A 232,389-nucleotide genomic window follows, 5' to 3' on the forward strand; every position below is an offset into this window, starting at 1 on the left:
CAGCATCACCCCAAAGCCACCCGGCTGCTGGTGTGGGGCTCATGTGGTACCAGGCGTGGATATTCCCAGCACCCGGCGTGTTCCTCCGGCTCCTTTCCCATCACCAGGAGGAAGGTCCCGGTCCTGTCGCCGCTCGCCTCCGGTCTCAGCCGAGCACCCATGGGCCGGTGGCTGAGCTCTGCCTCCCCTCCGCTGCCCACCAAACCGAGGAAGTCGCGACCGCAGAGCTCTTGAAAGCATTTTTTTGGTGGAGACCACCGGTACTGAGAGATTAAAATTGCTGTTGTTTCTTCCATTACTCAGCTTTCCTGAATTATGGGGTGTAATACTCAGGGAGTGGGAATAATTAGGGGAGAACAATGGCAGGCTTGAAGGCTTAAATACGCCTGTGTGGTACTCCCAGCCAGTCCAGCCTGCTGTCACATTTCTCTAGGCCTCCATTTTCCACAGCCCGTGCCAAGCCGTTTCCACTACGGGTACCCGCTCCTCGGCTTCCTCATTCCTCCGGCTCCGCTCCCCGGCCCAGCTGCCCCAGTTAACGCTCTGCTCCCCAGCTCCCGGCCAGCCGGCACCCGCGGCACGCTCCCCATGCCCTGCCCGGCTGGGATGCTGCAGCTCAGGGGATGCTGGAGCCCCGGGCAAGGGGGTGCAGGAGTGTGGGGCAGGGGGATGCTGGAGCCTGGGGAGCCCAGGGCAGCGCCATCGCCTCTCTGCTCCCTCCAGGCTCCTCCACACCGGGCAAGCAGAGGTCCTGCCGAGTTGCTTCTGTGCTCGAGGAAGCCACTGTGTTTGTCCCCTCCGCGGGGGATGCCCCTCCGGCTGCTCCGTGGCATCTTGCTCAAGTGCCTTCCCAGCAATGGCTCACCGCTGCGGGGCCAGGGGAGCAATGACGGCCCCGGCCGGGGAGCTTGGGCAAGAGGCCGCGATGGCGGCAGTGGCCCCAGGCAGATGCTGGCTCCAGCCGGGGCACGGGGGAGGCCATGGGGAGCTCCCAGCCCAGCGGTGGGACGGGGATGTGGAGCCACAGCCTGGGGCAGAGCCGGCCCCGTGCCTGACATCTCTCCGAGCTCTTGGATGTCAGCACTAGCACTAATTAAAATAAAATCAATATTTTTCTGCTGGAAAAAGAGACGTTGTTCTGGCGAGCGCTCTTCCCCGAGCGGAGCTCCCATGTCTCGGCTGCCCGCGCGTGACGGGCAGGGAGAAGCCAACGGGATCCCCGGGGCTGAGATGAAAGTCTGGGGCTTTGCTTCGTTCGGGGAGGGGATTGGCTTTACATTTTCGAATCGTTTCGCTCCTCTCTCTATTAACTTAACCGCTTGGAAGACTTGACCGCAGCCCATTCCCTGCCATCCAGTTTGTCCTGCTTGTGGTGAGCTGCTCACCACGGTGGGGACGGGATGGGGCTGGGGGTGGGCTGTGTACTGGGGGGCTCCTGCGTGGCCCCCGGTTGGTGCCATCTTGCTGGTGTGGGGGCTGGCAACCGGGAAAGGAGGAAGTGGCAACTGAGCCACTTGCCCTGGCACTGCTTCAGGGCAGGACGTCGCGGGTTTGAATGGCTGCAGGGAAGATTTAATCGAGAAAGGAGCAGCTTTTGGGGCAGCTGAGCAGGAGCTGGGCTGCCTGGAGCTCCATTACCGGGTCTGTAAGCCCGGCTCAGCCCAAGCACTGCGGGGATGGGCTGAGAGCGGCTCCTGCCCTGGGACGGGTTAGATGCCCTTTGAGAACGTGCCCTGCCGCAGCTCAGGGAAACACAAGCCACTTCATCCACTCCCTTCCTTGGAAGCCAAAATTAAAACTATTTTGAAAGAAAGCAAACATTTCTCATCAAAATGCCTGTTTGTTCCTGGCCCACAGCTGAAGGTCTTGTCACGGGCCAAGGCTGCACAACACCAGCAGCTTCTCAAGCTGCCTCCGGGCAGATCCGCGCGAGCTGGATGCTCGGGGGTCTGGCTGCGTTTGCTGATTGGCCCTTGGAAATTTTGCACCTTCTGTGGAAAAGGCTGAACCGGTGCCCCCTGCTCTGCCCGGGGTCTTTATTTCTGGGATGGCAGCGAGCTCGTGGCTTCAGTGTTTGTGCGGAACGGTGGCACCCCTGCACCCTTTCGGAGGGAGCCCAGCGCCGTGTCCCCGCGCCACCGGGCAGCGGGGGAACGGCTTCCGCAGGGGAACGGTGCTGCTGCCGGCAGGACAATAGCGGCTGTGGTTTTAATTATTGGGGTTTAGTTGTGTGGAGCGGAACGAGAAACTGAGAGCAGTGAAACCACAGGGAGAAAGGCGGAAAGGATGGTCTTTGGCCGGCTGCCTGGCGGGAGGCGGGCTGGGGGTGGCTGGACCGTCCCGTGGCCGGGAGAGCACCGGCGTGCTCGCTGGGTCACGGCACCGTGGCAGGAACGATGGCTCGGCTGGTGTCAGCCTCTTCTGCCACTGTCACGCTGTCGCCCAGGGACGTGCCTTCCCATCACAGATTGGCACAAGCTGCCTGAACTGCTGCGTATGGAAACAAAGCGCCAGGCAGTGACATGAGAGCATGGACCCGACCGGGCATGGGGGTGGAAGGGGACACTGAGACAAACTGGGTTCCTCCCCTGGACACCCTTCATCCCTGCACGTGCTGCTGGGGCCAGTCTGTGCCTGGGAGCGGGGAAGCTCCTCTCTGTGCTTCTGTTCACCCGAGACTTTAACAGTCACCTTCGCTGCAGTGAGACTTTCAAAGGGCTGGGCCAGCTCCGCGGCTGGGCAGAGCATGGGAGGAGGGTGCCTGTCCCGCTTAGGAAACACAGAAAACAATAAAAGAGGAACAATGGAGCCTCCTTCCCTTCACCCGAAATACCAAACGCCACCAAACTGTGGCAGAGCTCCGAGCAGCGCTGCTGGGGCTGCTCTCGTCCCACCCTGCAGAAACCTCCTCCCCTTCCTCGGCCCTGGCACGGGATGCTGCAGGAGGGCGGGTGCCAAGGAGCATCACCAAAGGGCTGCCCTGACCCAGCACTGCTGCCGGTGGGCATTCCCGGCTTTGGAAACCATGTTTGGGCCAGGGCAGTGGTTCTGCAGCATGGCTGTGCTCTGGGAAAGGATTTTGCAAGCTGCCCAGGCTCCCTGGGTCAGCTGAATGCACTTTGCAGCCAGCCCGAGTATACGGGAAGGTTTATTAAAGCATCGCAATACCCAAAGTTGCCAGATTGTTATCAGGCAGAGAATGTATTCATGTGGTGCCAAGTGCGGGGAGAAGCTCGGCCAGGTTGGCCAGAGCTGGGAGTCCTGGGACAGGGGACGTGCCTGGCTGGAACCCGCACCCCGAGCATCCTCTCGCCTGGCCCTCGTGCAGCCAGCAGTTTTTCAGTGCACGGCTGCAGCGGGACGTGGGGCTGGGGCACCCCGAGGGGCTGGGGCTGAGCATCCCGCGCATGTGGGACTCGAGGGGGCTGTTTGAGCCGGTGAGTGGATGGTGCCAGCCCGGCGCTGCTCGGGGCCACCGGCTCTGTGCCAGCCCTGCCGAGGAACTGCCATCCCAGCAGACAAGCCCTTGAGAGTGAAATATCCTTCTCACAGCTCCAGCGAGCGCCTGGCACCCTGGCCAAGCACATCTGGCTGAAAGCTGTGGGAGCTGCCCTGGCAGTGAGGACACCACTCCGGAAACTCTTCCCTCCTGGAGAGATTCCCCCGTCCCCATCTGGGCTCCTCTCCCGGCACTGTCCCTGCCCCATCAGCGGGTGCCAGGTCTGCAGAGGGACGGTGCCCAGGGCTGCCACACGCTCCCAGGTTAGGTGGTGGGAGCGGGGCTGGGAGCTCTGCTTCCCACCAGTGAGGGGAGAAGGGACCTCCCCTCACTGGGCTGGTGCGAGGGTGGGACGCGGGTGCTGTGGGCGTGGGCTGGCGGTGCGGAGCGTGGCTGCGTGCGTGGCCGGGCTCACCGCCAGCCCTGCTGCAGCCAAAACACCCCGGAGCCCCGTCCTGCACAGTCGGAGCAGGGCGGCAGCAAACTGCCCTCGCTGGCTGCTGCAGCAAAAGCAGGCAACGAACCCCGGGCGAGCGGGGAGCGGGAGCACCTGGGGGGATGAATTGGTTTAAACCCTCAAGCTGGACTCTGGTACATCATGCCTGGGATGGGAGTTCAGCTCCCGCCAGTGTGCACTTTTGGGACACGCTCCGGCTCGGCACTGTCTGAATTCCTGCTCTCCCATGAGAGAAAACAGAGCTTGAGGGAGGCGAGGGCTGGAAAAGCTCCTTCCACCCTCTGCGGGCACCGCTGCGAATAAAGCTCCCAGGACCCATCACTCTGGGAGCCCAGGATAGGGTTGGGATGCAGCACTGCGGCTGGAAGCCGGGGTCTGGGTGATACAGAGTCCATCTGCTGCCACCACGGGGTGGCCAGGGTGGCCGAGTGGCCAGTGTGGGCAGGCAGGGGCCAGGCACAGCCAGGGGGGCTCGTCCTGCGCACCGCCGTCTGCTGGGGTCGGGCAGCATCACTCTCCGGCAGCGCTCCCGCCCCGTGTCCCGCGTCCCCTCCTTGGCTTGTTGCTATTGTCATCTCTAATATCACGCCGAGATATGAAAGGCTGAAAGTCGCCTCTTTTCCTGCCAGGTTAAATCGTTCACCAGGAATGTCTATTATTCCCACAAGTCAACTTTCCCCTTCGCGGTATGTGTCCAGGGGTCAGGCCTGGCACTACATGAAAGTGAAGGGTATTCAATAACCTAGAGCCGTGGAAAGGCTCGAGTCCAACTCCAACCATGTTCAGGGTTTTATTGATGCAGCATGCCTTTCCCCATTTGTTTCCTATAAACAGCACATGGTAATATTTAGTAGGTTTCAAACAGAGCTCTTTGCATATTCTCCCTTGTCTACAATGAGCTACTCGGTAGTAGACAGTTTTAATTTACTTAATGCAATTTTTGCTTTTTGTTCTTCCAGAGGGTCTGGGCTGGTTTTGACCCAGTCGCCCCAGCAAATTACGGCGCAGCCCCATAGTTCCCGGGGGGGCGGCAGTGGGACTCCAGGACCCCAGGAAGGAGGGAAAGGACCCAGCACGAGCTCACCGTTGCAAAATCGCCCCCTTTTAGCTGTACGTCAGCGAGGAGGACACGGGCCCCCCCTCCCCCTGGGACAGTCCCCCGGGGCAGCCGCTGCCCAGGGCTGTCTCAGGAGCCGGGTGCGTGTCGGGGCTGTTTGGGGACACTTTGGCTGGCAAAGCCTGGCTTTTGTCACCGGCCAGGCTGGGGACACGTGACGCTCACCAGCCCCAGCCAAAGAGAAAAGCCTCTTTATTGTAAAAGCTGCTGCTTCCTGGTCCCCGGGGGTGGCAGCGGCCGTGGTGCAGCCCTGGGTGCTCTGTGCGAGGCTGTGGGGTGCCCCCTGTCGCGGGGGGATGCCCCCGGGCAGGCTGAGGGGCGGCTCCCTCACGCCATGGGCTCCTGGGGAGCATCTGCACCATTTCTACAAGCAGGGAGGGCAAGAGCTCCTGCCGGAGCCAGCAGTCGCCATTCCTCGCCCGCGCGCTCCCGACCGCAGCACTGCGTGGCTGATGGCAGCCGTGGAGCAGCCCCCACGTTGAGTGGGCACGGGGGGGGCACAGGTGCCTCCCGAGGTGATTTTTTGCCGCTATGAATGACCACAAATAGCATGTCCCAGCTCGCTCCTTGGGCTGGCGGTAGCGAGCCCCGGCTAACGTACCCGCACGGGTATTCACGGGGCAGGAAAAGACCAGTCCTCGAACAAGCAAACATTGACTGCATCAGCCCCCGAGTCCCACCCCCCGCCACAATCCCTCCGTGCGCTGAATACTGGGCAGGTTCCCTTCGTGCAGCAGCTTTCAGGCACGCCGGCCGTCAGACATTCCTGGTGCGGCGCTGCCGTCACCCTGCCACCCTGCAGGGCGCCGAGCCCACGCCGCTCGCCGCTGCCTCGCCAAAGGAAGAGGAAACCAAAGAGTTGACACCGGGATTCTTTTAATGCAATTGCTTTTAAAATGCAGCCTTAAAATGAATTATAATGGTCAACAATGAGAAATGACAGATCTTTTTCATCTCTGTGACATGGCCACGCAGCACCTCTGCCTCCAAAACCCATCAGCCACCGCTGCTCCTCCATGTCATTCTTCGGCTGCTTTTACAGCTCCTCTCTGCCCCTTCGCAGGACGCGCATCACACCAGGCACCCCAACCCTCCCACCAAAGGGGCTCACTTGGGCAAAAAAAGGGACGGGGAGAGCCACCAGTGTCCAGAGAAGCAAAACGAGCGGCAGCACAAGCAGCACCGTTCTCTCTCACCTTACACTCAGGCATAAACCTACAAAGGTATCGGAGCCGCCAGCTGCCGTGGGCGTGAGTGAAAGCATCGACCTGAAGCTCCTAATTATCTCTGTGGATCTGTGCCTTCATGCTACGTAAAGTGATTTGAGAACTGAACGTCTGACTGCGTTTTCTGGCTAACCGGGATGGCAGAGGAAGTTGATTTTCCAATATCTTGCTTTTTGAGATCTAATACTACTTTGTGTATTTATTTTAACGAACAGCGGGTGCTACAGACTGCCAGAGCTTGCCAATTCAAGTAACACGGGAAATTCTGTTGTAGCCTAAACATCTGTGAGAATACACCCCGGCACATCCTCCGCGCTGCGCAGTGTTTATAGACCGTTAACAGGGGAACAGGCTCTACCCGCTGAAACACATTGATCACCGCCCAGTCGTTAGTCTTGAGTTTGGCTTTTCATTCCCTGGACTTGCCCCACGGCCCCTGGGCTGGACCCGCTGCAGACCACCGATGGCATTTTACCCTCTCTTTCCTTTTCTCCATTTAAATTATTTACTGCTGCTCCACTGCAATTTCACCGTCCTCCCCTTATGAGAGGAGAGCCACAAGACTGCTGGGGGAAGAGAAACTGCAGAATGGCCCCAGCCACACCGACCTCCTGAATCTGCCCGTGCTGGTGACGCCGCTGCTCTCCCACAAAAGGAACCGACCGGGTGCCAACACTCAAATGGATCTCCCAAGTCACCCTTTTGTATCAAGCTCACGTTTTACTAGTAATTTCAGAATCAAATGCAGGAAGCCAGTTTGGTCTACAGAAATACTATGCACTTATCTCCAAATGAATTTTAAGCCCCTCTTTTTAAGGACAGCGTTTAACAGTAAATCAGTGAGCTCTCACAGCCTGGTCTCCAATTCTGGTAAGAGAACACGGATTCAGATTTGAACAGACTGGAGCCTTTCTGGAGTCTGAGCAGTAGTTCTCGCACAACCAAATGTCACAATTAGAAACTGAGCGTAGAAAGAGTCCCCAGGGTAATACGAAAAAGACATCACCTTATGAAAAAGCATCAGAACGAACCTGTGAAATAAACAGCAACTGGACAACTGTCTTCTACAGAAGATGGAAGTAACAGTAGAAGAATATAATTACATCTCAAACAGTCAGTCAGTCTGAATGTACAGGGGCGCTAGATCCCTACAGATCTGTGACGAAAGCTAATGGCCAAAACCAGCTGGTCCCCTCCAGTCCCAAAGGGAGACTGGGTTGCGATTCACTCTTCACCAGCTGGAAGATTGTCTTCAATCCGCCTGATGAACTTCATTCTAATTTCTGTGACGCTGTCACCCTTCAGTGTGTCCTGGACAAATTTTACATCTACGGCCATCTGAACCTAGGGAAGAGGAAAGAAGAGCTGTTACCTCCCTCCAACAGCCGCTTCTCTAGGACCTGCCTGACTGTGAAGACCGAGTTTAAGGACTCTGAGGGCATGACACACAAATGCAGAGCTCTACAGAAGCACTCGCTATTTTTCAGGATCACACCCTCCTTGTACACCGTGGCCTACAGGGTAGACAGCAGGCACCTTTCCTTGGCAAATGTACCTCCCACAGTGTAACCAGTGCTCCCTGCAGAGATCAGGGCCAGCTTCGTGCTGGGCTATGCGTCCTGCTGCTCCACACATGCTCCTCAAAAATTTCAGCTAAGCAAGACAATCAAGCCTAAATACAGACTCCTGAATTGGAGACACAGCTGTTCTCTTGTTCCAGCAAATTCCCAACTAGGGCTCACAGCAGTGATAAAGTGAAGATTTTGAAGCTTCATAAAAATTCAAGGAGATACTAGTGCCTCTACTTGGGCCACAAGAGGAAGGGGCTTGGTCAGGAACTCTGGGACTCACAGCAGCCGAGCGCTCCTGTAGCTCTGCTCTTCTGGGAACGGATTTCACATCCAAAGCAAACACAGACTAGACAATAAAGTATGTGCTGATACCTTGGTTGTTCTTATTTCTGTCTCACTGGAAGAGAGACCTTGGCTCACCATTTCCAGGGCACCTCGCAGCACTCCACACAACAGGTTGGAATAGATGAGAGACGAGTGGTTGTCAGGGAGCTCAACAAAGTCCACCAAGGGGTTATTTTCCAAGATCAGGGAGAACTCATCGCCTCCAGGACTCCAGTTGGTGATGCTCGGGGTGATGCCCAGGTACATTTTAAATGCTATCTGTTACGTCAAACAGTATGAACAAGAACACGTCCCATGAAGCAACAGCACGGCTTTGGTCTTTATCAAGTTACTAAAGGGTTTTGAAAACACCATTCCTTTCTCCCATTTCCCACCGGTCATCAGTAGTCAGAGATCTAATTCTTTTTCCTCCCCAAAACCGCAGTCAAACTCTCAGAACAGTCCTGCGAGTAGCAAAGACTCTATCCTCACACGCAAAACTGGACAAAGCTGTGCTTTGACAACTACCTTTGCAATAACATCTGCAGTTTCACGGAAATCATGGCACCTTCCGACATTGGACCGGGCCAGAAAGTCTTCTATGAGCCGAACACCGATGTTGTAACCCCTGTGAATGTACAAAAGAACAACAGCTACAGAGTGGGAAATGTGTAGCTTTAGAAAGACATCCAACATTTATAAAAGAAAAGAGCGGAGAAAAAAAATTTAAATCTGAGAAATATCAGTATTAAATAAAATTCAGTCTGCCAGGCTTTTATTCTTAGGGCAGCACCCAGCCGTGCCACACTGTGAACCCGAGCTCCTACAAGGCTCCGCTGCAGCAGATCCACTTACATTTTGTCAAGCTGCTTGTTGACGTCCTCGTCATTCTCGTAGTCCTTGCACAGCTGGGTGACCAGAGCGCCGTACGTCAGCGTGAAGAGCTCCGAGTTCTAGACAGAGGCAAAAAGGATTTAGTACAAGCAGAAGAGAAAACTGACTGAGCACTGCCGCATCTGTGTCCAGCGCTGCTTCCATCGGCCTGGAGAGGGGGAACAGAAACCTGCTGTCTCAAAGGAATGTGCTGCTTAATAAGGAGAGATCCCCATTCATATTTTGGCAAGGCAACTTCAGTCTCCTTAGAAAGAGAAATTCTCTGGGACTAGGAACGACTGAGCACTTTCTTTGTCTCCCTCTCTCCACACACAAAGCACTTCCCATTAATAGGTCCGGAATCTGACCTGAAGAGGCAAACCAGGAGGCTGCTGCCCCCCTGTAGCCATTCTTGGCAACTCCTGTCAGCTGCCAATTAGCATTTCTCTGCTGTAACAAGCACATCCCCAGATAACTGCAATGACACCTCCAGGTCATTTTGTGTGCCACCGACCACCTCCCGGATGGCTAAACGTGCAGCTGACGGCGACCTGAATTTATTTCGACCACTGACCTAGAGATGCAAACTGGCTCAAGCTGCCGTTATCTGTGTTTCATGAACGCTCTGCAAACAGGCAACACTCGTTAGGCTCCACTTCTGCTCCTTTCAAGGGGACAAAAAATGCTTGTCCATTCAGATTTATTACATTCTGCCACCAAGAAAAAACAAGACTCATCTGGTGCCTAGAAAGTTATCTAAGCACATAATTTGCTTCATAGATTAAAATCAGCTCCTCATACCCAGAAGAGGAACAGCAAGGATGATTTCAGGTCGGGTCAGCAGATCTGTGTTGTGCACATCCTCTTTCTGTGCCTGGCTAGGATCAAAGTTACTCGGCTTTCTTTGCACTGTTGCCTGATTTGCAGAAAAACACCGAGGGAAGAGTCTCCTCCCCCAGCCATCCCTCTCACCAGATCCTCAACTTGAAGCAACTACGTCAAAGTGCATTTTCCTGGGAGCCGTTAAGCCAGACCAGTCATTAAAGGCTGCAAAACAAAAAGCTACAACAGGCTTTAGCTTTCCACAGAACCTGAAGTGTTTTCAGGAACAAATAAACCATCATCATTTATTTCTGCTTTCAGTTTTAGCATTCAGAAACATTACAGAGAGACTAATCCCAGATTAAAAGCCTATCACCTACCATGAGATGCATAGATGCAGAAGGTGAAATGAATGGCAAATACCAATACTACAGAATGAAAGCAGCAGGCAGGCAGAAAGGAAGGGAAAAGAGACAACATCAGAGTTAAGTGACAACACTGATCGCACTTCAAGATTACAGAAAGCAAGACAAACACAAGGAGGAATCAATCCCAAACGGCAACATTCAACAAATAGAAATCTGCTTTGTTAGAAGACACAGGGAATTCCACCTTGTCATTGTAAGAGAACCAGTGAGACCCCTCGGTACTTTTGCCCAATTTTAGATCTAAAGAATTGGTACATTCTTTGGTTTCTTTACTTACAATTCTGCTTTTGTCTTGGAAAGATAAAGGTTGCACAAATTCACATCACTCAAGAGCAACCGACAAGGTGGAAGTCTCCTGTAGCTCAACTGGCAGAGTCAGACGTTTGGCAGAGAATTTAACAAACATGCAAAAAAGGTTAGGCTATTTTTAAGGATTTCAGTAATTTTAGTAAAGACAGGGCTTGGCAGCCAGAGAAAGTAGGGGTGAATGGATGGAGGAAATCCAGCTGTTAACGGTCCAAGGTGTTGTCATTTACTGTACAAAGCCATGACACCGTCACCTGCTCTTATCAGCCCCAAAGTCTGCAAACCCAGTGTTGGTCGCGGTTATTGCCTGCGACACTGCTATTCAGGTAACTTTAAACTGTTATAACAAGGCAAACTTCTACGTTCATATTTGTAAACGAACTCTTAATTTTCAGTCAATCTAATGGAATTAAGTGCCCAGTACTTTTCCATATTTTTTTTTGCATATTGCAGACTACTGTATAGTCTCAACACTACGTAACCATTGTGTGGCTACAAAAATGTCAGAATCCTAATGAAGTAACACCAATTCCTTAAATAAAAATCACCGTATTTAAGGAGCTGAACCCCTGGTGGTGCGGAGGGGGCAGGAGCAGCTGCCTGGCCGCCGCTGAGCCACAACCAGCCCGTCAACATGGCCAAGGAGGGAGGAAAAAACAGGTTTTATTTTTTACTACTTGCTTGCAAATACTGACATCGCACGAGAAATGAGCTGGTTCGCTCCGGCGTGGCCCAGAGCCCGACCTCGGCTCTGCAGTTTCGTTCTCCCTCCCCCGTTTCTCCGCTCGGCCGGACGGGTAACGCGGGACCGGGGAGAGAGGAGAAGCGTCTGCGTTCTGTCCCGCTCCTGCCCGATCCCTGACCCCGGCCCCGCCGCACCGGGCGCTCCCCGCCCTGCCCCGCAGCTGACATCAGCGGGGACCGGAGGCTTTAGGCCGCGCCCGTTCCCGGGCGGTGGCGGGCCCCGCAGCTCCCACGGTGCGGCTCGCACCGAGCCCCCCGCTCCGCGCCTCGGGCCTCTGGGGCAGGCGGAGGGCCCGGTCCCGCCGATCATCCCCCGCCAAGCCGGGCGGGCAGCGCGGCCCAGCGGCGGGCGGCGCCGGGCCCTGCCGCAGGCCGCCCCCTCAGCGCCGGGCCTCCGCCTCTTCCGCACCCCCCGCGCCGGGGTCCGCCCGGACCCTCGGGCGCCGCGGCCCCGCGGTTACCATTTTCTTGCTCTCGGTGCCGCGGCCGGCCTGGCGCGACATCCTGCCCGGCCGCCGCCCGCCCGGCCCGGCCCCGCCGCCTCTCGCACCCGCCGCGCCGCGGGGCACGCCGGGACTCGCAGTCCGCGCCGCTCCGCCGGCCCCGCCTCACCCGCGACGGCGAACTACAGCCCCCAGAGTGCAACGCGCCCGCCCCCGGCGCGCATGCGCGGCGCCGTGACAGGGGAGGTGGTGGGTCCACCCCGCCTCACGTGACGGAGAGGCGCCTACAAATCCCGGCGTGCGGGGAGGGTCACCTGACCGCGGGGATAGGCGGGGCCAGGGGTGGCGCTTCGCCGCCAGGGGGCGCCGCGGGGCCGGTCTCTGCGCCGGGGTCCGCGCACGACCCGCCGTTCCCGGGGCCGCCGCGGGCGCTTCCCCCGGGCCCGGTTCCGGCTCCCCCCGCTCCTCTGGGTGCCTGCCGGGAGCAGGGCCCAGCCCTCAGCGGTGTCCGCGGTGCTGCTGCCCGCGAGAGATGCCCGGGGAGGGCCGGGCCTGCAGAGGGACGCCAGCCCCGCTGGTGGCAGTGAGGGGGGTTTTGCTGGATGAACAACGGATAGAATCATGGAACGGTTCGGGTTGGAAGGAACCTTAAAGCTCATCCAGTTCCACCCCCTGCCCTGGGCAGGGGCACCTCCCGCCAGGCCAGGCTGCACAGAACCCCCACGTCCCGCCCGGCCTTGGACGCCGCGGGGATGGGGCTCTCGCTTTGGGCCCTGCCCAGCTGCAGGCCCCGGTGTCTTGGCAGAAATTAGTTTCTGGGGCAAGGGCAGCTGGCATCCCCCGGGGCTGGCAGGGCAGCACCAGCTTGGAGCCTGGGGCTGCAGCACGGGGTGGGAATGGGGGCCACTGAGCACAGGGTTTCCGTGCCTCACACGTGGGAGAAACAAACACGTCCATGGGGAAACGCAGCTGAGAACAGGGGTGTCACAGAGATCAGCCCGGCGTGGGGCTCCATCTGACTGCAGTAAATATTTACTGGAGCAACCGAGCCCCCCTGACCCTCCCCAGCCAGCGCGGCTGCCCAAGCACCGGCCTCTGCTCCCAGATGGACGCTGCCTGGAGGTTATTTATTTGTTCAGGGATATCTCTATCCTAGACGTGTTGCTGAGCGAGTGATGATTGCTGACCCACACTCAAGGGTGGCTCCAGCCGGGGCAGTGCGATGGAGGATGTGCTCTGGGCGCAGAGGGAGCTGTTAGTGGGACCCCCCCGCCGGCTGCTCAGGAATCCAGCAGCTGGGTGATCACTGGCTGTCACCACGGAGCAGCAGTGCTGAGAGTGCGGGGGCCGGCTGAGCTCTCCCCGGCTGCGTCCGACCTGCTGGCATTGCCTTACATGGCTACGTCCCCAGGACAGCGCAGCCCGTGCTTGCTTGGCTGCTGGCGGGCTGTGAGCCTCTAGGTCTGATACCAGCTCTTGGCATGGTCGACCCAGGCTGGGGAACCGCCAGCATTGCCACAATCCCCGGCAGGAGTTGGACACAGCGCTGACAAGAGGCTGAGATGTCTGTGGCCCCCCATCTCCCAGCCCTAAAGCCAGGGAGCAGCCTGCAAGCGCCGGCTCCCCTCCTGCACCCAGCCCCGTCACAGCACCGGTGGGCAAATGGCCATAGAATCACAGAATGGTCTGGGTTGGAAAGGGCCTTAAAGGTCATCCAGTTCCATCCCCCTGCCCTGGGCAGGGACACCTCCCACCAGACCAGGTTTCTCCAAGCTCCGTCCAACCTGGTCTTGAGCCCCTCCAGGGATGGGGCAGCCACAGCTTCTCTGGGCAACCTGGGCCAGGGGCTCACCACCCTCACAGCCAAGAATTTCTTCCCGATATCTCATCTAAATCTCCCCTCTTTTCATTTGAAGTTATTACCCCTCGTCCCATGGCTCCCCTCCCTGATCCAGAGTCCCTCCCCAGCTTTCCTGGAGCCCCTTTAGGGACTGGAAGGGGCTCCAAGGTCTCCCCGGAGCCTTCTCTTCTCCAGGCTGAACCCCCCCAGCTCTCTCAGCCTGTCCCCACAGCAGAGGGGCTCCAGCCCTCCCAGCATCTCTGTGGCCTCCTCTGGCCCCGCTCCAACAGCTCCATGTCCTTCTGCTGTTGGTGCCCCAGAGCTGGAGGCAGCGCTGCAGGGGGCTCTCCCCAGATAAGAGCAGAGGGGCAGAATCCCCCCTCCTCGCCCTGCTGCCCACGCTGCTTTTGATGCGAGCTGCTTTTCTCCAGGATATGGTTGGCCCTCTGGGCTTCAAGCACACATTGCTGGGTCATTTTGTGCTTTCCTCTCACCCCCCCCGTGCATCTCCCAGCTGCAGAGCTACATCCAGGGGAGCGCAAAGGTGAGGGCAGCAGAGACCCCATGGCACACAGTGCACAACGTCACAGCCACAATGCCAGAGCGGCCATGAGCTCCCTGAGCCAGGTGTCCACCAAACTCGCCCACAGGTCTCCATGGGCTGAGGCTGTCTGGTGCCAAGCCAAACCATGGCTGTCACCACACCACTTGTTTTCTGGGAGCGGCCATGTGAGAGCTGCAGAGCAAATGTCGCTGCGTGCCCGGGGGCTGCACAAGCCGCACATGCTGCTCCGGGTCACACAGCGCTGGCCCTCGCTGGCTGGGGAGTCACCTGGCCAACATGTGCCAGGTCCGGCCGCAGCCCTGCCGGCGCATTCGCACCGGAGCCACCGCCCAGCCCCAAGCAGTGTCCCCAGGCTGCACATGTGGGCCTTGGGCAGCACGGCTGGGAGGACCAGCAGCCTCGGCTCCCAGGCACTGAGAGTGTGACCACGGCCACTGCGGCTGCTCCCACATGTGGGTGCCCACAGGAGGTACCATGTCCCTGTTCACTGTCTGAGACCTGCACTGGCATCACGCTCCGTGGTTCTCGTTAAAGCACGGGGTGCTAATGAAGGCCTCTCCCCTCGTTGCAGCGGGGGTGTCCCCGGGAGCCGGTTTGGCTTCACCAGGCAGCTCTGCCGGTTCCCACTCGCAGACGTGTGCCCACGCCGGGAGGTGCCCAGCGGGGTGGGAACCAAAACACCGCAACCTGCCACCGCGGCGGATCCAGGGGACGGGAGCCAGGGCCTGGCTGCACGTTGCACGGGGCTACGGTGCCACCGGCCGGGACTTGCAGCTCCCCAAATACGGACCCCGGGGCACGGGCCCCCGCGCCGGGTCTGGTTGCTCGTTTGGGGGGAGGTGGCTGGAGCTCCTCCGGACCCGCCGCTTTCTGATGCCTTCCCGGGGCGGCGGGGAGCACGGCCGGGGCCCGGCAGCTCCCCGGGACCTCCTGCCCTGGGACCTCCCGTCCAGGGACCCTCCGCACCGGCATCCCCCGCACCGGGACGTGCGGGATCCTGCGATGTCCCGTCTCGTCCCGTCCCGTCCCGCCCCGTCCCGCTCCGCTCCGCTCCGCCCCGTCCGGCGGGCGCAGGACCGAGCTGCAGCGCGTCCCGCCCCGCCCCGCTGCGCCCATCGCCCGTGGCCTCGGAGCTCCGGGCCGGTCTGGGCTGATCCCAGGAACCGAGCCGTGCCGAGCCGTGCCATGCCGCGCCGAGCCGCCTTCCCGCTTGCCCGGCGGAGCTCGGCGGCCCCGGGAGCGGCCGTGGCGGGGCTGGCGGGGCTCCGGGCCGCCGCCGTGCTGCTGTGCGCGGCGCTGGGCGCCGGGACGGGGCGGGCGCAGCCCTTCTCCTTCTCCTTCCCCTTCCAGGACCCGGCGCTGCCCTGGCACCGCCGCCTCGACGACCTGCTGGGCCGGCTGAGCCCCGCCGAGCTGGTGCTGCAGGTGAGGGGGCGGCGGGGCGGCCCCGGGATCCCCCCGGGACCCCTCGGGGATCCCCCCCGCCCCGCTCAGCACCCCTGGCCCGCAGGTGGCGAGGGGGGGCGCGATGGGGAACGGCCCCGCGCCCCCGGTCCCGCGGCTGGGCATCGCGCCCTACAACTGGAACACCGAGTGCCTGCGGGGTGACGCGGAGGCGCCCGGCTGGGCCACAGCTTTTCCCCAGGCGCTGGGGCTCGCCGCCGCCTTCAGGTACGGGCACCGGGCACGGGGCTCCCCTGGAGATGGGCCCCCACGGGATGGGGCATCTGTGAATGCGGTACTTGGCCCTGCGGGACGGACCCCTCCTCGTCCCCCGACACCCCCGTGCTCCCTCCGCAGCCCCGAGCTCATCTACCGGGTGGCCAACGCCACCGCCACCGAGGTGAGAGCCAAGCACAATGACTTCGCCGCCACTGGCCGCTATGGTGACCACACTGGGCTCAGCTGCTTCAGCCCCGTCCTGAACATCATGAGGCACCCGCTGTGGGGCAGGAACCAGGTGTCAGCACGGGGGGGGCCCACACAGGACCATGGGTGGCCGGAGGGAGGGTGGCAGCAGCTCCCTGGGGCGCTGGCTGTGGGAGTGCAGGGCTGGGGGTCTTGGTGGTGACCTGCCTGCGCCTCGTCCAGGAGACCTATGGGGAGGATCCGTTCCTGACCGGGGAGCTGGCCCGCAGCTTTGTGCAGGGGCTGCAGGGCCAGCACCCCCGCTACATCAAGGCCAGCGCCGGCTGCAAGCACTTCAGCGTGCATGGGGGCCCCGAGAACATCCCTGTCTCCCGGCTCAGCTTCGACGCCAAGGTGAGCACGGCAGGGCCATGGGGTGGCTGGCGGCCCCCCCAGGCACCGACCTCTCTCTGCGGCCCCGATTGCAGGTGATGGAGCGGGACTTGCGCACCACCTTCCTGCCCCAGTTCCAGGCGTGTGTGCGCGCCGGCTCCTACAGCTTCATGTGCAGCTACAACAGGTACCGAGCACGGCAGGGACTGCGCAGGCTGGGCTGCCTGCAGGGTGGCCAGTGGCCAGCCGGGCGGGCTGCCCTATCCCCTCTCCCACAGGATCAATGGCGTTCCTGCCTGCGCCAACAAGAAGCTGCTGACGGACATCCTGCGCAATGAGTGGGGGTTTGAGGGCTACGTGGTGAGCGACGAGGGGGCCCTGGAGCTCATCATGCTGGGGCACCACTACACGCGCACCTTTCTGGAGACAGCAGTCGGTGAGCTGGTGGGATGGGTGCGGGGTCCCCGGGCACCACGCAGCTGTGACAGGGGGTTTCCCTTCTCTCCGGCACGGCAGCCTCGATGAATGCCGGCTGCAACCTGGAGCTCTCCTACGGCATGAGGAACAACGTCTTCATGCACATCCCCAAGGCTCTGGCCACGGGCAACATCACACTGCAGGTGAGTTGGGGGGAGCGGGGCTGGGGGCACGGACAGGGAGCCGGGGCTGCCCCCACCAAGCACCCCTGAGGTTTGGGTGCCGGTTGGGGTCTTTGCAGATGCTGCGCGATCGGGTCCGGCCTCTCTTCTACACACGGATGCGGCTGGGGGAGTTCGACCCCCCGGCCATGAACCCCTACAGTGCCCTGGACCTGAGCGTGGTGCAGAGCCCTGAGCACCGCAACCTCTCCCTGGAAGCTGCTGTCAAGAGCTTCGTGCTGCTGAAGAACGTGCGGGGGACCCTGCCCCTCCGGGCCCGGGACCTGCCTGGCAAACGCCTGGCGGTGAGCACCGCAAACGGAGGCGGCAGGGGGACACGGTGACCCAGGGGCTGCTGGCTCCGTGCCCCATGCACACAGGTGTCCCCTCCTTTGGAGAGCCGCAGGCTGTGTGGCACAGGGCTGCCGGTGCCCACTGTCGCCCCTCTGCCCTCCCAGGTGGTGGGTCCCTTCGCCGACAACCCCCGGGTGCTGTTTGGGGACTACGCCCCGGTGCCGGAGCCACGGTACATCTACACTCCCCGGTGAGACAGCGCGATGCTGCCGTCCCTCCCCAGCCGTGGGCACTGCCCGGGGCTGCCACTGCAGCCGTTTGACCCTTCGCTGGGGGCCAGGGCAAGGGGGGGACGTCCCCAAGGCGCCCCGACCCTGGGGCACAGCAGCTCCTGTGCCCTTTGCTCTCCCCTGGCACAGGAGAGGGCTGGAGACGCTGCCGGCCAACGTCAGCTTCGCGGCGGGCTGCCAGGAGCCGCGGTGCCAGCAGTACTCGCAGGCGGAGGTGGTGGGTGCGGCGGGGGCAGCCGACGTGGTGGTGGTCTGCCTGGGGACAGGTAGGTGGGAGCGGGGAGGGCGCTGGGTGGGCACAGCCTAGGGAGGGGGAGCCCCCCAGAGCCTGGGCAGCTGCGGGGGGGGAATGGGTCCCTATCGTCCCCCCGAGGCGGTCAGTGCCTCTACCGCATCCGTCTGCGGTGCCCAGGTGGGGTGTAAGGGGCTGTCCCTTGGCTGTCCCCATGCAGGGACAGATCTGGAGACAGAGGCGAAGGACCGGAGGGACCTGTCCCTGCCAGGCCACCAGCTGGAGCTGCTGCAGGACGCCGTGCAGGCGGGTAGGGGCTCTGGGGGGCTGGCTGTGGGGTCCTGTGGGGCGGGGGCAGCCCGGGGAGGGTGGTGATGGGCTGCAGTGCAGGGAGGGGAACCACAACCCCCCGAGGTGTTCCCCATCCATGGGGCACCCCAGAGCCGTCCGAGCAGCACTGTTGCGGGGCTCTTGGTGACAGCCATTTCCCTGCAGCCGCTGGGCGCCCTGTCATCCTGCTGCTGTTCAACGCGGGGCCCCTGGACGTGAGCTGGGCGCAGGCGCATGAGGGCGTGGGGGCCATCCTGGCATGCTTCTTCCCTGCCCAGGCCACTGGCCTCGCCATCGCCAAGGTCCTGCTGGGTGAGGTGGGGGCCAATCCGGCCGGCAGGCTACCAGCCACATGGCCCGCAGGCATGCACCAGGTAAGGCTGGGGCAGCTAGCAGCACCTGTAGCCCTCAGTGGCCAGGGGAGCCATGGGATGCAGGGCTGATGCTTTACTGTGCCCACCCAGCCTTGCCCCGCATCCCACAGGTGCCACCGATGGAGAACTACACCATGGAGGGGCGCACGTACCGGTACTATGGGCAGGAGGCCCCGCTCTACCCCTTCGGCTACGGGCTGTCCTACACCACCTTCCAGTACCGGGACCTGGTGCTGAGCCCCCCAGTGCTGCCCATCTGTGCCAACCTCTCCGTGTCTGTGGTGCTGGAGAACACGGGGCAGCGGGATGGCGAGGAGGTGAGCGCAGCCGCTCCGCACTGATGTGGCTGTACTGGGTACAGATACAGCCGGGGGGGGCAGCTGGGGGGTCCCATTGGCACTGACTCCCGTCCCTTCGGGCAGGTGGTGCAGCTGTACCTGCGGTGGGAGCAGTCGTCTGTGCCGGTGCCCCGCTGGCAGCTGGTGGCTTTCCGACGTGTGGCCGTGCCAGCCGGCCGGGAGACCAAGCTGTCCTTCCAGGTGGCGGCCGAGCAGCGTGCCGTCTGGGCACAGGACTGGCGCCTCGAGCCCGGCACCTTCACCCTCTTCGCCGGTGGGCAGCAGCCGGGCCAGCGGACGCGGGCGTCCTCGGAGGTGCTGAGCGCGCAGTTCACTGTCACTGGCGCAGCCCGGCCCCTGCGCGGGTGCTAGAGGTGGGGGTGACCGTGTGCCGCGGGGAGCGCGGTTGTCACACTCGCAATAAAGGGCCGGGTGCTGCTCCACGGCGGCTGCGTGGAGCCTCCCCTTGTGACCCCCCGGCACAGGGCTGGGAGCATCCCCGAAGCAGGATGGCAGTGTCCTTGCCCTGCCCAGGGCTTTCACCCTCCTCCCTGTACCCGTTCCCCCCCAGGGTGCCGCTGTAGCCCCACACCCTGCCCGAGCCCCACACCAGCCGAGGGGCAGCGGCTGCCTGGACCCACATGTGCCCTGGCTGATGCACGCCTGTGCCTCCCGCTCTATTTATAGCTACCGGGGCCGATCCAACAAGTTCCCGTGCCGAGGGGTAGGGGTCCGGCAGCGCCGCCTTTGTTCCCAGCCTGGGGGGCTCCGGAGGGCAGGGGCTGGTCCCTCTCCTGCCCAGGCAGGATCCATCCCCAGGAGAGTGGCAGCCGTGCAGCCAGTGGCAGGGCCAGCACGGCGAGGAGGGGGCAGGACGCCAGCAGCGTGGTGGGGGCAGAGATGCAGCAGTTGTGAGCGGCCAAGCCCTGCACCAGCCAGAGGGACCGATCCAGCCCTGCAGCAGCTCGGGTGCTGCGGGGCAGGGATGGGACAGGGTCCAGCAGCGACGCTGGCAGGGGGTGCGGGGAGCCGGAGACAGGCAGGAGCTCCTTGGGACGGCGTTGGAGGACCAGGATCTCCTTCAGCCCCAGGGCCAGAGGCCAAGGTGGGGCTGGTAGGGAGCGCGTGGTGCTGCCCAGGCCTGACACCGTGACATCAGGGCCCTAATTACAGATGTGGCCTGGGATAATTACAGAGCAAGTGAGGGCTGCGGCAGGGCAGGGCAGGGCTCAACCCATCGCTGTCCCATTTGTCACCTGCACCCACAGGGGCTTGTCCTACAGCAGTGGGGCTTTGTGGCCAGCCACGATGCCAGCCCCGTGGCAAGATGCTCGGGGGCTGGTGGCTGCCTCAGCACACTGCTGGGGATGGGCTGGTCCTGCACCCGTCTGCTCCAGGACAGGCTCCCTGCAGGCAGTGTCAGGGCGAGGTGCCGGGCCCACGGTGCTGTGGCTAGACCCCAGCCCCCTCCCCAGGCCGGCCCGAGGGAGCCATGGCAGTGTTGCACCCTGCACCATAGGGCTGAGGAGCACGGGGAGCTCGGGCATGCAGCTGCTGGCACCAGGCGGCATGCTCGTCATGAGCTCATCGGATTTTCCATCAGCGCGGGGAGGGCGGCTGTTCCCAGCACCATGGGAACGAGAGGGCTGGACCCAGGAACCCCGACGCAGCGGGTCTCTGCCTGCAGCGGAGTGATCGATCCATGCTCTGCTTGTTGTATAAGCCCATCGACTCAGGCTGGCACGGCAGCCAGGAGCCCTCTGCATCGCTGCCCATGCTGGGATTGCTGCCGGAGCACAGCCCCAGGCCCTGTACACCCGCCATTGCCCCTTCCACACCGTGCCCCCTGCTCCAGGCTGGTCCCATGCTGGGGAGAGCGACCCCGGGTACAGCTGGACCCGCAGCCCTGGGATGCTCGTCCGCTCTGGGTGATGCAGTGCCCACTGGGCACACCTTGCTCACCCCACCAGGACCCCCGGGGCTGTGGCCCTGCCAGGCAAAGGGGCTTTGGAAGCCACTCGCCAGCACCCTCGGAGCAGGTCATGGGGTGGCCCCAGCCCTGCTCTGCCAGGTCCCTTGTGTGCCATGGAAATGAGGGGCCGTTGGGCTGCCGCAGCCCCCTTGGAGTCTGGGCCATGCAGGCGTGTGAGCAGGGCTGTTCCCCCTCCCTGTCCCGGGGCGTCCCCTGTGTTTGTGGGTTCACTGGGACATGCACCTGTGCCACTCGCACTCCTGTCCCCCGCCATGCCCCCGGGACTGTGCAGCTCCTGGAGCCGTGGCTCGGCCACGCAGCATTCCCCGTCAGGGAGTCAGCCGGCAGGTGAGGCTGCCAGGAGTTTCGGGGAAGCCTCTGCTCTGGCTGAGCCGGGCGAGCCGCCGGCGGGCGGTGGGGCCGGGGGCCAGGGGCCGCGGGAAGGCGATGGCTCAGCCGCAGCGTGGGGCTCTGGGGCATTTGGGGCGGTTTGGGGCGTACAGCCACCCCTGCAGCGGCACAGAGAGGGGCCGCCCCGTCTGCTGGGGAGCTCTCCTGCCCGCTCCCTGTCCCCTGAGTCAGAGGAACACGCTTCCGGAGGACAGGGCTGGGATTTCAGGAAACCTGTTTGCCTGGTAGGCGAGGGAGGATGGGTGGCAGGGGATCTCCTGGCCCCGTGGTGATGTCATCCCCAAAACAGGCATCACTGATGGGCGCTGCCCACAGAAAACTGTATCTGTTCATCAGCACGTCCCCATGAACCCAGAGATAGGCACTTTGTGATGTCCTTGGGCCAGGCTGGTTGCGCAGCGGAGGGGGATGTGTCCCCGGCTCCTGCTGGCCCTGCAAAGCCCAAAGCCGTGCTTCTCCCCCTGCTGCTGCTGCTGCCCGCACGTCCCCTGCCCTTGGATGTGCTGCCACAGTGGGCAGGCGCCCGTGCTGCTGCGTGGGGCAGGGACTGGGGCCGCTCTCCTGGCCCACCCCTGCTTCTTGCAAGGCCAAGAGGCGTTTCACCCCTGAGCGGAGCTGAGCCAAGGCCTCTGCTCCGTCCGGGGAGTGGGGGAGGCCTCTTCTTATCTGCCTGTTATCGAGGCAGGGTGGGATGTGTGATGGCGAAGCCCTCACCCCCGGGAGCAGGGGGTGGCTGCTGGCGGTGACTAAGGCTCACGTGTGACGGTGGCGGGGCGGGGGGGAGAAGCAGCTTCAAGGTCTCACGAGCAGCCAAGGTGGGGGTCCAGGACGGGAAATTGGCATCTCTTTGGGGTGCTGATCTGAGTGGTGCTGGCTGTGGCTCTGTCCACGGGGGAGTCAGGGGGTGTCTGCTGCAAGGGCAGCACTTTGCAGGTGACCATCATAAAACGTGGGGAGTAGGAAGGATGGGTGCGAGCCCCAAAATGTGGGAGAAGAAGGGCTGGAGATGGGCGAGTGCCCGAGCAAGGCTGGGGGATGCTGGGCAGTGCAGGGGAAGCAGCAGGGCAGGCCTGAGGCCGGAGTGATGGCCGTGGGGTCCCAGCCCTGGCTGCGGGAGGGCAGCCACGACCCCGGGGGTGGGAGACTTGCGGAGGGGCGCAGGGCCGGGCCGGGGGAGAGGCGACCCCGGGCAGAGCATCCCCGGCCTGCCCGCTCCCCCCCCAGCCCGGGGCCGCGGGGCCGGGCGGGATGCGCGGCCGGGGCCGGGGCGGGGAGCGCCGTGCGTCCTCCCCCGCCGGGCCGGGGGGAGCGGGGCGGCGCGGCTCGGCGCGGCTCGGCACGGCACGGCTCGGCCAGCCCTCTGCGCCTCCCCGACACGCCATGGAGAGGAGCCGCGCCGGGCGGGAGCCGCAGCCCCAGCCCCAGCCCCAGCCGGCCCAGGGTAAGGCTCCGCGGCGAGGACCGGCCCCGCTCCCGGCTCCGGCCCCGGCGGGCGCCCAGGGCCTTTCCCGCACGGCGGGGCCGCGCCGGAGCCGAGGTGCAGAATGCGGCCATGGGGGAAGCGGGAGCGGGGCCGCGGCGGGGAGCGGGGTCCGGGCGTGGGGGAGAGGGGTTCAGCCGTGGGGGGAGCGGGACCCCGCCGTGGGGATGCGGGACCCGGCCGTGGGCGATGCCGGCGGGGATGCCGCGGCGGCCGGGCCCGGGGGATGCGGCGGGGCCGCCCGCGGAGCCGCTGGGGCGGCAGAGCTGGGGCGGGGGCCCAGGAAGGCGGTGGAGGAGCCCGGGGGGACGCGCTGCCGGGGCCGTGGGGGGGGTCTTCCCGGGAGGGACAAAGCCCCGGCACGGCCCCTCCATCTTGGGGTGGGACGGAGCCGCGCAGCCCCCGGCTCCGCCGCCGCCGGGGGGGTGCGGGGGAGCTGCCCTTGGGGAGCCCTCCCGGGGGCGGCCCCGCCATGCGGGGGGGGTCCGGGGCGGCGGCGCCTGCCCCTGCCCTGCCTCTTCCTCCCCGGCCGCTGGGCGATGCCGGCCGGGCCCCGAGCCCCCCCCCCGCCCCAGGTGCCGCTGCCGGGGGTCCCGGCGGGCAGGGCCCCGCTGCCGCGTGCGGTGCCGGGTCCCGGCGCGGCAGGCGGGGGGGGCTGCCTGCCAGGGATGGCGTGGGTGGCCCTGGGGTCCGCGCCCCGGTTGTGCGGAGGTCACGGCCCGTCCCGCTGCCTGCCGCCTCGGCCGGGGGCGAGCAGAGGCGGGGACCGGCGGGTCGAGGGGCGCCGGCGTTGCCCCCTCGCCGCGGGGACGGGGGGGGATCCCAGCCCGGCCGGTCCCGGCGCTGCCCCGGGATGAACTCTGCCGCCGGCTCTCGGCTCGGCAAACCGGGGCGGGCGGCGGCCGGCGGGGCCGAGCCGCGGGTTTGTTTTGGCTCTTCCCCGCAGGGCTCCAGCCAAGGGCTCCGTGGCCCCGCCGGGCCGCGCTCGGCGCGGGGCTGTGACTAAGCAGCGCCCGGCGGCGGGGCCGCTTCCCACCGATGGAGGAAGAGGAGAGGCGGCTCCCCTCCCCCCCGGCCCCGCTGCCCGCCGTGATTCACCGCCCGGGCCCGGGCAGGCGGCGAGGGATGGCCGTCCGCTCCCGGCAACGCCGCCGTGCCGCTCGCCCTTTACCGGCGGCTCTCGAACACACCGGCCGCGCTGCCCGAACGGCGCGTCCTGCGCTGCGGACATATTGTCTGTGTCCCGCTCGCCGCCTCCGCAGCCATCCCTGCTGGGCCTGGCCTTCCCCCCCCCGATGCCCGAGGAGGGAGGCTGCCTGCTCCCAGCCACGCTAGCCACGCTGGCCACTTCCGCGGCCGGCCGGGCCCCCCCACAGTCCCCCCGGGCCGTTCGGTTCCCCGGTGCGGGGAGGCATTTGCTGCTTTACGGCGAGCGGAGGATGGCGGTGGGGGAGTGCGTGTGGCTCTGCAGCATGTCCCACTCTGGGGAGCGTCCCCAGTCCTTCTCAGTTGGGAGACCCACATGGCCGGGTAGCCCAGGCTGCTCTGTCTCGCTGCCCAGCGTGGGTCAGAGCCCCCAGCCCCCCTCCATATACCGTGTCCCGTCTGCCAGCGGGGCTGGGGTTGTACTCCAGGGACCAGGACCCACCATGGGGTGGGGGAGCCACTGGTGCTTGGGGGGACAGGAGCCCCGTGGAGGGCAGACAGGGCAGAACTCGGGCCAGCAGAGCCACATGGGTGGGATGCTGCCCCGCAGGCGGGCAGAGGGGCAAGGACCAAGGTGGGGAGCAGGCAGGGGTTCGTTCTTATCTGGATTTCCCCCGGCTTCTCGAGCCCTTCTCCCTCCTGCATGCGGAGAGGGAGGGTGCAGGGCGAGCTGGTTGCCAGCCAGCGCCTGTGTTTGGGAGCAGGCAGCTCGGGAGCTCTCCCAGCGCGGGGATGCCAGCAGAGCTGCTGCTGCGAAACCGTCAGAGCAACGTGACGCGACGTGCGGAGTGGTGATGTGACAGTCCCGTGGTGCCATGTCCAAAATAGTTAGCGCAGCTCTTGCTGGTCGAAGGGCTCTGAGCAGGGACAGCACAGGCAGCCTGCTGGGAGCAGAGCCGGATCCTGCACGGCCCCAGCCCTGGTAGGTGCCCGCATCCGCGTTGCAAGGCTCAGGACCCGTTTTTTGGAGGTGCTGAGCACCAGCTCCCCAAGAGGCCGGATCCCAGCAGGTGCGGAGCCCCCTGCCCTGCCTTTGAGCCAGGTTTCTGTTTTCCCAGCATGATGCCAGCAGACAGGTTTTCGGGAGCGTGGCTGGGGCGGCAGCCCTCGGCACTGGTGGCTCCGCACGGGTCACCCCAAGGACGAGGGCACCTCCTGTCGCCGCTGCTGGCGCTGCCCAGATGGATGGCAGGCAGGTGCTGCCGGCCCCTGCCCTCGGTCTGTTTGGGGCTGTGCCGTGACCGCAGCCAAACGGAAAGTTTGCTGTGGGGGTGCTGGGGCGGTGCAGCAGCTCAGGCTCTTTCCTTCGCATGTATTTTAAATGCTGGAAACCCCCCCGGCTCTGGCCCCGCTCTGTCCACGAGATCCCATCTCCCAAGTTCCTCTTGTTGCTCTCCAGCTTGGCACGTCACTGCCGGCTGGGTGCTGAGCCTCAGGAGCTCAGTGGCTTCTGCCGGGGGTCAGTGTGGTTCCCCCATGGCTGCCCCCTTCCCCTCCCCCTCCCCCGTCCCAGTGTCTTGGGAGAATATGGACCCTGGGAAGGGGGGCTGGTCCTCTGTGCTGGGGGGTGCTGGAGAGTGGGTGCAGCCCCCACTAAAGCAGCCCTGCCAGGAGCAGGTGAAAAGGCAGCATGACCCCAGCCGGGTGGGCAATGCCTTGCCATTCCCTTTCCTCCTGCCTGGCACCCACCAGGGGCATCCAGCTGTGCCCTCCCAGCTGCGCTCCTGCCTGTGCCCCTCCTGCCCTGCTGCGGCCTGGCCCTAGAGGCTGTCCCCAAAGCGGGGCTGTGGGCAGCGCGTGGGGCACCTTGGGAAGATGCCTGACCTACCGTGACGCTGCCGGCTGTATTTCGCTGGCTCTGAGCCATCAGGGAGAGGAACCAGCCTCGGGCTACAGCACCTGTGCTGCCCGCGGCCAGGGTGGAGGTGGCTGTGGGCAGCAGCTCCATGGGACCCCCCCCACAGGGGACAGGAGTGTCATTGCCATCAGTGGCAGTGACAGAGTGGCACTGGCCACCCCTGTGGTGTGGGGCTGTTGGTGCTTGCTTTGTGCATCGCCTGCATCTCCCTGCCCATGCGTGTGAGCCGGGGTGAGGGTGTGCGTCAGCGCTGCACCCACGGCCAGGACGTGCCGGGGCTGTGCCGGGGATGCTTGCTCACTGTCCCTGTCATCCAGGTGTCAGGGGTGCTGCAGCACGGGGGAATCCCAGGAGCTGGGTGGGACCGGGCAGGGCTCGGCTCCAAAGCACATCTGCGACGTGGCGAGGTGGGGTGGGATTGGGGGCAGAGCTGGGGCTTCGAGCATCCTCAGGGCTTTGAGCACTCCACGGCACTCCAGTGGCCTCGGGCAGCTGCTCTCCCTGCCGGACACCGGCACTCGCAGAGCAATCCCAGCCTGGGGGCTGCAGCTGCTTCCCTGCTCAGCACTGGGTCCTGTTGGAGATGAGGAGAGGCCCCAGGGACCCATCCTTTCCGCTCTGGCACTGCCATCGAGGTGGGGGGAGGCAGCCGCAGCGGGAAGGGCACGAAGACACATTGGGTGCGTGAGTGTCCCCATGGGCTGCGGGGAGCAGCCCTGCAGAGCCAGCGGTGGCTCTCGGGGCTGAGATTCCCCTCAGGACCTTGTCCCTGGGCATCACAGGGACTTGTGCAATGGCCAGAGTGGCCGGGGTCCACCAGCCGGGTGCTATGACACCAGCCCCTTCAGGTGGCTTTGCAGCGGCCATCAACGGGCCCCCGCTGCACCCGCCAGCCCTGCTCTCCTCTCCTCCCCGGGTGGGGGTGAGCCCTGTGCGACGCCCCTGTCCCCAAGTGGGGACCGCACGTGGAGCAGCCCATGGTGGGCCCTGGCCGTGCCGCAGAGCGGGAATGTGAGGATGCAGCAGACGGGGGGAGCTGAGGTTAAAGCGCAGTGGGTGCCCCCCCCCGCCCTCGTGGGAAGTGCCCCGTGGGGATGTGCGGCGGACGGTTAACGAGGGCTGCTCGCCTTCCGACCGGAGCACCCCGCGGGGCCGCAATGTGCTCTCGCTTCACGGCACAGGGGAATTTGCCTCTGCCTGGCTGAGCATCCCCAGCCATGTGCTGGCCACAGAGCAGCGCTGCACCGGGCAGGGCTGGGCTGGAGGTGCTGGTGGGGCTCGGTGGCGCGGGCGCTGGTGCCACATGGATGCACGGGAGGAGCTGGGTGACACGGCATTGAGGGGCAGCACCTTGCCCCGTGGCCATGGCCCATGGCTGGGCACAGCACCATCCCAGTGCCAACAGTGGGGCCAGAGCAATGCAGGCTCGCCCGGGCTGGGGGCTGCAGGGGAGCCGTGCCTGCATGTCTGGGGGGCCAGGGAGCTAATCCCCTGCGGAATGCCCCAGCCGGGGGAGAGGGGACGCCCGCGCCGCCTGGGAGCAGGCAGCATTGGGTTTCAGGGCAGCTGCTGTGCTGGAGCAGCGACAGGGACAGATGGTGACAGGGCTGGCCCCAGCCATGCGCGGGGGTTTTGGCCATGCCTGGCAGCCCTGCCCTGGCCCAGGGTGCTGCCGTCCCTCCGGCTGGCGGCGCGGGATGGATCCTGCCCAGGGCTGTGCCCGGGGCTCCGTGCCTAGCAGCACAGGGTGGGCAAGGAGGCACCTGCCATCCCCAGCACAGCTCCTCGCGTGTCCGGGGCTGCGGGAGGTATTCCCATCTGCCTGGGGCTTTCAGCCTGGCCTTCAAGCTTTGACTCCGCTGGTGGCCCTGCGAGCAGTGCCTGGCTGTGCCACCGCAGCCCTCCTGGGGGGTCACCCCTCCCAGATGGGACATGCACAGTGCCACCACGGGTATTGTCCTCAGAGCCGGCTCCTGTGGAGCCGCCGAGCCTCTCTGCCTGTGGGTCCTGATCTGGGGCAGCCTTGGGGGGACGGGGTGGGGGATGCCCCCGGCTGCGGCCCTGGCACCTTCCCGGCCGCACATTAGACTGCTGGCTGCCTTGCAGGGTGCAGCGATGGGGATGTGGGATGTGCAGGATCGGGGCCAGGGGATGGGCTGGCTTCCTGCGGCAGAAAATACCCGGAAGGCTGCACGGGTCGGCGGGGGGGCCATGGCTGGCTGTGTCCCCCGTGGAGCCCGGGAGGGGTGGACCCTGCTGACACCAGCCCTGGCCTGCAGGGGGGCTGCAGCAGGACCCCCAGCTCCTCCCTGGGCAGGCGGGTGCTGCTGTGGGTGCTGTGCCCCAGTGAGGGTGCTGGGGAGCCATGGGACCTGGGGTGCACCCATGCCTGCGGCACAGGGGGGGCTTGCGGTGCCTTCCCTGGCAGCCTGGGGCTGCCCCTGGGCTCGGACGGCTCCGGCGTGGGGTGGAGGAGCGGCGCCGGCTGTGTTTACAGAGCCCACACTTTGCCCCTCGCCGAAGATTGTGGAGAGCTCTGCAAACACGGCCCTCCCCGGTGCATGACATCACCCGCGGCGAGAGCCGCTCGCTGGGGCCGGTGGGTGCCGGTCACTGGTGTCCCTGCCGTGCCACGCTGCCGGAGCTGGGGCCACACGCTGCAGCGGTGCCAGCGGTGCTGGAGCTGGGTGCCCATGGCTCCCAGGGCAGGTCGGGCATCATTCCCGGGCACCTGCCCACGGCCTGGGGTCAGGGCTGTGATCCCGGCACGCGCCCAAAAGTGCATTGGCAAAGGGCTGGTTATCGGGGGACGGGGAGGGATCACCATGGGCGGTCCTGGCACATCCGCTTTTGCCAAGGGGACACGCTGTGGCTTTGCAGGGCGGCTGGCATCACCTCTCCATCCCCAGCACCGGGGCGTACAGCGGGTGCCCTTGGGGTCCCTGTCTCCCCTGGGGCTGGCCGGGACAGGGGCGCAATTCTCTGGGCTGCTCTGCTCAGGGTGTACAGAGCAGGCAGCGTGCCCCCCGCCTGCCCCACGGTGGGGCAGCAAGTGGCTGGGCTCTATGCGGGGAGGGGGCTGCTTGCTGGCGGCAGCGGCCTCGTGTGCATTCCTGGGCCATGAGTTCATGGCTGCGCGCGGGCCGGGCCGTGGCATGGCGCAGCGCTGGGGGACATGGGCCGGAGCGGTGACGTCAGGCCGCGGGGCCCGCGCCCATCCTGCCTCCAGCCCTGCCACCAGCGCCGGCGGAAGCGGCTCTGCATCCTCCGGGGAGAGCGGCGGGGAAGCGCGTGGGTCCCCGTGCCGGTGTGGGGTCTCTGTCCCCGCGGCCCCCCGCAGCGGGGCTGGGGCGGCAGCTGTCGGAGGAAGAAGGGCGGCTTTGTGGCGGCGGTGCCTGGCAGAGCCCCGGCCGGTCCCTCTGTGCATTGTGCGCCCGGCGCCTGGCACCCGGCGTGGGGCAACGTGGGGCAGCGTGGGGCAGCATGGGCGCCCCCCGAGACAAGGGCAGCAGCAGGGCTTGGGTGGGGATCCCACTGCCTTCCCTGGGAGGACCTGGGGACTGTCCCCAGCCCCTGCGGCCAGGGACAGCCTTGCTCCCGAGGGCTGTGTTTGGGGGGACGGGGCTGCCCCGGGCTCCCCTGCTGAGTGACCGTTTGCTCTGCTCTGCCTGTGTTGCAGGGAAGCCACCGTCCCCGATGGGAGACAGCATTGTCCCCCCCACCTCGCCGCTCCCCTCGCCTGGGGATGCCCTGCAGGGAGAGCACACCCCCCTGCAGCGGGACCGACCTGTCCCTCCAGCCGGCATCCCCTCCGGACAGCCCATCTCACCTGTCCCTCCAGCTGGCACCCCCTCCGAAAAGACCGTCTCGCCCGTCCCTGCAGCCGTGACCCCCCCCAGGCAGCCCGTCTGCCCCCCAGCCGTGACGGCCACCCCTGAGAGCAGCACCCCGCAGCGTGACCGACCCGTCCCTGCAGCCACAATGCCGTCAGGACAGCCTGTCTCCCCCGTCCCTGCAACTGTGGCCCCCTCAGCAGAGAGTGTCCCCCCATGGTGTGACCGGTCCCCCCCTGGGCCCCCCCGGCCCCCTGCGACGGAGCACTCCAAAGAAGAGGCATCGCCCCACGCCGCTGGCCAGCCCGTCCCCACTGCTGCTGCCCCTTGCCCAGCAGAGACGCTGCCCCGCGGGAGTGAGCCCCCGGCTCTGGCTGCCGGCGAAGGGCCCCCCCGCTCCAGTGCCAAAAGTCCCCCGGGGGGCACAGCCGGGCCCCCCTCGAAGGACGTGCTGCCCCGGAGTGACCGCCCAGCCCCAGCTGCAGCCTCGCCGGCTCCTGCCGCCAGCCCCAGGCCCAAGCAAGGTGGGTGCCCGGGGGGTCGGGGGTGCTCCGGGGCGCTGGCACCCTGCAGGCGCTGCTCGATGCCTCCATGCCCGGCTGGTGCCAGCACAGCACCGGGGCTGGGGGGGGGTCGGGTGCTGATCTGACGGTGTCTCCCCGCTGCAGATGCCCAGAAAGCCCAGGCAAGGCACAAGCAGGCGAAGGAGCGGCGCGAGGAGCGGGCCAAGTACCTGGGTACGGGGCAGGGGCAGCAGGGTGGGACGCGGGGCTGGCAAACCCCCGGGAGCCCCCGGGCGCGTGCCGGGAGGGAAAGTGGATGAAGCGGGGGAGGCAGGAGCTAAGGAGCTTTGCCGGGTCAGGGGCAATCCCATTAGCTGCAATGAGCTGAGCCTGGGCAGGAGCTGCTGTGCCAGCGGCTCTGTCCCCCCCAGCATGCTGCTGCCCCCCCCGGCACACCGCTGCCCCCTTTGCCACGGTTCCCCGGCTGCCTCATGCGGTGCAGGTGCCCCCCGGGTGCACTGATGCCCCCTGGTCTGTATGGCTACCACCAGCCCCGTGCCCAGCTCTCTCCCGTGTGCAGGCAGCAGCAGGCAGCTGCAGGCAGCCCCGCAGTGGCTCAGGGCGGAGGGCGAGCGGGGCCCCTGTGCCGCGCATGGGGCCTCCTCGTCCCCGCGCTCTTTCCACCCTCATTCCCCCATTGTTCACCGGCGCGGCGCGGCTCGGCGGGCTCCCGGCCTCCCTTTTGTCCTCGCCCAAACCCCTCCCTTGCCGGCCGGCCGCGATGCCGCCTGCCCCGCGCACTCGGGGAGCCCAGCCGCGTGCCCTGGCCGGAGCCAGCCCTCGGCCCCGCACTGCCACCACGGGCACGCATCCCGACCGCCGGGTTCGCCAACACCGGGGCTGTGCCTCGGGTGCAACCCCGCTGCCCCGGCTCCCCCCTGCAGCCGCCAAGCGGGTGCTGTGGCTGGAGAAGGAGGAGAAGGCCAGGCTGCTGCGGGAGAAGCAGCTGGAGGAGCGCCGCAAGCGCCTGGAGGAGCAGCGGCTGAAGGCGGAGAAGCGCCGTGCTGTCCTGGAGGAGCGGCAGAGGCAGAAGCTGGAGAAGAACAAGGTGGGGATGGGGGCTCATGGGCTCAGTGGGTGGGGGGCTGGGGTGGCACCATTGGGGATGTGCTCCCTGGGGAGATCCTGTGGCTCTTTGGGAGCTGCCCACCGTGCCCGTCCTCTGTGGCGCACATCCTTCACGGTGCCCAGCTCCTTGGGCACTTGTGTCCTGGCGCAGGCATCACTGCCCCGTCCCACTCTAAGCATCCCCGTTGCTGCGGTACCCTGATGCCGGGCAGCTCCAGCCAGTCCCAGCCCTGTTCATTTCATCCCTCTCCCTGGGGCAGGAGCGCTACGAGGCGGCGATCCAGCGGTCGGCCAAGAAGACGTGGGCAGAGATCCGGCAGCAGAGGTGGTCCTGGGCTGGGGCCCTGCACCACGGCTCCCCCGCACACAAGGACGGTGAGTGCCAGGCTGGGCGAGGGCAGCCGGAGCCCCGTGGCTCTGCCGGCGGCGGGGGCGGCTGGGCACGGCTCTGCGGTGCTCTGTGCAGGGAGGGCGAGACTCCCCAAACCCAGCTTGGCCCTGCTCTGCTGGGGAGCCATGCTGCCATCACCCCGGGCTGTGCCGCAGCCTGACAGGGTCCCTTGGTTTTTCCCCGCTCTCGTGGCACCGTGTCCCTCAGGCTGGGCGTAAGGTGGAGGCTGTGCGTCACGGTCACTGCTCTGTGCAGGGACATGTGTGGGGACGGCCCTGGCTGCCCATGGGGACGCCACGGCTGTGGCGCCCGTGTCTCCGTCAGCTGGGCAGGGGTTGTGGAGCCGTGCAAGGCTGTTGCTGTCTCTCATTGGAGTCTCTGCTGCCGCTTGTCCCCTTGTCCCCCGGCTGGGTGGGGGCAGCGCTTGGCCCCTCCAGCCCCAACATGGGGGTGGTGACCGTGGCTGTGTGTGCTCCCGGGTGTGTATGGCCGTGCCGTGCCCTGCTGTGCCGTGCCGTGCCCCTGCAGCGGCTGCCGGAGGCTCAGCCGTGCCCACTTTCCCGCAGCAGGAGCACTGAGCCCAGCGGGCCACTCTCCTCGGGGGCTCCTTGGGGACTCCCCGCGGGGTTTGGCAGCGGGGCTGGGCATGTGGGGTCTGTCCTGACCCCTGACTGCTGAGGGGACAGGGCTGCACCAGCAGGCACTGGCATTCCCTGGCATATCCGATGGCAGGCTGATGGCATAGAGGGGAGAGCGGTGCCCGCAGGGCTTGTGTTGTGGGGTGGCTCTGCCTGACTGGGCCGTGTGTACAGGTGTGTGCCGGGCTGTGCGTACAGCACTGTGTACCTGTTGGGGCCGCGTGTATCGGTAGCGTGCGCCCGGCTGTGCCTGGCACCACGTGTGTACAGGCACCATGTGCCTGGCTGTGCCTGGCTGGGCTGTGCGTACCGGCGTTGTGTGGCCAGCTCTGCCCGGACAGGCTGTGCGTACGGGCACCGTGTGCCCGCTTGTGGCTTGTGGCACATTCAGGGACAGACCCGCGTGCCTGCGGTGCAGCACCCAGCAGGGTCTCTCAAGGGGACACCTTCCCCTGCACCTTCCCACGTGGGGCACGCTGCCAGAGCTGCCACTGGCAGTCTCGCTCGCCGATCTCCTGGCTGCCGCCTCTGCCGGCAGCAATCTCCCCATGCCGGTCTCTTTGGAGGAGCCTGGCCAGGCAGAGGGGTCCTGGCACCCTGTGGAGGTGCTGCCAGGCACCAGGACCCTCCTGGCACTGCTGTAGGGACCCGATACTGGCGTGAGCATTGTCTTTTGTCTGTATTTTCTGCCTCTGACCTGCTCCCCTGGCTGGCTGCTCACCCAGGCCTGCCGAGGACCCTGGCCACCCAGTTCCCGGTTCCCAGGACTGCTCTTGGGGGGGACCAGCATGGGAGGGCCCAGGAGCCACCTTGGCTCCCAAAGGATGAGATCCCTGCATGATCCCAGCATGACCCCCTGGGGCTTGGGCACCGTGCTGCGCCGGATGCCAGCGCCATGTGTTGTGTGCCCGGACACCAGCATCTCCTGGCCCCACCCTCTGTGTCGCATCCTCCCGTTCCTGCCCCAGTGCCCCGGCGCGGCCGTGCATGCTGCATGTGGGGGGCCCGGCCCCAGCCCCGGGACCTTAATGTCCTTGTGTCTTTTCCCTCCTCCAGGTGCGAGCCGGTGCTCGGTGTCCGCTGTAAACCTCCCCAAACACGTCGACTCTATAATCAACAAGCGGCTCTCCAAATCCTCTGCCACCCTCTGGAACTCTCCCAGTAGAAGTAAGAGCCCTTTGCATTCGCCCCAGCGCAGGGGGCACAGCCCAGCCCCCGCCCAGCGCTGGGGACCCCCGAGGCCAGGGTCCCCCGTCCCCAGGCCCTGCCTTGCAGCATGGTGCCCGCGGAGAGAGGAGAAGCCGTTTGCTGTTTGCAGGAGGATGCTGGAGCCGGCCAGCGGCTCCTTGAGGCTGCGTGCAGGCTGGAAGGAGGAGCAGGAGGAGTGGCTGGGTGGTGGCAGCCCCGTGGGATGCCACGACTGGGACTGGGAACTCTGGTTCCCTGCCCCAGGGCAGCTTCAGCGGGTGCAGATGCAGCCGCAGAGCGGGACTGCCTGTCACCGGACCCTCCTCGGGTCTGGGCACGGTGCCGGTGCCCACCGCCGTGACGCCTGTCCCCACAGGCACCCAGGGCTGGGTGCTACAGAGCGCTGTGGGTGCGGTGCTGTGTCGGGTGCTGCGAGGTCGTCCTGGCCCTGGGCGAGCTGCCCGAGGCTGCTGGCCGCGCCGGAGGGATGCGTCCAGCGCCGGGGCTGCTGTTGTGTTTCGGGGTTGCCTGGCGATGGGTGTGCGCCTTCCCGGCCGGGTATAAATAGCCAGAGCAGCTGACACGGGCGGCTGCAGGCGATGGTGACGCAGGCAGCTCCCACCAGCGCTGGGGGCTCAGCCTGGGGAGAGGCACCCAGGGGCTCTCAGCACTGCCCGGGTGGGAGCAGCATCTCCCTGGGGTGGTGCCGGGCCTGGCGCCTTGTCCCCCCTGCTGCTCCCATGGCTCTGTTTTATCCCCTCTTGGCAGCGTGTGCTGCTCCTGGCCTGACCAGGTGCCCTGGTGGAGGGGGACTGAGGGGCTCTGTCTCTGCGGGTGCTTCCCGTGCGTTCATGGGGTGTTCGGTGCCAGCGATGTGCGCTGGAGGGCAGCCAGTGGCATCCCCATGCCCAGCTGAGCCGGCAGCGTGGCTGGCGACTGACATTCTTGGGTGCCATGAGCCAAGCCTGGCCTGGCTCCTATGGCATGCTCGGTGACTTCGGCACAGCTCCCTCAGGGTGAGGGCACACTGCGGTGTGCACGCCAGGACACGGGCACGGGGAGGGTGCACGCCGGCGCTGGACAGGAGGAGGGGGCCAGGATGGAAGGGGCTACTGTTGGCAGGACTACACCCTGGTGCTGTGGATGCTGCTCACTGTGGGTGCACCGCAGCTGAGGTGTCTGCAGGGCATGGGGACAGTGTTGTCATCATGCTGCAGTGCTGTCCCGTGGGTGCCCGGCTGCCTGCCCATGCCTGCACCCACACAACCCTTTGTCCTGCCTCAGCTGGCCACGCAGGGCAGCAGGGAGCCTTCCACATGGCGGCCGAGCTTTGGGCACTCCCGGGGCCACACACTTGCCCCGGCCTTGGCACAACCGCCTGGCTGCTCCCTCCCAGCACAGGGCTGGGGGCCAGGGCTGGTGCCCGGGGGCTCGGGGGTGTGCTAAGTGCCCCTCTCCTTCCCCAGACCGGAGCTTGCAGCTGAGCCCCTGGGAGAGCAGCATCGTGGACCGGCTGATGACGCCCACCCTGTCCTTCCTCGCGCGCAGCCGGAGCGCTGTGACGCTGGCTGGGAATGGCAAGGAGCAGGGTGAGCACCCGGGGGGAGCATGGGGCCACACGGGTCCTGGCACAGCCAGGGGACTGGGACGAGGGAGCCTGAAGCCATCGGAGAGCTGGTGCCAGTGTTGTGCCAGCTCTGTCCTGAGGTGTGGTCCCTTCTACCCCCAGTGCCCGTGTGCCCCCGCTCGGCCTCCGCCAGCCCCCTCAGCCCCTGCCACAACCACCGCCTGCAGCACCGCTGCTGGGACAGGCGGAAGGGGACCACCAGCAGCCCCGATGTGACACCACGCCGCAGGACCGAGTCCTCGCCTGTGAGTGCCACCTCCCATGGGGACCCCTTGATGCCAGCATGGCTGTGGGACACAGCATGGCTCCCGGCCCAGCCGAGCACCCGGTGCTGACACTGACGCTGTCTCTGTCTCTCCCTGGATGGAGCAGAAGAAGAAGGAGAAGAAGGAGAAGGAGCGGGAGAATGCCAAGGAGCGCAGCGCCCTGTCCCGCGAGCGCAGCCTCAAGAAGCGGCAGTCACTGCCGGCAGCACAGCCCCGGCTCCTGCCCGCAGCAGACAGCAGGTAGGGACCCGCCGCCAGGGAGGGTTGCCAGCCCCCTGCCCCACCGCCACAGGGGCTGCCTCAGCACCGCTAATGCCATCTCTCGCTCCATTTGCAGCCCCGGCCCCAAGAACCGTCCCTCATCCCCCGCCACCCCCAAAGCCCGTCCGGCATCCCCCAGCCCGGCCCTCGGCTCCCCCCACAAGCCGCCCCTGCCCCGCAGCGCCCACTCCTCTCCCAAGGTGCGGGCCAGGGCCCGGGAGGAGCGGGGGGAGCAGGACGGCCAGGCAAAGGCGCGTGAGAGAAAGGAGGAGGAGCGGGGACCGGCCCCCCCATCCCTCCCCGAGCCCCCCAAGGTGCCCACAGAGCCAACGGCAGGTGCGTATGGGGTGGCTGGGGGGTTGGCGGGGCTGGGGGTAGCGGGAACAGCACTGACACTGTGTGCACCCCACAGCCCCCCCAGCTCCTGTGGCCCCTGCGGCCCCTGGCCCTGCGCCAGCCACCCCCCCAGGCAGACCCCCAGCTGGCACCACGGACCGGGAGGAGGCTGCCCGGCTGCTGGCGGAGAAGCGGCGTCAGGCCCGCGAGCAGCGGGAGCGTGAGGAGCGGGAGCGCCGGGAGCAGGAGGAGCGGGAGAGGTGGGTGCTGCCCCCCCCCCCCGGCCCCCGGCCCCGACCCCCCACCTTGCTGAGGGCCCCCTCCCCACAGGCGTCTGCAGGAGGAGCGGGCGCAGCAGGCGGCGGAGGAGCAGAGCCGCAGGGAGGCCATGGCGCGTCGGCAGGAGGAGGAACGGCGGCTGCAGGAGGAACGGGAGGCCCAGGAGAAGGCACGGGCTGAGCGGGAGGAGACAGAGCGGCTGCAGAGACAGGTCTGGCGTGGTGGGGTGTGGGGGCAGGGGGCTGCAGGGGAGGCGGAATGGAGGAAGAGGTGGGATGGGGGATGAAGGCAGGGATGGAGGGGAAAGGCAGGGATGGAGGGGAAAGGCAGGGATGCTCTCCTGTGGTCCCCACCTCAGCGGGATGCAGGGACGAGGACCAGTCCAGCCCCTCAATGCCCAGGGTGGCTGGAGGGGATGTGGGGCAGGGCTGTGCTGAGCCACCCGGGCAGCCTGTCCCTGCTGTCCTTCATCCGTCCCTGCTGTCCCGCTGTGCCGCAGAGGGAAGAGGCCGAGGCCAGGGCGCGTGAAGAGGCTGAGAGGCAGCGCCTGGAGCGGGAAAAGCATTTCCAGCGTGAGGAGCAGGAGCGGCTGGAGAGGAAGAAGGTGAGGGCTGGGGGCACCCCTGGGTGCATGGCACGGTGCGAGGGGTCCCTGCAAGGGATTCTGCCCAGGAGCCAGGGCAGGTCCCCCTGGCGAGGGCTGTGCACGAGCCCCTCTCTGCCCCACAGCGCCTGGAGGAGATCATGAAGAGGACGCGCAAGTCGGACACGGCAGATGCCAAGGTGGGTGTCTGTCCCCTGTGCCCCCTGCCTGGGGACATGGGGGACTCTGCAGAGCCCTCCCACCCCTGGCCAGAGCCACCGCTGCCCCTCACAGCTCTCCTCTCCCTGCAGAAGAAGGAGGACAAGAAGGTGGTGAATGGGAAAGCGGCCGAGCAGGAGGATGCCCCAGGTACACCCCTCCTTCCAGCAGCCTATCACACATCTGCGGTGCCCTGGGTCTGCAGAGCTGCCACCCCATCCTGCTCGCCCCCCCCAGCAATGCTCCTGCCTGGGGCCGTGGCTGAGCGGGGGCTCTGCTGTTGTCCCCAGGCCGCGAGAAGCGTGTGGGGCCGATGCCGAAGGAGGAGGAACTCCCTGAGACGGAGACGCCAAGCACGGGGACTCTGGGGGGGCCGAAGGGCCTGGCAGGCGAGGGGATGCAGCCAAGGTGAGCGCGGGAGCGGCCGGGGGGGCCAGGGGGCAGTGGGGCCCTGGCTGACCCCAGCCCTCCTGCCCCACAGCTCCCCCGCCAAGGAGGTGGCGTCCCCAGCGTCCCTGGTGAATGGCGTGCAGCCCAGCAAGCATGAGAACGGCTTCTCAGGCACGGAGGGGTCGCAGGAGCTGCTGGAGCTCTCCCACCACGGCACCAGCCCTGGCAGCATCATCCCCTTCGGCGACAAGGAGCCCTTCCTCAAGCAGGCTGTGGTCAAGCCCCCCCAGGTGACAGGTGAGAGATGGGGGGGGTGCACGGGGGGCCAGGGTGATGCCATGTCTGCCCCAGTCTCACCGCCGCACCCTCCCTCTGCCTGCAGAGGTGCTGTGAGGGCCAGGCCCCGGAAGATGTCCCCGCAGGGCCACCGCACACGTCCCGACTCCGGACGCCCGCGCAGAACCGTAGCTGTTGTCAGAAGAAAAACCTCGCTGCTCCCCCCTGCCCGCCGCGCACGCCCGGCCCTGCCGCAGAGGGCCCGGGCGCTGTGGGACCCTGGCGAGGCAGCTGCCGACCTCCTGCCCACTGCGGGGACACCTGGTTTCTCTCTTTGTTCTTGTTTTTATTTCGTTTTGTTTTTTGTTTTTTTTTAAATATGCACCTTATCAGACTGACACCCCCACCCTAGCAGCCTGCCAGAGCCGCCCCAGACGTGTGGTGTAATAATGTAGTTATTTAACTTGCTGGGTACAATGTATGTGAATACTGTAAATAGAGCCTGGCCAGACATCGGGGACGCTCGCCTGGCCGGGCCCTGCGTGGGGCAGGAGGATTCGGGGCTGCCCGGGGCTCACAGCCCAGCCAGGGGGAGGCCGCTCCCTGTCCCCATGTCCCCACGCGTGTCTGCGTGCGCGCTGGGTGCCCCCGGAGTGCGCACCCGGGGCCCAGCTGGCGCCATGCTGCTCTCCGTGCCGTTGTGACAGTGTTATGCATCCGGACAACCTTTGCGAACAATAAAAGTGGACAACTGCCCTCGCCTCGCCTCGCTCTGTCCCCGGGGGATGGGAACTGCGCTGCTGGCAGGCAGGCGGCTGTGCCTCCGTGCTCGGCGGGGCTGGCAGCTCTCCTGCCCCTCCGGCAGCAGCGGGGCAGATTTACCCCCACATCGGGGCTCACCCCTAGAGCCCCCCAGCACCGTTTGCTCTGTCTGCTCCCTCCCGCGGCCTCAGCAGACTCGCGCCGGCTGCCCTCACGTGTCGATGGGCCCCCGCATGAGAGCTGCATCCTCCCCCGCCCGGCCTCCCAGCCGGGGGCAGGCAGCCGGGCCCTCGGGAGGTGGGAAAAACCGCCACCAGGCGCGGGGAGCCCGGGACCGCCGGCTCCTGAGGGCCGCGGCCTAGCGCCGCCTGGGCCTGGGCGGGAAGGGGCGGCTGCCAACACACAGCCCCAGGCTGCCAGTGGGCGACGGACTGGCTGCTCTATGCCTTCGCTCCGGCGGCACCGGGGAGCCGGGAGGAGACTCGGCCCGGCCCGCACCGGAGAGAACATCTTGCACCGCCCCCGCCGCCATTTCCCGGCCGGGCCCCGCCGTAGCCCCGCCCCTCCCCGCCGGAAGCCGCGCCCTCTCCGTGGCGGTGGGGTCGGGCAGGGGAGGAGGCGGAAATGATGTAAAGCTCCCGCGCGAGGTCTCTGGGAGCTGTAGTCCTTCGGGCGCTGCCAGCCAATGAACGCGGCGAGAGCCGCACTGCGTCTCCCGGCAGCCCCCGCGGGCAGGCAGCGGGCGGGCGCCAAGCGGAAGTGCGTAAGGAGGAGGTGGAGGCGCCTGGCTGCTGAGGAGGCCGCGGGCGGAGCGGCGTCCGGTGAGTGCGGGTAGGCCCAGTCTGGCGCGGCCGTGCCCGGCCCTCCGTCACTGGGCTCTTCCCTTCCCCTTCCCTCCCTGTGCTGTGGTCTGAGGGCTCTCCGCGGCCGAGCCGCCCGCCCCGCCTGGGATTTGCCATCCCCCCGCTCCCCCGCCCTCTACAATCTGGGCCTTAGTGCGGCGCTGCCCCCCTGGCGGCCGCCACGTGCCGGGCGCAGCTCCGCGGCCCCCCCGGGCGGGCTCGGATGGGGCGCGGAGCGCTCCCGGGGCCCGATCTGAGCGGGGCCTTGAGTCTGGGCTGGGCCTGGCCTCCTGCCGCCGCCTCGCGTCCCCGCGGACGGTTGGAGCCGGCCCGGGCCTGTCCCCGGAGGCTGCTCTGGTCCCGGCCCGGGCCTGTCCCCGGAGGTTCATCTCCCTATCCCGGCCCAGATTGTTTCTGGAGATTTCCGTTCACTGCCTGGGTCTCTGGGAACTGTCCCCGGAGATTCCTTCCCCCGCTTCGGGCCTTTGGCCTGTCCCCGGAGGTTTCTTCCCTTCTCCGGGGTCACGGGCTGTGTCCGGGATCCCCGCATGCTCTCTGCGGCACGGGAGGTGCTGTCTGTATTCCCTGAGGAGGCGGTCGGGGCCGCTAGGCCCGCGGGGCCGGGGGGAGCAGCAGCTCGCAGGGGTAGCAGCTTGTCTGGGCTGCAGCCGCGACCCCGTGAGCTGGGGTTGGACCCCCGGTGGTGCGTAGCTCTCGTAGGGCTCACTCACCGGCGCTCAGCACCGTGTGCTTCTCGGTGCAGCAGGATGGGGTTGTTCACTCATACTCTGTGCTCTGTATCTTGTTTAAAAGTGAAGTTTGGTAGAACCTCAGGTGATGCGGCAGAATGGGCTTTGCAGTGGTACAGAGGCATGTGTGAGCCCTGAATCTTTGTTTTCACCAGGCTGACAAAGGCTTGTTTCCCTAACTCGTGTTGTTCTGGGGAGATTAATGTGTTTGAGGTTTCTATAAATGCATTTCAAAGTCTGCACAAGGTAGTTGTCACTCGAAGTGCCTCCTGAATGGCTTTCTGAATGCGTTTGTGCCAGAAGGTGACGCGATAGGTTTGGAATAAGCAGTACTCTGTGTAGCAGCCTTGGAAGGTGCAGGTTCACTTCTGTTTGGTGTGTGTGAGGACTCTGTAGATGTGGAGTGGGTGGTGGTGTGTGTGTGTAACAGCATTTCCTTGGGACTTGTCGGAGGTGGGGTACTCGGTCTTGTTTTTTAAGTATACAGTGATGCGTTGGATGCTGAGAACAGAATAAGAACAGATTTGTTTGTTGAAATAAACAATCTGTAGAACAGTTTGGAAAATGTTATAGGTTGCCTTATAGGTGACGGGTGGAAGGAGAAGAGCCTTCATCTGCTGCTTCTGCAGCAATGTCAGCACAGAGCGCCTGTGTAAGAGGCTGCAGGGTCACATCAGCCAATGGACATTTTCAGGATGCTCTTTCCTAAGAGCACAGACAATTAAATCATCCAATTACTCTCTGCAAAGGACTCTTGCAGTGTTCCTTCCCGCTAGTAGTGAAGGCAGGTAGTTATGTCAATGTTTATGGTAAGGCCAATGTGATGTTTTAGGCATTTTTAATGTGTCTTTTGTGTGGACGCTGCCCTCAAGTGCTGTGGCTGAAAAGGAGAGCTGTCCTTTGGGTTTGTATTGCATAACCCTATTTCCATTCCTTTAAAAGATATGTTTTGAAGCTTAGCCTCTCAGATTGCCTTTAAGGGACTATATTGTAGAGACAGAAAAAATGAGTATTTAGAGACAATAGTGCCTTCTCCTGTAGCGTTTAGTAGTTTGTCTGTATACTTGCTGCGGCACGTTGCAAGTGCCCAGCACAGAGTGAGGAAATGGCTGACTTTGTGAACTGCATTATTAGTTATACAATCTAACAGCAGGTAAGAGGATAAAATAAGGCAGTTATTGTAGAGACCTGTCTAAAATGCATGTTCTTGTGACATAGGATCCTCTGTAGAGTCTAGGGCCTTGTCTAAATTTTCTTTGGATCCTGTTATATATTTTTCTTTCGTGTCCTTCCTACTGGGAATTAGTTGTTCCTACTTTAGAAGGAGCAGGGAGGGGCACCTGTGAGAAGTCAGTTTTAAGAGTTATCTCTGGAATCCTTAAGAAGCTGAAAATGCTGCTCCCGATGCAGTACTCCAGCAGATAGGCCTTAGTGTCCTGAGATGTCTTTTCAAAATTGGTGTTGATTACCCGTGAAAGTGTGTGATCTGTAAACGATGGGATCTCAGCGCAGGGAGTTTGCAGAGTTCTGGAGTCTGAACGGATGGCTGCAGGGTTGCACCGTTCCCCTGCTCCTGGGAAGGAGGAAGGCGTGGGGCAGTGTGTCGTTGCCAGCAAGGGTGTGGGAGGCTTTGCCGCCTGCTAACTCGAATGCCCACATTTTTACATCCTTTTTTTGTCCAGGGATCAAAAGGTGAAACCTTTTACCTGCCAGTTTACTGTAAAGAAACAACCCGGCCATGGTAAGGAGGCATCTATAGCTCGGTCCACCTGGTATTTTTGAGGTGCTCGCTGTACACGAGTTAGAGGGTGGCAGATCTTGCTGCCCTGCAGGGTGTCCATACGGACCCCGCGTTGGATGAATCCATGCCTGTGTTCTGCATGGAGTTCTTTGTCTGCAGAAGTCGTGCCTGTGTTTCTGATGAGTTGTGCTCTGGTGTCTTCCTGCGTTTTTCCTTCCTTGTTAATTCCATGTCTCTGTGCAAGCTGTGTGTCTCTGGAAAACATGGTCCTGCTCTTCAGGCTGTCCGGAAAGGGGTTTCCCCGTATGCTGGGATTTCAGAGCAGCCCTGTGCCTCTGGCCTTTAATTCTGTTTTGCTGGAAGCAAAGTTTTGTTATGTGTGTTGTAAATTAAATGTGCATCCTGCTATTTGGGTTATGGTAATACAATTTAGCTCTCTGCTGCTTTCTCCAGCTTTTTTAAGACAGGAAGCTTCGTAAACTGTTTAAGAAAATAGTCATCCAGGTCAAGCCAGGCCTGTGCCTCATGAGCTCATGGGTGGGGTGTTTGAGATTGGCATGCTGCAGAAAAGCTGGTGAGCACCTTTTAACATGATTGGTGCTATTAGAAAACAAAAGTATTACGTATGTAAGGCACCAGGATATAAAGTAGGTGGCAATCCATGCAAGTCAGCAAACTTAATTATTTTTTTTACCTGCTCCCACTTTCTCTATTGTAAAAGAAATCTTGTTTTGAGAGGCCTAGGGGGTGCTAAGCTGGACTGGTTAAGCCTGAGGATGCTTTTCATTGTAAAACTGTGGTATTCGCTTTTTAGCTGTATCACTAGCTCCCTAAAAGAATAGTGCAGTTTTGCCAGAAACTTGATTGTTGTTTTTTTTTTTAGCTCACTTGGCTTTGTCTTTGCAAAATGACAGTTTGCTGTGTTGGAACTTGTTAATTGCTTAAGCAGCTACATAGCCCTTGAACTTTTTTCCATATCTGGAAAAGTTTACAATATACTGAGCTGTGTTTAATGGCTGTGTGTGCCAGTACAATAACGTGTTTTTTGGGTTGTATGGTTTCCTCTGAATTACCATGGTACAGAGAGTTCCTCTGTGTCGCAGGATTCCTGCTGTATATTTAACCATATAGTTTAGTCCACAGGCCTCGAAAGAAAGAGGAATAGTGGTGTGGTGTTCATTGCAAAAGCTGTTCTGGCCCCCTGGGGAGGTTGTGCACGGTGATCCTTCAAGGCTGTGGAAACCACTAATGGCTGGCACTGGGGTTGTGCTGATTTACCTTGTGCTTGGTGTAGCTCTTGTTTGTGCTTTGAACTGACCCCTGTTCTGGTGCGGGCAGACAGTTCAGCAAACACTCGCTGCTGGGCAAGCCCGGGAGCATGGTTAAAACTGCTTTGTGGGTTTCTGTAATGGGTCCCACGATGAGGAGAAGGTGTTGGATTTAGCACAAGAGCTCATCTTGTCTACTCTCTTCCTGCTGGATAGACGCCAAAGCGGTGCCTGGGAACAAGTAGGTGCCATTTTGTTTCTGCATGGCAGGCCGGATTTGTAGGTCCGGAGTCTCTTGTACCATAAAGGAAAATATCCTTCCCCTCTTCACAGTGAAATAGAGCGTTAGCAGAGGCTACACGATGGAGATAGTCACTGCTTTTAGGTTTGAGAAAGTTAAGAGTTTCTGCTTAATTTAGCTTTATCATGTCAGAGCTATGAATAGTAAAATCATGGGATTACATTTCATGCCAGCTGAGAATTGTGTTTGCGCTGTTTCACTCCATGGTAACCGGAAGCTGTCGCGTCCATGAAAAAGAAAATAATGGCACACAGAGGTGACACCCAGCCTCGCTGCAGGAACCCTGGAGTGCTGGGTCCTTACAGGGGGGGTAGTTTCCTCCAGGAAGAGTTTTCTGTCACTCTCCTTATTTCTATCACATATGAAAATACTTTGTACATTTGTGCCCTGTCGTACACCAGTGAGGCCTCTCTGCAAAGCCCTGCTCATGGCTACTACTGCTGTGATAGACGAGCAAATGATCTGCTCGTAATTTCAGCTCCAAATTTGTCATCCAGCCATTTTTAGCCTGTCATGATTTACAGTGTAAGGTAGCTGTACAAAACCCAAAAAAGCTCCTGCTGTAATGCGAGGGGCGCTGTAACTTGCGCAGCAAGCCAGTGTGTGCTCTCCCCACTGCTGCTTGCATTTCACTTTTACCTTCGGTTGGGCGGAAGGAAGAAAGGAAAGCTTGGCAAGTAACCCCTTCGGTTTCTCTGCCCTGAGAGCACAAAAGATGATGGGTTGGGGGCTGTCAGGGGTGCTAAACTGAAATTCTGTTCTCAAGGGAATTAGGCTCAGTATTGATGTTAACTTGTGCCTTAACAGAAGGCTGTACACATGATATCTTATGGGGGTTGTGTAGCTGATTATTACAGTTAATTGCGGCTATAAGGCTGTGGATGAAATCGGTTTCCTGAGTTAAGGATCTGTGTATGCCCTGTCTGATTAGCTTAAGTAATTTTGGCAGCCTTTTTTTACTGGGAAACGGTTCTGCGATGAATGGCTAACATCAGAATCCCTTCCTGTGCTTGTAAAATGTGAGGATTTGCCAGTTATCTTGATTGTTTTAAATTTGATTTTCCCTTTTTTACTTAGGCGAGAGCTCAATCGCTTCTAATAAAGCAGTATTCAGAAACATAATTGATGGGAGACTTATACAAGGTATGTAAACACAGTACTGAAAACTATCTGTTCGAATAAGCTTATTCCATATGTTATTCCATACGTACAAGATTTCTGTGGACAAGCATTTACCTGTTTCGTAGCCTAGCAGAGTATAGGGATAGCCTGTTCTGATGGCTTGTGCTTACATATAACTGCATGATTTTTTTTATCTTTTTAAAATAACTTTTAATGTTATATGAAGTCATGGAAATCCTTTTCCTTGTTTTCCCCTGAGGTAACTAGATTCAAGTTAAGGTAGAGATAAATCAAGTGCTGTCTTGAGAATAAAGACGTGAATGGTTTTACCTTTTGCAGCTTATAAATGAGAGTTGCTGGAGCTGGTATTTTCATAGGTTAAATGTGTGAAGAGTAGTAATCCTTTAGGACAGATTCAATTTTGACTGTAACTGTACTGTGTATTTCAGAAGATGTTCCGAAGAGCCCTGGATTCAATTATTTTTTACATTTCTTGCTGTTTCTTTGGAAGCGTAACTTCCACGTTTTTCTAACTGCGTTGTGGTCACTGTAACGAAGGAAGTCCTGGTGTGCAGAGTCTGCTGGTTTCCAGCCTGCAGTGACCTGAGAGGGTTGGAAACTTCACTGGAGGTCACAGTTTATTCTTCCATCGCTGTGTGGGGAGTAGCACGATAACTTCAATTATACACAAGTTTGAATTCTTTTGGTTAACTGATTTGTGAATAGTTTTCTTATGTAAATTGGACCACTTCTTGCCTCTCTTGGGTGATCTGAAACGACAGGCACAAGGATTCACAGCCCCCCAACAGTTTTGACAAGGGTTCAGTTCACATCCAAAACCGGTTCAAAATAGTAGGGCTGTACTGTGAGGAAGCCATTAGTTTTGAGAAAGATCTGATTTTTCTGCTCGTCTGTTCCCAGGTTGTGTAGGTTTGGATGCAAAAAGCTGATGAAATGGGTTTGTTTGGTTTTTTTTTATTAAGGATGTTTTTATTCTGTGTTTAACAGAAAATCCAGCTGCCTGACTTCTGTAACAAAAACATCCAGGTTTTTAATCAGCTTTTTCTTGGATTTGTTTTCTTTGAGCTCCCTGTCACTAAACTGTTTGAGTAACAACATAAGACTTTTTAAGATCAAAGATATATAAAATAAGCTTTTAGCCAAGTAACTAGTGTCAGAATTCAAGTGACCAGTTGGTGTTTATATTTAGTCAAATTACTTAGAAAGGGATTGTTCAGCAGTACAATCTGCAGAATTAGTCATTTTTGGAAGAACCTGTAAATAGTCTTCTCTAACCATTCTATAGAACCTGCTTCTAATTATCTGAAACTGGGGCTGGAGCTCAATATTATACTTCTTTAGGGATTAGTTTAATTGTGTGAAAACCCAAACATGCTTGAAGGGAAATCTTAATTTTGAAAGTATATAGGCTAGAGAGAAATTGGAACTGCTATTGACAAATTAATGCTTCTCTTGCTATGGCAGAATAATCTGAACTTTTTTTTACCCAAAGTGTGTTTTGTATTAAAGTAGAATGCACTGTTTGGGGTTGTTTGGGTTTTTTTTGTTTCCTTGGTTGGTTTTGGTTTTAGCAGTGTTGTCCAGGAAAATTTTTGTTGCAGAGGTTGGTAGATGTAGTTCTAAGCTTTGGTTTAACTTGTGTCGTTAATGTCCTGAAAACACACACTGGATACTTGATCTAGAAAGAGGAATTGTTCTGCTTTTTGTTACCCTAATGAAATTTGAACTGGACGATTAGAAATAGCATTTTAATTTGCAGTCCACTGGGCTGGCAACAGGAGCTGTGCAGGTGGCTTTTTTTTCTTCCCCTTAAGTATTCTGTTGCTATCAAGAGCATACTTAATTCTTGGTGCAAGACCAAACCTTAGCTTGAAAAGGAAGAATCGAGTAGAAAGTGAGATTATTAGACTTTGATTTCTGAACTAGCAATGCCAGTGTGTGCTTTCTGTACTCTGTATGTTACTGCTGGCACTTCCAGTGGGCTCTGACACGTAGAGAGCTGCAACTTGTTTTGCACGTAAGTAACTTGACAGCAGAATCTCATGCAGCTGCAGTCCAAACTTTCTGGGAAACAGATTTTACATAGTTGTCATGCATAGCAAGGTTAATCTGTCACGCTTCTGCACTGCTCTTTTAGAACAGGAGCTTTAGTTCGCATCAGTGTATTGATGGTTGTCAAACTTAACTGATTTAGGAATGTTATTTCCAACTTTTAATGTAGTATAGGAATTTGTGGTAGTCAAACTGCTATGGTCGTTATTTTGATTTGCTCTTTGATAAAACATGGCTCTGGGAGCCTGCAGGGGAAGAGCAGGTGCCAAGTGTCTTCATGCTGACCCCGGGGGTTTGAAGGGAGGGGTTTTTGGGGTGTTCTCTGGCTGTGTCCCTTGGCATGAGCTGCCAGAGTCCTGCCATCCTCCTGGCAGCCTCAGCAGGTGCAAGTGCAGGGTGCTGCTCGGGTGCAGATCCTTCCAGGGAATTAACGTGTGGTATGAAAAATATCCTATGGGGCACTTGCTGCAGAAAAGAAAAGAATAGCTCTTCTATTCTTTGCCAGGTATGTGTCTAGAAACAAAGATTGCTCTGATTTGACACTGGTGTCAGGCTGCTTTTACCAAGTGTGTGGAGCCTGAGTGCAAGAGGCAGTACTAGGGACAGCATTTATTACAGTTCTACATGTGTTTTTACGTTAGCCCTGTAGCTCGTGTTTGCGTATTTAACAACTTTTCCTATCTGTGATAGTCTGCATTCAAGTAGCAATTTGGTATTGGGCACAGTGCAACTCTGTAGGTAGACAGTTAAATTGAAACAAGATCATACTGAAATTAATTCTGAAAGGTGCTGACAGTTGTTAGTTACTGTCGTGTTTTATTTGACACTTCTTATTTCCTGTAGTTTGTCATTGTGTCTTAACTAATACTTGGCAGTTCTTAACAGGGGTATTCTTGCCCAAGTCTTCCCATGCATCTCCAGGTGCCACCGTCCTCCTCTGCTTCTCTGCGAGTCAGATGAATTAAAATGCACAGAAGTGGTGAATTTCACAGGGTTATGAATTACAAGATCATGAATAGGACTGGATTTTTAATTGCTTGATCAGGTTTTCTGCCTCTGTTAGGCCCGGATTTAGGTGATTACTATTGTTTAAATAGCTACTTTCTTATTTTCAGTGCTTTTAAAAAGAGCACAATGCTGACACTTCTGTTTGTGTCATTATTTTCTAATATCTTTGATATCTTTGTAGAATACTAACTGGGATATAGGGTCAATCAGCAATAAGTAATTTTTATCTTCTGGGGTTTTAAATTTGTAAGGAGGTGTTTCTTGGCTAGGACAAAGGCTGCCACAGTTTAAATTGATATAAGCCTTTCGGGTATCTTTGGGTTTTAGGAAATGAAAGTGATTTTTTTTTTTTTTTTTTTTTACTGTGTAGTTCTGTGACTTTTTAAAATAAGTTTATTTTTATAGTCGTTGCTGTTGCCTTATTATGCAAAGTACACTGTGTAAGGATTTTGTAGGGTTTTTTTTTAAGAATTAACTAATCTTGTTTGGGTTTTGGAGCTCAGGATTATGAATTGTAGAGCTGGCTGAAGGAGAATTAATTTTTTTGTTCCCTGATAATGAAGGCTGTTGTGAGCAAATAGAGTAGCGGTTCAGCCGCTTCTTCCCAAGCGGAATGTTTGTGCTAGTGAACACTGGATGGATGACAAGACACCCAGGCAGGAGCGCTTTCTCTAATGAGGTGCTATCTTGTTTACTTTGGGGCTTAGAGCAAAATAAACTGTAACTGTTTCATTAAATGCTGGCCTGAAAGGAACAAGTAAACTTCTGTTTTCCTACCAGAATTATATAGAGCTTTCTATAAATGCTTTTACAAAATATTTAATATTTGAAAGTTAGTTTATTAAACACTATGCAATAAACTGAAACGACTGTAGCAAGTTTTGCAGCACTGTGCACACTTCTAAGGTATGTACATACGCCATTTTGCTTGTTTCCAAATGACTTAGTGTTTATGCTCAGTGTATTATAGACAAATGAAGACAACTAAATTGCTTCTTTTGGTAGGGACATATCTGCTGTATTTTTCTCTCTGAGCTGGCGAATTGTGGTGCTATATGTTACAGCAATCCTCGATGACATGCTTGAGATGGAGTGATTTCAGCTGTAACGTCTTGTTAGATGGCTTTTCTGAACAGTGCCGTGGTGGTTCTGTTCTGCTTTAACATCTGCAAAAGGTCTGAAATAATGATGAGTACTGCTTGAAAGACTGCAAAAAAAAAAAAAAGGGAGGATGGAAAGAGACAGTCATTAAAGTAATATAGGCCAATTGGAAATAGGAAACAAATTCCTGGAAAAAGGCATTGTGAAAACTAGAAATGTTCTTAATTTGACCTGTGTCTTGGCATATAGAAATGTTCTTTACAGTGTTCTGGAATACGAAACTTCTGGACTATGATTTCTGCTTCAGCAGAGAACGTTGAACACGTTTCCTACTTTCCTTTCCATATCTGGAAGAAAGGTTAGCTGTTCTTGCTTGTTGTGTGTTGTCTTGGTTCATTTTTTTTGTAGTGGTGCTCTAAATATGAAAAGAGTATTCTACAAAAGATAATTCAGCCAGCTTTTTATCTGGATGACACCTGTGTGCAGTGGATTCTACCAAAAGTTTGTGGTAATGTTAATGTTTGGGGAATAGGTGAAAAAAAACAAATAAAACCTAAGTGTTTTATCACAAAGCAAGAAAAAATAGTTATGGCAATTTTTTTTTTTGGTGGTAGCCACTGTGAAAGGCTGAATTAAAAGACAAGATTTTTCCCTTTCATGGATGTTTACACAGACAGACATGATGACAGTAAAAATAATTACCAAAAAACAGTCTTATGTTGTAGTGTTCTTTATTTGGCTTTTTTCAAAGATTGGTAAGCATGATTTAGAAAACACTAAACCTTGCAATGCAACCTTCCCTTTTGGGTGAGAGAAGGACTTAATTGCTGTTTAAGAGAAAGTAAAATCTTCAAGTAGCCTTGAAACCTTTTTTCAATGAAGTAAACAGAAGAAATGAATAGCTTTAAACAAGTTTATTTTATGGTTGAACATAGAGTAAATGCTATTCCTGCTGTCAGATCAGGGGTTTAATAACATGGAGTAATTTATGAGGTTGTGTTTACTGTTGTTTTCTTTTTTAAAACTTACACCCCTCTAGCAGTGCATGGAAGGATACTGAAATGTAATTATAGACCTGTCAAAACAGCTCACAGTGGACTGGTGGCACCCTTTGAAGACGGCGATATACTGATGGATGAATTTGTCAGGAAAACAATTGTTTCTCTTGGCTTGTGGATTCTCTTTAACAATATGGGAAAATACTTAGTCCTGAATCCAGTAAGACCATACAAATGAGCTGAGAGAAATTACTTCAATACGTCTGTACCAGTGTAATGACAGCGATTAGTATGTATGTAAGAGGAGGTGGGGTGGGGCGCAGGGGAGGCGGGGAAGGAAGGAATAAGTAGTCTTAAAACTTGGAAAGCTTGAATAACTGTTCTAGAAGCTATGTTCTTTGTAAAAGTACATGAAAGAATTCACGGTGAAGTGGGCAATGAACTTTTGCAATGGATGCGCTCTGTTGAAATGCTTAAGACATGATGGACGTTTTGGGTACAGCACAGGATGAGAGCTTAAGGCTCCTGTTGATCGTTGGTGGCAGTAAGTACGACAGTGTACATACAAAGATGCTTCAACGCTTTTTCTTCTCATTTCAGGTTTGCATCCTGATCTCATAATTGACAAAGCTGAGACGGTGAAACCTGACTGTTGAAGGGTGCAGGGTGTGAACCTGCTCAAGCAGGTAGGCACACAATAGGAAAGGAAATCTTCAAAAGTGGTAAAACTGCCTGCCTTGGGATTTGGAACATACCTTCTTGTATCCCCTCTGTCCTGGTCATACTGCAAGTTAAACTGTATCCACTGAATTCTTTTTTTCGTTGTTGCTGTGCAAAAAGAACTATACAGGATTTGAAGAAAAAACTCGGCCTTATGTCTTGGAATGATTTGGTTTGTCTTTCCAAATAGCTGGTAAATATAAGGGTGAAAGAGAACAAATTTTGTTTATACCCTGGTGACTTTTGGGACAAAAGGAGTGCTTCCCCCTATATACCTTAATTGGCCAGATTATTAAATGTCGTACTGATCTAAATTGTTTAACCCTCATATTTCCAACACCTCCCCACCGCCTGGTTTGCTCTTTTGCTGAAGCGTTGCACTGATTTCAGTCAGTGGCCATAAAAGTTCTCCTTAACTATTCTGAATAATTAAATTCTGAAGCTGAGGTAGCTAGTGGAAGTGTACAGCAGTAAGAGACTCTTGACAGTGACTTTTTTTCACTGCTGTGGAGCAGAGTTGAGCTGTTCTTTTGGGTTCTGTCAGGAGACTTAAAACAAGTAAAACATTAACTTTACGGTTGCTGTTTTGTGACAAAAGTTTTGTCTTCTGGGCAAAGTCCATTGTGGTGGCTTAGTAGGAGCATTTGCTCTTCCATTGTTTTCACCCCTTTGAGTGGTATGATGGATTGCTGTGAGGATTTAGAAATGGAGAAGGCAAACTTTGTTCCTTGAAATAGCCTCCAAATTTTAGGAAACACTTATTTTGAGAGTGAGAGGCTTCCAGGCTGTTGGTTCTCCATCTTGTACCACCCCTCTTATTTGTCAGTAGGGTTTGTACAAATGGGGTCACAGAATCGGTCTAGATTAAAGGTATTCTTTTAAAATAGAACATTCGTAACCTCTGTCATGACATGGATTAAGTTTAGAATGTAGATGAACAATTCCTTGTATTGGCAGGATGGGAACTTTCTACATGGGCTTTGTTGCTAAGGGAGTAATTAGCGATTTGCACATTTTCTGCTGAAATGCCCACGCTTCTTACCATAAGAGTTAAAAAAAATATATATAATGCTTAATGATTTCCTTTGGCAGTGTACTTACAGCAGACTAAACAGCTGTCTGTTAGATTTCTTTCGGTGACCAACTTCAGTGATTTCAGATCTGGCTTGCAATAAACACAACTAATTTGAAATCTGTGTGGTATGAGTGAATTTAGCAAACTAATTTGGAATACAGATAGTTTCTTCGTACTTGGTGTGTGTTGTATTATGAGGTACGTTATATGGTGTAGTTTTACAGCAGATAAACAAGATGTCAAGTCTCTATTTTCCGATAAGGTAATACCTTACCAGAGCTTTTAAACTTGGCACACTCAAGATCAGTGCTGGTATTTTTGAATGTGAGACTATACTATTTGGGAAGATCTGCTGGACGGCTTATAACTGGGTCTTCAGAAAGACAACGCGAGAAAGAACAATTTTGAAAAGTTCTGGCAATGTTTCCAGGAGCGCATCTCTACCAGATGCGTGCAGTCACGCTCATCTCTGCCGAGAGATGAGACCCGTGTCAGGCAGCGGGGATCAGCCGTGTCCCCTCGAAGGTAGAGGTGGAGCCGGTGTCACGGGAAGGCAATTGTGTAGCTGTAAGCAGGAAGGAAACGTGAGCTCTGGCAGAGCAGCCTGCTAAGGACAGGTCTCCAGAGCACTGTGTAAATACTTCTGCTGCAGTCCCCACTCAGGACCAGACACGTTGTACTTTCCAGTGTTTCAAAAAGCAGTGCCCCCCTGTGAGCTGTGAGGGGCTGTATGCATCTGTGTGCTTTGGGGGCACAGCGGTGTGTTCAGTGGAAAAATCTAAATGGAAAGGAAAGTGAGCAGCCACTGCTGCTTTCTCAGTTTGCTTCATTTACTGGCATCTCTTTCTTTAAAATCAGAGTAATCCTTAGGATGCTTTATAAGAATATATTCTTTCAGAACAGTATTTTTGCTTACCAGCTGAACGCATTTTATCTGAGTCTGAGCTTAGAACAACTAAATGTATACCACAGTAACTTTACAGCTGCAGTGTTAACACAGAGCAGCTGAAATGACTCCAGTATTTGGTTTGTTTAACCTTTTGGGTGCTGATAGAGCATAGCAACTCAGTTTCTATTCTAGTAGGAGTTACCTCACATGTTAGGAATGAATCAGCTTTAAAAATATTGACAAAGATAAAAAAAACCTTCTAAGACAAAGGAGCTTTTGGCACACATCACACATACCAAACTAATGTTCGGCTAGTAAGTGCTGTGGATCCAAGTAAAATACGAAGACTATTAAACAGCTCAAAGTAAGTGATACTTTAAAAATCTGTTTTGGGGCCTTCTCAGGACTTACTGCCACTTCTGCTCTGCGCGGTCAGTCAGTCTAACCATCTGCTTTTTCTTGGAAAATGGTTTATTATAGAAGGGACACAAAAGAGAAGAGCTGTGGTCAAAGCTGTTTCAATGATATTAGTCTATAAAAATATATCAAGCGGTATGGAGTTCAGTGTAAATAAAGGTAACTTACAGATGATAATACATTGAAGTGTAGTTTATTCTTGAACTACGGGGTTGTCATTTAATACAGAGCTATCCTGAAATTACACAGTTTATGGGATATATTTGTAATCTCCTTACAGAACATAGCTTATGGTATCAAAGCACTCAGGATTCGGTTGGGAGCAGCTCTCTGATTCTGAGGGGCAATATAGATCACCTTCCTCTACCTTCTAGTAGTTCCCATCGCCATTTGTTCATTCTGCGTCTCTTCCTTGATTGTTTTGGCAACAGACTAGGAAATGTTGCTGTTTCAACAGATATATTTAGTAAATTAAAAGGAAATGTTTATATATGGTCCTTTCACAGATTTTTTTTTTTCTCCCCTGAAAAATGGCCATGCATAAGAATGAATTTTGCTTCTTCAGTGGTAGTGCTTTTTTATTTTTCATCCCAGGTGTGTTTTATTTTTTCCTAGTAAAGCAGGAAACGTTTAATTTTTATTTTTATTCTACATACTTTCTAGTGTGGAATATCATAAAATATTTCAGTTGAATTGAAAGGGAAGAACAGGAACATGTAACATGATTTTTAAAACAAAAGCTGACTTCCTATTTCTGGAAAGTACCAGCTCCCATGATGAGTGACCCAGTTTCTCAGCAGTTGCTCCTGTGACGGGCGTTGCGCTGTTCCTGAGAGTGCCCTGGCAGTAACTGGAGTATTTGGTAACCATATATGTAACTTGGCTTTGGAGAGCGACTGAAAGTGAAGACATTGCAAGTCAGTCCACTGGAATTTGCTTAAAATGGATACAGCAGCAGAAGTACTTGATTGGTTGTGTTTATGTACCTAAATGTCTCTATTTTTAATCAGTAGGTGAAAAAAAGGATAAACTTTTACTAACATAGTTCCTTTTTTCTTTCTGTCTCTAATTCATTAGTCACTTCTGTGGGAAAGTTTATTGACAACTTTTATTCAGTACTCAATTAATGCAAATTTTGTCTTTACAATCCTTTTCCTAATTCTCAGAGCAATTGTTGGTTTTCCCCTCTTCTAGAAAAGGGGTGATGAACGTTGGAGAGTGTTTGTTTCACAGATGCTCGGGTTTTGGCAGTTTGTTGTCAGAATGCCTCTCTTTGTTTCATGATTCGAGATGCTTTTCAGCCCTTGAAATAAATAATTAACTTACAATATGTAACCTCCGGGTGATCACAACAATTACTGATGCTCAGTTTTCTCGGGGACTCCGTGATCTCAGGTACTTGCACAGTGATTATTTTATTCTCTCCTAGGGCAGCAGAGGCCAAGGGCTTACGCTTACTTAAATAGAGCAGATTGTTAGGGGGTCTCAAAGCCACAGGCAGTCATGGACGGCTGTTTGGGTTAAAAACATTGATTAGATTTTTACTACATGATCCTTTGTGGCTCTCGTGTATTTTGAGCTTCTGTAGGTGATGTGAGAGAGAGAAAATGTTTTACTAACTTTAAAGGGAAAACATGTAATTTCTTGTAGAAATTCCTAAAGAATTCTGTTAAATGCTAAATAAATTGCTTCTCATGCTGTGAATGAAATTCATGTGGTGTTTAAAGAGAGCAGGTTTTCTTCTCAATTTCGTCAGCTACTTCTGGAATTGCAGAGTTCACATCTTCAGTTGGTAAACTGCTAATGTGGAATACTCGACAGTCTAAACACTTAACTCAAACTAGCGCTTAGTCCCTTTTCCAGACCACCACTGAAACCTCCAGTTTCTAGGAATGGAAATAAAGGAGACTGGGAATTTAATCCGAGGAGGAAGAGTCCCCCTTGCTGCTCGCCAAGTCAGGGGCCAAAGCATTTTCCATTTAAGCTGAAGAACCCTACTGGAACCAACAGGGACTCGAAAGCTGGAGCATATTTTGCAGCATGATCAAATTTTAGATTGTCAGGAATTTTGTTATGGCTGGTTACAGGGATTAAATAGGTCAAGTATTACTACAGTTGAGAAGGACTGTAACGGCTGGACAGAAAAGGCACTAGAGCTCCTCTGACCTGTCTCTGGAATGCCGAGTTTGCTTCCGCAGCCCTTGGTGGAAGGGAGCTCACAAAAGCAGGTTGGCGTTGGCATGATGGGGAAAGTTTGTGAAGGTACCTGTGGGAAGCTGCAAAACCGTGTGTTATGCATTTGACTCTCTTGGATACTAACAGGAAAATCTGGCCAGCTGAAAGAAAAACAACATCTTGGATTTTATCAAAATCTGTACTACCCTTCAAATGTAAACAATATGACACTCCCTCCTCTTAATAATGCTGAATATTTCTTTCCCTGGAGGTAAGAGATGATGAAAATCCTTTAGAAAATCTTGCTGGCTGATACAAAGTTGATGCTTACAAGAGAACACATCGGGTAGGGTGTAACTGAAACAATTATGTGGTCGGACTGTGTTCCCTGAAACATCTTCTAAGGGACTCTCTACCTGGATACATTGCTGAAAATAACCCAGGTAATTCATAACTATAGCTATTTTGAGTCATTTAATGCTACGGCATAATCTCTTCTGTCTTTAGCATTTGAGTGACACTGTGAATATTTGGAAGGACATCTGAATTACTTTGGCTGCAACAGAACTCCTCACTGGATGATAGACGCTTGTAACTGATCATAGCAACTGCATAAACTGCACAAGCAGACAGGACACGTGTGTCTGGGATTTAACCTGAGCACTCGTAGCAAAGCAGATCTGTACAAATAGGGTAATATTAATCTATCTTGGATTATAATTTTTGTTCATGGTTCCTTCTGAAAATTTAGAGAAGATGGGGGTGTGTGGTTTTTTTTGACGATAAGACTTTTTATTTCTTCATTGTTCTTTAACCCAGTGACAGCTGGCTGTATTGACAGTGATGTGACTGAAAGGAAATGGTTTGTCTCTTTAAAGGTATTCTTGCTTAAGCTGGCAGCTTGGCCTCTGCCTGTTCCTGGGTTTTGCATTAACTTGCTGCTTTCAGCTGTAGCACTCAAATTTGTAATTACTCTGGGTTGAAAACCTTTTATTCTTTTTGCAGATTTCCTCCTTAGACTGAAATAAACCTTCTGTTCTGAGCCCAACACCATTCATCTGTTATTAGGCAGCCACTTCAAACACTCCGATTTCCAGTGTTATCGAGCTTCATGTCCCTCTAGTTTGTCAGGCTGCCAGATGCTGCCTGTTCTCTCCAGTCTGCCGTGTGACTTCATTTTTCAAATACTTTTATTACCCTGTTTCCTTCAGGTACAACTGACAGGTGCTTGCAAAGATGTCTAAAACTAACAAATCAAAATCTGGATCCCGTTCTTCCCGTTCGAGGTCTGGATCAAGATCACGCTCGCGTTCCTTCTCCAAATCTCGCTCCCGTTCTCGTTCTGTCTCACGGTCAAGAAAACGCAGACTTAGGTAAGTATGTGCAGCTCCGAAGCCAAAGGGTGTAACGGTGGTTTTCCTCTCTGTCCTGTTCAGATGGTTTGTCACTTAATTCTTTCCCAGGGAAAGACTTTGATTAGATTCGAGGACAGATAGTGTCCTGTGGCTTAGGCTGTTTCCTGCCAAGCGGTGCTGTTTTCAGTTGTAACTGTTTCTCAGCATTGTCAAGAAACTTCTTTTGAGCCCTTGATCTGGTCTATGTAGCATGTTTTTTGTTGGTGAACCATAACTTTACTTTTCTGTGCAGGTCTTTTTCCCCTAATACGCGTACTAACAGATACTCTCATGTACAGTTAGATCAGAAGGCGTTTTTGTTAGTAGAGCTCATTCTGTCAGGGGTACAGCCCACGCTGAAGTTGTTACAGCCTTTTTAGACTGGGCCCTTAGGGAAGACCTCTGTGCTTTGTTTTTCCTCGAAGGTATTAATAGAAGCCTCTGTCAAAATGCATGTGTGGTTTTTTTCCCCATGTTCTTGTGCGGTTCTTAATTGCTGCTGTGTGTAACAGGATAGCCTGTTGTGCTTTTCCTAACGCTAAGTACGCACAATTTCTGAGATCCAGTTCCCTGTATTAAAAGTATTCATGGTTAATGATGATGTTTGCAATTGCCAAAGCAGGACAAAGTGCAAAAAAAATCATAGCTTTTTATCCTGACCTGGGTTTATTTTGGGATTTTGCTTTTGATCAGACATTTACTTTACTGCTGTGAGAGAGTTTAAGTGCGTGTTCCATAGTCAGAGTGGGGAAGAAAGAGTTGTGAAGGAAGGTCCGTAGCAAACCGTGCTCCTTTGTTTTGTTAAATATCTTTGGCTTTTTTTAAGCTTTTAATGTAATTGATCCCAGGCTTGAGGGGCCTTTGCAGATGTTGCATGCTTTCCTCCTCTTTCTAAAAACGAATTCAGACGAGTTTTAATGTCAGTTTAAGATGCTGCTATGAAAGGTAGGGGCAAGTTTTGTTGTTTTCCCTGCCCCTCCCCTGAACATACAGGAGTCAGTTAACAGAGATGGTAGTTCTGGATGGATAAAGTAGATAAAGTTAATTGCACTGCAGTTAATTTTGAGAAATCATTAATGTGCATAATGGTTGTTCTTATCTCCCTGAATTGCTTCTGATCAGGCCAGTTACAGGCCTGATATCCCTGGATATCAGGATATCTGTGTTTTCTTTTTCTTTTGGCTAAGCATTTTGTATCTGGCAAAGGCATTCCAGTTGGACTGGGGATAATGATGTTCAGCTGCTTTTTCACTAATCTTAAATTAATAACACATATTCTGAAAAATCATTAGACTGTAAACACATGCAACTGTTAACAATTAAAGAGATTTTTAAAATGCAGAGGCTCTAATAAATGTACAGTTGGAGAGAGGAGGACATGGCAAAACTAAATTAGAGGCGGAGACTTGAGTCAAACGGAGTTCTTTGCAGAAGGAAGCTGGAATGCTGGAAGATACGTGGTCATTTGGGAATATCTGCCTGGCTATGAAGGAACTTTGACAGTTGAAAACAAAGGCACCCTGTGCAAACATGAGCATTTCCTCTCTGCTGCTGCTGAATCTACTTGTGCTCTGTAAATAACTCCTTTAAAAAAAAAAATCAAAATGGATGGGGTTAGTACAGGCAAGTCATCTTGTGTGGCGTTAGGATGTTCTCTGAGGTAGGTCTCGTGGTATCTTGGCATAGAAGTCCATTATTGTGTACTTCAGCATACACCACAAATTTTTTTACTCTTCATTTGGTAGTTTTATTGTTTGTTCTACGTTGTATTGTCATGTTGGTGTCTGCCTAGTATTTCTTGCTTTCTTTATGACTTTATTTTTCATTTTTAAATATTGTAAAATGGTAGGTGCTTTAGAACTGGAGCAGTGTGTGTTAGCTGGCTAGCTACAGTGGCTGGCGGAGTTGGGAGAATTATTATTTGTGGTGTTTCTTTTACATAATATTTACTGTATTTTTCTAAAAAGATTTCTTGTAAATCATCTCTGCAACTTTTGGAGTGAAACTCTCCTGCTGCAAGCCTCTCTGAAATGATAGAGCAGATTTTGGAAGCGGCATACAACAGGTCTCTTGCTGGTAATTGGTCACAAACGCAGCAGTTGTCTGAAAATGGGAGCATACGTTCTTAGTGCTTTTGAGTAGGGCCCGTTACAATTGGTTCTTGCTGCCTGCCTCTGCTTTTCCTTCTTGTTGTGCGTCGAGTGAGGAAGTATCTCAGATCAGTTACGTAGGTTTTTTTGGTTGTTTGAAGTAAAGGACGAAACATGTTAAAATATCATTGAACGGTTTGCTGGCAATGCCTATGGTATGAATAAACACTTGCCTGCTAAACTGTAATGTATTTGATAGGTGGAAAAAATAAAAACAGAACTAAAGTTTTTCTCTGACTGCATGCACGTATGCTAATCTTGTGGGAATTCTAACGGCAGCGTTGTATGCCCTTAATTTAGGGGTTTGGGGTGTGCGTGGAGAGGGGTCAGCAGTGAGCTGTGTGTTGCCAGTCTGTAGAAGCAGTACATGGCTATTGCCGTGTGACCGATGGCTCTTTTAGAGGCGCATCTCTTAATCTAAGAAGGGACTGTGGAAATTATTTCGGTGCATATTATTTACTAAAATTACATTTGGAAAAATCTCTTTTCTATTTAAACTTAGTAGTTGGATGCTTTCTCTGTTTTGCTAATGCAAATTTGCTGAAATCTCAGACTTTCAGAAGTTTGTATTTTTCCAGCAGCTGTGAAATATTTACTGTAAAGCTGGCACTTAGCTACAGTGAGGCTTTTAAACAGTTACTCAGCTGCATCCCCAAAAATTTAGTGGAAGAGACTATTGGAACAATTAGCCCTTAATGTTTTGCCACTTAAATCTGTATTTGTCTTGGATTTGGTTCTGTCCTGTATGAGTGTTCTTGCGTGGCGTGGTGGCGAGCAGAGGGACACTGAACAGTGCCATCTCGCGGCGTCAGGATGGAGAGCGAGCGCATCCCTCTGCCGTCCCGCCTGCTTGATGGAGCTCCAGCTTCTGAATCGTGGCAAGGGGTGCACCTTTTGAAACTTAAAACGGTAGAGCAGTGTGCCATTTGCTCCAGTACTGCCCCTCCTGTGTGGAGGTGTAGCAATTTATTTAACTCACCTGGCAAAGACGTTGGTTTTCATCTTGATTATCAGCATTTCAAAAGCACATGAGGTAACTGAGGGATGCGACAGGAAGATTTTGGCTCGGTTCCAATAATGGTAGCATTAAAAAAAAACAAAACAAAACAAAACAACTTTGTGGAGGAGATCTAAAATAAGGTGTAACCTTGACCTTAAGTTTTAAACAGCGGGAAGTTTGAGATATGTCACTTTTTCTGAAGCTGGGTAGCAGCCACGTTCATCCTAGAAAAATGAAGAGCAACATGTACTCGACTTGGTTTCTGCAGTGATCCTGAGGTCAAATATTTGTTTGGCAGTATCATAGCTACAAGTTATTTCCACTGTAATTTATTGAGGGCAAAGTGTAATACCTCAATTGGATGAGGGTAAACCAAAGGAATTACTTTTAAAAGCTTAGAAATGAATTTTTCAAATTCTTTTTTATAAGGCTTTAAATAAAAAGTTGTGACAGAAGAATAAACTCGAAAATATTTGTGTAATTTTTTTCTTTTATCAGTTCTAGGTCCCGTTCAAGATCGTATTCTCCGTCTCATAACAGAGAAAGGAACCATCCAAGAGTCTATCAGAACCGGGATTTCAGAGGTCATAATAGAGGATACAGGAGACCGTATTATTTTCGTGGCCGAAATAGAGGGTTTTATCCATGGGGCCAGTATAACCGAGGAGGATATGGGAATTACAGGTCAAACTGGCAAAATTATCGCCAAGCATATAGCCCTCGTAGAGGGAGGTCACGCTCTCGTTCTCCCAAGAGAAGATCTCCTTCACCAAGGTCCAGAAGTCATTCTAGAAATTCTGATAAGTCATCTTCTGATCGGTCAAGGAGGTCTTCCTCTTCCCGGTCTTCCTCAAATCATAGCCGGGTTGAGTCTTCCAAGCGTAAATCTGGAAAGGAGAAAAAGTCGTCTTCCAAGGATGCCCGGGCATCTCAGGCTGCAGGAGAGAATCAAGGTGATGAGTCTAAGGAGCAGCCTTTTTCAGGAGCAGTGGCTCAAGATGCCAAGGCATCTGAGGGATCAAAACCATGGCAAGATATGACCACCTATGGTACAAGTTCAGCGTCGAGAGCTTCTGTGTCTGAACTTAGCCCAAGGGAGCGCAGTCCTGCATTAAAAAGCCCTCTCCAGTCGGTAGTGGTGAGGCGTCGTTCTCCTCGGCCAAGTCCATTGCAAAAGTCGAGCCCTCCCCTGTCCAGCCCGTCGCAGATGAGCTCTGCGTTACAAAGCAGCAGCGCCTCCTTTCAGGCAGGCTCTCATCAGAGTCCGTTTGACCATGGCTCGGCAGGTTTGAGCCCGACAAGGAAGAGCCCTGTGTGCAAAAGTCCAACACCAATCGGTTCAATGTACAGTACATCTCAGAAGGAGGAAACCACAGCTCCTGGAGGAGGAGCCTTCTCAAAAAGGCAAGTGCTGTGTTTCGTCGTGTGCAGTTTTTTTTGTCAAGCCAGCTTGCATGTGTAGGCATTCTCTGAGTGCTGCAAGGGTTCCAGTGTGCGTGCAGGCTCCAGCTGGAAAGGGACCCCAGTGTGTGCAGGGTGCCATGCCAGCAAGCTGCCAGCTGTTTGGGCCTGGTACTGTCTAAATTATAGAAATGTAGAAAGTTGGAGTTAGTTTTCTGACTTGGATAGTTCTAAAGATTGCATAGGTTCCCTGCAAAAACGAACGCTTGAAGTGAAGATGTGCCCGATGAGATTTCCTAGCAACCTAACAGTGTGCACTGGAAACTGGCATTTCTGAGTTATTTTAATTTTCAGTTAAAGACATTTTTTTTTAGTCTTGCATTCTTGAATTGCATTAGATACTATAAATCAGCAAAATCTAATTCTTACGGCATGTCCTGCTGCAAGCAGCCCAAGTAGTTGCGGTGCTTGTGCCTGCGTGTGTGGGTGGTATCAGAAACTAAGGCACCAAGATCGTCACTAGAATTAAGACACCCTTCCATGCAGAAGGCATCAGCTTACCGTGTCTCTGTTCGCTTGGCTAGTCCACTGCAGATTTGTGTTTGAAGGTGATGCTTTGTTTTAAAAGACAAGGTAACATTCACAAGGACTTGTAAATCTCTTCTTTATTATTTTTAAAGTTATTTTGGACTGATTCTATATCAAGGGTGTCTGAAATTTTAAAAGGGAAAAAAAAAGCTGTAACTCTTGGCCTTTTCAAAGCACTGATCTAATGTCCTTGGGCTTTACTGCAGTTTCCTCAAAGCTAGGGTTTTGCTTAATGAATGCTTTAAAACATAGTTCTGATACTTTAAACTAGCTTATGATAAATTGTTGTTCTCACTGGAAGTGTTTTTTCTTCTCCCAGCAAAATAAATATTCTCCTCTGTTAACCTTTTTGCTTTTATTTGTATTTACAGTCGTGTCATGAAATATTTAGCTTACCTATGAAACTTGCATCCAAAATTTGAAGTAGCTTTTGAGGCTTTTATTTCCAGTGTGTTGTTTAAAGCAGAACAGCCCAGTTTGAAAGTTTTGATGTGTTGTTCTCCCGAACCAGGTTTGTAAGTAAATAAAGCGATTGGGTAAGATGTTACTATTTTCCTTAAAATGAATCTGTGGGTAAGTTGCTTTTTATTTGTTCTTAAGCCTCATTTCATCAGTTCTGCATATCCATTTTCTTCTACATTTGCTGAATCTATTGAGAACTAAAAGTGTAAATCCAGGCTGAGGAATCTGCTTTACATTTTAACTATTTTAGGGCCTAGACACAGCTTTCTGTACATGCATAGCTTGATGTTCTCTAAAATTTGACTACTTTCAAGTGAAGTATTAACCTCTGATTTTTAATAACTGCTGTAATGTCTGTTTTATGAACAGGTATCTGGAAGAGCAGAAGACTGAGAATGGGAAAGACAAAGAACAGAAAGTAACAAATGTTGAAAAAGAAAAAAGTAAAGAAAAAGGGAATTTCTCTGAGTTGGGATCAACAGATGGAAAGGGAAAATCTGACACCTATGTGTCCAAAGCTGACTCCGAGAAGGGATACCGTGGCAGCCAGTCGCCCAAGCGCTACAAGTTCCGGGATGACTTTGACAAGCTGAAGGTCCCGGAATTCCACAAGGAGAGTCATTATGGCAAAGAGGAAACAGATGAGCAGGAAAAGAAAGATAAGGCAAAGGGCCGAAAAGATTCGGAATTCGATGACGAGCCCAAATTTATGTCTAAGGTCGTAGCAACTTCAAGTAAAAGTCAAGAAGAAGATAGGTCAGGAAAATGGGAAGGCGTGGTGTTCTTGCCCCCTGGAAAAGAGAAACAAAGGAAACCTGACGAAATGGAGGAGGAAAGCTATTCTGACAGATCAAAAAAAGAAGAGAGACCAGCATCCAAGAGAGCTGAACCAGGTCACAGGGGCTTTGTTCCTGAAAAGAATTTCAGAGTGACCACTTACAAATCAAGCCAGGAAAAAAGTTCTTCCCCTCCTCCAAGGAAGACTTCTGAAGTAAAGGAGAAACCAGGCACCAAAGGAGAGGGGCTAACTCCTGGCAAATCCTCCTTTTCCATTACTCGTGAAGCCCAGGTCAATATTCGAATGGATTCCTTTGATGAAGATCTTGCACGGTAAGTATTTGCTGGTTTTTTTTCAGAAGTCTAAACAATGATCTTTGCCTCTTTCTCTTCCTGAGATCCTCATATGCTTGCCAAGTGTGAGGAAGGCAAAATAATATTGCATCACAATTTGCATGTTTTGGAGGTGGGAGTTACTTTTTTTTTTTTCTGGCATTATGATACTTGTATGACTCTTTGTGGGGGGGCGGTGCGGGGGAGAGGTTAGAGGGGTTACCAGTTTGCAGATGGTGAAATCATAGCGTGAAGGTTAAACTTTTCCTGATCTTTTCTGTGACTAGGTGTAAGATTAGTTCAGAACGTAAATGTGTCTGCATCAGGTTCCACGCTACACCAGGAAAGAGTTGGGTACTCAGTGGCTTCTTGCTGCTAGAAGCTGAGTGGGATGGAAAAGTTACAGTGCCACTTAAATGACATCTGATTCTCGGGAGTGTGTTTAACTACTCTTATTCTCAATATAGCATCACGGAAACTCTAGGAAGCTCTGGGGGTGACTTCATTGCTTCAGGAAATCTTAAGACAGTAAAAAATTATCCCAGAAAATACATTTGTACAGCAGTAGACAGTAAGTGTTAATACACTCTATGGGATGTTGGAGGTTAATCTAGAATTTAGGAACAGTAGCAGAAGATCACGGCCAGCTAGTGGTGTAAGAATGGGCTTGTGTTTCACTGGGTGTCAGGGTTTAATACCTGCACAGCCCTCCAAGTACAGCAGAACAAGTGACCTGGATTATTCGAGTAACCTAGAGCAGTGTATTTTAGAGATGTTTGAATAAGCGTCCTGCTCGTGCTATTGAATGTTCTTAGGTGGTGCCTTAATAATACTGCATAAAAAATGCAGTCAGCTTCCAACTTCTGACACATTAATCATTTTAAACTGCTTACCTTTACCCTGTTCTTCTATTTCATGTGGTCTGTTCTTTTTCTAGTCCGAGTGGCATATTGGCTCAGGAACGCAAGCTGTGTCGTGACCTTGTGCACAGCAACAAAAAAGAGCAAGAATTTCGTTCGATTTTCCATCATATTCAATCTGCTCAGTCTCAGCGAAGTCCTTCTGAACTGTTTGCTCAACATATAGTGACTATAGTGCATCATGTAAGAGGTAGGTGAGAAGTCCATGTATCCTCAGATGAGGGTTCACTCCTCCCTTCCCCAAATAAGTGGGTTTTGTGCACTCTAGTTAATGCTGGAAGAGTTGTTTTCCAGCAGATGTGCCACAGATGAGAATAGCAGCCTGATCATGAGTCTTCTTTATTTACATAAATAATTTTTCTTCTGGAAAGGCAGAAGAGGCATTCTTGGTTTTACCTCAGCAATATTCAGGGAGACTGTGACTTAGAATTTGTGTATTCTAGTGAGTTAATGACTCACTTGAATAAATTGTTAATTTCGAGACTGAAATTGGAATTTGTCAGCAGCTTTAGTTAGAGCTCATCACCAGTGTGCTTCGCATGTCCCGCATCTGAACTTGACCAAGCTGTAGCACTGATGTGCTGTGTCTTTTTACAAAACCGGTATTAATATTTTGTCATTGTTTACTCAAACCCCAACAGAGCATCACTTTGGGTCTTCAGCAATGACACTGAATGAACGCTTTACCAAATATCTAAAGAAAGGAATGGAACAAGATGCCGCTAAAAACAAGAAGAGCCCTGAAATCCACAGGTTGGTGCCATTAGACGCTGTCTTAACATTTCAGGGCTATATCAGATTTCCTTCTCTTAAACTCCTGATTCATTCCGGAATAATTCAAGTATATAACTACCTTCAGCAAAAAAATTGGAAGAATACAGGGAGTTTTAAGTACTTTTGTAAATATTGGTCTGCTTTAAATGACATTTGATCTAAAAACTTCAGATTCTTCTTGCGAGTAAGATTATATCCGTGTACTTTCTTTACTTTTAGGAGGATAGATATATCTCCTAGTACTTTTAGAAAACATGGATTCTCTCAAGAGGAAACGAAAAGTTCCAGAGATCCTGGCTTCAAGGTGAACTGTTACACTGATTAGTTTAATTGAACAAAATGAGTGCATTGGGCATGAACTTAACAGTGATGTTTTTGTTTAAATTACTCTCTACTTAAGTTTGTGTTTTTCTTTTAAGGATGGGCATAATTCTAAAAATGAACTACAAAGGGTTAATTTTTATTAAAAATGTATCAACAACCTTTGTGAAGTGGTTAGACTATGGTAAATGACCCCAAAGTCAATTGAGGTGAGCTTGAGAAAAAAGAGAGGATTTTTGGAACAAGTGCCCATGATGAGAGAAGAGACTTTTTGTGATATTTTTCTGCTTGTAAGTATTATTAAATCAATTGTATACATGCGATATTTCCAACCATGTTTTCAAAAAGACATGCATGTCAAAAAGAGGAAAGTAAAACTAAATACTTATCTAAACCAAATACACTATTAAGCAGATTATAAATTTTGTTCTAACAACTTACTGTACCATTTCTGTTGATTGCTGTTACTTTAACATTCAGCACTTGTCTTAGTAGATCCAGACCATTTGGAATTTAGTGTATTAGCTTTTCTGAGTAGATGAATGTTAAGCCATTGCACTCACTGTAAACAATCGTAAAAATGGCTTAACTAAAATGTTTGGGATTTTAACCGTTGTTTATTCACCTTCATACATATTTACGTTGAAAGTTGAAGAGATTTTAAACAGTCCTGCTGAAACCTTACTTGTTTCATATTTGTTTTCGATTTTTTCCAAACACACTTGTGGCTTGACATGGACGATGGTGAGATGGATTTGATGGGCCTGAACTCTGAGCATCAGCTTGGCAGAGTGTATTATAAACGTGGTTTCCAAACAGCTCGCCAGCCTTCCGTGAAACAGACGTGCCCTCCCAAACCCAAATAGGTGTTTGCTGTACCACATAAGGGAGCTGCTGCTGATTTTGTCACTTATCTGTCATCCATCGTGTTGGGAGCAGTTTTATTCTCAGAGTAGAAATTAAAGCTCTTTGCCTGGGGAAAGTAGAAGAGCAAAATACCAAAACAAAACGCCTGCGTTATTTGACATATTTATTTAAACAAAAAAGTGGTTAGAAACTCATGTAAGTAAAAAATTTAATAGCTAGAGAATTACTAATCCTTTTGTATTTATTTAATTCAAGACGATTAATATGATGTATGTTGCATATCAGTCCCGAGATTAGTCTTGTGTAATTGAAGTAGCGATCTCTGAGCACAGCCGTGAAGGCTGTATGTTGTTGCTAGCAGCATCGTGTACAGCCTGCCCGCAGACACCCTGCTGCCCAGTTAAACGTTTGTCAGAACCACAGCCACGCTCAGTTTGCTGCTCCTGTCTGTGCAGCCAGCAGACCCTCATCCAGGTACCACTGGTCTTAAAGTATATGCAGGTAGCACGACTTCTCGTTTTCCAAAGAAACTATCTTATTCCATTATTTAAGCAGCAATTTAAATAGAACTCAAAGCAAGCATTACCAGATTTTTTTTTTTTTAAATTAACAGTGTAAGAAAAAAAAAAAAAGCTAGTTTTTGAGTGTTTTTCATACGGCTGGTTGCATTTTGCTTTGCGGAACACCAGAGTCAGCTCGCGCTGGTAGGCTTGCTGGGATTGCGTGGAGAAATGCACGCTTCCGTCTGTGGTGGCTTTTGGCATCTTTCACCTGGTGCCTTCCAGCCAGGGGGAAGCAGAGCTACAGGTGACGTCTGCCACTGAGTAACTTCTTGACAGACGTATTAAAGGCTCCACAGACATCAGTGGGATGTTGGCGTTCCCCCAGATGCACTTGGTTGCTGCATTTCCGTGGCCTCCACCTCTTACTAGCTTAGGTCTCTCCAAGCAGCAAACAACTTTTGCTTCTCCTTAAGTACTCTTTCCAGACCTGGTGATAAAAATTCCTTCCACCCTGCTATATGATGTCTGTCGGCAGGATAGCGAGTGTGCTGCTGTTCAGTAACAAACGGCCAGGGGCCGTTAGACATTTTTGACATGCTGTAGCTCTGAGACAGAATCAGCTGGGTTGGATTTCCAAGTTGTTCTCATCTCTCACTGGCTGTGGTGTACAATAAGTGTCAGCTTCTGGGTTTCTCCCTCCCCTATTACCAGGCTATGTATTCTAATGCTGTTTAAAAGAGGAGAGTACAAGTTAAAAAGTAGTGCTCTTAAAAAGCAGTAGGAAAATTGAATTCTGACAAATAATAAATGTATTTTAATAGTGCATTATTTTACATCTTAAAATGGATTATTGATTAGTGTTCAGATAAACTCCTGTTCTCCAGAAGTCTGTGCAGTCAATAGCAAAGTAATGGTGCTGAGCCGGTGCGCTGTAAGCCTTGTGTTAAACTCTCCCCCCTTCCCTGCATTTGTAGGCTGAAGGGAAATATAAGGACGACCCTGTCGACCTGCGCCTTGATATTGAACGCCGTAAAAAACATAAGGAAAGAGATCTTAAACGTGATAAATCCAGAGAATCGGTGGACTCAAGAGATTCAAGTCACTCAAGGGAAAGATCAACTGAGAAAACAGAGAAAAGTCACAAAGGCTCAAAGAAAAAGTATGTAGGAAACCTAATAGCCATTTCCTTCTGCCTTTCGTGTTTCTGCTGTTAAGGTTGGAGACAACATCGTGTACATACTGTTGTGCACCTTTTGACATAAACTTCTCCAGTGCCGTGAATTATTCCTCTGCGTGTCTTCTTGATATCGTTATATCTGTCTGAAACATTAAATAATTATTAAAGGTAAATGAGAAGGCTCCATGTGTCAGAACGGGTGAGTCACTTTTCCTCCTTGTTCCTGTTGTGTTATAGCGAACAGCCATATTTAAATAATGTTGCTTTAATGTTAATTTAACCCTTTTCTATTAGATTAATTTTCTGTTTGACTAAGACTCTGTAGATGCGTGCGTATCTCATTGTAGATGGTGTAAACACCTCGGAAGCAACAAGTTCTTTCTGGAGAAGACTTGGGATCTGTGTGTCATAACTGATCCTGAGCTCTTACTGTGGCTTTTCCTTTTCCTAGTGGAAAAGGAGAGCATTGCATTGGTAGGGGAGTGGTAAGGAAATGGTTGTGTAGCAAACAAGTCACGACTGATTTATTAACCCTGTTGATGTCCCCCTCACCTCCATCTCCTGTCACTGAAACAGGAAACACCGAAGGGTACGTGAGAGATCCAGATCCAGTTCGTCATCGTCACGGTCCTCTCATTCGGTCAAAGCGGAGGAGTATCCTGAGGAGACTGAGGAGAGGGAGGAAAGCACCACGGGCTTTGACAAGTCCCGCCTTGGGACTAAAGAATTCAGTGGTCCAAATGAGAGAGGAAGAGCTAGAGGGACCTTTGTAAGTGTTCTCCACCCCCCCTGCCCCAAGGATCGATTCCCAAAGCTGTCAAAAAGTGGCCAGTGCGTCTCGCTCTTTCACAGTTAAAGCATCCATAAAGGAGAAACCCTAAAGACATTGTCTGGTTGTGGATGATGAGCCAGAATATGATCGCTCCAGGTCTGGAGCACGCACCAGGGTGCTGAGAGTATATTCTGGGCAGCTAAACTCAAGATGCATGGAGCAGAGTCAAGCCTGGAAGCTTTCGTGCATTAGTAATTGCTGAGCAACCCCGATGGGCAGCATGACGTGCGTCAGTCAGTTTGGGTTGGGCTACCAAGGTGACTCATCTGGTCATAACCACGCTTATTGTTTGCACTTCTTATGCCTTAGCTACAGAGATGTATGTGCATGTTGTATTTGTCAGTTGCTTTTTCTTGGGTTCTCTGGAAACGCCTCTACACGATCTTAAACAGCCTTATAGAAACTGATGGACTGTGATCAGATGAGCTAGAAAACCCTAAAACGTTCTCTTATTTTCATGATGTGTTAAAGGTGTTCTTGGATGGTTAGGGAAGTGATGTTGTATCTCCTGGTAGCCCTGGAAGCTGTCTGGGGGGGAGGGCACTGCCACTGCAAGCATTTTATTTTTCTTCCGCGTTTTGCTGTTGCAGCAGTTCAGAGCAAGAGGCAGAGGATGGGGCAGAGGCAACTTTTCAGGCAACAATAACAGCAACAGCGGCGGCAACAACGACTTCCAGAAACGAACCAGAGATGAGGAGTGGGATCCAGAATACACACCCAAGAGCAAGAAATACTACTTGGTATGTGTCTGAAGTACTGGAACACGTGTATATGCTCCAGGTGTAGCTGCTCTTAAAAGCTTTAGTTTAGTGACAGCTGGCGCTTTTACCTCTGTCTAATGCACCAGGTTAAGGCTTCTTCACAAGAAGCTTCTGGCTCACGGCTAAGGAGAACTTGTTTCTGTTCATTGTTGAGTGGTTGCTATTAAGTGAAATCCTAAAGGCCAGTTAATGAGCACACATCTCACAGTATTGTGGAAAACGCAGCTTAAATCTGTTCATCTGTGATGCAGATGGCCTACATTTCCCGGTTCTTCTGTCCCCATAAAACGTCCAGCTTCTGGACGGCTCAGTACCAGTCCTTTCTATTTCTGGTGACAGCAGTCTGCCGTACGAACAGGCGTCAGTCGAGGAGAATGCTGGCTGACTGTGTGCTTTGAAAAAGGGGCGGTTTTAAACAGACATTAACTCATTTTTTCTCTTGGTGGCTTGGGGTGCTTGAGATCCCTAATCTTCTCGTTAAATCATGCAGTATTTCAGTCTTGTCCCTCAAATAAGAAAGCCTTGATTTTATTACTGCATTTTTCTCTTATCTTGTTGAGGGCAGAATTGTAATTTTTTGGGGTATGCAGTCTCTGCCCTGCACTCGAAGTACAGAAATGGATCGGTTTGAGCCCAGTGCCACGCTCCGTGTCTTTAGCTGGCAGCGTTTGCTGTGGCTCAGACCTGGCAGTCTGGCGGCAGGGTTGTAGATCACAAGCCAGAGTTTTCCTGCTCTTACGTTGCCGGTAGTCAGTCTGGTTCAGCTCTGTCTTTGGCTTCCTCCTGTGCAGCACGATGACCGGGAGGGAGAAGGTGCGGACAAGTGGGTGAACAGAGGCCGTGGTCGGGGTGCTTTCCCCCGAGGAAGAGGTCGCTTCATGTTCCGCAAGTCAAGCACCAGCCCTAAATGGGCTCATGACAAATTCAGTGGAGAAGAAGGAGAAATCGAAGATGACGAAAGCGGAACAGAAAACAGAGAGGAAAAGGACACCTTACAGACGACGGCTGAGTAGCAGCAGCGTCCGTGTGTCTCCGACAGCCCTGGCGGGAGGGAAGGGGTGCTGGGGGCTGTCAGGGCGATGGTGATGAGCAGGGCCCCGGAGCGGAGCTCTGAAACCATCCGAAGTTAACTGCATTTCCAGAGTTCAGCCTCCCTAGCGTGGACTAGAACTGAGAAACCATTGATGCTTGGATCCACTTGGAGTCTATCTTCCCAAAGACTTACCTTCTGGACTGAATAAGGTCAAGTGCTGGGTGAGATCCTGGATTTTCTTGTCTGTGACCTTATTGAACGGTCGGTTATTTTTTTGGTAACGGGCTTTGAAGACAATGTGGATTTTGGTTTGTGCCCATCTTAACCCAGTAGTCTTGACATTTTTGTTTTCTCTTTTATAATTTGAAATAGTAAAGGTCGGGATTAACTCGCCAGTTCAAATTTTTCTCCCCTATTGTGTATTCAATTTTTTAAATTCATACTCTACTTATTTTAGGCCTTTACGTATGTAGTAACATCAATTCAATGATAATTTTGGAAACTATTTTTGGTTCTTATAAATAAGAAAACAATGAAGCATGTGAATAAACATCTAAATGTTAACTTGTTGGGACCAAACTGCTATGATTTTTTTTAAAAAACTTTTTTTTTTTTTATGTAACAGTTGAGTTTAGGGCCTTTTAAAAACAATTGTTTTCCTTTTATGTTGAAAGTTAACAAAATTAGCATGGTTTAAAAAAAAAATAAAATAAAATTACACCCTACTTTTCACCACTGTTTGTGTACAGTGTTAGGCCTGGTGTGTGCTGGAGCCCCAAACTGCTTGTAGGCATTTTGTGTATCCTCTTTGCAGCTGGTTGTGAACCTGAGTGCTCTTTCCAAGGTAACATAGTTTTCTAAGAAACTTCAGAATTCTACTAGGTTAAAAATATAAAAGGAGATGAGAATTTTTCAATATTTTTTATTAATCTTTTTATAAAAACGAAAGGCAAATCCCTCCTGTGCTGGCTGAGGACGGCTGTTGCGACGTATTTCTTTTTATCTTCTACTTAAAAACATTCTGAAGGAGTTTGCAGGCAGTTCTCTGGTTGAGTCCGTGAGCGGCCGGAGCAGGAGAGGCATGTCCACGTACCGCCGCTGAGTGTGCACGTGCTGCAAAGACACCGCGCTCCCTCTCCTCTGCCTTCCCCCCCCCAGGATTGCTGTGCTGTTCCCCCCCCACCCACCAATAGAGTTTGGTTTGTTTTGACTTGAACAGTTCCTGTTTAGCAAAGCCCTGAAGTTTGTTTATGCAAATAAAATACAATAAAAGAAGTAGTAGGTGTAACTCTTGCTTTGTTTTGTGTCCTGAATTGGGTGCTCCTGTTGCAGACACCACTTGCCTTCTGAAGTTAATGGGTGAGGCCGAAGGACCGAATGCCGGTGGCCAGCCCTGGTGGGGAGCTGCAGAAGAGCTGCTGGGCAAGGACGCTTCCAAGGATGGTAGTCCTGGGGGTGAGAGCGGGAGCCCAGCCTGGCGCCTGCGGGGCTGCCCGCGCTGTTAAAAAGCAGGAATTACAGGCAGTTACTCTCCGGAGCAGCGCACGAGAGGTTCCTGTTTTACACGGCTCTCCAGGTGGGGAACGTGTCACTCCACAACTAAACTGCAGTCGCAGCACAAGGACGCGCAGGAGCAGATTTCCCCCCTCCAGGAGCCGGTCGGGGCAGGCACTGCCTGGGGGGAGTTTTCTTGCGTTACGCTACTGCAGATGCAAGAACCAGGCAGCCCGGGCTGAAAGCAACTGACGGCCGGGGTTTGAGCAGTGAGTAAACCATTGAGCTGTGTTGTTTTAGCAGTAACTGTGGGGGGGAAGAGGGAAGGTGACAGCCCCGGGCCATGTTCCTGGCCCTGCTGCCTGTCACCCGTCAACAGGACGACCAGCTCCATCCATGCTCTAAAACTGAACCCCTCCCTGAAGATCACGGCTCCGGTTTGAGCGAGGAAGCGGGGCCGCTGCGTGTCTGCCGCCTCAGAGGAAGGTTGCTCCTTGCTCTCCGGTGCCCCCGGCTTGGGGGTGCAGTGCCCCTGCCTTGCTGTTACCGGTGTTGGCTAACAGCGCTTGAGATAGTGATGTGGGTTAACGGTTCGTGTTTCCCTTCACACTTGTATTTGAGCCCTTGAGCCAACTTGGGACAAGGGGTGCCCAGTGCTCCTGGCCAAACGCAGGGCGAGCACGCTTCCCCCTCCCCATGGAAACTCCGCCGCCCTGCTGGCCCCCTCTGCCCCGTGCTGATCCGTGGCCCCCTCTGTGGCTCAGTGTTGGCCACTCAATGCCTTTGGTCTAAAGGAATATTCATTCCCTCAGCCTGGACCAAGCGCTGGCCAGGACCAGCTGGGGAGCCCTGTGGCCACTAATGGCCCCTCTGGCTGCTGCGCTCTGCGGAGGGACGGCAGCGGTGCGGCCACACCAGCCCTGTGCGCTCGCGGTCTGTGGGTTTTGGCCCCTCTGTGGTTGAGGTTTCACTTCCCCCTCCACACCGAAGGTGGCAGAGACACAGCGAGACCCGGGTGCCTTTGAGCTGCCGGCCGGGGCCGGGTGCTTCGCTCCCGCTTCACAGCCCACGGCCGTGCCCGTGTCCCTGCGTTCGGCTGCTGCTGGTGCGTGAGCTCAGGTAGGGACGTGCCACGCGAGCGGTGCCGAGAGCTCCGGGGGCTGCTGCCGAGTGCTGTCATGGGGCAGGGGGGGCCTGGGGCTGCTGCTGGCGCTGCGGGGGCTCCTCTCCCCTCTCCTCACAACGCGAGGCACCCCCGGGTGTCCGAGGCCATGAGTCCCTCCCTGCTCTGCAGTGGGTCAGGTGCCCTCTTCACCTTTCTTTAAAGCACCTCGACATACAGGGCCCCTCATCCCTCGCCGCTGAGGAGCCGCCACTGCCTGCGGACAGCCCATCGCTCCGGGCATCGCGCTCTGACTTTTGTGCTGCAATTCCTCCCTGAGGGGGAGGAAGGGGTTGTCTCCCTTTCTTGATACGCAGCTTCTAAGCAGGTATCTCGCATCCTGCAAGTTACTCCTTTCCCTTTTCCATCCTTTGTGTGGCCCCTAATTACTTGTAAGGGGTCTTCAATGATTTCCCAATTACGCCAATTGCCACAAGCCCCGGCTAATGAGAATTTGGGGCTTGGATTCACTCCATAGCTCCGCAAATAACCGGTGATGCCGCTCACCAGCCTCCCAACTACGCCAATGTGTTGCACGTGGAGTGACGCACTTCACTCGTGAGAGAGAAGAACGATATATTTTATTGATATCCGTCCCCCAAAGCCCAGCGTACGCCGGATGCAGCCATCACGACCCCACTGGTGGGGATGGCTTGGGGGGTGGCACACTGTCACACGCGGCGGTGGGGAGGTGTCGCGGGTCCTCATCAGGGTGCAGGGATGGGGCCACCCTGAGGTGGGTTGGGGCAGCCAGGGGCCTGTCCGGGCCGGGGGCGCTGGAGGAGCCCCGTGGGGCGCAGGGATGCGGCGTGGACCGGCACCGAGCTGCTCTCTGCTTCGACTTCCTTCCCAGCGCCGAGCCGATTTCCTCCGGCGTCACGTGCGCGGTGTGGGACCGTGGGAGCCTGGCACGGCATCGCGCCCCGCGGCCTCGTGGGCAGCGCCACGCCGGCAGGTAGGATGGAGCGGCTGCGGCTTGGGGGGGGTCCCGCACCCAGGGCCATCCCGATGGCAGCACCTGCGCTGGGACACGCTGCTCCCGGGCTGTGCCGGTGCCCCGGGAGCAGGGGGAGCTGCTGGGGAGGAGCAGGTGCAGGGGCTGGGGGGACACGGGGCAGCGCCGGGCACCACCAACCCCACACTGCTGGGAGCGATGGAGCCCCAGGGACGCAGAGCAGCTCCCCGTGCCCCTGGCGCTGGGTGCCCTTGTCTCTGTCCTCGTCCTTGCGGCCCTCGTGGCTGTGGCCGTCTCTTTGGGTGGATGAAACCCACAGGCATTTTTGGTGCCTGTGAGGTCGCCATGGTGAGGGCTGAGCTGATGGCGGCAGGGACCAGGTGGCATCAGGGATGCTGGCCCGCCATGGGGACGGGGAGAGTGGTCTGCCACAGGGCCTGTGTGGCCCACCACAGGGACAAGGTTGCCCACCATAAGGACAGGGTGGTCCGTAGGCACATGCCTGTGGCCTGATGTTTCATATCCTGCTCTGCCGGGGGCCTCATCTCGGTGGGACCCCGGGCCTCGCTGGCAGAGGGATGCTGCTGTGCCGTAGGCGGTGGCGGGACGGCATCCTGCCCGTGCCGCGGTACCGGTGCTCTGGGGGAGGTTTGCAGCCGCCTGCTCTGCCACACGCAGAGGAAGCGCCGACCGCAGCGGGGCTGGGTGCAGGGCTGGGTGCAGGGATGGCAGGGGGGGCAGCTGCCCCCAAAGCAACAAAGAGGGCCCTGAGCACAGGGTGCTGGGGGCGGTGGGGCAGAGCCGCCATGGGGCTGGTTGGGTGCCACCAAGCATCACTGCTGGCCCCGGCAGCTGTTGGAGATGGTGCTGGCGGGAATTTTGGCCCAGGAGCACCGTGGGACCTCGTCTCCCACCAGTCCTGTGCACCCCCTGTCCCCCCCACACGACCCTGAGCCCGGGGTCCCAGGCAGGAGCTGGGTGCGGGGACGTGTGGAGCCAGGGACGGCCCCTGGAGACCATGTCCGAGCAGGGCGGGGGGGTTGTCAGCCATCCCACCCAGTTGAAGGGTCCCTGGGAGAGGGGCCGTGATGGCGGTCCTTCCCCTAGTGCCTGATGAGCCCCTTTGCCCCCCCAGCAGCCTGTGACACAGCGAAGGACAAGGAGGGGGAGCGCCCGGGTGAGTCCTGGGCTGGGGCAGGAGGGAGGGATGGGGATGGGACAGGACCCCTGAGCCCGGGGCAGGTTCCCGGTGCTGCAGCCGCAGCTCCCGTCGGGAAGCGCTTCCTGCCCCGCTCTCGCCCGGCTGCGCCGCCTGCGCCACCCCAGCCCCGCTCCTGCCTCTGCTCCCAGAGCTGCCGGCACCGGTGAGGATGGAGGCGGCCAAGGTCCCCCCCAGCAAGAGGATGGCTCCCGCTCCCCCCGTCCCTGCCAAGGCCAAACCGGCCCCCATGCTGCCCAGCAAGTAAGACACATGGCCGTGTCGGGGTGTCTGGGGCCACGGCGATGCCCCCAGCACCGCGGCCGTGCCGATGCCCATGCCTGGTCTCCAGAGTGGGGCTGGCGTCTCCCCCACGGGAGGGCTGAGCATGGCCCGGCTTGACCACCTCTGCCCCCCCCTCCCAGGCTCGGTGGCCCCCAGCCCTGTGCCTCGGCCGACGTGGAGCTGGGCAGAGCCGGAGACACAGGTAGGTGTTGGGCGCCAGCACTGGGCGCTGCAGCCATGGCGGGGCCGTGCCCTGTGCCGGCACCGGGCGCTGATGCTCTCGCTTTGGCAGATGCTGACGGCTTCAGCGTGGTGCCGGTCACCACAGCCAAGCTGAGCCACCCCACCGCCACGCGCCCCCGCGTGCCGGGCCAGCGGCCGCCCAGCCTGGCCCTGGGGAGCGCTGGGGGTCCCTGCGGGGGGGAGCAGCCCTGGGGGCTCTGTGCCCCTCTCCCCAGCGCGGGGCAGGCGCCCGGCCCGCCGTGGAGCGTGGAGGTGCTGGCGGCACCGCGGGCGGGAGAGACGCTGGCCCTGGAGGACCTGAAGGCTGAGGTCCGGTCCCTGCACATCCTCGTGGACCTGATGCGAGTCCAGCACCTGTGAGTGGGGTTGGGGGCGTGTGGGGGGGTCCCCAGCAGCTTCTGGCTGCTCCCCGTCGGGTCTGGCCCCCGGCTGAGCCGTTGCGTTGCAGGCGGGACCTGGAGGACATGCGGCTGGAGATGTGCCAGGAGCGGGCCAAGCGCCAGGCGCTGCAGGTGAGTCCCTGGCGAGGGGCTGCCCCGCTGCTGGGGTCCCGGCTGCATTCCCCCCCCCAGCGCTCACAACCTCTCCCCGCAGGCGGAGATCGAGCGGGTGCGGAAGGCGCTGCCCTGTTAGCGCGGGCGGGGGGCTGCGGTGCACCCACACGGTGCCGCTGGGCTGTGCCATGTGCCCCCCACCCCGGCCCCGCTGCCCCCAGCGAGTTCTGCACCGACCAGGCGTGAACACCCCCCCCCTGCACACGGCCACTGCTCCCCGCGCGCTGCGGCCCCGAGGCCCCGCACCAGCCCCTGGGCCTATAGATATTGACTAAAATAAAGTATTTTGGGTATGGAGAGCTGCTGGGCTGCGTGGGCGCTGCAGGGGGGCTGCCGTAGCCCTGAGGGTTGGGCTGGTCCTGGCGGGCACAAGGGGGTCCCACCGTGGCACTGGGGGCCCCTCCCTGGTCCAAGGGGTCCTGCCCTGACACAGGAGGTCCTACCATGGCACATGGGGTCGTGCCTGGCACAGGGGGGTCCCTCCATGGCACTGGGGGTCCTGCCCCAGCACGGGGGGGGTGTCCCTCCCTGGCACAGGGTGTTGTGCTATAGCAAGGTGTGGGGGGGGTCCCTCCCTGGCACAGGGGGTCCCACCAGTGCTGGCTCAGTGGAGAGCCCAGGGCAGGAGCCTGCAGGGCTCAGCCCCCGTTGCCGGGAGCGGACGTGCCAGCAGCCACGGGCAGACACTGCCAGCCGGTCCCGGGGGTGTCCGAGTGCCCCCCCGCCACCCCCTGCGCCTTGCCCCGGGCTGGGATGCAGAGCCAGGGCCTGCAGCTGGGCAGGGTCAGCGCCTCCTCCTCATCCTCCTCCTCTTCCTCCAGCCCCCGCACAGTTTCCCAGCCCAGGCCCGGAACATCCTGGCCTGCAGCCACCGGCAAACATCTGGAAAACATCTGGATGCTGCTGGTGCTGGCGGCCAGGCCTGGGAAGGAGCTATTTTTATAAAGCTGCTGGGGAGGGGGCAGCAGGGCCCCCCGCGCCCCACGGGGCCGGGTGCGTGGGCAGGAGGTGGCCCAGCCCTGTGGGGAGCAGCCCGTGTCCCCGGGGAGCGCCGGCCGCCCCACAGCCCAGCAGGGAGACATCCGCCCGGGATGGCCGCGGGTCAGGGCCGGGCGGTGCCGGAAAGGACCCGGCTAATTTTAGTGGGGACGGGGGGGGGGTGGAATTGGCCTGGGTCCCCCCCCTGCACCCGGCACAGCTTGTCCGACTGCTGCAGCCGCGGCCGCCCCAGCACGCAGGACCCCCCCCGTCGGCGCGCAGGGACCCCCACGCTGGGCTCCGGTCGAGTGTGACAGCACCATGTTTCTGGGGCAGCACCCCACAGCTTACACGGACGTACAGCCCGGCCGCGACCCACCGCATGGGCCTCCCACCGGTGCCGAGTCGATGGGGCCAGTGCCCGCGGCCGAGCCCGGCGAGGTCCGCCCTGTCCTCGTCCTTGTCCCCACAGGGTCCTGGGGCTGCTCGGCTGGTGCCAGCAGTCGTACCAATGGCTCAAAGTGCATTGTGTCCCGCAGCGGCGGGGGCGAGACTGGCCCTGGGGGTGCCCATGGCACTGGGTGCGGCTGGCAGCGGGGCAGAGGTGCTCCGGGGCGGCTCCTCCAACCCTGGGCAGTGAGCAGCCCCCACCCCGCGCTGTCCTCCCACCTCCTGGCCCCAGGTCGGGTCCCAGGGGTGGCACAGTGTCGGCTGAGCTACGGGGGGGGAGCTGGGCACGGTGCCGGGGCAGCTGCCCCCGTGCCGGAGCTCAGTAGTAGTGGACACGGCCCAGGGTGCCGGTGCCGGTGCCCAGGATGTCGGGCTGCCCGTTGCGCCAGATCTCGCGGATGATGCGCTCGCGCTCCTCCAGCCGCTGCGCCCGCTCCAGCTCCTCTGCCGAGGCGAAGACGTTGACGGCCAGCGCCCCGTCCCCGGGGCCGTGAGTCTCCAGGGGGATCTCGGTCATCGGCAGCAGCGACTCGGACGCTGCATGGTCGACGGTGTCCTCCTCGTCCTCATCCTCGTCCTCATCCTCCTCGTCCTCGTCCTCGCTGAGGTCCCGGTGGCGGGGCGGGGGGCGCGCGGGGGGCCGGCAGGAGATGCGCAGCACCAGGAGGCACAGGGTCAGCACCAGCCCAAAGCAGACGCCCAGCACGAAGTAGAGCCCGAAGCTCTCGGGGTTGGCTGTGGGGAGAGCAGAGGGGTTGAGGGACCAGCCGAAACCCCTCCCTGGGGCCCGAAGCGGCCCCGAGGCCCCCCCCGGGCCCTGTCCCTGCCGGGTGTGGGTGGGCTCACCTCGGATGTGCGCGTACGCGGCCATGCTGTTGCTCAGCAGCTCCATGTCCCGCTTGCGGCTCTCCATCTTGTGCCCGGCCACGCTCAGTGTCTCCAGGGACGGCACGTGCTCGGCATCTGGGGGACACAGGGGCTGACTGAGGTGCTGCTTGGGGTCCCCTCCGCAGCCATGCCTGGCTGCAACCTTGCCCCAAGGGCTCCCTGCTGAGCACCAGCTGGCGCAGGGGCTCGTGCCCGGTCTGGGCTGCTCCGGCCACAGCTGAGTCCCCCAGGTGCCAAACCGAAGCCGTCCCGCGCTCCCACCGCCCCTCTGTCCTTCCTGCGGGACCAGGACGGATACGGCTCCTCCAGGACACGGCGTCAAGCAGATTTGCGGCACTCGGCCAGGCTTTCCATCCCCTGGCCGGGTCATGGGCAGAGGACACGGCGATGGGACGTGGGGCTGAGCTTGGTGCCAAGCGGAGCTGGGGTCCCAGCGTGCCGGCAGGGCCACACGGGAGCTGGCGCTGCTTGTACACACACACACACCCACACACACCCACACACACACACACACACACACACACCCACCCCCCCAGGATCTCGGACAGTAACCCCCATGCTCTGCCTCCACCATGGCCGGGGTCTCCCCTCCACCCATGCACCCCAGGGCCGCAAGGGGCCGGTGGTGGGGCAGCGTGTGTGCCCCCCTCGTGGCGCTGCTCCCAGCTCGGCTGTTAGCCATGGGGCCCCACAGCCTGGGGGCAAGGACCGCCTGCGGTGCAAAGGCCACCGGGGTTGGCAAGCAGCAGGGATTGGGGCTGACCCCGCGCACCCCGGGGCAGGACAGGGCGAGGGGCCGGCGCTGGCCCTGGCTGCACGAGGAGAAGCCACCTACGCTCTCCCAGTGGAGGCAGCCACGGATCCCATGGAACCTGTCCCGGAGCTGGAGAGGGGATATGGGTGCCCCAGGCTGTCCCCCCCACCATGACACCCTGCGGGCCGGGGTGCCTGAGCCCCGTGCTGGGTGTGGGGGTGAGCACCCATCTCCCCCCACCCACGGACTTGCCTGGCCCCAAGCGCCTGAGCTCCAGCCCCAGCAGCCCGTCCCCACAGCGCTGGTGTGGGGCCGGGTCCCCTCAGCTGTGGGGTGCCCCCAAGGCGTGGGGCTGGGCGTGGGGACGGGCAGCGGGCAGGGCAGGAGATGATGCAGCGCCCGGCCCTGGCAGGGGACGAGCGCATTTCCCAGAAACATCTCCACGGAGGGAGGAATGAGGAAAGAAATGCAGAAAATGTGACACATCAGCAGAACCGTCCCCGGACAGTCCAGCGCTGTGGGGCCGCTGCACATCCCCGGGCTGGGCAGCCCCTCGCCATGGGACACCCCGAGACACGGCCAGCGGTGTCCCCAGAAGGGTCCTGGTGCCCTCCCGGCGCAGCAGCCCCACCGCCAGCCTGCAATGGGGCCAGCTGGGGGCTGCACGGCCCCGCTGTGGGGCTGGTGGGCAGAGCCCCGCCATGGGGCACCAGGGACTCCCTGGAGCCCCGTCGGTGGCAGGGCTGCCGGCGAGGACACCCCAGGGCTGGCCCCAGGGACACGAGGGTGCTCAGCACCCGCAGATGGGTGCCCGCGGCCACGGGTGGTGGCAGGGTGGGGGTCCCGGGCGGCAGCAGGCACAGGGTGTGTGTGAGCGTGGGGGCACAGACAGGGGGAGCGGGGGCAGGTGGGTGCCAGGCCCTACCCTGCAAGAGACCCGGGGCTGCTCCGCACCCTGGGGACACCCAGGATCACCCCGGGATACGAGTGCGGCTGTGGGCACAGCCCTGGAGCGCTCAGCCCTGCGTGTCTGAGCACTGAGCCCTGTGGCCCCGAGCACTAAGATCCGCGTCCCCAAACCCCAAGCTCTGTGTCCCCAAGCCCCCAGCCCCGAGTCCCCAAGCCCCCAGCCCTGCATCCTCAACCGCTGCGTCCCCGAGCTCTGCATCCCCAGGCACTGAGCCCTGCGCCCTCAAACCCCGCGTCCCCAAGCACCGAGCCCCACATCCCCAACCCCACGTCCTCGGGCGCAACGCCGGAGCGCCTTGAGCAGGGGACAGGGCAGATCCGCGACACCCCGCCGCAGCCATCGGGGCTGGATGGAGGCGGAGTGTTGGGGTCCCTTGGGGTGCTCTGTCTGCTCAATGGTCCCCTGTGGCCCTGAGCCCCGTGCTGGTGCCCGGGCGCTGGCGGGGCTGGTACTCACCGGGGTGGCGGGTGGCCCCGGAGCGGGGCAGGAAGGCGAGCGGCGGCAGGAGCCCGCTGTACTTTGGCTGGAGAGAGGGAAGAGAGAGAAAGGTCTGTTTAGCATTAACGCTGCAGCAACAGGAAATAGTTTGGAGGCGGCTGGCGGTCAGCGCTCCCCGCCGGAGCCAATGGCAGCCCCGTCCCAACATCGAGCGGGGCGCGGGGCTGGGGCTCGTCCCGCTCCCCCGGGACCCTGCGCTCGGCCCTGCCGCGGAGACGCCCGCAGCAGGATCAGCCCCGGCCCTCCCTGGGCCCAGGCTGGGCTGGCGGAGCCGGATCCCGGCCGAGCACCCCGGGCTGAGGGGGCCGTGCCTCGGCCGGACGAAGCCCCACGCGTTGCACTGCAGCCCCGCAGGGACAGGCGTGCGGGGGCTCCTGCCACAGCCCCAGCCCCGCAGCGTGGGGACAGGCAGGGTCCTGCCCCCGTCCGGGCTGCCCTGTTGGCCCCAGGGGGGCTGGAGCAGCCCAGGCCATGGGGCAGGGGTCCAGCCCCACTGATGCCCCCCCGGCCACAGCATGCGCTGCTCCAGAGCGGCAGCGGTGTGGGGCAGAGCCGAGGGCGGGGGGCTCTGCCAGCCCTGGACGTGTCAGGACTAGACATCTGGGACACAGAGCCCTGCATCCCACGGTTGTCCCCAAGGGCCCAGGGTCCCTCCCGCATGTCTCTCTGAGCACAACAGCCCCCGCAGCCCCCCGGTCCCCTCTCCCCCCAGTCCCTGCTCTCCTCCCACCCCAGTCTCCATGGCGTCGCTGTGTGCCGGGTTCTTGGTATGAAGTTTTATTGCCGACATGCAGGAGTAGTTTCGATGTAGTACAAAAATAATGTCTTTATACAAATTTTTTTCCTCTTTTTTTTTTTTTTTCTTTTCTTTTTTCTTACAACAGGCTCCTTCCCGTCGCGCGGCCCCCTCCACCCGCACGCCCCCCAGCCGCTCCTGCCCTCCCAGCACCACCCCCTCTTCCAGTTTGCTTTAATACAAGTGTGATTTACTGGCGATGACCGGTGCACAGGAATACTGGGTATGATACAGCCTTGCAGGGTCCCCAGAATATTGCTTTAACTTTGGGAAAAAAAAAAATAAAATAAAGAGGTGGGAGCAAGACAGGAGAAAAGCAGATGGAGAGAGCAGGGCCCCGGGGTGGGGGTGTCCGTGGCCCAGGGGTGCTCAGGGGCTGGGGGTCCCTGCTCTGCTGCTGGTGGCACAGGGGGGCAATGGGCACACAGCGGGGTGGGCCAGGACAGACCTACCATCTTTAAAATAAATAAGGCTAAGACTCGAGGCTACTGGCTCAGCTGGCCGGGGTTGGTGCAACCGTTCTAGTCTGTATTAGTGTTCACAATTCCCTGCCTGCCCGCTGCCGAGCAGCTTCGGCGACTTCGCAGGCAGGACATAATGCCCGACGCTGCCAAGGAGTTTCAGGTCAATCCCTACGTCCCCAACAGAGACACCTGGAGGTTGGCCCAGGCCAGACGCAGTCCACCGCCCCAGCCCGGGGCAAGAGAAGGCAACACGCTACAAATAGATCTGCTACTCGCTCCCTGCCCGCACGCCCGGGGCGGTAGAGTTGACCCCAAAAAACAGGGCCAGCCCCCACAGCCGAGGCCACAGCAGCTTCTCCCATCCCTACTCACGCATTTCCTTGTGCCCAGCTCGAGGGTGGCAGGAGAGGGCGATGCCGGAGCTGGCGCAGGGCTGGGAGCAGCCGGGAGCAGGGGAAGCCCCGGCCGGGGCCCTGCGAGCCCTGGGACCTCTGTGTGAGAACAGTTCATCTGGCAAGACAGGCATCCAGTTCACAAAATGAGGCTCAGAAACAATCGTTCCTGTTCTCAGCACAGGCAGACGCTCTTCCAGTGGCATTAGGTGACAAACCGGGACATCCTTCTCCCGCCTGAGCGCCACGCGGGGACAGCAGGGGCAGCCCCGGGTTTGCAGGGCAAGGCTGGGATGGCAAGATAAGCACGGGAACAAATACAGTAGAGACTTCAGCCAGCCCCTTCCTAATTCTAGGCAGATTATTTTGGGAAGCTTTTTCACATTATAACTCATGTATTATATCTGTACCACAACTGAAGTGTGAAAATGCTAAATCAGAATTAATGCAATTTTAACTGCACCTTAGATAAGCTACTGAAAAATAAGATTAAATCATATATCCTTATGAAACTAAAAGAATCAGTGAAAGGTGGGAAAGAGGTCAGAGGCCACACCGGGCCGAGTCCTGCAAAACCTTTGAACTGCGGACAAGATCCGATCTTTGCAGCGACCGCCTGCAAGAAGGACTCGCGCCCGCAGCGGTGGCCGGGCTCTGGGGGCAGCCCCCGCTCACACCGGGCAACCGGGCGGCTGCCTGTGCCAGCTCACAAGGGCCTTGGCACGCTGCAGCCCACACATGGCCACCAAGGGTCAGACACCACAGCCAAACCAGGTGGCCCGTTAAGGACAGGAAAGATTTGATGCAGACGAAGGGAAGTGGGAGGTTTCAAGAAATGCTTCCTTTCGAGAAACCCTGATAAATCTAAGCTTATTCAAACCATATGGAGCGAACGCCATCAGCCGGCTCTCCATACTGCACAGCCGCGACTCCTGTGCCAGCAAACCGGCTTCACCCTTGGTAGTCTTCTCCTTTCCCACAGGCTTTGCTCGATCCAGAGAACAGCATGGTTAAAAAGACAAGAGAGGTAGATTACAGTCATGATTAAAAGCAGATTAGTCATCGAGGCTTCGATTTAAAAAACAGATTCCAGAAGATGCCAAGAGGTTGCTGCTTCCAAAACTAGCTTTTTCAAAAGTCTTCTCCCTCCAGAGCGAGTGTGTGTGTGTGTCCCTGAACAGAGCTCAGAAGAATTGCTACATTATTCTCCATCACGGGACACCGGTATTGCTGTTGAGCTGTAGTAGGCGACGTGAAAGGCAGACTGCAGGATGGTGCTTGTGCTCTCAGACGTGTGGGAAGCTACTTCCGAAGGTACCTCTGGGCCAGGATGGCTGCGTCCAAAGGGTTCATGGGCTGGGCGTCGTGGCCCAGGCGTCGCACGGGGGGGATGTTCCCAAACTGCCGCTTCTGTAGGAAGCTCTTGGCCTCATGCAAGGTGTTCTTCTCCTCAGCCAAGAGCAGCTGCTGCCTCATGTAGTTCTCGAACTCGTACTGTGAGCACTCCTCTGTCACCTTCACCTGCGAGAGAACCACCCCGTCAGAGCCACGGCAACACGCAATGGTCCCACAGCTCCCCTCCAATGGTCCTGAGCTACCACGGGATAACTGGAGTCACAAGAACTGGACCTGCTGCCAGACGTACAGGCAGGACTCGCTAGTGCCACCAGGAACAGAGGTCTGGAGACCTCAGGGGCTCTGTCCTGATGCAGCTTATCCCAACCCTGCCAGACATTCAGGGGCTGCAGCTGTCTGACCCCAGTTCTCGCATCCCCCCAAGCCCAGCGGAGGGATTCCTGATGGCAACACCGACTGCGGCATCGCAGCCAAAAGCTCCTACAAGGCTGTCCCCAGGCAGTGAGGTCACGGGCCACCACTTCCAACATAAAACACGCTGGCAAGAAAACAGGATGTTTGCTCCCATTGCAGAACTCACCAGGGAGCCTGAGCCAACACCGCAACCTCTTCCCAGCTCTCCCAGCGCGTGCGAGCTCTCAGCTGTGTGCAAGGGAGCGCGCTTGCTCAGAGAGCAGCGACCTGCCCCTCGGCCGGCTCCAGGGCCAGCGAGCTCACTTCCAGGCAGCATGGCCAGCTGGATGTGACTCCCGGTCCCAGCAGCATGAGCCTTTCCTTCCGCTGCACAGGACTGCGATGGACATGGCCACCTCGTAAAGCGGCAGACACAGCTAGGCCCCCGCCGCCCTCCCCTCACCAGCCCGGGGGCCACCAGGGGCTGCCATCTCTTCCCATTACACACAGACTTGGCACAGGGGCATGGAAAAACAGTTCCGTGGAAAGGAACGTAGGCAAACCTACCTCCTGGGGGTTTTCAGGGTTAGCCACTTGGTCATCGATGTCTGGCACCACTTGCAAAGGGCCACTCAGCGAGGACATAGACTGCCTGGGGGGAGAGCACGGCGTCAGGGACCTGAAGCACAGCCCCAGCTCGCCCACCCGCACCCAACAGCCCGGCCAGGGCAACCAGCCTGTGGCACAGCACTGTCTGGACGCCACACCGGCTACTGCTACTAAAGGATGCTATTCCAAATTCAGTTTCCCTGCCAGAGCTGCCTTTTTTTTTTTTTTTTTTTTTTTTTAAACAGGATGTGGAACTCTAACTCTTGCATAGGTAGGAGAGAAAACAGCCACAGCTCCAAAAATCACAGACTTCACTGCTGACTCAACAGGCAGCACAAGAACTTTGCCCAGGCGTGCTGTGCCGCACAGACAGAAGGTCATGGGGCTGACGAGAGAGGGCTGGACTGAGCAAACACTGCCAGGATCCGTATCTGCCGGAGTGCGCTACTGGAATCTCATCCCGGTTGGTTCATACCAGTCCTGGAGTCAGAGTTACCCTGGAAAGGCATCCCCACCCTGCACGTGTAGTGTTCCCACTGTAATGGCCTCTCCTGCTCTTCCCTTCTAGAGATCTAGAGATATCCTTTTACTTAAAGGATAATGCGGTGCTGATTACAAGCTTGCAGGAAATGCCTGCGTTTGGCTGTATCTGTTTGTACGTGTAAGATATTCCTGACCATTAGACTTCCTTTAAAAATCAAATCTGGGGAGCAGGAGGGGGGCACAGCAGCAAAGGCCCTCCTGTACCCCAGCACTGTTTTGTAACGTTACTGCTGTACCGGCTCCAGCCCCGGCCAATGACAAGCATTTGTAGAGGCCACTCTGGCTGTACCACCAGCAGACAACAATGGTTGAGACACAGGATTTAAAGACTTTTTTGCAGCCCTCACAGATCCTCCTCTGGTGTCCTGTTTGGCAGCAGTCTCTCCTGGCTGCAGCTGGAATAACACAGCCTGCGGCCAGAGGAGCCATGTTCCTGTCTCTCTCCTCTTGCACATACCATGATGCTATGATGGAGCTGAGAGAATCCAGCACTTCAGAAGCCGTCAGACGCTGCTGTGGATCCAAGACCAGCAGTTTTCGGATCAAGCACACAGTGTTTTCTGAGACCCGTCCATCCCTGGGAGAGAGAACGCGCGGTGAGCGCGAGTGCACGAGGCGGGCAGGGGCAGCAGCAGGATGGACGTGCTGGGAACACGGGTCAGGGACTGCAGGAGCCACCATCGCTCTGACCAAGAGACCCCAGAATTACCCAGGAGGTTCATTCCCTGTCCCTGCAGCATGGGACCTTTCTCACCTTTGTACAAGTTGTCCCAGCTCTGCTACTGCTTCCTTGGTGGCTACCGCATACAGTCTTTGTTCTCATTACTGCTGCAACCCTCAGGGGCTTTGATTGAAGCCCCTCCAGCTCCGGCTGTCCCAGTAAGGCCCAGAGCACCGCCCACACAGGCACTAAGAGAAGGGCCTCCCCGGGACAGGCTGTACTCACTCAGGGATGGTGTACTCGGCAGCCTTGATTTTGCGGAAAAGCTCCTGAGGTATGCTGTCGTAGAAGGGGAACTGGCCATAGAGCATGGTGAAGAGCACCACGCCCAATGCCCACATGTCACTGGGTTTTCCACGGTATGGCCGTCCTGCAGGGAGCAAGGAGACAAAAGCAATAGGCTTTACGACACCACTCACCTCTGCAGCTCACCACCAGCAGTAAAGGCAATGAAGCAACCTCTGCTGTGATTCTTTTTCCTAAGTATTAATCAAAACCGCTCAAGAATTCCTATCGCAAGACACTAAGGACCTCTTTCAAAGGTGCATCCTTTGCCAGCAAGCACACTGTTCATCTCCATACAGGTGTCTTCCCTCTCCCTGCAGAGCAGAATGGCCCCGATCAGATTCGAGAGCATCAAGTAATCAGAGCCACTGCGTACTGTGCTGCGTTCACACCTCGCTCCCCTTCCCATCCTTGCAGGCTGCCGCCGCCGGCAGCCCCTGAGCCCCGCAGGCTCCCCAGACGCACCTTGCTGTGAGTTCAGGCCAAAGGAGAAGAGAACTTAAGGGCCAGTGAGTGCGAGGCACAGGGAGGCAGGAAAGAAATCCTGAGAAGAGTAAGTGCCCCACAGGTGAGGAGCGGCCCAAGACTAGCCCCAGCCTCACCACCCCAGCTGCAGTGGGGATTTCATAGAAAATCATAAAATGTGTTGGGTTGGAGGGGACCATCCTTCCTAAAGGCCATCTCGTCCAACCCCCTGCGGTCAGCAGGGACATCTGTAACTAGATCAGGCTGCTCAGAGCCTCATCCAGCCTGGCCTTGAATGTCTCCAGGGATGGGGCCTCCACCCCCTCTCTGGGCAACCTGGGCCAGTGTCTCACCACCCTCAGTGTACAGAACTTCTTCCTCATGTCTGATCTGAACCTGCCCTGCTCTAGTTTAAACCATTGCCCCTCGTCCTGTTGCTACAGGCCCTTGCAAACAGCCCCTCCCCAGCTTTCCTGGAGCCCCTTTAGGGACTGGCAGGGGCTGGAAGGTCTCCCCAGAGCCTTCTCTTCTCCAGGCTGAACCCCCCCAGCTCTCTCAGCCTGTCCCCACAGCAGAGGGGCTCCAGTCCTCGGATCATCTTCATGGCCTCCTCTGGACCCGCTACAACAGCTCCACGTCCTTCTTGTGCTGAGCACTCCAGAGCTGGACACAGTACTCCAGGTGGGGTATTTGCGTGGAAGCACAGACTGAGACGCTCCACACCCGGCTCAGATGGAGCCCATCGAGATGGGACTCTGCCTCTGGGACAGATCCAGCACACAGCCACTGGAGCCTGCTGTGAAGCCCCGGAGTGCGCAGGAAGGTGCCTCCCTGGCACAAAGACATTCCTGAAAGCTGCTGCAGCCCCAGCACGCCCTGGGATCCGCTCAGTCCCAGGGCTGCTTTAAAGCCCCTTCAATCGCACAATAAATCAGCCAACAGCAGCATGCATGAGGGTCAAAAAATTAAACTCCAGTGCTGTACCACAGCATAGGACTGAGGGAATGACTTCCTCTGACTCACACAGTGAGTCACTGCTGCAGCATTTGTTATTTGTACTAATTATTCTTTGCTTTATATGCTCAAAAAAAGGCACCTCTCCCTCCTCCTCCAGCTTTTCCTGCGGTGACATTTCAGCAGCCATAAAACGCAAGCCGTCTCTTAGCAGAAGACAGCTTCTCCTGGAGACCTAAAACAATGATTAATTCTTGAGGCGCTTTAGCTTCCTCTCGCACAGGAGCATTAGCGATACAGACAGAGGGAAGCTCAGAGTCTGAAGGTGGTGGTGAAGCCTGGAATGTCCTCAAGTAACTTTTCCCTCGATGCGTGGAGGGGAACTGCAGACTGAACCATTTGGGAACAGCATTTTCGAGAGCACGGGATGGAGCTGCACGGACTCCCCGTGGGGACGGGCTATTCACAGAGACATCAGAGCTGGAGCACGGTGCGATTGCACCCCAAGGTCAGCCCAGGTGGTGCTACAGCATGATGCAGTCCTGCAACTAAGGCTTCTCCTTGCAGGGTCTTGAACACCCTCAGCCACCAGAGAAGGCAGCAAAGAGCCTGTTCCCTGCCTTGTGGCATGTGGCCTACAGACTGGCTGGTCAACCCACCACGAGAGCCGTCAGAAGAAACGTGGGTGGCTGGAGCTGAGCTGTGCTGGCGGGGAGGGTGACAGGGTGTCGAGGACAGAACGGCACCCCAGCCAAGGAGGCAGGAGCAGCTCCGTGCAGCCTTTACCAGACACCGGCCACTCGAGCTGCAACTGCTCCAAGCTCCTGTAGAGCAGTTGGCTCATATCATCCATCTGGTTACAGGGGCCTCAGGATATCCTGCAGAACAGGAAAGGCCTGCAAAAAACACACGTCGCACCTCCCCGCCTGCCTCTGCTCCCTTCCTGGAAGCAGCCTTAAACCTGTCTGGCAGATCACAGCGGAAGAGCTCAGCTACATTTATTGCTGCCGCCTGTAAACCTGACAACAAACTCACTGAGGGGAGTCCACTGGGTCTGGAAATATCACGATTAGTTCCCTCCTAGGGCACTTCTGAAATACAACAGCTCAGGATACCATGAATGAATAAGTCAAATCTTCAGCAGAGGTGTTTTCAGTATTCTAGATGTTATCCTCACACAAACCAGCGTGACAGCCTGGTAAGGGTTCTGGCCTTGGCGCTGGCTATATGCACACCAGGGAGTGGTGCTGCCCGACACACTGCCAGTTGGTCCAGAAAAGCTGGCACCGATGACCTGCTGTCAGTTTTAGGCAGTTTCCCATCATCCAAGTGCTAGCTCAGCCCTGCGGATGGATAACCCTTGGCAGGTGGGATGCATTAGAATCATAGAATCATAGGGTTGGAAGGAACCTCTGGAGATCATCCCGTCCAACCCCCTGCCAGAGCAGGGTCACCCAGAGCAGGTGGCACAGGAACGCCTCCAGGCGGGGTTGGGATGTCTCCAGAGACGGAGACTCCCCCACCTCTCTGGGCAGCCTGTGCCAGGGCTCTGCCACCCTCACAGCAAAGAAGTTCCTCCTCGTGTTGAGGTGGAACTTCCCATGGTCAAGTTTGTGCCCGTTACCCCTTGTGCTGTCCCCGGGCACCACTGAGAAGAGCCTGGCCCCATCCTCCTGACACACCCCCTTTCAGTATTTAGAAGTGTTGATAAGATCCCCCCTCAGCCGTCTTTTTTCCAGACTGAAGAGACCCAAATCCCTCAGTCTTTAGGGATGATCATGGGCTGCACATGCAGTTCAGCTCCATCCAAAGGGATTTTTATCTGTGCTCACAAGGAGTGCTCCACAACATGAGCTAATGCACGGTAACTGGAGTCTATACAGACTTAGAGAAAGATGCTTCAGATGCATGGTCCCAACTGTAAGTACATCGTCCAACACTTTAGTCAAGCTCACCTGGATGAGAGCGAAAAACCCCACAAGAACAACCCCAAAATGATGCCTTGGTCACTGCCCTGACAAAGAGGACAATCACTGCCTGCTCAGCTCACAAGAGCTAGCACAGAGTTCATCCAAGAGAAACCTCCTCAAGCAACTAGACAGACAAAAAGTACATCTGCTTCGGAAAGTCCCGTGCACTGGAAACAGTTAAAAGGTGGGAGGACGTTAGGGAAAGCTGTTCTTCGCCAGGCTTCTGCTTAAGTCCTCTGCTGGAGACAAGGCACAGGCCAGACTGCGGGAGACAAGATACAGCCCGAACAGACTGCTGGTCTGGCCTGCTGCGATCATTCCTTTATTTTTAAGTAACTCCTCTCAGTTGGCCCAGAAGCCACCCAGAGGGTCAGTAGTTCCCCTCTGGAAGGGAGCAGCAGCTGCAGCAACTGCTCCTGTTAGTGCACAGCCTGGAACAAACTGACATTATGGTGGGGTTTGGACCCATTGCTGCTTAGGCCTAGGGATTTACCTGCAGCTTAAGGAACAAGACTCGGATGTTGGAAACAGAACATCTTGTCTGCAGTCGGACTTACTTAGTAACAGGCAGGGAGCTTTTAATTAGCTTTGAAGTTCAGACTAGCCTTAAGAAAAAAGTTACAGTTGCTCCTTCCCTCCATACTTTCCCAGCTGGAAAACACAGACTAAGTCTCATAACCCAACCCTAATTAAGAGGCTCTCACAGAAGGCAAGTTACATTTGGGAACAGAACTAGGTGGTTTCCATTTATTGTCAAGAGCCACAAATAAATGAAACAAGCGGTAAGTGTGGGGGCTGTGAACTCCCACTGAGGACCGAAGGGGATTCGCCTACCACTAAGCACGTCCGGGCTGATGTAGGCAGGGCTCCCTCGCTGGTCTTTCAGCAGGTCATCTTCACTCACGAGGTGCTTTCCAAGACAGAAGTTTGTTATGGTTATTCGATGAGTCCTGGGGAGAATCAGAAGACATCAGTGAACATGGGCTGTCCTGCATGAGCCAAACAGCACCGAGGAAGTTAATGCCAAAACAGAGGTGTGCGTCTTGTGGGGTTCTTCGGGAAGCCTGAAGTGCTGGGAAAAGACAAGCGGAGCTGCAAGATCAACTCCAACCCGACAGGGAGGGATGCCAGGCCTGCCAGCATGGCTTGCAGGACTCTTACAGGGGGAGTAAGAGGATCTATTTTACAGCTATGGACAATGTCTACTGACAACCTGAGTGGCACGTGTAAACGTGGCTGTAAGCACCTTGTAGCCACACAGCCGCCTTCTGGCCAGCCACCCTAGGAGCATCCGCACCCTGCAGGCATCAGCAGCACCAGCATCCGCACTTCCGTGCCTGCTGACCAGCATAGGGCATGAGTGTTAAGAAAGCGAAAGTTTATTTTAACAGCTGATTCTCCCCTACACTTCCCAGCTACCGTCTGTGAAAGCATCTCCTCCGCACAACATCTTCTGGAAGCTGAGGGAAAACACCCTACGGAAGGGCTGCCCCATGACTGCGCCCTGTGCACCATTTGCTCGAGCGCCACTAGCAGATGAGTTACGGGACCTTCCATCAGATTCAGTTCACCTGCTTTGGTGTTACCCAACAGTCCCACAGCAGGAGCCCTGTGGCAGTTTTACCTGATCTGCAGGACTGTTCTTCACGTGCAAGGACACAGAACAATCTCATCAACACCCAAAAAACCTCTTACATTTCAGTACTTCAGAACAGGGGAGAACTGCAGGTACACGCGACTTCTCTGTTAAGATACCCCTACTTCCCTGTGGTATTGCCAGCTCCAATTAGTTAATTTTTCCAGGGAAAGTAAGCTTATTACAAAATTACTACCACATTAAATCTTTCATGTCACTCAGGTACTTTGGATTCTAACGTACAACTTGAAGAACTGAGCAGAAAAACATTGTCTAGAAGATTTCTATATCCTTGAAAAGTATTGCACAACTAGAGCCTGAGAGCATGAATTAAGTCAGTCAAAATAACCAAGAAATATTTCCAGCAAATCTAAGAGACAAGTGAAATAAAACCAAGTGTGGGTTGGCAATGGAGAGTTGATTATTAAGACAGACAGACTTGTGTTTAAAAAGTGTTAGCTTCAACTGTCAAGAGACTTCCCTGGCTGAATAACAATTTGCAGGATTTGTTAAAGATTTAAAAGACTAAGTGTTCTAAAGGACACTGAAACGTTCAGCGTTGCTTGGTTTTATTTAGTCACTGAAATTTGATCTAATCTGTAATCATCCAACTACTGCGCTGGCTAATTGGAAAACCTGCAAGGCTTTAACGTCCCCATCTCGCAGGGGACAATGTCAGAGTGATCTGCGTTAGCCCAGGGCGTACGAGGCCTGGATAGGACACCGCAGTGATAAGCGGCCACCTCCACCTTCACTCCCCGGCCACCAGAAAAGACCTGGCTCTTTTGTGAGCAGGGCTGGAACAGAGCAAACGTTTCTGCTTAGCCCCAGTGACTGGTCCTCTCCATGGTGATCTATTCTTACGCCTCACCCACCCTTCCACATGACTCACTGCTGTAGAGGCTACAGTTTTTCCTCACCAAAGCTGATGGGCTTGCTAGTAAAAAGCCAAAACATAGCATGCAATACAAAGAATTACTTTGGCAAGTGCGTTCACAAAGCTTCAAATACCTCCCTCCCTGCCTGCTAGTGGGGGCCCCTGTGCGCAGCTCCATCAGTGGGATGCTCCAGTGCACACTTTGCCCAGAAAAGAAGGGAAGCGCCGGGTGCATCCTTAAAGCAGCAACCTTTGTCTGCCTCTTCCTAGCAAGGAGAGTCAAAGCAGCAAGCAGAAGATAGGAGACTAATCTTAAAGCAGCTCTATAGAAATGACTTAAAAAAAAATTTACAGGTGGCCCTGAAAAGCAGCAGCTGCTGTGTGCTGGGGGGACCAAGTTCAGCCTCAGCAGGTAAAAATCTGTTTGCTTTCAAACAGTGTTAGGGAGGGGGGAGACGCAAGCTGTGACCACAGTGAACCTGCATGCTTTGTACAGACTCTGGAAGCCTGCAGCCTAAAGCCTTCCGGTTTTTTATTCATTCCGCAGAAAAACAGACAGTGCGAAGAGACAATGAATTCCTCTCATTCTTAAAGTTAGCGCAAAATATTTAGCCAGTAATATAACACTGAAGGACAGAGCAGAACATCTGAACGGGAACTCGCTTGCCATCCAAGTAAGGACATAACCCAAGACAACTAAAAAAACCTCCAAGGAGCCACCAAGCCAAGTGCAGGTGCCACCAGCTGCCTCTCACTGCGCTGAACTCCTGCCCCAGTGACACCGGTCGCTCTGGTCCCTCCTGCCTCTGCCCAGCATCCTCCACAGGCAGGACATCAGCGCGTTATAAGCTGCGGCTGGCTTCAAACCAGCTAACGGGAACAAGGGAGCTATTTCAAGCACAGATACAGACCAGACAGAAGAACTTTTGTTTAGGTAAGTAAATATTTTACTGCTAGCAAAAACACAGCAGTGTAACAGTCAAAGATTTAACACTGCTGCAATTATAGTACAGGCTGCAGTGTTGGGAATTCCTTTAGCACGATGGAAAGCGAGTTATGTGAACAGAACCTCTTTATTTTAATTTTTTGACTCTTTTTTTTTTTTAATATATATATATATAAAAGCATGCCTCTTGCAGGTTTCTGAATTACTATAAAATTTAGCTTTCAGAAGTCAGAATCCAAAAAGAAGTGCTGGCATTGGGTCGCTAAGGTTGGTGGCAGAGGAAACTATCTAGGTTGGGCTCAATTCATTTTTGGAGATTAACTCATATAACTTCGAACTGGATTTTGTATTTTTGCACAGCCTGCTTCCATTTCCCTCGCCCTTCTCACATGACAGCACTCTCAACAAGCATTACCGTCTGCTGTTTCTAACAGAAACCTGCTTCAGAGAAAAACCGTAAGACAACTGCCAGAACAGCAGCTCTCCAGAGGACTTACCTTTTGTTTAGCACCATGTTTCCTAGTTTCAAGTCTCTGTGCACAATATTTTTCTGTAAAATATATAATAATACAACGTGAGCAAAAGCGTATTTGTTATAGAAGCATAAATTTGACACTCGGACAAATGCACTAGGTATCTTCTGAAATCGCGTCATCGTCATTCTCAGAAATAACCTAGACACAGGTTTCGAGTCAGGCGGCACCCTGGGTACTTTGTGCACTTCATTTTCGATTCTGGTCAGAAGGACAGAACAAGCAAGTTTGCTACTTCGAACGCACAGACTGTCTTGACTGAAACTAAGAAGCCTGAAACTTAAGCGTCCAGGCTCAGCAAGACCAATATGATGAGCGTTTCCTCAAAAGACAGACACTTCATTGCTCGGGTAAGGAAGGACGAGTGTCCCTTGCCACAGGGTAAGAAGTCAAACATTGGCATATTTTTATGACAGTAATTTCTATTTCATGGCTCTCAAACTTGTAGCTTGAGGTTCTGATCCCAGAAATCAATTCTTAGATACTGATTTATTTTGCTTCAAAGGGAAATAGCTTGAAGTGTTTCCTGCATTCGATTAGCCTCTGCTCTCCACTGCCACCACCCCTTTCTGAGGTTCCTAACGCTGCAGTTCACCTCGTCTGCATTTAGTCCAGCTGGGCCCTCTCCACAGCCAATAAATGCTACGTTATCATCAAGAAACTTGAGGGGAAGGGAAGGGAAGGCTCTTTTATGGCTTGAGGTCTTACGCAGAGGGAAACAGCTGAAACACCCATGCTCTGTAACTGTGCCACCGCCTGCGCAAGGAAGCCTTAGAACATCATTATGCTAACGTGGGAAAACTAAGCCTTCCAGCACCGAAAGGGATAACAAAGATCTTACCTTATGTAATGCTTCTACCACTCGTACCACATCATAAAATATCACTACTGTCTCCCGCTCACTGAGTCTCTTCTCTTTAATGACATAATGCTGCAGATTGATCAGATCTGCTGTTTTGTCACTGAAATCATGAGCACAGAGACAGTCTAACACAAGACAAATGCGCTTCTTCATTTTTCTGACCATTCTGTTGGCTTCTAGATCTTCTATAATTTCACAAGCTCGGTCCTACAGGGAGGCAAACAAATGAGCAATAGTTTAGGGAAGTGATCTAGGCGTATGGACTCACGTACAGAGCCCTAGAGAACAAATAACTACACGGTGATCTCAAAATAAGCAAATGCAGTCGCAGTGCTTGATCGCTGCCCCAAGCTGGGATTTCAAAAAAGAAGATACCTGATCTCTAATGAAAGAAGCCAGAGAAAAATCTATGCTGTTTGGCTGTATGTGTAAGTCACACTGATATTCTTTATTTACACATAGACACCTTTAGATAAAACCTAGAACAACTCTACAGGGGTACAGACTCTGTGAATCCTAGGGATCCAAACACATTAGTAACGAGAAGAACAGAAATCTTAAGATACAATTAGCAGTTCTTCCGTAACATTAAACAGGATACAGCTGAGTTACACATTTAGCTTATTTAAGATATAGTACAGATGTCCTCAAAGGAAAAAAAAATCTGTTGACAAAGTTTAACCACCAAGGCAATACCAACATCCAACCAGGAATTCCTGCCAGCCCGTCACATCCATGAACAGCTCTGAAGGTGATAACAGCAGCGCCATTCACTCACACGAGACACTGACCAGCACAAACAGTTTCTCGGCAATTCGTCCCCTCTTACGAGTCATCACAAAACAGTACAGGGACTGGAAAGCACAAATTTGGTTCTAAAGGGTGCTCCATGGCACAATTAATTTGCCGGTGAAGCAGCTATTTTTTCCACTTGATGGGGATGCTACTGAGCACCTGTTCCATCTTTGAACGTTCTCACATTTGCCAAATCCCAAACCCCGTTACATCCCACTTAACCCTCAAAAGCCCCCGCCGCAAACTTGCTTGTTTGAAGCAGCAGCGGTTAATCTCAGCCATGTGCCGGTGATTCCTTACACACAAGAACGGGGTCAGCACGAACCGTACATTAAAGAGCAGCTCAAGCCAATAGCCATTCCTGGCGTTCCCCCAAGCCGGACGGTGACCAGCTGTACCTGAAAGAGCCCGTGATGATGGACCACTCCCTCCTGGTTGTGGAGCAGGGAAAGGAGAGAATACTCTGTGTGCAGCAGCATCTTGCCCTGTCGTTCCTCCTGGGTTTCTATTCCTTTATCACCCCTTTCTTCTAAGGTGAGAATCTTCAGGAAGAGGGAAAAGACCTTTACAGCTCCCACAAAAACCCAAACACCCCCAATCCTCTCACATTTTAGGTATTCACATGTGTTTAACAGCTGATGTAATTATTCTGATGTTTGCATACTTGCCACAAACCTGTCTGAACCAACATCTGTGCAGAAGGCACAGCAGGAGCTTGATTAACACAGGAATGCACCTCAGGTGGCTTTCCGCAAATATCCCAGGTGACTTTTCCCCACTGGAGCCCCCCCAATGCCAGGCACAGAGGAGCAGAGGGCTCCAGGAGAGCAGCGCACAGAGGCCTCGTCTCAGGGCTGATCTCGACAGCAGACCTGTGCCTGGCAGAACTGCCCTGCCGAGGGGAAGTTCCGACAGCGCCCTGGTGCTGCCAACAGCACACGCTACTGTAAGCGCTTCTGTCGCAAGAGCTCAAGTTAAAGAGCTCTGAAGATCTGGAAGCCCTGCAGTTTGCTTACCTTTAGCTGATAGAAGTCATCTGTCCCATCCTTTCTTGCCAAACACTGAACAATACTTGGCACAGGGGAGTTACCTAAACGTGGACCTAACAGCACAAAGCAAAAACAGACTTGTTTTCCTTTAAGCAGCAATGACTAATTCAGGGTTACATCAGTAAGCAAGTGTCACGCAGTTTACATTAGTTTAAACTAAGTTCCTTTTTTTTTTTCCAGGAGACCTAATGTGTTTCCACAAATTACAATCTTCAGAATAAAAAAAAAAAAAAAGAAAAAAAAAGAGGCACTGAACTCTGAAACGTTTTCAGACAATGTTTCATTTGTTCACTGGAGAAACATTTAACTAAAGCCCACACATGGCACAGCTGTTTTGAGAAATTCAAATTTCTGCATGCCTGAACCATAAGGCTTTTACATTTACTAGCAACACCCATGGCAACTGCTGTTGCCACACCTCCGCAGCCAGCCGCCACCTCTGCAGGACGGCTCAGGTTGGCAGATCAGTCCAAGTTTCAGCTTAACCTACAGTCCCCAGCCCCCAGCTTCAATCAATCAGCTTCCAACCGATTACCTGTTGGTTTTCACTGGGAAGTCCATCATGGCTTTTTGATGGTTTATATAACTACTTCTGAACTAACAACTATTCCAGCAAGTCTCAAAAGGTAGCAGAGTGGTCTTGCCTTGGCACGTACCGCTTATAACGACCACTGCAGCATTATTAAATTGCCCACATGCCGATTTGGCAGCATATATCGTGCAAGCAGGGTTGAACATCTCCCCAGAGATCTAACCAAAAAGCCCCCTGAATGAAGTTGCTGTTTAACAAAGTCTAAGGATGTGGGTTAAAAAAAAAAAAAAGAAAAAAAAAAGCAAGGGCTCATATTTATCTTAAATGCCAAGCCTGCCTTGCTGTATTAGTATTACAGATCTCCTCAGCTTGACTAGCTGCAGAAGCTCCAAGGGCTACAGCAAGTGAACTGCACTCTGAGGTAAGACGCTAAATTACACATCTGCTTTGTCTCATTTCGAAGTGCCTTTTATTTTCAGTTTTGCAGTCAGCAGCTACCTTGAAAACTGAAGAAGAAAACCCTCTCTGCTTACCTAGGATAAAGGGGCCCGCTCTCTTGGCATTATTTCCAGAAATCCCTGTACAAAGAGCTTTTGCCTTAGTGGATGTTTCCCCAGCTCCTCTGTCTGACGCTCGCCGCTTCATCCTTGGCTCTTGAAAGAGAAAGAAGATGGCATTTGATGAGCAACTGAGTTAATTTCTTATACTATTCCTTGTTTCATACTGGGAGGCTTTCACCTACTGATGCGCTTGCGTCTCTGCCTACTCGCGTTTCTACAAAAAAAAAGCTGTGGCTCATTGCTGATAGACCAGTTGTGGGTTGGAGGCTTAATGCATTTTTGAAGGTATAAATCAGCCGTATTATTCAAAGCAACATTTCCTAGAACAGTTGTCTGAGAGACATGGTGGGAACAAGTCAAAATAATTAAAGCTTGTTTTACAGCAAAAACAAGTTTGCAAATTAACGTATTCCAAAAAACTCTGAAAGAAAATGCCTAAGACACGCTTTTTGTCTGTGTGTCTACTTCTGATTCAGCCCATGGGCTTCTGGGGGTTCCTTCCCGCAGGACTTTGCGCCAGGCACCGCCGCCAGCTCACCGGGGAACTCGGGAGGCTCCAGCCTGTCCCTCAAACAGCCAAGAACGCACAAAACTAACTGACCATGAAAACAAACAATACCTTTCACCTTTTCCAGCAAATGCATAGAAAACTAACACATGCTAGTTATTGTGAGATTCTGTTAATTTAACAATGATTTTTAAAAAATGTATTTTTTTGGCTTAAGGTAAGTCCTCTCTCTCTCTTTGTACCTCTTTAGGCTCTAACCTTTTTATTACATCTCCATCTATCTACATCCAACGCAGCTGAAATTTGAGTCCAACATATGAAACTTTCACTCGAATCTCCACGATGCTTTGTTTGATGCTTTGTTTAGAATTAACACGCGATTACCTGCCGTTAATGGATATTCCAGTGAAGGAAACACTGTGTTGCCAGTACGTGTGCTCTTTTGCACCACCACTCCATGCAAAGCACAAGTCAATCTATTAAATGAGAGTCTCATGCTTTACATCCAAGTATTTATTCAAGGTCCGCACACCACTACAATTCAGCACAAAGAACTAAAAGTTTGACTAACTCCTGCTTATTCAGGTATTGCAGAAAATGCGATTTCTAACATGCATTTTCTGCTGCTTGGAAATCTAAAGAGCTTTAGGTATTGCAGAACCAATACCTAAAGGGACAAATAAGTTCAAGCCTCTGTGACTAAAACACTCCTTTCCCAAAGGAAAGTCTTGTTTCAGTTGAGCAGGAAAAGAACCTCTTGCGACCGCTGCCCGGGCAGCCTTCCCGCGCTGCACGCTCGCTGCCAGCGCAAATCAGCCCCAGCAGACTGATGGTTTGCCCCCAATACACCTCCTGTTCACCTTTAGCTCTTGGAAAAGAGCTTCAAAGACTTTCACAGATACCTAGACATTAAATGCTCATGCTCTAACATTTCAAAAATTTTTATTTTTTTTTAAGCGGGTTGGGGGGGAGTTGGAACTAAGCACAGATCCATTTTCTCCCTTGAGCAAGTCAAAACCCAACCCGGGTAGTCTTCCCTAAGAGGTTACTACAGCAGAACCGGAAAATATTTTGGGGTTGTACTTATTTGTTTTAAAAAAGTCCCAGTGTTTCACCGCGTAAGACTCTGATAAATCACCACGCTTTGAATGAAGTTTACCCTCTGGCAGTCCCACCCTTTCTGTAGACACAAGCGTGCTCTCATTGCATTAATTCATCTCGCAGTACCTGTCACTGAGACGGGAGACAGCAGGAGAGATAAGGGGGGGAAGTCTTACAGCAGACTTCGCATCCCTGCGCTCCCTGCACTTCCACCAGCCGCCCAGCTCTCCGGCGCACGGCGTCAGCAGCCCAGCCAGCTGAGCAGAGCAAGTCCCGAGTCCCACATGCTCCTGGTTCTGTTCATTCCGCATCCCTGACCTAATATTGATTGCGCCTTAGAAAATTCCCCACTCCTTGCAACATCATCATCCCTGCTGGAAATGTATGAGTAAGATTTCCACTGGAGAAACCCCACTGCACAGAAACTCTGAGATAATGACCGTTGTGCAATCCGAGCTGGATAGGAATCACTGGTGCAAACGGCGTTATCGTAAACAAAATAATCTGAGGACTCACGTAGTTCAGCATCAACTGTATCTTTACTCTTCTTCCAAACTAGGTTTTCCAACGTCTCAGGAGACAGGAGTCATCACCTTGGAGAAGGCTGGATGGTCGAAAGGTCGAGGAGTCTGTAATGCGAAATGAGATACACTTGATGCTGTGGTTCTGGATTATTCTTGATTACGATAACGTGGTATGCACCGAAACTTCTGCAGCTTGAAACATCTGTGTTTATTTTGGCTTAGAAAAGGCCTGAAGCTCCTGACATCACGTGAGAGAGTAAAAGGGCTCCTGAAGTTCAGTCCCCAAAGAGTCACAGACGTATGGCCCTGCGCAGCAAGACAAATACAAACGTCAACGATCTCAAAAGGCATTCTGTGACACGAGACAGACCTTCAGAGCAGAAACAAACACCTCCTCCATTTTAACCTCCCCCACATGGTGCTAGCTTGCCTGTTTTCAACAGTATCTGAAATACGCCCAAGTGAGCAATAGTGTCACAACAGAATCTTCACCACTGGAAGCAGGTCTTTTTTATATTCAGCCGCTTAAAAAAATAATAGAATTAATTCAATTCAAATTCAGTACTGCTTAATAGTTCACCTGGTCCCATTTAAAAAGAGAAATTTAGGATTTAAATCTAGACACTCTAGAATTGAATCTATACCACCTCTACCAAATGCTTAAAGCTTACCCCTCAGATATTACACGTGTTACACCTTTCTTAATCCAAGCTGGTTTACTTTACCAGCATCCAGTTAGATCAACTTAAAATTGCCCAAGGGACGTTTGGGATGCAGGAGCCAAACTCCCAACACCACACAAAACACAACAAGGTATTATCGCCCGGTCCTGGGGGGAGGTCTGCAAAGCCTGCTAAAGATGTTTCCGAATTAAAGTACCGCAGCTATTTATACTTTGATGAACAATGTTCAGGCTGTAGGCAGCCCCGTGCCGGCGGCGCAGGCAGCCCGCTCGCCAGCCAGCACTTTCGCTATGAGTCGTCTCAGCGCTGAGAGCGAGCGGAGGTGCCCCAGCCCGACCGCTGCTTAAAGGACATCCACCGACTTAAATATCACAGCTTCGTCACAGAACGCTTGTAAGAACAAGTGAGAAATGCACCAATATAAATGGGAACTCGACTCTTAAGGACAATCCTGCGCCACTCACGGCACTGCCTACCCCGTCTCCCTGCTCGGATCCTGCTGCTCCGGCTGCATCGCCAGGGTAGCAGAGCCCACCAAAAGCCTCAGGGGCCTGCAGCAGCACCCAGAGGGTTCACACCTGAGCACTTCGGGTTCCTCTGAGACTGGAATGAAGGACGGTCGGATGGAAGGAAGGTCCCAGACCAAAGGGAAGAAAATCGGGGCCAGCCGCTGTGAAAAAGCAGGAAGTTTGTTCCCTTTTCTGCACATTGTGTAACCTCAATTAGAGCAAGGAAATTGGTCAAAAGGGCACAGAGTTCCTTGTGCAAGCCTCCTGCAGAACAAGTGGCCATCCTCGAGGCATAGGGCTAAGAAGAGTATTTTGAAACAGGGTTCAAGGAAAACCTTAAAACAAGAACAGCAGTGCAGGAGGCTCCCCCTCCCTGCCGAGCCAGCGGGCATTTTCCACCTGCAAATTCATTTGACCTTGGCTCAAGCTGGGCTGATACAAAGCTCTGACTTCAAGGGGCTTCACTGCTACAAGTACTCGCTGGCATTGCTCAGACACCATCTACATCCTGGAAGAACAAGCTTTTAAGTAAGTTTTAGACAAAAGCCATGATAAACTGGACCACTTAAAATGACTCCGCAGCTGTAAGCAGAAACACGAGGCCACAGCGGCCCTTACTGCTCAGACCCAGAGCGGGGCCCGTTGCGAGATGGGGGTCCCGTCCCACGAGCAGTGAGCTGATCTGCCATCCGCCCGTGGGCCCCGGAGCATCCCAGACCCCCAGCTCCAGCTCCCCCCGCCCTGCACTGGCCGCAGGAGCCCTGCTCGCCCCGCACAGCGCAGCTGGAGGGGCGCCGGCAGCGTCACTGCTCCTCCACCTAACGCAGTCCAACAGCAAACGAGTTTCCATGGGCAGCCGAGCCTTCCCAGGACAGGATTGCTCCGAGCACGCCAGAGGGGATTACTGCATCGCACAAGGATTTCCTCCTCGCACACAATGAGCAGAGGGCAAACGAGCAGCAAGCGGAGCCCCACACACGAACTGGGTACACTGCAGCACAGCTGAGAGTTAAAACAGCCTAAAGGTGAGAATTTAGAACATTTCCATGAGAGGTGGTGAGCACTGTAAAGGTGAAGAGCATCTCCCAGCCCCTGCAGCAATGCCTCTGGCTACAGGCAGCCCCACAGACAGCCGGGACTTTCCAATTCTTAAGACTAAAAAAAAAAAAAAAAAAAAAGTCTTTAACATCGGCAGGATCACTCTCAAGTGAGTGCATCCAACATTTCCGCAAAGAATCAGAACAAAACCATTTATCCTTTAAACCACTCCATCCTAAGGAGAGGACTGCCGGGTACTGATGTGGTGGGTTTACCACCCCCTCCCCCAAAAACCGAACTGTACAATCTGAATCAAGCCACCCCCGCGCCCCATCCCACCATCTGTGACACAAATGGTCTCTCTCACACAGACAATGAAGTTACAAGTCTAGCACAAAAATTCATTACTTAATTTTAACGTGGTGCATCCAATATATCAAACATCTTACTGGAGAAGTGTCTAAAGCTTCTTACTGTGCTAGCTATGACTTTAATAGAATACTTAATCAAATAATTTTGGAGACCTAGATGTAACATCTTTTAATTACATAGCTTAAGGAAATTGTCTAATTCCTGAATTACTGCATGGTGTTCCAGTGCCCAGCACAACAACAAAGGAAAACAAGAGAGGAGGAAACTGCCCTTTTCATCTCAGATCAAGGAACAGGCAGGTCCTGCAGTCCAGCAGCCACGGCTAATAGCTGGAGCAGGAAAAAAAAAGCACCTCTGGGGCGTTAACAGGATTACTCAGCAGCACAGAAACTAGTCAAGACACCGGAGCAGCTGATACAACCTCCGCATGATGCTTTCTGTTGTTTTATCTTGCAACAAGGGGGCAAAGCGAGTTAGCCGGTATTTACACTTTCTAGTGTGATGACTGGCAACCTCAAAGGCATCCTACCCCACTGCTACACGCCAGCTGATCTTGAAAAGTAAGGCAGTGGGATGAGCTGGCAGCTGGGAACCAGCAGCAGATGATGGAGCCCACCAGTGTCTGCTGGAAGTTCAGGGCTACTGAGGACAAGCTCCTTCAGCAAGGACCTCACACCATTAAGGGAATCCTGCCCCAGGAGCCCAGGTGCTGCCGGGGCAGCTCCCAGGCGGCCGACGGAGCCAAGCTGTGGCTGCTCCCGCTCGCCCCACCGCCAGTACGCGGCACCCAAACCCGCCCGTTGCTGCTGACCTGGAAACGCTGCAGGTGGAAACACGACAGGGCTGCGCAGGAGTCGCAGGCAGGGCTGCCGACACGTGAATCACCGCTCCCCGCAGGCTTCCTCACCGGGCTCAAAACCTCCGTGGCGGAGAGGCGGCACCGGCCGCTCTACCGCCTAGGGAAGCACAATACTGCTCTGCACCCATGAACTCTCCATCTCCTTCCCCAGGCAGAAGACGACCTGACACCCAACGCGGCAGCGTTTCTGCCCGGCTTTCTCTTCTGGGAGCCAAACGCTGCAGCTTTTGGAATGAAGCTGGAGACCAACAGGTTTTGTCCTGTTCTCCCTGTCCACTCTCCTCTCAGCCAGTGCAGGCCCCAGCTTTTGCAAAAATTAAGCTGAAAGAATGGATTCAAATGCACAGTATCAGGCTGCACCTTTTACCACCGAAATAACACACTGGGCAGTATTTATCAGTGAAGACCAATCGAAGTTCACATTTAAGCCTGGCTCACGGCAAGTTCCAGCTCAGGAGAAGCTATGTTGGACATGACCTAAAAACCTACATGAATGCTAACATCAAATGAGTAAAACTTCGAGTATGGTCTGGCATCCCAGCATGGGAACAAGCAGGTCGGTATCGCTGCGAGAAGGAGCAATCCCAGAGCGTTGCCACACACTTTCCCAGGGCAAACCTGGCTGGAGACAGCTCAGACCCGAGTCATCAGCGCTCCCAGGGAGAGAGGCTCGATTCCCATTGGAAAAGCTTCCCTGAGAACAGGCAGAGTCGGGATCAGGCAGGTCTGTGGAGGAGTCACTGGCTGGGGGATTACAGGGAATGTTTGCCGGGCAGATTCCAAGCAAAGGAGGCATGCAGGAAGGAGGGACAGCTGGGGTGGGCTCCCCCCTCTGCAAAGCACTGTGGTAGATTCACTGTACAGGAACATTAACTTTACCAAAGGCTTTGGAAGTTTAACTGTTCTGTAAGAGAAGTAATAATAAAAAAAAAAAAAAAAGCAGCCCATCAGATGACTCAGAGCCACCAGCACAACCCATGTACCGCTGCACGAGCCCTTCCGGGAAGGGAAGCCTTCTCCAGAAACAGAGGAGCCCTGACTCAGAGATTTCTTGGAAACGTGCGGAGACTCATTCAAGCTCCTTCCCTAAGCAAGAAGTTAGTGCAAAACCAGACCCAGAGAGTCTCTGACCAAAGTAGAAGGAAGAATCTGAAGGTGCTGGCACAGCACAAGGGGCTGGGGCACCCCTATGCCATCCAAAGGCACCTGGTAAGCTACGAACTTGCCAGCAGCCCCTGCTGAACCAACCCACTAGAACATCTCCTTCCTCAGCCCAACCTGCCGATTAGTTTCATCCCAGGCATGTAGGCATGGCACAGCCGGCACTTGAGAGGCCACAGTGCTCAAAGGGACCCCAGTACACCTTGCCTACATCCCCACATCTACCTGTGGCCAGTCTCCAACTTCCCAGGGACAAAAAAGGCTTCCACAGGCCACACCAGGGAAAGCAAATTCCTTCCTGGCCCCCCGAGGAAGGCAGGGAAACTCTGAAGCACAGGATTCCAGCAACATAATTACAGTGCAAGCAAGCAACAAGCTGGGCTTTCTTTAAACCCTTCTGATGCATCAACGCATGAGATAGCCAAGGACTCATCTCTGGGAGTTCCCTGTTTGGTTACATAAACACCAGCTTCAGCTTAACCCTTTCACGCTGAAGCACAGCCCACATCCACCAGGAAAAGTCCCCGCGCTGGCCCAACATCCTCACGGCAGGGGGACAGCACAGGAAAAGAGCCGGGAAATCCAATGGCAGCAGTCGAGGCTGCATCGCTCTCCCAGCACAGAGCACGAGGTCCTGACTTTGGGCTGCTCCTGTGAAGTCAGGCAGACACTACCTTTAAAATCACCATCAGGTGAGATGCGTATTATATTATGAGATTTTATTTTTCCTTTATAGCTTATGTTACTATGTACACTTAATATTCCCCTAAATCCACTGCAACAGGACTTTCCACATCCGCACAAAGGTTATCGCATGACTCACGCACGTGCTGACACTTTCGTTACAGTGAGATGTGGCTGCTGTTTTTCACGATAGTCTACTCATCTAGCCTAAACAGATAGAGAGAAATACACTTAAGTTATCAACATACACTGCCACGCTAATGTTGCTATTGTTCGTAGCATGAAAGCACACTGATAGACACTGTAAATCCACAAATGTGCATCTGACTAACAAAAATAGACTGTTTCACATAGAAAACTACAAGGGGTATGGAACCTCCTCCGGTCTAGCAAGAGCTCACTGGCATGAGCACACCGTACAAGTCCCGAGTGCGGCCGAGTCCCCGCAGACAGATCACACATCCCTTGTTTCGGCTAAGCACAGTGGGCAGTCCAGGCAAAATCAATAGGGTTGTCCTTAATCAAACAGCAGCCAAGCGCCTACAAGGCTTCCCTCTGCATGGTTTCAGATGATTCTGTAATATCCTGAGGATAAAAAGCAGGTGAACACAAGGGTCCTTTTAAATAATGCGATTATGTGACCGAACCATCAGCACGGATTCCACAGAGAAACAATAAAAGGATGTAGCAAAAACACTCCAGCATCAGGGAAAGATGTCCTGCATCCCAACCACTACCGGCCCAGGGCCATTTGCCACAGGTAAGCCTTTCCCTGTCCCTCAAGGAACACCCACCTGGGCTGCAGGCACCCCGCAAACCCAACCACCCTCCCCCTGCACCCAACGTGGGAGGCTGTCACCGTGCACTGGCCTCTGCTCTGGCTTTTCCACCTCCCTCCAGACACAGGATTACAGCCAGGACGCCCAGCACACCTACACAGCAGCATACGCTAAGCCTACACGTTAAGACTCTAAACTAGCAGAGAACTGACCATCAACACCAGTACAGCATGTCTGCAGCCATGGCAGGAGCAGCTGGCCAGGGACAAGACAAGGCCCAAACCCCGTGTCAGGGCAAGGAGCAGCGGGGCAGAGCTGCCACGGGCTGCCTCCGACAGCAGCGGGAGACCCTTAACGCTCCCACCTATCGTGACAGCGAAGCTCCCAAAGGCCACAGCCAAGGGGTAACAGAAAGGGGTTGCGATGGAGGCAACCCCAGAGCGTGCCTCCTGCTCTCCTCAGGTGAGCGCACACAGGGAGGACGGGGCAGGTTTCCGTAGCCGGAGCCAGCTATAATGCTTTATGGTCTTACTCATTCTCACGGAGAGGCACAACCTCCAGCGACTCACTGCCGAGGCACACGAGACTCCTCCTCGGAGCAGAGGTCCCAGCCTCCCACACTGGGACATTCCTGCCCAGGCCGAAAGCGAGATCAGCCCCCACAGGACCCCTGTGCTCGCCCGGGGAGCCCTGAACCTGCCACCGCGCTACGAAACCAGCTCTGCCATCAGCGGGGCCCGAACCCCCAGCTCTGACAGGGCAGAAAGGGACAAAGGGGTTTTACTCGGTGACATTTTTAATTCCCCACCAGATCAAATCCCACCCTCCTCCGGGGAGCCTCCGCGGCACCGGCAGCGCACGGCCCGGCCGGGCCGCCCCGGGGGAGGCTCCCCAGAGGGGCCCGGAGATCCTCACGGCGGGTCGAGGCCACGGCACACGCGTGGGGACCGGCGCGGCCCGGCTTCCCCAGGGCCCCTCCCGAGCTGCCGGCAGCGGGCGGACTCCACCGGCGCGGCCCGGCCACGGCCCCGCCAGCCGGGAGGGCGCTGCCCCGAAGGCCCCGCAGAGCGGCCGGGCACCCGGCACCACGCGGCGAAGCCTCTGCCGGGGACCGGCGCAGAATGAGCACGAACGAAGCGGCTCCACGCAGCGACTGGCCCGGTTTCGCACGGCCGGGGTTGTCGGCGGCGACTCTCGGCTGCGCTGCCCGGGCCGCCCACCCCCTCGCACAGCAGTACCGGGACCCGCCCCGGGCCCCGGCTCGCCCCCGCCGATCCCCGCTCACCCATGGCCCCGGGGCCGGCGCGGCGGCCGGCGCCTCCCGCAGCCCCACGCCCGGCCGCGGCCTCCGCTCCGCTCCGCGGCGGCGGCCACCTGACAGCGGAAGTGACGCACGCGCCACCGCCCCCCCGGCGCCACCATCCCGCCTCCCCCTGCGCCGCCGCAGAGATGGCGACGGGGAAGGGGCGGCGCTGATTGGCCGGCTGAGCCAGCGCCGGCTGCTATTGGAGGAGAGCCCGGAGGCTGGAAGGGGATCTTTGCGGCAGACTTTCATTGGTCGAGGCGCGGAGACAGAGTGATGGCAAGAAGCGAAGGCTGATTGGCTGGGGCGGGATGACTCCCTCCGCCGATTGGCTGCCGCTCCGGACGGGGGGGTTGTGAGGCACGCGGGAGATTCGAACGCGCCGTTGATTGGCGGAGAGGCGGGTGCTTTCACGGCGGGCCCCGCCCACAGAGGCCCGGCACCACGGGCCGCCGGGGCCCAGCCCAGCGCAGGGCCAGGCCGCACCGCGGGGCCTGCAGCACCCGGGCCCGGGGTCGGCTCCGGAGCAGGAGGCTGGCCCCTGGCAGGAGGTCCCTGGCCTCCCCACTAAAGCCCAGCCGCCTCCCTGGCTTTCCTGCAGCTGGCGCTGACCCCGGCCCGTGGAGGACGCGTGGCCCCCGTTCAGAGCAGTTTCTTACACCCGAGCTCTTAAACACCCTCCCGTCTCCCTGAGTCACAGCGAAGCAGTGCCCGGTGCTGCCACCACCCCAGCGCAGGGCCTGGGCCCAGAGCGGGGCCCACTAGGGGAGAGGAGCCCAGCTCCGCCTCAGGAGGCCCATGGCAGCAGGTGACAAAGGGAGCCCTGTGGAAAGCAGATGAAGTCAGCTGTTGCCTGCGCGGTGCTCACGGCAGAGGCGCAGCAGGCCGAGGAAGCACTGCAGAGCTTTGGGGATGGGTGACGGCGGACTGGGGATGAGGAGGAGCCGGCAGCAGCAGCAGCGCTCCCCATGTCTCAGGAGAAGCACCTTTGCACTTCTCCAGGCAGACAGTGCTGCCCCTTCCCCTTCAAGTTCAGCCCTGCTCCACTCGGGACAGACGTTCGTCTCACCCTCTTCCCATTAAACGCTTTCAGCCCAGCAGGAAGCCAAGAGAACAGACCACCAGCCCCCTCCCAGTGCAGGACCAGCGTCTCCGGCTCCTGTGGGCAGTGATGCTGGCAGCAGCAGGACTCCAGATCTGTGAGCAGGGGAAGGCAAAGCTGCAGGACGGCTGCGGCTGAGCAACAACCACAGAATCCAGCTTTGGCCAAAAGGGCTTTGTTTGACCACCAGAGAAGGGACACGAGTAGCTGCCAACAGAACAGGAAATGAGCTGAGATCACAGACCCTTCTAAGTGGGGTTATTAATTAAAAAAAAAAAATAGTAACCCTGCTCCCCCACAGGCACCAGCCAGGGGAGCAGCAGAGCCCCGGGCCGAGGTGTGGAGGTGGCTGGCAGTCCGGTGGAAGGGGCAAGTCCGGGGTCTCACTTGTGCTTGGCGCGAGGGAACTCCTTCCTGCCCTTGTCGCGGCCCCCGAAGTAGCGGACCCTGTGGATGGCCTGCAGCTGCTGCTCGATGGTGGTCCTGATGTCCACCTCGTCAGGGATGTGGATGTAGCGGACATTCCTGCCGGTCACAAAGAGCTCATCCAGGCATGACACCGTGCCCTGCCTGTCCGTGAAGGTCACCTCGGCCAGCCGCACGTTCATGAAGGCGTCCACGTTAGTGACGCGCCCCGTGGCTGTGCTCTCATCACGGAGGTCCACCGTGGTGACGTGGCCACGCAGACCCTGCAGCAGGATGACCAGGCTGTTCTCGGCGATGGTGCGCTCCTTGACAGAGTGGCTGACCTCCATCGCGCGGCTGTGGCGAGGAAGAGGGAGATGGCGGGGAAGAGGGAGATGCCGTGCTGCACCCCAGCGGGGCGCCCACCTCCACACTGCCGGGAGACCCACCCTCCTCTCCTTGCACGCTCGTATACAACGCACACTACCCCTCTCCCAAGTCACTCCATGTGACCCCCCTTGCACAGCGCGGTCCTCGCTCCCTGCTCCCCTTGCACGCTCACTGAACACGGCCCCTCTCCCACGGGTCACTCGTGTTCTCCACGTGCCCCCCTTGCACGCACATACAGACTGTCCTCCCTCCCTTGCACACTCACCCCTACGCTGCCCCCCATCCCCTTGCGCTCTGCAGGCCCCTGTGCCCGCTGCCTCCTCCCCTGGCACACTCACCCCCTGTCCCCTCCCCCTGCACACGCACAGCCACCTCCTCCCCTCGCACCGCTCCTCCCCGTGCACACGCACTCCACCGCCCCCCTCCCTCGCACGGTGCCGCTCCCCGCCTTGCACGCTCACCCGCCGCTTCCCCCCCGCGCACCCTCAGGCCCTGCCTCCCCCCTCGCACACTCACCCGCTCCCCCCCGCACACCCGCCGCGCTCCCCGGCGGCAGGAAGGGGCGGCCCCGCCTGCGCACTGCGCCCGCCCCCCGGCCCCAGCCCCAGCCCCGGCCCCGGCCCCGGCCCCGTGCGGTCGCCGCTCGCAGCCGGGCTGTGCGCAGGTCTTTAATGTCGCTCAGAGCCCGTCCATCAGCGCCAGCAGGTCCTCGCCCTTCCCGGAGCTGGCCGGGCGCGGCTCCGCCACCTCCAGTTCCCCCAGGATGCGGGAGAGCTCCGCCCGCCGCCCCGGCTCCTGCGGGAGAGACACCGCCTCAGCCCGCCGGCAGCGGGCACCGGCACCCGAACCGCTACTGGGCTGTACTGGGACGTACCCAACTGCCTGCTGATGCCCTTGAGCCCCTTTAAAAAGGGCTGCTGGCGTCAGGCTGTCACCGCAAGCAGGCAAACGACCCAGTTCTAGCTAAAAACTTGCTGTAATATTTGTCAGGTTTCAAGTTCTCTTATTAAATAGTCACCAAATCCACAGGCTTGGCAGGAAATACTGCCATTACTTATTCATGAGCTTAACTGAAGTGGGAAAAAAATGTATTTTTTAAGTAACTAATCTGGGTGAAACTCGGCTCTAGGCAAGGTAGGAATGATGGGGATCAAAGATCTGAAACGCGCTGTACGTACCTGCGTGGCTTCTATGTTGATAACCTTGTAAGATAACTCCTCTGGTCTAGTCAATGCAGCGTGTCTTGATTAAAAACATGGAAAGAGTGCTTAATCTCATGAAGACATACAAGTAAATCATAAAAATCAGATTTCCTGAGGCTCCCATCGGCATTATTCCTACTAGGCAGATTAATGTACCGGCCCCAGTTTGGAGACTTTTCCCTGTCTTAGATTTTTTACACCAAGTGTAGAACAGTGGCAATATCTCTGCAGTTGAGATTAAAAGTAGGTAAAAACATTCTGCAGAAAATACGTAACAAAAAGTCTCCCTTGTGCTCCCTGCCGGGAGAGGGCTAAGTTTCAAGCCCGTCAGGCTCATCAGCTCCATCAGTTATATTCCTATCTCTGAAATATGTAGATGTATTTGGGGCAGAGGACAGTGAAAAGGGCTGAAGGGATGTCTCTGTTACACGGGACAGAACTAAGCACAGACGGTCACCTGCTGCTGACTGCCAGTGTCACTTGGAGGGAATGCAAGGCTGACCATCGAAGGAGACACCAGCAGGGAAATGGCTTGCCTTGCCGCCAGCCTGAATAACAAGGTCAAGCCAGGGAAAGGGCTCCTCTTTGTTCCTGTAGGGACCATCCGGACCAGAATAATACAATGCTAAACCCCCTGCTGTTCTGTTCCTAAAGCTGTTCTGGGCCAGCGTTAGTCTCCAGGGCTGTCCGCATGGCACTACATCACAGACCCCAAAGAAGGACTTGAGCGTACTCTTCCTCCTCGTCGGTTGTGAACAAATTCAATCGAAATCCCGTCTCACTGCCACCAGGTGTCTTGACCTCCAGGCCTCCCAGCAGCCTGGCCAAAAAGTCCATTTCTTCTTTAGCGAGAGGGTTAGGGACTGTGTTCTCCTGCAGCAAACAGCAATGGGTTCATTGGTCAGGTTACCAGAGGTGAGGACTGTAATAATTTCTGTGTTTTCTGTTATTACATAAATGTTCTTCAGAGTGATATAAATACATTTCTGTATTGTTAACGGTACAGATTGTGCAGATAACTAGTAATTATCAGCTACACTTTAAAATGGTTGCTTGAATTTATAGACCCAGGACAAGATAATTTTCCAGCTAAATTAAACAGCTGAGAAATCTGTAACACCAGCTTTCTGTTTTCTGAAGAGATTAAAATAGGAAGCAAGAACACCATTGCATAAGCTTGTGTGTAAGATTCTTTAGGAAAACATGCCCTTCCCCAGCTCAAAAGGGACTGTGGAGGATTGGATGGGGCTCTGAGAAGAACAACAGAACAGGTTCCCCTGAAGTTATCCATACCTGTAGACAAAAAGATGGTTATTGTTTCCCTGAGAAAGGAAATGAATGAAGGGGAAGACAGCACAGCTGTGTAGTCAATGATTTGGAGATGACGGATGGGGGTGTTTCATTCAGTGACCCCATCTACTAAGACAAGGGAAGCAGAATCATAGAATGGTTCGGGTTGGAAGGAACCATAAAGATCATCTAGTTCCAACCGCCCTGCCCTGGGCAGGGACACCTCCCACTAGAATGTAAAGTCTGGTAGATGTGGTGAAACTGCTCAAAGGAAACGCTCCCACCATGCGTGACCGGCTGCAGCACTCGCTGACACAGACTAGTTAGCCAGTTAACCAGGGACAGGAGCAGAACAACACTGACCTTCGCATGGGATGCCAAGTTTTTGGATGATCCTGACATATGTGTCTCTACTGGCCGGCTGACGCTGTACCTAGAGGGAAAAACAGAGAGGAAGAGCAACCTATTACTCGTACGGGATACAGGGACTGGAGGAAGCAGCACAGTATCTATGATTTTATTATATCTTTCTGAAGACTGTAAATAACTGAAATGAGAAGTTACAGTTCAGTTTTATGGAGTATTGAAGCATTAAAACGTGTGAGCCACAAAGCTGTAAGAACAAATGCTGCTCTCTTATTCTTTGAATGGAAAATTACAGTAAGACAAACATGAAGAAAAGAAAGGATTTCTTGAATGCAGCCAAAATTAAATTACATTTCACATAATATGCAGCACCAGATGAGAACACTCTTTACTCAGCTCTACTTTAGACATAAATCAAACTTTTGCTCTTTTCCACAGCTCTTTATGCACATCTGTCCACATGCATTCTGTTTCAGGACATCACTTTGTAAAAAAGTCAGGCTGAGAATAGCGAAAGAGGCAAAAATATACAAGGCTGAAGATGTGCTCCTGAACCAATCCAAAACCATCAACATTTACTTCATGTTTCTATGTAGGACAAAAATTACTTACATATTTGTTCCAAGTTTGAGGACTCTGTCTCCATAAAGATCAAAAGATCCTTCCCTTTGTGGAGTAACATAATTTCCATCAGTGGTGAACTCCGTTCTTTTAACTTCATCTCCATTGTGATTAAACACCCTTAAAAACAAGTCATTATCGAAACATTTAGTAGTTTTATTGCTGGTTTTCAGCACCGATTTCCTGTGCTTACTGCACAAGAAAATGGGGAATAAAACCCTATTCTCTATATTGGTAAATGCCTGTTTTATAGGATAAATTACTAATAGCTAATTTGCTAGAAGAGAGAATGCCGGAAATGGCTTAGTATTTCATTGCTGGGTGACTTAGTCCCAAATCCTGCCCTTTAAATAGCACTCACCGGAGGCTCAGCTATCTGCGCAACATGAACGACAGTCTAAGCTCGAGTCCTATCAGACCTCTGGGACTGACTGCTCCTCCGCGAGCAGCCACACACGCAAGGCACTGCCACCGGTACCAGCAGCGCTTCAGAACCCACCTGATGAGCCCTGGAACTTCTGTACCCCAAGGAACAGGGCCCGATATTGGCAGCACAAAGCGACCATTAGAGTTCTGCACCTTATCCTTCAGAAAGATAGAAACCTGCAAAAGAATATTCCACCTTTGAGAAAATCTATTGCATATCTTCTGATCCGAATGCTTTGAAGTCTGACCTTGCAGCCTTCCTGACTAGACTGGGTAGGCTTCCTAGAGATTTTGATGTATACGCAGAAACGATGATACAGGCCAAAGCCAGTAATGTAGAATTGTGGTCCGGAGGATAGGCACGCTGATCTAACATTAAAAAAACCCAATAAAATATATAAAATATGCACTGTTTTTGCACTCGAGTATGATCAATTTATTTGGAGACTATTAAGCCCCATGATTTCAAGCTCAGGTTCTGAGTTTCGTTTCGTATCATGTTTCTACTAAAAGGAAAAACATATTTATCACCTAGCAAATCTGTACTAGTGGAGATTCCTTTTTTCATAACATGTTAGAATTACTGAGTATTATTGTAGTAGATGTGCTCAATTTGTGAAATTTTGAAGACTGAAATTACAAGCACACTGAGATGGCTGAAAAGCATAAGTAACAAAACCAAACCCACAGTGTGATTATAACAAGATACCTTCATATTCTAGCCACAAACTCCCTTTCATTCTTACTGACTAGCTGTATTGGGCTCTTACCCTTATGTGCATGTCCTGAAAAAAAATGAGGAGTGTTTGCCTGATGAGCTGAAATTCACCAGCAGAGAGACAGCTGTATGTCTGGAAAAGAAAAAGCATCAGGTAAAGCTTTGCAGGTGTACCACGTCCAACCCAGGTAAAGGTGGAAATAAGTACAGCAGAATACTGCTGGCCAAAAATGGTACGTGTGTGGCAGAGGTGTCAGAAATTATATAAGGGGGCTGCTGGTCATTATCAGTAATTATTCTCCATGACTAAGAATCTGATTTAATTTCTGCTGAAGTCAGTGGAGACTGATCAAGCTGAATAAGCAATGTATTGATTTAAACCGGGCCAGCAGAAAACACTTGACTTGTAGGCATCTCCCCCTCCAGAAGCCCTCTGGAAACATTTCATGACTTTCCAGAACTTTTAACGCTTTCTGAAACCAGTTCCCTTTGACTGCGACACTCATGTTCTTTGTCCAAAGAATTACAGCAGTTACATGAGCAAAAGTTGCTAACTGGGATGCCAATTTGTTTCCCTCGGGTTAAAAAGAAGAAAGGTTATTTGGTAGGTTCTCTGACGTTGAGAACTTCTCAACCTCCACACTTGATATGGCACTTACTGAGGTAGTAGTCAGTCTCCAAGATTAGCTTGAAAGAGAAAAATAATACTGAAACCACAGTGTGTCCCGCCATTTCTCTAAGGAGTCTTACTTCAATCAGCTGTCGGAAAGTCTCATCCACCTGGTTCAGAATGCCCGGGGAATCGCATATGAAATCCTTGATGGTGTCCAGGTGATTGAACGTGACCAGCAGAATGTCTTTGGGCCGAGGGCACAGCAGCACTTGGTATTTGAAAGCCATAGTCATAAGGTCATACAGCTGCAAAGTAACACGGGGAAAATTTGGTTCCGCCACAACAGAGAGAGCAACATGGCCCAGGTAACTTCACACTACTGGAGAAAGGGATTTAGACACTTAGGCCAGCACCTGCCTATGGTAAGAAGAACCATTTTAGCTCTGTTTCCTAAGAAAATAAGACCTCTGCAATCACATCGCCGGCCCCCCTGCTGGTCTCTCTAACTGCCTTTAAAACTACTGCCAATGTCAACACCACCAACACCCGGGTAGAGGTCTCTCAGGTAATCCAGTTCCTGCGATTTCTTTCAAAATTGTCTGCTGGAAATACTGTTTGCAGGCAAAAATTCTAACACCTGCAACTGCAAAACAGTGAGCATCAATACAGAAATATCTATATTTATACACACTTAATTATATGTATATAATTTTAATATATGTAAAAAAATCCGATAAACTTAAAGAACGCCTACTGAACCTCTTAAAACCAAGCATTTAGCTTTTAAAGCAGAAATACTTAGTCCTGAAGTATCTGTTACTACTATGGATTTCCCCAAAGCTTCCTTGTCTGAGAACCATTTTACAAAGAAAGCAAGTGGAAAGAGGGCTGTTACAAAATGCTTCAAAATTACAGTGACGTAAAGCCACGTGCTAATTATCGCAATCAGAAACTTGTGAATGGCAACACAGAAGTGCAGCATAGTCAGGACTGGGCAGGTGGTCTTCTTTACCTTGTCCATGCTCGCCTGGTTCAGCCTCATGATTGAAGCATGCGCTAGCCGGTCGTACACCGTTCGCAGAGCTTTCTTGGAGTAGAGTTCCTGTGGTTTAAACAGCTCTTCCATAAATTTTTTATTGAACATGGTTGTGATGATGTCATTCATAACTGCAAAGACAAACAGTCTCTGTTTTTTGCTTCAGAAACAGCACATTCATCTGATTCATCCCACACTGAGAACTCGGACACTGAGAGCTGCGAGGATCGACATGAATGCTTACCTGTGAAAACTAGGAACAGAGCCACAAAAGATAAAAGGAGGAGGAATGTCATTTCTTAGCGTCAACATTTTTCTCAACCCCACATTGGTCTAAGCGAGCAGCGTGATTCCTGCTGACTGTCTCCAGGGGCAGAAACACTACCTGAGCTGCAGACAACAAACCCTGTTTTCCAGTGGGAATAAGACTGGTTTTGTTGCCTTACTTTTACAGCAACGGTTAGCACTTTCCCCTTTTAAAATAATTTTTTTATAGGCTACTCTGGCATGTATTATCTATAAAAGCTACAGTTTTGCTTCCCAAGAAGACTGTTTTGCATGACTCTAGATTTTTGCAAACTGTAGGTAGCTGACTCTGCCTGTTCTCTCTTTAGCACTATTTGGCGCTATTGGTCAATTTTTCCTTCTAAACAGAAGCTCCTGAATGATTCAAGGCTCTTTGAAGTATTTGTGTTAAACGGATTAACGCTTGACAAGTATTTAAGGAAGCATTTATAACACTGGCATCTATGTCAGGCCACCCAGGGCTCTTACAAAAGTGCAGACCTCCACACTTCCTTCTGCATGCTTCATAAACGTTCCATGGAATTGTTATGTGACTTACTCAAGAGTAGGTAGAGATCAGGAGTGCTGAGTATAAGGACCGTGCTCTGGTTATCAAGCTTTTAATGCACAGAAGATAGAAGACATTTTGCAGTGATTCAAGGAGATACAATACCTTAGCTTTTGTGCTGGATCTGATACTTTTATCGTATACCTGATACATTCCACAGAGTTATCATAAATAAGCATTTATTTCTCTATCAAAAAATGTTAAATAAAAAATTCAATTCATACATTACTGTACAAGCATGAATTTTCCTAAGCAGATGACCGTTACCGAAGCTCATGCTGCCAGCTGATTCTTATGGATTAGAAAAATCTCAGCGGAAGTGATAAAAAAAGAAAAAAAAGAAAAAGTGAACATACTAAACATACTCATAGCAGTAGTGATCAGCTATTTGAAGCCCTGCTATAATTATTCATTGGTGGGTTTTCACAACTGTGGTACTGAAGATACACAAACCGCCAAAAAAAAAAATTAATGTCCCAGTCACTTCATCTTTTCTTAGGGGCTTAACTCTCTGGGGAACACGGCTAGGTACGCTGTGGGTGCTGGGAACCAGGACACGGATAGGTGTTTTCCTGTGGGCAAGTGCCTTCTGAGGCGATGCTCTCTCCCTACTTAAACCTGACCTTTACAGGTCTTCTCCTGCACTGGCGTACGCCACTGGTGACACACACATCTGAGCAGCCATTGCACTCCACCCAGTGGGGCTCACTGGTTCCTGTTTTAAGCACCCAAACGATACAGGCAGGTCTCAGCTCAGTTTCTGAGCAGCATGGATTACAAATACACCTAATTACAAATGGGAAATAAATCCCTCCCCTTTCTCCCTTCTTTTCAAACAAACTGTCCATAAAACAATCCCTACTTGCAGTCTCAGGCAAAAATCCTCACTTTTTTTCAGTGGAGAAACCCCAATATATTAGTATTAGTATGTGTTAGTATATATTTCATTACGCAAGCAATCAGTTAGGACAAAAATAAGAACTTTTGCCTTATACTGCGATCAAGAAAAATATTTTTTTTAAGTTGCTTGCATATGTTGTCCACACAAAGGCTTCTCCTCTGTCTTCGGAGAGTCACTAATAACCAAAACTGTCAGGAGACGGACAACGTCCCAGTACGCTGACAGTGGCTGGTAGATATTCACAATGGAATCAGAAGATCTGTGTTAAACCAAACACCAAGCCTTACATAAATTATCTTCTGAAATTAAAACCTCTTCTATTGGCTATAAAAAGAACTGAGAAAGACATAAAAAAAATAATGTTAAAGGGCAAATCTCACATGGTATGTTTGATAATGACACAGCAAAGAGATCTCAGAGCACAGGTAGTCCCTAGGGAGGTGTTTACACCATTCTAACAATGGAAAATAATAGAGAAAGGAGCTCACGGAAAATGGCACGCGAAGCAACATAGCATAAAAGCAATTTAGCAGAGAGGGGTTTCATCGACTGGGATGGGGAAAGGGAAACGAAGTATAGACAATGCGATGGACAGAAGAGAAGCTGAGGAGTTACGGTGGTTTTCGCCTACACGTGCCATGTCACCGGTGACAGACACGTTCCAACATCTACTGCGCTTTCACGTAACATGGCTCGGATGCATGACATGAGACTGGAGTCTTTATGTCTGTATTATGCTCATGCTTCTTGGAGGACATTCAGGCAGCAGAGGGAATGTTACGAGTCCAAAACAGTCATACATTCTCCTTGCAATACATTTATAGTTAGCAACAAGGTCAAAGGCAGGTGAAGCCGCCTTCTCATGGCTTCCTCAGCAATAGACTCAGCTAGTTACTCTATCATACCTCTTCAGAGACCGCCTCAAGAGCGGTGTCCACAGGCAAACTTCTCTCTCACAAGAGAAGCTGATTGGTCAACATGGGATCTCCATCTGTGCCGCTGCCATCTAAATGTGACAAAGCGGGCTTTCATACAGCTCCTCATCATTTGGATGTAATAAAAGAGGACTACGGAATCTTTTACACTTCTGAGATATTAAATGCTGGAAACAAGCATTCTTGGAAACAGCACATAATGGTAGCAAAAAAAAAAAAGTCAGGGCAAACTCCAGGATATCAATATTTACCTCCAGTAAATATTCAAAACCTACAAACAATGCTTATTTTGAAAAACATGAATTATAACCCCCATCTCTCTTAAAAAAGGGCTGCTCAAAAAGACACTGAAAGTTCTAGTTGTGCTCACCTAGCAAAAGACCTGAGAGAGTTGAAGAGATTTATTTCTTCATCCAGCTCCTTACCACACCCTTGCTGGAAGGTACCATTTCAAGGCAGAGGCCAGAAGGAAGCGCACACTCACACCTCAGCTGCTCCACTGAGAACCTGATGTCCCAGCTCAAACCCACCTTCAGGCATAATTTCAGTCAAGAGGAGCTTGGCTGAAGTGTGGGCACCCGCTCCTTTGTGATCGCTCTGCTGCAGGGTGGTGACCACTAGCAGAGACGGATAAGCAGCTAGGATGGAAATGCCTTAAATCTTTCCTGGAGTTCACCTGTCAAAACCCTAAGCAACGAATTAGAAAAAACTTTAGAAAAATGCAGTATACATAGTATTCCTGCATTTAAGCAGAAAACCCTCACAGTGCTCACAAAATTATATGCTTGCATTAATACAATGCTAGAAAAATAAAATATAATTTTGGCTAGAAAGACCGCTCTGATAAAAAGTTTTGATCTATTTATAGTCTTGGTTAAATTAGCAACTTATTTTTGAAGCCATATGATTTCAAGATACTGTTTATTTTTTCTAAGAGCTATAGTTAAAGTGCATTTTAATGAACAGGTGAGTATTATTATTCATCTTTGACACTATGACTAGAAGGCTGCAGGAACAGCATACAGTGTGTTCACGTACAATGAGCCTCATGTGTGCATGTAGTGGTGTTCGTCTACTGCATGCAGCTAGAAGATTACAGTACCTCGTTTCCTGTCCACATCTGTCCATTCATCTACACGAAGCATATAAAACAAAAACATCAGTTCAAGAAGTAAGAACAATAGTTTCAAGGAGAATAAAAGAAATAAACTAAAAAAAAATAATCTAACTAATGGACTTTGTTTTTTTCTCATCAGCATTCAGCACTTAACAAGAACAAACTCTTCTGTTACTTGACATCTGTCACTTCCAATGAGCACACAAAAGACGAAACCGTGCCCTCCCCTTGGAAAAAATCTTGTTTATTCAATGGAGATAAAATTTTACCCTTGATTGAATCTTAGCACGTTTTGCATTTAGCTTGGAAAGTTTTCAGCTGTTTTTTGCACTTACAAATGAAGAATATTTGAGTGAACAGTTTTAAGCACTAACAAACACCTCGGTGTGAACAAAACCACATCTCAGTAAAACTAATGCCTGCTTTTTAAAAGATAAAACACATGTGTGGATAAACTAGCACAGATCTAATCCTCCTGCTGAGATACTCCACCAAGTATGGCTCTAAACTTTGACATCTATGGACAGTAGTAACCTTTTGTCAGCTCATTCTCTGAAGACAGGCATGAATAATTAAAAATCACATCGCTGTAGTGAAGCCTTTGCTATTGTTTAGCACTTCTTCATACCAGATAGGCAGGAGAAGGAAAAAACGTAACAACCTCTTCAACACTGGGTTAATATTGAGTTGATTTTTTATCACAAAATACTAAAGCTTCCTGAAGCACATTCCCCATCCCATGACAGAAAGCTGCAAGAATTTTTAAATGCAAAGCAGTTTTAATTTATAAGTGGTAAACAAAGAGGTGCTCAGCTGTAAGCTGTAATTTTTGTGCATGCATGTGAACACACAGGGCTCTACTTTTACAATAATTTTGACGAAATGATAGACTGAGAGGTTTTTACAAAAGGGTTTCAGGAGCCACATTTATGTTATTTGAAGTTTTTCTTAATTGCGCATGCTGCTTCTGCATAGGCTTTACAAAATAGTTCCTGGAAACTACTTCCGATTGCAAAGCAATCTGGTCTTCCCGAAACAGCTCAGGACCTGGACTGAGATGCCTAAATCCAGAGTAATTTTGATTCCAAAAGTATATTTCTGAAGCTCCAACCTTTGAAACAAGTGCAGAAACACTGGAATATGTTTCAGTTTCTACCTTATCTGTATGCATTTCACAAATTAGCTTCAGTAAAACCTTCAGGGAGTTATTAGCACAGAAACTTCCATGGGAGCCGATTAACTCAACGAGCTTTACTTGAAATTTAAGACAAGAAAAACACACACGATTAATTTCTGTGACAGAGCTGTTAAACCGTGGCGAGGAAACTACTTGCCGAAGACTGCTTTCGACGCCAGACACTGTGATGCTCTGTCACTTTTCAAGCATCCTTCCAGTAACAGCACTGCAAGTACATTCGCGTTTATTCCTGTACTACGTTAAGAAAACCAGCCCCACAGGCGTGAGCGGCCCGTCGCTTCGGGGGGCACTGAACCCGGCCGGGCTTTGGAAAGAGCCGAGAGGGAGGGCGGGAGGAGAGGCGGCCCCGGGGGACAGGCACCGGCACCGGCAGCTGTGGCAGTGCCGCTCCTCCCGTCCCCCGGGGCCTCCCCGCCATCGCCAGCGACGTCCCAGCGCTCTGCTCGGCCCCGGCTCCGCACTCAGCCAGGGAAAGGCCGCAGGGAGAAGCCCCGCACGGAAGGGACAGGCCGCGGTACCCCGCGGCGGGCAGCCCCCGGCGCGGGCCCGGCCCCGGCCGCCCGCCGCTCACCTTTGCGGGCCTTCTCCCCGGGGATGCTCTGGGCGCGGAGGCGCTGGTCCAGGATGTAGAGCATCTCCCCGCCCAGGTTGAGGAACAGCAGCGGCAGCGTCCGCGCCGACATGGCGACCGCCGGCCCCGCCGCCACCGCCGCCAACGTTGCCGGGCAACCACGGGGCCAATCGGGAGGCGCCGTCTTGGCCGGTCGGGGCTCGCGCGCTCAAGCCCCGCCCCTGTGCGTGCGCGGCCCCTCACAGGGGTGTGGATCCCAAACCGCCTCTGGGTCAGGGCTGGTGCTGAGCGAACCGAAAGAAGCGGTAAGAAAACGGTTGAACTGAAGTAATTTTGATAAATAAGGAAGGGCTCGGCGCAGCCCGGGGGCTGGCGGGATAACCGTGCGTACCGCGGCCGAGGGCAACACAGGGAAGTCTTGCTGAAAGCCATAGAAAAGGGGACACCATAATCATATTGGTAATTCTTGAGAAACCATTGGTGGCGGGTTTGGTGTAGCACACACAGTGGCCAAGTCTGGGAGGGATGGAGGGATGATTGCCAGAGAATGAATATAAAGGTGTAAGTCCACCGGGAAATTACAGACTTGATTATTAACTCCATTTCTGCAGCTGGAGAGCTCCCCATCCACCTGCGTTTTCCTGTGAGAAGGAATGGTGCTTTGAGCCGCTGTCAGGGCTGCTTTCTTTCCAAACAAGCAGCATTTTGCCTCATTCTCCTCATTCGTCATCTGGCAGCCCAAATCCCTCATGAGCAGCTGGGTCAGTGCTGTCTGACAGCACGATCCTGCTGCCAGGCCAGGCGGTGACAGGAGGGACACTGCCCGGGGTGTTCTCACTTGCAGACATCCCTGCCCAAGGGGGTGCAGCCCCCCGAGGTACTCCTCTCCCCCAGATCGAGCTGCTCACAACACAGCCCAGCGCACCAGCCTTAAATTAAACTTCTAAAATGCCTAATCCACTCATTACACCTTTCTGGGTGCTCACCATGGCGCAAGACCACACATGCACAGAAGCAAAGAGGCAACGTGTCTTTAGGTGATAATTTATTGTTAGAGACCAGCCGTGTCAGCCTCACCGTGCCGCTAGACAGGCGTCCCCTCGCGCTGCGCCTCTTTCTCCTTCGCAGCTCTTGCTCTTGCTTGCCACTCTCTCCTCTGCTTTAGCCTCTCTGGTGCTTTCAGCTTCCGTGCCTCCTGAAAAACCTGCGGGAGGAGCACAAGGAGGTGAGAGAAGGGGAGAGACAAAGCTGCCTGCTGCTGAGCAGAGCTGCTCCGCCACCGCCGCTTGCTGCAGCACAGACCCCAGCTCCTGCGGCAGAGGCCAGGCAGCATGCTGTGCAGCAAGAGCAACTCCTTCCCCTGCACCTCCACCAGAGCTCCAGCCAGCCCTACTTTCAGGGTACCATTCGGAGGTATTCTGTTCTAGCTACCCAGTCTTTTGGTTATAATTTAATTGGATTGAAATTTAGTATTCACAGACTGAAGGTGTGTCCAGCTTTTTGATTCTGCTCAGTTATACCCAGAGATACTGTACACAGCAGTTACACCAATGTATTTAGAGCAAATGAAAAGTAGACAGTGGGGTGTACCCACATTTCTGTTCCAAAGCTACTATCAAATTCAATTGTCTCACATATTAGTTTCCATACTAGGCTTTGAAAAGAAGCTGTTTTGAATCATACATTTCTGAGCAAACTAGTAGCACAATCTGAAGTTCTCAAGCACAGTGTCACTCCCACTGCATAACTGTCTTTCATGGAGCTCTTTGCTGAGCTTATGTATTTTTCTACAGACATTATAGTCTCCTCAAATTCAAAGCACAGATTAAAAGGACTAACCTATCCGTCTTTTCTAACTGTCTTAACTGTGCCCTTCTACAAAGAGACGTTTTTTATATAAAGAGATATTTTCCTACTCCAGCTATGTGGCGCTCTCCCCAGATTGCTGCATACCTTGAGACAGAAAGCCTTCTTCACAACCCAGCGCTTGGTGACCCTCCTGGAGTAGGGAGGGGGCAGGGTGTACTGGATATTCAGCTGCTTGCAGGTGTTTTCAAAGGTATCATAGCGGACACGGCGAAGATATGCCAGTAGTTTCTTCCGTCGATCTATATCCATCAGCATGCGACGACGGTTACTTTTATCCTGCAAAGGACTTAACGTTCACTAGATTGCAGACAGATTATACTTCCATTCCAATAAATTACTTAGAATAGACCAGATTATGGCTGAAAGGAAACAATCAGGTTAAGGACAGCATCTTAGAACAATTTTTCTTGGCAGATACTGCAAGCACATTAGGTCACTACAAGGGGATCTGAGAAGACTTAATTTACTTTTCATGGGAATTGCTTTCTTCATTCTGTGTCTGCACCTTCCTCCGCCAGCGCTGAGGGCTGTTTTCAACTTGTATGCTGTTTCAGGCAGCGGCAAAAGCTGCAATGGCTTGGAGGCAAAGGCTGTAGGGAAGGTCTACAGGGTAAAAACTCTGCTTCCCCTGAAATGTGTTCTTCCAGAAATAACACAGAAGCATTTACCTTTGGTTTTCCAGAAATTAAATGTGAAAATAAAATGTGACTTGGCTCTATCTGACCGTTTGGGTTGTTCTTTGGAAGAGAATATGCATGGCTTGAGCCATTCAGGGAAATCCTCCATGGGAGAAATTTCCCTACCCTATACAAGCTATCAAGTGATTTGTGTAAAAAGCAGGCTTCGTCCAAGTAATTTCAAAATGTCTCTTCTGCTGAAACATTTAGTACAACTTCTGGCTTCTTAGAAAAACTGAATTCTATTCTGTTTTACCCTTCAAGCTTTTATAATTAACAAATAATTACACACGTTTTTCAAATGCAGTTGATGAATCCATTTCCCACCTTTTGCACTGCATAAAGAGTCTTTAATATACCTTGTTTATAAACTCATACTTGTGGTGTTTCAAATTTGGGCTCTGAAGCCAGGTAGCTTTAGATAGGAAAGTGGTCATTACGACATTAGCACAGTCCTGTCTGCTAAACATTTTCATAGGCAGAACAAAGAGAATACAGCTGCTGAAGAGATAACAGTAATTACTTTGAAAACTAAGCAGTGAAGTCACATCTGCAGCACGGATAAATTTAGCTAACCTCTGCTCAAAGGTATGTGCTCGGCCATTTCCACCAATCCAGTAACAAAAAAGAACACTCTCCACATTTCAGTTGGTGAGAACACAGCTGTGGCTGAGCCAGCAGTTTCCCAGACCGGCACCAGGGAACAGTTATAACTGGTTTATAAACCTTAGGAAAGCCATAATCCCCAGAATTAAAATCCTTTTGTTCTAAACTGAGAAAACAACCCGACCAGCTGCTGTCTCAGACGTGTGGGCTCACATTACTGATAGTTACCTTGGGATGCCTCTGAAGATGCTCCTCGTAAGAGCGTATCTTGGCAGTCAGCATAGCAACTATAAAGAACAGACATAGAGAGCCGTGTGAGAGCAGCAGCTTTCCAGGGTGTCATCTGCATTCCCTTCAAATTGCCAGTGGAGGACTGCTGTTCTTATGGGTACCCACTGCACCACAGCAATATTGCCGCACAGTCCTCCCAGTAAGTGCAAAACAAACCACAAAATATAACCTACATAACCCAAATCAGAACTATGGTTATTATGAAGCTGCTTAATTAGAGGTTAAAATTGTAACAACAGATCATATGAGTTTATCTGTAAAATGCCTCTTGCACTCACTTAATTACCGGTGACTTTACATTCATTTCACTTCACTTGGTTTAAATTTTGGAGGAACAGACAAAATTAGGAGGTTCTTTCTAAGAGCTGCAGCCAGCCCTTTGTGATTTCAGGCTTTGGAGAAAGGTGCTGGGGGCATCCAGAGAAACTGAAGGCCTTTACTAATGATAAAGGAGCGCACCTTGGGCAATGGCAGTGTGACCTTCACCCTTGCACTATGCTTCAGCCAGAGCTCTCTGACGCAGAGGGGAATTTGGGTTCCATGGCGAAATCTAGTAGTTCATTTTGGTAATGAATGCAATGCAATGCTTTGTGTCACATAAGCACTTCAAGCAGAATAATGCCTGTGCTGCCTTTGGAGCAGGAATTTGGAAAGCACCCTGGCAGACATCTGCCAGTAAGTGCATGCGCTGCCTGTCACACGTTCCCAAACCCCGAAGAGGCCTTCCAGGGCATACTGCAGACTCCCTGCCTCTCGGGCGCTCTTCCTGAAAAAGACTGTCCTGACTGATACAGGGAACTTGAAGTGCTGGGGTGGCAACAGCCGAATAAAAGCAGAGATCTATCACCTGCGAACAATGTCCTTCTACTTTTTAACTTACCTTGCACCTCAAAGGAGCCATTGTCACTGGGAGACCTCCTGACCTTCTCCACCAGCTGCTGTGTCTTTATTTTCATCTTCTCCTTCTGTGGATAACAGAAAAGAGCTTGTGACTTTCTCAGGAATACTAAAGGTCTGAGACACCTCAGCTCTCTTCTCAGATAAAGGCTTTGTAATTAATAGCTCTACTCAGTGTCCATCACAAAATGTGTAAAAAGTGCTGCAAAAAAGGACATGCTGCTTGCAGGACAGTGCTCAAAGTACTGCAGCGCAGCAAAGCAGCACAAAAAGATCTCACAATGGCACCATCATTGTTCAACCCATAGGGTGATGGCACACCCTTCTTCCCAAGATGGCAGAGAAGGGTGTTGAAGAGGCCCCGCTGCTCCCGTGAATGAAAGAGAGAACTGAAGCTGATCTCACATTGCAGCAGCCTTTACTTTTCACATCTTTTTAAGCTTAACTGGTAAGCCACAAGAAAATGCAAGATCTTTCCGCTACCTGACGATTTGCTTACTTCATTTTCTGGGCATAGAAAAAGTAAAAGTAATGTGAAGAACATCTGCTGTCCAGTGTACTATTTTCTGGAACACAGGCCAAGCATCATCAGTAACATAACACAGCTCATCTCCCCTGCAATTGCCTAATATTTTCTTCTCTCATTTTAGTATGCAATTACTACCATAAAGAAGACTGCATGATAAATTTTAAGAGCATACAAGACTTATCACTCTCATGTATTTAATAGCCCCAGATTTGCAGTTATTGAGCAACACTTAAAAATAAAGTGAAGGGTATTTAACAATATAGACATGTCTTACACAAATGTGCTTGCTAAATCGTCTCGTTTTTTATGCAAGTAGAATGAAACTAACCTGGCTTGCCATTTCCAGTGACAACAGTCTTCTCACTACATCGTCAACACTGCAAGGAGATCGCAGATTACTTCATAAGATAGGAACAAAGTATGTTTAACAACAGAAATGAGGTTCAGTTTTCAGAACATATTAACTTTTCTCAACTTTTATTCTACAAATTTACAGCAACTCTCCTCCCCTCCCAAACCTGTCAGCCAGAAACCATTTCTTGCATTCCCAAGAAAAATCTTGGCTGAGATTACAGAAGCATCGAGTTGTTTTGCTGCTATGGGAAACACAGTGTTATTTCAAATGATGATGAAATCTTATGGATTCAGAAACAATTACATGCAAACTGGGTGATGAAGATTAATCCCCAAATAAGTGTGCAAGGACAAAAGAATTAATTTTAAGACTGACTCCTTCAAAGATCAGTGAAAGTCTCAGATACACCACTGGGGGCTCTCCATGCACCACACATGAGCAGTTCTGGAATCAGAGCGTAAAAATGTTCAGCTCCAGGTCCAAATTTCAGAGGCAGACGTTCATTTTGAGTTGTTTAACTACACATTCTCTAGCACCTGAGTTCAAGACAGGCACAGATTGTTTCTAAGAAGGTTATTTCTAGTATTTCAAGATTATTTCTTTTTTCTGTGGACTACGAAGTCCAGAGAAGATGTGAGCACCAGCCCTTAAATCTTAATCTTACATTCATTAAACAAAAACTTTACATATCTGTAATCAGTGGCTGCTTTTGCAAATTTCACTTTCAATAGGACTTTGCTATTTTTTGTGCTAAATGTTCTGTGACCACAGAACATTAATAACTACTGAGCAGGTGACAGCTTTCACATATCGTGGTTGTGTGCATCTAAGATGCAAATTTCCAAAGAGAAGAGTCATTCCCTTTCCCTGTATCATACCTATTTATTATTGGGACATTGGCATAATCTTTCTTCAGCATTGTGGGAGGAAGATCATCCAAATGGCTGGGGATGTCTACAAAGAGAAGATTAACATTTGAGGAAGAGCAGTACGAAGTCAGAGCTCTGAAGGTGCTTGCAAACTAGATCAGAGGAAACAAGCTGCAAAGAAAACAGACTGCATGCTCCAAACAAGAAGGAAGAACTTAAAGAGATCACGCTGAAGTGGCAGGAATTGACTGAATAAAATTGCGTCCAGTCTCTTGCCTTCAGTGGTCTGGATTTACAACATGGTGTATGGTCCACTGAGATCAGTGATCTCTTGCTAATGACAACTGCTAATTTCCCACACATCCGCAAGACGCTGAATTTTCTGAGTAACTTTTGAGCTTGCAAAGAATTATTTCTAGACGCACAGAACCACAAAAAGGTGTACAAAGGGATGTTATGAAGCTTCTAGTCCAATTTCCCCCTTAAAGTGGGACTGTCACCCTTTCTTTGTCTAGCAAAGCCTTGAAAATCCCTGAGGAATACCAAATACCTTCTCTTGCTGCGGCATTAGGGTACAACACTGATAATATCAGCAGTAAAACATTTTGCCACGTGATCCCATTAATCCTGACATACCTTTCCTCTTTCTTCTCACAGGTCTGGCGTACCATCTGGCTGTCTGAATAAAGGGACTGCAAACTTGATGGGAGAAAACAAAGATTTATCAGACTTGTGTGCACTGTTTTACCTATGTACACATCAAATATTGCCCAGTCTGTACTAGAAAACTGGTCAGAGTACTTAGACTTCAAGTCTAAGTGGCCAGCCAGGTCTTTTGTCCCAAGGGAGTGTGGATCAGTTCAGTGTGGTTCTCACACAAGTGCTAAAACAAATGGGCGAAGCGGTGCCGCTTCAGGGTGACCTGAACCCAAATGGTGAGAAGAACGCTGAACTGTGTTCATCTGAAGGGCTTAAACTGACAAACTAATTTAAGTAATTTCATGTGTGAGTTATATGGGCTGCTCTGGACTACCCCAGTGGCAGAGGCACTGAGACCTAGAGACAACCTTTGACCACCACAGCTTGGTGCAGATGAGAACATTCATAAGCAGCCTGAATTGAGCTGTTCTTTGACCTTTCAAGAACAAACTCTTCCAACTGCTCTTTCAAGGCCCCTGCTACTGGAACCAATACTTGCTTCAGAGTATTTACGTGTGCCTCAAACATGTTTTCAAGTACAGACTTTGCCAGTCCACATAACTCCCTGAGAAGCATGCGAGCTCAGCTCTAGATCCGTAAGGCACCAGAGCTGTGCGCGGGCTGCCAGCACAGGCAGTGAGCACGGGGCTCTGCACGCCCTGCCGTGCTTGCGGTGCAGAAACAGCGTGTGTGGAAGCCATGGCGGGGCCGCAGCCCGTGCGTCGGCCCAGCTCACAGCACCTTTGAGGTCTCTGCCCTTGGAGCCTCCCAAGCTGCCCCAGCAGATCCCCATCGGACGTGGGGGCAGCCCCCACCCCAGCCCTCGCCCTGGCCCGTGCTCCAGCCAGCCTGGCTGCCCCAGCGCCAGCCTGGGGGCTCAGCCCCGCCATCCCCGTCCTCCCCCGGGGCCCTGAGGGGCACCCCAGGGCCCTGCCCGCGTCCTGCCTTCCCGGCAGTCCCCCACGCCCCGCGAGGGTCATCCAGTCCCCCGTCCCCTCTCAGGGCCACCTCAGGCTCCTTCTCCCCGCGCCCCAGGCCACCCCCACCCTCCCGACTGCCCCTTCCCCCCCGTCCTCGGCTCCCGCCCTGGCCTTCTCTTCCTCCGCCGGACCCCGCTTCCCCTTCCACCCCCCCTCCCAGCGGCCTCTCTAGTACGGCCGGAGCTCCCTCCGCGCCTCACCGGCCCCGCCGCTGCCGTGGGCGCCCCCCAGGACGGCGGCCCCGCCGCGGGCCGGCCCCGCCAGGCAGCGGCCCAGCACCGTCCGCAACGCCAACATCGCCCGCCGCTCACGGCCCCGCCGCCGTGGGCGCCGCCATCTTGCCCAGGCGCGGCGGCCGAGCACGGAGCGAGGGAGGAGGAGTCGAGCGCCGAGCACGTCGATGGGCGCCGCCAGCCCGAGCCCCGGCGGAGGGTCCGGGACCCACCGGCCGCTCGGGGCTCGTCCTACTGCAGAGGCGTCCCGGGCCCTTCTCAGCGCGTCCCCGTTTATTGCTGGAGAGGAGAGGAAGGGCGGGAGGGAACGCACATAGCACGGGCGGAGGGAGCCGGGCCCCCAGGCCTAGGCTCGGCCTGGCCGCCTGCAGGCCGCGGGGGAGGCCCGAGGCTGGGTCCGCGGGCGCTGACCGGCCCCCGGCACTAAAACGTCCGGCAGTCCTGGAGCTCCTCGGCCCCGCTGATGCGGAGGCCCTGCAGCAGGGGGAAGGTGGCGAGCAGCTCCTCGGGGCAGCCCCCGTCCCCCGGGCAGCCGTGAGGGGTGGCCCGGTGGAACCAGAGGTTCTGGTAGGGCTTGGGGCTGGGGCTGGGCTCGGGGAGCAGGGGCTGGCTGGAGCTGGAGCGCAGGTAGAGGCGCGGCGGGGCGTGCTGCTGGCCCTTGTACCCGTCGCCCACCACCCGCGCATACTGGACGGTCTCCCCGCTCCCGCCGGGGCCCCGGTGCGGCTCCGCTGCCGCCCAGCCACGGCCCGGCCTGCCCAGTCCCTCCTGCTGCACGTAGGGTTGGGGCATGGCGGGAAAGGGGCTGGCAGGCTCGGCGGTGGGCTCCTTGCCCCAAGTGGCCCTTTCCAGCACTGTGACGGTAGAAATGGTGGCCAGGCCGGGCTCCCTCGTGCCGGGGACCTGCAGATGTTCCTGGAAAAACGGCTGTGTGTCACGGCCTGTCCGCAGGGTGCGTCCCCTCTTCTTCCCCGCATCGGGCAGCACATGAGGGATGCTTCCCGTGCTCCCGTTCCCCTTCTCAGCGTGGCCTTGTGCCCAGGTGGGGAGCAGCGGCCGGGGGGAGCAGCCATCCAGATCTCACCTGCTGCAGCTCTACCGGCACCCACTTGCCCAGGCTGCTGTTGGCGGGGTCAGGGACGTTGGGCCAGAACTGCTGCTTCACCCTGGCAGCCACAGGACAAGGAGACTCAGTGACGGCGCCTGAAACTGGTGGCCCTGGGGGCTGGTCTTGCTCCCATGATGCTCACAGCAGGATGCTGCTGTTCCCCACAGCCACCCCATCCCTCTGGCAGCTGGGCTGTGGCCAGGACCACCACAGCTGCCGGGGACAGGGATTCCGCAGGCAGCCCAGCCTGGTGCAGGGCCGGTCCAGCCTGTGGTGGCTCTCGGTACTCACCGCCCGTTCTTCTGGAAGCAGATGAGCAAAAGTATGAGCAGGACAAAGATTAGGGCGAGGGTCAGGAAGAGAAACTGGATTTCAATGTCATCTGGAAAGAGGGCAGGGAAGAGGGTCACAGGGGGAGCACGGTGGGACACCTCTGGCAGCACTGTGCCGCGAGGCAGGACCCAGGGTCTGGCGGGTCCCTTCCCGTCCGTACGCCCCTCACCTAGCACCATGGTCACCAGGGTCAGGCTGGTGCCGTTGGTGCTGCCGGCTGCCGTGGATGCCATGATGTGCACTTTGTACAGGGTCGATGGCTTCAGCTCCCGAATGACAAAAGAGCTGAGGGAGGGATTCACAGTGGCACCTGGGAAACACAGGGGCTGTTGGCATGGTGGGGGCTGCTCTGTGGGTGCCCCTCACCTGCACGGCCCCTTGGGTCTCTGCTGGCAGGGGGTCCACTATGGGACCCACACACCCCTCCTGACCCTCTCTGAGGAGGGCACGGTGTCTGCTGTCGTTCCCACCCAACACGCGGCAGTGGGGTGGAGGGCAGGGCCGGCGGTGACGCAGGCAGGACTCACTGGACACTTCTGCGGTGCTGTTGGCCCAAAAGATGGTGTAGCTGGTAATAAAGCCATTCTGCATCTCAACCGGCACTGGGTCCCAGCACAGCTCGGCGCCAGACTTGCTGATGCTCTTCAGGTGGAGCTTCGGGGCGTAGGATGGTGCTGAAACAGGACAAGCGACCAGGCGCTGTGCAGAACCGCTGCCTCGGGCTGGGGGACCAGCGGGGGGATGCGCTGAGTGGCGAGTCCCACTCCTGAGGTGTGAGTGTCAGGCCCTGCCCCACGCTGTGTCCCTGTGGGGCTCGGTCCAGCTGAGAGCACCTTCGGAGACCAGCCAAGATCCAGCCCAGTGGGCTGAGCTCTTCTGCACAGCCCCGGAAGGAGGGGTACGTGGCGGGAAGGCTGGCTCTCCTTTGTGAAAGGCAAAGGTTTGGTGGTGTGGGGTGAGCCCCCAGGAGCACACGTACCCTTCTGCTTGGAGTAGGCTGCGGTGTGGACGGGCAGCCCTATGGCGTCCTTGTAGAGGGGGTACACCGAGATGTTGTACTGCTGGAAAGGCTCGATGCCATCTGCAACAGAGAGCAGAGGCGGGGCCAGGGGCTCGGGGCTCTGGCTGCCGAGACCCCCTGGCTGCCCTATGCCTGCCCCATGGCACCAGCCACTTGCCCCATGCTGTACCCAGAGCGAGCGGGGAGGGTATGGAGCAGGCTCGGGGCAGGGGTTGGTCCTGGGGCAGCCAGGCTGTGAGCCATGGATGCGGGCGCAAGAGGGGTGCCCATCCCCTGGTACAGCCCCCCCTGCACAGCCGACCACGAGGGCAGGGACCCCCGGCAGCCCCGGCTTACCCCGGATGAGGGCTCTGGTGGCCGCCCCGTCACGCTCCATCTGCCAGCAGGCACTGCAGCGCCCGGGCTCCGAGGACACCCGCTGCCACTCCAGGATATAGGCGGCCACCGGGGCCGGCGGGCTCTCCCAGCACACCCAGAGGCTGCGCTCGCCCCCGGGCACAGCCCAGAGCCTGGCCAGGGGCTGACCTGCATGGGGACAACCAGCCGGGATGATGGGAGAGGGGAGCATCCCTGCTGCATCACCCCCCTCGGCCCCCCGGCCGCTGCCTGGAGCCTGCCCTGCTCCTCGCCCTGGCTCTGTGCCCCACAGGCAGCCTGCGCGGGCCCCCCCGGCTGCGCACCCAGGGAGGTGCCTCCCCCACAGTGGGGCGAGGGAGCAGCACCCAGTTTGAGACCTCGTGGAGCTGCCGGGGGAGTGGCAGAGCCCCAGGGGGGTGCGCGGAGGTTTCAGGCGCGGGAGGTTTGCGCTGCCCTCACCTTTCCTCTCCAGGAGGACGACCTCGGTCGCTGCCGACTCGCCGGCGGCATTGTAGACTGAGAGATAGACCCTCCTGGTCCCCGCCGGCACGGAGAAGTTGCACTGGGTGTGGGTGGTGTTGCAGGCGGTAGGGGGGTCCCTGCCCCTCCTCCGGGGGCTCAGGGTGACGCGGTACCCCAGCACTCTCCCATTTGCCTCCCGCCGCCGTGGGGCCTGGGCGCAGGCAGGGTGTGCGGGGATGCTCGGTCCCCACGGGGATGCTCCATCCCCAGGACGATCCCCAGGCAGCCCCCAAGCCCCCACCGCCCGCCCGCACTCACCTTCCAGCGCAGCTGCACCTCCAGCCGCCCGCCCACCCCCGCCAGCCGAGTGCTCCACCACGCGTCCAGCTTCCCCGTGGGGGCTGCAACCGGAGAAGGGGGAGAGCGTGGCCATGCCACCGCTGCTGTGCCACCCGGCCGTGCAGAGGGAACCCCCCGGTGCTTCCGCACCCACCTTTCTCATGGGTGGTGTAGTTCCTGCCTGGGCTCCACTCGCTCCAGTAGCCCCGTGCCGAGCTCCGCCGGCACCGCATCTGGAAGTGGTACCGCGTGCCGAAGAGGAAGCCGCAGTGCTGTGTGGTGCCGGCCTGGCCGACGATGCCGGTGACCTGGTGGCACCAGAGGGAGGACCAGCAGGGGCCAGCCCCGGTGTGGGTGCTGCACAGGGCATGCGAGGGGGCACTTTGCCGTCCCCCTCCCACGCAGGCACCCTGCCGTTCCCGTTGCCATCTTTCCTCTCCGAGGAGGGACACGGCGGGTCCTGCTCCAGACGGGCTCAGGACGCATTGCAGGGTCCGGCCCCACAGCCCTGCCCTGCATGAGGGCAGCCCTGTCCCACCTGGGCACGGGTCTGGGCCAGCGTGAGCAGAGCAGCAAGGATTGGGGCAAACTCCTCCTCCCCTGCACAGGGCAGCTCTGGGCAAGGGGGGGTCACACAGGTGTGATGAGACATGGCGGTCTCAGTACACAGCCCGAGCGGGATGGGCTGTTTGTGGGCAAGAGGCCGCTGCGATGGCACGGTGGGAAAGATGCTGGTGCTGCATCCCTCCTCTGGTGCCCAAGCCTGAGAGGGAACTGGGGGCTCCGACCTGTGCCTGGAAGTGCTCGGGGTGCAGAAGGCAGGCAGGAAACCTGGCAGAGCTCGGAGCAGGGGGAGGGTCCCAGCTGCTGCTCACCCTCCCCGGTCCCACTGCCCCAGCAGCACTCACCAGAGCCCACGCAGGGTCCTCGGCCGCCTGGTAGCGCAGCTCGCACTGCAGCTCCATGTACGCATTGCTCCGCGCCACCTCCCAGGCCAGGGCAATGCAGTCGGTCTGGAATGGGATGGACTGGATACTCTGCAGGGCCGGGGGGTCCAGCTTGGCTGGAAAAAGAGCAGGGGAGAGAGCTGGAAAGGTGCCACGGCGGGTGGTGCATTGGGCCATGGCCTCACATGCAGCTGTTAAAGCCACGAGCCGTGGCCGAGGTGCTGGGCTGCCTGAGGTGAGGGGCAAGGGATGGGGAGAAACCACCCTGAAACATTGAGGAGAACAGCTTGTGGCAAGGGATGGGAGCCAGTGTGTGCCCCTGCGCGGGACACAGAGCGATGCTCAGGAGCACGGCTCCAGCACTGCTCTGCAGCCTGGGCTCCAGGCAGGGTTAACGCCTACGCGGGAAAAACAGATCCCGTGGGACACGGACCCGGAGTCTGGTACATGACCAGGAAAGCCACACATCTGGGTCTGCCCAGGGTCAAGAGCCCAGCGCGGCTGTGAGAGGGCTCAGCTGTTCATGGGCAGCCCTTCCCCAGGTCCAGAGCGGGGAGGACGAGTCACATCATCTGGAAAAGGTTCCTTTTATAAATAGTTTATAGGAGCTGGATGTATTATTAATAGACCTTCTGAATAAATGGGTAATCAATTGCTGGAGAGAGTTGTAGAGTGCAGCAGGTCAACTGACGGCTCATAACCCGCCAGCACATGCTGCTCAGTCTGTAATGCTGTTTTGGCACCTATTCATCCCAGCAAGCCATTTATCACGGGAACCCGCCCGTAAAATATGACCTAAAAGCCCGATGTGCTTTAATGGCACTCTAATGCCCCTCTCTCACTGCTGATGAGCTTCCCTGGCCCCTGACCTCTGCACAAGGCGGGTGGCTCTGGCCGTCACTCACCGACGTCCATGGGGTCGATGTAGAGATGCTCCGACTCGGTCGTGCCCAGCGCGTTGGTGGCGGACACCCAGATCTCCATTTGCCGGTAGAGCTGGAGCAGCCGCCGCGGCACCGTGCAGTGGCTGCGGTCACCTTGCGGGGTGCAGCCTGTCACCACCTGGGCTCTGCTCCTGTGGCAGCGAGAGGAGTGGGCTCGGGGGTCCCTCCGGCAGAGGACGAGGCTTGCCATGTAGTTTGGCAGGGGGTCAAGGCCAGGAGAGGTGGCCCGGGGGCCAGTCACCGGGGACCGTGTCACCCCCCGAGGCTTACCCGGCACACTTCAGCGCGACGCTGGTGGGGAGGTGGCTGTCGGCTCCCTGCTGCCACTGGCACGTCAGCCCGTAGTCGCTGAGGGTCAGGACGCAGCTGAGGTTGAAGGGCTTCGCAGGCGGGTCTGGGAGAGAGCGGTGGGGAAGAGCCTGAGCGAAGCACCCGTCCTGGCTGCGCAGGAGCCGCAGCCCGCTCTGTGCCCAGCAGCGCAGAGCCCCGCTGCCACGCCACTGCTCCCCAAACCTGCCCGGCCCCACAGCCTGCCCGCAGGCCACCGGTGTGCCGGGACGTGGCTGGGCACAGCCCCGCAACAGCCGCCATCAGCCATCGGCCCCGGCCGCTGCTCCTGTCCCAGCGGCTTTGTGCAGCTTGCCTGGGGCAGACATGCGTCTCGAGGAGGAGACGTGCAAACCCCGGTGCCAGGCTGCACCTCGGTGCGGTGCACGCGTGCGCACACGGGTGACCCACAGCAGCAGCAGACTTACAGCCCGCCCTGATCTCGGCCATGCCAACGCGCTGCTTGGTCCCGTTCCACTCCACCCAGCACCACAGCTTGGCCTGCGTGCGGTTGAACTGGGGCAGGGTGAGGTTGGACACCTCGGTGCCACCAGGGCCCTGGCGCTGGCTCCCAGCCATGGGCTCATTGTCCAGCATCCAGGTGATTCGGACCTTCCCCTGCTCCAAGCCACGGCAGAGCTCGCTCTGGATGGTGCAGGATGCCGTGACGGCCGAGCCCAGGGGCACAATGGGTGAGCCCACGGCTACCGAGGCACAGCCCAGGGTCCCTGCAGGCAGGAAAAATGCGTCACATCCAGGGCATGGCTATGACAAAGCCATCTCAGTGCGTTAGCACCCAGGCAGGACGGAGGGATGAGTGTCTCTTCCCTGAGACGGGCCCCCCAGCTGCCGGAGAGGAAGAGCGGGCGTTGGGCAAGCCTGCTGGCACACGCCAGGCCCCATCCTGCCAGTGCCAGCCGTGCCGCCGCCGCCGCTCCCACCCGCCCACAGCAGCCCCGGCGTGCTGCGGCCACGGCCGGTCCGGGCAGGAGGGACGGGTGCTGGGTGCACAGGGACAGTGCGGGGCACATGGCTGCGGGGCGGGATGGACCCCACTCACCGCCCGGGTGGAGGAGCAGGAGCAGGGAGAGCCGCAGCAGGAAGGGTGTCCCGGCACCGCGCCTGGCCATGGTCTCCTCCGTGGCTTTGGCATCACCTGGAATGGAGAGAGCAGCTCGTCCCGGTGGGTCAGGAAGGGGCTGGGGACGAGGTGGGCTGGAAGAGCCGTGCTGCCACTGTCACCAACGCTTCCTGGAGCAAAATGTCCTTTTGCCATCAGAGGCAGCCTCTCCCCTGCAGCCCTTCTGCGGCGCTGACACCTCCGCCCCCAGGCTCGGCAGCCCACGCTGCTTCAGGCACCGGTGTGGAAAAGCGCGGCGGTGAGGGGCCGCGGCGGGGGCCCCTCGGGCACAGCCTGCCGCCGGCACTCGGCCCCACGCACGCCCATCCTGGGGCGCATTGCCCCATGGCTGGCCGCAGGCTGATTTTATCTCAGGTGCCTTCAGCCTCTGCCGGGCAGGGATTTGCGGTTTCAGGGAGGGCTCATGCTGGGGCTTGGGGTGTCAGAGCTGATCAGCTGAAAGAAGGCAACGAATGAATGACGGCAGCACAGCGGGGCTGGCCAGAGACGTGGGGTCCTGCCTGTGCCCCCCCTTCTGCTGCCCCCTCCCGCTGCCCCCCCCGCCTGCTGGTGGGCATGGCCCCGGGAGCGGTGTCTGCCTCTGCCCTGCCCTGCCATCGGCTCATCCTCTGCCCTGGGCTGGTCCCAGCTGCGTCCTCGTCACTGCCGGGCACTTGCCCCAGGAGGGGCTGCCTACGCTGCGCCCGGCTCTGGGTGCCCACAGCTCCTCTCCCCCCCGAGCTGACCTGCGGAGGCAGATGAGGGACCCAAGTGTGGGAAATGGGGGAGCAGCCACCTCCAAGCACCGGGCACGTGCGGCTGTCCCAGGCAGGAGACAGGGCACAGCCACAGACGAGGGGCTCAGCCGGACCCAAGCACTGCGCAACCCATCCCTACCCCAGCACCATCCCTACCTCGCCTCCATCTCTACCTCTCCTCGGCGCCCGGTGTGTCCGGCCGCTGCTCACCATCCGCTCCGAGCGCCAGCCTCCGGCTGCCGGCGGCTCGCCGTGCTCAGCCCGTTTGCTAACATGCTGCTTTCACCGTTAGTTCCTCAAAACCAGTGCCGTTAATTGCTGTGACTCTCTGAAGAAGGTGATTGCAAAACACTTCCCTGAAGGCTGCGACCGCCTCGCTCGCTGCAGGAAGGAAAGCCCAGCGGCACGCACGCATCCAGCGGCGGGAGCAGCGCCCGGCCTCCCACCCTGCCTGCTCCAGCAGCCGGGACATGGCACAGCCAGGACGTGGCACGGGCGGCTCCTTGCTGCAACTGCCCTGGGACCACGGGGCTGGGCAGGGGGACAGGGCAGGGGGACACGGCTGGGGCATGTGGGACCCAGCCATGGCTGCCAGCGCAGCGTGATGCCGCCTGGGCACAGCTCACATCCCCCAGCCTGCGCCGGGGTCCTCGCCGGGCACTCTCCGTGGGGGGACTGGGCTCATCCCCCCATCCTCGGCCCTCTGAGCTTCATTCCTCTCCCAGGATACGCTCGCCAGCCCCCCGCCCGGTGCCCGGGGACAGCACCGCTGCCCCTGGCTGGGCTGTCTCCCAAAGCCTGGCCCAGGGAGAGAGCTGCCCTGCGAAGCCCCGTCTGACCCAAGTTGTCCATGTTCACACCACATAGTCCAGCTTGGCCCAGCGTGAGGGGACCATGAGTCTCCCCAAGGGCAACCCAAGACTCGACCTTCCCACTGGTACCTCCCCGTGCCAACCATTAACCCAGGTTTTTCCAGCAGCCCCTTGCCCAGGGCCCTGCCCCGGGGGGCTCCCTGCCGGGACGCGGGCAGCTCTGCCCACCCGTGCCAGGCTGGCACCGCAGCCCCGGCCGGGGAACCCCGTGTCCCGTGGGACGGGACTGGAGCATGGGGGTAAACAGGGGATTGCCCAACCCGCGCCGCACTCGTAGCCTTCGCAACGGGGGCGGCTGTTGTGCAAACGGCTGTTTACTACGGGATTTGTAGCACGCGTTTCACCTCCGGCGGCGCGTTAATCAGTGCTCACGCAACCCAATGCTGCAAACAACCGTGGGGCCAGAGCAGCCCCCCCACCCCGCCGACATCCCCCAGGAGGCAGGGTGGCCACAGGGGAGCATCCCAGGGGACACAAGCTCCCAGCATTGCTTCCCGCAGAGCCCGGCTGCCGGCCAGAGGGAGATGGCCCAGGGCTGCAGCTAGCCACCTCGCAGCCCCAACAGTCCGGGCAAAGGTTTTTTCCCCCAAACCTTCCCTGCCCAGGGCCTGGAGCGGGCCGGACTGGTCACCAGGGCTGTGTGGGGGCACAGCTCCCCGGGCTGGGGCACGGAGCCGATTCCCACAGCTGCTGGGCTGGGGTGGGGGAGCTGCCCTTGCACCATTTCCCTGAGGTGTAGCAACCCCCAGTATTTTGGGACGGAAGCGCGCAGCTTGCAGGCTGTTTACCAGCCGGAGCAGGAATATCCGCGGGTAGCCATGGCGACGTGGGCATCTCCGTGGGAACCGGAGGGCAGGCAGAGCTGCAAACACCCAGCTGGACACAAACAAGCGGTTCCCTTCCCGCCCCCACCCACCACTGCGCCCTGACATGGTGGGACCCCGTGTCCCGGTGCGCAGAGGGACCGAGCATCCCACCCCAGCGCACCCTGCCCCGGGCTCAGCTCTCCCGTGCTCCCCAGGGAAAGGGTTTTTCCCCGAGGAGGCTCCAAGCCTCCCCCTGTGATCAGGGATGGAGCAGATGTGCCCCCATGGACGTGCTCTCGGTTCCCCTTCGGCTCTGAGTCACTCTCGCAAACCCACAGATCCCACCCCGGGGATGGGACAGGGGGACAAGAGGCAGGGTGCCGGAGTCCCAGCCAGCGCGGTGGAGGGGCTTTGGAGGGGCTGGGGCAGGAGAACACGGTGGGTGGGGGCTGTCCGGGCATGAGAGCGCTGGCTGGGTGACGGAGGGTCCCGCGGGATGAGGCTGTGGCAGTGCAGAGGGGTGACAGGGGGCCACGGCGTGGGCCAGAATGGGGAGCACAGTTTGGAGGGAGGGTGGGTGCTCACAGCCCGGATCAGGCACGTTTCGGGGTGAGTGGTGGGGCAGTGGGCGCCCAGCCCGTGGCGCAAGAGCCCCCCCCTGCCTGAGGCCACCCGACGAGTGGGAAGGTGGAAAGGGGAAGCAGCTGCGGGGCTTTTCCCGGATTGCAGCGCGTGGGACGGGGACTGGTGGCACTGGGCAGCAGCCCGCCAGCACCGCCAGACCCCCCGGGCAGCGCTGGTTGCAACCCACAGGTAGCACTGGAGGTGACAGGTAGGGACAGACCCGCACCCTCCCTGGCACCGCAGCACGGACCCTCCTGCGCCCAGAGGCACCGCTGACCCTGCCACCACCTGGGGCAGAGCGGGCCCGTCACCGGCGGGGTGTGAAGCGGCTCCATTCCCCGCCGAGGCTCCCGCCAGGCTCTGAGCATGACACGGGGTGGGGGGTCAGCGGGACCCCCGTGTGCCTGGCTGCTGCTGAGACACCCGCTGCTGCCACGGCATCCCGGGGGCCGCAGGGCTGGTGGAGCCCCCCCGACCAGCACCGCTCTCCCACCGCTCCCCACGTTAACTGCCGGGGGGCTGTCAGCTGCCTCCATTTCTCAGGCGCGTTATCAGCGCCTCTCATTTAATCCCTGCCGGGCGGATCATTGCTATTAAGCACAATAAAGTACGTTACCGGCTTGTATCAGCTCAGCTGTCAGCAAGAACCGGCCTCCCTAAAGAGATTTTCCTTTTCTTCTTTTCATTCCCTAAAAAAAATAAAATATTGTCAGTCATGTAAGATGCAAGATCTGAGCGTAAAACCTGCTGCAGTCTCTAATGGATGAGGAGAGCTGTTTAATTGCTGCCCAACACGATTAACTCAAACAAACCACCTTGGTCAGCTGTCGGCAATGGGGAGGGAGCAGAGGGCTCCTGGCCCCGCCGCGCTGCAGGAGACCCTCGGCTGGGGATGGCAGCACAGGGGGACAAGAGGGGACATCGGGAGCCCAGCACGGAGCCACCCTGGGGAGGGCAGCCTGGCCGGGACTCTCCTGTGTCCACAGCCTCCGGTCATCCAGTCCCTGGCACCAGGGATGGCACCCGGGATGCCCACAGTGCTCATCCCCACCACATGCCCCCGCCGCTGCCCAGCTCCCCCCCAGCACCGCGGCTGCACATTGGAGAGAAATGATTACAGGGGGCTGAGAGCCTGACCTTGAACACGGCTCCTGACACATTACCGTAATTAATGAGGCAGGAGGATTAATTTTCTGCGTTGCAGGGATCTGGGGAGTCCCTGGTGGGCACGGAGAGGGGGAGGACGGGGCGAGAGGGGCTGCCTGCCATCATTCATCTCTAATCTGCAAGACGCCAAAAGGACGCCAAAGGGCTGCAGCTCCAGCACGGGAGAACCGTCCTTCGGGTGGATGGGCGAGAGGGAGAGAGACCTGCCCTGGGACCACATAAAACTTGCATGTCCCTAAATTACCGGCTGCGTCGCCCAGGTCCCTGCAGCAGAGGAAGCTCCCTGTGCCCAATGGCTGAGCCCCGTGCCAGCCCCTCTCCCGCCGGCACTCCTGGAAATTCCCACTCCTTTTTGCTGAGAAGCTCCGGAGCTCAGGTGTGCAGATCGTCTTCTCCCTCTGCCATTGCTGAAAAGAAATTTCCCTTCGACGCTGCCCCTCATCAAACCAGCCGGGCAGGGGGATTTTTGTGCCTCCCCCCCCACCCCCGCCTGCAGTGCCAAGCGGCACGTTTGATCCCAGCTGCCAGGGCTGCACGGCCGACTCCTGACACTTCCCGGCAATCAGGCTGCGAGCACAGCACTATTATTTTTCTGCTCTAATAAACACCCCTGACAATAATAGAAAAAATCAGCTTTTATCGGGAGAAAGATATATCTGGAGATTATTTACTCAGAGTCAATAGTTGCAAGCGGAGGCTGTTAGCCCCGGCAGGCGTCGGCAGCCGCTCGCTGTCGGAGCAGCTGGACCATTGCACGGAAACGGGGCAAAACCCTCCCAACAGATCCACCGCTGTATAAATGCACCATCCCGGCTGCGCTCTGCGGGAGGACCCTCAGCATCCCCCACCGGCTTTACCCTGGGATGAGCTGCAAGGTGCTGCCCCGGGGCCGGACCCCTGCGTCGCTTCGGGTGCCGGAGCACCGGGGGTGGGAGCAGCCGGAGCTGGAGCCCGGCTCGGAGCCGGCCGCCTCTCATCAGCCAAACGCTCAGGTCTGCAAGAGCGAGAAGTTCATGGTCAATTGAGCTGCAGCTAATGACAAAGGGCAATTAAATGACTGCTTCTCGAGGGCTATAAACATCACCAATTTAAATCCAGTGACACACGGAAATAGGAATCCAACCAAGCAGCCTCCAAAAGTACTTTATTCCCCATTATTTTCATTACCTGGCTTGTAATTTGATTTGTCCCTCTCCTGCTGCTGGCTTTTTCCACAGCCAGGAGGAGCGACAAATGAAACACCCTCAAACTCGTGAAGCCCGACGGCGTCCACATGGGTGAGGGGTGACACAGCTCCTCCCGCTCCCAAGAAGTGGCACATTTGTGCCCTGTGAGAGGGGACCGAGGGGTCGGGGCGCCCGGACTGTCCGTGCTGGGGAACCCCTGGCACCGCAGCACCCCGTGCAGCCTGGCGCAAGTCACCGTGGCCAAGTGCTCCGGGCATGGGGACAGGGCCCGGAGGTACAGAGCAGGCAGGGACACCCCATCCCTGCTGCAGGGCAGGTTTTATCCTAAGAGCAGCGTGCCAGGGACGTCACCTCCGCTACTGTTGTCACACACCCAGGCTGGCTTGTTTTCTACAAATTCCAATTAACTTCACTAGGCTTTTCTGACAAGACGGATTAAGGTCTTTCCCCTTCAATCCACTCTGCTGCTAGTCTGCAGCAGAGGCAGTCGGAGGCGATGCCGGGCCAGTCTCCCCGCAGACCTCTCTTCCCTCTCCCCTTGGCGTGCTTCCTTCTGCCTGTTTTCCCAGGGGGCTCAGCTCAGGGTGGTGGCCCCGAGGAGTCAGCAACCTGGGGGCTCTGCCACCACTCCCCGCTCTGGGCTGCTGGCCGGAGCTGTGTCCCCAGGCTCAGGAAGGGCAGCTCTCTGGGGACACGTCTGCAGTGCCGGGGGGGGGATGGTCCCACAGGTCTTCGTGCTGCCCTGAGCAGCTGAAGCAACTCCGGGGATGCTCCGTGCACCTGCAATGGTCCTGCTGCAAACTGGAGCCTGCTCAGCTGAGCCTGGGAAGCACCTCCGAGGCTGACGCCGTGCTTTCCAGCCGCTGCTCTGCCCAGGGACACGCTGCCGCAGCCGGGAGAGCTCGGGACCCCAGGGCCGGCACCGCCATCAGCATCATCCGCTGCCGAGTGTTCCTGTGCACCCTGCGCCGTGCTGGCGTCCTCCCCCCGGTATCTGCAATTTCCTTGAAAGCTGTCAGGCTTCCCCGGGGCACCTTTGCGAAGGAAGAGAGGAGAAAACAACCAGGTCTGCATTTATTGCACTAGAAATTAATCCCCCCCTCCTTATTTAAAGGTATCAGTGAATGAGGCCAAGTTGTTAAGTGACAAAAGAAAAATGATTCTTGCCTTCCAGGGTTATTAAAATCATGTTCTACAATTTTAGCAGCCACAAGGAAGCCCAGATAATGACAGATGATGATAATACATCTCCAGCACAGCCTGGTCTGTAATGATACTGCCCATATCTCTTGTATTACCACCAATTACTCAGCGTATAAGTATAATGAAAATGTACATCCATTCTGGGGAACTGCATTTGCTGCCTCTGAATCCAATTTCTCCCCCTCCCAGCCGCTGAAGGAGGCGGCTGCAGCTCGCTGCTGGCCGGACTCGCCACCTCCGTGCCCGGCTCTTCTCTGGGCCAGTTCTGGCCCCGCAGGGAGCTGTGCCTGCGCTGGGCACCGGGTGCCCCTCGCCCCGGCCACGTGCCGCAGTGAGGACAGGAGCACCTGCAGGATGGCCTGTCCAGGAGGACGCGCTCTGCACAGGTAGGACGGGCGGGAGATGCTTTGAAACGCAAATTGCGGGAAGAACCCGCAAAGATACAAAGGAACATGAATCCTCTCTCCTGGACAGGAGGGTTAGCATCTAGCCCAGCTGGGGCTGGGGAGGGGACGGCCCCCACCGAGCTCCCGAGGGCTTCCTCTGCTGCCAAAACCCACTTTGAAAGTCCCCATCCCAGTGCTGAGACAGCGTCACCCTCCTCAGCCCAGCGTCACCCTCCTCAGCCCAGCGTCACCCGCGCCCCAGCCTGGAGGCAGAGCTGCCTTCAAACCCCACTGTCACCTTCGGCCAGCCGGAGGTGGCAGGTCACACATACACCCACGTTCCCCCGTGGCCGTGTGTTAGGGAAAATGCACCCTCGAAGTTTTCCAGCGTCGTTCCTGGCCGGGCAGGCTGCTCCCGCGCCGGTGGGCTGCGCGCTGGGGGTGGGCGCATCCCACAGCGGCACTTAATCCTGTTAAAGCAGAGTGGAAATTGCTCAGCGAAAGGTGGCCCTTTGATTACCCACTGGATCCACTCCCGCTGCAGCACCTGGAAGCTCAGAGAAGGCTCTCTCTGTGTAAGATTAATATAGATATATATTTCATCTGGATTCTATTATCTTTCACTTTGTTCAGGTCAAAAAGCGGGAGACAACATCTTTTAAGATGAAAACATAATCTTTTGGAAAATCGAAAGTATAGCTCATTGTTTGGGTAGCAGTACGTGCGTGCGCTCACCGCCAGTGCCTCCAGCCCGGACGCACCGCGGCTCCCGAGACCCTCAGCCCACGCGTGGGGGCGGCCGCACGCGGGTCCGGGGGGTAACGCAGCATCTCCTGCCAACGGAGAGGAGCTGGCGGCGGAAAAAGCTCCCAAAAAGCTTTGTGTGTGCGCGCAGGCGGCACTGGGCAGCCTCAGCAGAGCCCCACGGGGAGCCCTGCCTGTCCCGACACCCACCTCGGTGACGGTGAGCACGGGCTACACCCACAAGGAGGAAAACCCCACTACGACGGCGCTGGGTCCCCCCCCGTAGATATTTTCCCTTAGAGCAGAGCTGCAAAGCCAGGCAGCTCTTTAAAACAGGTCTCCAGAGAGCAGAACTTGCCTCATTACTTCTTAAACCAAATGCCTTTATTTTTTCATAACTTTGTGTAATATATATGTGTGTGTTTAATCCATAATTAACAGCCCCGCCATGCTCTAAGCTACTTTTTGCAGAACGCCCGTTACCTCCTCCGAGCAGATCGCATTTCGTAGCACCATTTTAAATGAGTTATTAAAGAACGTAGGTACATCTATTAATTATTTCATAAATATTAACAAGCCCTTAATGGCTGGAATCCTGGAATAACGTGTTCCCAGGGAGTTAATTTTTAAAAAGGTTGTTAACCACACTGACCACCGGGCTGGGGGGGGCCGGCAGGACAGCTAGCTGAGCGGGGGGGGGCCTGGGGCAATTAGGAGCAGGGCCAGCACTTGCCAGGGAGCATGTGCCCAGCTGGGCCAGTGCCCGCTGCCACACTCAGGTCCCTCAGCAGAATCCCCACCTGGATGTAACCGGTGCGATGCCCAGCAGCCGCTCGGACACACGCACGGAGCTGTGAGCTGGGACCAGGGAATTACTGAACGAGCTTATCTCAAATGAAACCGCCATCTCTGGGCATTGCCAGGGGCAAATCCTGCTGCCGTCACCCACGTTACCCCGAGGAGAGCGGGTGGTGGGGATACAGAGTGAATCCATACCCGCGCCTGAGCATTGAGACTCCCCATTCACAGCTACCGGCCAAAACAAACCACCAGAACAGGGCACTGACCTGGAGGGAGGGAAACCCCAAAATGAACCATTACTGTCTGCCCTCATCCTCTTGCAAGTCAGATCTAACCCAAGGATGCAGCTGGCATCACCTGGGACACGCCGATGCTTCGGGTGGGCTGCAGCTCCTGCAAGCACAAAGCCGGGTGCAGGGCAGCCCCTCCAGGCAGCCCAGCACAAGGGCAGCCCCTTCGCAGCTCCTTAAATCACCCTGGGCCCGTTCTCTCTCGTTAACCAGCCCGGCTGCAGCAGCGAGCAGAGTTATGGAATAATTATCTCCCATTAGCAGCACTCCCAGCAGCTGGTAATGCCGGCAGTATATCTGCCGGCTCCCCGGGGCCTATTTAGTCTGTGCTTTTCCTTTCATGGAGATATACGGAGATGCTGCTAGTAAGTGCGGGAGAAGTTACGGCCTTGAACCGTGCACAGCTGAACCGCGGGGAAACGGCTGGACTTTGGGGCTGCGCTCCCAGGGCAGGGTGTGGAGAGAGGGACCCCAAACCACGGATTTATGAACCCCCCTCTGCAGCACAGAGCCCAGCCCGAGCCGCCCGTAAGCCATGGCCGGGGCTGCAGGGCCAGTGTCCCATCCGAGGGGACACCTCGGGCGGGGCTGCCAACGGGGCTGGCGTTCAGGGGGTGGAGAAGTGGTGATGCCTTTGGAAACCCGGGATGACACTGATTCATTGGCAATTAAAGCTCTTTCCGGCCTTTCCTTATTGGCATTTTGGCATTTGATTCTTCATGAGTTACTGCACCTTCTTCCCCAGGAGAAATTTATCACTATGAATTTTGCAAATCCCAGGAGAACATAATTATCTCCTCACATAAAGCAGGGGACATGAATCGCAGCTCCCATCCGCGGGGGAGGTGCGTGGTAGCTCCAGCTCCAGGCAGGGGGTTTCCAGCCAGGGACCCCCGGTGAATCCCCCCGGGATGGGGCTTTTGGAAGTGAGAAACGCAGAGTCAAACCTATGGGGTTTGGCACATTTTTTCATTCCACCTTGCAAATTGTCTTTTGCCGCGGGAAGACGTCCTGGAGAGAGCAGGAGTCCCCTGGAGCATCGCCCTGGGGTGCAGGTCTGGCAGCATCCCTGCCCCGGCGCTGGAGCGAGGGATGCTCCGGCACCGTCTCTTGCGCAGCTGCTCCTGGATCTGCTCCTGGATCCTGTACCTGGGGCTGCTTCATCTCCGACCGGTGTTTTATCGCCGCGATCAGGCAGTAGCAGCCTTGGCCCAGCAGCACACCCCGGGAGCGGCTCCGGCATGAATATTGATGGGGCAGCTGGATGCGGGGGGAAGACACACACTAATTTAATCAGGGTGACAGGAGCGGGGCTCCCTGGAGGCGCCGCGCTGCCGTTTCCTGACATTAATGTTACTTTGTGTCACAAGGCATTTTTTAATGTAGCTTGCCAGTAAAATAATCAGCCTTCTCTGGGGGTAAAGAGGAATTTGTTTCTCATCTATTATGATACAGACGTCGCTCCTCAGCTGTCATTAGCGCACAAGAGGAAAGCCAGGGCGACACGTCTGGTATTTTTAGAAGTATGACATGGATGAGAAACATATTCTTGCCTTTCAAAGGCAACGAACAACCTCTGTCATGCGACGTCCCTTGGGGCACGCGGGGCGACGGGTGCTGCGGAGCCCGCCCAGCCCCACACGGTGCGTGGGGCTCTGTCCCCGGCTCTTCCCTGGGCGAGCGGGGCTGATCCCCGGCCGAAGAGCTCAGTGCCGGGAGCGGAGCGGGGTCTGGGGGGTCCTGGGACCGGGGCTGAGGCAGGAACATCGCTGCCCGGGGATGCCCGTGGCCCCAGAGTTGTCGCTCGGTGGGTCAGAGCCCTGCGTGGCCCCGGCACCGATGAGCCCAGGGATGTGGGGGAGCCCTGGCCAGCTCTAATTGCAAAGCCCCTCCTCAACAACTGCAGTAATTGGAGTTCGTGGATTGGTTTGTGTTCATAAGACGAAGGCATGCAGACAGCCTGGTGGGAGCCGGGTCCTTGTCCGAACCTATGAGAAGGTGCTGGGCGCACAAGAAGGACACGATGAAACATTGAGCCCCTCACCCCCAGTACGGCCGTAGACATCCTCACCGGGATGGGACACAGGGGACAGGGTCAGTGCTCGGGATGGACGGGGACTGGCTGCCGTGTTTGCCAGCAGGACAGGGACAAGCAGCTCAAAGGACGAGATGTCACATTTTAGCCCCATCCCCTGCCCTCTGTGCCGAGAGCGGGCCCTGGGCTCCCTCCCCCGGGAAAAGTGAGCTGCTGGTGTCCAGACACACCAGGGATGTGGCGCCAGGGAAGGTGCAGGGACAAACAGCTCCTTGCTCAGCACTGCCGAGTGACACCCCAACCGATAAACGTCACCGTGAAACACAGCCTGAGCTGCTGCGGCTGCTCCAGCGGGCAGGGGGTGACACTGGGGAAGCTCTCTGGGGACACCCAGCCATGCAGGGCCAGCCCCCACCAGGGACAGGGACACGGGGACAAGGCTGTAGGTCTGGAGGTCCCTGAGCCCAGGCCCCTGTTTCACACCCCCATTTCACTCCCCCAGGAGCTGGGTGACCTGCAGAGGGCACGACGGGAGCCCTGGCAGGGCCTTCTTGGACCAGAGAGGACGCAGCTCCTGGCAGCACCTCGGTGTACCGGGACCCTCCTGCCAGTCCCAGAGTCTGACATGTGCCAGGGCACTGGGCTGGGGGGGAAGAGTTCAAAGCACCCCCAGACGTAGTGAGTTTGGAAGCTGTCTGCCTGTTCTGCTCCTGACCAGAGATCTGAGGCAGTCTATCAATTTATTTAGTGAGCTTTGCACCTCACCTTCAAAGCCTCTTGACTCCGCGGTGAGCAGCCCCGCTCAATCCTGCTCATGCATCTTTCATCTCAAGTGAAAAATGAAGGGTTAGGTTTCTTTTTTTTTTTTTTTTCCTTCTTCTTTTCACTGTTTGGTTTCCAAGACTGAGATAACAAAATCAAATCTCCTCCTCAAGCCAACACAGAGGTGCAGCCAAAGGTTGCCTCCCCCAAAGGTGGCCGTATCGCCCGCCGGGCTCTGCGACACCCCCGACCGATGACAGCCGGGGGAGCAGGAGCCGCCCGTACCCTGTGCAGGAGCCGTGATGATCTTCCCCATCACGGTCATTTGGGCACCAAGCGCTAAGAGGAGCCAGACAAGCACTTGAAGAGCATTAAATCCACTGATCGGTCAAAACGCAACTTCGTCTTCTGCCCTAATGGGGTCTGAACAAGGAACCAGAGGACAGCGGGGAAAGCACCAGCGCTGGGGTGGGAGCACAGGGACACGCTGGTTTGTTTTGGTTGTGTTTTATTACCATTTTTTCCAAGAGGGAAAAATTGCTATGGCAACTTCTGCAACAGCCGAGCTGCTGGGAGACTGGCTGCAAGTGAAACTTGCCACTCATCATCTGACAATGTTAATCTGCCAGATTTACATAGTAATTAATGTCAAGAGGCAATCTACAATTTGAGCAATCAGAGTTCCTGTGCATAAAGTCAGGCTCTGCAGACAGCAATTTATCATTGTGTATAAGAAAGGCATTTAACCCCTTGTGGGTTGTCCCCAGGGAGGGGAAGGTCCCGATGCCTGTCCCTCCCTCACCCTGATACCGAAAATCCTCAAACATCCCCCAGCCCCGGCACCGCCGCTGCCCCCTGAGTCTGGAACCCCCGGCTGAGCCCGGGACCCCCACGGCAGCACCAACTGCAGCTCCCACCCCCTGCGCCTCCCTCAGCTCCCAGATTCCTGCTGATTCCTGTTTGCTCCCGAACTTCATCAGCTGTTCCCTGAGTAGAAAACTCCTGCTCACGTCTGGCCTTTGCTGCCTAAGAGACATTGTGCTTTCCAACCCCCCCCCAATGTAATCATTAACTCAGCAAATTGCAGGATCCGTTTCCAACGAGGCTGCCATCGCTCCGCTGCCTCCCCAGGACTCACCCTGCCTCCCCCAGGATCACCCCCAGCTTTTGAGCTGCGGAGGAGCTGCTCCAGCCCCTGCTCTCACTGCCCCAGCCCCTGCTCTCACTGCCCCCTCGGCCATCCCCATCCCCTCTGGCCATTCCTGGCTCCCAGGCTGGCTGGGAAAGCCACAGCCAGGCAGTTCAGGGGAGCTGGTTTTGGGAAGGGGTGGTGGGAGAGCAGGGGGACACCTGGAATCTGGCCCCAGAGGAGAGAATGGGGGGATGAAGGGGGGACGGAGCAGCTTTGCACCCCACGACCAGCCCGGTGTCGAGAGGCTGCTCCCGTCCTCCCCTGCGCCCTGGGACAGGGTTTGGTGTCTGCCTCCCAGGAAACACTGCAAATCCCTGCATTAAGCTGCTCCTGCAATCTCCTCTGGAAAGAATAAAGCTCAGCTGAATCCCAGCATCCTTTCTTCCTCCATCCTTTCGGCTAGAGCCAAAAAACCTTCAGAGGAGGGGGGAAAAAAAAAATTTAATTGATTTCTTCCGTATTAACAAGTCAATCACTAGGGTGGGTTTTTTTTAATGACTCATAAGCAAGCTTGACATGTCTGTTAATTAAATAGCCATCCTAGCTCTAATCCGCTGAAAGTTAATCACTTGGGGAATTAAAAGGTGTCAGCGCTGAATACCTCATTATTATAAGTGCTCGCCTGCCCTTGTGCGCAGGGGGAGCCGGGCGGTGCTGGGGGCCGAGCTGGGGCCAGCTCTCGGCCAGTCCGAGCCCCCCGCACCCCCAGCCCCCTGCACCCCCAGCCCCATTCCCTGCCTGCCCACGACCACCCCCCTGGGGTTTGCTCCCACCAAGCTCCCCCCCAGCACCGACACTCCGCGGTGGCTGCTGCCACCTTCCCGTGGTGACGGTGACCCTCCTGCCGAGGGCTGGAGCAGATGGAATGGGACAAATTCAGGGGTAACAAACTGGTCTTTTTTTTTTTTTTTTGTTTTGAAAGCGAGCTTGGTGCCTCCGCTCAGGCTCTTTTGAGTATCATCTAACTTAATATTGATGAAGCCGCTACCATTTAATTTATTGGCTCAGTGCACACACGCCGTGACAAGCCGTGTGCACGGAGCCGATAGCAGAGCCATGGGACATGGCGGCCACCTCGCCGGGGAGCGGAGCCGCGGCTCCAGCGCTGCCGTGTGGCCGAGCACTAATCCTGTCTTATCATCCACACAGCACAATTAGCGCCGCGTTATCAGGGCGCTCACGGAGCCAGGGCACGTGTGTGCTTACCGAGCAGCTGCTGCCACATAGCGAGACCTGCCCGCGTCCCGCGGTGCCACCGGCCGGGATGGCAGCGCTTCGCCAAGCCACGCAGTGACAGGTTGCTCCAGTGTCCGGGCTCAGCCACCCCCCTGCTCCCTCTGATCCGCTTTTTGGGGATGGTGGGCACCCATGCCAGGAGGAAGCTTTTCCGTGCCCTGGTCCGAGTGCTGCAGGACACCCTTGGAGAGGGCTGGCTGCCCCCCGGGCCGGGCACGGGGCTGGCACATCCCCTCCATCGCTGCCCGCGGCTGGGGCATCCCGCCTGCATCAAAGAAAGTATTGTGAAAAAAAAACGTAGAAAGCAAATAGAGAAAAATTCCTTCATCTTCCAGAAATTGTCTCATCTTGGGTCAAGTTCTTTAGGTTTAAAATCCCTTCTGCGGGGTGTCAGTGGGCCACAGACTGCGCTGGTGATGCAGAAAGAGGGTCAGAGGAATTTACAAGCCAATTAGAGGCTTCTGTGTATTAAATCTTTATTATCTATTCCTCAAAGACAATTGTCCTGCCCCAAAAACATCCTGACCCAGCCCTATGGGTCCCTCGCCTTCCCAGCTGCTTGCCCAACAGCAGATACTGATTTCTTGCATTTCCTGCTTTTCTCACCATTTTATTAAGGTAAATAACAAGAGGGCAAATAGGATAATCCTGGTGGTGAATGAAGGATGCAGTTTTGTGTTGCCATGTGCATTGTATTAATCATTTAGTGACATGCTGGCTACTGGCCTGATGTGAGATAACGAGAGGTAATTAGTTACAAAAATTAGGAGGTGGGCAGATTGCCAATTGTTTACAGGCGCCCTAGCAATGGGGGCAGCCAGGAGAATTTCCTTTTCCAAGGGATCAAAGCTTGTTTTAAAACATCTGATTCAATTATGGACCAAAGGCCAAGCTCTGACTGTCAGCAGGAGACAGACCGAATGTCCCCAGGGTCCCTGTCCTGGCTGCAGCGGGAGCATCGGAGCACGGATGGGACTGGTCCCCTCCAGGGAACGTGGGAACGTGCCCTGAGCCTGCTCCGTGCTGGAGCTGCGGCTCGGTCCCAGCTGGCCCATGCTGGGCAGACCGTTCACAGGGACACCAGCAGTCACCCCCCCACAACATTCCCACTCCCCACGACAGCTCCTCTGGCCGAGTTTCCAGATGGACGTTTCTGGCTGGGCTGCCCATGGCTCCTCCTTTGGGACAGGGGAGCTCTGGGACACCAGCTGCGGGGGACAACTCCTTCCAGACCCACTCCCATCCCTACACGACACCCAGGTCGGGTCCCAGCCGCCGTGGTGTGCAGGAGGGAGGGGGCTCTGGGCAAAGAGAGGGTCTCCTGCAGCACCACCTCCCTCCTTCCCTCGTCCCAGCCCTGCTGCCCCTCAGGAGGGGTGTTCTCGCCCGCAGGAGCCCCCTCCTCCCGCATCCCCGTGCACACAACACTCACCCAGCGCTGCAGCCTCCCCACAGCTGGGACAGGAGGAACAAGGCACAGCAACAGACAGCCTAGGGGAACTCTTGTGCTCATTAGCAGCAGAATTTAAAGGTTTTTCCTCCCACCCATTTGGGCATTTCACTGGTGGCAGCTGCGGCACGGCGCACATGTGAAAAGCATTGATGAGTGAGCGCTCCCTAGAAGTCAGCATCCCGCTGTGGGGTGCTCCCTGCCCAGGCTCCCCAGTAAAGCCCTGTTTCTTGTCACGCTGACAGGTATGTGGCAGGTTGCACAGGGCACCAGTTTGCAAACTGGTGGGCAAAGGGCAAGGAAAGCTGTGAACCACGCGGAGCTTGGTTTTGCTCCCCCAGCTGTGGGAGCGCAGGGGGTGCCCGGCCTCCCCGGGCTGCGGCCGACGGAGCAAAGCCCGTTTGATCACGGCAGCACGGGGCGGTCACGATGCCCCATGGTGACGGTGTGCATCTGCCGCGGGAGCGCTGTGTGTTGGGCACACAAACCAGTAACCACATGTGCCCGGCCACGTGCACGCAGGCACCCGCAGCACCCACGGCGTCACCCGCCGGCAGCACGGTTGGGAAACCTCCCCTCCCCTTAACAGGGTCTGGAAAAACAGCCGAGGGAGCACTGATATTTTTCCCTCGTAGACACAACTGATGCGGGCAGAAAACATCAGCTGCCACTTGGAGAGGGGCGCAGAGGCCAACTCCATTAAAGCTGCTGGAATTGGTACATTTGACACAACTGGCTATAACTTAAAGCCAGAGTATGAATAATAGAGCTCTGCACTCAGACCCACAAGTGAAATATATCTGATTGTTATATCGCCTTCTGCACAGAAACACAATCCAAAATCAATTCCCTGCGTGTCTGGCAGCCGCCTGGCCAGGCTGCAGCCTTTGCTCCCCTCCTCTGCTTCAACAGCCCGGCCGGGCGGCCCCTGCCCCTGGGTGACGCAGCCACCAGGTCCCTGGCTCTGTCCTAAGCCAATCTGTACCTCATTAAAAACAACGGCAGCGCTGGGCGTGTGGAGCTGAGGGCTGTGGCAAGGTGATGTCCTGCAGCAGCCGGGGCGAGGGGACGGCAGGAGCTCTGCAGCCCAAGGGGGAGAGAGATGCTGACAGCAGCAGGACCATTTCTGCATCCCCTCAGGCAGCCCCTGGTGCTGGACACGTGTCCCAGGGACACCCCGCTGGGGACCAGGGCCCGGGGGGCTTCTCCCGAGGGCCGATAGTTCAAAGCGGGAAGGGTTAGTTTGGGGATGGTCAGTGGCTTTGGGTTTTTGAGACCCTCCATGTGTCCGCAGGCGTCCTGCAGAAGCGCTGAGCCCACGGGTGCTCCCATGCTGCCCCCCGGCCATCACCACCCCAGAGGGCTTTGCGAGAGACTGGGAGATGTGGGGCTGCTAATTAACAGAGGCTCAGGCCTGGCATGTCCTGGGGCTGGGGCGCGGCCGGGACCGGAGCAGCGTCCTCACACGGGAGAGGAGGGCGAGCGAAGCCCCTCGGTGGGGAGGGTGGGCAGGGAGATGCGGGAGCGCACCAGGATTCGCGCCGGCAGCACGGGATTTTTCAGGTTTAGCCACCGTGCCTGGCGAGCGGAGGAGCCCCGGCTAATCCTCTCATTACCGAGGTGTTTAAGGAGGGATTACAGGGTTGGGTTTGTCGATGGTTTCCCAACACCGCGGCGCGACGGCGCGGCAGCGCTGCCCACGCTCTCCGGGTGAGGGGCTTTCCCGGGCCCCCCACGGGGTCCAGCTGCCGGCACCGTGTGCCACCCGCCATCAGTTTCACTGCCGTGCTGGTTTTTACAGCAGGAGACGGCACTTATCCATCTTGTAAAACGCCTTTGTCAGAGTAGCTGGGGAACGTATTAGGAGGTGGAAGGGGAGGAATCAGAAAGGAGCAGGTGAAGGTAAAAAGCACACGACATTTATTAACTATAGCGAGAAGCTAAAGCTTGACACCCATCCCCTCCACTTAGGCTCGGGCTCGGGGAGTCCCGGGGGGAGCTGGCAACGCACGGGGAGCACGAACATTTCCACCGCCTCCGAGCCGGCTCCTGCTCGCAGCACTCCTGAAGGCAGACGAATAAGCACAGGTTGATCTGAAATTAATATTGCCTGAAAAGTGGATTTCAAACCACCCCCAAACACCAGATTTTTCAGGTTAGCAACTGAACTGACAAAATGCGTGACACCCCCCTAATCCGTCGTCCCTTGCCTTGGGGACGGGGAGCTTGTCAGGGGCACTTGGCTTGGGCTGCCCCTTGCCCAGCAGTCAGCAGGGCTAGAAACACACTTTAAACTGAAATTTACCGTGTATTCATTCATTCAATCATTTGTTTGCATTGTCTAATTTGTTTATTTACATTTTTCTGTTTATTTGATTTTATCCGTTTATTTATTCAGCTTTCTTTGCTGAAGCCCCACGTTGCTGCCTGCTGACCTCCAGCAGCAGGAGAAACCCCAGCCCAGTTTTGCAGGAGCTGTTGGCAAAGCTGCTCTGGCGGGTCGGTAGCCCCAGGGGTGGCTGGTGGCCCCCTGTCCCCTCCCAGCCCTGAGCAGCCCCCTCTCCCCAGGGACCCCGCGGGGCTGCACCTCTTCCCAGCAAAGCTTCACCTCCCTCCCGTGCACGGCTCTGACAAACCCACTTCTCAGTCAAAGTCACCCTGGTCCTGCTCCGGTTTTGGGAAGAGATCCGTGTCTGTGGATCTGGCCGGCGAGACACGGCACGGCAGGCATGCGCCGGTGAAGGGGACGGTGCAGCCCGTCCCGCTGGGTTGGCTGCGGCCCAATATTGGAAATAAAGGAGGCAATGTCAGGGTCTCCAGTGATGCCGTGGTGTTGTGTGCCGTGGCAGCGTGTGATGGAGGGCTGGGACGGCCAGATGGTGAGAGCCAAGCCTCGAGCATCCAGAGGGATTGGCACATTCCTTCTGCCCGTTCACTGCCTTTACCTCACTGCCTTGCACTGCCGGGGCTCAGACCCACCCGAGGTGTGCGGGACCCCTCTGGCCGTGCCCGCCGTGATGCTCCCGCAGCCGTGGGCCATCAGACCTTGTCTCCCGGCCAAGGGAGCTTGGAAAAGCCTCCCTCCATCCTCCCGCCTGGGGATGCCCGTCGGGAGCTCTCCCTGGGCCGCCTGTGCCCCATGAGATCCAGCTCCGGACCGGGGCTGATGTTGCCCCTGGACTGCTCCACTCCTGGCAAAGCCAGAGTCGGGAGTGGGGCAGCTCCGGCAGCAGACCCAGCCCCTTCCAGTTCACCCTTGGGCTGGTGAGGGGCCGTATGAACCCCCCCGTGGTCTCACAGCCGCAGGGCTCGGAGCGGCAGCCAGGGAGCAGGACTGCTCCCTGCTATTGCTCATTACGGCGTGCAAACTCTATTAGTGATGGAGCAAACGAGATCAGCCCAACGCAGTTCACCCTTATTTAACCCAGGCAGAGCCCACCGCCCACGGGCACGGCCCGGCCAGCGCAGGCCCTGGGGTCTGCGTGTGCTGCTCCTCCCGCGGCGTCCCGAAAGGAGGGAGCAAGGGCCAGGGTGACATTAAACTGCACGAGGCATCTCATCCCCTCCCCGATGTGACCCCGACCCCTGCTCCCCTCCCCGGCCCCTTCCAGGGAAATTCTTCAGGAGTAATTGCAAAATCCTCCGGTGCATCAAAGGCGGGATGCGATGTTATTAACTTGCCAGCCAAGAGCTGGCAGAAAAGCAATCGTGGCTCTTTCCCCAAGACTGAGTCGGGGATAATTGAGTTGAATGGGAAGGAATTGCTGCTCTTTGTTGTCGGTTAGGAGATGATCTTCCAGTCCTTCCATACTGATCTAATTTTGGCTTATTCAAACAGACTTTTGAATTAAGAGATAAAGTTGTTTAAAAAGACTCCAAAGCTCTTAGAAAAACTTTGAAAATCTTTCTATTTAAACACAATTCTTCTCCCGGTGTCAGTGCTCGAGCTCTGCAGTGCTGTGTTATGAGTGCCTCGAGCGGAGAAACGCCCAAAGAGTCAAACCTGAGCTCACCCCAGACACCCCCGGCATCCCGGCTCCGGCTGCCGTCCTCGCCGGACCACGAGCCCTCTCAGCTGGCTCTCAGCGGGGTGCGGACGATGGAGGGTCCGGTCGGGCTGGGTGGTCTCAATTCCGGAGCTGTGTGGGGATGGCGAGGTGCAGACACACTCTGCCCATCCCATCCCGTCCCACCCCATCCCACCCCATCCCATCCCATCCCATCCCATCCTGTCCCCCCCGCAGCACGGGAGCCCCGTCCCGGGGAGGGGGAGGTCACTGAGGGATCACTGAAGTTCACGTTACAGAAAGCACAGGGTGCTGGCAGAAAATCAATGCTGAAATATAGCCAGCTTTACTCCCCCCTTTAAATAGCTCTCTTAAGACTGTTTTAAGGTGAAATTATTGAAGGTCAGGGAGGTCAAGTACACAGGGCAATACTGGTGAAAATTTCCCTCAGTTTGAACTGTTCTGCCCCAATAACGGAGCCTCCTCCCTGTTTGTCTGCATCTGCCGACTAGCTCATCCTAAATGCAGAAGAACTTGGGGTTCTCCTTCTACCCAAGCTCTGAGATGTGAAATAAAACATAAAAACCTGCAACACTTGCAGCAAACCCATGAGAGATGGCAGTGCTGGCGGCGGGATTTTGGCCCATGCTTCACGGGAGCAAATACATCAGCCGGGTAGAAACAATAATCTTATCAAAACACAGGCTTTGCTTCATAAATATGTCCAGGCTGGAGTGAAATACGCCACTGCAGGAGGAGGGAGAGCAGTCAGCAGAATATTTCGATTGATTAAGATGCCAATCACAGCAGGGCTGCCGTCATCTCGCGAAGCACAGACAGCAACAGGTCCCGGCTCCTGCCAGCGCAAATGAAAACCCTTCAGCAATCGTGTCTGTGGAAGCCAACTCTCCGCGAGTGCTCCCTCCCTTCCCCTCCGTCAGCTGCAAATGCCCCTCAAAACACCTGCAGCCAGGCGGGACCCTGTCCCTGAGACTGGCCGGGGGCTCGGTGGCCCTGGGCATCACCGGTGCCCATCAGGTCCTGGGGACACGGCCACGGGCTGGGGACACCCCGGGCAGGAGCAGAGACCGGGGGCAGAGTCAGGCCCTGGATGCTGATAACAGCAGGTAAACCTATTTAGCTTGGAGAGAACAAGGAACACTGGAAAACACCTGGAAACAACCAAGTTATTAGAAGAAAATTGATACCAAGCCAGCACAGGGGACTGAACTGATTAAATGCAGAAGCGAAGCTGTTGGGTTCATTCACAGAAACCAGCCCCAGCCATGAATGTCTGGCTGGCTCCACTGACAGCAAATAGCTTATTGAAACAGCATATTTATTTTGAGTCTATGAATTTTTTTTGTATAAAGGGATGCTGCCAAGATAACAGGTTTCTCCCTCCCACTAAAATAATAAAGTGCATATTCAGAAATTTTGGAATTAGTTTCTGCGAATTCACACCTTAAGCTGCCAGCAAATTTTTCACAAAAGCAGCTTGTCATCGGTAAAACTCGGCTGTGCCGTGAGCAAACAGGCCGCCGGGGCTCCCTGGGGCGGTTTGTGTCGGGAAACGTCAGGCAAAACCCGCCGTGGCCGTTTCTCCCGAGCCCCCGAGGCCGCCGCGCGGGGCACGCGCCCCCGACAGCTTTGGCTGTGAACATCGTTCATGGCAGCAACGGCGGCCTGAGCCCGAGCGCTGCCCCGGCTGCTCCCACGGCAGAAGGTGCATCGCCGGGCTGGGGCTCCCGCACCGAGCTACCCACCCTCCGTCCATCCTCCGCGCGCGTCTTTTTCCTTTTTCCCCTCCATTTGTTTCCATGCCGGGAGTTGACGGCGGCGGCTCCGCGAGGGCTGAGCTCCACGCTCATCCCAGCCGCCGCAGCAGGCAGCGCCTATCGCCGCAGTCGTCGCAAAACCAAGCTCAGTGTCTCCTCAGACTCCCTCTCCCCACGCGTGTATTCCCTTTATCTCTGTGGCTGCTGTACGCGTGCACAAGCAGCAGGACCTGCGGCTTCCCGCAGACCCCCCTGTCGGAGGGAACTACTCTGCTTCCCGGGGGGAAGAGGTTTTTCCTCTCCCTTCCTCATTCGCAAACTCACATTCTTGGGTTTGTCACATTCCTGGGTTTGCCACATTCTTGGGTTTGCCACTTGCCTGTTTGCTAAACCAGTTGGTGCTTTCTTCCTCCTCGTTTGCCGCAGGTTAATTTATACATGTTTTTCATCTCCAGTTAAAGACAAATAAAACTTTGCACTGACACAAAGAAATTAAAAATCTCATCAGAAAGAAGCATCAGTCCTTGGAGAGGCGCAGAGTCCACGAAATATCCCCCACCCTGCAGCGAACGGAGGAGTCGCTGGTGTTCGCAGCTGCTCCCCGCAGCCCAGCGCTCGCTCCAGGCCATCGCCGTCCCCATCACGGTCCCCAGCCCTGTCAGTCCCCGTCCCCATCCCTGTCCCCATCCCACGGAGCCGGGGAGCTCCGGGAGCCGCCGCGGGGTGATGCTGCGGGAGCCTCAGCATCCCCCGCGCGCGGCGGGTTCTCCGGCGGTGAGAAGCCGCCTCGCCGGGGATTACACTCAGCCGCTGAACGCGCATAACGCTATAAAAAAAGACGAGCACAATTTCTCTTTCTAATCGAGTCCACCTCCATTTGGCCTGCATGCCTGCCTGGATATCACACACATATTTTCCTGATTAATTTTCAATTAATGGCCTCAAAGTCTTTCTGCCTGAGCAGTGGTAGAAAATTTTTTATGCACGTATCAGCATGAAAAATAGGACTGAATTAGCATCTGCTTAAGCCCCGGTATGTAATTAGGCTAGAAACCGCTGCCCAGCGGCTCGAGGTGGGTAGGAAAATCCTTCACATTGAAATAACCCATCGGCGGGAGGAGAGGGACCCCCATCCCCGAGCCCCCTGGCCCCACGCAAGATGCTGCCCCGCGTCCCTGCCTCCTCCGCTCGGAGGATGAGGCTCTTTATCCCCGAACCGGCATCGTTTTGTGGCCCCGGCAGGACTCTCGGCTGCTTCGGGACCTCCACAACCTCCTGCAAAGTCAACGACAACAAAGCCAGGGCCTTGGTTGAATTAATTTTGCTTCAAACCCAACAAAAACTTGCTAGGAAAAGAATTAATTATTCACTAAGCTCTAAAGATAATAAAGATAAAAATTAAGCTTGGATTTCGAGACAGAAAATAGTTCCTCTCCTGTTCAAATATAAATTAGGAGTGCGTATAAACGCCACACGACTCAAAATTCATTTTAATTTCTAAGCAGCCATACAATATTCATAGTCACATAAGTGATTTCATGTCTCACCCCCGAGATGGCTGCGTTGGCGCGGTAGGTAAATAGCTCCAGCGTAAGACACCTGGAACAGAGAAGAGCTTCGCAGCCGCTTCTTGAACAGAAGCTTTTTCTGAAAGGATAAATCATCCCTTCAAAGCTCCTTCTGGTTCAGAGGTTTATTCCCAAAGCCAGCCCATTCCAGACAAGGTTAAGAAGGAAAAGCCACCTGGGTTTGGCACAAGGAGTGGGGGTCACCGGGGCTGCCGGGGGGTCCCTGCCCCTCCCCAAGCCCCCGAGCTGGGGGGTCCAGCGCGAGCTGGAGGAGCTGGGCAGCGCGGGCCGGGCCAGGGACCCCCACGAGGGGCAGGGCACCGTGGGGACGGGAACCGGAGACCCCCACCAAACATGTGCAGGGGCAGGGAGCTGGGACCCTCCTGGCACACAGACCGGCAAACGCAGAACGGACGATGGTAGCCATGTTAATAAAGTTGATGGGATGGTTTGGGCAGAGCTCGCTGATTGCAGCAGCTAATTAAAAAGTATTGGCGGGGGGGGAAATCCATGCAGGAGGCTGGACCCCTCCTGCAGCGACGGATCCTGCCCCCGGCTCCATGTGGCCGCACGTCTGCTCCGCTCTGGTCTCTGCAACAGCCCCTGTCACCGCTGCTGGCACCCAGGCATTATGTCTTCGGGAGAGCAGAAGGAATTATTAGCCTGCTACAGCTTTATAATACTTGACAGCTGTTGCCTCCCTCGGTATTTACAGCGCTCGACCTCAAGCTGTCCCTCTCCCTGACCAGGGCTTTGTCCTGCCCGCAGAGAATCCAGTGTCAGCCCCCCCACACCGGGGGCTTCGGCCACGATGCCCCAGCACCCAGGGGACGGGGTCCCTGCGGGAGCGGCTTCTGGCAGTGCCGTCGCCAGCCAGGGACTGTTTAATCCTCCATCACGCAGGCAAAATTTTATCTAGTTACAGGAGCAATGAAATGGGATGGACTATTGATCGTTGTCTGCCTTCCAGGGCATCGCCGGGGCCACGGGGCCGGGGGCACTGGGCGGGCTGGGGGCACTGGGAGCGCTGCCCTCCTCACCCGTCCTTCTGGGTCTCGGCTCCCCCTGTGCCCCCTCCCACAGGTGCCGACCGTGTCCTCGGAAAGTGGCACCAGGGGTGGGATTTTCAGTGGTATTTTCCGACCCATATTGGTGGGATCATGTGGGGCAGGCGCCTGGGGACGCTGCTGCCAGGGAAGGGGTGCCACCGAGCGCTGAAGCAATTTGTCTCTGGAATAGCATGAAAACAAGAGGGGAAAAAAAAATTATCTGCATTTTTGCCACGTATTTTTGTAAGTGTTGTGCAGGGAGAAAATAAATGTGTGTAGAACAAATTAGTTTGTCGTGAAGAAGCTTGCCGCTAAAACGTTAAGATGCAGATAACGCAGGGAAAGCTTTTGAAACCAAATGCCCAGCTGCACTGACAAGGCGATTTTCGTAAATGCTGTTCAGAACAATTTGAACAATTAATTTTAGCATTTAATGGGCACTTGCACTATCTGCTGGAGCAGAAATGAGTAGGTGTCTTTCATTACCTGCCACACTTCCCCTATTCCTCATCTTCTCACCACCATTCCCCGGGGGCAAAACAAGGCATATGTTAATTGAAATCGCAGCACAGCTGCCAAAAAAAAAGGGAAAAGAAAAAAAAGGTGGATTTCAGGTTTTTGTCGACCCTGTTTTCCACAGAGGGAATGTGATACTCAACTATTTACAAGCAGAAAACTGTCAGGGGATACAAAGGCTATTCGAGAATGAAAACAAACAAACTGCAGCCGCACGTTATGCAAACGGCGGTGGAAAGTGAACCAGGTTTATTTTTGCCTGTTAATCAGTGTAAATTGGTCCCTTGTCCACGGAGAGAAGGGGAACGTGGCTCACAAACCTCCAGCCCCCCGGAGCAGGAAAACCTTCGCTGTGCGTTTGCCCCGTTTGCTGCCCCTTTGCAGGGGGTCGGGGTCCTCCCGATCCTGCCGTGCCCTGCACCCCAGTGCTGTGCCACCCCAGTGCCGTGCCATCCCAGTGCTGTGCCACTCTGGTGCCGTGTCACCCCGGTGCCGTGCCACTCTGGTGCTGTGCCACTCCGGTACCATGCCATCCTACTGCTGTGCCACCCCGGTGCCGTGCCATCCCAGTGCTGTGCCACTCTGGTGCTGTGCCACTCCGGTACCATGCCATCCTACTGCTGTGCCACCCCGGTGCCGTGCCACCCTGGTGCTGTGCTACCCCAGTGCTGTGCCGCCCCGGTGCTGTGCCATCCCAGTGCTGTGCCACTCTGGTGCTGTGTCACCCCAGTGCCGTGCCACTCTGGTGCCATGCCATCCTACTGCTGTGCCACCCCGGTGCTGTGCCATCCTGATGCCATGCCACCCCGGTTCCGTGCCATGCTGTGGGCCCTGGCCATCACTTGCCCAGCGACTGCTTCTTCACTGCCACGTTTGTCAACGCCGCGGCCCCAAGTGTGCCATGAGTCACGGCAGCGGTCGATGGCAGAGCTCCAAGGGGCTTTTAAGCCGCGCTCTCTCCCTGCTCCCGAGGGGCACGGTGCAGCTCTCGCACCTACCAGCCATCGTCTCCTCCTGCCAGCCATTGCACACCGCGTCATGGCACTTGCAGGCACCTGTGAAATCCGCCACCAGCTCCTGGATGGGGATGCGCTGCCTGGGAGCTGGGAGCTGCCTGGCGCTGCCGTGCTGGTGTGTCCCGTGTGGACAGTGGAGCATCCTCCTGCGCCCGGTGTGCCGCATCGCACCTCCAGCCACGATGCCCAGAGGCTCCGGGATGCTCCAGCCAAGACTGGGGCCTTGGGGCTGCATCACCGCCCCCTGCTCCCGTCCGCCCCCTGCTCCCAGCAAAGCTGCACACAATTCAGTCTGTTGCTCGTCCCGCAGCACGTTAACTCCCTCGCAGACGGATGTCCCCTCCAGCCACGCGGGTCCCCACTGACCGTGCCTGGTCCCCGCCATCCCTGCCCAGTCCCCACGGGCCCTGCCGGCCGCCGGACTCGCTCTCCGTAGATGGCAGCAGCAGCCCGCGGTGCGCACGGTGCGCGGTGCCCAAACGCTGCTCAGAGAAATTCTGAGCAAACGCTTCGATCGCCCTGGGGATGCAAAACGTGGGCTGGAAAATGGCTGCTGGCACCGGGCAGGTGGGGCTGAGAGGGTCTCGGGGAGAAAGAGGGAGGAAGAAAGCCAAATGTTAGTTTTATGTTCAACTGCAATTGCCTTAATTTGCTTCTTTCAGTAACGAGGGGCAGGCTCAGGAGTCCTTTTGCTCCTGCCGTTTGCTCACTATCAAGATAGCATGCCTCCTTGATCTGAAAATGATTATTTTTCTTGACAAATCCTCCTGCTGCCGCTTTTTCTATTAATCTCCCTCTGTCTCTTCAGAGAGAAGAGAATTACAGCGGCTGCTCAGAGGCCCACTTGCTCCTCTGTCCTTGAACCTGGCTGGCAACCCGTTGTTAGCAGAACTGAGCAAACAGCAGAGAAAGGAATTTCTACAAATATTCTCTCAAATTTGAAAAGAAATTTTCATCCGGCAGCACTCGCGGCTCCTTTGTGCTCCCATCCCGGGAACGCTGCGGCGTGTGCCCTGAGCAAGCAGAAATACAGGAAGCATAACTTACGCTTCTGTCGTCTCAAAAAGAAAGCATTATTTCTGACTAAAAATATTCAGTTTGAACGACAATTAGCTGGTAATTGATTTCAGAGTTGGAGGAAGGGGGGTGGCTGAATCCTCCGGAGCCAAGGCCACGTTCTCCCACTGCCGCCCCAGCGCTGGCCTCTGGTGCTCGGAGCAGCGCCAGGTCCCCGGCAGGACAGACCTTGGGCATCCTTGTCACCACGCCGCTATCTTCAGCGCTCCACAAAAGCCTTAAAAAATTGAGCTATTTGGCAATTCAGAGAAGAAAGGCATCCAGAATTTGGGATACGGGTTTAAAACCCCTATTAGTTTCTGCTGAACACTTAGGAGAGCCTAATCCAATTGGCCATATGGTCCTGGGCTCCCTCCAATCTAATTCACCCATCCCTTGGGCATATTGAAGGGAAAAGGGGGGGGGGAAATTGAAAAAATGTAAATCACATTTTAATAGACTCATAAAAATACACAAAGTGATGACCGAGAAAACTTATCAGATTTTATGGGCATGTGGGTTGCTCGACAGAATATGGAAATGCCACTCAAACGGCAAAGCTGCCCTCATAGAAAACTTCACAACATAATCCAATTTATGCCGTTCGCGAGACAGAGCAGCCGGAGTAATTCAAGCCGTCTGCATCACTGTCACCTCTGCTTCCCGTGTGTGCCACTCAGGGCCGGCACGGCTCGCACGGCACGGCACGGCACAGCCCTTCAGCTCACTCGGCACGGCACAGCCCTTCCCTACGGCCGGGGCTGCCCAGGTGGCCAGTGGGGCCCGAGGCGGAGGGGCCTGCTGTGCCCCATGTCCCAGCACCCCTGGGGACAGCCCAGCCATGGCGCGGGGCAGGAGGGGTGATGGGGACGGTGTCAGGGCAGCCGCAGCGGTGGCATCTTGGTTACCACCATCACCATCACCATCACATTGTCCGTTCATGTGAGAGCCAACAGGAGGGAAGGAACGGGTTAAAATAAATAGGGAGAAAGTTTATCTCAGGTCTACAGGGCCCCTGACGAGCGCAGAGCGATGGAGGGGAAAGAGTATTTACCGTTCCCATTGACACGCGCTGATGCACCCGAAGCCGAAGCCGTGTCCTCGCCTGCAAGGATGGGGGCCAGGGTCTGCTCCTGGCAGGTGACATCCAGCCCCACTGGCAAGACACAGCCCCCCCGGATGCTCTCCCCGCCGGTGTGGCAGAGCCGAATGGAGACACGGGTACGGCCTGGGCATCAACAGGGCTGGTGCCCGGCGGTGCTAGCCCCCCTCCTGGGACAGCCTGCCCCAGACAGCAGAGCGCGGGACCGAGCCGGGAACCAGGGTGCGGGAGTGTTTGGCAAACGCTTTGAGACCCCGTTCCCCGGCTCTCTGCCGGCTGTGCAGCTGCGGAGCATTCTGACCGACGGTAATTTAGCCAGGGACTGTTGTTGGGAACAAAGGAAATGTTTGAAGCTCTGACAGAGACTGTCTGTAGAGGAGAAAATAGGTGTTGTGCAGGTGAGTTGGTAAAGTTCACCCCTCTAATTGCTCTGTAATTGTTCGGCCTCGCAGTGGAGTTCTCTCTTGAGCCTGTTTTTTTTGCTGGAACATGCTTGCAAAGAGCTATTTTGTTGGAAGAATTTAATTTTTGCCATTATGTTGTCCGGCACAGTCCAGCTCTGGGTACTTACCACCAATTACCCGTCTGCTATAAAGCTAATGTTGACACTGAGGTCCTCAATGCATCGACTCTGGGAATCTGCCAGGAAGGCTGGTTTCAAGCAGAATAATTAGTGGGCATGGATATATGTGTAAGATGCCCTTGAACTGATGGACTGTCTTTATTCACTGGGATGTGATCAATTCTGAGGTTTTTCTTTTAGACAAGCCCTTGAATTTAATTCCATTCTGTACAGTAAGGATTTCTTGTCTGAAATTCACTTTGCATCAAGAGAGCCTTGTCTGAGCTCCCTATTAGCTATTCTTTCCCCTCATCTAGGAGCCTTAAAGCACTTTACATGGATTAACTAATTAGCTCTCTTCATAACCCAGGCTCTAAGTTAATTTCCCCATGTGCATTATAAGGACAACGTCAACGAGCAAATCGCGCTTCCCCCAGCATTTCTCACCTGTCGCCGCTGCAGGTAACACCGAAGCGGTTGACATTAGAGAGAAAGGAGCCCAAAATCTCATGGGAGGGTGACGTGAAAACCAAGCAGACGTAAACCCTGCCGTTGTACCTGTGCTCGCCGCGGTGCCTTTCCCACCCCCGGCATTTCCCCTGCCCGGGGCTGCAGCGGCGCTTCCCAGCGCCCGGGGAGCCAGCGGCCGCGGGCAGGGATGGGGAAAGAGCAGCTCCTTTAGCAAAGCGGGGCAAACGCGTCGCGCAAAACGTCTGGCAAAAGAGCAGCAGGAAAAAAAGACGAGAGCAGTCTGAGAAATAAGGGGAGAGGAGGGCAGGAGGAAGATCCAGGCTGCTCTGCTGTGAAGGAATCGATTTGGAAATAAAGGTGACGCAGGCGGCCGCGGGGGCGCTTGCCAGGGCGAGGGTTATTTAAACTGCAGCCGGAGCTGGCGTGAGCTGCACCCAGGGCCTCCGCCTGGGAGGGGTTTTAGAGGCTTTTAAATCCTTTCTGTGCCCCCGTCTCACCCCGGGCGCAGGGTGACGCAGCCCCTGCACCCCTTCGACGGCAGCTCCTCCCGGCGGGAACGGGAGCAGTTTCCCGCTGGGCTGGACATTGGAAACAGCTGGGAGCTGAGCTGTGCAGCTGGAGGCTGAGCGGGGAGAAACCTCCTTTCCCCACTATCTTCTGGAGCTGGTGAGAGAATGACAATTCTGAGGATTCAACAGAATGATAAAAATAGCCCCCCTTACAGAAGGGCTGTCATCCTCTCCTGAATTCTGCAGTTTTAAGAGAGATTACTACAGGCTTTTATACTCCTATTCAGCCCCACTGATTTCACCATTGTTGCTGTGTCTGCAGGACCTTTCCAGAAGGATGTGAATGGAGCTGCTCTATATCAGACGGTGCTCCTGATTGGGGCTTTTTGCTCTGAACGGGGGCGTTCAGGCAGGTCTGGTGTTTGGGACCCTGCCCCAGTTGGCACAACCCTCTCCCCCCCGTCCTGCCCCCTCCTCACCCAGGCAGGGATGGAAGCCCCCAGCCCCCCGAGCCGGCCAGAGGGCACAGTCCTGTTGGCAGAGCTGAGCTGGAAATCGTGAAACCTGCTTCTTTCTGAAATATCTCGATTAGAAATAACAGCCTCCTTCTGTACCAGCACCGAGATCTGTGGCTGAGGATCGCTGCAGGACAGGAGCGTTATTTGTTATTCCCATGTGCTGGGAGCCAGGCAGCAAGTACAACGCTGCCTCCCTGGGTCACGGCTTTCCCTGCCAAAACGTGGTCTCAGATGAGCTGGTTGGAGGTTTGGAGGGGTTTTACGGCTGGTCGGAGGGCTGGGTGCCCGCCCTGCGGTGCATTCGGTGCCCAACTCCCTCAGGCTCCCCTAACATCACCCAGACCCCGTCGCCCCTTGGGGTGCTGCACCCTCCGCTCCAACCCTGCCCTGCAGGCTCCAGTCCCGGCTGCTCCCTCTCCCCCGTCCCTCCGCCTGCACGCACCTGGGAATTACCACGATGCAAAGGCTACACGCTAACAGCTGCCCACACGCAGAGATGAATATACCCCTTTAATATCTGACTGTGCAGCTTCCGTGATTTCTTTTGAAAATGTGCCTTAAACGCGTGTAGGAATAAGGGCAAGGCAGCACGCGGCGAGGGGTAATTTCCTTCTGCGGGCAGAAATGGGGGTGCCCGTGCCCATGCGTGCGCACAGCGAGCGTGGATATCGCAGGCGGTGTTTTTCGGAGGGGAAGCTGCCGGAGGCAGCCGTGCTCCAGCAGTCCCTTCTTGCACTTTTATGTCCAAATTACTCCTGCTGCCTTTCACCTGCAGCAACTCCGCTTGGCGCAAGCGGAGGAAAAAGCTTTGGTGCTTGTGCTCATCTCGCCTCTCTCCTGCTATTCCCAAGGGCTGTGATTTTATGTTCGTTTAGAGATAATTTCACTGGCCCCTGAGTTTACAAGGCACTCCAGCTCCCTTGCATGGAAAGTTCGGTACACTGTGTACATGGAAGGGTTGTTTACTACTGCTTATATACTCTGGAGGCAATAGGAATAACCGCTGCCATATATTAAATGCCGCAGTGTAAAATAGAAGAGGAAATTCATCTTTTATTTCTTTCCTTTTATAAACTCCTACTCATGTTCAATTGCTGTTCTTGTAAGTTAAGAAAAGGTTTATTTTTTGGTAAGCATGTTCCACTTCAGCATCCAAAAAACGAGCAGTGTGTAAAGGGAGGATACAATACCGCCCGGCAGATCCTGGAAAGGAGTGGGCATGAAGGAGGGGAAGAGATTTATCTGAAGGAGGAAGGGAGTGAAATTAAGAGATGGGATTTACACTAAACAGCAGGGAAATGTGCTGGGAGGGAGAGCCATTAGGCACAGAAGAGCTTCTAAAGACAAGGGCTATTATGCTGGGGTTGTAATATTTGGGAAAAATTGACAAATTGTAGATCGTGGGAAATTGGCAGAGATTCTGGACCCCGAATCACAGGAGGTTTCATTTGCCACCCAAGGGCTGGCTGTGCCAGGGCCACATCCCCGTGGGACGGGTTGGGGACAACCTGCAGCTCCAAGGGGACACGCAGAGGTTCCCCAGCCCCGCTCCCACGGGCCATCCTGCCGGGCGTGGCGTGACGGCAATGACTATCAGGGTGCAGATGTGGCTGCGTGTATCAGTGTTGAGAGGCCCTGCTCTGGTTCTGACCGGCAGCCCCACGGGAGGGGAAATATCCCCCTTCAGAGGGTGCTTCGGTGCCTGCTCGCAGTGGCCCGTGGGCTTGTTCCTTCCCGGGAGGCAAGCAGAGCCCCGACTTGTTAATGCCGCTTTTCCTTTTGGCTCCAAACTCCCATGGTTTTAGGGAGCCCGTGGAAGATGTGAGCAGCGACCAAATCCCCTGAATTTCTGGGGGTCTCTCACGGGCTGCAGGGAAGTTAATTCTCCCTTTTGATGAAGCCTTTGGTGATGATTGCTCCTCTGGGGACAGGGCCTAAATGCAGGACTGGTGGCCAAGAGCCCGGCTGGGATTCGAGCAGGTGGTTTGGCCACAGCCTTATCATTTATGTTTCTAAAAAGCGACCTTTCCCCACCTGGTTGGAAGGGACTGACTGACAGCACGGGGCTGATGGCAGCTGTAAATCTCGGTCCAAGAATGAGTTAGAGATGGAAATTTGTTGCTGCACCTCCAGCAGGTGGTAAAACCATTGTAAATCTCTGAAAAGCTTGTCAGGATGCTAATGGATTGAGCTCCCGATGCTTAAATTTCACAGCTTCCAGTTCTCCTGAAATGTCACTTGGAGGACTCTCTGCAGACGGACACGGGGATAGAAACGAGCCCCCTCAGCCTTTGCCGATCCCTGACAGCGGGGACGGCGCCGAGCTCTAGCACTGGAGGGAAGAAACGTGGTCTCGTAGCCAAACCCCAGCCTGGGGCTCGCGCAAGGTGCTCGGCTCCGGCTCCGCCACCAGCCAGCCCGTGGCCCCATGTGGGGCAGCTGAGGCCTCGGGGCGCAGGGCTCCGCGGTCTGGAGATGTTGCTGCCTGCACGGACGCGTACCCCGCCGGTGCTGCTCTGCTGTTACCTCCCCTCTCCCGCTGCCTTTGACACCCGGGACCAAGCCCCCAGCTCCGGCCCCACATCCGGGGGTGCAGGGGGTGGTCAGAACTCGCTGTACCTCTCTTGGCATTGCCCCCCCTGGATTCAGCAGCACAGACTGAGGGGAGGGAAGAGCAAGAATTCACGCCGCGAGGCTGCCTGTGGCACAGGGAAGGTGTCGGGGCTGAGCCGGGAGCCCGGGCAGCAGGAGACAAATGGGACAGGGAATGAGTGGCATTAATGTGCCCGCAACCGGCATTAATTTTACCTCTGCCTTCATCAGGTGAACAGCGCTGCGGCAGCACCCTCCCTTAGAGAAGAAATTATGATCCCTATTTATCTTGTCTGGCGTCTCAGCTCTGGAAGCATTTTTAATTCAGTTTCTCCATTTTTCCCCTCTTTTTGTCTTCCTAGTTGTAAGTCCCATTAAAATCTGTCTTGTTGGCTGCTTTGTAAGAACACAGCAATGGCAGGCAGGGGAGAGGTATTTCAGGTATTTCTCTTCTGAAGGTCTGTCCTGACTCAAAGCAAGTTAACCCCTTGCTATTTCTAAGCTACTTCTGTTGTATTTTCTTTCATTTCTTTGAGTAAACAAAAGGGAAACAAAGATGCCTGCTCCTGCTACAGCTCTGAGGTCAGAGAGATTTGCAAAATTAAAGGACTGTTACTTTATTTAGCCCTCATGTCCCTGCTGTAAAACAAGATGTGGCTTTGCATGAAGAGATAAAAGGGTGCTGGGAATGAACGTGCGACTTGGGGATCCATCTTGCTCCTGCCACGCTGTGCCCAGATTTCCCTGGGAGTCGTGCCGGCCACTGCCGGGGAGGGAGGCGAAGCTCCCCACAGCCCCAGCGCAGCCGGGGCTCGGGGACGGAGGTACCGATGGCGGCAGGTCTCCCCCTGGGTGGCTGCGCTCGCTCCTCACACGAATGCGCCGGTTCACCCCAAGCGAATCCATCGCCCAGCCCAGCCACCCCTGCTTGACACAACCTGTCATAACTCATCTGTCACAAACAATTACTCATTACATGCATTAACATCCCCAAACTGTGTGTGTTCTAAAATCCAGACCAACCACAGACCGTAAATATAAAGGAAACAGGCAAAAGAGTGCAGGGGATGTCACAGCTCTTCCAGCCGCCGCTCAGTGGAATACGAGCCCAAATTGACCTGGGAATATCCTAATTTTTAACTCTGTAAGAGTAAATTATTTTCCAAAAGGAAATACCACAAGTTGTTCTTGCAGGAAAAAACCCCAGACCCCTCTTGCAGCAACGCTACCTCCAGTGACGCTGGAGGGGACCCACCCGTCGACACCCGAGCTGTCTGAAACCACCCGGGACGCCACAGGGAGACGCGCCACCCCTGGTGGGAGCGCGCGGGGTGCAGGAAAATCGACTTGGACGATTCCTAACCCAGTTTTGCCTTTCGGGTTGAGCCACTCTGAATTCATTTTCTCCAGAGCTCCTGCCACAACTCTCCAGAGCCAGCGAAGCCCAGCGTGTGCCCGTCTGGGAGCCGATTCCGGCTGGCGGGGGCTCGGGAGCCAGGCAGGAGGGAGGGCGGCAGCGTCCCAGGCAAAGCAGCAGCCGCCGGACATGGAATAAAAGGCAGCCATTTGAAAGAAGGAAACTTTTTTCCTAAATCTGGTTCTAATAAGCAGTCCGACTTGCTGCCTTCCTGCTCGCCTCCCCAGCGCCTTGTAATGCTGACAGACCCTGACCTAATGATGCATTTTACGGTGTTAATGCTATTATCAAACTGCTGTCGGCTGGGAGCTTTTAATTCATTAACTTGCTTTGGCTCTGGTGGGACTGTCTGGATTTTCAGTGAGCAAACAATAAGAAACAAAATATTTAACAAAATCTTCCGGAATTCCAATATCATGCCATTGATTTTGAGTCACTTGGACTTCAATAGCTTAAACATTATTGTTTTCTGTCATTAAGGACTGGGGCAGTGGAGCTGTGAAAAGCTGCAAGGCAAATGAGTAAATATGAGCTGTTTTTTTCCTCTTTGTATCTGGAAGTGCCTTCCTTTCCAATAAGCTGTTACACCACGGGAGAGTCCAATCAATTAAAATAAAGTAAATTATGAGTTGAAAAATATTAGGAAGAAAGGCACGAACCGAAGAGATTTGCTAGCACCACCGAGGATCACAGCAGGAAACTCCAGAGCAGCACTGGTGCTTCTCCGCATCCCCGGGTTTCGTTTCGGAGGGTTCAGCCCCGCCAGGCAGCGGCTCAGCCCCCGCAGTTTGGGTCAGGACAGACCCTGTCCCCGCGCCGGGCGTCACCTCGCGGGAGGGAGCCTGATGCTGCTGCCAAACCCCAGCACCAAACCAGGCACCGAGAGCCCCCGCTCCCTGCCGCAGCGGCTGTGCCACGGGGACATCCCCTGTAAAGGTGTCCCTAAACCCCCGCGAGCTTCCCCGAGCATGGAAGGGGCCACGGTGCTCGTCCTCTTTACCAGAGGAGGAAACCTGAGGGGCAGCGGGAGACGAGGGCACCCGCTGGGTTTGTGAGTGACCATCTGCTGGTTATTACCTGGGCTGGGAAATCATTTTCAGATGGAGGGAAAACAAGCTGTCGGGAATGAATAGATGTTAGCGTGCAGATCATCTCCTGCACAAAAGGAATATCATAGCACGCAAATGTCATTTGTATTGTGATCATTAGCTTGAGCTGTGGGAGGTGCCTTATATCAGTTAAATTCTTCCAGGGGCTCCCACAGAGAAGAGAACTTCTTAAGCGCACAGTGGCATTTAAGCGATTGCTGCCTGCTCTGAGCAGATGTTCCAAGGCTTAGATGGCTCAGTTTGCAAGACAGCTTCAAATTAAAATAAAAGAAGCTACAATATTTATGGGCTGCTCTGCATGTGCTGGAAATCTGAGAGGAACGCACCATGCCTGGTAGCTAAAGTTACAATCAGAAACATGCCTGCAAACACACAGAGCTTGACTTCAAAGGGGGAACAGCCAGAGGTCGAGGGTGATGCAGGGGTGGTTGAATTAGCATCTCTTGAATATTCACAATCATTTCATTTAGATCTGGATGTTGATAAGCAGCTCTGACTGCATGCACATCAGTCCTCAGCTGGCGCTGCCGGGGAGGCAGAGCGTGGGGCTCCTCAGACACGTTTGTGAAGGACAAGGATGTTCACAGGGTCTCTCATTGCCTGCTACTCAGGTTTTTCAAAAATTTGTTTCTGTCTTTCTCCTTGGCAGTACCGATTACAGACAGAGATGGCTGACCGTGCTCCTGCAGCCAGCCCGTCCCGCCGTGCTGCCAGCACAGCCCCAGCCTGACCCGTTCCCAGCCCCGCTCCTGCCAAGCTGTGCCCCGACACCCTCCTGCCAGCCCCATGCCATCACCTGGACTTGTCACGCTGCACCTGGCACCACAGAGGCTGAACAGCCCTGCATGACGCTCACCTCCAGGCTGGTCCCACCTCCACGGAGGCTTGGCCCTCATCCCCAGCAGAGAAGGGCCAGCTCACGAGCGCCCTTGTTCCCTGGAGACCTCGGTGGGTGCTGGTCCCTGCCCGGCCTTGCCCTCCCCGGCACAGCCTGCAGCCAGAGATGGCTCCGTGCGGAAGCAGCAGCACAGACAGCCCTCCCGGAGCTTTCCCTCTATCACTGAATGAATCTCAAGCCCAGGGGACGCAGCTGATGCTGGCCCCTTTCTGCCCCAGAGCAGCGACTCTCCTCACCCCCACCTGCTCCTCTTGCTTCCCGTTCAACCCGCTGTCCCCCGAGCTGCCCGCTGCTTTCTCAGGGCGAGTTTTCCTGTTCTCCCCGTTAGCCTCTCTGCAGGGGGCTGAGCTCTTCTTTCTAAGGCTTCCAAAAGAGCTCTCCTGTGCCCCCCAGGAGCTGGCTCGGGGAGGGCTGGGCCAGCGCGCTGGGGAAGGGCGAGCTCTGCGTTCAGAGCTGACGGGGCGGCTGGGGAGGAGAAGGAGCAAAGCCTCAGGGTCACCCCTTCTCCGTGCTCCCCGGGGGATCCTCTCTGGAGGCTCTGCAAGTGTCTCTGCCCTTTGATGGAGAAAGCTCTGCTTTGCCCTGCATATGGGCACTGCTGCGGGCTTCGGGGAGGCCGGAGCGCAGTTTGCATTGCTGCAGAGCCGCTATAGATGGCAGCATTGACGAGCCACAGGCTCCAGCTCCTCAGATGGGCTTATTGAGATAATTAATATACAAAAGACAACAGAAAATATGATATAGGTAATCCCGAGCGCAAACTCTTCCCTCACTGTAGCTGCATCTCAGGGCTCTGGCAGCAGAGCCGCTCTCCCAGGCTGGGCTCTCCACCAGGAGCGGCCGAGAGCCGTTGCACCAGGCCGGGCTCCTGTGGCCATCCATCTCCTCCATCCTGAGGTTTGGGTCACCGCTGCCTTCCCATGTGGGCTCTGCTCCTCAGGGAGGTTCCATCACCCCCCTGGATGAGGTGCTGCATCCACAGGTGGTTTGGGAATGCCGCGCGGAGGGGAGGCGAGACAGGATGGAGAGCTCTCACGGATAGGTTTTTCCAAGCCCTCACATCTCCAATATTTATAGTGACTGATGGTAACTCAAACACGGTTTGTGATTCAACCTGATGAACCTGAAGCCCTAAATCACACTAGTCTGCCAAGTGAAGTACTTTAGCCTTCTGCCCTCACCGCCGTAAACAGAGTGTGTCTGCAGGCTCCTGGGAGCAGTTTAATGAACTGCCTGATGCTGCCAACAGACTTTCTAATGTTTTGTGTCCCTCCTGTGAAAGTCCCTTGCCCCTTTCCCCACGCTTTCTGCAATGTTTTCCAGTAATTGCTGCCCTTCTGCTGGGGAAAACTACAGAGAAGAGCAGCTGGGCAGGCAACGGGCCTCTTAAGTGGTACTTTTCTGCAGGGAGGGCAGCGTGCGCGGAGCCGGGACGTGCCCCAGCCACGGCTGTGCCGGAGCAGAGCCTGCCCCGCTGCGGGTCCCTGCTGCAGGCAGGCCAGGCGAGGGGAGGCTGCCCGGCTCCATGCGCTTCTCTGGGGGGAAAAGGGGGCGGAGGGGATGCTGTTGGGGACCAGGCTGTGATCCCGGCCCCTCAGGAGCCTGCAAGAGGCAGGGGCAGCTTCCCGTATCGGGCGAGGGAAGAAAACGCTGCTCAGCACGCTGACGGTAAGAATAAAGGTGTGTAAGATCCCATCCAAAGTCTCTGTTATCTCAACAAGTTCCCTATTTATTTTCCAGACACAATACACTTCGTAGCCTCCTGTTTCACTCAGACGGGAAAAACAATTATATATTTATTTATTTAAATTGAGAACCCTGGTGGAAAACAAGCTTCGGTTCCAGAAGCAATTACATTCCACCTCTTAACTGGATTAGGTAACTTGATAAAACTCCAGTGGAGAAATATTTGCTCATATTTAATCATTTGTTGACTTGGCACCTCTCAGAAAAAAGCAAAATTAAATAAAAATGTGTAAAGGGCAACCCGCTTGCTGATAAATCCTACCCACTCTGAGCAGTTTATTACAGGAGCAACGATCCATTAGCTCTATACATAAATTAGAATCATGCATTCGGTTTATGGAGTTGCAAATTGTCGGCTGCTGCCATTATGTCAAAAATATGCTGTGCCAAGAATGAAACATGATTATTGTCTGTATTGTCTGCCCTCAGCAGATGAAGTCCAGACAGTTTAGGGTTAGCCAGTATGAAAAGCAAAAGGAATTCAAGCCCTTTCTCTATTTATTTTTTTTTTTTGCTGCTTGTAAAAACAAAGCAATCAGCATGCTTGCATGTTAACATAGTCTGAAGACACGTAGTGAATACTCTATTAGTGCCCTGAAAACCAACCCCTGTAGCATCTATCGATCACAGCCTTTTTGTAACCGGTGTCCAAGTGCAGGAATACAGCCCTTGAAACGAGATCCAGCCATCAATATTCTCCCTGGGCGTACATGCTGCCGGAGCGCCTTATTGCAGGTTGGATCACCACCCTCGGAGCTTTCCATTATTTCTTAGTCCAAAAAGAGAGAGTACTGCCGTTTCTGCCTGATACCACCACTGCTACATATATGCTGTTAACGGGGAAATAAAAGGCTGTAGTGTTACTTGGGGTCCACAGGTAATCATTATACAGCTGTAACGATAGAAAAACAATAGGTCTTGGGGGAATTACAGCAGGAATCAGTTCAGCTAAGTATTGACACCATTAGCCCCGCTAAGGCTCGCTGTCTTGTAGCCCGAGCTGAGGCTTGAGCCTGGATGGGATTCCCAGGCGCGTGGGAAGCAACAGCAGATCCCAGGCAAGCCCCAGTGCGGTGGGAAGTGCCTGCGGTGCCACGTTCGCCTCCCTCAACACCAAACCTCTCCTGGGCACCTGATGCACAGAGCACGGCGGGAACCCCCGCCTCGGGGGCTCCCCGCACTGAAGGTGCTGCCGCGGTGCGAGGGACACAGTCATGGCGGTGCCGGTCGGGGACGCGGGGCCACGTTTGGAGGGATCCTCGGAGCCGCTGGCATGAGCGGAGCACGGTCTCATTCAACTGTCAGGGGAAACGGGGAGGCTGTCAGAGCACACTGCTCGGAGGCTTTGACGGGTATCTGGAAGGTGTCACTGTGCTTTCATCTAGCAATTAATAAAGCCCGAAGACTGAATCTAATCCCGAGGAGGTGATTTCTGCCGGCTGGGAGGGAGAAGGCATCTGGAGATGTCCCGGGTCGGAGCTGGGTTTCCCCAGCACCCAGGCTGTGCATTGCTCTGCAGCGGGCACGAGGTGCTGCTCAGACACGGGCTGTGCTGGATGGGGCCACAGGGTCAGATCCTGCCCCTGGCTCCGACCCTGGGCTCCCTCAGGACCAGGAAGGTCTCCTGATGCACAGACAGGGACTGCCCTGGTGCAGGGGACCCCGCTGCTGGCTCAAAGATGGCTTTACACCATGGCAGCTTGGGTATATGGCAAGGAGGGGTACAGCCGGGGCAGAAATAAGTCATACATCTGCTGTCACACGGACGAAGGGCTGTGGTGTGGAAGGTGACTGGAGAGGGCATGGGGAGAGGACAGCACGGCTCAGGCCAGGGGCAGCGGGGATGCAGGTGGGAGTGCAGAGCGGGCAGAGCGGCTCCCCCCGCTCCCCCCGGGGCCGGCAGCCTGCGGGTGTGAGCTCTGCCAGGGGCTCACCCTCTGAGCAGCGGCAGGGAGTCAGCTTAGTACTTAAAAAAAATTATAAAGACAAATGTAATCCCATAGAAGTAATGTGCCCTCACAAAAAAAATACCTTTAGTACCTACTAAGAAGCTGCACTTGAGCTGGGATAAATGTGTTTATGCAGGAAAGGTCCCTGTCACAACGAGCGTAGTACTTTGCTCATTAAAGGCGTCAATTCTAATTTAGTTCAGCCCACACCGAATATACTTAGTCATGAGGGGGCCAAGTAACCCAACGGGGCTATGTTTAGTATGTTAAATCATTCACTGAGAGGCAGCTTTGAGCAATTCATTTATTCTATGGAGGTTTATTTTCTATTTAATTATCCATTTCACATGGAGCAGTTGCACCATGGGAGATGCGTGCCCAGATGCGCACGTGTGTGCACACACACAAACCTGCACGTATTATCTGGCTACAGACTTTCAGAGGCAGCTTCAGTAAAACGGCAGCTGCACTCAACCTGAGAAATGTCACAAACGAAATTGCAGTGTCTGACGAAAGGCCCGGCGTGGGCTTTGGGCAGTATTTTTGTAGTTGCCAAGGTGACCTGAAGGCCCGTTTTACTCTTGCCTTTCCTGGGATCTTAACTCAGCTCATGCAAGTGGGGTCACGGCCCGGGATTCCCCAGAAAAGCCTGCAGTTTCTTCTCTAAAGCGAAGACCAGCTTTTGGAAAACTTCTGCACAGTTTATTATTTCCTGAAGATCTGCCACGGGTTCTGAGGATAAGCCCGTGCTCAATCCTCTGCATGTTCGCCAGGGCGTTGGGTCTCCTCCGTGTCTGTGCAACGGCCAGTGCGCTGCAGGAGGGATGTCTGGATCAAAACACCCGGTGCCGTCTGGCGTGGGCTCGCTTGGCTGGCCCCGATCGCTCAAGCCAACGCTCTTCAAAGATTTAAAGATCTGGAGAGGGCACTGCCAAAGGGAAGGATTATACAAATTATTTTCTCTTCTTTGGACCCACAATGCAATGCCGCGTTTTAAGCTCCCCTCCAAGGCCAAACACCCGCGATTCTGGGGGCTGAGCCGTCCCCTTCGCTGGAGGCTGCGACAGCCCGGGGTCTGTGGAGAGCCGGGGCTGGGTGACCCCCTCCTTCCAGATGTGCTCATTTAAAATGATGGTTAATAACCCCATCTCACCTGCACGGGCAGAAGGAGTAAAATAAAAGAGGTTCTGCTTTATTTATTCTTCTTAATGTGAAATTCATGCCCTGATTGCCTTTGCTCTCTCCAGCCAGGCTTCTGGGAGGTAAGAGATTCAGTTCATGAATCTGAATTTGGGGAAGCTCCATCTTTTGAGCTTTCTGTTCAGGGAAAGTTACTTGATAGCTAGGGAGCCAAGGGGGAAATACATTATTGAAAGAAAAGCTTCCTTTTTAATCTAAAATTCAGCAGGATCTTTGAGATGAAAAAGGTTATTTCCAAGAGTCTGTCCAGCATATCTTGAGGGCTTCTCCTTCCCACACAATAGCGAGTGGCGGGGAGGGAGGAGCCTGGGTCAGAAACACGGGCTGCTGCTTCTCTCTCAATTACACCCGCATCCCATCTCCTGACACTGGAAGAGCAAATCCCCTCGCAAAGAAGTGCTTGGAGGCTGACTGTAAAAAGAGGAGAAAGTAATTATGGCTTAACTGTGCAAACGGTGACTCCTGGGAGCAGCCTGGCGGGGTGCGGGGGGCTACTCGCAGGAGTGACCTGAGAGGCAGCACACTTCCACCCAGGAAAGCACTTAAATAGCAGCTCGGTCCCTTTGAACTCAATTTGTCGAACGCTGTTAAAGAGCGTATTGAAGCCCAGAAAAGGGAATGCCGGGTTTTCTGGGGATGGGTGGATGCTGGGGAGTTTGAACTTGAGGGGATCGTGGTTGGCTGCCAAGAGATCCATGAAGCCCTGCAAGAGGCACGCATTTTCAGGGGCTTGGTTTCTCCCATTGCCGTGCCGCCAAAGAACTTGGGAGCAAGATCAGGAGGAGATGCCTTTTTCTGGCGAGATGGCAAAGCAGGTAGTACCGTATTGTGTACTGCCGGAGCAATACCCCGTGCCATCACCCCGCGTGGCTGAGGACGGGGTGGTGGAGCTGGTCCCCTCGTGAGGCAGTGGGAGAAAATCTTGCAAGAGGGTCAGATCCATGCTTGGGAGAAACCTGTTTTTCTCTCTGACCTGGAAACAATCCAGATTTGCTTCTGCTCCCAATTTAAAAACATTCTCTTGCCACGGTCAATTATTTTAAATCCTCTCCATGGACTGTGCTGTGCTCAAGGAGCTGGCAAGAGCAGGAGCGGCGTGTCTGTGTCTGCACGGGCAAACAGGGAGCGACAGGCTCCTGCTCCTCTCTGGGGATGCCATTAGGTGGGATCTATGCGCAGGGATGGAAATGCAGTAATTCTGCTGTCAGCAGTTTTCTCCGCAAACATTCACACCGCTCTCCACCCTTGTAGCTAGATCGTGGGGCTTGCTGTATTAAAGGGAGACTTGTGTTCCTGCCACTGAGATGACAAACACTAAATGAGACATTCTTGTTCCAAACGATGCATTTTTTTTTTCTTTTTGCTTCCGTTCGCCACAGGCTGTCAGCTGCGAGGCGCCCCGTGCCCTCCCGGCCGGCCCTTCTCCGCTCTCTGCATTGCACCCGGGCTCTGCCGTGCCCGCGCCCAGCGCTGAGCGCTGACATCCCGGCTCCAGGGCGTTTCCGTGCTTATCGCAATGCAGGCTCGACGCCTTCCATTTATTTTGAATCACTGAAACGCCATTAAGCTGAGAGGAAATGTAAAAACCTCTGCTGGCATTCAGAGAGACAGAATTACGCTAAAACGGTACTCAGAGCAAATTATCTCTTCTACCTGGTTTTACTAGGAACAAAACCTCAGGCCCCGGAATTCAAGCTCCCTGGCAAAACTAATTATAAGATATTCATAAATGTAAAATATTAGTTATGCAAAGATGTCTTCTGAACAATATTTATGTTGTTCTTGCCTTGTTGAACAAAAAGCATTTAAATGAGTTCTTTTTTAACTTTTGAGGAATTTGAATGTTTGCGCTGATGGAAGGCAGCAGGCTGGCAGCCCGCGGAACTGGGAGGATTTATGGGTGGGTAAGTGGAAACTGGGGGGAGGCAAGGCTTTTTAACGAGAGGAACTCCCTGCTGCCGGACACCCTGTGGCCACAGCGGTGAGGTTTAGGGACAGAGAGCATTCACACGGGTACAGAGAACGCCAGCACTGCTGTAGCAAATGAGAGAAAGAGAAATGATGGGGAGTTGTGCAAAGCACCACGGTTTAGCTCTCTGTTTCCTTCCACCGTGGGAAAACATCAGAACTCCACTTCTAAATGGTCATTTTTGGTTTGCTTTTAAAAAGGCAGAACAAGGGTATGTCTCAGCAGCTCCGTACACCTTCCAGAACATTTTCTTCCTCTTGCAGGTTTCAACAGAGAGCAGGAAAATCCTTTTCCTGTTATCCAGTGGCAATAAACGGGCTGCACAGGGGCTACGAGGCAGGTCCGGGGCAGAGCTCACGTGTATGCTCTCTGCAATTGTTTCGGTTACAGAGCGTTGTTTCCTGCGTGCCTCGCCGCGCGGGAGCTACGGGGGTTGCAGGTGGTTTCCCGCACCTCCCACTGCGCTTCCTGCACCTTCTCCTTGGTTTGCTACGTGACGCCGTTGCGAGCGGAGCCATATGGTCTTGAGCAATCAAGGCTACTTTCTGCCTCATTTCTTTTGCAACCTGCATAGCGATTCCAGCGTTAAGTTTAGAGCTGCTAATTATTATCCACTGCAATATGGCAGACAGCGTATTATTTTGTAGTAATTCAGGACAGTTCCTCCACGTGGGCTCAGACGGCAGGTCACGCAGTGGGTGCAGCTGCAGTCCCCGTGGAAATATGGGTGCGACTGGGAGTCTCTGCATTTTCCTCGCTGTCAGGACACCACCGCGCTCCCTTCCATAGCGCTCCTCCCATGAAGCGGATGCATGTGACCGGGTGCTTCGTGTCAGTGTAACTATTGCTTCCAGAGCACGACTGCTCGTGTTCACTCTAATGAAGTTAAGATAACAATCTTCTCGAGGAACCTGGCACTTTGGACAAATAACCAAATCATAGCTCCTGCCTACCTGCGTTCCCTTTCTCCCCCTCTCACTTGACCGGCTCCGTGGCTGCCCACGCAGCAAAGGCAGAGCAGAAGCCCCTCAGCCACGGGGTTTGCCGCAAGCCCGGGGCTGAGAGACGGGATCCCTGCCTGCAGAGAACAACTATTCCCCGCCTTCCTCGGTGTCTCCTTACCCCAATTCGTGCCCTGCCCTCTGCAATGTAATTCTCCAGTACACTTTTATTCAAAAAGGAATCACCTGCCAACCCCGCAAAAGCCTTTATCTGAGGGGAGGTATCAGTTAATATTGGTTAAAATAGATTTTTCTGAGCACAGAGTATTGCTTTTTTTTTTAATGCCTAAACTGCAAAGTGATGCCTTGAAGATGAGATTAGTTCATTATTTATAAAAGTAAAATCCCTCAGAATGTATTAAATATGAAAACATTGTATCGGGGTGTAAGATTTGTGAGGATTAGTCTCTGAAGTCTAGACATTTATCTCTGAACGCATTACATTTGCATTCATTACATACCCTGCTGTACCTCTAAACATGAAAACTGATCTGCAGAACAGATGATCAAAGCAGGGAAATGCAGATCAGAAAACATGCTGTGTTCACTTAGGAACGAAAAAATGTTGTAAAAAAAATAATAATTGTCTGATATTCCAGTACATGAAACTATAATGTAAACCCCCGCAGCAGCGATGGGGAACCTCAGAAGCAGCTGACATTTGGATTGGAGATGCTGCCGAAGGTGCTGATGCTTTCACAAAGGTTCTCTGCGCCCCTTGGCGGAGGACGGGCGCTGGATGGCAGAGACGCCCCGCGCCCCCCGGCCGACGGCAGCGCAGCGCCCGGGGTCAGTCCTGCCTCTGCCCCTGCCTGTGCCCCACGGGGCTCACCCCGGCACACCCCCCTCACGCCTTAACAGTCCCACCGCCACTGTGTCACCACACCTTCCCTTTTTCCGCAGCATTCGCCTCATTCCGAGCCTCTGAACTTTCATCCAGCGTTTTAAGATTTACGAAAAAAATCAATATTAATGATCTAGAGACCACTTTGGCCAGCTCTTCCGCAGCTCTTGGATGGTAAGCTATCCAAATGTGTCGAATTTAACATCAGTTTTAGCATTAATAATTGCTGTTTAGCATTCCCCTGAGTTCCTGATGCAATAGAGGTCTCTCAGCATCCTGATACGGAATGCCTCCGTACATGGTACACCTTTTCCTAAGCAGAAAACTGAAATCTGCATTGGGTATTTCTGCCTGTTTTGCTCGAAAGCCGTGTCACATTCAGGACTGGTCAACAAGTTTGTAGCTAAAACCGTGAAAACAGGTGAAATTGCAGGTGAAATTTATCTAATTTTCAGGAACTTTTGTTCAACACTGGGACTAATGCCAGGTCTGCTGGAAACATTCCCAAGTTTCATGAAGCATTCCAGTGAGTTTGGAATCACTTTAGGATGATTTATATGTTTGGAAAGAAACCAGGCTCCCAGGCTCCCCCTGGCTCTGACCTAGACGGAGCTCCATCGGTTGATTTATACCATGATTTATACCATGCATTTTTTGCATAACTTCAAATCAGAATAAAATTTCAGTCCACAAAAACATGCAAAGCGAGACTGACAGGATGGTCTGCAGAAATCCCTTCTGTATTATTAATCTGCCTTATCTCTTCAGTACGCTCATTTCCTAGCCCAAATGCACCCAAATCCCAGATCAGAGGGTACTATTGTTTCCAGTCTCTCTCTGTTCTTACAAAGGAAAGCCAATTACGCTGAAAGTCTCAGTAACTGTTTAGGGTGGCAACAGAACCGATGAAGCACTGTCAAAGCTTGCGCTAACTGGCCCAAAACTCTTACGCTTTTTACATAAAACTCCCTTTCCTAATAGAAATTTTAAGTGACAAATCCGCGGAATTAATCTGGTATTCATTATTTGCAAGAGAGAAGAGAGGGATTTAAATGAAGCATGTATTCTGCGAGGAGCCTCAGGAAATCATTTAACAGCTCAAGAGAGAGGGGAGCTGCGTTATCATTAGAATTTACATGATACATTAGCCAGGAGTAGAAATGTTAATCTTTCTATCCAAAATCTATTTGCAAAATTAGTGGAATACCGTTGCTTTAATGCCCTTTTCTTAGCGTCAAAGTGTAAATCCTTTCACCTCTGCTGGGAACTGGCGAAATTAATTTTGTGAACTATTGTCCGTTTCCCAAAACATCACTGCAACAAGAGCAGGGAGAGACTTCAAGGTCAAAAAGGCTAAAAGTTGCAAAAAAAGAGAGGCATTTTTAGCCTTAATGAACTGCTCATACAGAATGTGCAAGATAAACAACCGGTTGTTTTATCCTGCTGCCTCCTCCATCTGGATCTGGTACGGGCGTGCAGGGAACTCTGAGCTCTGACTCTCTCCGACTCCTCAGCCTGGAAACAACGCCAGACCTGGGAATGAACCAACCGAGATTCTTGGGGCGCATCAGGGTGCAACAGCTTATTAGCACCCACAGATCACCTTTTCCTGAAGCCGAGTTTCCAACTAAAATGGAAAATGAGTGGAAATATTTTCTCCCGGATTTCACATTAAAAACCTTGTTCCTTTTAGCTCCAGCGGTCCACAAGTGAACCCAGGACTCATGCATAAACTTGAGCACGCGAGTATCGTTATGAAATTCAGTGGAGCTAAATATCTTTCTGTGTTTAGGAAGCGCTTAAATACCTTACTGGATTGCAGCCCAATTGCTAAGATTTCTCATACTCAAAAATCTCACTGTAAGTTTCCACTTAATGGAAAAAATGGGAAATAAACCCCTGCTCCTCACTGCTCCGACATTCCTCCTCATCAGTAAATCTCTGCCAAGCAAACCAGGAGCACGCCGTGGTGGTTGGAAAGACTGGATGTCCGTGCTAGCCAAGCCAGAACCAGAATTTTTCCTGAAAAAAGCTAGGAACTTCTCTTGTGTGACCCAGCCCAAAATGGTACTGATCCCTGAATAACAAAACCTCCAGAGTTAAGATCGCCAGGAGTCAGAGCACAGCGGGGGGAACGCTGCAGCTCCCAGTGTGCCTGGGGGGTCGTGAGACACTGTCCCCAGGGGCTCTGTGTGACAGTCATGTCGTGGGCGGTGTAATGTGATTCAAAAGAGCTTTATGCGTAGATTAAAAAGGCCTAATTGAGTGCCCTGGTCGGATAAGACACAGATCCCGATACTCTGGAAGACAGGCAAATATATGCAATGGGCGGTCAATGAAATCTGCTCAAACCTGATTTTCCTCTGTAGCAAACCATTGCCCTGAAACCTCTTTATTCATTTTCACAAAGGCTGAAAGCTATTTTCTGGCACCAGATCCCCAAATTTCCAGTTAATAAGCAGGCTTTGTGCTGTTGACCTTACACATGCTGGCACAGCCAGATTTTCCAGCAGAAATGAGAGGCCGGCAGCCAACTCGTATTACATTTTAAAGCACTGCAGCTTGGAGAGGAAAGGGAAATTATACAGCAGTGCCGCAGCCGCAGCGCCGTGACTGGCACCCTCGGCAGAGAGCTGTGGCACTGGTACACAGTGTTGAAATTACTTTTGGATGCTCTGTCAAGCACAAGATATAAATTGCACAATGTTTTTAAATGTTTTGGAGAGATTGCCTTTTGAGTGGCACTCTCCATTTCTGTATGTCCAGTAAGGTGTAGAGAATTCATTTGCATTTTTCATTTTTATCGGCGTCTTTTAGCCAGCCTGGACCAGGAAAGCGAATCCAGCTGTGTGGATGATGCCAGGAATGGCTCGGCCTCCATCTGCTCTAAGATACAAATTTGATTTCCCCTCATCTTTATTTTCATGTCAAAAATTTTCTCCTCTTTTTCAATATCCTTTTTTCTTCCTCTTTTATCCCTGGTGTAAATCGGATACTATCAAATGAAATGAAATGGAAGGGAATGGACTGCCTGAAGCTATTCACTGCATGGGAACTAAATACACCTCCTAATAAGGCACACCCTATTTATTTTTAGCAGCGTACCGTTCATATCTTCCCTGTTATTGTTGAATACTCAAGTGATGCTGCTGCTAAACATTATGACTTTCTTTCCTTTGCTTATTTACGTGCCAATCAGCATAGAGCAGAGCAGTGCTATCAGCTGGTTGCTGGATAAATATTGAGTGCAATGAAACTGCAGACATTACCAAGTAAATGGGCATTTCCAAACCTCAAGTTGTTTAACTCCCGGTGGCAATGTGTGCCAGCTGTGTTTCTGTGGAGCCGCGGAGGCAGCTTATGGCCCCCCATGTCCAATTAGGGCATTTCCAGCTTAGATAACCCCCCCACGGGGCTTAGAAGAGAGGGTGATGATTTTTGGACATAATAACAAGAAAACCCGCTTTCTGGTACCCAGTTGTCTTATTTTCAGCTTGTCCACATATTTTTGGGCTGTGCAGGCAGGCAGGTGAAGGTACCCTGAATAACCTGAACTGCCCTCGGAGACTTGCTGTAAATAAATTACAGGTTCCAAGAGGCATCCAATTTGTAAAGGCTGGCCTCCATCCCCCCGTGCCGATGAGCTGCCAAGGGATCCACGGAGGATCAACAAATCTTAGCCTTTTTCCTGCATGTGGATGTTTTTTTTCTTCTGGTGTCTTTGCTCTGCTCTTTGTTGTTGTTTTTACATAGCTGAAAATATACTGCCTCCTTCTAATGAATAGCATGAAAAACATACGCTTCCAAGGCTCTTGGGTCCTGCCGAGTAGTCTGTTGCTCCCCGTATACTGCTGGGATATATTTGCCAGCATTTCAATTAGATCATCAATAACCTAGTGCAGCTGCTGAGAGAAGAACTCAGATGTTCATAAATGTTATAGTCCATTAAGTTCAGATACTTCAAAGGCAGTTTGGAAAGAAAGTCATTTGTTAGGCTGAGTGTCAGTATAGCGGAATGCAAATCATACTGGATGCCAAAGCAAGGGATTAAAAACTGGAGTTTAAAGGTCAAATTAACTTAATTTGACCACTTCTGACACATAATGCACCACCCTGACTTTTAAAATATTGCAGCCATTTGCCAGGGTAAGGATTCCTCCAGAGGGCTGCAAGCCCTGGTGTGCAGGATGATGCTCAGAGCGCTGCCAGCACCAGCGCAGGCACACCTCGGTAGATGGGGGTGGTGGTGTGTGTGTCTGTGTGTCTGTGTGCGTGTCTGTACTTCCCTCAGCAAAATCCCTGTGATATTTCCTGCCCTCTACAATAGGAAAAGCAAGTTAGTGCTTCGAGTACAGCAAATATTTAAATAACCGATTAACATCATGAGAGGTTTTTCCCATTTTAAAATTATTTCCTTTTGCAGCAGGCAGAGAATTAAAACTCCTTTCCCGGGATGTTTTTCTGCAGCCTTTCCTCTCCCCTTGGGAGGCCGATATTTGCATGAGGGAGAAGCGGCATGATTTGCGGTGCTTTGGAAGCAGATACGAACGCAAACATCAGGGTGAATTAACAGCTGATGGAAAATGTGGCCAGCTCACCTTAGAGGAGGGATGGCATGACAGAGAGAGAGAGAAAAACACTAAATCAATGTGGAACTGCCAAACTACAGCTGAGATTCAACAGCAGAAGAAATCTGGGCACGGCATCTGCTTTCAGCAAGTGGAGCTGCATCCAAGGAGCTGAGCAGATTGGCACCGACCGGAGGTAGCAGCGTGACAGATCCTGCCCCAGAAATAGAGACAGGACTTTCACCCTCTGCCCAACACGCTCGTGGATTGGAAAGACTTTTCGGCAAAGGTGGGAGCTTTAGGAGGCATGACAAATGCTTTCCCCACCTGGCAAGGGCAGGAACATGCGGCTAACCAGACAAATCTGTCCTTTTCTGCATATCCTTCATGACTACGCACATATGGCTGGGAACGGTCACCCCAGCCCGTCCCCTGCTGACGTCCATCCTGCTGTTCTTTCTCAGAGGCTCAGGGTTCGGGCTGGCTAAAACATTACTGTGACTACTTCGCTGGCAGATTAGGTTTTTGTTTAACGGAGTTTTTCAGCAAATACTTGCTGCTATAAAGCAAGTTCCAGAGTTCTGGATGTTTATAGCTGGTGAACCAGTTATGGGAACTGTCTGCCAAATTTTGACCCCCAGTGTGATAGGTTTTAAAATTCCTTTAAAAAACAGGGCAACATTCCTCAGAATCCTGCCCCAGCTTTGCCTGAAGCTTGCTGGCCCTCGGCATCCACAGCTGTAAGGACAGGTAGAAGTGCAGCGGGTAGGTGGGTGACCGGGGTTCGGGGTGTTTTCGGGCTCGGTCGGCAGCACTGACAGTCTCAGGACTGCCCTGGGTGGCAGGGACGGGGGAAAGGGCAGGTTTGTGGGCACTGCGGGAGGAGAATTGCAGAGCTGGTGAGAAGTTCTGCAATGGAACACATGAATTCAACCTCATGCCTGCAAAATATCGGGGAAGGTGAATAAAAAGGAGGTAGAGAAAATTCAGGAGAGAAGGCAGGCAGTGATTGTTCTCTTGGGAACAACCTAAGTCTTCCCCTCAAATCAGCTTTTCCAGCCAGCACAGAAGGAAGGTCCAAGTCGTGGTTTCACTGGGAGAGCCTCAGTCCTCCCTCCCTCCCTCCCTCCCTCCTCGCAGCCGCTTTGCCATGGTAGGAGCCCCTGGACACCCCCCAGGACAGCTCTAGGCAAGCTGGAGGAGAAGCAGCCTCTGGCTCACCCGGCTTGCAGGGACCTCCTGCGCCAGCAGTGGAGAAGCTGGATGTGCAGCTACCTCAGGGAATGCATGTTTCTCTCCCTGGGGAGGCTGCTAAGATCACAGTCGAGGCAAAATCAGGTAGCTGTGCTGCCAGGCTGCCTGCAGAGCTGACTGCACGGCGCCTGCAGGAGCATCCGCCCAGGGTTTGGAGCTGTGGAGGGTCCCCCCTCATTCCTCCCCTTCTGCTCACTCATGTTTTTAAGTCAGGTGGGGTGGCAGGAAAAGTCCCTCCTGGAAGGTGATTATCTAAATATCTGGTTCATCATTGCCACTGGTGATACCGTCTGTGAGTAGTCAGGAGAAGGGAAGGAGGCAAGGAGGGAGCTTTGGAAATAACTCATTAGCAGAATGTTAATGAAGCTCTCAGCTAAGCAGAGAGCAGAGTGGGGAGCAGAGGCAGAGCATGTGTGATTCCCCTCCTCACCAGGCCTGTCCCCAGGGCCTGTGACAGTTCAGAGAAGGGCGGCGGGTTCAGCTCTGCACAGCCTGCAGACTGGGGGGATTTGGAATGGGATAGGATCGGAGCAGGTACAGGAGCCAAATAAAGCAAAGGCAGAAATCCTTCTGAATACTGAACCAGCTGAAGCATTCAAATTTCACACAGCTCTTGCAAGGACTTGACTTTCTGTGCAGCTGTCTGGCAGTCGGAGCGATTGCCCTTGCTTCTAGGTGCAGCTTGTGGCTTGAGCAAAGCAGGGTGACACAGTTCAAATGAGTTCCGCTGTCCGCCTTCACGATCTCTCCTTTTGCAAAACTGGTAGGAGTGAAGCATGAACTCTTGTACCTCTCCCGCTTTGTCACAGCTCAGTCACACGCTGGCTTTGTGATGTGCTTTATTTTTAATTTAAAGGTTTCATTAATTCATGGGTTTTCTTTTTTTTTTTTTTCTAGGTGCTTTCATTTTACATGCTGGGAGAGATGCTGTATTTGGGGAGGAAAGCGAGCTGTGAGTTGAATGCTGAGGCTGTGACTGTCAGCCTCCTGGAGCAAAGGACTTCCCTGGGCCAGGAGGCTTCAGCAGCATTTCTTGCAGAGGGATGGGGTGTGAATCCACCTCTTGTCCTCTGGAAGCTGAGCCATAGCAACACTGTGGACCCACACCTCCTTTCTGTCAAGACACCTCCCCTTGCTTCCATGGGCTTCACGCTCCAGCTCCAAAATCTTCCTTCTCTCTGTTTGGCGCCAAACTCCTTCTCTCTGTTTGGTGTTCACAGCCTCCTGCCCCATTTCCATCACGTCTTCCTGATCCCATTTCATCCACCACTCTTGCTTTTCCTGTTCCTCTAAGCCCTGCACCTTTCTCTGGCCCACGGCATAACCCATCCCTGCTCTCCCCTCAAAGACTGACCATCCTGGACCCCCGGGGCTCCGTGACAAGGGAAGAAGCCGCAGGGCTGAGCTGTTCTCAGATGGGAAGGGAGGGAGGCACAGAGATGCCTGGAGGGACACAGAAGCAGAGCTGTTCTCAGAATAGATATGAACTGCAGCTCAGCCCCGCTGCTCCGCCAGGCAGGGCCAGAGGCAGCTGGAGAGCTGGCACCGTTCGGACCTGCTCTCCCACGCCATCTCCCCTGCCTGGCATCGCCCTGCTCTGTCTCACGTCGATCTTCCATCGGTGAAGCTCTGGGAGAATTCAGATCAGGTTATCAATTTCATCAGAGTCGGGAGACAGGAGTGAAATTTGATAAGCGTGTGCAACGGCTGATTAAGATGGAGAGAAGAGGAGCCTCCAGTTTAACTCCCATCTGACCTTTCGAGAGGGAGGCAGCGTGTTGAAAAATGCCATTTGGAGCTCTTAAAGGTTTTATGCCCCTGAACATCTCAGAGCTGCTTAAGGAGAATGATATTCAGCTTGCTCATGTCCTGCCAACTCTTGCTTTCGCTCCCAGCAGCGGCAGCCTCAGTGGGAGGCTGGGAAGGATTTATGAAAGGTCAATATTTGAATGTGCAAAACTTACTAAGTCTATCAGAGGATGGGGAGAGATTCTGCATCAGCTCACTGAAAAGTCAGCCTAAATTTCCACTCAAGTAGGGCAGCAGCTGGAAAAACTCTACACGGCTCCATTGATGTTGGCTCCGGTCAGCTGTGCACCCATCCTCAGCTGGCACCCAGAGCTCTCGTCAAACCACCCAAAGGAACGGGTGAAAAGAGAGTCCTGCCTCAGTGTACCCAAGATCCCTGCAATCCCTCTTTCCTTTGTAAGGGGCTGTAGCTTAACGGGGCAAGTTCCTATCGGGGGCTGATGTGAGCTGCTCCAGCCTTCTGAAGAACCAGGACCGTCCCAGTGGAAAGGGAGAAGCACTCCCAGTCTGGCCAGGCTGGGAAGCCCTTTCCTAGCGCTGACCGTTTGTACTGGCCAGGGGGCATCTCAGAACTGCCTCTACTGAACTGCAGACATGCCAAGTAAAGCTAGAAAGCAAACTTGGCTCTGAATCTAAATGCCAGGGAATGTTATTGCTTGTTTGCAGGATCACAGCATCTGCAGCTTTCATGGATTTTGTGGAAAGAGAAAGAAATTTCACTGGAGCAGAGGAAGGAACCTGGAGCGGAGGAGCTGGTGCAGCCATTGACATCTGCTGCAAAGCCAGTATGAATATTTCATATTATACAATATGAAAAGTTTGCACGTGTCTCACAGACTTGGTAGCGTGGTGATGTGTAACTGAGGGGTAATAGTGTTTCAGTGGGAACATATGACATGAATTTGTTCCAGGATTTCAAGATTCTTAGCTGTAATTTTATTCTCATTCAGAAATTTGACAGGCAGCCAGTTAAATTTCAACATAAGAGATAAAGTGAGAAAAGGCTCCTATTTCTTGGAATCGGCCACATGCCAAGATTTTTCTCATGCTGGTTGCACTTCTGGTCCCATGTCAGGACCCGTGTGCCAGGACAAAGCGGGGTCAGGAACAACCAGGCTGGAACGGGGCTGGGCAGGGGGCTCCTGACCCTGTCACAGGCCACTCTTTGCTTGGTCCTGTTCTACAGCCCCAGAGCTTCTGGAGTCGCCAAAATAAAGAGCAAATGTCTTTTGCATCTGGTTTCCAGCAGGGACCGAGTCCACGTGTTTGGCAGTCAGGCACATGCGGTAGGAGCACCGAGAGGCTCACGGGAGACCAGGAAGCCCATCTGCCCGAATGCCAGGGCTTCCCCGCTACTTTCCAACAGCTAGAAATATTAGCAAATTCCTCAGTATTTAAATTCCTTTCAAGAGCTGAAGTGTCATTAAGTTTCCCATTTTGCCGCAATTTACAATTAGTTTACCTCATTAAGCATTGTAAAAGCTGCCGGTGAAGCACCTTGGAGGTTATCCATCACGGGTTATTGCTTTGTGCTGCAGGATTACTGCACCGGCGACGCAGGAGGCTCCCCCGAGACCAGGGGGCTCAGCACTGGCGCTGCGGAGCCCTGCACACCGGGGCACGATGGCACCGGGGTCCCCGCTCATGAGCAGCAGAGCTGCAAGGTGCAGAGCGGAGGGATGGTGGTCACCACCAGCCGGCCTTTCCCACCAGGATGTGTGCCGGAGCCCCTCAGCTGGCTCCGCTGCGCCTGCCCCGGCCACCGAGAGCCACTGAACGCAGCCCAGGGCCAGGGGTGCACCTCCTGTGGCCAGTGGGAGAGCAGTCTCTGCAAAACCCTTCTGCAGCCCTGAGTATCCAGCTCAAAGGCCAGAATGATTATTGCTCCGTGGCTATTTTTTATTTAAAAGCATGACAGTTTGATAATTAGAGGCAGCAGAATGAAGCAACGCACTTTACACAGCACAAATGAAAGCCGCAAAAGTAAAAAAGTCGCTTTTTACCGAAGCCTTTTTAATATGAGCCTAATATCAGCATGAGACCGTAGCTGCATTTTAAGAGAACAACCTGTGAGTGTTGTGCATGTAAGAAGCTCTTATCCCTTCAAGCGATCCTGGATCTGTTCTGGTGCTCTTCCTCCCTGCCTTTCCCAAGCACTTGCAATTCCTAGTGAGTAGGTAAGTTTGACCTAAAGATAGCGGCTCACATTTTGCAACATCTCTACCTGAGGACGGTGCTTAAAGCCAGAGACGGGCTCCTCGCGGAACTGCCTGATGGAACTTGAGCAACTGCAATTCTCATTGGAGCTGGTGCGATCCTTATGTCTGGAAACCAGGGAGCTTCTACTTAGTTGCTTAAATTTGCAGAAAGAAGTTTTATTTTAAATAACTGAACTAGAATAATTTGAATAGTATTAACCAAAGCACAACTTGCACATTGCTCGTGGCACCAGGAATGGTTGAAACAAACAGAACATCTATGTCTTTGTCTCTTGAGGGCCACTGTATATTAACACGTTTGGGTTTTTGTAATTCCCAACAGTGATGCTGAAAATCACTCTACAGGTTGTCTTAAGCCTGCTAGCTCAGGCTTCACACCAGAAAAGTAGGGGAACGTTCAGCGAAAGCCACCAGAGCTGTCCGGTGACATTTTTCCCCCAATTCATAGAATCATAGAATCAGGGAATGGTTTGCATTAGAAGAGACCTTCAAGATCATCTAGTTCCGACCCCCCTGCCCTGGGCAGGGACACCTCCCACTAGACCAGGTTACTCAAAGCCCTGTCCAACCTGGCCTTCATCTAATAAATCTCCATACCAACACAGGGCATTTGGGCTCTTAATTGTTTTGATAAGCACAGGGCATTTTGCCAAAGAGTCAATTGAACAAAACTGTGGCAATTAGCTAAGAAGTTCTCTCTGCAGAATTGTGCTCCTTAAGCTCTATTCAGATTTACAAATGAGATTGCTTAAGTGAGGATGTACATACTAATCCCTGTGTACACACACACACCTGCACGCGTGGCCCGGTTCAGTCTCAGCCCTGCTGTGCACAAATGCTCCGTGCTCTGGGGAAGCCTTTCGGCATTCCTCTTTGGAATAGCGAAAGAACACTATGGAGGAAGGCAGTAACGGAACTGGTGACAGGTATGGAGCTCGGAGGAGCTGGGCACGGCCCTGAGCATTAATTACATCTGCTCCCTGGGTCCGCAGCTAATGAAAGGCTTGACTTTGCCACCACGTCAGGACCCCAAATACCGAACTTAAAGCCCACTGAAGTCCTTGGAGAGCAGTCCTTGTACTCAGGCTACTGGCTCAGTCAGCTTCCTGCGATTTGGGGCTGAGATAATGGAGATTGTCTAAAGTAGAGGACACCTCTAGCTTGACCAAGGGGACCTTCTTGTGGAGAGAAATCCTTGTGTGACATCCGTCACTCCCACTAGAGCTGGTGCAGGAACGGTCCCTGTCCCTGCTACCCTGCAGGGTGCCACCCCCAGCACGCCGGCTGGCTGCACGCACGTGTGCCATGCAAAGCTTTGTGCTTGAAATTGGGATTCAAAACCATACTGGAAGCTTTCACCTCAAGTTTAAACACTGTTTAATTACTCATATGCTCCTGATGCCACTTCCTGAGACACAGGTGCTTTGGGAACAGGTACCTGCCCTCCTCCCCTGTGGTGCTCTGCTCTCCTTCCCTCGCACTCTCCCGCTGTGCATTCCGGCCTTTCTCTTTATAAAATGGAGGAAAAATCCTCTCAACTTCAAAGGTTTGTCTCTCAGGCTCCAGCCTTCCCCCAGCCTTCCCAAGCCGCTCTCTCAGCAGCTCCGCAGCAGAAGCATTTGGCATCAGGGGATTTTCTGCCCACCACTGTGGCTGGCTCACGGGTCCCGCTGCCCCGCGGCTCGAGCCGACTGCAGCGCAAACCCAGGGCTTCTCCACAGCCCTCCCCTGGCTGCATACCTGCAGCTCTGCTCTGTAGCCTTTGGTTTTAGATGGAGTCTCTCTGTCCATTAAATTTTATGACTCACATGTCAATAAAGCACAAATGAGCAAACAATCTTGGAAGATAAAATGCGATCTGTAAAGAATGGGAGGCTGCTTATTCCTAACACAAGGAGACAGTTAGTCAATGAAGAGGGAGATATACCAAAGAAAGCTGCCACAGGGGAAAGGGGGAATGAGCCTGCTTCATTTTTTAAAATCAGTTTTCCTGGCTGTAGTGACACCTCTGGGACGCGTCCCCATGCGGGGCACGCGGCAGGGCTGCCACTGCCAGGGCGAGCTGCGGCATCTGAACAAAGCGGGACACCGCTGGGTCAGCCTCAGCCCCGCTGGTCCGGGGTCTGCTCTGACGTCCCAGCCATGTATTTTTGGTGATTCTTACACACACAGAGAAAGCAAAAAGTGATTTACCTAGTCGAGAAAGGACCATATTTTGCAAAGAAGTTCCCATTGCACGTATATCTCAGATTGTCTCCAGTGTGGAATTTCAACCTCATCTTTTCATTATCATAAATACATTTATAGAGTCATTCCACCTCCTGACAGCCCACCTCTAGGTCATAGACAAGGGCTGAGTCCACTCACTCGGAATCTGCCTGTCCTGTATCTCTCCGTGGGAAGCTCTTCTCACAGTCAAAACACATCTGTAGGAAAATTGAAACCAAGAAACTGCTTCTTCTAGTTTATCGTCTCTGCATTTGGAAAGAAAGATGCTTTGTTTCTTCCATGAGTAGCTGTGATTATTAGAGATCTGTCTGTGTTAATTTTAATGGTCTTCCTACATGGGCTCCACTGTGACCAGATTATTGATGAACGGTCTGATAGCAAATCGATGTGAGGCTGCTGTGTCAGAGTGCTGAGATTAATGAACAGGAATCACAGGCAGGGCCCCTGCACCTGCTTCATTTCTGCAGATTCTCCATCGAATCGTTTTACTAACCTGAGACCTAGAGAGCCATGCCTGTTTGCCCATAAACCTGAATCTTTGGAAAATGCCAGAGAGTGAAAGTCTTTCTCTGCAAGCACTTGCTGGTATCCTACAAGCCATCGTGAGTCTTACTGACAGGTAATGGTCATGGCACGACTCGTGGTGCTGTCTGGAAAAACGCACGGGGACAGTCCCCTTTGCCAGGTAACTTCCCTGAGCTGGTTTTACGCCGGCTCTGTGTGGCTGAGCTGGAGGTGGGTAACGTCTTCTTGGACACAAATTTTTGCCCCAGGAACTTGGCTCAGTGTGGAGCACGGATGGATGAGGAGCTGGGGGAGAGAGCAAGGCGGCTGCGACAAACTGCTCCAGATCACCTATGGTTTTAATAAAAGTTCAGGATGCGACCAGAGCCCTGTATTTACTAATTCACTTGACTGGCAGGCATGTGTTAGTGGGAAAATCGCTGTTTCAATAACCTGTCTGGCTCCGTCATGCAGAATCTCGAAATGGAAACAATTGTGCCTGTCACATCACCTGTGATAACCTCCAGCAGGAAGCGTGTCCCTCTTTGTCAGGCAGATAAAGCCATTGGTGATGTGTAATATACTGGGCCAGTCAAACCAGCTTGAGGATTGTCTCTTGCTTTGCTAATTAATTTTATCACCCTTGTCATCTTCTACTCAAACCTAGGCAATCCTAAGCCTTGTAGAATTGATTTCAGGGCAAAGGAGCGATATATGCTTCTTACCAGCCAACTCCAGTTACAAATCTGAAGCACTTGCTCTCTGCTTACTTGCATCAGCGTGTTCTAAAGTAGGACACAGCACTTGGATGATTTCTATTTTGGTATCTTACAATGTATTTTTACAATGGTTTTTTTCCTCCCTCTCCCCTCTTTTTTTCTTTTATCGGAGACAAACAACAGCTGTGTTATTGGCACAGTGCTGAGAAAGGGAAGCTAGAGGTTAGCAATGGCATAAAGATAAGCAGTTCTGGTGTAAATCGGATCCTTCAGAAGGCTGAGATTAGAAATTGTCTCTTGTCTACAAATAAATGATGATTTCTTGCCCTCCCTTTATGTGCGAGGCACTTTAATTTTCCATTCAAATGGTTTCTGAACACTTGCCTTTGGAGTGGAAAAGGCAAGGATCAAGTCTCCATTCATGCTGTGGAAAGACTGAACCTGATTCTGCTCTCAGTGCGTGCACACCATGTGGAAAAACCCTGCTGTGATGCCATCACAAAAGCAGAGAGCAGATTTAAGCAGAGAATCTGGCCCATTGTCTCTTTGCTGGCTACCAAAAGTCTCCAGGTGGGTGCTGAGCTAAGCCTGGGGATGGGAAACCCAGCAGGACAAGGAAACTGGTATCTTTGCCATTAAACACACACCTACGTGCTGCAGAGAGCTCTGCACAGGCTGCCAAGTCCACCTGAGAGGCCAAGAAAGTATTTGGTCAAATCAACCTGGCTTACCCCGGGCACAGCTCCAGGACGTGGGGCAGTTGGGATTAGGCGACACTGCTTCAGAGTCACATCTTCGGTCCATATGGCACTCACACCCTGGGTGCCTTCTGGTGGAGGCTGCGCAGGATGTTTAATCCCCGTGCCCAGAGGTTTTTGATGGGGAGAGCTCAGCACACAGTGATCACATGCTTGGCTTCTCGGAAAGCTGAAGGATGATCAATAGTTGATTAATCTAGTGAAGAAATTAATGTATTAAAAGTAGTGACTGATGTCAAATACATTCTCTCTTGCTCATTGATTTCCTTATTTTTAACCTGCGTGTGCCAAAGTTATGAAGCCCAATTCCACTGTGCAGCTAGTACATTCATCTATTTAATTTCATATGGATATAATTTACTAAGCAATGTATTTGATTGAGTAAATGTGGTGCCATTGATTTTGTGGCTGAATTATCTGATTTGATTGGCACCGTGTCCCATTTAATAGAGAAGGCAACCAATCCAATAAGTAATGTTAGTAATTGGGTAGTTGTTTTCTAAAGAAAGATTACTTGAGTTTAAAGAACTAATGTTTCTCGGTTGCAGTGTAAACCGGATGAATTTCTACAACAGATGAACATGGTAACATTTATCAGATGTAATAACAAAATGCTGAGCTCTCTAATGCAGCATCAAGGCTTCTCAGGAAGCATTCACAGAGTGGCTTATATAGAATCACAGAATGGTTTGGGTGGAAAGGGCCTGAAAGCCCACCCAGTGCCACCCCCTGCCCTGGGCAGGGACACCTCCCACCAGCCCAGGTTGCTCCAAGCCCCGTCCAACCTGGCCTTGAACCCCTCCAGGGATGGGGCAGCCACAGCTTCTCTGGGCAACCTGGGCCAGGGGTTCACCACCCTCACAGCCAAAAATTTCTTCCTGAGATCTCATCTAAATCTCCCCTTTCAGTATAAACCTGTTCCCCCTCACCCTATGGCTCCCCTCCCTGATCCAGCATCCCTCCCCATCTCTCCTGGAGCCCCTTTAGGGACTGGAAGGGGTTGGAAGGTCTCCCCGGAGCCTTCTCTTCTCCAGGCTGAACCCCGCCAGCTCTCTCAGCCTGTCCCCACAGCAGAGGGGCTCCAGCCCTCCCAGCATCTCTGTGGCCTCCTCTGGCCCCGCTCCAACAGCTCTGTGTCCTTCTGTTGTTGGTGGCCCCAGAGCTGGACACAGCACTGCAGGGGGCTCTCCCCAGATCAGAGCAGAGGGGCAGAATCCCTGCGTCGCCCACGCTGCTGCCAGCGCTGCTGGGGACACAGCCCAGCCTGCAGGGGGCTTCTGGGCTGCCAGCGCACATTGCCGGGGCGTGTTGAGCTTCTCACCCACCAACACCCCCAAGTCCTTCTGCTCAGGGCTGTATGCGGTTTGTACATTAATACAAAGCTCAGGCATCAGGTCCATTAATTAATTAACCCTCAAAAGACATTGAGAGACGCCATACATGCTGATGAATTCACAAAGGCGCAGTGAGGACGGCTGTCCTGCCAGCCCCATGAACTACTGCCCTGCTACCGCAGCCCCCTGAGCTCTCCCGCTCCCGCGCACCCCGGGGCTCCAGCCCTGCACCTGGGAGAGCCGCACCGCAGCGCATCGTGCTCCTCTGCACGCCCCAAGGACTGACCCCAGCCCCTCCGAGGGACAAGACCATGCTAGATGGCAGCTGACTGTCCGACTCGCTGTGGCCGCTGCTGCTCTCGCGTGCCAGGACAAGCGCTCGGGGGTCAGACAGGTTCTGATGGCTCTTCTGGGCACTGGGCTCCAGGACGGGAGATGAGTTTTCTCCATTTGCTTGTGTTCTAACAAACATGACTGTGAATGTTCTGGACTAATAGCAATAACAACAACTGTGGGCTTAGAGCAGCCATCTCTGGCTGCAAATCAGTAGCGTGCAGATAAGGGAGCAGGAGCAGCCTTCACACCAATGTGGCTCTACACAATTAAGGACCCATTCCTTCCTGATAATACCTTTCCAAGCCTGAATCTGAGGTAAGTAATTTTACTCAAGGTGATGTTCAATACTGTTAAGAGGAAGGATATTTAATTAAATGCTATACTCAACAAATTTGGTACCAACAATCATCTGTCAAGTTTGTGTAAAACTGATAGTAATAAAAATGGAACAACTCATATACTGATTTTTTTCTTGCCTATGCTGTATTATTTTGCAACAAGGGAAACCAGTATACATCGTTCAAATTCCATGCTTATATATTACAAAATACAATCTAGTCATAACGCTGATGTGACAGCCAAAAGGAGCTCAGATATTAGCAGAAGAAAGTGATTTTTTATTATACTATTTTATCACTGGATGGAAATTTCAGGACTTAAATTTACCATCACATCCACATCTGAACCTGAATATCTGGGAGGTCATTTACTCCACTGCACAATAAAAGGGAGTCAGACAAGGTAATGCATAATGGAAATCAAAGCAGAACTTCCATTTGCAACTGTGCCATACATAACACTATCAGCTGCACTATCTAAATTATGAGGAGATGCGACTCTCTGATGATGAATACAGAACATAATGAGCAGGGAAGGACAGACCCCGAGGGAGGGGGAATGTGCCACTTGTAGAGGTGTTTATCAAAAAAGAGATATGCTTCTGTATCTTAAAATGTTATTTTTCTCAAAATCTATTGCAGCTACTGATAAGCAAGACCTGTTTATTTACTTCATGGCAATTACAGGGTCGCTCAGAACTGTCTATTCAGACAGATTTTCCCCCCAGAAAAGGCTTTTTGCTCAGCATTCCAGGGCTTTACTTCTAAAAATTCAGGACTTCAAAAACATTTTTAAATGTAGAAATATTCAGCTTTTTCTGTTCCGGAGGCCCACGCTACAGCTTTCAAATTACTAACTTCTTAAGAAAGGAAAGACGTTTCAGGCTCCAGAACAACAAAGAATATTTCCTTTTCCTCGGAGCACTGCAGGGAAGGAAGCCCTGGGGGTCCCAGGGCAGCAGGGGACAGGGTGCTGGCCCCTTCCCCCGGGGGGGGGGTGACCCGTCGCCCCAGGGATGCTGGGTGGGCGCCAGCCCCAGCTCCTCCTGCTGCCACGAGCACAGCACGATGCTGCTTTGTTTGAGAGGGCTGTTGCCAGCCCTGGTGTGCTGGTGTCTTCATCTGACAGGCTGGATTTACCAAGAAAATACAGTTCTTCCCACATAAAGCGGAGGAAAAAAGAAAAAAGAGAATAGCTTTGTGTTAGGTCTTCTCAGCTTTTCAGAGGAGATACCCAGCGCACAGGCTCTCCTGCCTCTCCTAAGCCGGCTTTGTGTGAGAACCGGAATGGAAAACGGCAAAGACACCAGTTTATCCACCCTTAATTAAATGCTGAAGTTCTTATGTGTAGTGGCGGAGATTGTGTTGTGGTGCGCTGTGAAACACAAACCACACGAATGGTGGTAATTATAAGTCAAGGGATTTTGCTAATACCAGACTTTCAGTCATTTTTCCCTCAGTAATTAGAGCACAGCAAATAAATCAGTATGCAGTTGATTTAAATAAACTGCCACTAGAAGAACTGTTTGCTGATGACTTTCCTTGCAAACCGCATATCTGCTCTTGCCACATACCAGTGAAATTATTTTTGTTTCTTCAAATCAAATGTGTTTCACACAGATGGCAGGTTCCCATTCCTGCTTGCTCTTGGGCAGTAGCAGGAGCATTGTTAAGAGTGGTGTGTAAGACGTTAAGTTGCTTGGAGCCCTGGTGCTCAAATCAAAGCGTGTTGCTGAGAATAATAAACGCACGTATGTGAATGAAATTCAGATTAGAGGCATCTGTTTTCAAACAAGAAGACACGTTGTTGTCAAGGGATGGGCAGAGATAGGTGTCTCCACAATAAAACCCCAGAAATCGACATCCTTGTCTTACTTCTGGCCAGAAGGACCAGGTGCTCTTCAGGGGCCTGTGACACACATCAGCTGTCTCAGTGCAGAGTTTATGGAATCTACACGAGCCTATCCTCCCTATGAACCAAAGAATCTAGAGTGGTGCGATTTATAGACCTAGAAAAACTGGGGAGATCTTAAAACACATTATCTGAAAGTATAAATGTCACTAACCAGGATACCCGTCATATGTTTGCAAAAGATGCAGTGGATCGGAAATATCCTGATGCGGTCTCTCTCTAAGTGTGACCTCTCTGGACACCAGAGGGAACCAGGGTCAAGTTATCCCAGTGGCCGGTGGAAAGACAGCACGTTTTCACTACCATTAGCCATACTTTTGCCATTTTGCGGACAATCTTCAGCTCCTTATTAAAGTGGCAATTTTCCCAAGCACTGTGCGTATGCTGAGGCTGTAAAAGCACCGACAATGTGTATCAAAAGCAGGATCTTTGCTTACCAGATGTCAGCTAATAATAAGAGGTATTATACCAGCACTGAGACCCATTGTGAAAGCCATGTACAAGCCTACGAGCTAAGCTAGCTGATTTACTGACTGCTTCATACCCGCATTGCATGAGTTGGTTTGAATGTAATCTACTAAAAACACCCCCATGGGACCCATAAACTTTATATAAGGAGCCTTAACTCAAACAGTAAGAGACTCCGAGGACCCATGGAGAATGGCTCAAATGCTGCAACGGATGGATTTTTTTATGCATTTTGTTTTTTCTTTTGTAGTCACAAGGGCTGTTTTCTGTTTATTTTGCAAAACAAAAGCAGTCGCCCCCCCAGACTGTCCCCAGGTCTCCTCTGCCACAAACACAGGCATGGCAGGAGCGTTGTGCCAGCACATTGTCATCCATCCAGACTCGGATGGGCTGCACGCTGCATGGGAAAACAGCTGGACGACCTTTCCAGGTATTTCTCCTCCGTGGGGATTTGTAAAAAGAATGGTCAACGCTATTTGATGGAATATTTGCCCTCTTGCTACAGCGGGAAAGTTTAGCAGGAATGTAAAAGTGTAGTTCCACTGTGGAAAAAATGGATGATGCTGGGATGAAAGCCTTTCCTTCAGAAACGCAGGGCTGCTCTGCTTCGGCTGCAGGTCGCCTGGCCTGAAGATGTGCATGGACTGATGATGCTCTCGCTGTGGGCTGGTGCGGCTGAGATTAGAATTAGACCCTGTATGACTGTAGAAGCGGCGGGGACGGCTTCCTCAGCCGCGGCATGGTGCTGGTACTGCCGGAGGGAAGAGGGAACGGACGCTGTGGTGCACAGGTCTAAGAATGACAGAGGGGACAGGACTTGCCGGGGGCCACGCTGGCCAGTGCTGTGGCAGGGAGCAGACGCTCTCTGGGCTACGTTTCCAGCCAGCTCGTGCTTTTCATGTGGATGCTGTTTGCCGTTGGCTGCCAGGCAGATGGCAACTTGCATTACAGGTTATCGAGCTGAGCAGTGGGAGTCAGAACAAAATTATCGCTTTACTCCTCCACGCTAATGAGAAGTGTGTCACCTGGTTGTTTCGGCACAGGAGGAATTTTATGCTTGCTTTGGATCCAGTCACTGTTGCAAGAAAAAAAAAAACAATCAGAAAACTTGGGCCAGTTGTCCCTACTGCTCTGGTAAATTCCTTCCACGCACATCTCCCGCTCCTTGCCTATGCCTGTCTGTGGGGAAGGCATGACAACAATTAGAAAATTCTCAAGTTTGTGCCGCTGTCATAGTTGATGTCCCCTCACCACACTCCCCAGCCTCTTCCCAAGAGCACAGGAAGGACAGGGCTCACAATACACCTCTCCTCCTCTCCATCACTCCCTTTTTGAGGTTGGTGCACTTCAGATCTGATGCTGGGTCCCCCAGTTTCAAACCACAGTTCTTCTACAGAAACAGAGTTTCTGGCCTCACCTTTCTTCCTGTGGTTTTTCTCGTGAAAACAACAATAAGGTATTGATCTACCTTGTTGAGATAATGAAGTCTCTTTAATTAGTTCATTAGTCCTTAGCTCATCAAGACTTGGATGAATGCTCCATTGAATTCTGGTTAATCACAGGAGGAGATGATTTCGAAAGGCTCAGAGGATGTACACGGAACCGAGGGCTGGAGGCGGCGCGGGTCCCGGGCCAGGGACGTACGAGGGGCTTGGCTGAAGATCGTGGTTTTCTCCATGGAGTGAAAACTCAGGCTTGATGAACTGGGCCTCAAAGGTCTGCCTCAGGGAGAAGGAAACTTAACAGTATGAATTTGAAGAGCTGAAAGGGTCTTTTACTGAGGAGTTAAACTCTGCGATGCAGCAATGTATTCCCAAGGCTGCTGGTAAGTTTGGTCCAGGAAGGAGGTTTTTCTGGTTTTAAATCAGTGTTTAAAAGTAAATATGAGAACAGGATGACTACAAAATTACACAAAATTACAATGTAATTAATTTTTTGGTTGTTGTTAAAGAGACAGTAAGCACATAAATTCCAGAGAATGAGTGGAAAGTTTTCACTACGAAATGCCTAAGACCTGCACTGAAACATCAGTACAAGTTCTGAGCAGTAGCACAGGTCAAATCAGAGCAATGGCTGCACCACCGCACGGGCTGCGATGCCCCCGCCCAGAAGGTTCTGGGCTCTTTCTGCCCCTGCCCGCAGCTCCCTTCCTGTCCCACCACGACACTGCCATTTGAACTCCGTTCCTTTCAGCTTGATGGCACACGTGGCTCAAGGCTTGTCCCACCACTGCCGTACTGCACTCTAAAAATTAATTTCAAACCCCATGATGCATTTTCTATTCACAGCTCAACCTAGTCCCTGGGGAGCAGAAGCAAGTAAATTGCAGGAAGCGTCATGTCGGTTGAAGTTTAATGGTAACTTAGTGCTCTCCTGCCTTGACCCCCGGTTTAAATTAGAGCAATAATTCAGCAGGTGTATGCTAATCAAAGGGTGATGGGGAGAATTTTGATCAAAGACGCTCCTCTGAGCGTGAACCAGAAGGAGCATTTTCCTTTCTGTTCAGCCCAGATAATTCAGCGGAGAGCCCAGCTCCTTCCCAGGGCAGGTCCCTGCTGGGAGGACACAGGGTCTCCTGCTGGGAGAGCTGCTGCCAGCAGAGCTGGGCGCCTGTCTGTCTCCTCGTCCTCGCACAACGGCCGTGCCACACGGCCAGGGCCCGGTGTCCCCGCTCAGCCGGGCTGTGCCACCAGCACTGCAGGCCACCGCTCACAGCGCTCCCTCTGCCAACCGGGATGCTCACATCAACAACGCAACGGCACAAACCTGCTGCCCTTCCGATCCCATCTTCACTCCCGTTGCTTCCCAGAGGAACAAATCTCTATTAAAAAGCGTAATTTGAATGGCCACAAACCATGAAGAGAGACTGGAAATGCATTATCTCCCTGAATCTGATACAAATAAGGATTTGGCCGTTTGTGCCACTTTGAGATAATTGTTTCAAAGGATCTGAATGTACAAAATACTTTAAAACAACTTTAGAATCAATAGCTATTTTAATTTGCAACTTGCGGCTCACTTTGACAAATAACACAAAAAGAGGATAAATAATACAGCTTCAATTATATTTCTGTACAATATTTATCTTATTTTGTGTTGTGTGCTGCTGAGCTAATTCAATTTTCTGCTGCCAGCCCATACTTGTTCCCCTTTCACTTGTAATATATAACTTTATGAAGAGGGACTAAATCTTCCTGCGTGAATGGCACTTTATCCCTGAATGTGAATGTTTCTGGAAAATAAAATAAAATAAAACAGCAACAATACTCTTTGTAAAACTAAGAATAAAAGCCACGCAGCTGAGCTATTTTTCAGTAGGGACAAATGACACACAACGGAGGGAAAGCAGGTGGCAGCTGGAAAGCATCCAAAAACCCCCAGGGGCTTCTGGCTTCACAGCTGGGAACCAGGACCTGACCCCTTTGCCTGAACACGGCACTCCTTTGGATTTGCAAGCCAGAGGGGAGGGCGGGAGATCACTCCCTCCTACCTCCCGCTGCCCCCCCGAGGGACCCAGAGCCCTGCTGGGTCACGCTGAACTCTGCGGAGGAGCATAGGCAGGAAAGGTGATTCCTGGTCTCTCTTAAGAGAAAAATTTAAATTGATTTTGGAGCCTGGGGAAGGAAATTTCAAGTTAGGTTTATCTAAAGATGAAGGCAGAAGCTCACTGGGACATTCCAATGCTCCAGAGCTGAGCGCTGCAGGTGCTCACTTGCCTCGGAAGCGCTCACCGTGTGCTGACACGAGACAGACAACGCCTTCTGCACCTGGTGCTACCGCATCCGCGTCCGTGCTGGCGGCTGGCACAGCTCTCGGGCGGGATTTTCTCTCCCTACAGGCACTGTAGCTCCTTCTGAAACGCAGCGAGGGGCACGTGTGGTAGACAGCCTGCGGCTCGGGTCATCCACAGGACCACCTCTGTGCTGGAGCAGTGCTGGTGGGCAGGCTCTAAAACTTTTCCTGTGATGCTCACTTACTGACATTTCTGTAACTTTTGCCTTCCATAATTCATTCTCATGAGCTGCTGTTGGAGCTATTTCTGCTCCTATCCCAATGCCTTTTAATTTCTTTTTCTCTAAATGGCTGCCTCTGGAGGTGGAAAACAAGCCATGAGCACTTGTTTCATGTATCAAGGCAAAATGTCAGTCAGCTTCTGCCTGTGGGCACCTGCGCTGGTGCCAGTCGTCTTCAACTACACCCAGTGCAACCAGAAAGGCTGCTGGGAAAAAAATAAAGAAATCGAGAGGAGGCCATTCAGCTAAAGGTTGGGAATTGTTTGCAGCAAACTGACAGATGTCTGTGGTTCATAAGTACATTCCCAAAAGGACAATGTTAGTAGCTTGAAAAAATGGAAAGGAGGAAAGATGGAAGAATTGATTTAACATCTGTGTTTTTCTTGAAAATGTTTTCTCTTAGGAATATCAGGGAAGCTGACATTTTCACAAGGCAGGAGAAGTGGGATTTGTGGCTAATTGTGGTCCTGATGGTGAAACAAAGCAGGGGATGCAAAGGAAAGCTTTGTAGGCTCCAGCATCTCCTTCACAGCTTCTCCCCTACCTGGAACACTCACAATGAGAAAAATAAGGGCTCGCTGTAACTTTGGCCCTTGGCTTGTTTCACACGCTGCTTAAAAACTAACAGCTTTACAGCCTGTCCTTTGTCTCACCCCTACACACAACCTAGAAAGAACACCACTGCTTCAGAAATGCCACACTGGGAGAGAAACCTGCCACCAAATCCTGACTTTTCCCACTGCCTCTCTCCTCTTGGGTCTGCTGACATGCAGCCCTGCTGGTTGCGGACTCTCCCATGCAAACAGTTCGGGCTACGAGTGTTTGATTATTTTTTAATTGCCCACGAAACTGGCACTGCTCTAGTGCAAATGTCACGTAACAGGCAATTGCAGGAGCTGTGCACGCAGAAAGTAAAACAGCAATAAAGCCGCTTGCTTTCTATTCTCTCACACTTCGGAGTTACAAGATCCACATCGCACTTTCTTTCATTGCAGCCTGCTTGGTGTTAATTTTAGCATCTAAACCTTCTATTTTAGAGCTGAGAACGCAGCTGATAACATGGTTAACAACTGTTGCTGTGGGCTCCCTTGGCAGGGAGGCATTAGCACCCTCGCTAGCATATTGCGTTCAGCTGCACTCCAGGTTTCAGTCTCACAGCTCCTCCCCAAACATGCGGTTGGTGCTGCAGAAGCTCTGGTCACCACCACCACTCACTGCTGATCTGGCTGCCTTATTAGACAAAGGCTAGGGTATTTTTGCCACTGATAATATCACCTCTTATGTGATGGATGAGCCTGCAAGCTATTCCTGTGTCTCCATTATTCATCTCTACTGTGTGCTGCCAAAGAGCACAAGGTGCTCAATCCACCGTGCCGGCAGGTTACGTTTTCGGGAGCAGGGAGCCGTACGTAGGGTGTACATCAAGTACGCACAAGATACCTTCCCTCACTTAGCTGGCGCTTGGTGCTCTCCCCTCTCACAAACTCTTCTCCTTTGTCCAATAGATCAGGCTGGGGCTCCTCCTGGAGCCTCCCCGCTGCGTCTGGCCAGAGGCGATGCTCCAGCTGTGGTATTCACTGAGGCCCTACAACTACAATGGCTTCTAAGGCAGACTGGTAAAGTTTTGGGGGGTCTACAGCTCTGGACTTGCATGAAAAAACAGCATCTGCAAGGTCACTAGCGCATCTTCTCAATCAGGCCACAGAGGTGTAAAGCTGCGCACCCCAAAACTGGGTTTCAGTGAAGAAAAGGGTGAAAAGAAAAGCGTACAGATCTCTGGTACATAGCAATGCCAGAAATTTCAGATTCGCCAAGAGCAGAATCAGCTCAAGATGTGGAGATTTTCTTTAATTTTATTTTCAAAGTAATAAACTCTGTAATTAACCATAGCTTAATAAGTCATCAATCTTGTGCAAAAAAAGGAATAATGAACTAATTAACTAGGATGCATTCTCCCAGTGTAGACAATCGATGCCTTATCTTAATGTAGGGGTATCTCTGGAGGGGAAGGATGGAGATTGGAAACAATTAAAGAAACTAAATATTGAGAGAGAGAGAGAATGCTTGCTTGTTTTTCCCCAAAAAAGGAAACAGATGAAGAGACAAACTCCAATGTTTGAAACCCCGTACGCTTATTTCCCTGTTTTACTCCTTAGAGAAAATACAGACTAGTAAACTACCCTCCGGATTCTCTGAGGAACTGGTTTATATTTAACTAAGACAACAAGAACCACAAGGCTAGCAAACCCCCTTTTAATCACCCTTATTCTCCTCCTCCCAAGTTTAAAGAAACGCAAATCTGCCATTACAGAGTAAGTACCTTGAAAAAGAGTGAGTTTGCATTTGTATGAGATTTCAGAATGCGTCCTCCTAATCTTCCTGTCTCACACACATTTATTCCAGTGATTCCCTTTGCTTCCTCTTGTCAGCCTAAAGTTAATTCAAGTCATTTTATACTCTAAAAGCAAGTCTTTTCTTGTATGTTTAAAATACAGCTCGAGTCTCTCCCAGTTCAATAGAGTCACTTAGGTTGTAAGCAACTGCTCAAGCAATTGCCGCTCCTTTCCTCAAGCATATTACATTCCCTGTTGCTCACAACAAAAATATCAAGAGTGTTAATATTGTTGTTGCGGTGACTGACAGCTGCTGCAAATATGGCTGATATAAATTACTGCACTTTGGAAGCAGCGCAAAGCTTTGAACGTAGCTGAGGTGATCTGTTACATCCTCCTGGGGAAAGCTGGGAGTTGAGAGGCATCCACCAATTTCATCACAAGAGTGCTCAGAAAGCCGTACATACACCTCTTCTCCAAGTGAGGCTATTCAAAGGGACCAGCTTTTTATCTCATCTTCTGTGCTAAGAACCTCAAAGGCACAAGGCAGAGAAGAAAGGGCCTCTTCCATCCCTTCGGTGGGGACTGCATGGCAGACAATGCCCAAAGAGGAGGGGAAGATACCTTTCTTAGCAAGAGTTGGTCCACGAAGGAACAAAAAGTGTCCCACATTTTGCCCTGGTGTCCCCCATGGAGCTCCACAGTGAGGTCTCAGAGGCATTCAGGCAGGCTAGCACATCACCTCCCTCCTGGAGAGCAAGCTGAGCTGCGGCACCATCAGTGAGACACTGAAGACACTGAGACACTTCAGTGAGTGCATACTCAAGACATCTGAGGGCACACCAGAAGCCGATGCCTGTATCAGGACACCTCTGGAGAAGAGACCCATGTTTATTCCATTCTGTTCCATGGCAGCATTTTATTCTTGCTTCTACTCTGCAGGTATGAGACGGGCTCCACGCAGGGTGTGACACAGCAAATACATGCCATGCGCTGTGCTGGAAATCAGCCCCCCTCTGCCGGCTGAGCTCCCATGAGTACCATCACTTCTAGGAGCCTGGGCAGGTTGTTTAAGCTATCACATTCAAGTCCTGCTCCTTTCCCAAATCTCTCAGTGAGGCTCACTAAACCAGTTGGAGGAAGAAGCTCTGTGCAAAAGCACGTGCCAACAGGTGGGCATAATCTTGGCGGAGTAATGGTCTCTCGCCGTATCTCTAAAGGGCTCAAAAGCTACATCAAGGAATGAAAACCATGGTGGAGCTGGTGGAAGAATTCAATCAAACAGATGGAAGAGTGGGAGTAGAGTTTGGGCCAAGAAAGGCCAATTTCAAACCATATTTTTAATTAAATTGGGGAAGTTTTTAACTGATAAAAACATCTTTAGTTGGATTTAATGGCATTTAGCTGCTTTAATTGGGATGTCTATATTTGGAGTTTGTAGACAGAAACAGATAATAAGGCAACAAAAACAGATCACAGGGGCTTAAAATCCTGGCATTTGCATAACCCAATTGTTCACATTATGAAATGGAAACCCTGTTATCAGCTTGCATAAAACAGCTTGTTTTGGTAGATTGCAAATACTGTGTTTAATTAACCAAGCTTCAGGGACAGTGAATCTTATTGTTACAAGATACGAGTCTGTGGAAATAAAGGCATTTTCATTTAAATAAAACAAAAGGGGATGTTTATCAGGATGTTACTTAATTGTCAGCATTGCTAAAGAGTTTTGTTTCTGCTATAATTTATGAACTGGAATTGATCAGTGAAGCAGGGAACCAGGCGCCTTTGTCCTATACAATTAAAGCTCTGTCATCTTAAATCCAGGCATTAATGATGCCAGACGCTAAGAGGAAAGCAGAAAAAAATCTGCAAGTCCATTGGAAATCCTGGGTTATGAATGAAATCCGGTTTTACGCAATTAGCCCTCTCAAAGGATCTCTGTCTTGGTAATATCTACCTTTGGCACTTCCAGAAAGTCCATTACAACATCACCAAGGTCCTAGCTTGTTCCTCACCAAAGAGCAGCGAATAAAGCTGGGCAAGTATAAGGGTACATGGCATTAATACGTTCTTTGACACCCCCTCCCTCAGCATTCAGGCAGGAGATCTTTATCTGAAAAGACAAGAATTGTCCACAGAGTAAGACGGAAAATAACTGAGCTGCTGGGGAGGAAATGATTAGGTTTTCCTTGCAGAAAACGCTGCCGGGAATGGAAAACATTCTTGTTTTGAGTTTGAGACACAATAAAAACTAAACATTTCTGTATCTAGCTGTATTTTTTGCTAACATTTCCAGTATGTCAGAAAACATTTTTCACCAGGGGGAAAAAAAAATAATCAAGCATCTCCAGAAATACTGTTTGCTATTTTGCAGCCTCCCTGGGAGCCTGCCCCGGGAATGGTGCCAGAGGCCACACCTGGAAGCGGCAGTGCCACACAGGCATGGCAGGAGCATCCCTGCCCCGGGAGCACGCCGAGCTTTGGGAAATGCAAACGGGAGGACAAAAGGACGGTGTGCACACAGAGGACAGGCCCCGTCCGCATTACCACTAACGCAAAGCACAAATCACGGGATGTTTCTCTGAAATATGTAATTCTATTTGAAAGGACACAAAAGCTGCAGTTGCTGAGCTGCTTCCAGGAACAAAATGTATTCCATGGCCTGAAAAAAAGTCTTATTTATATGCTGTGTTTTTCTATGATTGCTTAAATATGCTTATCACATTGGTCTGCTCGCAGCACAGCACCACCAAATTCCTTCTGTTCAGAAATGACAGTGTGCAACACAAGATTTCTGACCACAGTGAAACCCCTCACCAAAATACCCAGAGGCGGCGGGGGAGAGTCTGCACGGCAGTTTAGCAAGAGGCAGAACCCAGTAAAGCATATTATCACAGAAATGTGCCGGAGTAATCGGAGAGGAGAGCAGATGCTGCTGGCAATAAAAGCCTATGCGAAATCCAGCTGAGAAGCCTACTGCGAGACCTACAGGGGCAAATTTCCCTGCGGTAGGACAAAAGAGACCCAGCAAGTGAATAGCAGAAAAATCTATTGCAAGGTGCCCATTATCAAACAGCAGTGAAGCTACAAAAAATAGAGAATTGAATTTGAGGAGGGAGGGGAAGCAGGCACCCTGTGGACACAATTACAGAGACATTTCAGAAATTGCTGGGTGTGTCAGTGCAGGAATAGCAGATGGGAGAGGTCTGAGGATGAAAGGGTAGAAGTGGTCTCCCCACATGCCCCAAGGAAACACCCAGCTGCCTGCCTCTGCCGCAGCCAGCTCAGGCACACGCACACTGCCCGCTCCGGCAGCACATCCACGGCCCCTCCCGCACTCGCCACGGTCCCACCCTGCAGCTTGGTCCCCTCCGTACCCCGACTCTGCTGGCAAAGGCTGTTCCCTCCCTCCCAGCAGCACATGGAGGACCTGGTTTCCTACTGCCCTGGGCCCCAGGGCTGTTTTTCTCTCCCTGCACAGCATCTCCTTTGCCTGGGCCCCTCGGGTCACCTCTGGCTCTCAGTCATGCAGGTGGAATTGCTCCTTTGCGCCCACAGCCCATGTCTCGGCTCTCGCCCTTTGCAGGTGAAGGTGAGGGACAGTGCAAACTCTGCAACAAAGCCCAATGCCCCCTGCATGTCCTGGGTGTGAATTTTCAAAGGGGCTGGTCTTTCACTGTAGGCACCAGGCTCTGTTCTCTCAGCTGGGTTAGCCCATTCCAGGCTAAGCCTCACACAAAAAGCTGGGCATTTCCCACCTTCCACACGGTGCCTGGATCAGCTGGGCCCAGGACTGCAACCCAAACAGCCTCCAGCTCCTTGTTACAAGCAAGACGCAATCTCTGCGATGTGGGGCTGTGCCCAAGTCATGGAGAGTCCCAGCAGCGGGGCATGCTGAGGGCTACCCCGGCAGGAGCCCACCACCACCTCGGGAACCTGCTCCCAGTCCAGCTGGTCCAGCACTGCTCAGCCTTGTGCTACCCCAGCCCTGGAGTCTCCCAGGGAAACTTCCCAGCAGCCAGGCTCCTCTTGGAAGAGGTGAGCCTGGTGCTTGAAAGGCACCAAATCCTTTAATCCCTGCAGCCACTTTAACCCTTGGCCTCCTGAGCTTCGCTGAAGGATCTGAAAGCTGGCTGAAATCCCAAAGTATCACAAGGATCATTGTACATCCTTAAATAAACCTCCCTTCTTTACCTCTCTCCCTTTGTGAGGATTTATGCTGTGAGAGGCACAGCTGCTCCTAAGGAAATGGCTTGAGGTTTGAAAACCCCCTCCTGGATTTTACTTCTTGCCTCTCAAGGGTTAACAATCCTCTGGAGAGTGCAGAGCAGCCTGTCTATCCACTTTGGTAATTGAAATCAATTTCTCTGCCTTATCTTTAGGAAACCTATATAGTCAAGACACTAATCTGCTGGCTCTGGCATCTTTTAAACGAAAACCTATTTAAAAAAAAAAAGGAAAAGGTCCTTTCCCTGCCTGCTGATGCTCCTTCACTCAGCTTCTGAGGGAGGAGACAGACTCCTGGCCTTAGACTGTTTTTTGGGAGCAAACACCCGCTGCTGGTCGGCCCTTGGCCCCCTGGGGCAGGCAGCATGGGCGAGCTCCATTCCCCTCTCCCCTGATCCCAGCACTTCTGACGTCCCCAGGCAAGGTGGGGGCTCTGCCTTGACAGTCCTGCTGTGCCTGGCAGAATGATGGGAAGGGAAACCCTCTGCCTACTCCTGGACCAGGGGAGCTCATGCACTGGCTAAAAAGGGACATCCAGTGAGGAGGATGGGTGCCAAAGACACAAAACCAGGATGCCAGTTGCACGTATCGATACAGGTACAGCTGTGGTCAGGGATGAAGAAGCTAACCCCCCAACCAACCTCTCCTCAAACCTTCACTTACATAAAATGAAGCCTGTAGAGAAAAAGCAGACCCAAACCATGTTCTCTCCTAATCCTGGTCATTAGGAGTCCAGCCAAACCAATAGATTTCTAATTTGCAGTCAATCAGGCTTGAAATCCCTGTAGTTTTGATTGTAATTACACAGATCAAGTAATCAATAGGGAATCATACTACCCTGACCTTAAAGTACAGGAAGTAAAAACCCACGAGCACACTCGGGCAGGGCAGCACCAGCACATGCACCGTGCCAGGCTGCCTTGGGTTTGCCCAGAGCGGGCTGTTCTGGAGTTTCAGCGGAAGCCTCTGGTGGGAAGGGCGTGAGAAATAAGTTCCAGTCCGAATGAAATAGGCTCAGGCAGAATCCTCTGTGAAGCACATTTTTATTCACGTTCTTGCAAGAGCGGGTGACCTAGCAAGTAGGCACACTTTCAGTTCTTGAAACACACCTTTTTATTTTCTAATCCCGGCCGAATTTTTCCCTCCCCTGTTTCCCATTGGTTGGGTACTCCAGGGTTCACAGGCTGTGCGAAGTGCCTAAAATCCTTCCCGGATGTCCTGCCTCTGTTTACTTCTCTTTATGCTACACCTAAAGGCATTATCTGACTAGTTTATTTCTTTCCTTTTTGGTAAAAATTTGCTCAATGTCATTAGCCCTGGTTAAATGTTTGACTACCCTTCTAGACACTAATCCAGTATGAACCAGTTTGTCCTTTTGTCTGTGTGATGACAGATGTTCTACAAGCCTTTGCTGGAGCCTGTTTGTCTTAGTCGTTCCCTTATCATGCCACCTCTGATGGAAACGGCTTTTCTCCTCTGCAAAAGCAATACCTGCCTTTCTTACAAGGGGAAGCCACACAACAGGGAATGCGAAAGCAAGCACAGAAACTGGTGGCAAGATCTGAAGTTGGGACTCCCACATGAAGACGGAAAGGATCCGAGTTGTTACTGACCCAAGAGTGATACACACGTCTATCCTACCGCTGTCTGCAGGAGGAACCATCACAGTTCTCTACTGGGAAATGTGCATTTACCAAAAGTTAACAATTTGTAGTTTCCTTCAAACTAAGTGCACTTCTTGAGCAAGACAATATAATTAAATGAGGCACATTAATATCATAAGATAAGCATCACTGACCACATTTATGACAATATAAAAGGAATTCGCAGAGAAAAAGAACTTATACCCTATAAATCAAAGCATTTTGGTGCATAAAATTTGGGAACACAAGTCTATGAATTGTAATAGAGCATGACGAAGTCTCATCAACAGAAGTAAATATTAAGCCCCCAATGACAAACAGATACCAAGCCTCCTATCTGAATGTTTTTTCAACACATCAAATTTAAAGCAGTTCCCTGATTCTTATTCTCTTAATTGAGGTAATTTGCTTTAAGTGTTCCTTGCAGCTGAGAAATTACCGTTGCCCCTTTAATATTCTGATAATACAAACAGCACTTTTTTTCACCTGATGCTAATCATTGTGTGCGAGAGGAATCCTCTTTGGGTGAAAAAAGCTTGATAAGAGACAAACATGCACATCAGAAAATGAAGTGTATGACAGTTATTTGACTGGGTAAGGGTAGAGGAGGGAATGGCTATTTCACTGGCCTGGCTTCCCCATCCAGTTATTCATTATGTTAAATCGCCATTGTATCCCTTTCAGCTCCCCGAGAAGTCAATATAACATAATGAAGTCATCACAAGATGAAGCTTGCTGAGCTAATTTGGTGATGGTAATATAAAGCAGTTCTGGGTAAAGGCTGGGAAGACAGCTTTGTTTGCAGAAGTGAACATGAGGATAGTTGGAGTTATTCAAGACAGGTAGTAGTTTCTTCCACCATCCTTGCCCTTTCAGACAAGATTTTTTTATCCTTTGATTGCTAAAAATGTCAAAAAAGTTTCAATTCTCAATGTCACAGCAACAGGAATCTGAAAGGTTAATATAAATATAGGCTGCTCTTGCCTCTGACCACTCACTGCTGTTGAACAGAAAAGCTCGCTTCAGTTCGCCAGGAGCACAGCACTTCATTGAAGCTTCTTAGGAAAGGCTGATGCACACATGTTCTTTTTGTCAGCAGATGTAATACCAAAGGAATAAGAATGCTGTGCTCATCATCAGCAAATAACCCTTCTTGAGTACATCTCAGCTTATTTTCCTCAAACACTGTTGACAAATGATGCATGAGAGGGTACCAGGAAGGAAGCAGATTCGGTGCCTGTCATGTCGCAATTGCTCAGTACTTACAGTCTACAATAATTTGGAAATCCATCTGCACACATCTCACTAATGATATTTGACATTGGAAACACCTGCATTTTTTGATGGCAAACTCCATTTTGAATACAGGACATATTTCCTGGTTTCGTGATAAACTGCATCCACAAGCACACTTCAGCTGCAGATCTCCTCCCTCCTGCTCGCCGGGATGCTGCTGCACCCGGGGCCAGACACGGCCCTCCAAATACGACAACATGGTTGCTTGTTCCTCGCAGCTGGGGCTACCGCTTCCAAAGCTACCCTTTGTAGCCACATAATTTTGGCAGCAATTTATCAACACGCTTTAGGAACAAGTGGTAGCTTGGAGCTGCATTAATCAATTAATTTATTCTGCTCCTTGTAGGAATATGTATCCTGTCAACCAGTTCTTTGGGTTACAATTGTTCCTCCGTTAATCTCAAGCGTATCAAACTGAGCACAGGCTCATTGTTGGAGGCAATAATGGAGAACATTGCGGGGAACATTGCGTACCACATCCAGGAATGCCCCCACAGCTATTAGTCACTTTGCATTAATGTGCATTGCATTAATTGCTCACTAAAGGAGTCTCTACAAAACACAAAGGGAGTAAAGTTGGCTGCTGATGTTGGAGACTGACAGAAAGTAAGACGGTAATAGAGGAAATTAAACATATTTCATTTGGGCAGAGAGTGGCTTCAGGGCTGCACCATCATGGGATGTTTCCACAGTACCCACTGCTGAGGAGCCGAGTAGCAGGGCTGCTCACAGCAGCAGGTCCCTGGGGGATGCCAGGCACACGCGCCCCAGGGGCTGGGAGTAATGGGGATACTGCAGAGTCCAGGAAGGATGAGCAGTTGAGCGAGGAGTGAATTAGGACAAAAGTTTCCAGACTGGAAATTTAGACCCCAAGTCTTTTGAGCTGAGGATCCCCACTCCCCACTGCCTGTGGCATTTATGTTATTACCAAGATGTGCATCCAAGCACCACTGGTGTGATTTTGTCATCGCATTGCTCACTGTTCATCAACTCATGGAGGGAGGATGATGGGTTTAATTTTAGTTTTTACTAGAATCATAAAATGGTTTGGGTTGGAAGGGATCTTAAAGATCATCTTGTTACAAGCCCCCTGCCCTGGGCAGGGACACCTCCCACCAGCCCAGGTTGCTCCAAGCCCCGTCCAACCTGGCCTTGAACCCCTCCAGGGATGGGGCAGCCACAGCTTCTCTGGGCAAGCTGGACCAGGGGCTCAGAAGAATTAACAGAATGAAGGTCAAGGAGCAAAATGGGCTGATCTGTAAATACCTGGCATTTTTACTCCTGTCTCAAAGTGCTGTGATAAACCACTCTGAGTGCAAATTTGACTCGAAATGAATCACCGAGTACTTCACAGAGCAGGTAATTGAAAGAGGACACTATGGGATGCAGCTACAAAGAGAACTGTTGTTCTTCAACATTTCAACCCCTTTTCCGTCCCCCTCAAATTTCAATAGGCCATGTCTAATTATTGACTGGCACGTATTCCCCCTCACACTGGGTTATTATCAGACCATAGCGCATGTGTCAGTCCACAGAATTAGCAGTTATAATTGGACCCTTTTAACAAGGTACACAACACATTTTAAATTAAATTGCATTCCATAAATCAGGTTAACCTTTTCAACATTGCTCTAAGAAAATTAATTACTCATATCGAAGCACATGACCTTTTCACAGTGCTTGGGATTAGCTTCCACTTTCCTTTTATTTTCCCTTCTCTCTGCTCCTCCCTCCTCTCTCCCCCAGCCCAGCCTTCTTTCTTCATTTAAAAACATAAGAGCCCAAATAATGTCAAGGCTGAACACATTGCTTCAGCTCTCACTCACAGCTTCAACCAAGTGCAACCTAATTGCTGCTCTCTTTTCCAACATCTTCCACTGTCTTTTTTATTTGCCAGAACTTTCTACAACAGTTCTGTAAGGTTCATGAAAATAAACATTAGCTGCAGAGTCCCAGTACCAAGTTGGGAACATCAGAAGAAAAGGACTCCTATTGAAGCCAGCATCAAAGCAAGCAGGGCAACCTTAAACAAAATCAGGTGGGAAAAACCCAAACAGATGCAATCTCATCTCTCCCCACCTGATCCTACTTGTAGCTTCCATGTAATTTGTGTTTTATGAGCTTCCTTATGCCTCCTATGGCAAGTTCAAAAACTGGATTAGCGCTATCTACAAATAACAAATCTCAGGTCTAATTGAATGAGTTAGAGCAGAAAAGGCTTTGTTACCTCTTTCTAAGGGAGCAGAATAAGCCAGGGTGAGCTCACAGCGTCTGCAGCAGTTCTCCATCACCCATAACATCACACGCAGCTGTGTGTGCCCTATTAGCCCACCTGTGCCTGGCCTCCTTGGTCACAGCCACCCCCAGGAGTGCACCAGGGCTGTGTCAGCTGCAGGACCTTTAGTAAGAGAAAAATAAAACAAACGATCACTCCGCAGCACGAGCAAGCATTAAGAGCTCTTCCCAGAGTCCCTTCTGAAGCAAACTCTCAAATTTTTGGCATGCTTCGTGGTATATCACCTTTGTAATTTGCTATTAGCTCAGGCTACTTCGCAGACATTTTTCCTTCAACAGTGGAGGGGAAAAAATTGGGATTGGAAGCATTCTTCAGACAGCAATATTTATGCTGATAAAAGACATCAACAGTTTTCAAAAGTCAACAATTTGTAGACATAGGTTTTGGTTTACAGACACGCCCACTGTTTTTTATTGATAAAATGGGCTTGGCAACACCATTTTCTTTCTCCTCTAGTTCTTCTCCAAGCCTATGTGGCTTCAGTTAATCAGAAGTGAGACCGAGAATTTTAAATACACACAGATAAGGAGAAAACACAGCGCTAACAGCTCTCCACTCACCATAGCACTAGTACGCATTTTTGCAATACTTTCTGTTTTGAGCTACTCATCGCTCATCTGAGACACTTGCTGCAGCAGCCCCTCGCACAGACAGGGGCTCACACTGTGACCCCCATGCTCGGACCCCCCCAGACCTGTGGGAAGGCCGTCATCTGCACCCAGAAGAGCACCCTGAGGCACCTTTCCCACCCTTGCATGACGGGGCAGGGCAGAGCACAGCACAGCAGGTGGGCTGCCCTGAGGGTACTAATGATCCCAAATAGCCATCACCTGGATCTCTCTGCTTACAGCTGGAGCCCCTCTGCCTGTAGCTGTATCCTCAGTCTTGCTCTGCAGCGTGGATGCTGGTCTCCAGCTCTCCTCCACCATGGCCTCACCCTGCTACCTTGGGGCTCTGCCTGGTGTTGTTTACCTTCTTTGGGATGGATCCTGCCTGGATTTGCTGGTTGGGGCTCTGGGCTTGAAATTGTCCAGGCCCCATTGCTACAGACTTGCCCTGTGCTCTGGGCTGGCGGTGGCTGCCGCCCGGCCGCCGCAGGGCCTCATGCTCTGGGCACTCCTGCTGCTGCAGCACCTCACTGGTGATGGTGGGACAGGCCCTGGCCCTGCTGGCAGTGGGGTGCCCTATCTGTGAGGGATCCGCCATCCCTGCTGCACCCTGACTGGCACAACCGATGGCGGCATGAGCTGGCTCTTCTCTGAAGGTCTGAGGCCTGAAGCCATGTTCCCTGTGGAAGCCATTACCAGACTGACCAGGCCTGGGCGGCCTGCCGCCATGAGGAGAGAGACTGCCGCCATGAGGAGAGAGACTGCCGCCATGAGGAGACTGCCGCTGGAGCCCCTGCCAGTGAGGAGGCCACTGCAGTGAGGAGGCCGCTGCAGGCTGGCCCCTGCTGCCAGAGGAGCACACTGGGATGTGTCACCTGTCTCCGAAAGGTAGGATATTGCACGGCTCGGGGCCAACGGTGCGGGTGAGGCAGGTTTAGCAGATGATGCGCCATGGGTTGGTGTCTCGGAGCTGAAGGTAGTGGCGTTTGTGCTTGAAGTCAGGTGCTGGTTTCTAACAGGGAGAGCTGCAGAGCCTCAGAGCGGCTTCCCTGGGCACGTGTTAAACTCCTTGTTGGCTGGAGACTGGGAATTCATGGCTGTGTGTCCTCCTAAATGCAGCAGCGCCCGAGTGAGGGGCTGCGTGGTTTGGTTGGTGTCGTGGTCTGTGCTGGCGGGACAGGAGAACAGTGGGGCATTGACGGGGTGTCCTTGCCAGCAGCCAGACACTTTATAAAAGCAGCTGAGCAAACTGCTGTTTGATGGAATACTCATTGGTAGACACTGCTTGGCTTTTAACATAGTCTCTGTATGTATAAAACATGGGAAATAAGTGGTGTTTTGTTGTTTCTGCGCTCAGCATATTTGCATACAAGGAACAGGCTGGTGATTTTTGGGTTGGCAAGGTCGGCCAAAGAACAAGCTTTCTTCTTGCTGGGTAGCACGAGGTGACGGTCTGTCTCAGGTGCTGGGGGAGAGCTGCATAGTTCTAATAGCTTTTGCAGTCTTATCAGCCAGTGACAAAAAACTCACCATAATTGCTGATATGTACGTGCACCACACGTCGTCAGGTCTGAATGGTCTCTGCTTGTCCTTTCCGAAGATACTGATTTCAGTGGTGGTCCTGAGTTCTGCCGAGAAGAGGATTAGGCTTTGTTGGGGGAGGCGACAGTCATTCAGCCTGGGAGTTTGTGAGAAAGATGGGTAGTCAGTGACTAAGTTCATGGGAAGAGGCGTGGATTTACAGCTTGAGTTCATGTGGGTCTGGAACTTCCCATGCTATCAGGAGATTGACACTGAGAACCTACAGTCCACATAAGTAGGTTTTTCAACTTATTTAGTACTGTGACAAACAGACTAAGGACTGTCTCCGTGGGCACACAGGCTTGCGGGGTCAGCAACGTGCCTGAGGATGTGGGTCAGGCAGTAAGTTAGGAACTAAGCACTTTTGGGTTCTGGTATTTACAGAAGTGGCAGCTTTTCAGTACGTGCAGCACCTGTGGCAGGTGTGTTTGTTGCAGTGAAGGACTCGCTCCTCTCCTCTCTGGTGGCCAGTTCCCATGGGCAGTGGAGCAGTGCTGTCAGGCCCTGTACAAATGTGTGATTTATGGAAGTCTCCTCAGAAGTCAAGAACATCTGTTCTGCTATTTCTTCCCTCAAATGGGATAATCTATGTAGTTTTACTATAGACACTATTTCCCAGCTCTCTTCATTTCTTTAAATTGCTTTGTAAGTTGCTGAAGTCATCAGCAGGAATGCTGGAGTCAGCTAGATTTTAAACATTTAAAATGATATAAGACCATTTTCCTTCAGAAAGAACCTTTAAAAATTTAATTATTCTTTTTCTTTTTCCTATTTCCCTTTCCTTTTTTTTTTTAATGATGGGGTTGTTGAAACCTCTCATTAAAAGTGCGATAAAATAAAACAGACAAAGAAATAAAAAAGCTTAGAGCAGAATGACAAAGATTTTCGTGAAAACATCAGGCATCTTGCTGCTGATCTATTGCCTTTCCTTACAGTGCAGAAGGAATGAATGAGGAGAAATGGCTTGCTTGGGGGTGGCTCCTGTGTTTTATGCCCAAGTTAATGTCTCATAACTAGCACTGCAGCATGATACATACTCCTTGGAAACTAGATTCCCAGTGCTTTTGTGGTGGAATAGAGAACTCTTAATAACCTAAGCACTATTAAAACAACTGTTCTAGGCTGTGTCAGGCCCAAGTATGGCTTCAAGGTGAGTACTCTGAGCACGTGGAGACCAGAGGATAGTGATGCCGGACTAAATCCCAGCCTTCTTAAACTTACTGGGAAAGGAGTCAAGACTTGTGTCTTCTATAATTTCACAATTAACCAGCCTGTTCCAGATGAGTTACTTTGGAGTACTAAGTTTGAGACATCAAAGGCAAAACTTACTAAGAGCTCATTTTAAATGAGGAAACCAACATAACATTTTTTCCCCTTGTAATGTGCTTAAGCTGTGTGTTTGTGTTTTTTATTTCTGTGTACCCAGACACACATTATGAAGATTGAACATAATAAGTTAATTGTTTACCTAATCCTTAATGAAGATTGCTATTTCCTCTTCACAATTGCTGCTTGAAGTAAGATGAATTAAAGCTCCTTCTGAATTGTTGGTGTTGGGAGTAGGTGTTGTTCAGAGGTAGTTTCTGTCTTACTACTTGGAGTCTACTAACAACACGCAGATCCTGTCACTGCTCTGTTCCTTCAAAGGCAGCTTCCCCAAACCAAAATACAAGCAAAATTAAAATATAAGTCACATCCCACTGCAGTGTCCTGCATCGGCGATCAAAGAGGATCACCTGGACACCCTGGCCAAACGTTGCAGGGCTTAAGGATGTTTGTCTTGGGTATCTTTTGTTTCCTCCTCACCTTGTATTTTGCTGGGTTTGGTCTTGATGGGACAGCACTGTGGCCTGCTGTATGTGTAGTTGTATGGAGGAAATTTTCTGGGCAAACACCTGCACTAAATGCCTGCTGGTTGTTTGCAATTGTTAGAAGCAGGTGTGGGGTTCCGGTGGCTCTTTTCTGTCCCTTGTTTCTATGACAGCCCTTAAGTTTTTACAGTTGTTCTGAAGGCCTTGTTCTGCTGATGGTTTTTTGTGTGGTTTTTTTTTTTCTCCTCTCCATAGCAAAGCCGCGCTGTAGGTTTGTCTACCCTGAGCTTCCTGTCATTTATAATTATGACAGTTTTTGTTCAAGTGATTTTGTATCGGTCCGTGCATCCTTGCCCTCCAGTTGCAATTATACTTTTTGATGCCATTGAATTGCAAAGATCCGGGGAAAATGCTTTCAACATCTTTGATAGCAAAATGTGATACATCATTCAGTTCATTTGGGGCAGTGACTCCTCTGGCTTGCTCCAAGCATTAAATCAGATGTTTTGATTGTGAGTGACAGAGCCATGAAATCGTCTAGTTTACCAGATTAACTAGAGTCCCTCAAAGCTAGGAGTTAATACATAAACAAAACCAGGATCCCCATCCATCTATTCATGACAGTGGTGCAGATGACTGAGCAAAGAGTGTTAACTTAAAAAAAACAAACCAGGATAAAAAAAATAGTAGTGCAGGTTTGCTTCTAACAGACTTATTTTGCCCTAAAGTTTCATTTGTCTCATTTCAGTTATTCCAGATGTCGCTCCAGTAACTCATTCATTACAGCAAATCAAATAAACAAATGAAAAATTAAAGCTATTGTTATCCAGCTATCCCATCAGGGTGTTTTTGTAGTTCTTTGCATATTTATAATGTTTCTTTGGGCTGTATGTCCAATTAGAACAGATGGCTGATAGGTTACACTGACTTACCTGCTCCAGCAAACTGGGCAAGTGTCCATATCTTCAGCAAATGAAATGCCGCATAGCGGATTTCGAAAGGAAAAATACATTGTAGTCATTGAAAGCTATTTTCAATTGCTTATCGTGTTTTTTCTTGTGGTCTCTTCTCCCGTGCTGTTCATTATCCTTTCTGGAATTTAAATGGCGCATTTTATGTATGAGCGTTAACTCCATTTGCTAGATAGAATTGATGCGTTCCTGTCCCCTATATGCATGAATATAGAGATATAGACATAGATATGAATGCAAGTCACTCTTGAAATATTCTGAATGCTAGAAATGTTTCTTTTCCTTCTTTATTTAATTTTGATGTTTAGAGTGAAAGGAACACATTTAAATAATAAAATGAACCACAATGTGTGTTCTGCTCTATTCATGGAGTTTTTCTAATTTCAGGTCTTTTTGCAGAACTGCTATAAAAACTTTTACATGAGAATGCCTGAGAAATAAGTCATAGCAAGAATTGCTAATGTGTACATTTGATAGAAGTCCTTCCAAAGTTCTGATTTCTTTCAGATTGTTTCATAAAGCAAATAATGTGAAGATTAGGCTGGAATTTTCAAGAATACCTATTTGAGAGTGGGAACCAGGTGAAAATTCCTCTGCTCCTTTTCACCCTCGGAGACGTTCCGATCAGAGTCCAGATCCCTTGAGACAAGTAAAGATCCTGCAGGCTCGAGTGCTGTGAGAGCAGGAGCATCAGTAAAAGGATTGTGTTTACTTAGGAAAATTTGGTTTTTGAAACTACCATAATTTTGCAGAGGCTGCTCTTCCAAGAAGAGCTTGTTATTTGGGCTTCTCCTGTGGAGTGCCCCGAGGAGAGCTGGAGTTCTTGTGTGCAGCAAAGGCAGAGTCCTTTTCGCTTACAGAAAATCCATGTGCATCTTTCCCTAATACTTCGTTCTGTGCATAAATCTGCTTAATTGTCAGTATAAGAAACAGTGGGGAAAAAAGCTCTGCAGGCCATTCAGCTGGCAGCATTAACCAGGAGAGGCAGGAGCAGTAAATTGTACTGTGCACACAGGCACTGAAGAAGCTTTTTTCAGACAGCAAACCTGGTGGTTGTGTGGTGTCGTATATTTGTTTCACCATAGTGTGAGCTGCCAGCATGCTTGGACTGGAGTATCTGGCTGCTGTAGGCAGCCTTATCTTATGTTACAGAGGTCTTCAATTTTTACACATTTTACAAAGTTGTCCAAATTGGGTTGTGTGTATAACATGCTCTGTAGCACATGGTACCTTACCCCCGGGGCTTCGCATCAGCTGTCTGGAATATGCTGCAGGTCCTAACCACTTGAAAGGCTTGCTAAAGAAATGAGTGTTCTGGAAACAACAGATTTCAGTAAGGGGGGGGAAAAAAAGCATTTAAATTCTCCCTACTAGATGTGTGACAAAATAAAATTCTGAACTGACTTTGGCATCAAACTAAGTAGAATTTTTGGCTGGGACTTTGTACAGAGATTTTTGGATTGCTGTGAACAGTCACGCTGAAACTCCAGAGGTGGGTAGTGTGCACTAATGTGGATCAAAGCACAATTTGTTGTTTGGATTTTGGCAAAAGAATTTGAATTTTGCAAAGCCTCTAGGCTTTTAAGCTCTTCTCCGGGGCCTGGGAGCTGGATCTTTTGAGAGACATGATGTACAGTGCAACTCAGTCTGATCCCTCCCAAAGCAGTCTGGAGGAACTTCAGATATTCATCAGAATGTCTGGACGTTTATTTAAACTGAACAGAACTTTAAGCTGTGAGAAGTTGCTTAGAAAAGCTGTTTCTGAGGGGGTGGGGGCAAGAGTAATCTTAAAAGACAGAATAAAAATATGCACTTTATTTTTTGAAAATCTCTGTGGATTTCTAAGTATTTTTCATGATAAGAGAATGCATGTACATGGTTGAACCCAAGTAGAAAATACGAGCTGTGAAAACTTATGTGCTTCCAGATGATACATTATACAAAGAATCAAATGTAGCTTTAGCTTCTCATTAAGGTAATCTGTGTATTTTACTTACATTAATAGAAACTAACTGCTTTGATCTAATATGGTTAATAAAACAAATAATGCCTTGAGGCCTTCCAAAAGGATAATAAAGCTGGCATGCATTAGGGCACTTGTATTTAATAAATCTGGAAACATTGAATAAGGGAGGAAAGGGAAAACATAATGCAAACAGAACACGCTTAAAATTTATTGTGACAGCATAGATAAACTGTTTGGAATGTGGGAGCTTTAAGTTGACGCAATAAGCAGCAAAAGAAACATGTAGGAAAAAACTTGCAGTAATAGAAGAATAGAAAAAATAAAATTTTAATTCCAGCGCTAGTAACGGTAATACAACAGTAAGCAATTTTTGCTGTCTGTGAGGCTGATCCCTTGGGATGCTGGTGGTGCAGGATCCTTCTGCAGGGTTCCCAGCTCGCCTGTTCCGCATCTCCCTGCGTCTTCTGGAGGCAGTGCCTGCTAACGCTGGTCTCCATGCCATCCACAGGAGCTCTTCTGGATTTGCACTGAGAATCCTCTTTGGTACATACTTCTGGTCAACCCTGTTGTACAGTGAAGTGCTCTGGCAACAGAGTTGGTAAAGACATTTGGTGTTTAATTACTGCTCTGCCTGCTGTTAATTCTTAATATACTCATAGCAATAGATGCAAGATGATCTAGTCCTGCCAGGCTTCCAATGTTTATCATTAATAGAGAGTGAACTGACATAAAAGCTAAAGTATCTCTTTCCCCTCCTGTAGTGAGTAAAAACTTGATTTCCTTTACTAATAGATTACTGTCATACAACAGGAATAAAGTTTCTAGTCTGTAGTTAAAGAAAAAAATCACTTGCTCCATTTACTATATATAGCAAAAAAAAAAAGGCAAGCTGAACAGCGAGCACTTTGTGTGTAAAGAAATGCTGCATTTTGGAGGCAGAGATGAAATTAGCATTCTAAAGCTAGTTGTTTAAGTGCAATCAATGTATTGCAGGTGTTCAGCAGATTCAGTGGATGGAGTGTTCCGTGTCTGAAGGTGAAATTGGCTGGCTTGCTTCTGCTCCCTGAAGACTGCTTCAGTTTGACTGTTTGCTCATATTTTACATTAAATAAGAGACCTGTGACCATCATTAATATTTAGGACAAAAGCCCTTGAGTACTTTTACCTTTAGAATAAATTATACTGACTCAAACTAGGGAAAATTTGAATTTTCCTGATGAAATAGGAATGTCAGCAGTGCAAGTCCTTTTTGACATTTTCTAGGTATTAAAGTCTGAGATCCAGCACTGGGTTGGAACTCAGGAGGTAGACTTGATTGTGGGTAAAGCACCAATGGCTTTTCTATTGCATCTGTTTGGAGTAGGAAGTATTTTTGTACTCTGTTGGTACAGCACCAGCTGCAGTAGTGATCTTGGCTGGGCTTTCACAAGCTGTTCTTACACCAGTACATAACTCATTATAAGAAACCAGAATGTTCTGAGATACAAATCTTGGAATCGGTTGGACAAAGCCAGGAAGATACTGATCTTTCCCTACTCAGTCAAACCTTCTAGGGCTGCATTTGAAAGCAGTGGAAGTCCCAGCTGGAGTCAGCGCAAGTGCAGTGACCAGTGCAATAACGTGCTGGAGCTGAGGCAGACGAGTAAGTGGTTTACCAGTGATTTGTGGTCATCTTTGCAATTTGAAGCTGTCTTGCTTGGGCATTCGTGGCCTTATTTTCAAGGGTGTTAGTCCCTTTACACCACTCTGTTAATGTAAGTGGATTTTAAAGAGAAAATGAAAACCAGCCTTGCTCTGTAGATGTTGAAGATGGTTATGTAGATTTTGGGGTCTGATCCAGGGTACACTGCAGGCAAGGGAATCCTTCTACTCATTTAGCTGCCTAGTGAGGAGAGCCACGGGAGAAAAGAACAGAATTTAGCACAGCAGCAGAGAACCCCCAAATATCTGGGCTCGCTGTAGGCACTTCACTGAGAACAAAGCTCTCAGCAAACTAGCTGAGCTGGCGATAGCTGGGCAGTTGCACCCTACAGGGAAAGGAGAACAGGCATTTTGGAGGATAAATGTGTTCTTCCCAACCTGATAGTCTCTGTGGACCTGGCGAACAGAGAGCAATCTCATTGTAAAATATTCATAGACAGCTGCTCTATAGCATTTATCCCAGTATTACTTAAATCTTGAGCTAGTCTATAATTAAAGCATTTATGTTTCAGATGCTTAACAGGGTGTTTTAAATGTTTAGGTCTTGTAAATGATGTTTATTTATGGTTAGCTAATTAAGCCAGCAGAGTTCAGCTTGGTCTCGAATCTAGTCCAAAAGATGAGCAATGACATTCCCTGTTACTTTGAAAGCAGCTGATGCAAAAAGGATTCCCACTCCCAACTTCCCTGGGCAGCTCTGGGCACGTAACTGCCGTGCGTTGGCCACCCGGATGGCGTACCTGTGTTCCCAGCCCTCCTGGCTGGGAAACGAGCTGCACAGAAATCAAGCAGCAATTAAATGAAGCTGCTTGTCCTACTGTTATGGTCACTGCCCTGAGGTATTGGGAGTCTTTGGTGTCATCCACTCCTCTGGCCCTCTTACTCATTTATTTGATGTTAAGTACTTATCTTGGCCACGTCCATGAGCAAAGGGCATCTTGGTAGCCGTGTTGCTGCTGTGGACCAAGTCTCTCGGTTCTGCCTCCTTCCTGGGAGGTGAGAGGAAAAGCATCAGGTGAATGCTGGCTGCTGCCCATTGTTCATTGTCTACGTAATGGTTCATCAGTCTCTTGATTGTGTTCAAAAGGATATTAGGAGTACCACATATAACCTCCTCTTGTTTTACTTCCCAATGCAAATCTCTCAATGAGATTTGGTGATGACTGGTCCTATAAAAAAAATAAAATTACTGATGATGCTCAGTGTAATTAAGTAAACATTTCCCCCGTGAGGCTCTATGATGCCCTGTATACGCTTTACGGGGGCCAGATGGTTAGTACATTTGCCAAATGTCACATATAAATTGATGGCATCTCTGCTGCTAACCAGTACGTTTTAGGTAGTGTAAATCAAAACACAACCCCAAATTACCTTTTAAAAAAATTCTAACACTTTAATATAACTGTTCCCAGTCCGGCTTAAGTAGGGTTTGTTTTTGTTCATTCCGGAAACCATCTGTGCTTTTAAAGCATGGCTTCAGAGCAGAAAAGTAGCTCCAGAAAGCAGTACGAATGAACAAAATGGGTTAAATTGGGTTAAATTAGCTTCACAATATCAAAACTGGTAGAATTCCTCTCTTCAGTTCTCCCTTGAAGTGGAATGTGTTGCCACCCTGACTGATGCAGGGTCACCACCCAAACCCCATGTTTCCCTCAGTGAAGCGTACGGAGAGGCAGAGCGGGGAGAGTTCTGATCGCAGGCAAGGCAGCGCGGGACCTCTCCTGGGGCCAGGGAGCTGAGCCACACGGTTCATTTCTGCAGCATCTGGTTTGAGGAACTGCACTGATGTAGCTCCAGACAAAGACCCGTGCAGCTTAGCAGGACAGTGCAGGAGCACCATCAGGGTTATTAATTGGGGATATATTCTGCAGTGCTTTGCCGGAGAGGGAATTCTGGGAGAGATGCAATTCAGATTTGAGATGTGATTCAGCTCCTGAAACTCATTGAAGCGGCATGTCTAAATCTGAACAATTTTACCTGAATCTATGCAAATTTATGGCATAATATGACATGGAAATATATGTAAATGTTGTCAATTATTGTAAAGCAAAGGAGCACATAGATGGAATATTTCATAAAATGTTTTATACAACATTTTTTGAATTCCCAAAAAAGAAAACTTGCGAGATAGCAAATGAAGTGGAATTGAGTTTGGATGTTCCAAGTCCATTACACTGGGACATTTTCTTTAAACTGCTTATTAATCTAACCTTGCCATACAGATTTTCAAGAGCATACTTTTCTTCACTGTAACATTATACCTTTACAAATCAGGGAAATGTCAACTCTTGATTTACTGACAAAGCAGACAACTGACATAATTTATCTCGCTTGAGATCAGTTCATCAAACTTAGGAACATCTTGGCTGCTGTAAAACCCAGGCATTTGATACAATCGTGTCTGCTTAAAATGCAAAGGATAACCTACATTTTTAAAATGCTGTAAAAAGAACAAGAAGTGATGCCAGGATGAAAATTTATGAGGCATAGAGCCGGGATCTGAATTTAGCATTTGCGGCGTAGTGGAGTGTTGTTACTATCTTGTTTGCACAGTTGAAAACGAGCGTTAATGGAAAGATAGAGCAGGAGGGCTGAGCTGTTAGCATTCAGGTCCAGTGTCTGCTCTGACCTGGTGCTATATAGGAATTTTTAACATTCCTCCTTGAGTTAATATAACATTGTTTGATACCTTTTGGTTCCTTGTTAGTGGAGCTGTGATTAGAGCAGCACGTGTTTTTGCAGTTTAAATGTGAGTGCATGTTGCATTCCAATGCAGAATTAAACCTATGAAAACACAGATGAAAGTTTAAGTTTGATATCAACTACTCTGATAATATGAAAATGGAATTAGCTTTTTCACCATCTATCAAAAGATGTTCTATTTAATGTACCAGGGTTGTAAAGTTTGTTTTGTGTGTGTTTGCGCAGTGCTTGGCACAACGTGTAGGACGTGCCTGAGTGCTCTGACAAACAATAGCTTCTGCAGTTCTCATCACCACTCTGTCAGCACCATGGGTAAGACATTTCCTAGAACATTAAAATACAAAGCTTTAGATTACAACCCGATAGCCTCTTCCTGTTATCTCTTGCTACCTGGATAACGGCCATCTTGATCTGATTTCTCTTTACCAATTTGTAGAAGTGTTGTACAGGCTGAGAGCACAATAACTGCCAGGAGATGAGTGTTCTTGTATCATAAAACAACTTTGGTGAACACTTTGCTCTTAAATGTCCACGGCGAGGCTATCAACTGGTGTGTCAGAAGTCATGTTGACGCAAAACCTGATCCAAGGGTAAAGAGTCTTGGCGTGTAGCTCGAAAACCTTCCTCAAGATTTTGAACCCCAGAGGTGGTAGATGCTTCTGATCTCTTTTGCAGCCAGTGCTGAACCTGAAAAGAGCAGGGGGTGGGAGTTTCTTGAGGTCTCTGCGGCTCTGCCTAGCAATGTGTGCAGTGGTGACATAAAACACTTTGGAAAAAAGGCTCTGCAGGTTATGAGGAAAAGCGTAACTTAGGTTAACATTTATCTTAACTGTCATCGTTGTTTGTAGCACTAAATCTTTCTCATAAATAAGTGGAGAAATCTTTGCTTCAAAGTGAAAAATTCATGCTCCAGTTAAACCTCAATTATATTTCCAAACAATATTTATCAGATTTTCTAATGTGTGCTTAGTGCAGTTCAATTTTGTGCTATCAGTCAAAAGTGGCAGAGCTCGGGAAGTGGGGCTGAAAGGTGTTTTTCACGGGGGAAATGGAGCGTGCAGCAGAGGCAGCGCTGCCGCTGCCAGGGCAGGGTAAGAGGGACCACGGCTTGGGTCCATTTTTAACGAAATATCAGTGCATTAAAAAAACCCCAAACACTGCATTGTTTCTCCCTGCAGAATGAGGGAAGCTGATGTGAATTCTTAAAGGCTATATTCTAGGGGCCTGAGGTGTGAAGCTGTAGTTTCATTCTGTAATTCTGGGTAGAAAAAATGAGAGCCTTTGTAATTTCACGAGTCTCTGAATTTATTTCATCTAATCTTTTTTCTACAGCTATTTACCACATTAATTTAGTAAAAAACCTGACAAGTGTGCATATGCAAAACTTAAGCTATGTCCTTAGGTACACATTAAGTAAAGATTTAAGGTTTGAAATATAAGATTAATTCAACTCTTGCTCACAGTTGCATTGCAAAATTGTTCATTATCTAGAAATTCATGTGTCTTGTTCATATAGATTTGGTCATGTATAATACTATCTATGTATAATGTTAACACTTATGATTAGAAAAGTAAAATTCTTGAGCTGAATGGGAATTAAGTGTGTACTTAAAGCTACAACATGTAAGTGTTGAATGGATTCTTCACAAAGTTTTCAGAGGAAACTTGCAGACGCAGAGCAGCTGTGACCGCCTGTGGAAGTGATGAAGTGATTTGTGTTAGTCTCGGTTGATATTTTAAACAGAGTCCCGGGCTCTGGTGCCTCCCTGAGAAATTGTGGTCCTGTTCCCATCCAACCGTTTAGACCTACAGTTGCTTTTCTGAAGTCATTTGTGCTTCTTCCATTGATGCAATAAAACTGGACTGTTTCCTTTGTTCTCTAACATAAGCATATTCCATGGCCCTTTGATCAAGGAAGGAATTAAGAATACATTTCAGTCCTAGGCAGAGGGATTTGCTCTGGGCCTGGGTAAATCTTATTCTTGGTGTCAGTTTTACCTCGAGTTTATATGAGCACAAATTACAGCTCACTGAAAGGATAAATGATAGGACATTTCTGAAAGTGTCTGAACATGCAAGGCACGGTATTGTTATTTATCTCAGATCCGTGCTTCAGAAAGGTGCATTTTATAGAAAAGGAGGGACTAAGACAAGCGTTGGAAATAACGAACGCTACCCTGAGAATGGATTCCAAGATTCCCATTTCAGATACATACAAAGAGGGAAGCTATAGCAGTATCATTCAAATGTGACAGCAGTCACTCCAACCTTTGCTATTACGGCACAAAATTACATGTTCTTGCCAGAGAAATAGGAAGGGCTGATAAGGAAGACAGCTGGGATTTGCTTTCTTATCTATATTTTACACACATGCTCTTTCATTTCTCTCCCACTCCCCTGTTTCCAGGATCCAGGTTGGCTTTTCAGAGCTGCTGTTTAGTTTGCATACAATGGGGCAGCTTTGTACTGTGTAGTTTCTAATCCCCATAGATACAAGTTGAAAATTAAATTATTTAATTCTTGTGCTTTGTAATTGGCAACGCTGAGGATGAAGTTTTGCGTGCAGAGGACTGTTGGTTCTGGAAATGTCACCAGAGGTCCTTTCCTGAGCTATGGATGGAGGACCCAGCTCTGGGGGAATCCATGTGTAATGATTTTGACTTTACTGAAGGCAAATCAAGTGCTTTATTCTATGTTTAAGGATTGGAAACTAACAGATTTTAAGCATGGAGGTGGGGACCACAGCTGTGGTGTGGTCCTAAAGCCATGAAATCCTCAATCTACACCACTTTCCAGGAGGAATTATGTACTGTTATGCTTGCTCTCAAATGATCGATGAATAATTCATGTTATTAAAATAAGGTATCATCAAGAGTTGGGAACAAACAGAAGTGCTGTCTGTTCACACCCTGCCCCATTTCAGTTTATTACGAGGTAATTGGAGGCGGGACACTAAGGGTTAGAAGAAACTGAAATATTTTGCCGTGCAGTGTCTGGTTTAAGAAAGAGTGCTGAAGTGTAGATATTCCTATTTTCTTTGCATTGTGTTGGGAATGCAATCTCAGACCGCACTGTTTCATAGGATCTAGAGGAAAAATGCCGAGTGGAAAATACTGAGTAGAACAGATCTTGGAGTTTGCATGACCTTGCTATTCTGGAGTTACTGGCAGATATTACTTGCTACTTAATAGCTAATCAAAAGCACTTGAAATCATACACCTGTTGGGTGCGTATTATAGATTTTGTAAGTTGTAAAATCTGTAGTACCCTGTTGTCTCTGCCTTTATGCTTTCTGTTTTCTTGATTTCTGGAATACTTGCTACTGGGTTCCCCCACCAATACAGTTGTTGCTTAGGGAAGTCCATTTCATTTTCCTCTAGATTTTATCGGGACTATCTGAGGGTTTTCCATTACAGATTGAAGAGGGACTTCTGCAATGGGAGACTTGCCTGTCAGGGCTGTGTGAACTGACGACTGGATGCTCAGGCTCCAGAGGAATGTGGAAAAGGTGATCTAGCAATCAGCTCCTTCATGGGCTGCAATTGCACCAGTCACTGGAGAAGAATGATTCTGAGCAGTGTCACATTTAAAACTAAAGCAAGGTGTGGGACTGATTTGATGGATTAATAGAAAAGTTAATTGGCCTTCCCAAAAATAATTATCACTAACAAAATACAGCTGTTAGCCTGCCAGAACCAATCTGTGAAGACAGTGTTTGGGGCTTTTTGTTTGTCTGTTTTGTGTTGTGGGTTTTTTTTTTTTATTCTGCTTGTGGCTACTTAGGCAGAAAGATACTTTTTTGAGTCTTTATGGTCTCTTCTGATTTAGCTTGGCGTAGGCTTTTTTACTGGTGACTCTGCAGCTAGGATTGTGGAAATCGGTGAACTCCAATTTAGAGGATGGCTGTGCAAGTCAAATATACGCCCGTGGTTAGGGAAACTTGAACTGACAAGCATTGTGGGCTGGCTGTGCAAACGAAGGGAAGTTTTCTGTGCCAAGTCAGTTCCATTAATCTTGGGGCTGTGACATGTCTGTGCTCTTATTGATTTCCCAGCAGGCTATTCATCACCAGTCTCATCACGTTACGAGCCAATATGGAGAAGGCACAGGGGGGAAATGGGGCTGGTGTTTTTTATCTCTAGGGCACAGGATGCTCATAATCAATGCAACTTGGAGAAGAAGCCAGATGGGTTGAGATAATTGATGAAAAGTGCCTCAAAGTAGGAGAGGTTCTACATATCTCACAGGGAGAGAGGGGGAAATGTTTTTTTTTGAAGGCCAACAGATATCTTACCTCGACCCGATGCTCTGAGTTGGTGCGGGGAGGCACGGACCGCAGCTGCACAGCCCCGTGTGCTTGGCAGTGTACAGTGGGCTGCCTGAACACTGAATTTGGCTTGTCACGGGCTGTGCCTGCGCAGGAGCCAGCAGCCAGGTCTGCGCTACTGAAAGGGCCAGTACTGAAAGGACCTTCTGGTGGCCCTGCTAGACCTGCACAGACCTGAGGTTGGGTCTGTGGTGGTCTGTGGGCCAGACTGCCTGAGTTAGACCTACCTTGAGGCAGTGTCTGTATAGACCGGGGCAATAGGCTTGCTGCTTTCATTTGTCATCTACCCTTTGCTGGTTTTGTTTTGTACCTGTGTCAAGGACACAGTCCCCCTGAAGAGGAAGACCTTGATTTCCTCAAAGTACCTACTCCCAGGGCAGGTGTTTGTGCAATTCTCTTGCTGTGCAGAGATGCAGAGTTGCCTTAGAATCCCTCATCTAGTCTCTGAAACTTCTCACAAAGTATTCACAAAATGTATTTTTCAGCAACTTATTTCTTGTCTTCTCAATCAATAATGAGCCATCACAGTAAAGCCCTACATATTAAGTTGTTTTCTTGTTGTCCTTTAAGACAGCTGCTTGGAATTAAAATAGCTCTTAGGCAAAACTTATAGAAACAATTAAAAGCCTGGTGCTTGGGAGATTTTTGCAATTATGAACTGATCATGTTTTGGTCCTGTAAAGACTCATGCCTCTGGCATCAGTGGATAAGAGCTGTGTGTAGAGATAAGGACAGGAATATTTCTTTGCTTGATTGTGATCTGAATTCAAACTTTAAGTTGCTGTTTGTTTATTTTCTATCACTTAATTTATCTCATTATGTGCTTTGCGCTGCCTGGAGTAGCTTTTGGCCAGGGGAGTGAAGACTAGGACAGGTCAGTACCTGATAGAGCTACCTGTCTGACCAAGAGTGCTCTGGGAGAGAAGAGGCTGTTGGTTAATCTTGGGTTTTCTTCTCTGCAGAGGAATTACACCCCAAATCTGAAAGCCCTTTCCCTTAAGAGTTTTGGCAAGGCCCAGTGTTATGTTTGGGGCTGCTGCTGCAAAAAAACACCTTGGAAGAGCCCATGGTAGGAGAAGAGCCTGGGATGTGGGACACAGCTGCCTGCTCCCATGCCGTAGGTGATAGCTTACCTACATCTCCCCTTGGGAAGCTGTCTGTATAAATAGCAAAACCCTGCATGGAAGTGGCTTCCCATGGCCTCCAGGAGTGTGCCGAGGACGGGGAGAGCTCTGCACTGCGAGTGTCACCACACTGTCCTGGCTCCTGGTGTCTTTCTGCCCTGTCTGCCATGTGCACAGTCTTTCCTTAAATGGATCCCCTGCCTCCGTCAGTGCCTCTCCTGGGACTTTCTCCCCATCTCTGGAACTTAAAGTGCGCATCACCTCCCCTGCCCCTTTCTGCCCTTCCTCAGTCTTCAGCAGAGCCATTGCTCTTCTCTTGCTCAGGAGCCCGCAGGCCGGCACAGCTGCACTCAGGCTGCCGAAGGAGGGAGTGATGCACACTTCAGCTGTGTGGGCACATCGCCTGGTATTTTGCTGTGGGAGCAGCCCCCCAGCCCAAACGCTGCACTCCTGCTCCGTTAGCGACCCAAAACCTTGAAGTAAAGGAGAGGGGAGCCAGGCTGTAAGCGCACAGAACTGTGTCCTTTGAAATCTCATCTTTTTTCAACTTGCGTTTAAAAGAAAAAAAAAAAAAAAGCCTAACCATCACCAAAAAAGCCATCCCCAAAAATATGTCTGTGTATATATACATGTATATTTATACAGAAATCCAGCATTTTAACTTCACACTGCTGATGAGAGACAGAAATGTGGAACAGCAAAACAGGCTCCACTTTTTTAATTAAGTTGGTTGTCTGTTTTTTATGGCAACCTATTGTTCCGCATTTCTGGATATCAAAGAGCTTTTTCTACCTACAAAGAGTGGAGAAAAAAAAAATCTAATTTATTTTCTGTAGCTCATAAAAGGAAGCACCTTTCCTCATGGCAGGACTTCTCAAGTCATTTAATAAGCTGCTACAGCCAAACCTATTAGGAGCACTTTTAAGTGGTTGCCAGCACGGTTTAATTTGCAGAGTCCCTGTGTCTTATCCTACACTCTGAAGCAATTGTTATGCCTTTAACTGCAGATTATTACAATTAGTATCCTAAGAAGTACCTGATCAGGGACATGTTTATACATCATCAATATCGAAACACACAGAAGTGTTTACCTTGAGGGCAGGCACACGCTTGCTGTGTAGAGGTGCACGTATTTCCAGCACCAAGGGTCTCCCAGTGCTCTCGGGTGAGACAGCAGCAGTGAGGTGGGGGAACCGGGGCAGTCTGGGAGACGGCAGGAGTG

At 53.1% G+C, this 232,389-nt stretch overlaps 11 protein-coding genes across 31 annotated transcripts; 4 read left to right on the forward strand and 7 right to left on the reverse strand.

Annotated features, from left to right (window-relative positions):
* Positions 1-5,932: 5,932 nt before the first annotated feature.
* Positions 5,933-120,891, reverse strand: TRAPPC3 (trafficking protein particle complex subunit 3). Of its 3 annotated transcripts, none has more exons than XM_063355780.1 (6): positions 120,884-120,891; positions 11,829-11,900; positions 9,050-9,147; positions 8,723-8,822; positions 8,291-8,473; positions 5,933-7,643 (listed from the first exon to the last, which is right to left on the reverse strand). In XM_063355780.1, exons 2-6 carry the CDS (start codon positions 11,868-11,870, stop codon positions 7,524-7,526), a joined length of 543 nt encoding a protein of 180 aa, XP_063211850.1. In that variant the 5' UTR covers positions 11,871-11,900; positions 120,884-120,891; the 3' UTR covers positions 5,933-7,523. The 3 variants fall into 3 exon arrangements, with proteins under 3 accessions (XP_063211850.1, XP_063211851.1, XP_063211849.1); XM_063355781.1 differs by lacking the exon at positions 120,884-120,891 and adding an exon at positions 23,783-23,786 and having other exon boundaries at positions 11,829-11,902; XM_063355779.1 differs by lacking the exon at positions 120,884-120,891 and having other exon boundaries at positions 11,829-11,983.
* On the forward strand, positions 15,292-19,398 carry LOC134525194 (uncharacterized). 2 transcript variants are annotated; one of them, XM_063355817.1, is made up of 14 exons: positions 15,292-15,640; positions 15,726-15,886; positions 16,016-16,175; positions 16,307-16,477; positions 16,552-16,643; positions 16,735-16,892; positions 16,973-17,076; positions 17,175-17,399; positions 17,553-17,638; positions 17,808-17,944; positions 18,131-18,220; positions 18,406-18,614; positions 18,725-18,931; positions 19,037-19,398. In XM_063355817.1, the coding sequence occupies exons 1-14, from the start codon at positions 15,401-15,403 to the stop codon at positions 19,322-19,324; spliced, it is 2,328 nt and encodes a 775-aa protein (XP_063211887.1). In that variant the 5' UTR covers positions 15,292-15,400; the 3' UTR covers positions 19,325-19,398. The 2 variants fall into 2 exon arrangements, with proteins under 2 accessions (XP_063211887.1, XP_063211888.1); XM_063355818.1 differs by having other exon boundaries at positions 17,553-17,620.
* MAP7D1 (MAP7 domain containing 1) lies at positions 22,569-38,553 on the forward strand. 2 transcript variants are annotated; one of them, XM_063355762.1, is made up of 18 exons: positions 22,570-22,776; positions 29,559-30,236; positions 30,381-30,449; positions 31,160-31,323; positions 31,604-31,718; positions 33,429-33,539; positions 35,027-35,149; positions 35,290-35,432; positions 35,560-35,693; positions 35,791-36,050; positions 36,127-36,310; positions 36,381-36,540; positions 36,829-36,933; positions 37,059-37,112; positions 37,224-37,281; positions 37,422-37,539; positions 37,613-37,818; positions 37,904-38,553. In XM_063355762.1, exons 1-18 carry the CDS (start codon positions 22,584-22,586, stop codon positions 37,912-37,914), a joined length of 2,886 nt encoding a protein of 961 aa, XP_063211832.1. In that variant the 5' UTR covers positions 22,570-22,583; the 3' UTR covers positions 37,915-38,553. The 2 variants fall into 2 exon arrangements, with proteins under 2 accessions (XP_063211833.1, XP_063211832.1); XM_063355763.1 differs by lacking the exon at positions 33,429-33,539 and having other exon boundaries at positions 22,569-22,776.
* On the forward strand, positions 39,299-71,600 carry THRAP3 (thyroid hormone receptor associated protein 3). Of its 4 annotated transcripts, none has more exons than XM_063356272.1 (13): positions 39,299-39,380; positions 44,538-44,603; positions 50,363-50,448; positions 56,250-56,411; positions 60,081-60,986; positions 62,403-63,143; positions 64,081-64,253; positions 64,705-64,816; positions 65,057-65,141; positions 67,503-67,687; positions 68,282-68,474; positions 69,131-69,277; positions 70,090-71,600. In XM_063356272.1, exons 4-13 carry the CDS (start codon positions 56,275-56,277, stop codon positions 70,309-70,311), a joined length of 2,901 nt encoding a protein of 966 aa, XP_063212342.1. In that variant the 5' UTR covers positions 39,299-39,380; positions 44,538-44,603; positions 50,363-50,448; positions 56,250-56,274; the 3' UTR covers positions 70,312-71,600. The 4 variants fall into 4 exon arrangements, with proteins under 4 accessions (XP_063212342.1, XP_063212339.1, XP_063212340.1 ...); XM_063356269.1 differs by having other exon boundaries at positions 69,128-69,277; positions 70,090-71,599; XM_063356270.1 differs by lacking the exon at positions 44,538-44,603 and having other exon boundaries at positions 39,317-39,380; positions 69,128-69,277; positions 70,090-71,599.
* LOC134525169 (skin secretory protein xP2-like) lies at positions 73,542-76,438 on the forward strand. 7 transcript variants are annotated; one of them, XM_063355772.1, is made up of 5 exons: positions 73,542-75,119; positions 75,293-75,404; positions 75,566-76,024; positions 76,117-76,180; positions 76,241-76,438. In XM_063355772.1, the coding sequence occupies exons 1-5, from the start codon at positions 75,056-75,058 to the stop codon at positions 76,406-76,408; spliced, it is 867 nt and encodes a 288-aa protein (XP_063211842.1). In that variant the 5' UTR covers positions 73,542-75,055; the 3' UTR covers positions 76,409-76,438. The 7 variants fall into 7 exon arrangements, with proteins under 7 accessions (XP_063211842.1, XP_063211847.1, XP_063211846.1 ...); XM_063355777.1 differs by having other exon boundaries at positions 76,263-76,438; XM_063355776.1 differs by having other exon boundaries at positions 75,566-75,627; positions 75,718-76,024; positions 76,117-76,438.
* EVA1B (eva-1 homolog B) lies at positions 77,730-82,530 on the reverse strand. Of its 2 annotated transcripts, XM_063355770.1 has the most exons (4): positions 82,393-82,530; positions 80,719-80,785; positions 78,497-78,613; positions 77,730-78,385 (listed from the first exon to the last, which is right to left on the reverse strand). In XM_063355770.1, the coding sequence occupies exons 1-4, from the start codon at positions 82,528-82,530 to the stop codon at positions 77,970-77,972; spliced, it is 738 nt and encodes a 245-aa protein (XP_063211840.1). In that variant the 3' UTR covers positions 77,730-77,969. The 2 variants fall into 2 exon arrangements, with proteins under 2 accessions (XP_063211840.1, XP_063211839.1); XM_063355769.1 differs by lacking the exon at positions 82,393-82,530 and having other exon boundaries at positions 80,719-81,414.
* STK40 (serine/threonine kinase 40) lies at positions 83,713-107,144 on the reverse strand. Of its 2 annotated transcripts, XM_063355766.1 has the most exons (12): positions 107,002-107,144; positions 99,624-99,736; positions 97,472-97,591; positions 96,374-96,459; positions 95,756-95,899; positions 94,542-94,769; positions 93,665-93,717; positions 90,543-90,658; positions 86,260-86,404; positions 85,771-85,890; positions 84,729-84,813; positions 83,713-83,933 (listed from the first exon to the last, which is right to left on the reverse strand). In XM_063355766.1, the coding sequence occupies exons 3-12, from the start codon at positions 97,581-97,583 to the stop codon at positions 83,715-83,717; spliced, it is 1,308 nt and encodes a 435-aa protein (XP_063211836.1). In that variant the 5' UTR covers positions 97,584-97,591; positions 99,624-99,736; positions 107,002-107,144; the 3' UTR covers positions 83,713-83,714. The 2 variants fall into 2 exon arrangements, with proteins under 2 accessions (XP_063211836.1, XP_063211835.1); XM_063355765.1 differs by lacking the exon at positions 99,624-99,736 and having other exon boundaries at positions 107,002-107,143.
* Positions 108,353-109,519, reverse strand: LSM10 (LSM10, U7 small nuclear RNA associated). Of its 2 annotated transcripts, none has more exons than XM_063355782.1 (2): positions 109,433-109,519; positions 108,353-108,883 (listed from the first exon to the last, which is right to left on the reverse strand). In XM_063355782.1, the coding sequence occupies exon 2, from the start codon at positions 108,874-108,876 to the stop codon at positions 108,505-108,507; it is 372 nt and encodes a 123-aa protein (XP_063211852.1). In that variant the 5' UTR covers positions 108,877-108,883; positions 109,433-109,519; the 3' UTR covers positions 108,353-108,504. The 2 variants fall into 2 exon arrangements, with proteins under 2 accessions (XP_063211852.1, XP_063211853.1); XM_063355783.1 differs by lacking the exon at positions 109,433-109,519 and adding an exon at positions 109,378-109,411.
* Positions 109,491-120,897, reverse strand: OSCP1 (organic solute carrier partner 1). Of its 2 annotated transcripts, XM_063355767.1 has the most exons (11): positions 120,764-120,896; positions 118,980-119,009; positions 115,165-115,319; positions 114,290-114,457; positions 113,592-113,672; positions 112,895-112,998; positions 112,387-112,515; positions 111,772-111,841; positions 110,852-110,991; positions 110,095-110,158; positions 109,491-109,711 (listed from the first exon to the last, which is right to left on the reverse strand). In XM_063355767.1, exons 1-11 carry the CDS (start codon positions 120,873-120,875, stop codon positions 109,595-109,597), a joined length of 1,170 nt encoding a protein of 389 aa, XP_063211837.1. In that variant the 5' UTR covers positions 120,876-120,896; the 3' UTR covers positions 109,491-109,594. The 2 variants fall into 2 exon arrangements, with proteins under 2 accessions (XP_063211837.1, XP_063211838.1); XM_063355768.1 differs by lacking the exon at positions 118,980-119,009 and having other exon boundaries at positions 109,494-109,711; positions 120,764-120,897.
* Positions 120,898-121,791: 894 nt separating this feature from the next.
* Positions 121,792-128,973, reverse strand: MRPS15 (mitochondrial ribosomal protein S15). Its single transcript, XM_063356013.1, has 8 exons — positions 128,736-128,973; positions 127,493-127,555; positions 126,866-126,941; positions 125,961-126,009; positions 125,087-125,171; positions 124,144-124,202; positions 122,717-122,908; positions 121,792-121,967 (listed from the first exon to the last, which is right to left on the reverse strand). The coding sequence occupies exons 1-8, from the start codon at positions 128,830-128,832 to the stop codon at positions 121,848-121,850; spliced, it is 741 nt and encodes a 246-aa protein (XP_063212083.1). The 5' UTR covers positions 128,833-128,973; the 3' UTR covers positions 121,792-121,847.
* Positions 128,974-129,122: 149 nt separating this feature from the next.
* On the reverse strand, positions 129,123-136,830 carry CSF3R (colony stimulating factor 3 receptor). 4 transcript variants are annotated; one of them, XM_063356012.1, is made up of 16 exons: positions 136,658-136,793; positions 135,667-135,762; positions 135,035-135,334; positions 134,550-134,673; positions 134,241-134,410; positions 133,297-133,451; positions 132,543-132,696; positions 132,368-132,450; positions 132,047-132,260; positions 131,567-131,755; positions 131,189-131,290; positions 130,737-130,883; positions 130,379-130,519; positions 130,168-130,258; positions 129,853-129,934; positions 129,123-129,683 (listed from the first exon to the last, which is right to left on the reverse strand). In XM_063356012.1, exons 1-16 carry the CDS (start codon positions 136,695-136,697, stop codon positions 129,192-129,194), a joined length of 2,580 nt encoding a protein of 859 aa, XP_063212082.1. In that variant the 5' UTR covers positions 136,698-136,793; the 3' UTR covers positions 129,123-129,191. The 4 variants fall into 4 exon arrangements, with proteins under 4 accessions (XP_063212082.1, XP_063212079.1, XP_063212080.1 ...); XM_063356009.1 differs by having other exon boundaries at positions 131,189-131,755; positions 136,658-136,830; XM_063356010.1 differs by having other exon boundaries at positions 131,189-131,755; positions 136,641-136,799.
* Positions 136,831-232,389: the final 95,559 nt, after the last annotated feature.

The sequence above is a fragment of the Chroicocephalus ridibundus genome, chromosome 19 (assembly GCF_963924245.1).
Source record: "Chroicocephalus ridibundus chromosome 19, bChrRid1.1, whole genome shotgun sequence".
Lineage (NCBI taxonomy): Eukaryota > Metazoa > Chordata > Aves > Charadriiformes > Laridae > Chroicocephalus > Chroicocephalus ridibundus.

What these genes read in the sequence shown, in the direction of transcription:
- TRAPPC3 (XM_063355780.1), bottom strand. Translation starts at nt 11,870, where the DNA reads ATGTCGCGCCAGGCCGGCCGCGGCACCGAGAGCAAGAAAATG. An exon ending in GCACCGAGAGCAAGAAAATG is followed by an intron (nt 9,148 to 11,828) that starts GTAACCGCGGGG and finishes GCCTCTGTCTAG; the next exon opens with AACTCGGAGCTCTTCACGCT. An exon ending in CTGCAGATGTTATTGCAAAG is followed by an intron (nt 8,474 to 8,722) that starts GTAGTTGTCAAA and finishes TTGACGTAACAG; the next exon opens with ATAGCATTTAAAATGTACCT.
- LOC134525194 (XM_063355817.1), top strand. Translation starts at nt 15,401, where the DNA reads ATGCCGCGCCGAGCCGCCTTCCCGCTTGCCCGGCGGAGCTCGGCGGCC. An exon ending in CGGTACATCTACACTCCCCG is followed by an intron (nt 17,639 to 17,807) that starts GTGAGACAGCGC and finishes CCCCTGGCACAG; the next exon opens with GAGAGGGCTGGAGACGCTGC. An exon ending in GCAGGACGCCGTGCAGGCGG is followed by an intron (nt 18,221 to 18,405) that starts GTAGGGGCTCTG and finishes ATTTCCCTGCAG; the next exon opens with CCGCTGGGCGCCCTGTCATC.
- MAP7D1 (XM_063355762.1), top strand. Translation starts at nt 22,584, where the DNA reads ATGCGCGGCCGGGGCCGGGGCGGGGAGCGCCGTGCGTCCTCCCCCGCC. An exon ending in CTCCCCCGCACACAAGGACG is followed by an intron (nt 31,719 to 33,428) that starts GTGAGTGCCAGG and finishes TCCCTCCTCCAG; the next exon opens with GTGCGAGCCGGTGCTCGGTG. An exon ending in GCCCACAGAGCCAACGGCAG is followed by an intron (nt 36,051 to 36,126) that starts GTGCGTATGGGG and finishes TGCACCCCACAG; the next exon opens with CCCCCCCAGCTCCTGTGGCC.
- THRAP3 (XM_063356269.1), top strand. Translation starts at nt 56,275, where the DNA reads ATGTCTAAAACTAACAAATCAAAATCTGGATCCCGTTCTTCCCGTTCG. An exon ending in TCAAGAAAACGCAGACTTAG is followed by an intron (nt 56,412 to 60,080) that starts GTAAGTATGTGC and finishes TTCTTTTATCAG; the next exon opens with TTCTAGGTCCCGTTCAAGAT. An exon ending in TATAGTGCATCATGTAAGAG is followed by an intron (nt 64,254 to 64,704) that starts GTAGGTGAGAAG and finishes AAACCCCAACAG; the next exon opens with AGCATCACTTTGGGTCTTCA.
- LOC134525169 (XM_063355771.1), top strand. Translation starts at nt 75,056, where the DNA reads ATGAGCCCCTTTGCCCCCCCAGCAGCCTGTGACACAGCGAAGGACAAG. An exon ending in CAAGGAGGGGGAGCGCCCGG is followed by an intron (nt 75,120 to 75,292) that starts GTGAGTCCTGGG and finishes CTCTGCTCCCAG; the next exon opens with AGCTGCCGGCACCGGTGAGG. An exon ending in GCCCCCATGCTGCCCAGCAA is followed by an intron (nt 75,405 to 75,565) that starts GTAAGACACATG and finishes CCCCCCTCCCAG; the next exon opens with GCTCGGTGGCCCCCAGCCCT.
- EVA1B (XM_063355769.1), bottom strand. Translation starts at nt 81,277, where the DNA reads ATGCTGTGGCCGGGGGGGCATCAGTGGGGCTGGACCCCTGCCCCATGG. An exon ending in CGGGGCCACCCGCCACCCCG is followed by an intron (nt 78,614 to 80,718) that starts GTGAGTACCAGC and finishes TGTGTCCCCCAG; the next exon opens with ATGCCGAGCACGTGCCGTCC. An exon ending in CGCGTACGCGCACATCCGAG is followed by an intron (nt 78,386 to 78,496) that starts GTGAGCCCACCC and finishes CTCTCCCCACAG; the next exon opens with CCAACCCCGAGAGCTTCGGG.
- STK40 (XM_063355765.1), bottom strand. An exon ending in TGGTAGAAGCATTACATAAG is followed by an intron (nt 93,718 to 94,541) that starts GTAAGATCTTTG and finishes TATATTTTACAG; the next exon opens with AAAAATATTGTGCACAGAGA. An exon ending in GCCGAGTACACCATCCCTGA is followed by an intron (nt 85,891 to 86,259) that starts GTGAGTACAGCC and finishes TCTCTCTCCCAG; the next exon opens with GGATGGACGGGTCTCAGAAA.
- LSM10 (XM_063355782.1), bottom strand. Translation starts at nt 108,876, where the DNA reads ATGGAGGTCAGCCACTCTGTCAAGGAGCGCACCATCGCCGAGAACAGC.
- OSCP1 (XM_063355767.1), bottom strand. Translation starts at nt 120,875, where the DNA reads ATGTCGGCGCGGACGCTGCCGCTGCTGTTCCTCAACCTGGGCGGGGAG. An exon ending in AGATGTGGACAGGAAACGAG is followed by an intron (nt 115,320 to 118,979) that starts GTACTGTAATCT and finishes TTGTCTTTGCAG; the next exon opens with TTATGAATGACATCATCACA. An exon ending in TTCAGGACATGCACATAAGG is followed by an intron (nt 112,999 to 113,591) that starts GTAAGAGCCCAA and finishes ATTCTTTTGCAG; the next exon opens with GTTTCTATCTTTCTGAAGGA.
- MRPS15 (XM_063356013.1), bottom strand. Translation starts at nt 128,832, where the DNA reads ATGTTGGCGTTGCGGACGGTGCTGGGCCGCTGCCTGGCGGGGCCGGCC. An exon ending in ATCTTCAGAGGCATCCCAAG is followed by an intron (nt 122,909 to 124,143) that starts GTAACTATCAGT and finishes AGTCCTTTGCAG; the next exon opens with GATAAAAGTAACCGTCGTCG. An exon ending in AGAAGGCTTTCTGTCTCAAG is followed by an intron (nt 121,968 to 122,716) that starts GTATGCAGCAAT and finishes CTCCTCCCGCAG; the next exon opens with GTTTTTCAGGAGGCACGGAA.
- CSF3R (XM_063356009.1), bottom strand. Translation starts at nt 136,697, where the DNA reads ATGGTGAGCAGCGGCCGGACACACCGGGCGCCGAGGAGAG. An exon ending in ACACCGGGCGCCGAGGAGAG is followed by an intron (nt 135,763 to 136,657) that starts GTAGAGATGGAG and finishes TCTCCATTCCAG; the next exon opens with GTGATGCCAAAGCCACGGAG. An exon ending in AGCCTACTCCAAGCAGAAGG is followed by an intron (nt 130,884 to 131,188) that starts GTACGTGTGCTC and finishes GTCCTGTTTCAG; the next exon opens with CACCATCCTACGCCCCGAAG.